This window comes from Eptesicus fuscus, chromosome 15, assembly GCF_027574615.1.
Source record: "Eptesicus fuscus isolate TK198812 chromosome 15, DD_ASM_mEF_20220401, whole genome shotgun sequence".
In the NCBI taxonomy this organism is placed as follows: Eukaryota; Metazoa; Chordata; class Mammalia; order Chiroptera; family Vespertilionidae; genus Eptesicus; species Eptesicus fuscus.
The window spans coordinates 32,720,831-33,009,188 of record NC_072487.1 but is presented as its reverse complement, the minus strand read 5'-3'; the positions used below and the strand labels follow the sequence as shown (position 1 = coordinate 33,009,188).

Genomic DNA, 288,358 nt, shown 5'->3' with positions numbered 1-288,358 from the left:
AAAAATGACTTTCATTTGTCCCTGATCCATTTCCGTTGCTGAACTCCAGGTCTTAATCCCTCATCTAGGTTCCCAAATAGCCCTCCCTCAAATTCCATGCTGACCACCAGGGAATAAGTCTGAAGCACAGGTCTGGTGATTTTTTTTACTTTTTTCACTTTGGATGATTCCTCATTGGTTGGATGGTTATTGCCTTCAGAATAACACCGATTTTTCTTAAGGTGTCGCTCCACTGCTCCATCCTACCTGTCAGCCTCAGCAGCAACTATTTTCACCATGCACCCTGTGGTTTACATGTGTGAAATCACCTGCTTTCCATCTCTGTGCTGTTTCTTTGGGTGAATTGTTCCCATCTACCATTCTTTGGCCTGGCAAATTCATCATATCTCAAGGCACAGCTCAGATTGTGCGTTTTCCATTTGTCTTGCTCACCACCAGGCAGACTTTTAGCTCCCCATCTGTCTCTGTAAATGTATCTCCATCCAAGCAATGGGAAAGCAGGAGCTGCCTGGATAATGCAATGCATCACCACTCCAGCTCCATAGAAGTCCCAAGGCCTGTGGACCCAACCACAGCTGAGCTAACATGGCCCTTTCTGAACATCTATGGATTTGAGACCAGAGAGAGCTGCCACTGAATCCCTCTGACATTAAGTCAAGAGGAAACATTATTATCCAGAAAGGAATAAACTCAGCCCAGCCTCAGATGGTGGCAAAGAGCAGAATCAATGGAACAACTATTAAAAGATTTTTATAAGAAAAAGTTGTGACCCAATAATTTTATGCCTAAACACATTTTTTATGTGTGTGCAAAAATTTCAGAATTCTAAAGGCTAAAACAAAAATGCTACCCAAATGTTTGTCTTGAAAAATCTAAGAGAGGAAACAAGACTAGAAGAACTTATGACCTAAAAAGTTGAGCAATTAAGACTAATGGTAATCCAGAATTATTTTTATCAAAATTAAACACGAATAATTAATTTTGATAGAAAAGATAAATAAAAATAATAATAACATTGATATGGTTAAAAGCCACTGAAGACAAAATAAAACAAAAGACAAAGGTTCCCTAGCAGCACAAAATATAGCTGTCTGGTTCACTTACTATATCTGCAGGAAAGAGTATAGCACCAAGTGTATAGTAGGCATTCAACAGTTAAATGTCCAACTAATGTATCTAAGCCAAAACAATTTGGACATCCTTCATTATTCCATCCAGGGCCTTCAACCTGGAATAATACCTGGACTGATTTACAATCAATCAATCACAGCTCCTTGGAACAGTGCTTACTTTACCTTGATGTTCTTTTACGTCCAGTTTCATAGTAGCACTGCCATCACCATTACCACCTTATCCCAGGACTATCACAGTAAAATCTGAGGTATTCTCCCCGTCTCCTTTCTCTGGCTCTGTAATCTGTCTCCAAGCAACTTGTTCAGTCCACTGTTCCCCAAATTATTAAATCCAAACCCTCCACCCTGGCATTGAATTTTTTTAGAGTCCAAGAATCCAGGATTCCTTTCTGGCCTTGTTTCACAACTTTCCAAAGGAAATATTTTTTTTTTTAGCCAAGATGGTCTACTCATACTTCTTTACTGTGCATTCCCTGCTAGGAGCTTTTTAAAAAATGCTTATTGAATTTATTGGGGTGACATTGGTTAATAAAATTATATAGGTTTCAGGTATACAATTCTATATTGCTATTTCCCCACAATACAGTCGTTTTTTATATCATATCTGCCTATCAAAACTTACCCATTCATCATGACTTGGCTCATCCCACTCTTTCAATGAAATATGGTACCTGACTAATCTGACAGAATTCATCATTGACTTATTCTGGAGATAGCCAGTGATCTCTCCTCTGAACTCTCATGATAGGTACTATCTATAATGCCCATCACTTACTGTGTATGTTCCTCTGAACATATATCCTTCGCATACGTGTTGTACATGAGAGTAAGTGATCAAGTTAGGGTGGCCTGAGATTAGAACCTCTCTCTACACATAGTAATGATGTAACATTAGGCAATGTTCTTCTCTCTCTGAGCCCCAGTGTCTTTATCTATAAAAGAGTACCTAACTTATAGGGCTCAGATAGTTAAAGTAAATCACATACTTTAAAAGTCTCTTAGCAGGGTCATCTAATCTAATAATAGACAAATATGCAAATTGACCGCACCTTCGCTACACCTAAGCCATGCCCACCAGCCAAGCCATGCCCATCAACCAATCAGGACGAGTATGCAAATTACCCAACAAAGATGGCGGCTAATTTGCATATCAAGACAGCGTTGAAAGAAGCCAAGAGCTGCAGAAGGGAGTAAAGCTTCAAAGAAGCAAGCAAGCGGGGCGGGGGAGGGGGGAGGAGAAGGGAGGAGCGAAGTCAGGGCCGGGGACGAAGGGAAAAGCAGGCGGGCTGGTGAGAAGGCGGGGTGGGTGACAAGGGCGGAGCGGAGGCGGGGCCGGGGGAGAAGGGAAAAGCAGGCGGGCTGGCGGAGAAGGCGGGTCGGGCGACAAGGGAGGAACGGAGGTGGGGTAGAGTGCAGCAGGAAATCCTATTGCAGGATTTTTCCTGCAACGGGAACGCTAGTTTGGAACATAAAGAGTACTCAGCAATATTAGTATCTCTAGAGCCTTTTCCTTACAGTTGACACTATATTCTTATATACACTATCTATATATATAAAAGGCTAAGTGACCAACCATCCATCCATCCATCTGACCTATTGACCAATGGGTACATATCACACACACTGGCAATCTATATATATAAAAGGCTAAGTGGCCCTAGCCAGATTGGCTCAGTAGATACAGTGTCGGCCTACAGATTGAAGGGTCCCAGGTTCAGTTTTGGTCAAGGGCACATGCCTGGGTTGTGGACTCAATCCCCAGTGTGGGGTGTGCAGGAGCCAGTCGATCAATGAGTTTCTCGCATCATTGATGTTTCTATCTCTGTCTCTCCCTCTCCCTTCCTCTCTGAAATCAATAAAAATATTTTTTAAAAAATAAAATAAAAAATCGACGAAACCGGTTTGGCTCAGTGGATAGAGCGTCGGCCTGCGGACTGAAAGGTCCCAGGTTCGATTCCGGTCAAGGGCATGTACCTTGATTGCAGGCACATCCCCAGTAGGGGATGTGCAAGAGGTAGCTGATCGATGTTTCTCTATCATCGATATTTCTAACTCTCTATCCCTCTCTCTTCCTCTCTGTAATAAAATCAATAAAAATAAATAAAGACTCTAGTCTTAAAAAATAAAATAAAATAAAATAAAATAAAAAATAAAAGGCTAAGTGACCGACTGTATGTCTGTATGTCTGACCATCCAACAGGTACATATGACGCGCACTGGCAATTTAAAAATAAATGTTGACTCGCACATGTGCGATACATATAATGCTCTTGGAATGGATATTATCAAAACCCCCTGTGAAATGATTTGTAACATCTATTATTGAAGCTACCTTTGGAAATAGTATATCTATAGATAATATTAAAAATATATCTAAACATGCGATTCTTTGTCCTAAAAATGAGCACGTTCATAAATTAAATGAAGAAATTTTGGATATACTCAATGGAGATTTTCACACCTATTTAAGTGACGATTCCATCAATTCAACAAATGATGCTTAAAAGGAAAATTTTCCCATCGAATTTCTTAATAGTATTTCTCCTTCGGGAATGCCATGTCATAAATTAAAATTGAAAGTAGGTGCAATCATCATGCTACTAAGAAATCTTAATAGTAAATGGGGTCTTTGTAATGGTACTAGATGTATTATCAAAAGATTGCGACCTAACATAATCAAAGCTGAAGTATTAACAGGATCTGCGTAAGGAGAGGTTGTTCTGATTCCAAGAACTGATTTGTCCCCGTCTGACCCTGGCCTCCCATTTAAATTAATTCGAAGACAGTTTCCCATGATGCCAGCATTTGCGATGACTATTAATAAATCACAAGGACAAACTCTAGACAGAGTAGGAATATTCCTATCCTGAACCCATTTTCGGACATGGTCAGTTATATGTTGCTTTCTCTCGAGTTCGAAGAGCATGTGACATTAAAGTTAAAGTTGTAAATACTTTATCACAAGGGAAATTAGTCAAGCACTCTGTAAGTGTTTTTATTCTTAATGTGGTATACAGGGAGATATTAGAATAAGTTTAATCAATTTATCAGTCATTGTTTTTATCAATGTTTTCATATCATATTTTTGTTGTTTCCATATCATGTTTTTGTTGTTTATTTATTAGTCAATTTATATATTATTTTCATATACATTTTACTAATTTTCTTTCATTTCTGACACTTCTATTATAGAGAAAAGGCAAATAGCAATATTAAAATATTTCTTCTAATTAATTTCCTTTCAATGTGCACGAATCTGTGCACAGAGCCACTAGTATTCTTATAAATTCTTACATATTTCATATTCTTACATTCTTGTGTAATTCAGCATATTGAAATATTTATTGATTCATTGGTGAATTGATAAGGATTAGTGTTGGATACTAATACAGACTTTCCACTGAGGATCTTAGGAGCAGAGAGTAGGTGCTCTTCTCTGAAAGAAAGGTGTTGGAAGAGTATTTGAAAGAGTGACAAACAGGTAACATGATTAGAGTCCTATTTTGGATTACCTTTGATGACATGTCTTATAAAGGACTTTTGTCACTAAAACTATACTGATAGCCCTGGCCCATGTAGCTTGGTGGTTAGAGCATCAGCCCAGTTAGGGAAGGCCCATGGGTTCGATTCCCAGTCAAGGGCACATACCTAAGTTTTGGGTTTGCTCCAACCCCAGGTCAAGGCATGTATGGAAGGCAACCAATCAATGTGTCTCTCTCATTTCAATGTATCTCTCTCCCTCCCTCTCTCTCTCCTCCCTCCCTCCTTCCCTTCCACTCTCTCTGAAAAGCAATGGAAAAAATATCCTCGAGTGAGGATTAACAAAAACTAATAATAATAAAACTATACTGATAAATAGAATATGTTGCTTACAAAAAAATCCTCACTGTGTAGCCTTGGACAAGTAGCTTAATTTCTCTAAGCCTGCCTCCCCACTTAAAATGACATTAAACCAGATGACCCCTATGGTCCCTTGGAATGCTATGAGGATATAGTTACTTTGCTGTGGAATACCAAGATTATACTATCTCCTTTATCTTTCATCTATATTGCATTCCTAAGAAATATTCTTTACCTAAGCAACAAATATGAAATGATTTATTTCAAATTATAGAACAACGGTTCTACCAGTTGTTGATTTAGGTTGTGATTCAATTATTATTAAAAACCCCAATTTTTATACTCACTCTGAAAAAGTATAATGCCTGATATTTTAACAATACGTGATAGAATGCTTAGTCTCACTTTACTTTGAAAAAAGGAAGATTATTATAAACATGTTAACATAAGAAACATTCAAACCTGTAAAGAATTTGTGTGAGTTTATTTGAGCCACACTGTCGACAATTGCCAGGAAGCAGAATCTCAACGTATTGAGATTATGCTCTTAAGAATGGCAGTTTTCAACCTAGTTTTATAAATTACCATCAAAGAAGGAGACTTCAGTGGGTTACATGAAATCCATTGGTGATAGATTAGGGAGGTGGGAGAAAGCAAAGAGGGGAACCTCTGGGATTGGATAAAAAGTAAAATGATAGACACATGCTTCTTTTACACAGGTGGGCACAGGATAGTTAACAGTCAACAATTAACAGGATAACAGTAACACTGAGGGAATTGGTGGTCTCCGCCTTGGTGCATTGGTTGTGCCCTGAGGCGTCCAGAAAAAGGGAAGTTGCAAGTTACCCTGACATTCCAAATGCATGTTATCATGGATGCAAAAAGACAGTAGACTCAGTTAAGATCAAAGTTGATCTTTGTCAGGGAAGATACCAGCCTAGGACATGACTACTCACTATAAACTGCTTTTCAACTTAAAAAGTATTAATTTCAGACCATCCTTTGTGGTTACTTTAGGTCTCTGAGTTTGTAAGGCTGCCACACAGGCCTTCCCCGAGCTAGTCAGGTTAGCATGTGGCCCCTTTTCATCCACAGACATGTTAGGCAACTTACGCAAAATGAACGACTAGCTTATTGGCTAAAATAAAGACAGCCCATGGGTTCTCTGGTTTCTACTTCTTAATTTTATTAACTGCTACACGTGCCCTTTGAGAATCAATTAGAAATGTGTTTTACTCTGACAATTGTCAAGTATGGCAAAGTTCAAGTTAGATACTATTACTTTTTAATGAGTAACACAAAAAATCTTTGCTATTGGGTTTCATGCCCCGACTTGACAGGTGATGTTGCATTTAAAACACACATACATATTTCAGCAAATCAACATCCATGCCTGTGAAAGTGAGGGCTTGTCTCCACTTGTGTTCGACATAGATTTGTTGGCATCTGGGGAAGGGAGTAATAAATTGAGATGTATTTCCCATCAACCTTATTTCAGTGCTCCCTTGAAGAACCTGTGGAAGACCAGCTTCAGGCCACCGCCCGTGGCTGTGGCTACCCATTCGGCAGTTCGTGGGGTGGGACCTGCAGACAGTCTCCGGCAGCAGCCTGGAGCCCCAAGCCTCAGTGGGGAACTGCTGAACAAGTAGCCTGGATGTGCCAACCTTCAGAGAGTCTGACACCCCAAGTTCAGCTGCACTGGACTCAGGAGCTGGCATCCCATTTACCCTGAAGCCTTGGCCACTGCCCTGTCAGCAGAAGCTTGATTCTCCTTTTACTCCTCATCTGTCTCTCTGCAGAAGGATTCAGGTACGAATCCCCATGGGCACTGGTGTGAGATATGCTCTGCTTCTGCAGGACTGCCCGCACCAGGATTCCCCCACATCAGGCCCACCGGTGGCCCCTATTGTTGTACAAAGTGTCCGTGTCCACATAACCCAAGAGCACTTGTGCCAAAGAGCCACTGGTCCACGTAAAATGCCCCTGTGACAGGCTGGTGGTCTGCGCTGGGATTGCAGTCCCCCAGAATTGAGGCTCTCGGTAAGCTGCTTGGGGCTTCCAGGTGTCAATTGTTCCGCCGTGGGAAAGCCTCCTGTGGCGACAGCAAACCGCTCTACAGCCCTTGGAGGAGTGTTCCTGGGGGGGGAGGTCTGACATCATCTGCGTTGTCAATGGTAACAAAGCCCCAAACCGCCCTGGGAAGCATCACCTAGGATCTCTGGAGATGTCTGAGGTTTCCTTTCATAGAGACACTGTTTCCTCTAAAAGTCAAGCCTGGCACCACCCACGTGAGTTCTGCAGCAAAAAGTGTGAGAGGCTCTCCCTCCTCCACCCACAGGACACGGGGGCTCTGGACGTCGTGGGGCTTTCCTTAAGTTCATTCAGGAATAAGGGCCACACCGTCTGAACCCCCCTGGGAAGCTGGAAAGGCTTCGATTTGTTTTTACTCACTTGACTGGGACCATTCTCCCAGCAGGGCTGAGTGAAACCTGAGGCTCTCACTGAGGTAGAGGACCAGACAAATCATTCTGACAGGGACCATGTGCCCTCAGCCTCAGGGATAGAAACTGTTCGGTTATAGAGGCTCGCAGGACCCCACCCCCATTCATGAGATCCTTGCCTATCAGGGTGTAAGTATATCTTAAAACCAGCAGCCCGGATCATTTTTGAATGGATTAAAATCCTGTCTGTCCCTGGAGATTTCTGGACCAGAATGCAGGAGGGGGAGTGTTGCCCTCCTTTGATTTCCCTCCACAGTTAAGAGTCAGATCATCAGCTTGCCTGGGAAATCAAGGATTTGGCTCGTTTCTCTCCTCTCCTACCATGTGCTGGGCACAGGGGCAAGTGATGAAAGAGGAAAGGAGCGGACTGCAGCTCCATCCGTCACAGATGTTGGCTCACTACTGCTCGGCCTTCTCTCTCCCTCCCCACCCGCCCTCCTGCCAAAGTGAGTGTGTTGGATCAGTAGGGCATGAAGCTGTGCGTGACCCTTCCTTGGGCTGGACACTGTCATCTGGCCAGATAAACTAACAGGCTAGGAAACGCAGCTGGGGCTGGTTGTACTTTGCCCACGTCTGTTACAGCATATGGTGCATTCACTTGAGTGACTGACGGAGCTATTTAACTTTGCAGTTTGTTTGTCTGACGCCCCCACCCAAATACCACGCATGTGCTAATGCAAGAAGGCACTGGTGAGCAGGCTCAGCTTGGTTTCAACGCGTGGATTTCATTAGAGGAACACGTTCAGTTGGATTTGAACTCCACAATTCCCAAGGTGGCTGAGACAAATAGAAACATTTGGAGATGTGCCCCTTAATAGGCCTGATCATTTTATACAGGAAGAACTTGAGGCAGAAAGATTAAGGGGCTCCCTTGTCCCCCCTCCCGCCAAGGACTTACACAGCCAGCTGGTGTAAGGATTATAGCTAGAACCCGCTGTCCCCGACTTCCAGCCCAGCGCTCTTTCAAGCCCACATGTTCACATGTTCAGTTTCACTTCATCTTCACAATCTGGCCCCTCAGAACCTTCCCTGGAATTGAACTTCTGAGCTTAAAATGGTTTCATGCCCACTTTGGGGCAGGGAGAGCCCAGAGACCTCTAAGTGGTGTGATCAAGTTTGCCAATATTTACACCCTAGGATAATCTGTCTAAACTTCATAAATAATGCAAATTCCTACCAAGTGAGTTAACCATGAACTCCGTGGTCTTTTGAGAAACCCACGTTACGTAATCACCCTGGCAAAGTTACCAATGCAAGGGAGTACCGGAGGTAACCACTGATTGCAGCCACTGCCATTGACCATTTTAAGTGTGACTATTTTTAAAATACTGTATGCCTCATTAAGCTGTGCTCTGAAAAGGAGAAATTTGCTTTAACGGCATTGTTTTTGAATTGCTGAGAGAAGAATCTATCAACCACAAGGTGCCCTGCTGCTGAACTCAGCCAAAAAGCTGTTAATAACTCCAGCAGATGTTTCAGCTTTTTAGGCCAATAGACTCCCTTTCTCCCTGCCCTCCCCTTTCCCGAATCCAGTGCCAATATGACTGAACAGTTTCTGTGGTTGCCAATGCCGCGGCCGGCTGTGAGGGCCAGTGGTGCAAGTGCTGCTGAGGAATGATTCTCTCAACCAGTGGCCACAGAGCCTCAGCCCTTTCAGGTCAGAGCATTATTGCTTTTCCCGTTAGAAATTTAAATCTTCAGAGGGGGGAGGAAGGTAAGGGCACAGGATCAGGGTTTCTCTTTTGTTGTCTGCCTTCGTCAGCAGTCATTGTTTCACTTGCTGTGGTTTCTCCCAACATCAAAAGTCCATTTCTTGGACTAATCAGAGTGTTGGGCTTGCTAGCTAGAGGGTCATTAATGTGGTGAGTCCTCCATGTCCTCAATAGGTTCTGTGACTTTAAGTGAAGTTACGTATAACAAAACAATTGCACCGTAGGCTAATCAATATAAACAAGAGTTAAGTTCCTACAGCATTTCATCAGTATTATAACAAAGCAACATAGAATGAAACATTATTTGAGGGGCTGCTCTACCCTAGTATCCCCATTGTGGAGGGAGAGAATGTTGGGTTAGCAGCTTTACAAAGGGGCCTCCGAGTGATGCAAGTTAGTGTGGTAGTTTGCCTGCTACCATGAGGCTCAGAAGGCCCTGACCTGAGCAGTTCTGCAATATTAGAAGAGTGTATTATAAATACAGGTACATCCCTGTGAGACAGGTAGAATATGAGGGCATGCAGGGCCACCGCAAGGATTTGTCAACTTCTCTGGACTGGGATAAACCTGACATCTTAGCCAGAAATAAAATCTATGTTCCAAGGCTTTCCAAATGAGACGAAATTAAAAGAAAGAAAAAGAAAAAAGAGAAAAAGGGTGATTCTCTCTCCCCCCCACACACACTCCGATCCCCACCTTCTACTCATTCGTTTTGGAGAGAATGCTTTAAGACACCCCAGTGACAGCGGGGTGACCAAGAAAACACAGGTGCACCACATCTATGGAACATCGCATTGGCTAGGAACACATCTGAACTGCGCATTTATACATATCATCACACAGAGACTTGCCATTTCCAAGGGCAGAAAAAAATGAGAGGCAGAATTAAGTTTATAAATATTTCGTTTCCTTATTTTAATGCAACACAAAAGCGGAATATCCAAGACTCTGTGGGTCTCTATTGTCGGCTTCAACATTTGCCAACCATAGTAATTCAATCCCAAAATCTCTGCTTCGTGCCATATTGGCCATAAAAAGTAAGCACCTTTTCACCATCATACTGCTTACATCCTCTCAGCACTGTGTGTTGGAAGGAAAAGCTTGTGACGCAAGTCCTTTTTCTTCCCAACCAGATAAAGCATTAGATTCCATTGTGACTTGGTCCACATCCTCTCCAGTGCACATGCACAGTACTCATTAATGCTAATGGAATTTGCACATATGTATTGGAGGGAATATATAGCTTCCTGTGTCTGTACATTCTTTATTTTTCTCATCATACCGAGCACAGCACTATACACTTGGGAGCTCCTCAGTGGCATCTATATCTTCCCATTTTGAAACATAAGTTACACAAATTAAAAATTATTCCATTCATTCTCAAAGATGATGTTCCCACTAGCAAATGGGGTGGGCATTTCTGCCTAGATTACTATGATTTTGAGAAGCCAATACCAGATGATGACTCTAGTAAAATAAACAACCAATGTTATAACAATAAAGCAGGCTAAAAAAAAAAAAAAAGTACCACAAAACTCCCTACTGAATCAGTAGAGAATATACTCTTTTATTAAAAAATTCCATATTAAATTAACCATAGGCGTGAAAACACAAGATGAAGAAAGGAGAATTGAAAATCCAGTAATCATTGCTGAGTTTCCAGGCCTGCCAGCAGTGCATATTGATAACAGGCAATAATAAACGATGTGGAGATGTCCGAGGCCCATGTAAATCCAGAGCATACACTTCATTTAGGTCTTGAACTTTGCCTGGAATCTCATCCTGCACGTGATGATTACCAAGCTATTTTGTTCTTATTTCCAGTCCAAGTAAAATAGACAATAAAGAAAAGATGCTTCTATACTATTTATATGATGGATGTTCACGACCAAAATAACTTCACCATCTGATGTATTTCACAGTTTTAAGTTAAAACAGACCTAGTATAATATGCTTGTACATCTGGCTCAGGTGCTTCATTTGCCATATGTTTGTGAAATAATCCAAGGAGATGTTACAATTGTACGTTCCCCTGGGGACCTGAATATAATGTGCCTACAAAGAGTTACCTAATTATTCATTCCTGCCAGCAACATCCTCACCTAATAATAAGGGGATGCTTAGAATGAGACAATAGTGCTTTCAATCTTGAGAGATGTCAGTGCCACTTATTGTTTCAAAAACAGAAAGTCTTTTGCATTTTTTTGAATAAGAAAAAGATCCTTTGCCTATTAAAGCAAATAAAATACTCTGCAGGGGGTATATTTGGTATTCTTATGGGGGCAAATTCTGCAGTGCTGATGGAGACAGGGCTCCCTTGAGACTCATTGGATGAAAGCCCACGGAGCCAGAGTAGCAAAGGAAATGAGTGACCCAAAAGTTGATGGTCCCTAAGAATTGGCTGCTCCAGTAATATTTCACATTTATAAAGAACTTTATAATTGCAAATCACTTTCATGTACACTTAATTCTATAACAACTTTGTAAAGCAGATAAAAAAAGGACATACCTTTATTTAGTCTTGTCAATTGTCTTGATGATTCTTTATAGCACTAATTAGCTAGAAGTGTGAGCATCTTTTAAAAAATTCTTTCAATTATTTTACTCTTGACCAATGAGCACCACTTGCCTGCCATAAAGCACAATCCTCACTTTGCACCATTAATGTATTTTTTCTCTTTTCCTGCTACTTGCAGAATTTTATCCCACGATATTCTCTCTCTCCCCACCCCCCCTCTCTCTGATTCTCTCTTGATTCAAAATGAATAATTTTATTTTCTTTCAAGGGTAAAAAAAGGAGGATAAATTAGTTTAATGATTAAAATATAGGCAGAACATGAACATACAAATTTAAATAAAGTCCTAGGCCAGGTCAAAGGTCAAATGGATAAATAATACTCTAGGTCCAGCTTTATCGACCATTAAGTCAATTTTAAAGAATGTGGGAAAGATGAAGATATCATTCAGTAAACCTCTAATAAGAGTGTTAATGGTAACAAATGATATGAGGGTTGTACCTCCATAGGACTACGCAAAGAGACCCTAAGTAGTCAGATTAGGAAAGGTTCTTTTTGCCTGGGATACGAATTTTAGAGTTTAATGGGATACAAAGGATGAGAGAGAGGAAGGATGGGAGATATGCCTCAGGTTACCCAAGGTTACCTCGCTTGTAAATGAGTGTCAGTGCCCCTCACCTGCCTCCAAGGTGCTGTTTCAAAACAACAGGCAACTGGAAATCATCCCTTAGTTCTACTTTTCTAGTAAATCTTAACAGTTTTGACTGCCCATTATATGATATTTTCTGTACATTTGTTCCCCACGAGAGGAAGACAGAGTTATTATGAGGAAGTAATTGAATACTAGTCTCTTGTTGGGATGAGAGAAATTAAAGAGAATATTCATAGAAAAGTGTGACAAATCATATTGGAAAATAAAGCTCCACAGGGTATTGTTCCCTATCCCTTCACACTGAGACCAGGTGGAGACGGCTGTATTAGTTTAAAGGGGCCTGTGTATCCTTGGTCTTGGCATATGATGGGTCTCAAATGGATATTTGAAAATTCCATGGGAGTTAAAGGGTCTATTGTCAGGAATACTGAAACCCATCTCCTCGAAGGAGTCTATCTCAGAAAGTATAAGCACAGACCTCACCTAATCCCTTTCCCAACATCTACTTCAGTACATTCATTGGAATAATTAGACTCTAGTGGCCAAGAGCATCAAGCACTATCACAGCCATGATCTACAGTTCTTAAAAATGTACACATGTACCCATAGTGGCTGGGAAAACACATTCATATTATAGTACAAATTGTGGTCAGGATATATCCTTGTCTGTCTCAAGAGTTATATGAATAATCAAGTGAACAGTCCTGATTTTAATTTTGGCAGGGCAGGCTTTGAAATTCCCTAGGGAAAAATTTTCACACTCATTGCAATTATATACTTTAAGAAATGCATACATTTTCTCCATTCATTGAATGTTTATTGAGTGCCTACCAGTATACTACATGCTACAAACACAAAGTTGAGAAAGTAAGGTCTTGCTCTCAAGTCATTTAAACAAGTAGAAAGTCAGAATTGCAAAGAAGCAAAGACTGAGATTTACTACATTGAATGATCCACAAAGTTAAGTGGCAGATTAAGAGAACACATTTCAGTTTGTCCTGGAAAACTTTCCTGAGGAATAAGAAACATGAATAGGTGTTTTCCAGGCAGACAAAGATTTTAAATTTTGTATGCTGTGAGTCATGAGATGCCAATGACCAACTGTGAGCAAGGCCATGACATAATCAATTTGTTTGTATTTGAACTCTGGGGTTACTATGAAAGGGGATATGGAAATAGGAATTGAAGTCTGGGCAAATGTCGAGGATTGTATTGCAGTAGTTAAGAGAGTTGATGGACCCAATCAACTGGAACTGTAGCCTGATTAGATATGAGAGAGATGCAAGGAGAAGAATATATTGGACATGTTGTTTAGAATGTGAGAAAGGAGTCAAAGGCTCCCAGACTACTGGCTTGGGAAACTGGACGAAGGGTCTAAACACTCACTAATATAAAGAACGTAGGAGGGAGAGCAGTAACTGGGATGGGCACAAAAGCAGAGATGCTGTGTTCAATCTGGACATGTTGAATTTGCAGTGCGGGTGGGATATGCAGATGAAACTACTCAGAAAACAGCTGGAGATAGGGGACTAGAGCTCAGGGTATGCATTTGGATGTAAAGCATTGGTAGGAACAAGATCCCCCCAAAAGTAAATCAGGTGGTAAAAGAAGATACTGACATTGGAGGAAAGGGCCGAGAAACAGAAACCAATCAAGGCACCAGAAGATGAGCAACTAAGGCAGAGATAAACCAGGAGAGAGAGAGAGAAATGTCATGGAAGGCAAAGCCAAAACTCCAAGAACAGGTGAACAGTCAGCATGACAAGTCATGTAAGATGATAACTCAAATGCTGGTCATTTGGGTTAGTGGATGAAGCAGGGCATTCTTGATGCAGTGAAATGGGGAGAGCCAGGGTGCATGGACTAAAAAGTGAACAAGTGCTGTGGAGTCACAGAGGATAAATCTAGGTTGCACTTGTAAAAGAAGAGCTCCAATGAAAGAAGCATGAGAATGTTTCCCAAAAAAATGTTCATTAAATATGTGTTTTTTGTTGTTCATTTGTTTGTTTATTAAACAAAAGGGATAAACATATTTTATACTGAGGGGAATAGCCAATGGAGCATTAAAGGTAAAAAAGGACATTATTCATAAAGAAACTTTCCTAAGGAGTCAAGGTGGAACAATGTCCATTGCACCAGTGGCCAGAGTTGCCTTTGATAGGAAAATTGTCTTGCTAGAATGAGAACAAGGAAAGAATGGGTTAGGATGCAGGCAGGGGCTCATGAGATCATGGGTGGGAAAATGAAGGAATCCATTCCTGATTCCACTAATCCTTAACTTAGGAACAAGGTCACCCCCAAAAAAGAAGATTGAAAGCTTTGAAGAGTGGTAAGGATTTGGAATAGCAGTGAGGGGACAGGGAGAAGCTCTTATAATAGGACTGCTGAGTAGCCATGAAGGCACAGCTGAGGTTAGTTTCACTCCAGATTTATAATCTCCATGCTATATGGTTGTGATTTTTCTTTTCCTCCAGCAGAGCAGTGCTCAAGGAATGCTTACTGCTAAGGAGGCTCCATGGAGGATTGCTTGAAGGACATGAAGTCCATCCATCTCTCCAGGTAGTTTAGATTCTATCTCAAGATCGAGGCAAGCCTCTTTTGTGCCTATCCCCAGTTACTGCTCTCCCTCCTGCGTTCTTTATTCTTAAACCATATTGTTTGGGCTTCTTTGACTTTCACTCACTTTGATTGAGTTGAATGTTGGCATTGGGCCTCAGCTTGTATGGAGGGACCCAGTGGAAACAGCCATAGGCCTGTCAGCATTGTTAGCATCGTGGGGGATGTTAAGAAAGGCACCAGCCTCTGAACCATTCATGTTCCACTTATGAGGGCACAAAGAGCCATTTCCCTTAGACCCGAATGCCAGGAAACAATTGGCTGTTCATGAGTAATGACAACGTGTTTATGTGTTCACCTGGCATAAAGCCAAGGATGGCCAGGCATGTCATCTTTAAATTAGAATGCTGGGTTCAAATCCAGCAGCCATCGCCTATTATTATCTGGTCGATCTTAAGACTCTTAACTTCTCTGTGCCTCAGTGTTTTCATCTGTAAAATAATGAAAATAACTGTACCTACTTCATAAGACTGCAGTGAGAATTAAGTGAGACACATACGTAAAACTGTTTAGCACTGTGTCTGACAAATCACGAGTTCTCAATAAATATTAACCATTATCATTATTATGATTATCTCACAGCTGCTCTCTTTGGTTTTGTTTGTGTATTTTATTTTCATCCTTAGTGTAGCAAGCACCTGAATGTAATTTACTTCTGGTTTTTATTTTTCCCCCAAACTTCACTTCTTCATTATCCGGTATTCACCTGGTGTCATTTTGGAATGAGGCAGCACATAAGAAAGGAAGTCTTCTACCAATCAGTGACTAGAAAACTATCCTGTCTATTCTTGTCCCTGTTTTAGAAAAAGTTTCAAAGATGATAAAAAGGATTTGGAACTTCCTTCTCCCACATTTGTATCCAGAAATTCCAAGTTTCCTTGAAGTCCATTTCACCTGATACTTATTTTTCTTAGAACCATTATTGATCAGCCCCTACAGAGACTTTGCCCTAACTCAGCCTTTGCTCCAATACTTCTCACTGTAAATAGACAACGTATTACTTCAGTTGCAGAGAGAGCTGGATTATTGTAGCTCGTGGTAGGATGAGGGCTGGATTTGGGAGTCAAAGAGCCTGGGTTTGGATGCCGGGTTAATAATATGGACCTCAGAGTGTGGTTTTGAGACAAAAAGAAGGCGCTCAGCAAAAGTTGGTTGAATCTGCATCTAGTACAAGAGATGGTATTCAAATAGCCATTGAAACTTGTACTTGAAAATATTGGGCCAAATATGTCAGTCTTTTTAAATATGTTTAAAAACAACCTAAATGTATTTTTCTTATTGGACTTAATTATTCGAAATAACATTTACTGGCCATTTTAGAATATTTAGTCAAAAGTCAAAACAAAAAGCTTTAATTACCTTTTAAGACTATTCAAGAAATTTTCATCTTGGTATCAGAACATTGACTTGGCCTGTAATGTCATCAGAGAAACATGAAAATTATCCCAGGTCATAAGCTTTACTTTCAACTAAAGAAACAATCTGTGAACACTGATGTACAAATGAGTCTGCTTTATCTCCTGGCTTTGCTTTTGTTTTATTTTTCTTATTGCATTTGTTGCTGCCTAGACCAATAAGTATGTGCAGATGAAAGGCAGCTTTTGTTTTATTTTAACTCATGGTGGGGTGTTTTATCCCAGGTGTTAATAACAAAAGGATAGCACATGGGTTTAGGCCAGTTTTTAAGAAAACAAGAGGACTTTTTTCCCTGCCCCCCGCCCCTTCCCTTTCAGGCCCAAAGTTGAAACCAGAGGACCTGTGTTGGTGGGCCACTCCCACCACCGCAGAACATCCCCGAGCAATCAGTGTCAGACAGCACAAAGAGAGCCCAAGTACAATGGTGGGTCTTCAAAGGGGCTCATTTGTTATATTGCTCAGTGCCCAGCAGAGTTGCTCCAAGCTCATAATCACCACTGATTTCAAAGAGAGCTCTGAACTTGCATACGCTCCACAAGGCGCGGCACAGGATGAGAAATAGGCTGAGTGGCTTGAAGCCACGTTCAGACATTTTTTTCATGTTCATAAATGTCTTTGGCACCATCACTTTCACATAGAAACCCACTTACCTCCCACTGCAAAGTGTGAAATAAAGCGGTCGGCAAGCCTAGGTAGGGGATGGTCTGGAAATTGGGCTAAATCTTAAAACTGCATGAAGACTGAAAATAGGATTCAGCACTTACTAAACCACTTCTGAGGTCATGACACTGCTCTGTGAGATACTGTCTATGCCACCTTTAACGGGTTATGACAGTAAAATGCGGTCATCTCAGTGGCTTCCAAAAGAGCCTGGGGTTAAATGGAGGGGCTCTAGCTCCAAGGCATCTCAAGGTAGGTGGTCTGCAGGGAAGGAGAGAGCACTGTCTCAGCTGGGGCATGACTGAGACTCAACTGGCACATTCCTGGGAAATCTCAAGATAGGGACTGCTGTTTCTTACCACACTTCTCTGCCTCTGGAGATGCTGTAGGACCGTTCTTGGTCCAGGAGGTTTGTGGAAAACAGATTAGGATCTATCTAAGACTTTCTCCTTGACCACCTGTAAAAAGATTAGCCATCTTCCCCAAATTGGTTCCTATGGCTCCCTAGTCACCAAAACAAGGAGAAAGGGATCCATTAGGGACTCAGAAATCACTTAAAATACCAGAAAGCTTTTGGTTAGATAATTCTCTAGGGTGCCCCCTGGACAACTTCATGAGCACCTTGCTTTTGAAAGGATGAAAAATAAAAAAGTATCCTGTTCATATTCACTGTTCAATAAACATTCATGAAATCTTGACAAGGCATTATATTGGGCATCATCTTTAGTAGGAAACAGAAAGTTATTTATTTGGGAAAAAAAGGAATTAAATAGTGAGACATTAGATGTGGTTTCCAGAAATCCAGAGGTACCCTCTGCAAGTTTGAAACTATACAGTTTATTGTTTAAAGTTCTTCAAGAAAATATTGCTAAGAATTTATCTGCTATAAGTTCTCACTATTATTTTATTCCTTCAACCAATGTTTGCTGAGCACCTGCTGTGTGCAGACACAGTGGACAAAACAGGCAAAAGTCCCTGCCCTCTGAGAGTCTGTGTCTGAATGGCAAAGACATATGATAACGATAAGCAAGAAAACTTTTGAATGTCTGAGGTGATGATAAGTGCTATGGAGAAAATGAGCAGGAATGAGGCCAGGATTGACAGGGTGGGATGGATGTGCAGTTTGAGGTGGAGTGGTGGTGTGCAGTGTCCTTTGAGTAAATAATTTTGGGGGGAGCTTTACCTCTAGACACTTGACTTTTTAATGTTGCTGTTGTTGCTAGTCTGAATATCATTAGAAAGTTACTCAGAATTACGTAGAAGTCTTTCTGAAACTTAAATGATAAAGCCAGCTTGCCGAAGCAGCCCTACTCTCAGGTCCAGTTTGGCTGCATTGTGGCATGACTGTGAGGTGAGCTCCATGGAAAGTGGCATTGCATTTGGTATTGTGTTCTGTACACACTGAGTGCTCAATAAATGCTGTTCACTTCTACATAAGATCCATGGTCTTCCATCAGATCTTTTCTTTTCTTTGCTCAAAAAGAACTTGTCCATGGTTTTGTCTTTCTTCCAGGAGCCTGTGAGTAGATACAGACATATGAGGCATCACAAATAGTTTCTGGAAATTTATCAAGCTACATCTACTGATGGTAGCATCCCTAAATTTCCTCATCATCATTGTAAACACCTTTGACTAATCTGGCTTCACCTACCGTGGAGCTTGTAGTCCTTAAGCACTCGATGCAAAACACCAATGGGCTGCCTCCCTTCCATCCACTACATCTCCATTTCTTACCCCTAAAACACAATGTATTTCTATACTTTCTCCCTTCCTTCTTTTTTTTATCTCTTCTTTTCTTCCTTATCAGAGTTGTTCCAGGCATTTTGCATTCCCATAGGTCCTATCTTAACTACACTAAAAAAAAAAAAAAAAAAATAGAATTCCTCATATAGGCACTGTTAGATGCCCTGAAAAGAACAGTGTAGGATGGAAGGCCATGAAAATCAGTAGTAGTATTTATTAGAGAAACTCTCTCAGTAGAATATATGAATGCTGCTGCTGCTAATGGCACTACCTTCTACCTGTCCAAGAGTTTACAAGTCCTTTTACCTATATAGTATCTCATACAATCCTCTACGTTTTTGCTTCTCAAAGTGTGGTCCATGGTTAGCAGCACTGGCATCTCCTGGAAGTGGCTAGGAATGCAGAATCCCAGGCTCCTCTCCTCCTGAGCCAGACTCTGCATTTTAAGAAGACCAGGTGCTTTGTACACACGTTGGAATTGGAGAAGCTTTACTCTAAATAGTCTTGTGAGTAAATCAGAAATCCCCTAGCCTATTTCACAGATTAAAAAATCAAACAAAACTGGGGTTCACAGATGTTTACTTAGTTAATAGGTAACAAGACTTGAAGTCAAAAATTAATATTCTTTACACGACACTGTGCCCCCTCTTTGGATGCTCTTAGAAGAAATGTTGCATACTTCTTTTGGGGTCTAACATCACCAAGCCCAGTATTTCAATGGAGATCTGAACAGTAATTACAGCCTCATATTGTCCCCTGGTGGTAGGCAGGCAAATGCTAATCTCCAGCTTAATTATATATTCCTTATGTAGGATGACCTTGCTGCTGCTTGTCTAAAAAGTCCAAGGTTAATTACATGAAAGGAGTTTTATATTTAGAAATTTCTCTAATTTCCTCCAATTTCTTATCAAGGAAGGAGATGTTCCTGGCTAACAGTTTTTGAAGTTTCAGTTGCACATGTTCTTTCCTAAGCAGGCTCTTACGTGTTTCATCTGGTCCTCTTGAAGGGAAAGAGAAAGGCAGCTAACACGTGGCAAGTACCTCTTTGTACACCACGCTCAGTGTTCCACATGCGTCCTCTCATGATTCTCAGAGAGACCTAAGGATTGGTTGTTATCCTATCTTACAGATGTGGAAGCTGAAATTCAAAGGTGACACACCTGGAAATGTTGGGAATCAAGTCAGACTCTGTCCCACCACGCTGGCTTCTTCACAGAAGTAAGTCTTGCCTGCATTAGCATGAAAGGTGACAAAAGGTAAGAGACAGGACTATCATTACCTTCTGTCTTCTGCCTCCACTGATGATGCAGCAGGTACTACCCATCATATTTTCCAAAAGAGAAAAGTGGTTATCAAACTTCTCCTGGTTTCAAGGATGAAATGAAGTAACTGGAGTAAAATCAAAACAGAGAGGAGACAGCTGGAGGGCTACAAGCTAAATATTCGGAACCTCCCAAAGGGACCAAAATAAAGCTGCCTGGTAGTATTGCTGGGCAATATACTTTGAAACGCTCACATCAACACCATTCAAATTGGCTAAAATCCAGTCACATAATCTAAGCAAGGCTCTCTAAACTGTGTTGAATTCTTCGTAATTAACAGAGAAGCAGGGGAATCTCGCCTTATTCTTTAAAAATGGAGAAGGATAAATAGATTTCTCAAGCTGGTAGAGCTGAGAAAGGCATCTCCTGGGCTCTCTAATATACAAGTTCTCAAAACTGCAGCTTTCTCAGCTCAGTCCAGCTCACACACATTGACCTGGAATGTCCTCCTATGTTACTCTCTGGAAATTCAGGGACAGGCCATGTGGAAGTCTCTCTTAAAGAATTAAATAGAATATTATAACTCCTCAGATTTTAATGTATGCTACATGTTGTGCTGGCTTGGCATTTAAGGATGCAAACTTTCCCATCTCTGCTAGGAACATGACACTATAAAAGGGACTACTGTAATTAGGAATGAAACTGTGCAGTCCTCATTAACCAGAAAAGCATTTTCTAAACCCAGGGAGGCTCTCCTGTTATTCCAAGAAATGCCAGGAAAATGGTGTCGCAAGAGCCCAATAAAGATTTTGGGTCAACTTGTGCTCCCTGGGACGGACTGGGGTTGATGTGAAATGACTTCAAAAGGCCAAGAACAACAAATACTTCCAGCAGGAGAGATCTAAGCAGGGAAAAGGCTCCAGAAACCTACTCAGCTCAATGTTGCTTCAAGTTTCATTATTATTTATGTCTTGATTGCCCAAATTCAGTCAGCCTCAGTGCCTAGTGAGGGAGCCTGCCCTTGTTAGCCAAGGACACTGTGGTGGCTGGTTGCAGGGCTCCTGCTCTCCTGGTCTCATGTGACCAGAGGAATGCTTTCTGAATGGAGGCTGGGAGTGATAAGTCCCTGGTGGCTCAAAATAGCTGAGCAGTGTTTATTAAAAAAACAGGCACAAGCTGGTCTCAAAGATGATTGCAGGCTTCCCTCTAGTTCTTTAATCTCCACCTCCATTTCTGTCCGCCAGAACCATCTACACTGGGGCCTCACTGTGGCATCAGTCGCAGCAAGAGGGGAGCGCACTGTGAGCCTGTGCTTTTTTGTACCTGTCTGAGGCGGCGTGGTCCCTCAAATCACAAACAAACCATGTTATAAGGGGTTCAGTCGTGAGGAGGAAGACGAGAACCTTCTGAAGGAATTATGTTTATTTATGTTTCTGCATAGATACTTGTGATGCATCTGTTTCCTGGAAAAAGCCCCATCGATAGATTGCAGAGAGCAGAATATCTAGCTCTTATTCTGTCTTTTAGCTGAAGTTCTTATCACCCATGTTCCAAAACCCAATTAAGTTAGGGCTCGTTTACAACAAAAGGACAATGGACCAGATCTGGGCTCCACTCTCTGCTTGGTCACTGGCCAGTTCCGTGGCTCTAGGCAAATTAGCTCTCCACTGGGACTCCATTGCTTTGTCTTGTAATCATCACAGCTATATTTATTAACCACTTTCTGTGAGGTAGGGGTTATGCCAAGCACTTTAACGAGGTTGCCTCATTGAAACCTCACAAAAATTCCCCAGGTAGGTTCTATTATACCTCCATTTACAGGTGAGGAAACCGAGGTACAGAAAAGGCTAACACAAAGGGCTACCAGCACCGTTTGGGTGTGAAAGAGCCAGGATTTGACCAAGTTCTCTGAGCCTGTGCTCTAAACCCCAAGGCTACATGTTTCTCTAATGGCCCCACTCCCCCAGCCCAAGGCTTTCCTGCTCCTGAAATTCCTAGTTGTACTTAAAGATGATTTAACTTAACTAATGTAGAATATCTATGCTGCCATGTATCGTTCAATTTTTTAATTTTTTTCATGTTTTTTATTTTTCAATATTGTTTCCTTGACCAAGTAAGATGCCTGAATGAATCTGTGAAAAGACCACTTCCTCTAGGATTATGATTTCTGCCCTTTTCACATTCCTTCCTTTATAAATGAAGATAATAGTACCTAGCTTATAGCATTGTTGTGAGGCACCAAGCAAAATAGCTGTAAGGCGAAAATCACGGTATGAATAGAATTTACTTACTATTATTTTAAAATATCAGCTCTTTCAAGGAAGATTTTTATTTAATGTATTCTTTATAGCATATAACTCTGTGCCCTCAATGTTGTGGGATGCTAAAGTAGATGTGTTGATCTTTACTTTGATGGCCATTTTCAACTTTAAAAAATAATTCTTTTTATATTGAGGTATAAGTAACATTATGTTAGTTTCAAGTGTATCACATAATGATTCAATATTAGTATACAGTTCAAAATGTTCCTCACAATAAGTCTAGTTACCAGGCATACAATACATAGTTACAAAAGGTGTTTTCCTTGTGATGAGAAGTTTTAAAATCTATTCTCTTTGCAACTTTCAAATATGCAATTCAGTATTATTAACTACTAGTAGCCCATTTGCAGGAAAATCCTGCAAGCGGCTGTTGCGGCCGCGTGCGCTGCCGCTGCCGCCACCTTTGCAGCCAACGCGCCTGCACCCTTCGCCACTGCCGCCCGCCCCGCTCCGCCCCGTTCCACCCCGCTCCGCCCCACCCAGGCTTTCCCTCTGGCAGCCACCTTGCTTTCCGCTTTTCCTCCCTCTTCCTTCTAAGTTGTCTTCAGTCTAGTCTTCACTCTCCCTCTCTCAATGTATGCAAATTAGCCGCCATCTTTGTTGGGTAATTTGCATACTCGTCCTGATTGGCTGGTGGGTGTGACTTGGGCGTAGCAAAGGTGCGGTCAGTTTGCATATTACTGGTTTATTAGGTAGGATAGTCACATGCTGTACATCACATCCCCATGGCATTTATTTTCTAACTGGAAGTTTGTATCTTTTGATCCCTTTTACACATTTTACCCCTCCCCACACTCCCTTAACTCTGGCAACCACCAGTTTGTTCTCTGTATCTATGAGCATGGCTTGTTTGTTTTAGATTCCACATTTAAGTTAAATCATAGGGTATTTGTTTTTATCTGACTTATTTCACTTAGCATAATGTCCTCAAGGAGACCCCTCCATGTTGTACCAAATAGCAAGATTCCTTTTTTTTATAATCCTCACCCAACGCTCTATCCACTAAGCCAAACCGGCTGGGCCTTTTTTTTTTTTTATGGCTGAATAATATTCTATTAAACACATACACACACACTGGTGTATACTGCATCTTCTTTATTCATCCATTGATTGACACTTAAGTTGTTTTCGTATTTTTTTATTATAAATAATCATGTAATGAACATGGAAGTACATATATCTTTTTGAATTATTGTTTTCGGTTGTCTTCAGATAAATACCCAGAAGTGGAATTGCTGGTTCATATAGTAGCTTTATTTTTAACATTTGAGGAACCTCAATATTGTTTTCTACAGTGATTGCACCAATTTATATTCCCACCAGCAATGAATGAGGGTTCCCTTTTCTCCACATCTTTGCAATACTTGTTATTTCTTGTCTTTTTGATGACAGCCATTCTAACAAGTATGAGGTGATATCTCATTGTGGTTTGTATTTCCCTGATCAGTGATGCTGAGCATCTTTTATGTGTCTGTTGGCTATCTGTATGTCTTCTTTTGAAAAAATGTCTATTCAGGTTCTCTGCTCATTTTTTAATCAATTTTTATTTTAACTTTTTGCTCTTGAGTTGAATGAGTTCTCTATATACTTTGGATATTAGCCCCTTATCAGATATATAATTTGCAAATATTTTCTCCTGTTTAATAGTTTGCCTTTGAATTTTGTTTATTATTCCCTTTGCTGTATAGAAGCTTTTCCATTTGAAGTAGTTCTACTTGTTTATTTTTTATTTTGTTTGTTTGTTTATTTATTTATTTATTTATTTATTGGAGTCTGAGCCAAAATTCATTGCCAAGACCTATGTCAAGGAGCTTACTGCCCTTTTTTTTTTTTTTCTACAAAGTGTATGGTTTCAGGTCTTACATTCAAGTCTTAAGCCATTTTCAGTTAATTTTTGTGTGCTGTGTAAGATAGTAGTCTAATTTCATACTTTCACGGGTGACTAGCCAGTTTTCCCAGAACCGTTTATTGAACAGTCTGTCTTTACCCCATTGTATATTTTTACCTTCTTTGTCATAGATTGATCATATAAAGTGTGGGTTTATTTCTGGGCTCTCTATTCCATTACATTGATCTATGTGTCTTTTTTTATGCCAATATCATACTGTTTTGATCACTATAGCTTTGTAGTATAGTTTTAGGTCAGGGAGTATGATGCCTTCAACTTTTTTTTTCAAGATTGCTTTGTCAATTTAGGGTCATTTGTGATTCCATACAAATTTTAGGATTGTTCTATTTTTATGAAAAATGGCTTTGAATATTGTAAAGATTGCATTGAATCTGTAGATTGCTTTGGGTAGTGTAAGCATTTTAACATTATTTCTTCCAATCCATGAGCATAAAATATCTTTCCATTTATTTATGCCTTCATTAATTTTTTTCATCGATGTCTTACGGTTTTCAATATATAGGGCTTTCATCTTTTTGGTTAAATTTATTTTTAGGTATTTTATTCTCTTTGATGCAACTGTAAATAGGATTGTTTCCTTAATTTCTCTTTATTATAGTTCATTGTTGGTGTGTAAAAATGCACCAGATTTTTGTATATTGATTCTGTATCCTGCAATTTTACTGAATTTATTTCTAACAGTTCCCAGTGGAGTCTTTAGAGTTTTCTATATATAACATCATTTTATCTGAAAATAGGGACAGTTTTACTTTTTTTTTTTTCCAATTTGGATGCTTTCCATTTTTTTTTTTCTTGCCATATAGCTCTGGTTATACCTTCCAATGCTCTGTTGAATAACAGTGGTGAGTGTAGGCATCCTTATCTTATTCCTGATCTTAGAGAAAACGCTTTCACATTTTAACTGTTGAGTCTGATGTTAGCTATGAGTTTTAAAAGGAATTCTTAAGTGCATTCTTATTTACCTTTGCACTATAAATTGATATAGCAGAAAGAACATTTTAATGATGTTGATAAATCAAAGAGGACTAACATGTTGGGGAACCTAGATTTGTCTTATGTGTTCCTTTCCTGAATATTTACCCGGTCTCTATGAGAAAGATGTAAGAAAACTGAGATACAGAGACATTCCATAAGACATATAGATTTTCATTGAGACCTAGGATTGAGTCAGAGGTTTAACTGTCTCCAAAGACCAGGGTTTTCATCATGTTATACTGAAGGTAAATTTTCTCTAAGATTTTTGTGCTTAAATGTCTGTATGTATATTGTTTGGGCACCATTTGTTATATTAAAATGTCTAACTTAATTGTCAACATTTTCATAATCAGTATTATGATGATAGACCATATAACATAAAGTAAAGAATCTTAAAAGTACACATTGGAAAAGATCCGTAAGTCAGCAAATTCAACAACCAATCCATTGCTTTTACAGCTTCTGCTTAAACACTCCTACAAGGTGGAACCCACTGTCTCCAGTGGCAAACAATTTCATCTTTGAACACTTAGAAACTATTATTACTAGATCTCCCCCAGGCATCTCAAACTAAAGATGCTCAAAACTTAATTCATAAAGTAGTTTCATAATTTTGTTTATAGTTAATTGGAGATCTGGGCTTACCAGAGGAGAGTGAGTACTAAGAAAAGAAACATTGTCCCATCAATAATTAACTACAGATTATATTTTAAACATCCATTCACTTTTTCATTACTAAGGCCAAGGAAAAAGGCCAGTAAAAATTGTTACCCTATCTCCTTGGGATTTCCCAAGATCATCTTGTCAGAGTTTAGTGGAACACTTGTATTAAAGGACAATTATATTAGCAGTCAAGGATCCCAGCAAGAAGCTGATGGTACATTCAAATGGAACTTGAACTTCTGGTCAAGATGGTAACCTAGGTAAATGTAGTACTTGACTCTGTTTACAACTACATAAAAATTGCAACTACAGAATAATGATCATTCAGAACCACCTGAAATCCAGCTGAATGGAAGTCCTACAACTAGGGATTTAAAGAAGCCTTATCGAGACTGGTAGGAGGGGTAGGGAAACATGGAATGGGCTGGTCCCACACTCATGTATGGTGAATAAAAATTGTGAGGATTATCTCAGCTGCAAAGGTCCCTCCTGAGGAGCAAGGGGGGTCCCAGCCCCACAACAGGCCACCCAGCCCAGGATTCCAGAGCCAGGAATAGAAATCCTTTATAACTTCTGGCTATAAAAACCAGTGGGGATTGTGGCTAAGTGACACAGAGGCTGTGGGAGTCCCAGGCAGCTCCTCTTAAAGGGCCCAGGCATGGGCTTACTCAGACTCACTCCCTCTGAGCTCCAGTGCACGGGAGCATCAGCTTGACAGGAACCAGGAGCATACAGGGAGCAACTGAGTTGTCTGGCATTAGAGTGACAGCTGGCGGTAGGTGTCAGTTGTCAGCTTTCTGACAGACTAAAGTGCTGGCAGAGGCTATTATTTCTTTTCTGAGACACCCCCACCACAGAACCAGCAGGCAGGCACCATATCGAAGTCTCCATTAACCTGGTTCACACTATTTGTCCCACCCTGGTGATTGCCTGAGATCTTGCCCCACCCAACTTGCAGGCCCTCCCAAGCCATTTCCAGTGGCTTTTCTATAAAAATAGCCTCTCTTGCCCTCAGCTTTAGACTTCCATAAAATCTCTCAAATAAGCAGCATATGGTCTCTGCATACCCCATATCTCCTGCTAAGTGGCCCCAGGCCAGGCACTAGCTTCAGCTGGCCTTGGTTCACTTCTTGGCTTCTCCTGGGCACTTCCAAGAGCAGCACAAGTAGCAGCCATCTACCAACTGCTCTGTAGCTTGTGCCCAGTGGCCCCAGGCAGGGCACAGGCAGTGGCTGACCTTGCACCTCCCAGGAGGCCCCAGAGCTAGTGCACCCAGTGGGCAGCTTCAGACCACGCTGGATTACATGTCTACCACCTCCACAAGTGATACACTCCAGGGGCGGACTGGAAGAGTACCAAAGCCCCACTAAAGCAAGTCCTGCTCCAGAGTATTTGCTCCTGCACAGCAGCTCCTCTACTGTAGTCACAGCTGGTCCTCACAGCCAATTATCCTGGGGGGGCGGGGGAGGGGAGTCAATCCCTCCCAATGATGTCAATAGCACTAAAAGACACAACTACAATAGGATAGTACCCACAGCCCACACAGGAGTGTACCTGCAGTGCCCAGCTTGGGTGACTGGGGAGGCTGCACCACTAGACCCTATAAGACACCTACTACACAAGACCACTCTGCCAAGTCCAAATGATGTAGCAGTTCTATCTAATACATAGAAACAAACATAGGGAAGCAACCCAAACATGAAGACAAAGAAACAGGTCCCAAATGAAAGAACAGGAAAATTTTCCAGAAAAAGAACTAAATGAAATGGAGGCAAGCAAATTATCAGATACCAAGTTTAAAACAATGGTTATAATGATACTCAAGGAACTTAGTGAGAACTTCAACTTCAGCATGAAAAAGGGCAGAGAAACCATAAAAAAAGAACCAGTCAAAAATGGAGGCTACACTAACTGAAATGAAGAATAATTTACAGGGAATCAACCACAGAGTAGATGAAGCCGAGAATCAAATCAGTGATTTGGAATATAAGGAAGCAAAAGACATAACAGAAAAAAGAATAAGAATCCCCCCAAAATGAAGATAGTATAGGGAGCCTCTGGGACAACTTCAAGCGTACCAACATTCACATCATGGGGACTTGTTTTAGTGGGGCTTTGGTACTCTTCCAGTCCGCCCCTGGAGTGTATCACTTGTGGAGGGGTGCCAGAAGGAGATGAGAGGTCCAGAAATTGAAAGCCTGTTTGAAAAAATAAGGACAGAAAACTTTCTACCTGGTGAAGGAAATAGACATACAAGTCTAGGAAGAGAGTCCCAAACAAGAGGAATCCGAGAGGCCCACACTAAAACACATCATAATTAAAATGCCAAAAGTTAAAGACAAAGAGAGACTCTTAAAAGCAGCATGAGAAAAGTAGTTAGTTACTTAAAGGGAGCTGCCATAAGACTGTCAGCTGATTTCTCAACAGAAACTTTGCAGGCCAGAAGGGAGTGGCAAGAAATATTCAGAGTGATGAAAAGCAAGGACCTACAATCAAGTTTACTCTACCCAACAAAGCTATCATTTAGAATCGAAGGAGAACATTTTGATGGTTGCCAGATGGGAGGGAGTGAACAAGGTGAAGGGATTGAGAAGAAGATTGGTAGTTACACAATATTCATGGAGATGTAAAGTACAGCATAGGGAATATAGTAATAATATTCTAATAACTATGTATGATGTCAGATGGGTGTGATAATCGAATGATCCCTTAGTAAGTTATATAATATCTAATCCTTGGAGTGTACACCTGAAACTAATATAATATTATATGTCAACTGTAATTGCAAAGTTTAAAAAGATTAAAAGAACAAATGGAACTTGAGGCATATTAATGGGGGGACACTTACAATGATATAGGCAAGTTGCAGGGAAGTCCCCAGAGCCGTGGTCGGCAAACTGCGGCTCTCGAGCCACACGCGGCTCTTTGGCCCCTTGAGTGTGGCTCTTCCACAAAATACCACGGCCTGGGCAAGTCTATTTTAAAGAAGTGGAGTTAGAAAAAGTTTAAGTTTAAAAAATGTGGCTCTCAAAAGAAATTTCAATCATTGTACTGTTGATATTTGGCTCTGTTGACTAATGAGTTTGCCGACCACTGCCCCAGAGTATGGTGAAAGATCCCAAGGCAGACAATAGTGGAGAGCTACTGGTACCTGTGGATCTGAGAGAGGGAGAGAAAAGAGCAGATATCAGAACCTAGGAAACTAGCCATAGAAAATGACCCCCCTCCCAGAGAAGAACTGTGGCCTGAGGTGGAGATATTCAGCCAATTGGAAGTTCAACAGGGGAATGGGCACCCTGACCTCATCCCCCCCCCGCCGCCTCCCCCCCCACCCCCCGCTTCATCCCCCCTCCACCTTCCCCTGCCCCCTTCTGATCGGTCAGAGTTTCAGCTGCTAGACAGAAGAAAACTGGAAGACAAAAAAGACAAAGGACCTTACTAATGCAGTTCAGGAACAACTTTCCACCTCCTTTGGGACACAAAGCCAGGCACAGAAGAATAAAAAGTAGATTGGAGAGACAGATGGAGAATTCTAGCCCCACAATATTCCATACATCTTCATATAGTCTCTGAGCCTTATTTTTCCTTCTTACTCCTTTCTTGCCAGTTTCTCCCACCATCTTCTCCCACTTCTTTCTACTTCTACTAAATCATCAACAGGAAAGGCGGTAACTTCAAAGTAGCCTTAGGTCATGGAATGAAATGATCTACTAGATTTCACTTATATGTGGGATCTAATGAACAAAATAAAGAAACAAAATAGAAACAGACCCATAGATACAGAGAACAGACTGACAGCTGTCAGAAGGGAGGGGGACTTGGGGGGGCTCGGTGAAATAGGTGAAGAAATTAAGTAAAAAAACAACAATCATGGACATAAACAATAGTATGGCGATTACCAGAAGGAAAGGGAAGTGGGGACAAGGTGAAGAGGGTAAATGGTGACAGAAGACTAGACTTTGGATGGTGAGCACATAATACAATGTGCAGATGATGTATTATAGAATTGTACACTTGAAACATAGTATAATTTTATTGATCAGTGTAACTCCAATAAATTCAATAAGCAAAAAGATTATCATTTTGCTCTTAGATTACACAAATTAATTCTAAAATATTTCGTGTGATTAACCTATATTTTTGTGTCGTAATTAGAAGTCTAATCATGCTAATAATATTACACACATACACACACACATGCACAATTTAGTATTCACATATCAAACTTTTTTCTTTTCTCTGATTTTTTTCTGAGACTTTATCTAATTGTTCTTTGCTAAAGCCTTTATTAAGCCTTAAACACTAGTAATGTAAGTCCTAAGCTCTGAATTACCAGTTTAATTGCTTTCTTCACATCCCAAATATGTTCAGAGCTTTGATTATTGGGTATTATGTCTTCACTAAAGTTTTCTGAGCAAGAGTTCTCAGAACTAGTTTTTCCAATGGGATCTGCTTATGTCCTTCAATATAGGAGATCTGATTAATAGAATTTATTTCAGTCAAGCCAGGTCTTTTGGGAGAAAACAAGGAAATCTTTCATTGTTTTGAGGAACTCTGGAGATGGAGTTAACACAATTTGTACAAGTTCAGGGGAAATTTTGCATTCATATTACTTGGCTGTTGGTGAGATATTTTCTTCATAGGTATTTTGAGCCTGAGATAGTTTCATTTAGACTCATGTAAATCACATACTAGCCTACCCGACTATGCACATACAACAGGTTTGACAGTAGAATTCCAATCAAGACCAATACAACCTTGATGATAAATGGGACAGATTCTTATGCAACACAAGCAGTATAAGGACAGCATTTTGTCTTAAAAGGTAGTTGAAATATCAGTAAGTTTACCAGGAAGGACTTCAGATTCCATAAGTGTTTAATATGTTTATATTTTCCCTGATGTTAGTAGTGTAGCAGATGAACTGGGAAATTGGCCTTTTAAATTTATGTACTTATTTATTCAAGTATTTATTAAACTCTTTTTTTGAAGCAAGTATAGCAATAGGGGTGGAACATGAAATACAGTGTAAAATGTGACCCCTCACCTTCTCGAACTTGTAGTTTAGATGGTTGACCATATCACATCAAAATGGGAGGAAATCTGAAAGCAAAATACTGTCAAAAACTGTTCCAATGGCATCTTTTGTTTTGTGCCACTGCCCTAAACTGGCAAGAATCCATGAGAATGTATGAGAGAAGATGGGCTATGGGCTTAGCAAATTATGGCCATAATGATTATCAATTGATCCTATCTCAGAAATAGCCTTACATCCAACCCATTTCCCCATTATTATGACACCGTGGGGTACAGGCACTCATACAGTTCTCATGTCAAGCAGTAGTAACAACCTCCTCATCAGTTTCCTTGTTTATCTTCAGGAGTACCTTACCTTTATTTCCCTTAAATTCATTCTCTAGTGTCCCGTAATGATCTTTATAAAACATGAATCTGGCAGTCACATTTCTCAACTTAAATGCTTCAGTTTTCCATGTCCAACAAGATAAGATCTATACTTGCCAATGAATGCCATGGTGATCTGATTTCTGTAGACTTCTCCATTTCCCCTGGCTCCTGCCTCTACACCTTTCTATCAATTCTGCATAGTGATCTACTCTGGTATGCCTCCCCAGTTTTTTCTTCATGTTTTAATACCTTTATGCCTTTGTGCAGGGGTCAGTCTGCCTCAGCCGTCTTCTTTTCCTGCCTAACTCCCATCTTATTCGATAGGTCTAACTCTGTTTCACTGCATCTTTATCTCTACCTCGGAAGTTATCCCTGGATAGCTGCAATAGGTTCCTAATTAGTCTCCACATTCACTCGTCCCCCTCTCCAATCTGTTCTTGACTGTCAGGACCAAGGTAACCATCTCCTACCTTCTCTTGACCCAGTTACCATACCCATAGGATAAAGAATATGGTCTTTACCAGGACCTATATATAGGAGACCCTAACAGACCCCGCTTAACTCTCCAGCCTCATCTCCCCCTTATGCAGCAGGTATCAACCACAATGACCTTTTTCATGACCTTGAATGTCATGTTTCCTCCTGCTATAGGTTTTACACATGCTGGTCCCTCTTCTTAAATAACTTTCTCACCTCTCCTATCCAGTCCACAGAGCTCAGTTCAATAATTATTCTCAGAAGGAAGTCTCCCCTGACCTCTTTATTCTGCACTCTCACATAAGTGTTCCTTCCTTTATAGCACCTACCTTAGTCTGCAGGTGGTTGTAATTAATGTCTGTCTCTGCCCTAAAAGCAAGTTTCATGAGAGATGGATAGCATCTGTTTTTGTCTTTCATTGAATTGCTAACCCAGCATAATGTCAGATATAAAAGGGGCACTCAAAAAAATGTTAATGAATTAATCAATCCTCTACTAAGACTGTTGGAAAGCTCTACCATTATCATCCCAGGTGGTGTTGGCCCCCAAGCAGCTTTGTATATGTTAGAGCACATACCTTCATTCTGGTATTATTTTACTTGTCAGTCCCTTGAGAAACTCAGAGTCCAGAGAGACTACAATCCTACATCCACTATTACTATCCAATAGATAGTGAACAATGCATTCACCGTGTGTTTTTTTTTAATTGAGGTAAAATTGATATAACAAAGAACGTACTACCTTAAAGCATATAACTCAGTGGTATTTATTATATTCACAGTGTTGTGCAATCATCATCATTATCAAACTTCAGAATATTTTAATTACCCCAAAAGGAAACCCCATACCTATTAACTGTCAGACCCACTCTCCCTCTCTCCAGCCCCTGGCAACCATTAATCTGTTTTCTGTCTCTATAGATTTTCCTATAGGGGACATTTCATATAAATAGAATAATACAATATGTAGCTCTTTGTGTTTGGCTTCTTTTACTTAGCCTAATGTTTTCAAGGTTTATCCATGTGATGCATAGATATGTACTTCATTTTTGTGGGTGAATAATATTCCATTTTATAGATACTAGTATATCACATTTTGTTTATCCAATCTTCTGCTCATAGACATTTGGGTTGTTTCCATCTTTTGACTATCATGAATAGTGTTGTTATGAACTTTCATGTACAAGTTTTTGTTTGAATACCTGCTTTTAATTTGTTTGGATATATACTTTGGAATGGAATTGCCAGGTCATATAATAACTGTATATTTAGTTGATTGAGGAACTACCAAACTGTTTTCCACAGAAGATACACCATTTACAATCCCACCAGCAATGTCTGAGGGTTCCAATTATTTCTCCACATCCTCACCAACACTTGTTATTTTCTGTGTTTTTATAAAATTATTATTATTATTGCCATCCTAGTGAGTATAAAGTGGTATCTCATTGATTTGCATTTCCCTAATGTCTAACGATATTGAGCATCTTTTCCTTTGCTTGTTGCAGTTTCTTTATCTTCTCTGGGGAAATGTCTATTCGTTTCTTTGGCTATTTATTTATTTATTTATTTATTTATTTATTTATCTTTATTGTTGAGATTATTATAGATGTCCATCTTTTTTCCCCCCATAGCTTCCTTCACCTGGTTCCCACCCCACCCCAGTCCCTCACCACCCTATTGTCTGTGTCCATAGGTAATGCATACGTGCATATAAGATCATTGTCTAATCTCTTCCCTCACCCCCCACAGACACACACCCCTTCCCCCTAAGAATCGTCAGTCTGTTCCTTTTCCATGCTGCTAATTCTATTCCATTTACCAGTTTATTCTGTTCACCAGATTTTTATTCATTTGATTTTTAGATTCAATTGTTGATAGGTATGTATTTGTTGTCACTTTGTTGTTCATATTTTTTATCTTTACCTTTTTATTCTTCCTCTTCTTAAAGAATACCCTTTAGCATTTCATATAATACCAGTTTGATGGTGATGAACTCCTTTAGCTTCTTCTTGTCTGTGAAGCTCTTTATATGATCTTCCATTCTAAATTATAGCTTTGCTGGGTAGAGTAATCTTAGTTGTAGGTTCTTGTTATTCATCATTTTGAATATTTCTTGCCACTCCCTCTGGCCTGAATAGTTTCTGTTGAGAAATCAGCTGACAGTCATATGGGCACTCCCTTGTAGGTAACTAACAGTTTTTCTCTTGCTGCTTTTAAGATTCTCTCTTTGTCTTTTGCCCTTGGCATTTTAATTATGGTGTGTCTTGGTGTGGTCCTCTTCGGATTTTTCTTGTTTGGGGTTCTCTGTGGTTCCTGGACTTGTAAGTCTATTTCTTTCACCAGGTGGGGGAAGTTTTCTATCATTTCTTCAAATAGGCTTTCAGTATCTCGCTCTCTCTCTTCTTCTGGCATCCCCATAATTTGGACGTTGGTATGCTTGAAGTTGTCTCAGAGGCTCCTTACACTATCTTCATACTTTTGGATTCTTTTTTTGTTTTGTTCTTCTGGTTGGGTGTTTTTTGCTTCCTCATATTTCACCTCATTGATTTGATTCTCAGGATCCTCTAGTCTACTGTTGAATCCCTGTATATTATTCTTTATTTCAATTAGTGTATGCTTGGTTTCTTACTGGTCCTTTTCCATTTTTTTGGCATTCTTAGTAAGATCCTTGAAATTCTCATTAACTTACTTGGAAGTTTCTAGAAGATTCTTGAGTAACCTTATAACTGTGGTTTTGAACTCTATATCCAATAGTTTGCTTTCTTCCATTTCTTTTCTTTGTGACATTTTTCCTTGTCTCTGCATTTTGGCTGCTTCCATGAGTTTGTTTCTATGTATTGGGTAGCTGCTAAGTCTCCTTGAGTTGATAGAGTGGCCTTGTATAGTAGGTGTCCTATAGGGCCCAGTGGCTCAGCCTCCCCAATTACCTGAGGTGGACACTCTTGGTGCACTCCTTTGTGGGCTGTGTGCACAGTTTTATTGTAGTTGAGCCTTGATTGCTGTTGGTGTCACTGGGAGGAATTGATCTCCAGGTCAACTGTCTATGAGGACCAGCTGCAACTACAGTGGGGGAGCTGCTGTGCAGGAGACACCCTTATGGGGCCGGACTTGCTTCAGTGGGGTTTTGGTGCTCACTGAGTCTGCCCCTTGAGTGTGTTGCTTATGTATGTAAAGAGTTGTAATCTGGTATGGTTTCACACTGACCACTGGGTACAATGGCTTTTGGGTCTCCAGGGAGGTGCAAAGTCAGCCACTGCCTGGAGCCATCCAGCAGGAGCTACAGAGAGATCTGCATATTCCTCCTCTTTGTATCGAATTTGGAAGTGCCCAGACAAGGCCCAGGTGTGAAGCAAGGCAGGCTGATACTGGTGCCTGGCCTTGGGCCTTTTATTGATAGTTTTGGGACTCCCTGACCTAGCTGCAGCTTGTTTGACAGAGTTTTAGCCTGAGAAAGGACAACCCATTCATATGCAAAAGCCACTGTGCACAGCTTGGGTGGGGTTGGAAATTGGGTGGGGCAGGGTCTCAGGGAATCACCAGGGCAGAGCAAACAAAAATGGCTGCCTGTCAGCCCTGCACCGGGCAAGTCCCAGCATGGGAACAATGACTACAGCAAACACCTCCATCTGGAAGAAAGCCGCCCCTGAGTTCCTACCCTAATGCCAGACAGTCTAGTTTCTCCCCATATGTGTCTGGATCCCCCAGAGCCTTGCCCAGCACTGGAGCTCAGAGGAAGTGAGAGCTTGCAAATTCAGTTCATGGTGCCAGCCTTTTAAGAGGAGCAGCTGGGTCTCTAGCAGCCTGTGTGTCACTCAGCCCCAATTTGCACTGGTTTTTACTGTCCTTAGTTCTTACTGCCTGTAGGGACTTCTTTCCCCAGCTCTGGAACCCTGGGCTGGGGGGCTGGTGTGGGGCTGACACCTCACTCCTCTGGGCGGCCTCCACAGAGGTGACCTCCCTCCTGATTAAAAAAGCGGCACACCCAGATGCCGGACCTGCCCATTCTGCGACTCCACACCTCCTACCAGTCTCAGTGTGCTTTCTTCTTTACTTCTCTCGTTGTAGTACTTCCACTCAGACAGCTTTCTGGTGGTTCTGGATGATGGTTGTTCTGTATTTTAGTTGTACTTTTGATGTGGTTGTGGGAGGCAGCAAGTACAGGCGTTTATCAATGCTGCCATCTTGGTTCTCTCCTCCTTTGACCATTTTTTGATTTGGGTATTTGTCCTTTTGTTGTTGAGTTGTAAGAGTTCTTTATATATTCTGAATACTTGACCCTATCAGACATACAATATGCAAATAATTTCTCCTATTCTGAGGGCTGTCTTTTCACTTTCTTGATAGTGTCCTTTAAAGTAAAAAGTTTTTAAGTTTGATTAAGTTCAATTTATCTTTTTCTTTCTTCAGTTGCTTGTACTTTGGTGCATATCTAAGAAAACATTACCAAATCCAAGGTCCTAAACATGCACCCCTATGTTTTCTTTCTACGTGATTCTTTTGAGATTTAAAATTCTACTATTCCAAATATTATTGGACATCTATTAATGGCAAAGAACTATAGTTCAGGGAGAAGTGGCTTATTGACTATAGAGATGCTTTCCAAACCTAGAAGCTCCTTGTAAGATGGTTTCATTGTTAAAAAGTGGAGAGAGAGACCTTTTAACAAGCATGTCACAGAATTTAAGTAGGCTCTGCAGTCTCTGGTCTCATCTTGGAAACCCAGCCCTTTATCTCAGCACAAAAATGAGAGCAATGGCAAAACCATAATTTAACGGATTTTGAAAACTATGAACATGGGATCAAGATGGTGTATGACAGAAATTCAATATTCATAGCTTTTGTTTAATAACATACATGCTTTTAATGAAGATCAGCAATTAAAAATAATGAAAACTCGAAAAAATAACAAGAGCAGGCTAGGATGTGGAGAAATTGTAACTCCTGTGCACTGTTGGTAGCAACATAAAATGGTACACAAAAGAAAACATATGGTTAATGAAAACAGCATGGTGGTTCCTCAAAAAATTAAAAAAATAGAATTACCATATGTTCTAGCAATTCCATTTATGGGTGCATCACCAAAAGAATTGAAAATAGGGGCTGGAGCAGATATTTGCACATCCATGTTCCTAGTGGAATTATTATAGCCAAAAAGTGGAAGCCACCCAAATGTCCATCAATAGATAAACAAATATACAAAATGTAGTAGCTATATGCAATGGAATATTATTCAGCTTTGAAAAGGGAGGAAATCCTGTTAATGCATGAATGAAGTTTAAGGTTATTATGCTAAGTGAAATAAGCCGTTCCCCAAATGGCAAATGCTCTATGATTCCTCCTATGTGAGGTACCTAGGATAATCATATCTAGAGAGAGGGAAAGTAGAAGGGTGGTTGCCACGTGCTGAGGGAGGCAGAGAAATGGTAGGCAAAATATTGGAAGAGACTTCCGTTTTCTCAAAATAGGAACCGTTCAAGTGGGCACTCACATGGATTGTAGCCTCAGTGTTTCACTGTCTCCTACGTTCCTCCAACAGCGAAAGGAGGCTCTTCATCATAAAGATTTCCTCAGTTGAAGCTGACTTTAGGCAGAGCATTTGGGAGAGAAATAACAAATGAATAGCAACAGGAGGAAAGGAACAATGGAGAAAACTACTAAGAAGGGAATAAAATTTGCAAAAGTAAAATTAAAAACCATTCTATGCGTGGGAGAAGCAAATGAGGGATTCAGAAGTTATAAAGGAGAGAGTAACAAAACAGCTGAGCAAAAATAAGACATCCTAGAGAAAAATGCTGGGGTCTGGGAGTCCCAGCTGATAAACAGAGCTGTTGGCTGGTCATCTTTCGGTTTATAGTTTGAAGCCGATCTGTTTTCTATATGTAGCAAATATTTATTGCCCGAGTGTTAGTTCTGATGAAATACCCAGAAGATTTTATAAATGGAAGTCATAGAAATACCCACAGAAGTCAAAAAGCAGAAAGTCATACTGTTCAGAGTCATATATTTAGGGGTATTTTAAAATATAAATTCTTATTTATTTTGTGTGAGGAAGAACATCAGGGAATAAAATTATTTTGATGGAATACAACTCATATTCCTCTCCATTAACAGGCAGTAAGTTTTTGCATCCAAATAAACTTTCATATCTACTTGTTTAAGTACTTAAGCCTTTCTTAAGATGAGTATCCAGGGAAAATTTTTCAGTTGGGTTTATCCTTACTTTTTATAACCTCTTTTATTTCCTGGTATGTGGCTTTTAACCAGTCCTCTGATTCTTAGAATGCTCCCAAAAAAGATGAATTAAGGAAAAGGAAAGGAAATTTTTTAAAAAGTTGATGAGGCTGTTTGGTGGTAATGAACATAAAACATGTCATTAGGGAGAGGTTGCAATGAATTAAAATCAAGGCAACTACTTTTTTCAATAGTACTTGCTATTTCTATCCTCCATTGTAGAAGACAAACTAAAATGGTATTAAAAAATAGCTAATATTCATCAAACTAATTATATGATGTTCCAGGGCCAGTTCTAAGTGTTTAGCATGTGTTAACTTATTTAATCTTCACAACAACCCTACAAGGAAGGTACCCTGTCAGAATCCATTATCAAATTGGCATGCATTTTATGAGCCTGTTGTTAGCTTGAAATGAGCCACTATGGGATACCGACATGTGATACAAATCAGGGCTTTGAAAAGGAGAGACAGTTGTTAAATATTTTCTAGAATATCACTGCTGCTGTCCTTCTTTCACAGGTTGGGGAAACTGGAACTCAGGAAAGTTAGGTAAAACTTTCATGATCGCACAGGCAATAGTTGGTAGGGTTAAAACTGTATGCTAGGCAGTACCACTTGAGAGCCCAAGCTTTTAACCATCACACCATACTCTTTATGATATGACTAAAGTACACTGACTTGACTTACAAATCCTAAGGTTCTTATTTAGACTGTTCTATTACCCACTGTTTGAACTATGAGTCTCAAGGCATTTTATAATAGAGACTAGAGGCCTGGTGCATGAAAATTCGTGCACTGGGGGTGGGGGTCCCTCAGCCCGGCCTGCACCCTCTCACAATCCAGGAGTCCTCAGGGGATGTCCTACTGCGGGAAGTAACTGGATGGGCCAATCAGGGGACGGTGCTGTCCCCCCCTCCACCCCGCCCCCCGCATCGCCCCTCCGCTGCTGCTGGTCACTGCCCCCACTCCCCCATCGCCGTTCCCTCCCTCTGTCTGCTGGCACGCACCTTAGCTGGCCTGGCACCGCCTGCTTACCGGCCCCGCCCCCACGCCAACTAGTCATTCCACTGTTCAGTTGATTTGCATATTACGCTTTTGTTATATAGGATGTTTCACATTTATCTCTGCTATATCATAAATAAAACAGATTAGGTGAAAATGCAAAATAATCCTTGATCATTTTCTTCCATCCTCTCTTCCTTCCTTTCTTCCTTCTTTCCTTCCTTTCTTTCTTCCTTCTTTCCTTCCTTACTTCCTTTCTTTCTTCCTTCTTTCCTTCCTTCCTTCCTTCCTTCCTTCCTTCCTTCCTTCCTTCCTTCCTTCCTTCCTTCCTTCCTTTTTTCCAAACTTTGATTATGTCTTTGCTGTTGGAATAGAGCAGGGGTACTCAAACTTTTTAAACAGGGGGCCAGTTCACTGTCCCTCAGACCATTGGAGGGCCGGACTATAGTTTTTAAAAAAAACTATGAACAAATTCCTATGCATACTGCACATATCTTATTTTTGAAGTAAAAAACAAAATGGCAAAAACACCCGCATGTGGCCCATGGGCCGTAGTTTGAGGACGCCTGGAATAGAGTGTATGTAAATCTCTTAGGACTTTTGGCAGTATTTAAGGAGGACTAGAGTGAATTTCCTCCCTAGTGCTCCCATATTGCTTTCCTCATTATTTTAGAAAGCAGAACAGCTGTGCTGACAGTGGGCATTATAATCATCATTAATAAATGTTTATTGAGCATGTTCTTTGTGCTGAGCCACGAGGACACAGAGAGGTACAAGATATCAGCTTAGAACTTGGCCAACAAGTGGTTCAGGCAACAAGTAGAAAATGTTCAACAGAGAAAAGAGAGTAACCATGATGAGTGGGGCAGCTAGGGAAGCTTCTCTGGGGGAAGGAAATAGCTTCTGAGCCAAAGAGTCAAAGGGACAACAGTGTGGTGATTGTGATGATGGGTGGAGGTGGTAGAGAGGAATAAAAGATAATGGAAAAAAATAAAATTAAACTGAATTGAAAAAAATAAATTGTCAGTGGAAACAAATGAAAAAGATTCAAAGGTAAAGTGAGCATTATAGGTAGACAGAATGGCTTGAAGGAAGGTGCTGGGGCTATTATCATTTTTGATTATGGGATCATAAGTCATACACCTTGGCTGAAGGAAAGGCATGGGGCTAGAAAGGATAGGCTACTGCTTGGGTGGGGCATTTGACCTTAACCAAGGTGCCTGGGCTTCATTTTTTGAACAATAAGGAATCACCCAAGGTTCTTCAGCACATGAGAGATGCGTAAAGCCGTGCTGTGGATAAGATTCAAGTTAGCCAGGTGTGTAGAATGAACTGGAGGAGAGAGTTACTAGAAACAGAGATAACAGTAAAACAATAATCTATTATGAAAGCTTTTTCAACATGGAAAATCACTATGGAATAATTAGAATTGTGAGCAAAATACAATTAGAATTGTAAACTGTTATTACAATAGCATAAAACATATGCAATGGGAAAGGCTAAGAACTACAACTAAATTATTAGTTTTGGGTTAGGCTGATAGAGTTATGGATAGTTTTGGTTTTTTTTATTCCCATCTCCCCATTCCCTTTGACAACCATCAGCTCTATAATTATAGGTCTGTTTCTATTCTGTCTTGTTTATTCATTTGTTTTGGTGTATGTTTTTTAGATCTGCATATGAGTGAAATTATATGGCATTTGTCTTTATCTGTATGACTTATTTCACTCAGCATAATACCCTCTAGGTCCATCCATGCTGTCACAAATGGCAAGATTTCATTCTTTTTTATTGCTGAATAATATTCCATTTCAATGGAATATATGATTTTTTTACTAATTTATACACAATAGCAAATTATGCTTTAGATATATCAAGACAAAAGAAAAAACATTCAAATATGGATGGCTTTGGGGCAGCTAGAGTTATGATATTAAATTTTGGGAAAGTAGTGAAGATTTAATACCCTGTTTTGTAAGCCATGAAAGTGACTGAGCAAGGGCTGAGCAAGAAGACTTGAGCCTTGAGGATCTTCCCAAAAAGGTGCAGAAGAGGAGGAGGAAATGACGTCCATAGAAGGGATTGAGCATCATTTGCCTGAGAAGAAGGAGGAGTGTTAAGGCTTGTTAAGACAAAGAGACCAATGCAAGTTAGAACTTTATAAAGTAGTTGACTTCTGAGAGTTAAAAAAAAAAATGAAGACTGATAAAAGCCAATGTTTGCAATTTCTTGGACTGATGGAGCTGAAAAAAAAAATAGTAGCTTTATTTTTTGAATATTTCCTCTATATTGGCACCATGATACATATATCTTTTGTCTTTCATAATTCTCATAGCAGTACCTTGTGTTGGGTGCCATTATTATATTATCCCATTTTATAAATGAGGAAACTGAAACAGAGCATTTAAGATGGAAGTAATCAGAAATTATTTGGCACAAATTTCCCCATTTTATCAGTGAAGTGTAAAGGATTCACAAGGTTAAAGGATTCACATGACTTGTCCAGGGAAGAACCCATCTGAAGAAGAGCTCACATTGGAGGGAGGTTATACACCTAAATTTTCCCTTGACGATGGCCAACACACTTCCTAGTGTTACTGAGTCCTGCAGTGGTATTTCCTCATATTTACTTTCTATGTTTCCCAATACTGTATAAATTGTCTAAATGTACAAATTTTGATGGCAATGCCACTCAGTTTTACTTGACTGCTCCAAGAGCTTTCCTATTTCATTATTAGAAGCATTTGTATAAGATATCATATATATGGCAATGCTGTTTTAAGTCTGCTAATGCATCTATCACTACAGGGGGAATTTTTTCCTGGATCAGGGCATGGTGGATGTTATTCAGGAGAGAGTAAAGTTGTGATCATTTAGTAGAACATTGATTAAAAGTGTAATGTTATATATACACTAGAGGCCTAGTGCACAAAATTCCCCTCAGCCCAGCCTGCACCCTCTCTAATCTGACTGCTGGTTTAGGCCCAAAACTGGCAGTCAGACATCCCTCTCACAATCCAGGACCACTAGCTCCTAACTGCTCACCTGCCTGCCTGCGTGATCACCCCTAACTGCCCGCCCCCCCCGCTGGCCTGGTCACCCCCAACTGCCCCCCTGGCAGTCTGGTCGCCCCACGCAGCCTGCTGTTCAGTCATTCGGTCGTCCCTCACTAATCCCCTGCCAGCCTTGTCACCCCACACAGCCTGTGTTTGGTCGTCCATCTGGTTGTTTCAATCGTGATGGCCCCTGGCTTTTTATTTATTAGGATTGTTCAATCCTATTTAAAAAAAAAAAAAGATGTTTAGGTTATAAGTGGCCTAACTGATCTTTGCTTTCAATGTTTATGTTAATAGAATATTAGAAGGAGAGACAGTATCTAAAAGGTTTTACCCAGTTTTCAAAAATACCCTGAATACATTAATTAGCATAGGCCACATACTATATACTTTTAGGTGACTAGTAACCAACAAATCCATCATGAGTCTACTAAAACCTTGGGCCCTAGAAGTATTGCTAGCAAAATTTCATAGTCTAAAGTCTCACCAAGGTGAGAAATTTTATAGATTTACTGTTAGCATAATATGTGGCCTGATATGCAAAAATATGATCATGAACTAAAATTTTCTCATTACTAATTTGAATTAGGGCAGTATGTCTATTTTACTAGATTTCTAAAAGTCTTAAACTATTGCATATGCAATTTTCTATATATTTATATATTACTAATATATTATATCCATTATTAAAAAGATGGCCCAAGTATGGAACCAGATGGAAATTTTTATTTTACTAAAATTTATATAATCCATAAACTCCTCAAAGTGCATCTCCTATTGGCCCAAAGAGTGTTTTTCAACTCATGGTGAATTATGAGTCACGGGGCGGGGGATGCAACATAAAAAGAGAAATAGAATAGAGGGCATTGCTCTTAGTAAGAGTAAGTACTGTTTTAGGAAACTTTGTTTTAGTTACTGTGCTTGTTGTCCCTCAGATCCTCTCCTCCCTCTTCTGCTCAAACCTAAGTGGGAATGACCTTCGTGGGCTGTAATTCCCAGGCTCCTGTGTCAGCTGTAGTCAGCCCCTGCGAGGCACTGGCCAGAGACAGGACAACTGAAGGACAGGAGGGAAGGAGAAGACAGGGTATTTCCCCCTTCTCTTCCTGCTTATAGCTTCATCTCTAGCAACAGCTGTTTCTCCACCTTGGCTCTAACGCTGAGAACCATCATGGCTCCAGATTCACTAGGAGAGCCTGGCCTCTGGGCTCTGCTAATCCCTGCCTCATCCCTTGGTTCCTCCGGTTTAGGGGTAATAGTGACTTCTTACTGTTGTTACTCTCAGTTCCATATTCTCAGCTCTTCTATCACCTGTGTAACCAATTCTCTAGATTAAATTCCTTCTGTTTTCCTGGTTGGACCCTGACTGATACAGTTCACTATGTACCTAAGTGTGTCTATATTGGGTCATGATATAAAATACATTTTGTTCTGAGAGTAGTTGTTAGAATAGTTTGAAAGCCACAAAGTCTATGAAAATAAGTTTGATAGCATGTAATGAACGGTGCTGGGCCCATTTCTTGGGCATTGATGGCTGTTGCTGAGCTAAAGAACATGAGCTTGGAGACTTTTTTATTTTATGTTAAGGGAAACAGTGTAGTAGTCGGTGTACTGACTGAGAGTGAGGAGACCAAGATTCTAACCTTCATGGGTGGCCACAGGCAGTCCATTCAACCATGTGTTCAAGCCAATTACATGTAGTTATGTGCATGGAGACAGAGGTTATGAGATTGGTGTGCATTTTTAAACCAGTGACTTGTAAAAAGTTATAATATTACCATTCCAAGGAAGATATATAGTCTGTGACAGCTCAAACCAGTAATATTAGCATTTGAAGGCTATTTAAAAGAATAGTCACTAATCTAGATTATTATATTTTGCTTTCACTATTTTTTAAAAACATATATTTATTGATTTCAGAGAGGAAGGGAGAGGGAGAGAGAGAGAGAAATATCAATGGTGAGGGAAAATCATTGATCGGCTGCCTCCTGCATAACCCACACTAGGGATTGAGTCCACAACCTGGGCTTGTTTTCACTATTTAATTATGCCCTTCCCTTGATAAATAGTCATTTATTATGTTAGCATTAGAAACAATAGCTTACCATTCTGGTCTTAAGTTCTTAGGAAAACAATAAACATTGATACAGGCTATAGGACCTGCAGAATATCAAGTAATGGTGGTTGCAGTCATTAAAGTCAGTAAATAAATCACACCATAAAACTGAGGTGTCATATAAAGACAAATGCCCCTGATAGGTGGGCATATTTTTAAAGTAGTTCAAAATATAGGTAGGGTGAAGTGTCAAGCTCTTTAAGATTCAGACATTCCCCCCAACTCTAAGTCCTAAGTATTAAACAAACACACAAACAAAAAAATGTTATATGTTATGATCTTTTACCTTGTCAGCAAATCCCTAAACACCCCTCCCTCCATATTTAAAGAAAGTCTGTTACCAAAAGACACCAAATAGTCTTCATAAAAGTAAAATTCCAACAGGATCACAATGTCTCTGTTAAGACAAACAATGTAATATGCACAATTCCAGCACTCGCTGAAGTCAGTGACTGTTCAGCTGATTTTATCTGAAGGGGAGATAAAAGCTTCCTGCCCAGCACCAAACCTTGCCCCATGCAGAAGGCAGACGTTTGCAACCCTTTCCCAAACTTATTCTTGTTGTATCTATCCATCACTCTCTGTGATGAAACCTAAAGTAAAGCCATATTGTTGTGGAATGTATTGTATCCCTACCTGTGGAGACACTGACTCTCCTTCCTCCGCCAAAAGCAGATTATTTATCTCAGTTTCTTTAAAGGGTCATCTAATGTAATTGTAGTATTATTTCTGGTTTTACATGTTTCTGGCTTCTTGTCTATTCTTGAATTTGCATAAAACCATGAGCATGTAAAAATGACTGAAATAAGAATAGCAGATGGTGCTTTTGTGTGCGGAACGTGAAGTAAGAATCTGGTGAGTGATGACGTGCAAGGAGAACTAGGAAAGGGTCTCCTACAAATAAAAGACTGAAATAGTAACTGAAAAGATAAGTCCAATAACAGCTGACGGTGGTCTAAAAGTGAAAGGCTGCAATAAAACCCGATAAAACAGCGTGAGAGATAGATAGTGTATTCTGCTACTGTGGCATTTGGTTGTGGGGCTTGGAGATGATAAGGTGTCACATGGGTACAGAAGCATATCATCATTCAGAGAAACACAGTACAATGGCCTGCCAAACAAAAGTTAAAATATTTGAGCAATTTCTGACGAAAAAAAGTTTAGACACTGAATTCAAGTTCTTATTCCTAAAGTACCACTGCCCAAAGATGTGTCAAAGCCTCAAAGACATGTTAATGACATTTATAAAATTCTTTCTTGTCTAGACAACATATACATATAATAGAGTACTATTGAGAAAATCCTTCAGAAGGAAATTATCCTCAGACAGCCTGTCTCCAGAGACAAATGAAGCCTTCCTTTGGACAGTTAGAATGCACTTAAACTATCTAGACATATATTGAGTTCTATAGGGGTTTTTTTTTTAATGGTATACATGTTTGGACATATAAAATATACAGATTGTTTTATAAAGGTCACATAAAAGATTAATTTCTTATCAGAAAAATACCTTGCATCATTAATGCTCTCATACCTCTATATCAGTAATTGTTAGCCTGTTGGAAAAAGACCCTTTGGAAATCTGATGAGATGTATGGACTATCTGTGCAGAAAGTGCAAATTAATATGATCACAGAATTTCTAACAGTGTTAAGGGATTCTCAAATGCTCCAAAAATCATTTGTATTCCACCCTCACCTGCCCCATAATGGGTGGATAACCCATTGTATTGATGACAAATTATTGAGCAGTTTTTAAATGAACAACAGAGATCACTCTGAGTCTGGAGTTTTATCAAGATTTCACCATTTAGTCACCTCCAAGTTGCTTGATGACATTCCTTTGCATTTTAAAGAGGGAAACATAGATAGACCATGATTTATGTATATTTATTCATAATACATATATTCAGTATTAATAGTAAATAAAATATACACAATTCCTGGCCAGTGTGGCTCAGTTGGTTGAGTGTAGTCCTGTGCACTGAAAGGTCACTGGTTCAGGGCATGTGTCCAGGTTGCAGGTTTGCTCTCTGGTGGGCTTGTGCAGGAGGCAGTAGATCAATGTTTTCACTCTTGCGTTGATGTTTCTCTCTCTGTCTCCCTCTTCCTTCCTCTCTCTCTAAAATCAATAAAAATGTATTTTTTTAAAACCACACAACATAGCCTAGCCAGTTTGGTTCAGTGGATAGAGCATTGGCCTGAGGACTGAAAGGTTCTGAGTTTGGTTCTGGTCAAAGGCACATGCCTGGGTTTCAGGCTTAATCCCCAGTGGAGGGTGTGTAGGAGGCAGCTGATCAGTGATTCTCATTATTGATGTTTCTATCTCTCTATCCTCTCCTTCCTCTCTGACATCAATAAAAAAATAAAATAATAAAATAAAAACCACACAACATAGAAGTTATAAAAGAATGAGATAAAAATTATAGAAAATTTATTTATTTATTTTCTAGGCATTTTATTTTTTAAATTTTTGTTGAATTTATTGGGGTGACATCTATACTAATAAAAGGGTAATATGCTAATTAGACCAGACATCTTCCAGATGTCCTTCTGAACAAAGCCACAGTGGTGGGGGCCTAGGTAGAGATGGTTAGGGGCGATCAGGCTGACAGGGGAGGGCAGTTAGGGGCATCAGGCCGGCAGGCAGAGTGGTTAGAGGCAATCAGGCAGGCAGGCAGGCAAGCGGTTAGGAGCCAGTGGTCCCAGATTGCGAGAGGGATGTCGACTGCTGGTTTAGACCTGGGATCGGGCCTAAACCGGCAGTCAAACATCCCCCAAGAGGTCCTGGATTGGAGAGGGTGGAGGCTGGGCTGAGGGACACAGTGGCCCACCTCCCCCACCCCCACCCCCTGGTGCATGAATTTCATGCACCATGCCTCTAGTTAATAAAATTATTCAGGTTTTCCCCTGGCAGGTTTGGCTCACTGATTAGAGCATTGGCACATACACTGAAAGGTTGAGGGTTTGATTCCTGGTCAAGGGCACGTACTTCAGGTGCAGGCTTGATCCCCGGTGCCAGTCAGGGCATGTGCGGGAGGCAACCAATTGATGTAACTCTCTCACATTGATGGTTCTCTCTCTCTGTCTCTCACCCTCCCATCTACTATCTTTTAAAGAAATCAATGGAAAAATATCCTTAGGTGAGGATTAACAAAAAATAATAATATATGTTTTAAGTGTACAGTTCTACAATATATCATCTGTATATGTATTGTGTGTCCACCACCCAAAGGCAAGTCTTCTTCTATCATCATTTATTTCCCCTTTACTTTCTTCTACCTCCCCCAACTCCCTTTCCCTCTTGTAATCACCATACTATTGTTTGTGTCTATGAGGGTTTTTTTGCCTTAATCCTTTATCTATTTCACCAAGCTCCCAAACCCCACACCTCTGAGAGCTATCAGTTTGTTTTCTCTAAGTGTTTCTATTTTCTTTGTTTATTTTGTTCATTAGATTCCATATCTAAGTAAAATCATATGGTATTTGTCTTACTCTGACTCCCTGATTTCACTTAGCATAATACTCTACAGGTTCAGCCATGCTGTTGCAAAAGGTAAGATTTCATTCTTTTTTATGGCTGAGTAGTATTCCATTCTATAAACGTAAAACAGCTTTTTTATCTACTCATCTACTGATGAACACTGGGGATGCTTCCAAATCTTGGCTATTGTAAATAATGTTGCAATGAACATAGGGGTGCATATATTCTTTCAAATTAGTATTTCAGGTTTCTTCAGTTATATTCCCATAGTGAAATCACTGGGTGATAAGGCAGTTCCATTTTTAATTTTTGAGGAAACTATATTGTTTTCCACAGTGGCTGCACCAATCTACATTCCCATCAATAGTGTATGAGGGTTCCCTTTTCTCCACATCCTCACCAACAATTGTTGTTTATTGATTTATTGATGATAGCCATTCTGACATGTATGAGGTGCTAGCTTTTGGTGATTTTAATTTGCATTATTCTGATTAGTGACATTGAACATCTTTTATATGTCATTGGCCATCTGTATGTTCTCTTTGGAGGAGTATTTATTTAGCCCATTTTTTAATTGGATTGTTTGGATTTTTCTTGGTGTTGAGTTGTATAGATTCTTTTTTAAAAAAATAAAATTTTTTATTGATTTCAGAGAGGAAGGGAGAGGGATAGAGAGATAAAAACATCAATGATGAGAGAAAATCATTGATTAGCTGCCTCCTGCACACCCCACACTAGGAATCGAGCCTGCAACTCAGGCATGTTCCCTGACAGGGAATCACACCTTGACTTCCTGATTCATAGGTCAATGCTCAACCACAGAGCCATGCTGGCTGGGAGAGTTATGTAAGTTCTTTGTAAAATTTTGAAATTAACCCCTTATCATAGATATCATTGGCAAATATGTTCTCCCATTCAGTGGGTTGTCTTTTCATTTTGTTGATAGTTTCCTTTGCTGTGAAAAACTTTTTAGTTTGATATAGCCCTATTTGTTTATTTTTTCTGTATTCCACTTACCCAAGGAGGTAGGTATATCAGAAAAAAATATTAAAATGTTCGGGATTGCCGAAACCGGTTTGGCTCAGTGGATAGAGCGTCGGCCTGCGGACTGAAGGGTCCCGGGTTCGATTCCGGTCAAGGGCATGTACCTTGGTTGCGGGCACATCCCCAGTAGGGGGTGTGCAGGAGGCAGCTGATCGATGTTTCTCTATCATCGATGTTTCTAACTGTCTATCCCTCTCTCTTCCTCTCTGTAAAAAATCAATAAAATATATTTAAAAAAAATGTTCGGGATTTTATTGCCTATGTTTTCCTCTAGGGTTTTATGGTTTAGAGTGTTACATTTAAGTCTTTAATCCATTTTAAGTTTATTTTTGTGTATGGTATAAGAAGGGGGTTTGGTTTTTTTTTTTTCTTTTTTTCACATATCTAATTTACCCAACACCATTTATTGAACAGACTGTCTTTATCCCAGTCTATGTTCTTGCCTCTTTTGTCAAATACTAATTCATCATAAGGGCATGGGTTTATTTCTGGGCATTCTATTCTATTCCATTGTACAGTATGTCTGTTTTTATGCCAGTACCATACTGCTTTGATTACAATGGCATTGTAGTATAGTTTGATAGCAGGTAGCGTGTTTCCTCCAACTTGGCTTTCTTTCTCAAGATTCGTGGTTCTTTGTGGTTCCATATAAATTTTTGGAATGTCCTTGATCTTTTTTGGACCACTCACTCGAGGAGAATCTAGCTGCTAGTTTGAGTATGAGAACACTCAAACAGCCCCCTAGTGAGATCCATGAGTCAATGAACTGAGTTCTTTCAACAACCATAAAAGATTGTTAACCCTAGTTGTGCCTTCCATTGACTATATTGCTGGTTGACATCTTGAGTACAATTTCTTTAAATACTATGAGTCAGAATCACCCAGATAAACTTTTTCTAAAATTTTGACCTCTAGAAATTATATTTGTTCTCATTCTGTAAAATACGCCATTGGTATCTTGTTAGGAATAGCATTGAATCTATAGATTGCTGTGGGTAGTATGGACATTTTAACGATGTTAATTCTTCTTATCCATGAACATGGTATATGCCTCCACTTATTTGTATCTTCTTCAGTTTCTTTCTCCAGTGTCTTATAATTTTCTGAATACAGATCTTTTACATCCTTGGTTAAATTTATTCCTGAGTACTTTATTACTTTTTCTATGCAGTTGTGAATGGCATAATTTCTTAGTTTTCCTTCCTGATAGTTTGTTATTTTACCTAATAATAGGCAAACATGTAAATTGACCATACCTTTGCTACGCCCATAGCCAATCAGAATGAGTATGCAAATTAACCAAAAAAAGAGATGGTTAATTTGCATATATAGGTGCGAAGCGCCTGTATCCCAGGAACATCTTGGCACCCAGGTCACTGTGAGGTAAGGCCGGGAAGGGGCTGAGCCAGGGGGCTCCTGGACAGGGCCAAGCCTGCAATCAGAACGAGGGGGCAGGAGCGGAGCCTGCGATGGATCGCAGGGAGCTGGAGGTCCGCTCCTGCCCAAGGCTGAAAGCCTCAGGAGCGGAGCCTGCCATCCATCACAGGGAGCTGGGGGTCTGCTCCTGTGATCGATCGCAGGGAGCTGGGGGTCTTCTGCGATCAATCACAGGGAGCTGGGGGTCCATTCCTGCCCAAGGCCGAAAACCTCAGGAGCGGAGCCTGCAATCGATCGCAGGGAGCTGGGGGTCTCCTACCCAAGGGGCAGAGCCTGCGATTGCAGGGAGCTGGGGTCCCCTGCCCAAGGCTGAAAGCCTGGGCAGGCATGGGCAGAGGCAGAGTGGCAATCAGAGGGAGTTGGAGGGCCCCTGCCCAGGCCTAAAGCTTCGGCCAGGCCAGAGGCTTTAGGCCTGTGCAGGGCCCAGCCATCGATTGGTGTGAACTATAGAGGAAACACCTTTTCTGACCGCTCATTGGCTAAGCTTCCTGTGTGCCACTGGTAATATTCTTAGTAACTTGGGTAATAAGAATCCAAAAAAGTTATCTAGGGTTTTTCCACCACAGTTCTGGAGAAAAAAAATGAAGGTCCGCTGCTGGAGGGCTGAGATGTCATATCCTGCCCTAGCCGGTTTGACTCAGTGGATAATGCCTCAGCCTGCTAACAGCAGGGTCTAAGTTTGATTCTGATCAAGGGCATGTACCTAGGTTGCAGGCTTCTCCCTGGCCAGGGTCCAGATCAGGGCTCATGCAGGAGGAAACCAATCAAAGTGTTCCTCTCACTTTGATGTTTCTCTCTGTCTTTCCCTTTCTCTTACACATTCTCTAAAAGTGAATGGAAACATATTCTCAGGTGAGGATAAAAAAGAAAGAAATGCATATCCTATGAAAGACACATCTTGAAAATGCCTAAAGAAAGTTGTCATTTTTTCTTGATGAAGGGACTGGAGTCCGTGTTGATGAAAACACCTTGGTGGCTATGGTGACTGGCAGTGGCTGCAGCAGCAGGGTGATGGGGCTGGTGCCTTCCCCTGATCAGCCAGGTTGCCTCCCACAAAGGGAGGACAGACTGCGGCTTAGGCCCGCTCCCCGTGGGACATGCCCTGAGGACTCCCAGTATGTGAGAGGGGGCAGGTTGGACTGAGGGAACCTCCACCCCAAGTGCACGAATTTCGTGCAACGGGCCCCTAGTTGGAGTATAAAATATGCAACTGATTTCTGGATATTTTGGAGCCTGCTAGTTTACTAAGTTCAATTATCTGTACTTACAGGTTTTTAATAGAATTTTAGTATTCTCTACATACAGTATCAAGTTTTTTTTACATATGCATGTCTGCCTATTAAAAAACACATATATTGGGTCTAACAGGTGGGATCCTCGACTCAATTGGTCTATGTGTCTCACATGAGAGAATCCCTGAGGCCTTTATCTGTGGGCACATACAGACCCCTACCCCCACTTTAGCAGCTGCTCAGCTTTCCTTGTTCATGAGGATCAGGATTGGTAGATCCCATTTCTTTCCATGTACATTAGCATTGATTCCAATTCTGGGCAATTCTATCAGTGCTTTCATGGGTAGTCTCAAAAATACATCCTTGCAAGAATTTCTATGGGACACACACCAACGAGGGCACCAGTTGCATTACTGGTCAGGGTACATGCCTGGGTTGCGGGCTTGATCACTAGCAGGGGCATGCAGGAGACAGCCTATTAAAGTTGATATTTCTCTTTCAACACTGTTTATTTTTCTCTATTCATCTCCCTTCCTCTCTAAAACTCAGTAAAAACATATTTTTTAAACAGAATTTCTGTGCGGTAGGCCCTATGGGGAGCACTGCCAGGTGCAGGTATGCACCTGTGGAGCTTTGGCAGGTGCTGCACACTGTTCTCCCAAAGGGTGGCCTCTCCCCTCCTCCCCAGGGGACCTGCGGGGGCCTCTGCTGCCTCACTTTGTCCCCAGGGCTGGTCCCCACCAGCCCAGAAGCCTGAGAGTCTGATGGCCACAGTGCCCTCTCCCCAGTGTCCAGAGTGGGTGTGTCCCCATCAGGGAGGTGGGGCCTCTCTGACATGGAGAGGCCTGTGCACTGCCTCATTGGAAGTGCATGTGTCTGCCCTTTGTCCCTTTAGAACACACCTTTCCAGAGTTCTCGGCATCACAGGGAGGTTACACCTCTCTCTGGCCTTGGGTTGTGAGAAATGCTTTGCAGCTTGAGGTTTCTCTTCCAAGATTTCTGCATTTTTCCTGTTGTTTGTGGGGCACAGGAAGAGCATGCCTCTGCCTGATTGGCTTCTGGCCCTGCGGTCACACTGAGGACAGAGCCTCTACCCGGAGATTAAGCACGCACTTACTAAAAAGGCTTCTTCTTTTTGTTTTTTACATCTGATCTCTAATCCATGTGGGATTTCCCTTTCAAATAACAAAAATGCTATTTCAGATAAAAACAAACAAAAATATGTGCGTAGACACAAAAAGGCACTAAGATTCCATGTGTAGGGAACGTCCAGAACAGGTAACAGAGAGGAGACAGAAAGCAGGCCAGGTGTCTCCAGGGGCAGAAGGAGTGGGGAGTGAGGACTGTTGGTGCAGGGTTTCCTTCTGGGGGATGGAACATCCTGCAACTGGACGGTGGTGATGCTTGCCCAGCATCGTGAGTATCCTTCAGGCTCAAGAATGACACCATTTAATATACAAACTATAATTGTATTTATTTATGAAGTTCAATCACTCCAGAGAGAAACAAAGCATAAAAGAAGAAAGAAGAATAGAAAGAGAAAAAAAGACCCTAAAACACCCCAAATAATAAAATTTAAACAATAAACAATTGAATAACCCCATGAAGAAAAGTAAATCATATAGAGGAAGGAAAATAGAAGGAAAAGGTCAACGAGGGGAGGTAGCACCAGTTTTTCTGAGGGGAGACGGCGAGCAGTCTCAGCCTGCGGCTCTGGAGCTGGCGCTGCTGGGCTTTCAGGAGGCAGCTCCTCCTCTGAGGCAGGACCCTGGGCAGGTTCCAGGGAGGGCTCCTCATCCAGGGGTGGTGGGGCCTCAGTCATGTCTGCAGGTGCCTCCCAGGCCGGCCCCGGCTCCACAGCTGCCACCGGAGAGGCTGATGGAGGTGGCAGGACCTCTGGAGGTGCCCACGCCTCCAGCTCTTCATCCGACTCCTCATTAGACGCCTCTGTCTGGACTTCAGGTGTTTCTGCAGGAGCCTCCTCTGCCTCCTGGGCCGGTGCTGGGTTGTGAGAGGAGAAAAGATCACCCACATGCCTGCATTTCCTTGTGCCCCCTTCACCGCCCTCCGCCCCCCAGGATAGAACCCAGGCCAGAGCCTTCCAGAGAAGCCACAGCCCAGGACCCACCACAGGACGTCCTCCTCGCTGACAGCCCAGCAGGTGGGTGGTCTGAGGCCGGGCTTTGCCCCTGGCCAGGCTCTGGGGGTGCTCCCTGTGTGCCTGGCACTGAGCCCTCCCCACAAGCTCACATGCACCTCCCCCCGTTCTATTCCCACCTTCTCACCCTTGGGCTCTGCCTCCTCGGGCTCCAGGGACTCTGGCCAGGAGTGATTCCCGTGGGCATTTGGCCGCATGTAGGCACATGCTGGGAACTTCCTGGGAACCCTAGGCGACTCCAGGCGGGGGCTGGAATCTGGATCCAGGATGGAGCTTAAAACTCTGTTCTGCCTTTGATTCCAAGTTGGAGGGCTGCAGAACCTGGTCGGCTTCTGGGCAGGAGTCCATCTCCGTCCACTCGAGGGCCCTGGTTCTCCAGAACCACAGCTGGCAAAATGCACTTTGGGCCTGTGCTGGCCCTCGGAACTATGACCCAGCTGCCCCTCAGTGAAGAAGGCAGGGCCGGGGTCTTCATCGACCAGCTGCTGCTCCTTTATGACCCGAGTTGAGCTCTGCAATGACAGTGACCGGCAACCGGTCTAGAGACCTCAAACCCTGCCCGGCCCTAGTCGCTGCTGCTTCTGCCCCCTGGACCTTCTGCTCCCAGATCAGGCCCAGCCCTGTGTCTGCACAGACCTCCTCCCAGGGGAAATGAGAGTCACCTCCAGGGCTCGGGATAGACCTCGGGCAGAGGGCGCCACCCACACTCCACGTCCACCCAGCCAGCCTTGACCTGGGGTGCGAACATGACTGGTCCACCAGGCTTCTGACCCCTCATCAGCCTGTTCCTGCTCAGGCCCTTTCTATGTGAACCCCCTTACACACACACACACACACACACACACACACACACACGGAGGGGACATCGGGCTGCTCAGGTGGGTCAGAGTGGTGGCCTGGCCCGCACACAACCACCCTGTGCCTCCCTGTGGTACCTCTGGCTCCAGCCGTGTCAAGGGCGACAGGGGTCTGTGCTGAGTCCTGAACCAGTGGCGGCCAATGCGGAACCTACTCCCATCGCTGCTTCTCTTGAGGCCTTGGCCTGGGGACACGGGGAGACCCAGGGCAGGTTCCAGGGGGGGCTCCTCATCCAGGGGTGGTGGGGCCTCAGTCATGTCTGCAGGTGCCTCCCAGGCCGGCCCCGGCTCCACAGCTGCCACCGGAGAGGCTGATGGAGGTGGCAGGAGCTCTGGAGGTGCCCACGCCTCCAGCTCTTCATCAGACTCCTCGTCAGACGCCTCTGTCTGGACTTCAGGTGTTTCTGCAGGAGCCTCCTCTGCCTCCTGGGCCGGTGCTGGGTTGTGAGAGGAGAAAAGATCACCCACATGCCTGCATTTCCTTGTGCCCCCTTCACCGCCCTCCGCCCCCCAGGATAGAACCCAGGCCAGAGCCTTCCAGAGAAGCCACAGCCCAGGACCCACCACAGGACGTCCTCCTCGCTGACAGCCCAGCAGGTGGGTGGTCTGAGGCCGGGCTTTGCCCCTGGCCAGGCTCTGGGGGTGCTCCCTGTGTGCCTGGCACTGAGCCCTCCCCACAAGCTCACATGCACCTCCCCCCATTCTATTCCCACCTTCTCACCCTTGGGCTCTGCCTCCTCAGGCTCCAGGTACTCTGGCCAGGAGTGATTCCCGTGGGCATTTGGCCGCGTGTAGGCACATGTGGGGAATTTCCTGGGAAGCTTGGGCGACTTCAGAAGGGAGCTAAAAACCGGATCCAGGATGGAGCTTAAAAATCTGTTCTGCCTTTGATTCCAGGTTCGAGGCTTGCAGAACTTGGTCGGCTTCTGGGCAGGAGTCCATCTCCGTCCACTCGAGGGCCCTGGTTCTCCAGAACCACAGCTGGCAAAATGCACTTTGGGCCTGTGCTGGCCCTCGGAACTATGACCCAGCTGCCCCTCAGTGAAGAAGGCAGGGCTGGGGTCTTCATCGACCAGCTGCTGCTCCTTTATGACCCGAGTTGAGCTCTGCAATGACAGTGACCGGCAACCGGTCCAGAGACCTCAAACCCTGCTTGGCCCTAGTCGCTGCTGCCCCTGCGCCCTGGACCTTCTGCTCCCGGATCAGGCCCGGCCCTGTGTCTGCACAGACCTCCTCCCAGGGGAAATGAGAGTCACCTCCAGGGCTCGGGATAGACCTCGGGCAGAGGGGGCCACCCACACTCCACGTCCACCCAGCCAGCCTTGACCTGGGGTGTGAACATGACTGGTCCACCAGGCTTCTGACCCCTCCTCAGCCTGTTCCTGCTCAGGCCCTTTCTATGTGAACCCCCTGACACACACACACACACACACACACACACACACACACACACACACACACACGGAGGGGATATCGGGCTGCTCAGGTGGGTCAGAGTGGTGGCCTGGCCCGCACACAACCACCCTGGGCCTCCCTGTGGTACCTCTGGCTCCAACCGTGTCAAGGGCAACAGAGGTCTGTGCTGAGTCCTGAACCAGCGGCGGCCAATGCAGAATCTACTCTCATCGCTGCCTCTCTTGAGGCCTTGGCCTGGGGACACGGGGAGACCCAGGGCAGGTTCCAGGGAGGGCTCCTCATCCAGGGGTGGTGGGGCCTCAGTCATGTCTGCAGGTGCCTCCAAGGCCGGCCCCGGCTCCACAGCTGCCACCGGAGAGGCTGATGGAGGTGGCAGGAGCTCTGGAGGTGCCCATGCCTCCAGCTCTTCATCAGACTCCTCGTCAGACGCCTCTGTCTGGACTTCAGGTGTTTCCGCAGGAGCCTCCTCTGCCTCCTGGGCCGGTGCTGGGTTGTGAGAGGAGAAAAGATCACTCACATGCCTGTATTTCCGTGTGCCCATCATCCCCCCTTAGGACATAACAGAAGCCAGACCCTTCCAGAGAAGCCACAGCCCAGGACCAACCACTGGATGTGCTCCCCACCTGCAATCCAGCAGGTGGGTGGTATGGGGCCGGGCTTTGCCCTTGGCCAGTCTCTGGGGGTGCTCCCTGTGTGCCTGGCACTGAGCCCTCCCCAAGCTTGCATGCACCTCTTCCCCTCATCCCACCCCCATCCGCTCCACCTCCTCACCTTTGGGCTCTGCCCCCTGGGGCTGCAGGTCCTCTGGCCCGGTGTGATTCACATGGGCCTGGTGCTCCAGGAAGGCATCACACATTGGGAACCTCTTGCGGAACCTGGGCGACTCCAGGAAGGAGTTGTGAAGTGCGATCCGCCTTTGCTGATTGAGCAGCTTCCAGGATGGAGGTCTGCGGAACCTGATGGGCTTCTGGGGAGGACTCCATCTCCGGGCACTAAAGGGCCATGGCTTCCCAGACCCCGAGCTGGTCATATGCACTTTGGACCTGTTCTGGCCCTCGGTAGGTAGGCCCACCTGCCCCTCAGTGGTGAAGGCGGGGCCGGGTTCTTCATCAACCCGCTGATGTTCCTCTGTGACCTGGGCTGAGCTCTGCAATGACGGTGACCAGCAGCCGATTCAGAGGCCTTAAGCCCTGCCCGGCCCTAGACGCTGCTGCTTCTGCCCCCTGGACCTTCTGCTCCCGGATCAGGCCCGGCCCTGTGTCTGCACAGACCTCCTCCCAGGGGAAATGAGAGTCACCTCCAGGGCTCGGGATAGACCTCGGGCAGAGGGGGCCACCCACACTCCACGTCCACCCAGCCAGCCTTGACCTGGGGTGCGAACATGACTGGTCCACCAGGCTTCTGACCCATCAGCCTGTTCCTGCTCAGGTCCTTTCTATGTGAATCCCCCTTATACACACACACATACACACACACACACACACACACACACACACACACGGAGGGGACATCGGGCTGCTCAGGTGGGGTCAGAGTAGTGGCCTGGCCCGCCCATAACCACCCAGGGCCTCCCTGTGGTACCTCTGGCTCCAACCGTGTCAAGGGCGACACGGGTCTGCGCTGAGTCCTGAACCAGCGGCGGCCAATGCGGAACCTACTCTCATTGTTGCCTCTCTTGAGGCCTCGGCCTGGGGACACGGGGAAACAACACGAAAACATGGTGTCCTCTCCAACGTCTCTATCCGAGTGAGATGGGAAGTGGCAGTTATAGAATGTAGCTGCCTGGTTACCGGGTTCTGTTGGGCTCCATCGTCAGGAAGTGAGGTCATCCCTGGGTCCCCTACCCCGAGCATCTCCTCAGACATGAGCAGTGACCTCACTTCCTGATGATGGAGCCTAACAGAACCCGGTGACCAGGCAGCTACATTCTATAACTGCCCCTTCCCATCTCACTCGGATAGAGACGTTGGAGAGGACACCATGTTTTCGTGTTGTCTCCCCCTGTACCGAGACCAAGGTCTCAAGAGAAGCAGCCATAAGAGTGGGTTCCGCAGTGGCCCACGCTATTTCGATCCTCAGCGCAGACCCGTGTCACCCTTGAAATGGTTGGAGCCAGAGGTAACACAGGGAGGCCCAGGGGGGTTGTGTGCGGGCCAGGCTACCACTCTGACCCCACCTGAGCAGCCCGATGTCCCCTCCGTGTGTGTGTGTGTGTGTGTGTGTGTGTGTGTGTGTGTGTGTGTGAGTAATGGGGGTTCACATAGAAAGGGCCTGAGCAGGAACAGGCTGAGGAGGGTCAGAAGCCTGGGGGACCAGTCATGTTCACACCCCAGGTCAAGGCTGGCTGGGTGGACGTGGAGTGTGGTGGCCCCCTCTGCCCGAGGTCTATCCTGAGCCCTGGAGGTGACTCTCATTTCCCCTGGGAGGAGGTCTGTGCAGACACAGGGCCGGGCCTGATCCGGGAGCAGAAGGTCCAGGGGGCAGAAGCAGCAGCAACTAGGGCCGGGCAGGGTTTGAGGTCTCTGGACCGGTTGCCGGTCACTGTCATTGCAGAGCTCAGCCCAGGTCACAGAGGAACATCAGCGGGTTGATGAAGAACCCGGCCCCTCCTTCACCACTGAGGGGCAGGTGGGCCTACCTACCGAGGGCCAGAACAGGTCCAAAGTGCATATGACCAGCTCGGGGTCTGGGAAGCCATGGCCCTTTAGTGCCCGGAGATGGAGTCCTCCCCAGAAGCCCATCAGGTTCCGCAGACCTCCATCCTTGAAGCTGCTCAATCAGCAAAGGCGGATCGCACTTCACAACTCCTTCCTGGAGTCGCCCAGGTTCCGCAAGAGGTTCCCAATGTGTGATGCCTTCCTGGAGCACCAGGCCCATGTGAATCACACCGGGCCAGAGGACCTGCAGCCCCAGGGGGCAGAGCCCAAGGGTGAGGAGGTGGAGCGGGTGGGGGTGGGATGAGGGGAAGAGGTGCATGCAAGCTTGGGGAGGGCTCAGTGCCAGGCACACAGGGAGCACCCCCAGAGACTGGCCAAGGGCAAAGCCCGGCCCCAGACCACCCACCTGCTGGATTGCAGGTGGGGAGCACATCCAGTGGTGGGTCCTGGGCTGTGGCTTCTCTGGAAGGGTCTGGCTTCTGTTATGTCCTAAGGGGGGAGGATGGGCACACGGAAATACAGGCATGTGAGTGATCTTTTCTCCTCTCACAACCCAGCACCGGCCCAGGAGGCAGAGGAGGCTCCTGCAGAAACACCTGAAGTCCAGACAGAGGCGTCTGACAAGGAGTCTGATGAAGAGCTGGAGGCGTGGGCACCTCCAGAGCTCCTGCCACCTCCATCAGCCTCTCCGGTGGCAGCTGTGGAGCCGGGGCCGGCCTTGGAGGCACCTGCAGACATGACTGAGGCCCCACCACCCCTGGATGAGGAGCCCTCCCTGGAACCTGCCCTGGGTCTCCCCGTGTCCCCAGGCCAAGGCCTCAAGAGAGGCAGCGATGAGAGTAGGTTCCGCATTGGCCGCCGCTGGTTCAGGACTCAGCACAGACCCCTGTCGCCCTTGACACGGCTGGAGCCAGAGGTAACACAGGGAGGCCCAGGGTGGTTGTGTGCGGGCCAGGCCACCACTCTGACCCACCTGAGCAGCCCGATGTCCCCTCCGTGTGTGTGTGTGTGTGTGTGTGTGTGTGTGTGTGTGTGTGTGTGTCAGGGGGTTCACATAGAAAGGGCCTGAGCAGGAACAGGCTGAGGAGGGGTCAGAAGCCTGGTGGACCAGTCATGTTCGCACCCCAGGTCAAGGCTGGCTGGGTGGACGTGGAGTGTGGGTGGCCCCCGCTGCCCGAGGTCTATCCCGAGCCCTGGAGGTGACTCTCATTTCCCCTGGGAGGAGGTCTGTGCAGACACAGGGCCGGGCCTGATCCGGGAGCAGAAGGTCCAGGGCGCAGGGGCAGCAGCGACTAGGGCCAAGCAGGGTTTGAGGTCTCTGGACCGGTTGCCGGTCACTGTCATTGCAGAGCTCAACTCGGGTCATAAAGGAGCAGCAGCTGGTCGATGAAGACCCCAGCCCTGCCTTCTTCACTGAGGGGCAGCTGGGTCATAGTTCCGAGGGCCAGCACAGGCCCAAAGTGCATTTTGCCAGCTGTGGTTCTGGAGAACCAGGGCCCTCGAGTGGACGGAGATGGACTCCTGCCCAGAAGCCGACAAGGTTCTGCAGCCCTCCAACTTGGAATCAAAGGCAGAAAAGAGTTTTAAGCTCCATCCTAGATCCAATTTTCAGCCCCTGCCTGCAGGCGCCCAGGGTCCCCAGGAGGTTCCCCGCATGTGCCTACATGCGGCCAAATGGCCACGGGAATCACTCCTGGCCAGAGTCCCTGGAGCCCGAGGAGGCAGAGCCCAAGGGTGAGAAGGTGGGAATAGAATGGGGGGGGGAGGTGCATGTGAGCTTGTGGGGAGGGCTCAGTGCCAGGCACACAGGGAGCACCCCCAGAGCCTGGCCAGGGGCAAAGCGTGGCCTCAGACCACCCACCTGCTGGGCTGTCAGCGAGGAGGACGTCCTGTGGTGGGTCCTGGGCTGTGGCTTCTCTGGAAGGCTCTGGCCTGGGTTCTATCCTGGGGGGCGGAGGGCGGTGAAGGGGGCACAAGGAAATGCAGGCATGTGGGTGATCTTTTCTCCTCTCACAACCCAGCACCGGCCCAGGAGGCAGAGGAGGCTCCTGCAGAAACACCTGAAGTCCAGACAGAGGCGTCTGACGAGGAGTCGGATGAAGAGCTGGAGGCGTGGGCACCTCCAGAGCTCCTGCCACCTCCATCAGCCTCTCCGGTGGCAGCTGTGGAGCCGGGGCCGGCCTGGGAGGCACCTGCAGACATGACTGAGGCCCCACCACCCCTGGATGAGGAGCCCTCCCTGGAACCTGCCCAGGGTCCTGCCTCAGAGGAGGAGCTGCCTCCTGAAACCCCAGCAGCGCCAGCTCCAGAGCCGCAGGCTGACACTGCTCGCCGTCTCCCCTCAGAAAAACTGGTGCTACCTCCCCTCGTTGACCTTTTCCTTCTATTTTCCTTCCTTTTTATGTTTCACTTTTCTTCATGGGGTTATTCAATTGTTTATTTTTTAAATTTTATTATTTGGGGTATTTTAGGGTCTTTTTTTCTCTCTCTATTCTTCTTTCTTTTATGCTTTGTTTCTCTCTGGAGTGATTGAACATCATAAATAAATAAAATTATAGTTTGTATATTAAATGGTGTCATTCTTGAGCCTGAAGGATACTCACGATGCTGGGCAAGCATCACCACCGTCCAGTTGCAGGATGTTCCATCCCCCAGAAGGAAACCCTGCACCAACAGTCCTCACTCCCCACTCCTCCTGCCCCTGGAGACCCCTGGCCTGCTTTCTGTCTCCGCTCTGTTACCTGTTCTGGACGTTCCCTACACATGGAATCTTAGTGCCTTTTTGTGTCTGCTCACATATTTTTGTTTTTATCTGAAATAGCATTTTTGTTATTTGAAGGTGAAATCCTACATGGATTAGAGATCAGATGTAAAAAACAAAAAGAAGCCTTTTTAGTAAGTGCGTGCTTAATCTCCGGGTAGAGGCTCTGTCCTCAGTGTGACCGCAGGGCCAGAAGCCAATCAGGCAGAGGCATGCTCTTCCTGTGCCCCACAAACAACAGGAAAAATGCAGAAATCTTGGAAGAGAAACCTCAAGCTGCAAAGCATTCCTCACAACCCAAGGCCAGAGAGAGGTGTAACCTCCCTGTGATGCCGAGAACTCTGGAAAGGTGTGTTCTAAAGGGACAAAGGGCAGACACATGCACTTCCAATGAGGCAGTGCACAGGCCTCTCCATGTCAGAGAGGCCCACCTCCCTGATGGGGACACACCCACTCTGGACACTGGGGAGAGGGCACTGTGGCCATCAGACTCACAGGCTTCTGGGCTGGTGGGGACCAGCCCTGGGGACAAAGTGAGGCAGCAGAGGCCCCCAGGAGATCCCCTGGGGAGGAGAACAGTGTGCAGCACCTGCAGATTCTATAAGTCTCCACAGGTGCACACCTGGACCTGGCAGTGCTCCCCCTAGGGGTTACCCCACAGAAATCCTTGAACAATTGTTCAGAGATGGATTTTTGGGACTGCCTATCAGAGCACTGATGAAATAGCCTGGAATTGGTAAAACCTCCAATGTCCACAGAGAGGGCATGGGATCCACCAATCCTGGTCCACATGGAGGAGGGAAGCTGAGCAGCTGCTCAAGTGGGTGCCCGGGTCTCTGTGTGCCCAGAAGTAAGCGCCCCAGGGGTCCTCTCATGTGAGACATGTGGACCCACTGTCTGCATCCAGGATCCTAGACTGTTCGACCCCATACATGTCATTTCAACTGACAGACACTCATCTGTGATAGACAAACAGAATGAGAAAGACAGAACCTGAGCGATATCTACGAAGCCACTCCTGATGATCACCTGTGGGGTGGGACTTGCAAATCTCTCGTTTTCCTTGAGGCAATGTCTACTTTTTTTATAATGCATGTATGACTGATAGTTCTAAAAATATTGAAGTCATATGTTCAGTGTTATCCATTGATCACTCATCTAAGTACATTAGTTTTATTTTTAAAGGATTTCTGACAAAAAAGGATTTTTTATAGTACAACTTGAGGCCTATTGCACAAAATTCGTGCTCTGCGGGGGAGGGCTCCTCTCAGCCTGGACTGTGCCCTCTAGCAGTCTGGAACCCCTCAGGGGATGTCCGCCTGCTGGCTTAGGCCCAACTCCCCAGGGGTATTGGACCTAAGCTGGTAGGCAGACATCCCTCTCGCAGTCTGGGACCCCTCACTCTGTACTGCCTGCCTGCTCACTGCTCCTTAGTGCTGCTGCATAGGCTGGAGAGGCTCCCACCACCGAGGCCGTGGCTGCGGCCGCTGCGTTTGCCAACCATGAGGCTGGCTTCTGGCTAAGCGGAGCTCCCCCTGTGGGAGTGCACTGACCACCAGGGGGCAGCTCCTGTGTTGAGTGTTTGCCCCTTGTTGGTCAATGCACATCATAGCGACTGGTTGTTCTGGTATAACCGTTGCGTAGGCTTTTATTATATAGATAATGAATTCTAAAGCGATTCAGAATAAGTAAAGAACAAAGTCCTTCCAGGAAGGAGAACCCTGATAGGGGTGCTCACAGTTCCAGTCCTTTCCCTGTGTGTGCACAATGTCCGAATGTGCACATGTGTGTACCTGTGTTCCCATGCTCATTCATACATGTGTGGGTGTCTGTGTGCGTTCACATGTGCATGTGTGTGTGCACTTATAGGTGTTGGTCTGGGAGGATTCTGGTCATGTGCCCTTCTGGAACCTCATTTCCCTAGGGATAGACAGTGCCAGTCAGTCCTCCTCCTCCTTGGCATTTTCTGTGTCCCCACATCATAATTTCCGAAGCCCCTGCTGTGGACCATGAGCCATTTCTGATTTTTTACTCCCATCATCCTGCTGAAGGGAACACCTGCATCCATAAATCTTTATTTATTTACGACAGGTCTCTAGAAGTGGAGATTCACGATTTTAAGATGTTGGGGGAAGTTCCCCACTACCTAGGTCAACTTAACACTTTCAAAAATATATTTTATTGGTTTTTAGAGAGAGGGAGAGGGAGAGGGATGGAGAGAGAGAGAGAGAGAGAGAGAGAGAGAGAGAGAGAGAGAGAGAGGAGAAACATTGATGTGAGAGTGAAACATCAATCGGTTGCCTCCTGCATGCCCCCTACCAGAGATCGAGCCTGTAACCTGGGCATGTGCCCTGGCCAGAAATCAAACCAGCAACTGTTCGGTGCATGCAATCTGAGATATTCCTGCAGATTCTGTAATGCCACACATGGGCCAGCTCTTTATATGTCGCCATACTGCCTACCACTCTGGATATGACTCCCAGTCCCTCCCCAACCAACTGAGCCACCTTGTCCACTTTGAACCTTGTTTGGGAAAGCATGGATGCTGAGACCTAGTGCTGAGACCTTAGGGAGGGAGAAGAAAGGAGGAGGGACTGGGAGTGGAGGAGAAGAGGGTACCTGAGAGTGACACGCCCAGTTGGAAGGTCCCATCCATCCTGCCTCTGCCTTATCCTAAGTCCCAACCCTCCTCTCCCCTACCCAGCCCCTAGCCCACACCAGCTCCACCCTGATCTCCCTCCAACTCAACTGAGCTGAGCAGCCGTCCAGGGCACTGGAGGGTTGGGCCTGCACATCCTGGCCTGCTCCCGCCTCTCCCTCCAAGAGTGGAGGGAAAGCAGATCTAGGGAGGCTCAGCCAGTCACAGCGACCACCCACCATGAACGTGCTCTATCCGGGGGAAGTTCTCAGTTGCTGCATCAGGACCCACTTCAGCTTGTGTGAGCAGAAGGAACCTCACAGAAAGTGTCAGTGGTCAGAGCATCAGGCTTGAGGCTTTGGGGCAGGTCACAGCGCCCAAACCACAGAGGTCCTCCAGCGGTGACCTCTGCCCCAGTCCTGTGGCAGCCCAGCCCACACACCCAGCACATCCAGCATCTGTGAGCTGGGCTCTGCTCAGTGGCAATGAGGGGGAGAGCCATCATCTCATTCAAAGTCAGGTCAGAGTCTCCTTGGTCTGAGGCTGCCAGGTGAGGCCACAGTCAGCAACATTTCTTCGCTGCCCAGAAATGACCTTCCCACCCGGACAGAGAAAGGGACTCGCCAGGCTGCTCCTGGAAGCAGAGAGAGAAGCCCCTGATTGTAGGGGGAACAGGAGAGAGCAGAGAGGAGGACATTTTTGTGGATGTAAGTCTTCTAACCAATTTTAACATAAGCCACAGTCTAGGAGAAAGTGTTTTCAAAATACAGATCTGAAAAAGAACTGGTACCCAAATATATATTTTTAAAAAAACACACAAACCTCTTAATCCTCAACAATAAGAAAACAAAGAACCCAATTTAAAAATGGGTGTAAGGTCTGAACAGACACCTCACCACAGAAGATACACAGATGGAGGGGATTCAAGATGGCAGGGGAGTAGGTGGAAGGTACACTCACTCCTCCCAGGACCAAATACAAAGGACAACTAAATTATAGAACAATCTACCTGAATAACCAATTGAGGGCTAGCTGAAAAAAGTCTTATAATTAAGTATTACAGACAAAGTCATATCCAGAGTGGTAGGAAGTATGGCGACATATAAAGAGCTGGCCCGCGTGTGGCATTACAGAATCTGCAGGAATATCTCAGGTGCAACAATTCCCCCTGAAGAGCAAGGTGTCTCAGCCACACTGGGATTCCTAGCCTGGAGCACCAGACCCAGAAAGAGGTTCCCACATAACATCCCTGGGAAATTCAGTGGGAATTTCATCCGCCAGGTAAGAGATGGAGGTTGGGGGTGGGTCTGGTAGAAAATCAGGTGCCCACAAAATCTCATTTGCTGGTACTCTTCCAGGGCTCTGGCAGAGACACGAAAGCTTAGAGCAGACTGGAATGATACAGGGAGAGGGGCTGGAAGGACAGCTGCTAAGGTCCCTGTGCTGAATTCATCTCCTGCACCACCCACAGATGCCATCTTTCCTGAGTCAAGAATTCCCCTCCATATGGCATCAGCCTGGGGCAGTGGTCGGCAAACTCATTAGTCAACAGAGCCAAATATCAACAGGACAACGATTGAAATTTCTTTTGAGAGCCACATTTTTTAAACTTAAACTTCTTCTAACGCCACTTCTTCAAAATAGACTCGCCCAGGCCGTGGTATTTTGTGGAAGAGCCACACTCCAGGGGCCAAAGAGCCGCAGGTGGCTCGCGAGCCGCAGTTTGCTGACCACTGGCCTGAGGGAATGCACCAGCCCTATCCTACCAACTCCCTGTGGCCCTGCCCTGCCAAGCCTGCACCCTGTGGGAGACTAGGCTGGTCTGGGCCTAAAGTGGAGGCTTTCTTGGAAGGCTCTAGAGGAGATCTGGGCAGACTCGGTGGGTGGCAGAGACAGACAGAGAGAAACTGGGTTTTGTGGCTCTCTCTGGAGTGAGGGCCAGTCTTCCCTTGCACAGCTGGCACCTTTATTTCTGTGCAGAGCCCTCCCTCCACATGGCCAAATCTTAATCTGTTCTAGTCTGATGAACGCTGCTGGCCTCACTCTGACGACTCCCTGAGACCCCGTCCCAGTAAAAAGATTCACAGGTCCAGACAGGTGGCGGCTGGCCTTGGTGACCGGAGACTGTTGTTGAGGGCCTCCGACCAAGCACTGCTGCCTGGTTTGAATCCGTGAACACCACTGGTGAATACCACTGGCGCCCACCTTGTGACTCACTGAGAACCTCTGCACACAACTCACACACTGCCAGAGGCTCTCCAGTGACTGAGCCTAACAGGCAGATGGCATGGAGGCTGATCTCCTGGTGCCCGGAGCCTTTTGCTGACCTGTCCCTGGGCTCCGTACTGATGGAAGCTGGCCTTGATACGCAGTCTGGCCCCTTCCATGTGCACCCAGGCCTAGCAGAGGCAGCCACTAACTGTGGATCCCTTTATACCTTCAAACGGGTAGCCCAGGCCCAGTCACAGACAGAATCTGACATTGACCTGCCACCGGAGTCCCAAAGGCCCCAGAACCAACACACCTGGTGGTGGGCTTCAGACCACAACTGAGCATGACTCAATTGGTTTCACAAGTGGCACATCCAAAGGGTCATCTTGGCAGGCACCAGATCCTGCTGGGGCAAATTCTGCTTTTGTGGTTAGCCACCACACAGCAAGTCATACATTGTAGTTGGAGTCAGTCCTCATAGTCAGCCAGCCCAAGGGTCAATTCCACCATGGTTGGGCCAACAGCCATCAAGACTCAACTGCAATAGAAGGGCTAAAATAACCCACACAAGGGCAATTCCTGGAACATCTAGCTCAGGTGATCAAGGAGACTGCACCACTGAGCCCCACAGGAAACTACTACATAAGCCCAACCTACCAAGACTGGGGACATAGCAAACCTACCTAACACACAGAAACAAATACCGAGAGGCAGCCAAAATGAAAAGACCAAGAAAAATGCCCTAACTGAAAGAACAGGATAAATTCCCAGAAAAAGAACTAAATGAAATGGAAGCATGCAATATACCAATATATGCAATATACAAATAGAGTTTTAAAAAATTATTCTGAGGATGCTCAAAGAAGACTGGATAAATTCATTGAGAACTTAGACAAGGAGGTAGTAAGTATAAAAAAGGACAGAGAAACCAACAACAAAAATAACCAGTCTGAAATGAAGAATACACTAGAAGAAATCACAGCAGGTTAGATGAAGCAATTTAAAGGACAAGTTAACAAAGAACACCCAAGCAGAACAACACAAAGAAAAAAGAATTTAAAACAATGAGGAAAGTGTAAGAGACTTCTGCTACAACATCAATCATAACATCATAGGGATACCAGAGGGAGAAGAAAGAGAGAGCAAGGGATCGAGAACCTATTTGAAGAAATAATGGGGGAAACTTTCCTAACCTGGTGAAGGAAAAAGACACACAAGTCCAGGAAGCACAGAGAGTCCTAATCAAGTTGAAATCAAAAGGCCCACACTAAGACACAGCTTAATTAGGATGGCAAAGTTAAAGACAAAAAGAGAAACATAAGAGCAGCAAGAGAAAGACACCTAGTTACCTACACAGGGGCTCCCATAATACTGTCAGCTGATTTCTCAACAGAAACATTTCAGGCCAGAGGGGATCAGGATGAAATATTCAAAGTGATGAAAAGCAAGAACCAACAACCAAGACTACGCTACCCAGCAGGGCTATCGTTTAAAATGGAAAGTGAGCCTGACTGGCATGGCTCAGTGGTTGAGCATCAACCTATGAACCAGGAGGTCATGTGTTCGATTCTCAGTCAGGGCACATGCCCAGGTTGTGGGTTCAGTCCCCAGTAGGGGGTGTGCAGGAGACAGCCAATCAATGATTCTGTTTCATCATTGATGTTTCTATCTCTCTCTCCCTCTCCCTTCCCTTCCTCTCTGAAATCAATAAAAATATATTTAAAAATAAAATAAAGAAAAAATAGTTCATTACCACCCAACCAGTATTACAAGAAATATAAAAGGGATTTTTTTAAAAAGAAGGAATAAAAAACACAGAGGAACACAAGAATAAAATGGCAATACATATGTAACTATTAACAATTACTTTAAATGTAAAGGATTAACACTCCAATCAAAAGACGTATGGTAGCTAAATGGATAAGAAAATAAGACCATATAAATGCTATCTAAAAGAGACCTACCTCAGAACAAAATACACACAAAGACTGAAAGGAAAGGGATGAAAAATAATATTTCATGAAAATGGAAAAAAAAAAGCTGGGATAGCAATACTTATAACAGGCAAAAGAAAAAACACTTTAAAACAAAGGCTATAATAAGAGATGAATAAGAATATTTAAAATTGTTTATTTATTTATTTTAGAGAGAGAGGAAGGGGGGTAGAGAAACATCGATTTGTTGTTCCACTTATTTATATATTCATTGGTTGATTTTTGTATATTCCCTTCCTGGGATCGAACCCACAACCTTCAGATATTGGGATGACACTCTAACCAACTGACCTACCGGGTCATGGGCTTTCACTAAATTAATGTAGGCTGATTCACTTTGTCAAAGTCTAGTTTCCATTACTGCAGATAAAAAACTCATTCCTTATGGCCTTACCTGCTCCTGTTTGAAGCTGGACAACATTTCCGTAGGCATCAACAGTTTACCTGGTGGGACTAGAAGCTGCCGAACTTTGTGCATGGCCATTTTCTTTATGAGGGTGTAGTAACTACATATCCATTTTCAACCCCCAAATCTACTCTATATAGAACATCAACCATGGCAGGCTTACATAACCAGTGAACGTGGCCATACAAACATGAAAAGGTGACTTCTATCCCTCGGTACTAAACTAGAGAGAGAAAAGGCAAGTTCAGAGAACACATTATGACTCATCAAAGTCCTAAAGGCAAAGCTTCATGTGAATATAACATCCTGTGCAGCCTCCCAGAGTCCTTTTAGCCTCCAACTATATTTGCTTTCATGTGATTTTCTGCAAAACAACAGAACCCCATCATTTTTCTCCTTAACATCAATTCTTACATTTTGCTGTACCTCAGATGGGAAGCTCATGCTGTATGTTCTACAATCTTCTTTTTGTACCGAGTGAATGGTGCTGCCTTTTCATTTCTCCTGAGCATAAATCTTATTTTCTAAAATTCATACTTGATGCATTGCAAGCTACCAACAAGAAAATTCTTCAGAGGAAAAGACCTGAAGGGAGAAGGTGGTGCTTTCTTAGACCATTGTGAAGGGAGTAGGAGATGGAATATCTACACTTAATCTCTGCTCCCAATGACAGATTTTATTTTTCAGTCCCCACAGTTGTGCATACAATACATGGATACCCATCCCTCCAGATACTGCATCAACATTTTATATGAGCTGAAGAATATATATATATATATATATATATATATATATATATATATATATGTAACAAAGAATATATATATATATATATATATATATATAGCCATTTCCCTCTGACAAAATGCCAGAAGAAATGGCTAATCTCTTCCTCCAGTGTCTTACTAAGATTGTTCCTTTGAAATTTGGCATGGCAAGTGGAGGTAGAGTCTTAAAGGGATAAAGGACCCTTATTTTCAAGAAAATATGGTAAAGTCATCAATTTCTGAAAAATGGCATGTGAGTTTGGCATGTCAGGGAAACCAATTAGCGCCCCCCCCCCCCATTAAAACCTAATATTACCTAATGTAATAAGTCTTGCCATTAGGTTAAAGCCCTTTTATAGACAACTAGGCTATCTGGCTATATTTCTGGTTGCAATTTATTAGGGAGTTAGAAGTCATACTTGAACTACATTGCTATTTTGTTTAAGATTCCCGGCTGTGTTTTTCCCGTTAGCAGTTACACCGGCATATCCTCAGGCAGAAAAAGTTCTTACAAAACCTTCTTCAGGGCACACCATATTCTGTTTCTCTCAGATGTGTTACCTTTTATTGTCTTGAGGTTCACTTTGGGGTGGACAGAAAATTATGAAGATAAAGTTGACAAGCCAATAGCAAGACCTTAGGAAAGGACAGGGTGGATGATCACTGACACCCCTAGGCGCCTGAAAATGGTCCCTTGCAGACGCAACTCCGGCCAGCGGTGGACCAGCGAGGTAAACAATTCTGGCCCCTTAATGACCACAAGCAGCATTTGGTGTTCTTTCCATTGCCTGGCATCTTCGAGGGATCCAGCGCATAGTTCTAAGCATCCTAGAACTGCATTTCAGACCAGATTGCTCAAAAAGAGTCAATTTGCAAGAGTGAAGCGGTCTTAAAATAGGATTTTACTCCAGGGAGAAAAACCCTCAACCGAGTAGTCACAGTGCACTTTGGATGACTAATTTAAGCCATTACATTACAAAATAAAGGATAAATCATACTTTCATAACACTATTGTATAGGAGCAGTTTTAATTTTAAGAGTCAAGCACCTACATCAATCTGAGTCTAAAATAATAGGCCCGTGATTTAAAACCCAACCTTCTTTCACACTTCATAAAACTAAAAATAAAATTGTCTCAGCAAACACTGACCCAGTCCTCCCGCCAAAGTACTGCATTGCTAGTACAACTGGATCAGGAGGTCTCCAAAACGCAAAGTGCCAGCAGTTTACTGTTTGTAGCTTTAATTGGTCTTAAACGTGGGGTGGGAGAGAAGATCCTCCGGTCTGTAGAGAAAAAAGAGATTTATTCCCCTCCTTAAATCAAAAGCAGATTCCACGCTTCAACTCCTCCCAACCCGCCCGCCCCGCCCCCCAGGGGTTGTTTTTCCCCATGTTTGTATCTCTTTTACCGGAGATGACAGGTGAGGGAACGTCCCAGTGCGGTGTCTGGTCCACTAAGTAAACAGAAGGGTTGGGGCGGGTTTCTTTATTTTTAAGGCGTTTTTCCCCCGTTGGCATTTGGAAAGCTTGCAGTCCTTAGGAAGCTCGAAGCCCTTTAGAAAAGAGGCACATTTGGCAGGAATGTTCTTTGTGCCTGCCTCCCTTCTTACGGAAGAGAAAGGGGGCAGATTTATAATTACAGCCTGGGGGGGGGGGGGGCGGGGGGGATTGGCGGGAGAGGGAGCGATGAAAAGTTTCAGCCCGCCAGACAATGCCTGTTTTTTTGTTGTGTTTTTTTTCACGGTCAGCACCGTACCACGAACGGCTTTGGTGCCACTCGGAGCCCTTCCCCTGTCCCCTCCCTTTCCCTCTGCAGGCTCGCTCTGGCAGGCGGAGGCACAGTTAAATTCCAGCACCTTCTCCACCGAACCTCAAACTACTACACGCTATTACTACGGCAGCCGTCCGCCGCTCCCCCTGCCCCGCGGGGTGCCCGGCAGCGCCCCGGGAGGAGGACGGCCCGGAGAGGGAGAGCGGGCGCCCAGCTCCGCCGAGGCTCGGGGCTTCCTGCGTCCTGCGCGGCTCCTCCGCTCCAGGCTCCCACCCGGCGGAGAGCGGCGCCTCGCAGACACACACGGATCCACGCACACAGTGGAGCTGTCTCCGGCCACATTCTTGCACACCGCCCCCCCCTCCCCCCGAGCTCCCGGAGTCGCTGAGCCGGGTGGAGTGACAGGCGCTCCCCGCCAACCCGCGCCGGGGCGGGCAGGGAGGAGCGGCGCGCGGGGCCAACTGCGGCGCGTCTTCCGGCGCCCGAGGAGGCGGCGAGGGTGGGACTCGGGGCGGAGCCCGAGTTTAGGAAGAGGAGGGGATGGCTGTCATCAATGAAGTCATATTCATAATCTAGTCCTCTCTTCCTCCGTTTCTGTACTCCGGGTGACTCAGAGAGGGAAGAGCTCCAGCCAGCACACTCCTCGCCAGCAAGGTAAATACCACTCACAACTCCTTTCTCCTCTCCCCCCGCCCCGCGGCCTCCGGCTGCCGCCGCCTCACCAACCCCTCCGGCCCCGCGCCGCCGGCGCCGGGGATTATTCACTATTATCCTAATTATTATTTATTGTGCATGCGAGGAGATCAAAACAAACAGGCGGGCCAACCGCCACCACCACAACAGAAAAAGCCCGCCTCCTCCCCGCGGGCCTCAGGTGGAATGCTCTAACGACAGAACCCGGGCGACGGTGGAAGAAACGGGAAAGTTTCAACCGAACCTTGCTGTTCTAATAATAACAGTGATAATTACTACTTCAGGGAGGGGGAATCCCAACAAGCCACAGCCTTGACCCTGAGTAGGCAGGCAGCGATGCGCTGCCAAGTCAAGGTGCAATGCACACACTTGGCAAGGTGGCAACACCCCTTCCCCGTTCCCTTAAGAGCCTGGGGGGTCCGCGGGAGGGGGCTGGCAGCTTGGGGAGGAGAATGGAAAAGAGACCGTTCACGCCGAGCAGTCCTCCCCGGAAGAGTTGGAAGTGCAGCGGGAGAGGCAGGCACGGAGCCTGGACTGGCGGCGGGGCGCCAACCGCAGCGGCTGCCACCCGCTTCCCGGAGCCGAGTTTAAAAGGCTGCAGAGACCCGAGCGAGCGGCCGGAGGAGCCCGGGCTGGCGCGCCGAGGAGGCGGCTGCCGCCGCCGCGGGGCCGGTGCGTGCCGGGTCGGAGGTGTCACCTCCACTTTGCGCGTTTCCTCGGGCCTCGGGCGGGGATGGGAATGCTGACCAGTCAGGCCTTTAGGGAAAGGGGTTGCCAGGGCGCTGTGCCCGAGGCTCTGCGGGCGTTTCTGCTCCTGATACCTGGCGACTGCGCGGGCTCGGGCGTGGAAGTTCGGGGTGTCTGGCCCGGGCCGCACAGCTGGGAAGGAGGGAGGAGGCACCGAAGGAGGTCAGAGGTGCCCGCGGGGCTTACTTACCCCGCTCTCTCCCTCCCCGGGCTTGTCTTCTTTTGCTCTGAGTCTTCCTGCAGCTTGAGCCGCGGGAATCTCGGGCGTAGGTCGCCCGCCACTGTCCGGGTGCTAGGGGCGCTCTGGGGCCAGGGAGAGACACTGTGGCTTCTGGCCGGGAGGCCATGATCCGGATAATCCTCCTCTGCCTCACTGTCACAAACAGGACCCGCGCACACCCGGGCAGCGATGGTGGCGTTCGCTGGAGAAGGGGAAGGGCTTCAGCTGGGAGAAGGCGGGGGGAGGGGGGGGTGATGAGGACGGGAGGCGGGGAGACCCAGTGGGAGCTTTAATCCCAACGATAACATGCACCCATCTTTCTGGGTCTCTGCTTTCCAGTGGCTCTATTCCCATCCCAACCTGGTTAACCCCTTCTGCTTTCCCCCTCCGTCTTCCCTCCTCCCGTTTGCGTTGCAAAACATGGCCATGCCTTCTGCAAAGGTGTCGCGATGCCCTTCCCCAAATACCCGGTCCGGCGCGCCAGCCCCTAGCCACCCTCCGGCTGCGGGGCGCACTCCGAGTCCAGCGCTCCGGGTGCCCCGCACCGGGCCTTGCAGTCCGGGCTCAGTTGCACCGCGCGGGCCGGGCGCAGTAGTGCGGGCTCCAGGAGACACCCGCGCCCTGATGTGGGCACTCGGGCCGGTTTCCGGTACACGCGGGGAAATCGCCTCCTGCCAGTGCTGCGCGCTCGCCCCCGCCGCCTGGGTTGCATTAGTATTTTTATCCGGGTTGCAGTTTGCGGCTGATTTTGGTGAGCGCGGGGCTGGCCGGACTGCTGGGGGGTGGGGGTGGAGGGAAGTTGGACGCGGATCAGGCAGGAAAAAAAGTTTGTCAGGGCAGCTAAGTAGGGTGGGGTGGGGGTGGAGGGGGGTGGCGAGCTCCCGTGGCTCGCGTCTCCGAGCCCTCGGGGCCGACGCGAGTGTGTTTGCGCGTGAGTGTGAGCGTGTTGTGCGCGCCGGGGCCAGTGCGTCGGGAGCAGCGGCGCGGGCAGATGCCCCTGCTCGCGCCCTCCCCCCGGAGGCCGGGGACGACAGGCGAGGTCGGTGGCGGGGGCAGGTCGGGGTGGCGTGTGCGTGTGGCTGTGAGTGTGAGTGTGCGCGCGCGAGCGGCAGAGAATCAGGAAGTCACAGCAGCGAAGCGCACACAGACATGTTTGATCGCCGTGACATGACGCGCGCGAGCGAGGAAGCGGCGGCCGGGGCTGGGCCGCGGGCTCCGGCGCGGGCCTAGGGCTCCGGCGGACCCCGGCTCCGGGCCGCCGACCGCGCCGCCACCGCAGGCTCGGCGAGCCCAGCGCCTCTTTTTGTTCCGCGGACCCCAGGTAAGGAGCCTGCGTCGCCGCCACCCGCTGGGTGCGGATCTTTCCAGTACTTTCCCCGCCCGCTCCCTCTGGGTTCCCGGCTCGCGGTTCCTGCAAAGTCAGGCAGGCGGCGGGGAACGGGCTCCGTGCCCTGCGATCGATGGCGTGGAAACTTTCCAGCGGGAGGCGTCGCGAGGGGGAAGGAGAAGGCCTCCCTGGCTGTTGTCGCTTGTCAGTTCTTTCTCCTGCGGGTCCCGAGAGGGGAGTCGCTGCTCCCTGTGTGTTGCACATTCAAACTTCGGGCCTAAACGTGCCTCCAACTCCGGCAGGATTTTTACTCCAGCGGTAAAATAAATATTCAGAGTTGTCCGCTTGATCTTGCCAGGCGTTTGGATTTTTAAAAAGAAGGAGACAGGCTCGGGGGTCGAGGGAAGTGGGGGGTGCTGTGCAGAATCCATTCCTTCTTTCGTGTCTGCCCCGGGTGTTATGTAATTTTAGGAGCACATGGGTGCAGAACCCATGTGGGCTTGTCCCCTCCTTTGTTTATGTAACTTTTGGGAGAGTTTTGCAAGGTTGTCGCCTGTTTTCCTCCCTGCCTGACCTGATGGAGAGGTTGGTGCTTTCGGAAAAGCAAAGGGACCCCGGTTCGTGTCACCGTTGTCATTAGGTGCAGGCTGTAGTCCCAAGTGTGTGTAATGGTAGAGCACAAGGAAGACATTAAGGATACACGTTTGTCTACTTGTATGGAGTGGTTACTTTTCACGTCTGTGTGTTACCAATAGCGGGGTTAAATTTTAAACTTCCATTTCAAAGGACTTACTTATTTACATCTGGTTCTGCCATGCCTGTAGGAACAGAATGCTTGTATGAGCAGAAAGACTGTTGCTTGCATGTGGAGAAAATTCCTGCCCAACCAGTACAACTCAGAAACCACTGAGAGTTGTACTAAAATAAAAACCATGCCCAGGGTTGTATGTGTGTGTATTTTCTTACAGAGACACATTCAGATGTTTTGGGTAATATTTTCCACCATTCATTTGGGGGACCACTACCCAAGGCTGGTTTGCCCACACTTGGACTTGGTAGGCTTCCAGCCTACTGCTTAGCACAGTGGCAAAGTGTTAAGAGGTGTGTCAGGTTTGAATTCAAGGTGGTGCATTGTTATGCAAATTGAGACACACTTTTAGGAATCTAATAGCCCTTTTTATTCTAGATTTTTTTTTTTCCTTTTCTTTTTTAAAGCTTGCAGACAACTCAAATGTTAGCTGCTGGAAAGAAGGGATTTGGAGATACTTATTAGGTGCAAATAATATTTATTGGCATGGACTAAAGAAAAAACACACCTTCTAGACTGAGGCCCATCTCTCTTGTTGGAAGGCATTAAAGAGAGACGTTGTGTTGGTGAAGAACATTGTAGAATAAATTAGGAGTTTGCGTTACCAGGACCCTTGAAGAATTGGCAGAGGTGAGAGAGTGCTTCCTTCAATGCAGCCTTTCTCTTCTGAGTTACATCAGTTACATGCCAGCTTCTGGGCTAGCTGCACTGTGGTGTTTCACAGAAAATATTCCCTGCAAGTGTGTGTTCAAAGCCGCCTTAGATCTTTTCTTTTGTTCCATTTTAAAGTGGCTTTTTGAGCATTTCTCGTCAAGTTTCTTGAAAAGTGCTTTGACCAACACAGGAGGCTTGGAATTTGACACACACACACAAAAGTACCTCAGCTTGTATTATATTGTTAATACTTGAATCCTGTTTAAAATATTTCTGACAGTATAACTAGAAGGTAAGACTTCGGCAAATAATTATTTAAAACTTTCTCCCTTTAATTAAGTTTAAAGTAAGTCATTTTACTGGCCAGTCTGCAAGCACATCCCATTCTTCTCCAGGAGATAATTGGGATGCCTCTTATATTGCTGTAATATTTTGACATTTCATTTTTAAAGGCTTATTATGTATTCAAGCGAGAGCATAAAAGAGAAAACTTTCATAAATTATAAAAGTGGTGCCTGCCCTTCTTTCCCTTTAGAAGTCTTCCTTTGTAAACAAGGCCTTTGTTTGTCAAACTCTCTTAGGTCAGCAGCTTTGTGATACTCCAGAGAAATAATAAATCGCTATTTATGACATCTTGACGGGCTGCCATGAGAACAACTGAATTACCACAGACAGAAGGCTAAGGGGTGTTTGCCGCCACTAGCTTATTGAAGGTGTGTTGGTAGAACCTGATTTAACCACCAGAAGTTTTGATATCTCACTGTTTCCGGTCGAGATCATTTTAAGGAAAGTCATAGACAGTTGCTTCCCATGAGTGGACTTCGAAAGCTCTCAGTAAATGAGTCACATTTCTCCAGTACTTCTGATGAAGAAGTGAGAAAATTTCTATAATGTAAAAGCCATATTTGGAACCTACTTCTGAATTTTTTCTTGTCACTTTTTTTTTTTAATGTAAGAGAATTATCTTCTAATTTACTTCTATTCCTTAAGTGTGTTCTGTAGATTGTTTTTGACCAATTGAGGATACCGAATTTTCTGTCGTCTTTGCAAGAGTTTGTATTATGGAAATTTCATCTCTAGCCAGTTAGTAAACTAAACTCATGGATCATCTCATTAGTAGTTGGGAATAGAAAATACAGAAATATGGTGGTAAGTTATTTGGTAGAGTCTTTTAAAAAGTTCTGTGTTTTCTACAAAAGAAATTGTGACTATATTTCTAGGAAACACAGGAGTCTAAAACTTAGCTCTGTCAGAGCCATTGTGAAAGGTAACATATTTATCTTCCTAAGATATCTATTCCAAGTTAAATGGGATCTTGCAATATGGGTTTGGAAAACTTTACAACGTTATTACTATTTATTATGACTTTATTTTTTCTCTTATTAATGTAGCACTTTTCCTTGTAGGTATTAAGTATTCAGGATATATTAGAGCCTTTAAGTAATACCAGTCTTGAAGATACAGTCAAAGGTACTTGAATAATTATAATTTAGCAAAACATAATAGAGCTGACAAAATTCAGGAGCTAAATAGTTGGGTCTTTTGAATGTTGCATATAAACAATATTTAATTTTAATTATGAGTTCATTACTCATTAATTCACTCACTTGGAATGATGTTTTAGATATAGAAAACAGGGTTTTTGAAATGTTGACATAAGTAGTCCCCTTCCAAACTTCTGGCTTTATAATACATTATTATATAACTAAAGCCTACCATGAATTATGATGTTTTGTTATAGATATAAGACTTTCAGAACATTTAGACAGTTATAAACAGGCTATATGCCTCTATGTTTTAAAATCATTTAAACTGTAACAATATCCTATTGTAGTTTTAGGTATATAAGCATCAACTTAAGCCTTAGTCTTATAACCATATAAAATCTATCTCTAGTCAAGTACTAATGTTTTAGAAACTTTCCAGAAACTGAACTAATTTAAATTTGGGCTGGCCTCTTTGTAAATTGATGAATGGAATGCACAGAAGTTGAAATAAATTTAAAAATTAAAAGCCATTAAATATAATTATAGCCCACCCCTCTCCTTTTTTAAAATAAATGGTTTTATTTACTGATGAGAGAGGAAGGGAAGGAGAGACAGACAGACAGACATTGATTTGTTGTTTCACTTACGTACGCATTCATTGGTTGCTTCTTGTATGTGCCCTGACCAGGGATGGAACCCACATCCTTGGCATATCAGGTCGGTGATCTAACCAACTGAGCTACCTAACTAGGGCTCCTTTTTTTAAACGGAAATCAGAATTCTCTGACCAAAAAGAGTCAGGATATGTTGGTTTATGTAAGTCATCCAACTTGGAAATGGAATGTCCATGAGGGTAATAGCCCTCTCCCACCTCCCCACTGTGCTTTCGAACCAGGCACTCAATGGCTTTGAAAATATTTGCAACATTCTTGTAGCTTGCTGTTGTGCTGTATTCCTACATGTCCTTCCTAAAATGTTAGTAAGCAAAATTCATAATTCTGTAAAAAATAAATGACCTACAGTTGAGAACTTATGTGTTTTAAAGAATGTACCGGAACGTGTAAACATGAATAGCAAATAGTAAACTGCACGGGCCATGTGATACGGGGAGAGATCAGGGTGAGCACTCTCGGGCCCATGGGATTGATAAGGTCTTCTCGATGGCGTAGGGTTGCTGCTGCAGGTGGGCAGAGGTGGGGGTGACGGACTGTGATCACCTGAGATCAGAAGAAAGTCCTGAGAGCACAGGGACTGAGCCTAAAGATTCTGTGAGAAGACCAATGTACCACTTTTGACCTGGTTGCCCAGGACAAGAGGGTCCAGGTGGGGAGAATTTTCAAAGGATAAAGTTGGAGATGGTAGAAAGACCCGACTTCCAGGTTCATGTGTGAATATTTTACCCAATGCCTACTGGAGGCTTGTCCCTCAGAAGTTTTGAGCAAGGCTATTCATGAACAAAAAATATTTTAGATGAACCTGACAGATTGTCGATTCAAGGCCAGGATGGGAACTGAGGCCTTTAGAAGGATCCTTGGGATAATGTGCATTTTCACATGACAGCTCAGCAGGTGTCATCAGTGTAATATTTCACTTGATTCGTATCAAAGGTGAGGCTGAAGCCGCTATTATTATGCTTATTTGCAGATGAAGAACTTGAACCTCAAAGAGGTCAAATGAACTACCCGGTGACTTTCTTAATGGCATACAAATGTGATAAGTGACCATTATTCATTTTAATTTCAAGAAGGATTCCTTCTTGAAATTTTGTCCCTACTACAAACGTTGTGGCGTATCAAAGCTCGTCTGTCGCATAACAGAATGTGATATTGGAGTTTTGGTGCCACAGTGTGCCATGTCCACCGGAAGAGTTTTAAAGTATGTATTTCAGACTCTTGTATGTGTTTAATGTATAAACATTATCTCAGCAGACAGAGAAGAAGGTGACTGCCACTGATGCTTATCAGCATCCCAAATGAGCTTGCCTTGCAAGGGGACTAACGGGACGTAGGCAGGACCGTCACATGGAAAAACACACACACACACACACACACACACACACACACGCACACACAGCACAGTACACTGCAGGTGTCGCGCTTTCAAACTAGCTGTCATTGACTTGTTTGGTTTGGTTCAGTTTTGACTCATTGCCTAGCAGTTTGGGTTCAAATGACTTTTAGACACAGCAGTTACCCATGGTGACCTTTATAACCACCCCTGGAAGTGATTCCCAGCTCAGAGGGATGCTCTGCAGAGCTGCTCTTTGGTTGAGAGGTTTTCTAGTACTTTGGGATTTCTGGTGAACACTCTTTTTACAAGATTTTTTCCTTTGTGGAAGCATTGGCTGTCCTCACGCGGCGGTCAGCGAGTTGCAGCACAGGTAGAAGGTGTCTCCTGGGTGATGGTGCTAAGAGCCAGGTTCCTGTGAGGCTGTGCCTGGAAGCGTGGGACACTCAGTGGCCACCGCAGAGTTTGCCATCCTCCGTCTGGCACAGAGCTGCCTCCGAGCCTTTGCCAGGTCTCACTCGGAAGGATGGTCCCAAGGCAGTTTATTTAAAGGGAAGGTAGCAGCTCTCATCTTAACGTGTTTCCGTGACTCAACGATGGCGAGTTCACAGAAGCCCAACAAACTTCCAACCCAACCACTTCTTTGAAACATATTCCACTTTGCATGGGACACTGACAGGAATAACCACAAGGAAAAGGTTTTCCGTGCTTTGCTACAGTTTGGGTCCAGCAGTGTGTAATGTCAACTTGCAGCCCAGCGTGGTTTTTATCCGTGGCACAGACCACGCTGTGCACTGTTTAAAGTTGCACGACTGAGACCAAGAAGCACAGGGCTTTGGTAATACCACCTAGCCCAGTGGACGGCAAACCGCGGCTCACAAGCCACATGCGGCTCTTTGGCCCCTTGAGTTTTTAGCAAAGGCCAGCTTAGGAGTACCCTTATTAAGTTAATAACAATGTACCTACCTATATAGTTTAAGTTTGAAAATTTGGCTCTCAAAAGAAATTTTAATCGTTGTATTGTTGATATTTGGCTCTGTTGACTAATGAGTTTGCCGACCACTGCCCTAGCCCAACAGCCTGGGCCTCTAAAAGAGAAACTTCTGGTAGATTTTTCTTTATCTTCATTGCTGCTCTCCTGACCCAGCTCCGCTCCCCCATTAAGCTTAGCGGCGCAGCGGCCCAGTTCTAGAGCTGTGGCTACTTCTTGTGGGAAATTATCAGTTCATTTCTAGAGAAAGCTACATAGAAGCAAGAGGCCCTTCAGGTCGGGAGAGACACTCTGAGTCAGCAAAATAACTCTTTTTTTTTTTTTTTTTTTAACTTATCTTTACTGTCTCCTGAGCCTTCCTACAGAACAGCCAGGAAACTTGAAAAGACTGAGTTATTCTTAGGGATGTGAACTGGGCCTAGTTTCCACCTTTAGCCTGCACCCCAGTCTTTCTGTAGATCCTGCAGTGATAAACATCTGCTGGAGAGCTAAGATTTCCCGTCTTTCTTATGACCTGTGGTGGAAAGAATTCTGGAGGATGTGTTGCCTAGTCATGATGGTGGCATTTCCTCAAGCTCTTTCTGCGACTAGAAAACAGAGTTTCTAGGAAGTGTTTGTATGTTTCTTTTTATGTCAAGGCCTAGCTGACATGCCACCTTCTCCGTGCAGCCTTCCCTAACTCCCTTTCCAAGCTGCACGTCATCTCTCCTGCCCTGGGCTGTGTTGGACACTTGAGCTATGCCCCTTCTTGTCTTGCAGGAGGTTCCATTTCTCCTCCTCCCTCTCTCCCCGCTGTGTATGGATTTGTGCTCTTTCCCTGTCAGACTTGCAGCGCGTGGGGTAAGGAAGCCCTCTGGTCGTTTTGCACATGCCTTGTGCCCAGGGAGAGTCAGTACACTGGACATTGATGAGTCAAATTGGGCCCCCAGGATGTTTGATTCAATGGCACTGACCTCTTTAGTTCATGACATTGTCTCCACCTTATATTCTCTCTAAGGCTTCTCTTTACTTCTCTGCCCCTTCATAAGTTAATATGTTATCGCAGCCATGCCCAACTGGTGTGGCTCAGTGGTTGAGCATCCACCTATGAACCAGGAGGTCACGGTTCAATTCCAGTCAGGGCACATGTCCGGGTTGCAGGCTCGATCCCCAGTAGGGGGCGTGCAGGAGGCAGCCAATCAGTGATTCTCTCAACATTGATGTTGCAAAATCTCTCTCCCGTTGTTTCCATCTTTGTTTCTCCGTCCTGTGCTTTCCACTCCTATCATTGCTGCATGCTCTCCGCACACGGGTGGGTGGCCTGGCCTGATGGGTGTAGTGGCTCAGCATTGCCTGGGAGTCGAAAGTTACAGATGTGACTTTGATCAAACCAGGTGGTCCCTTCCTACCTTCATCGTTTCAATGGGGATGTGACAAAAATGTCTTCTCAATTTAAGTCACTAAAATGATTAGGAAGCACGTATGGGTGTGTTTAAATATATACTACAAGTGTGGGGGTCTTTGGTATTTTTGCGGATTGCAGTAAGACAGGAAGGTATATGCTTGCTCATGGTTGTGATGGTTGGACTGGTGACCCTTAAAATCCCATGAAGTTGAGCTGCTTTTAATATGCAGGTGGGTGCGCTGTGGCTTTCAGCGAGGGAAGAGGAAGGAGACTGGGGCTGAGGGAAGATGTCTGTGGTGGTTGGAGTTGTGGGAAGCTCCGAACCTTTATTTTTAAAAACACACACTCACCAGTTGTAAAGGCAGGAACTTCGGGAGGAGAAAAGACATGGTGTACTGCTGAAAAATTCTTGGCCAAGAATACAGCGGCCTGGCTCTCGGGGAGTGCTGGTCTGAGGTAGAGAAGCGGATGGGGAGGTTAGAGGACTAGCATTGCTTGTATGGGGAGGCCACTGTGCCTTACCTCGGCTCCATCCCCCACCCTCCACACACACACACACACACACACACACACACACACACACACACACACATTTTCTTCATTATATTGGCCACGTAATTGTGGAACCCGTTGTTCTTTTCTGTGACAATGTAAAATTCCCTCCCCCAACACAAAATAAAAATGAGTTTTGGGTGTTATCTTGTGGACAGATCAACCACTACCCTATCAAGGTTATCTGAGCTCTCCTCCCTCACCACCCGGTCTGCAGCCTTTCATTGCTGCAGAAAGGAAGGGGGATGGATTCCTAGGGATACCTGCAGGGCCGATGAGGGAGAAGCCCCGTTGGCCAATCCTGGGCTTTAAACCTTAATCGTAGTAACTTAGTAACAACATGCCCGGCTGCCAGAGGCTGGTTCCTGTTCTCATTTATTACCCACCCCCCTTGCTTTTCACTGTGGGGAGGTTTCATCCGGCACCTGAGCTGTGCTGTCAAGTTGCCACCAGAAATGAGGAGGCCAGGACTGCGCCGCATCCGTGAGAGGTACACACACCTGTGATGGCAGCAAGGCGCCCATCCCGGGACAGCCCAGATCCGGCCACAGAGCCTCCCGGGAGCACCTCACGTGCAGGGAGGTCGCGAGATGCTCCCCGTGGTTGGATAGACAGACGGAGGGAGCCTGGAGATACTCCTGTCCCAAGCCCAGCAGAGGCCTAGAGACCCGAGGGAAGAGCACTTTGCTCAGGGCCCTGGAGTTAGTATTGGCCCTGAGAGGGAAGGCTCGGGTCCCTGGACTCCCAGTCGGAAGCCAGAGAGGACCGCTTTCAAGGTGCGTGATAGCCTAGATTCCTGCCAATCATGAGCCCAGTGGCACGGGGGGGCGGGGGGGCATTTTACTAGACTGTGCTATTTCTCTGAGCTAGTTTCTCATGTGTGAGTCATGCTATGTAATGGACACATTCGTTAAGTTTATGCATCTGAATGTCTTCTTAGTAAAAAGTTAACTGCATAGTATTACTATCCCCCTTATATGTCCATACTTTCCATGTTCCTTCTCATGTGTTTTTCACTTTTAAGTTTTTGGTAGTTTCCTGTAACAAAAAATGAGGAGCATAGTTCTGGGGCTGTGTGTAGGTAATCACAGCATTCTGTGAGATTCCCAGATGAAGATGATCATATTTGTAGAAGGGAGTATTATAGGTAATGTACATTAAAACATGAAAAGTAGGACTACCAGGCAAAGTACTTGTATGGTCATTGTTCAGGTTTGTGGTATATTATTGTCGTAGCCATTGAAGCCTATTTCAAGGTAAATTATTACTGGAAGTAAGCAATTTCCTCTTATTCACAAAAAAATAAAGGGATGTGTTAGTTTGCTGACATACATAAAAGAACATAACTTGTAGTGCCCCTGAATTGACGTCGGCTTCCTAAATTTAAAATGCTGACTGAACGTGTGTGTGTGTGTGTGTGTGTGTGTGTGTGTGTGTGTGTGTGTGTGTGTGTGAGTGTGAAGGGGTGGGCTGCCAAAAAATGTTACTTCCGTCTGCTTTGTTAATCACAAAGAATAAATAATAACGTTTGGCTCCCTAGAGAATTCAAGGCTATAATTCACCTGCGAGGCTTCCCTGTTTTAGAAACCGCTTGGACTACGTTTTTGGTCGCGGCTTCTATCAGCAAAAGAGTTTGAGTGATCCCCTGCTTGTATTCACTCCAAAGCAGCCTATCATCGCTTCCCGTTTTAGCTCTAACTCATCAGAATGCCCTAAATTCTTTTTTTTTTAAATTTTTACTAAAGTATAGTTGGCATATACAATTGTTTTAGTTTCTGGTGTGCAACATGATGATTCGGTATTTATATGCCTTGCAATGTGATCACCACAATAAGTCTATTAACTGTCATCATGCAATGTTATTATGATACTAGAGGCCCGGTGCACTCGGGTTGTCCCTCAGCCCGGCCCGTGACCTCTCGCAGTCCGGGAGCCCTCGGGGGATGTACGGGAGCGGGCCTAAGCCAGCAGTCGGACATCCTTAGTGCTGTCACAGGTGGGAGAGGCTCCCGCCACCACCGCTGCACTCGCCAGCCATGAGCCCTGCTTCTGGCTGAGTGGCGCTCCCCCCTCCACCCCCCCGCCCCCCCGTGGGAGCGCACCGACCACCAGGGGGCAGCTCCTGCGTTGAGCGTCTGCCCCTGGTGGTCAGTGTGCATCATAGTGACCGGTTGTTCAGCTGTTTGGTCGATTTGCATACTAGCCTTTTAAAAATATTTTTACTATATTTCCTGTATTGTACACTACATCCCTGTGGCTTATTTGTCTAATAACTGCAAGTTTGTACTTCTTATTCCCCTTCACATTTTTCACTCATTCCTCACCCCTTCCACTCTGGCAACCATCAGTTTGTTCTGTCTGTGAGTCTGTTGCTCTTTTGTTTTGTTTATGTGTTTTTCTCTTGTTTTTTTTAGATTCTATGTATAAGTGAAATCATATGGTATTTGTCTATGTCTGACTTCTACCCTGAGTTATTGCCTATGCTTTTAAGATTTCTTTTTTCAATTACAGATTACATTCAGCATTATTTTCTGTTAGTTTCAGGTGCATAGTATAATGACTAGACAGTCATACTTTACAAACTGGTCCCTGTGAACACATCTCAGACACTGATTGCTCTATAATTTTTATATATACAATAACTGAGTCTGTTAATAGTTTGCCCTTGAAATTGTTGTTTCAGTTCATTCAGGTTTTTTTTTGAGCACTTACTGCAGGCTGGTCAGAGGTACTAGGGATACAGGAGTGAAAAAGAGTCAAACCTGTCTTCATGGCCTTCATAGTCTAGAGATTCTGCGAGAGGTGATAGTAGGTAGCTAAGAATGGAACTAATTTTGGTTGTTTTTTTTTTAAAACCTCTACTTTCACTGTGGTGAGGGCCTTGTTATAGGTGACTGGGCCTTTGTGGTCTAATTCTATCCCTGCCACTAAGCAGTGAGCAAGTAAGTCTCTTATAGTGTCTCATTCTGTATTTTGTGAGGTTAACAGCAGAAAGTTTTTGTGTGTACAGGTGTGTGCCCCCAGATAGCATACTGTGTAATAATTACGATCAGTAGTGGCATCCAGCTATCTCTCTAGGATCATTGATCTCCATCAGAATTTGGAAAACCACTATTTACTCGTTTTTGGCTCATGTACCCACCCCATGAGGGAGCTCCTCAGTGGGGATGCCAAGAAGTTGTAGAGCGTGGGTGATGGAATATTACTTTGCTGAAATAGACCCAGAATTGACATACCTCATCTGTGGTGGGCCCTGATCCAGTCGTCATGGATGACTTCTTTGGGAATATTGGACCACAGAGAGGCCTGGGACGAATTCTCAGCTGTCCACCTTGTCTTCAATCGGCTGGCAGGAGGACCACATCTTAAACTGATCCTTCTGATCACCTCTGGTTTTGTAGAGGTGGTGGGGGAAATAATGCTAAAAAAGAGTGGTCAAAGGAGAAGAAAACACTAATTTGAAAAGATATAGGCATCTTTATGTTCCTTGCAGTATTATTTACAATAGCTAAAACATGGAAATGGCTTAAGTGCCCACTGATAGATGAATGGATAAAGAAGATGGAAATTGCCCTAACCAGCTTGGTTCAGTGGATAGAGCATCAGCCTGCAGACTGAAAGGTCCCAGGTTCGATTCCAGTCAAGGGGGCATGTACCTTGGTTGCGGGCACATCCCCAGTAGGAAGTGTGCAGGAGGCGGCTGATTGATGTTTCTCTCTCATCGATGTTTCTACCTCTCTATCCCTCTCCCTTCCTCTCTATAAAAAAATCAATAAAATATATTTTTTTAAAAAGAAGATGGAAATTACTCAGCCGTTAAAAGGAAGGAAATCTTGAGGGCAGTATTATGCTAAGTGAAACAAGTCAGACAGAGAAGACAAATACCGTATGATTTCACTTATATGTGGAGTCTTTAAAAAAAGCCATGAACAAACAAAACAAAATCACAGAACAGATTGGAAAGGTGTTGAGAGGAGTGTGATATGGGTAAAGGGGGTCAATTGTATGGTGATGGATGGTAACTAGATTTACAGTGGTGAACACTATGCAGTGTATCCAAACATCTATAATGTTGAACACCTGAAATATATATAATCTGAATACCAATTTTATAATAATAATAATAATAATAATAATAGATGGCTGCTTATTGTGCCAGGCAAGAGACTGTGTTTTTACATGGATTGTTGCATTACACTCTCAGCTAATAATTATATCACATGGATATGTGAACCCATATTTGTCTGATTCCCATAACCTCTGCTTTACCTATGATTGGGGATTCTCTTTCATTCTCAATTTATGGAATTGTACTTTTTCGCTATCTGGGATTTTAACTACCTAGGATTTTCTATGAAGTTTTGAATGTCCATTTACTTAAGAAAATGGATGTCGGTTGGATATGTTTTAAGGGGTTATATTTTAATGGCTTTGGGAGGTTAATGACTTGTTAGGTGCCCCAGCCAGTAAGTAATGGAGAGCATCTGTTGGCTTCAGTAATAAATTTCAAACTTGTTCAGAATTCTGCTTATGTGCTAAATTTGAGTTTCTCCAGTGAGTACTTTTTGTATCTTGGATGATTTATGTCTTTCTGGGGAATCATTTAGAGTATATTTTTCTTTTAAACAAGTGGTCTTCATAAAGACTAGGGCAGATGGATATATATCACACTCAAACATCTGGATCAGGCAGGGCAGTTCTGTTTGATGTTTGTTATAAAAATGGCACCGTCAAATACTAACAACTGTTTTATTCTGATCTTAACATCATGTTGAAAACATTCCTTTTTTTCCCTTCTTTTCAACTCAGGATCATTGTGCTGATTGGCAGAGACACGGGAGAAGTAGATGTCCACACCCACAGACCCTGGTGCGATGCCCCACCCAGGGCCTTCGCCAGGGCCCGGACCCTCTCCTGGACCGATTCTCGGACCTAGTCCGGGACCTGGGCCATCCCCAGGTTCCGTCCACAGTATGATGGGGCCAAGTCCTGGACCTCCAAGTGTCTCACACCCTATGCCTACGATGGGGTCTACCGACTTCCCACAGGAAGGCATGCATCAGATGCACAAGGTAAGCGGTGGTTCTCCTGTTCAGTCTCATCTTCTGGGTCCTGGACGGCTGATATCCCTGATAACCCCTGCCCCCCTGTTTCTGCTGTTTTTACGAGAGAAGCGAGGTCTTTGTCTTACCCTGAGCATTATTAAAAACATACCTTCTGAGGCTCGTTTATTGGTACAGATGTTGCACCAGTCAGGAAGATCAGATCGTGGCTTTTTAAAAAGACAAGATAGAGTATGCAGTTCTGCTAGTTAAATTCTCTGATGTATGGGTTGCAGCTATTTTGGCTTGGTGAATAAGTGTATAAGTGAATAAGTCTGACTATATGTGTTAAGTAACTTTTATCAGCCACAAATGAACATATTGAGAATTACTCTTTCTTTAAAATGTTGGTATTTATTTTAAAAATGAGACCCCAAAGAGTAGAAGGAAAATGAGTCCCTTCCTAAAGATCATAGGTAGTTTCTGGGGAGGCCCTCGCATGCACCTGGCCGTCTCTCTCAGGGGCTTCGTCCTGGGAGAGGGGCCTGCCTTGGCAGAGCTCGGGGCCAGTCCAGCTCTGGACTGTTATAATGATCCTCTGCTTGTGAGCCTTGGATTGTTGCTGTGGGGATGGTCATACTGGTACAGCTTGGGCATTAGGCCTTCACAGGACACGCAAAGAAGAGAGAACAGCCTTTGGAGCAAGTAAACAAGAGCCTCTGAGACAGTTTGCTTTGAAAGTTAGCAAAAGCCAAAGAAACTCCATGAGGCCACTGCATGTTACCTGAAGGCCGCGCCTGATGAGACAAGCAGAGGTTTTGCATCCCCTGTGGATGACGTCACAGGGGGGTAGGGTGGTGGGATGCCTGTTAATGTTAAATAGACAAAACATGGAAGATACTGGTTTAAAACTGAAAGATTACTGCAAAAGAGAGCAAGTTTTTCCTCTAATTGTGTGGGACTGTAAGTCAATTTTAAGCTAAGGCATTGGAGACCAAAAGAAAAGACCCACTTTTTTTTTTTTAAACAAATTTTGTAATTGGATGATTTTCAAATCAGAACAGTTACTATATTGCTTGTTTTGAAAAATGAAACCATATTGAGATAAATAAAGGAAATGGTTAATCCTGGCTCTACCCTAGTTGACAGCTTTTCACACCTTACTTTTTCTCCATGCTCAGTAAAAATCATACACAGGTGTGATTTTTTTTTAAATAATTTTTCTTTCACCGTAATAGAATCATATTCCTACTTAATTACTCTGCAACTTCCTTCTTTGCATTTAAAAATATATTGTGAACATCCCTATAATGTTCCCAAGTTCTCTCTCTCTCTCTCTCTCTCTCTCTCTCTCTCTCTCCTTTTATTTTTAGAAAAAGAAAAACAAAACACATTTTTAGCTTGTCAGGTAGCTGAAAAAATAAAACTGTTTTTTATATCATATTTTTAGCAGACATATTGAACATATAGACATACTGAAGTCATTAAATTGTCTTCTGCTCATATTAAATTAATTTGGGAGCTGTATTATAGATCTGATCTGTCACTTGTAAAACCTTAGACCAGGTGGGTTAAATAATTTCAGAATGGGTTAAGGCTGTCTCACCTCCAAAATGAAAGATAAAATGTGAAGGACATATTTAGCTAATCTCTATGATTATTTAAGCATTTAAAAGTTAGCTGGCCCTAGCCGGTTTGGCTCAGTGGATAGAGCATCGGCCTGTGAACTGAAAGGTCCCAGGTTCAATTCCGGTCAAGGGCACATGCCTGGGTTGTGGGCTCGATCCCCAGTGGAGGACTTGCAGGAGGCAGCCGATCCATGATTCTCTCTCATCATGGATGTTTCTATCTCTCTCTCCCTCTTCCTACTTCTCTGAAATCAATAAAAATATATATTTTTTAAAAGTTAGCTGTATAAATAAGCGTCACTTATTTTTGCACTGGGTTGTTTTTATTAATAATTATCTCTTCCGACCCCTTCTGTTCACATGTCCTCATATTCTCTACCCCCATCTAAAGTCTTTTTTGTTTGGTTTGGTTTTGGTTTTGCTCTCATTCTGCAAGGTGTGCATTTTTTTGCCAATCTGGTTTTCCTGAACCCCAGCCCCTCAGATAATTCCCTGCGTGAGGACGTGTTTAGTGCCTAAGTTCACACCTGCTGACCAGATGCCTTCGCTTTCTTAGACTCTTTTTAGGGACAGCTGTATGCCTCGTCTTTCTCCCCCTTCTCCCTCTGAGCGTCAGCTTTTTGCTTTGCAACATGACTGGAAATAAATAAACAAGTGGCCTAAATGCATCTGCTGTGTTGCTTTGATTTCCTCCCTATTATTACTACTTAACACACTCAGAGACACTCTTTATACCAAACCCTTCCGATTTTTCTTCTGAACATCCTCTTTATGGTACATTTTTCCTCTTTTCAAGTGCATGCTTTTGACTCTGCAGAAATTAACTTTCCTTTCTCCAAAACTGCAAACATTCATGCTTTCTTGCTTGAAGTTATTTGGTTTCTATAAACTCCTGGAAATATTCCTTTCAGGCCGTTTTTGAAAATTGCTGTTGCAGTTTGCAGAGGAATCGGCTTTTCCTTTCCCAAACACATGCTCCGATGCCCAGTGCTGGATTGGATTAAGGTCCGCTCGGTAGCTATTTGTTGTGTGTCTGTTATGTACTAGGCCTCACGTCCTGTCCCCAGACCCTGTGTTCTTAACTTGCCCCCACGCCGTGCCTTTCACCCTTTTCAGTCTGGCCCCCTCTGTGGCACAGCTTCATCTCTTTCACTGCCCTTCCCTTTCAGTGGTCACCCCTTCTCTGCTCTACCTGGTCTGCTTCTCTTCTCCCAACTGCCATGGAATTTTCTGGTTTCAACTTTTAAACTTTCCATAGTCCCTTCCGCTCCGATGACAAAAAAAATTACCCAATAAATCGATCCTCACAGACATTTCAAATAGTCTTCCTTCAGACCTGGGACTAACTTCAACACAGGGCAGGTTTCAGGACTTCCTTAAGAAGGTATGGAAGAACAGCTTATATTTGTACTAGAGGCCCAGTGCATGATTGAATCATGCACGTGTAGGGTCCCCTACACGCTTTTGCTTTCGATCACGGGGGAACTGGGTTCCTGTCCACTGGTGCACCAGGTGCCAGAGGCTTCTGAAAGGCCTGGTGCACCAGCGGACAGGGACCCAGCTCCCCGCGACCAAAAGCAAAAGCGTGGGAGCTGGGTGCCTGTCCACTCAGGCAGCAGGCCTTTCAGAAGCCTCCGGCGCCTGGTGCACCAGCGGACAGGCACTCGGCTCCCCTGCTTTTGATGGTCCGCACAGTGGGACGTGAGCTCGCTGCCCCAGAGGCCCCTTCTGTGCCGCAGCACAGCCATGGCGCAGACGCTGAGCTCATGCCGCCGCTGGCGACGCAGCTCAGCGTCCCGCCGGCCCAATCAGCTACCCCGGCCCCCCGAGTCCCGCCCCCCCGCACCTCCTGGCCAATCGTGGGCATAGCGAAGGTACGGTCAATTTGCATATTTGTCTATTATTAGGTAGGACTAGCGTTCCCGTTGCAGGAAAAAATCCTGCAATAGGATTTCCTGCTGCACTCTAACCCGCCTCCGTTCCTCCCTTGTTCGCCCGCCTCACCTTCTCCTCCAGCCCACCCACGTTTCCCTTCGCCCCCGGCCCCGCCTCCGCTCCGCCTGCCCTGCCTTCTCCTCCAGCCCGCCCGCGTTTCCCTTCACCCCCAGCCCCGCCTCCACCCCGCCCACCCCACCTTCTCCTCCAGCCCGCCCATGTTTCCCTTCACCCCCGGCCCCGCCTCCACCCCGCCCGCCCCGCCTTCTCCTCCAGCCCGCCCGCGTTTCCCTTCACCCCCGGCCCCGCCTCCACCCCGCCCTTCTCCTCCCCCCGGCCCCGCCTCCACCCCGCCCTTCTCCTCCCCCGGCCCCGCCTCCGCCTCGCCCTTCTCCTCCCCCTGGCCCCGCCTCCGCCCCGCCCTTCCCCCAAGCTTTACTCCCTTCTGCAGCTGTTGGCTTCTTTGGACGCTGTCTTGATATGCAAATTAGCCGCCATCTTTGTTGGGGCAATTTGCATACTCATCCTGATTGGTTGGTGGGCGTGGCTTGGCTGGTGGGCGTGGCCTAGGTGTAGCGAAGGTGCGGTCAATTTGCATATTTGTCTATTATTAGGTAGGATACCTTGTGAGCAGAATTTTATTTTTACTTTCAGGTTTTGACGTTACAGGAAAAATTCAACTGTGTATAGTCTTAACTTTTGACTTACAGGCAGTTTTGATGATCCTATTGATGTAGTCTTTTTAATTTTTTTGTCCCCACCTCTAAAATATATGTACTATATTATAATAATATGTGTAATGTAGGTGTAAAAATATATGACTATTGTATGGTGCTAGGTGATTGTGCCACAGTTTTGAGGACCTTAGAGAGGGGACTTAAGACTCCACATAGAGACATTCTGTGTGAAGGCAGTATCTAACAGCAGCGCTTCACCTGTTCCAGCCCATGGATGGCATGCACGACAAGGGCATTGTCGAAGACATCCACTGCGGGTCCATGAAGGGCACCGGCATGCGACCACCTCACCCAGGGATGGGCCCGCCCCAGAGTCCGATGGATCAACACAGCCAAGGTCTGTAACGCTACATGCCTGATTTTGGCTTCAAACCATAGTCTTTCATCTTTCATATTGGTCATTTTAACTATCACTTCCAAAGAACATGTCAGAGGAAGACTGAATCCAGCAGGTTTCTTTTCTCTATAGAAATCACCCCCATGCCGAAACCGGTTTGGCTCAGTGGATAGAGCGTCGGCCTGCGGACTGAGGGGTCCCAGGTCCGATTCCAGTCAGGGGCATGTACATTGGTTGCGAGCACATCCCCGGTAGGGGGTGTGCAGGAGGCAGCTGGTCGATGTTTCTCTCTCATCGATGTTTCTAGCTCTCTGTCCCTCTCCCTCCCTCTCTGTAAAAAATTAATAAAATATATTTTTAAAAAAATAAAAAGAAATCTCGCCCAGTCCCCACCAACACAACTTGATTATTCATGTGGTCACTTTCACTAACAAAGTCCTAGTAATGTTACTAGCTTCCCCCCGTGCTAGCCCAGTGCCCTGTGTGCCTTATCCAGACTCTTTATCGTGATGTAGAAAGGTGAATGATAGTATCCCGGTTTTATAGATGGTGTAAAAGAGAATCCACTCTGTTTTCCCACGTTTCCACACCTGTGAGGGACAGGGCCGGAAGGAGGAGCCGGGTCTGCCTCCCTACAACAGTAGATGTGAAGGCGCATGAGCCACCTGAGTCCCTCAAACTGCACGTCCGTACGTTGTCTGAGAGGTGCCTTTTCCTGGCAGCGGAATTACCTGTCAGTGCCGGTGGGTGGCTGTATCAGTCTCCTGGGCCTTCGTAACAAATGACCACAAACGGGGTGGCTTCCAACCACAGAAGATGGTTCGCGCACAGTCTGGAGGCCGGAAGTCTGAGACCCAGGTGCCAGCAGGACCGTGCTCTGAGGGCTGTAGGGAAGAATTGGTGGCCTCTTCCCAGCCTCTGGCGATTGTCAACATCCTTGGAATTCTTTGGCTTGCTGGTCTGTCCCTCCTATCTCCGTCTTGATCTCCACGTGACATTTTTCCTGTGTGTCTGTGTCTGCTTCCAGATTTCCTTCCTCTTATAAAGATACCAGTCAGCGGATTCGGACCTACCCTAATGCACTATGACCTCATCTTTTTAAAAAAAAAATTTTTTTTTCTTTTTTTTCTTGATTTCAGAGAGGAAGGGAGAGGTTAGAAAGAGATAGAAGCATCAATGATGAGAGAGAATCATCAATCAGCTGCCTCCCACACAGCCCCTTACTGGGTATCAGAGCCCACAACCCAGCCATGTGCCCTGACTGGGAATCGAACTGTTATCTCCTGGTTCATAGATCGATGCTCAACCACTGAGCCATGCCGGCCGGGCAACCTCATCTTAATTTGATTACATCTGCAAGGATCCTATTCCCAAATAAGGTTACATTCACAGGGACTAGGGGTTAGGGTTTCAAACTTACCATTGTAGAAGGCACAATTCAACCCACAATAATGGCCAAATCAATATATGAAATATTTCTCTTCTCCTTGGTGCCTTAGCCCCTCACTGTTGAAGGCATATAAAGATACCTCAGAGTCTTTTGAATACAATGTAACTTGTTTTCAGAATCGTGGTATGGTCATTTAAACATGCAATGGGCATGGGTTACTCTAGCACTAATTAACCCCAGTATGTTGATATTCTAATTCAAAGTTTATGGTTTATGCATTCTTTTGTATACTCCTATGTAATTTAATATATATGAGCTTTTTTCTCCATCAGTGATTAGGCACCCAATCACCTGAGAGAAGATTTTCAAGTGTAAGGATTTAGAAAAATGTAGTCAGTTTTAAATATATGTGTGTGTGTGTGTATATATGTGTATATATATGTGTGTGTGTATATATGTGTGTGTATGTGTGTGTGTGTGTATGCAAGTCATGGTGGCATAGGAGTGCGACTTCACTAATATGCAAACAGGGTTGTGAATATCCCAGACTCTGATCTGAATTTTGATGACAGGTGGGTATAACTGTTGCAGATAACTCACAAAATCTTGACCATATCAGAAAAGCATCCTGAAAGAGTCTTGGGACGTTTTGCAGCCCAGGAAGAAAAAATCTGACCCATTCGGTGTTAAGAATGAATTAAAATTCAGGGAAGCCAGGTGCGTTCACAGAGCTAATGTAGCTCTAATTTTTAACACTTGGAAAGTGCAGATGAGTTGTATTCAGTGATTGTCAAAGCCATGTGCTTGCTGTATCTGTTCTGGCTTTGTGGTGCCTCTAACTGTGGGCCATGGGAAAACTCCAAAATGCCTGAATTATAATGGGGTATTTTTACTTTTATGTATCCTCAAATTTCTCTCATTGCTTGGCTCCTTTCATCAACTTAAGAATGATGATTTTTCTTGGACTCTCCAACACTTGGCACCATTGTGTATGTAGCACATAACTGGATACATACATAGTAAATTTTGCTCAATTAGGTAAAGAAGTGAACCTATGCACTCAAAAATCAACAATTTTAAATAACTCTTAATCTTTTTATAATTTCAGTAAATTATAATTACTTTGAAATGCAGGGGTCTGCATTAAGTGGAATCAGAATTAGCATGTCACATTTTTCTCTAAAATAGCAAAAGTTCGTTGTAGGCTGGGGAATTGAGTTATTTAAACATGTATTTTTGACAAAGTAGTATTGGTATAATGCAGTCTTATTTAATATAATGATTTTAAAAGACTTTAGACTCTATAATAACACGTATCTTTAAAAACCCTACTGTAGAAAGCCATTTATAAGCACACAGGTACAGAGAGGTGTGGTATTGATCAGAAACCTGCCAGCTTTAACTACCTAGCAACCTATTAGGTTATTTTAAGCGATTGGTTGAGAAGCAAAACCATTTCCTTCAATAAATACTGAATTGTGTACCTTATGGTCCCAATGATAACATTGTTTATTTTTAGTCCATTGTGTAAAAAAAAAAGTCTTCAGAGGCAAGTATATAATATTTGTGTTTGCATGTGTGTGTGTGTGTGTGTGTGTGTGTGTGTGTATGTGTGTGAAGAGAAAATTCATATAAAATTGACACTTATAAGTTCAAGATTATTAAAAGGAGAAAGATGATTGTGTCTCTCTGAGGCAAGGTGAAACTGGGGAGATAATGGCTCTTGAGGACGAGGAAAAGAAAACTGCCACATTTGATTGCTTTTGAATGAGAATATCAAACCAGATTTCAAAAAGAGCAGATTCTGTATCAACATTGTCATCCTCCAGACAAATATTCACTCTTGGGCAATTTCCTCACTTTGTTTCCTCAACTAAAGATAATTGCCAAAATACTTTGTTGTTTCATCGTTTAGAGTCTGTTTTTTCTAAAGTTTTATTGAATGCTAGTCATTTAGAACAAAAAATTCTCTATATCTGAATCACTGTCACATCCTATATAATAAAAGCCTAATATGCTAAGTGTCTGGTCGTCCAGTCGTCAGTTCAACCAATCAAAGCATAATATGCTAATGATATGCTAAGGCCACTCAATTGCTTGCTATGATGTGCACTGACCACCAGGAGGCAGGCAGTTGACCAGCCGACCAGTCACTATGACACACACTGACCACCAGGGGACAGATGCTCTGACTGGTAGGTTAGCTTGCTGCTGGGGTCCGACCAATCAGGACTGAGCGAGACAGGCCGGACATGCCATGGAGTCCTCCCGCAGACCCTCCCTAGCTGGCCAACCTCCCGCTTCCCTCCCTGGCCCCGATCATGCACTGTTGGGGTCCCTTGGCCTGGCCTGCATCCTCTCACAATACGGAAGCCCTCGGGAGATGTTGGAGAGCCGGTTTTGGCCCAATCCCGCAGGTCAGGCCAAGGGACCCCACTGGTGCATGAATTCGTGCACTGGGCCTCTAGTCTTTAATATCATTCTGTGATAGAATGATTCTATTGACATCCCCTATAAATTCTAGGAAGCGATTTTTTCCACCTTCAGTTTCTTATTAAATTTGAGGTAAAATTGTGTTTATTGATTAATTATGGAAAGTGATTTTCATTCCACCTTCAGTTTCTTTTTTAACCAGTTTGAAGTAAAATTAATTATTGTGCATCATGTAACTGTGTCACGTTCATAACTTGGCCCACAGTTCACAGTTTACACGAGATTTGATAAACAATGTTATATAGTTCATTGTGCTTTGGTTCATTATGTTAGGCATCCTCTGACAATAGGTAAGCTGTAATTGATAACCTTAGGAAATAGGAGAGACATATAGTATGACCCATTTTAACACCTTCTACTGTGAGTGTCGTTAGCTTTGGTAGGAAGTTTTTCTCCCTGTGATAGGTGCAGGGTTGGCCAAAAGGTGTCAGGAAGGTGCTTTTATAATGAACAAAAGCTTTGCACCAGCATTACAATTAGAGAGCTAAGCCTCATTAAAAAAGGAAGAATGGTAATGATGAAGTTAGGTGTATGTTATTGGGATTAAATTTCTGTTAGCTTTGCAGGCTGATTTCAGGGGCATTTTCTTGGCTAACTTAACATGACCAACTAGAACCCTGATGGCTGTGTGGTTTTGTGCTCCCTATGGAGTAGGGATTTGGGGAATGGGGGCAGTTCTTCATTTCTCTTCAGGACAGGATTTCTCTGAAAGGAGTGCTACTGGTCACCAATTGATCGAACAAACCCTCCTCTTGTCTTAGGGAATCAAGCTAAATTTGTTTCCCTTTCCAAATGGCAATCTGAGATGAAAGTAACTGTGTCCTTTACTTTCTGTCGTCTGGTGAAGGGTGATCACGGTGAGTCCCCAGCCTGTGGCAGTCACCGACTCAGGTCGCTCTGATCCCACATAGGTGCACAAAGCTGTCTCAGCTCAAACTCAACAAAGGTTCAAATACACAGCGCATGCCCAAATAAACACCGAGGTGCCGACCTTTATGGTAATTATGACACAAGTCCATTTATGAAAGGGCAAAGACCTTTCATCTGGTCTTTTATATTGTATCTGAGGACACCTTTGACTTCATTAATTAGCACTTGGTTTGAAGTCAAGGCGACCTCTCAGATTGCAGTCGGCCACTTTGTTCTCTCCTTCATCTGGGATCTCCCTCCAGCAACACGCAGTCATAGGTTTATCTAGGAATTCCTTGGCTGAGCTATACAGTTCAACTCTGGAAACAAGTTCCTTGCAATTTTTGTTCATTTTGCCTTTTCTTCCTCAAGAAAAGTATTCTTAAACTTCCCATTTAGATCTCTTATAACCCAAACTGTACACTCTCATTTTTATGTATTGTGGTCTTTAGGAGATTTTTGAAACTTTTAAGTCTTTAAAAAACAAAGCGAATAGTATTTTTATCCAACAGTTAATCTTAGACCCTAGAAAGAACCCAGTGACATGAGCACTGACAGGCGATCCTTAGAGCGTAAACACCCAGCTCCTTACTCCTCCCGGGGTGACGTGGAGGCCAGTTATTTACTTTATATCCCGGAGCTTCTGCATGAGGTTAATCTTCAGGCACCCGCTGCAGCAGCTGGCTCGGCAGCACAGCCCTTACTCGCTGCCTTCCCTCCTTAGCTCACCTTTCCAGCCCCTGCCAGTGTCGACCTCGCCCCTTCCCTGGGAATCACCTGCGCTCCGTCCTTCCATCAGGCCGTTTCCAGGGAGAACTCAACGAAGACAACACGCACGATGCCATATGCACTCCCACAGCCTTGGAGACCCTCGATAATTGCAAACTCCTCCTAATGTGCATAATGAACCAAGTAATATTTACCTCTATAAGAGACGCTTCATTTCACGTTGGGATACAGCAGAGACCTTCGGGTTTTGTTTCGAGGTTGGAGCTTCTTTTAATGTGTGAGACTTACCCCCAGGTGCCTTCCTGTAGGTGGACAGCAGCCACTAACAGTTTGCCTTCGAGGACACGTGGTGGCTCCTGACCACTTGAAATGTGGCTGGTCTGAATCGAGATGTGTGAACAAAAGGATGCATAGGTCTCTTTATCAATTTTTACATTTTGAAATGATAATATCTCGGGTACGGTGATTTAAATGAAATGTATTATTAACATTGGTTTTATCTGCTTCTTTTACTTTTTAATGTAACTGCTAGAAAAATTTAAATTATATATATGTGATATATATAAATCTTGTTATATAATAATGTGATGATTAAATTAGGTACATTTTAAATTGGTATCAGACAGTGCTGTTGTAGAAAATTACCAAAATATTCAGGAATGCCTCTCTTCCAGGGCCATCAGGGGCAGCCTGTGATGTCCGTTTGTGTTTTCTTCTAGGCTACATGTCACCGCACCCGTCTCCCTTGGGAGCTGCAGAGCATATCTCCAGCCCTATGTCGTCGGGAGGCGGCCCGACCCCACCCCAGATGCCACCGAACCAGCCGGGGCCCCTCATCCCTGGCGATCCGCAGGCGATGAACCAGCCCAGCAGAGGTCCCTCGCCCTTCAGTCCTGTCCAGCTGCATCAGCTGCGGGCTCAGATTTTAGCTTACAAAATGCTGGCCCGGGGCCAGCACCTCCCCGAAACGCTGCAGCTCGCCGTCCAGGGGAAAAGGACACTGCCTGGCATGCAGCAGCAGCAGCCGCCGCCGCCGCCGCAGCAGCAGCCACCGCCCCAGCCGCAGCAGCCGCAGCCGCAGGCCCTTGTTAACTTCAACAGACCATCTGGTAGGTTAATACGCAACCACGTGAATCATGTGATGGTCCAGCTCGGAGGAGAAAGACCGCTGGTGGCACAGAAGCACTGGGCTGGTAGAAGCCCAGGGCTGTCTTAGCCTTTCGCTGTACCGGGCCGGCCGGCTCCCTTGCCTGGCTTTACTCAGTTGGCCCAGATTCCTGGTCTTTTCTGCTCTTTGAGCTTCTCAACCACTGGGGCCTCTGGTGCAAGCTGTAGACCTAGGCACAAGGCACCATCTCCCAGGATTTTGCCTTCTCTCTCAAGAGGTGCAGGCTTTGCGGAAGCCCATCCACCAGCCCCAGGTAAAGAACTCTGCACCCAGGTCATTCCGTCCCTAAAAATGTACTCCTTGAAACCGCTCTCCTCGAGCCATCTTATGCCCTTTGATTGATTTCTTTCTATCCCTTTTCGTTGTGAAAAGCATTTGGGGAGGCTTCCAAGACACATACCTGCAGTGAAATCGTTGTCAAATAGAAAGTCAGAAACAAAGGGAAGTGAAGGTCCAGGTCAAGCATGTAGGGGCCACAGGAGTTCTCATGGTTGCCGCATCTGAGCATCCAAGATGCCGGTGTCCAGGCAGGAAAGGAGACGGGGTCAGGCACCTAATTCTCACCATTCGGAAGGAAGTTGCTCACCAGTTCACAGAGGACACAGGCCCATTTGTAGCTTGAGAGTAAAAAGTGGATTTCCTAGGTGGAATTTATTATTATTATTATTATTTTAATCCTCACCTGAGGATATATTTTTATTGATTTTAGAAAGGGAGATAGAGAGAGAAACATTGATGTGAGAGAGAAACATTGATCGGTTGCCTCCCATACGTGCCCAGACCAAGAATCGAACCTTGGTATATGCCCTGATCGGGAATCGAGCCCACAACAACCTTTTGGTGTACGAACAATACTCCAATCACCTGGGCCACCTGGCCAGGGCTGGCATTGTCTTTTTAAATGATGTTACGACTGTAAGTGGTGCTGCATGACAGAGGTATCGATGACATTTGTTCATCATAAATGGAGTAACAGAATCCACATGGCCTAGTTCTTACGTATCCTGGAATCAAAGTCGAGACGATGACGTATGTCACGTGTTGAGATGAGATAGTCCTTGTATGGCCTTCTGGTGGTCTGGCTTCATCCCGCTGGTAGAATTCAGGGCTACCGGGGGCTATAGGATGCCCTTTCATGAATGTTGTTTTCTCTGGGAAGGTTATGGGTGAAGTTCCAGTTGTCTGGATACTTGAATATAATAAATACTTCCTGTCCTAATAAACACGATCCTGTGCGTTTCCTGGATCATTTCCAGGAGAGAGGGCTTCATCTTTTTAACCCAGCTCCATGCCTACATCTTCCCTCATCAGGCCCCTGTCATCTGGGGGAATTCACTTTATTACTCACTGCCCATGTCTTTTGGATTTCCAGGAGTCAGGCTTCCCTAGAAATGGAAATATTTGGGCAGATAGTGTTTTTTGCCAGAGTGGGCAAGGAGGACGTGGATGGAGGAGGAAAGTAGATACCTCCTCAAATAGAGCAGGCCCATTCCTGCCCCGGGAAGGACATCGCCTCTGACAGCATTGCTGAACTTTTCCCCAAATCTCAGGTTTCACAGGGAGATAACCTTCCCTGACAAAGACTTTGTTTTGGATTGGCATCTAGGACAAGTCAAAATAAGGGGAGAAGTTTTTTTTTAAGTTAATATTACCTTTTATTAATTGTTACTGTTTATCTTCCTCTCCCTCTTTTTTAAAAAATATTTTTGTTGATTTCAGAGAGGAAGGGAGAGGGAGAGAAATAGAAACATCGATGAGAGAGACATATTGATCGGCTCTCTCCTGCATGCCCCCCACTGGGGATCGAGCCTGCAGCCTGGGCATGTGCCCTGCCTGGGAGTTGAACCCGGGACCTCTTGGTCCATTGGGCGGTGCCAGCCTGCCCCACCCCCCCCCCTTTTTAAATAAAGTATAACTGCTTATAAATACCTCTACAAATATTTCAGAAGAAATAAGTTTAAGTATATCCACTTATCTGGAGGTAGCTGTGATTTCATTTTCCTTTTGTCCCATTTTCTGGTGCTATTCATGTCTGAAGAGAATCTTTTTGGCCAGGGTGGTCTGCCTCAAACCTGCTCCAAGGTTATAAATCACCAAAATTGACATCATCAGAGCTAACACCAGAGAATTACAGTTTGACTGGAGGAATTGCTCACCGAGCAAGTAACTCTTCAGTCCTGTTATGGGCTGCTCTCAAATCTAACCCATCATTTTTCTTTTCATTCTGATTCATTTTTCTTTTTAGATACTAAAGAAAAATTAACATTAAAAATGGGAACTGAAAAAAGTTTGGGTTGGTGGGGGGGGGGCGTGCAAAAAGGACTTTATGGTAGAAAGTAAAAGTTGTATTGCTCAGTTTTTTCAGTCCCCCTCCACTTCCACATTTTTAGTCATCTAAAGTTTCTTGGTATGTTCAATTTAAGTATGCTTTATTACATTTCTTTTTTCTTTTTAATAGATTTTTATTGATTTCAGAGAGGAAGGGAGAGGGAGAGAGAGATAGAAACATCAATGATGAATCATTGATTGGCTGCCTCCTGCACACCCCCTGCTGGGGATTGAGCCCGAAACCAGGGCATGTGACCTGACTGGAATTGAACTGTGACTTCCTGGTTCATAGGTCAACCCTCAACCACTCCGCTATGCTGGCCGGACCATTTCTTTTTTTAACCTGTGGAAACCACTTCAGTCCTTCTTTAATGCACAGAATTGTTATTTGCCTAAATACCTTTGTGAGCCAGAAGGCAAATTGGGAACTCTGAATGCATAGACATTCTGTACTTGTGAGACTGAGGTGTTTGAATGAGTTCGTTTCCCTGTTTCTTAAACTCAGGCATGGGGTGCATCCAGTAAAGACGCCCCTTCCCCTTAGCTGCACTGGGATGCCCCTCAGGAGAGTCAGAGCATCCCTCTACCTTGACTTCTAAGGTGAGGACTGAAGGGAAAGCAGATGCATTTTGTACCTCTGACAATTAAACCTAAACTGTTTACGTTGTAGAGGGAGTCGGAGATAAGCTAAAGAATGTAATTTGTCTTCCATTTGCAGATACCAGGGAGAGGTCTTATCAGTTAGCAGACCACCAGTGTCTGCTGTGGAGATGATTTCTGTCAATGGCAGATCCAGCCAGGCAGCTCCACTCTAAGCCGCCCGAGGGACGGGCAGAAAACCTAAGGGATAGGTGGTGCCATCCTGGGCATGTCTGCTGGTGGCAAGCTGCCTCTGTAAATAGAAGTTTTTCTAGAATCGGTTTGAGGGAGTAGAAAACACCCACGCAGTAAATAAACGTGTGTGTTTAGTTAGGAAAGGAGTTTGCTTGTAAGTGAGTCTGATTGCAGGTTCCCAGGAAGCACGTGGCAAGCCGGCTTCTCTGCATATTTGTGCTGAGTTGTATAAAACTGTAGGAACATTCTGAAGTTTGCTGTAGAGGAAGGAGCATTTCCAAAGTTGCCAGCTAAGACCATACCAAATTTCCCCACATCCTTTCTTTGCCATGTAGTCTGTGCAGAGCTGAGTAATTAAATTAGACTTCTTTATCTATGTGTCCTTGGTGGCAGCAAAAATGACAAAAGCTGAGGGTGGAGCAGAGTTGCATTGTCTCATTGAATCCTCACTGCTACCCTCTGAGGTGGGTACTGTTATTCCCGCCATTCTGCAGATGAGGAAACTGAGGCACAAGGGGTAATTAAGTCAGTTGCGCAGGCTCACACAGCCCGCAGGCGATAGAGCTGAGGGAAAGCTTACCGATGTTTTGGTCCAGGGTGCTTTAAGTGTCCCTGTTTAATTCACGGTAATTTGTAGTACTTTTTAAGTTGGAGATTTGGATATGTAAATCCATGTTTGGATCTCTCTCTCTCTGCTTCTCAATTTTAAGGACCAGTCAACCAGATAAGAATGTCTTTATATTTACCGGTCAAAGGCCAGCCATGCGTGTGTCAGCTTTAGTTGGGAGTCAGAGGCTAGAAATGACTAGATTTGGAACCAGGGATATCACACATGCTCTGGGTGCCTTTTTTAGGAGAGCTAGGGGGGGAGAGGAATGTGGTTTTTAAAAATAGTGACTTGAATATATACATCAAGGAGTCATCATAGGCTTCTATATAGGTATTTGCAGACCATGATGCTAAAGAAAAAATGCCCAGAATAATTGAAACTTGTAACACTATTACACTGGGAGGGCTTTTTGTTGATGAATTATTTAAACTTTGGAAAGAGGAAAAACAATTTGAGAGCTGAATTTAAGGTAATTATTATGATATTATCTTCTCAGTAAGACCCACATGTTCTTTTTTATTAAAGGTGGTGGGGGGTTTTCATTATTTAGTATGCTATACCAAGCCTTCAGATATATTCAATTCTGCCAGTTTCCTGAGCTTATTAAGGAGATTCGTAGAATTACAGAAGATTAAAGTAAGTGTTAGAAATCTATAGCTCCTCTCTTCTGGCTGGATCACCTAAAGCACCCCAAGTGAAAAATCTACCCTGTTTTTAAAGACCTCTAGGGAAAAAACTATCCTGAAATGTCCCTCTGTAACTCATTCCAATGCTTAACAACCCTGAGGTGTAATGCTTAGAAGTTGGTTTCTTATATATGGATGAAAGAAACTCTTTTAAGTATAAAATATTATGAAAAGCTATGCAACTATGCAAAAGACCTCTCATTCAGAAAAAAAACACCAGAAAGTACTTAGTTGAAAAGAATCTCTTATTTATGATAGTACACCTAAAATGCCTACAATAAGAATCAATATTTTTCCCTCAAGAATTCTTCATCAACACTAGAACCAGGGCTACAGATTACCTCAAGGAGTCTTATCTAGCTCTGTATCTTTTGGAAAGTTTTACCTAACTTCAGAAGAAGGGGGGGAAAGGAACAGTAGTAACACCACACACACACACACACACACACACTCTGCAGTTTCCTAAGCAGTTTGCTCTAATTCTTCACATTCCTCCTGTCAGAATGTTTGCTTATGGCTACCTGTGCATTGTCATGTAAGCCCATTTCTAAAAGGTATGTGCTGGAAATTGAATAAAAGTGTTTAATTTTTCATAATGTATGTCTTTGTATGGTTAATTATTAAGTCATTCTGAAGTATATAGACTATTATTTTTGTTACCATTGAATCATTTTAATTTTTCTTGGAAAAGATATAATTCTTGAAAGAAGGCCTGTGGGAGGTTTTAACTTCTCCTTACTGAGATTTTCTTTTCTCTAATTCACTAAGTCATCTGGTGGCATCTCTGATCATATTTATAATTTTGAAGGAAGTAAAAGTCCACTTAGGAGGAGAGATGGAATCTTCCTATGTTGGGCCCATACTTACCATCCCAACCTCTTAGGCTCAATGTGGACAGTTGCTTTAAATTAACGTATTAAGTACAGTTCAGTAAGCTTGACGAATGCATATCCCTTTATTCCGATAACGTGCAAAGCATGCTCCCTGTACTACTAATCTTCATATTTGCTAGTTTTTGTTAAGTGGAACGAGCCGTTTTTTTCCTCTGCACTGCATGTTTTTAGAAATATCCCAAACAGGTAGTAAGAAATGGAAGTTCTGAGATGCACTGATTTAATGTGAACTATACTTTATAGGTCATGAGGGGGAAATGCCTGCCCCTCTTGAGTTCACACCAGCGGACCGCAGGCTCCAGGCTGCGTTTGTAAGGCGCCAACAGCAGGGCCCGTCCGGAGGGGGCTGAGGCCGCCTGCAGAGCTGCCTGCAGTTTGCAAAGTGTGATTTTAGGATCACACCCAAATTGCATCTGACTTGGGTTATGTCATTAACTTACTTTTTAATAACCTAACTGACTTAGGTTATTCCCTTACTTTTCTGAACTCTGAATGCACCTGTAGTTCTTTTTAAAAATCCACTTTTGATGTAGACCTACATCAAAATCTGGCAGCCCATTCTTTAGTCGGTTTACTATTTAGGAGTCATTTGGGGGCCATTTCCACGAATGCTCATTCGTGAATGCCATTTTCCTTTGCCCCAGGTTCTTCTTTCTCTTGCCCCGCCTTTCCTCTCCACACCTCCCTCCTTTTTCCTTTTTCTTCCCTCCTTTTTCCTTCTCTTGCCATATTTCCTGGTCACCATCCCTGGGCTCCAGGGGGACAGCGGGCAGGCCTGGTACGGCCGCAGGTCAGTGACCCGCCCAAGCTGCTCACATCGCTCTCGTCCCACAGGCCCCGGGCCGGACTTGAGCGGCCCGAGCACCCCGCAGAAGCTGCCAGTGCCCGCGCCCAGCGGCCGGCCCTCGCCCGCGCCCCCCGCAGCAGCGCAGCCGCCCGCGGCCGCAGTGCCCGGGCCCTCGGTGCCGCCGCCCGCGCCCGGGCAGCCCTCGCCCATCCTGCAGCTGCAGCAGAAGCAGAGCCGGATCAGCCCCATTCAGAAGCCGCAAGGCCTGGACCCCGTGGAGATCCTGCAGGAGCGGGAGTACAGGTAATGCACCCCGTCCCGTCCAGTCCCGTCCCCGGAGGCGTGAAGCTCTCTCTGTTCTTGCAAATAGCACCCAGCCTGGCGGGTGGATGCAGTCTCCCAGGGCTCAGTTGTTCCTCTCCGTGGGGCGAGGGAAAGGCCCGAGGAAGATTGCAGAGGCCAAAACTCATGCGATGAGAATGATTTCAGCAAAGTGGGGGTGGGGAGGTGGTTGTGGTGGGGGCTCTCCGGTGGCTCTGGGTTGGCAGGACTGTGATTTTCACTCATTTAATCAGGAAGCTTTTGTCAGCCCCTATGGCGTGTCAGGCACTGTGTCAGGCGCTGGGGATGTGAGCCTAAGGGGTTGTGTCACACAGATCATGGGGCGCCTGATCTAGTTTGCCAGCTTGTCCTTGAATGGTGACTGCCAGGTTGGTCAGATGTTGAGTGTTCTGTGTTGGCCTGACCTTCATGATACCGAAGTACACTTTGGTAGGTATGACACAGTTTTTGTTTAAATTCACGCATGATTTTGGTCTCTGCCTTTTCAGTATACGTGCTGCTGAAGCGAGCACTTGGTCTATGCCTTGGTCCAACCTTGGGAGTAAGCCCTGTGTAAGTGTCCTCGTATGGGCTCCTTTGAACGCTTCCTCCAGAAACTTATTTTTCACCTGCTTTGGCACATTTGTCTAAAGCAGGAGTTGGCAAACCTTCTCCGTAAAGGTCCAGGTAGTAAACATTTTACACTTTGCAGGGCCATATGATCTCTTTGACAACTACTCATCTCTGCCCTTGAGGGAGAAAGCAGCCCAGACGATAATGGGCTGACTGTGTTCCAATAAAACTTTATTCACAAAAGCGGGCTGTGGGCAGGATTGGCCCACAGGCCATAGTTAGCTGACCCCTCGTGTACATGGTTAATGTTAACCAAAAGGGAGACCAGTAAGTACTGAGTCAAATGAAAGCAAAGCTCAGGTCATGGTTTCTGGAGTTTGACAGGAATCATGCTCGTCACTTTACCAGCTGTTGTTGCCTTGGTCCGGTTCCATCTCTTTTCTGCGACTTAATTTCCTCATTTGTTAAAAGAGGATATTAGAGTATTTCTTGTGGGAGGAGATAAAATGACACAAAGACGTTTAATACATATTAGCTATTACTATTATTTCCCCAAAATTATTTAATTGAAAAGAAAATTAGAGTTTAAAAATTACAGAGAATGTTAGTAACAATGTAATAGGCTCCCTTTTCAAACATCACCTTAAACTTTATTGAAAAACGCATGACTTATTTATTACTGGATTAAAATACTAAGCTATCAGCTGTGAGAGTTATCCTGGAAGAAACCACAGTAACTTGTCGTTAAATGTGTGCAGTTTTTTTTTTTTTTTATGAAGAGTGTAACTGTAGCGTCATTACTATTGCTAATCCTCAATTAAGAGCTTTTATGTTGCTGTTTCCAGCATTTCATGTATCCCTGGAGAGCTAGACGCTCATCATCGATAGCTACTTCAATGTTCATAGGCTGGTTTTGTTGGGTGAATAATTGCTGTGTATTATAAAGTCAAATATTAGCAAACATTTCTTGGACAGAAAAACTATTTATATGCAATCCTTTCTTTATGTTTCTATAAAGTATCAAAAGCAATTTTTAAAAGACAGTAAATGGGATAGAGAGTATCATTTACTCTAAAATTCTGACTTCCTAAGAGTGAACATTTTTTTCCCTACCCTGAAGGCACAAAGCTGCCAGTATCTTTGTTAAGTCATGTGAATTACCTTTATAACGTCAGAGATACTCTCTGTATCTAGAATTGCATCTGTATGTGTTTCTTTATTCAACCTGTGTTGTGTGTGTGTGTGTGTGTGTGTGTGTGTGTGTGTGTGTATTTTACTGGCTCCTAGTTTTTCTTTCATTTTCACCAGGATTTTAATTACAGATCTTTCTTTTGCTGAGCTCCTTTTAACACCTTTTTTGGAAGTGGTTTTAATAGGTATACAGCATTAAGTAGTACTATTTCGCCTGTTCCAATATAAGAAAAGCTTTTGTCCTTCACTCCTATAGAAATAAAAATAATAATGTATCTGCCAGTATCTCTTGAACTGTACGCCTTGTAGAATGTGGTGGAACGGCTATTTTTCATAGTATTGTGGCTTGATAAATGTCTCCTCGTTTGTAAAGCTGCGTGGCTTTTGAAATGATTGATCCGGGAATCCTGGGTCCAAACAGCTGGAGGGTCCTTTGGACTGAGTCTCCCATGGCCATCCTGAGAAGCACAGGTTTGCACCGGCTGCATTGCAGGGCATCTTGTAGCTTCTTTATAGAACAACGGCTGGCTTCTGCTGACCCGAAGATAAATTGTTCACCTGCCGAGATTAATAAAATTTTTCTCTTAAAAGGGGTAGATTAAGACCCTTGGGCACTTGTAAAGACAGCTCGGAGGCGTTTCCCCTTGCCCCTCGTTGAGAGAATGGCCTGCTTAGCCTGTAGCATTGGTAACTGGAAGGGCCCAGTGTACCTTTACCTTCTGATCAAGGATTTGAGCAAGGTCTTAAAAAAATCCATTGTAGCCCTAGCCGGTTGCTCAGTGGTTAGAGCATCAGTTCTCAGACTGAGGGGTCCTGGGTTCGGTTCCAGTCAAGGGCACGGACCTCGGTTGCAGGACCTCGGTTGCAGGCTTGATCCCTGACCCTGGTCAGGGCCCATGTGGGAGGCAACCAATCAATATGTCTCACTCACATTGATGTTTCTCTTATCCCCCCCCCCCCCACCTCCCTTCCACTCTCTCTAAAAATCAGTGGGGGGAAAATATCCGGGTGAGGATTAACAAACAAAAAAATCTCTTTTACAATTTTAAAAACTTTAGTTTGAGCAGAGTCATCTGTCAAAAATTCTTTAACCGATGTTCATTCCTTGGACCATTATAATATCACTTACCTTGTCTACGAAAACTGAAAGGAAATTGTCAGAATCTTAATTTTTTTTTTAACTTTAAGTCCCTTGGCTGCTTTTCCTTGTTCATCATACAGCCAGGATTGTGACAAATTGGCCTTCTTTATTTAGTAACAGCATAAATAAGTGTGTGCCTAGGAATAGTTTGCCTGCCTCGGATTTGTACAAAGTCTCCAGTTGAAACAGTTTGCCCATTTGAATTGGATCCTTTCTCTCGGAAAGGAACTTCCTTGCTTTTCTCTGTGGTGAGTGTCAGAGAGCTGTTCCCATTGCCGGTCTTGCCTTTTGGGCGCCCTTTCTTTGCCCCCCGACACACCTCACTTCTTCCATGGAGACTTAGATGTTTGGGCCGAAGGGCTCCAGGCATTGTCACGTTAGCATGTAAACTAATTCCACAAATGTTTGCGTGGGAGATGGATTTCAGATTCGCAGGAAGAGTATTTCTGTGTTCTGTCAGCCCTCTGGTTATCAAGGCAGAATTTTGCTTCGGGAAGCAAGCATAGCCTGTGTTTTTTGGGTGTGTGTATGTCGGGGGGGGGGGGGGGGGGAGGGGGTTGTGTGTATTTTTTTGTCCTCCCTGGTATCCATTACAACCCTGAAAATTCCTTCTCAAAAATTGCCAAGGGCCACTTTATCAGCGGAGTTACAAAAAGTCCGTCTCCCTCCCTCGCCCTCTTTTTAAAAGTGTCACTCAGCTCCTTGAAGGAGCAAAATGTACCAGTGTCATTTTCTGTTCAAATAACTCTCCTGCAGGAATCATAAACTTCTCCTCTGGACCTGAACAAATATCTGTTGCCTTTAATGGAACTCTTTTTCTTGCCAGAACAGTCACCCTTCCTGATTTACTGTCCAATCTGTATGAAAAACTTGAGTGACCTAATTCTGCTTCAATTTTCTGAGCTCGTGAGGACACTAAATGAGTCTCCTGCAGTCTTGCAGCATTACAGCTGTTGTTGTTTCGACAAGTTGAGAATCCTGAATCTCTTTATCGGGCAACCTGCTGAATCCCATTGATAGGACGATGAAATTGTCTGGAGAGAAGCATTATTTAAAATGAAGATTTCCATTAGCAACCGCCACCACCCAAAGATAACACTTTCTGTGTTACAGAAGCCCCTCCTGTACCTTTGTCCCCACCCCCACCCCCCACGTGCTGAATTGAATGCATATCATTTCACCCTCCCCTTCTCCCACACTTTGCACGTTTGTACTCTGTACTTCTTGCCTCCCTTTCATGAAAAAGAGATTCTTTTGTGCTGGGGAATCTGAGATTCACTGACAAGTGACTAGGTCCTTTGGAAAGGAGCAGTCATTTCAGGAAGAAGTGTCCTCCTCCCCGCGCCCCACCCCCAGCTCCTCCCCCACTCCAGTGCCCCAGTCACCCAAGGCTGCATCCACCCCCTGTCCCCACCTCCCTTTTCCCCCTCCACTCTCCAGCTCCCACCCGCCCACATCAGTGTGATTTAATCTCTACACTGTCCGTCCAACTGCCCTAAGATTATTTATTTAGTTCTTCAGAAGATTAAGGGAAACGCAGCTATTCCTTTAATTTAGCACCTGACCCACTTTGCCAAAGAGTAAATCAGAACACCAAGGGTTGGTTTGGGTTCTGGGATTTTCAAATGAAAAAGGCCTGAAATGACTCTAGAACCAAGGAAGGAGAAGACCCCTATCGTTGGCCCTCATCTCACCCCTTTATAATATTTATTTTTTTCTTTTACTATGGCCTTATTCTACAAAAGGGAAACTGTTTCAGTTTAGTTATTTCCTTTAAATTATATATTTGAAAAAATCCACAAGAGGTTTTTCTCTTAATATCTCAAATGTTAAGATGTGTCATCTGTTGCAGTATTTGGAGATTTGGGGCTATGTGGCTATTTAAGAAATTGATCTGGATAAATGAAGTAGCTGTTTGTTTCAGCTAGTGAAAATTTTTGAAAATTGATCTCAACTATAAACTCATGAGTAATCTCATGAGTATCAATACTAAAAGGAATAAAGAGAAAGTTGGGAGAGTTTGAACAATTTGACCAGAAAAAGTAAAAGTTTAATATTGTTTAAATAAACACATTTTTAGTCTGCTGCATGGTTAAACTATTTACTGTGTTATTGTTTGTGTTGGTAGGCATCATTGAAATAATAACATGATAATACTTTTATAATGCAATATGATGATAAATCACTCAGGAAATCAGAATTAATAACATGTATGTACCAATAAAGTAGGAATCTGTTATAATATTATTTTCAGTGAAATCAATGAAAAACAACACATTTTCTTTGTTATAATTTTTAAAATTTTGAAAAAGAGGACATTTTACTTCTCTACCTAAGCAAATAACAAAGTTATTTTTGGGTTTTTTTTAAACAATCATTTTGATATTTGGACCATATGAAATCTTAAGATATTTTTCACATCTAAGTCACAGGTTTTACTTTTTCATATATATATATATATATATATATATCTCCATCATTGTAAAGATTGATGAAACCATAATACTAATTTTTAACAGAATCTTAAATGATCAACGTTTATAGTTGAGATCCAGGAAAGTTCTCAGTTAGAAAGTCTATTTTAATTATCCTGTAGTGGTTTTAGTATCAGGCAAAGTAGGTTCAGTCTAGCGACCTCCTTTATCAGCTCTGAAGTCAACATGTTTCTTAATATCGCCAGGCTTCTGTTTTCCCATCAGTAACAGCACCATTATACTTTGAGGGGTATGTGTGTTGTGTGTGTGTGTGTGTGTGTGTGAGAGAGTGAGTGTGTGAGAGAGAGAGAGAGAGAGAGAGAGAGAGAGAATTAAATAAAATTGTGCATCAAATGTACTTAACTCAGTGCAGTTCATGTTAACTTAGTTTGCCTTACTGCCTTTTTTATTACTGTTCTTTCTTTTGAAGTCTCTTCCAAGACAGTTTTGCCCCAAATTTGGGCGAAGATAGTTCTAAAAATAGACTTAAATGGCATATAACTATTTGCAAGAAAAGAATCCAGGTGAACTCTAGAACCAGGAGTTTCTCTGAGGAACAGTCCTGGTGTCCCGAACGAGTGAAGAAAGTGGGATGTCTCCTATTTCCTCCCGAGAGGCATCACCTGCAGTTACATTTCTGGTAGTGTCTAAAGTGAGGATCCCAGCAGTCCTTTTCTAGAAACCCTCGGTTTTTAAATACTGTTTACTTTGCTGGTTGCTGCTGCCCCAAACCTGATTTTTACAAACGCCTCATCTGCCTTTTCTTCCCCCAGCAAGCACTGCTCCCAGAGGAAGTGGCTGTGGTTGGCAGGGCTCTCTGAGTGTTTGGGGCCGGCCGGTGTCTGTGGCCTCAGCATCCACAAGGGCTCTTGTTCACTCAGCTTTAAAGGCCGTCGTCATCAGCATCTTGGCAAGGCGGGCACACGGCCCCGTCCCCGCCGGAGGACAGAACCAGAAGTTGGAAAGGAGACTTGTTTCGGCCTGCCTGCCGGCCAGTGGCTGGCTGGGCTTCTTGGAGCAAGTCAGACTTTCCCTGCCCCTCATTTTCTCTCTCTGCTCAGAGCGAGCAGTGGCACGTGATGTTCCTCCTACATGTACCACGAGCCTCCTTTCCTGGGTGTTAGAGAAAGGTCATGTACCAGACCAGAGTGTTAAGCAACGTCTAACACCCGTCTGCATTAATGCAAGGGTGGCTTTTCTCTGTTCAACGTCAGCAAGTCTGGTTGGGTGTCGGAAATCAGCCATGAGTATCTGGGATAGGTTTTGCCGTGAACTTGAACCTAACGTTATTGTTTGTCATTTAAGGCTGAACTGTAATGTATATTTCCATCTCTCCCGCCCCTGTTTTACTGTCTCCCTTAGACTTCAGGCTCGCATAGCTCACAGGATACAAGAACTGGAAAACCTGCCTGGCTCTTTGCCACCAGATTTACGAACCAAAGCAACCGTGGAACTGAAAGCACTTCGGTTACTCAATTTCCAACGTCAGGTAGTACCTTTCCCCCAGCAAATCTGAGGCGGAGGAAATGAATGTAATTGTTGGAGATCGGTGTATTTCCTTAAGTCTGTTCAATATTGCTATAAAGATAGAAACATAGTAACATCGTGTCTCTTTTAGACCAGCAGCAGAGAGCTTAAAGTACTGAAGACGAAATGCTTATTATCCTGTTTTTGTTTTTTTCTCGCCTGCGTATCAGATACATTTTTTTCCACCTGCATGATGGTTTGCAAAGTCAGAGTTATGGCAGTTTGTTACCATGGATGAAACCTTGAGAACAAAGGAGATAGCTCACGTTTGCCTTGATGACTCCCAAGAAAAACAGTCAAGTGGTAGATCAGAGCTTCTTTGTAAGCACAAATGTATAATCCTAGCCATGACCGGGAAAATATTTTAACCAAGACAATAGCCACTCTCCTAAATTAATAGTCCAGCATTTATAGAAATACATAAACCTGTGTCTTGTAACTTGATGGTTCGTCACAACACAAGTTTGGTGCATTTGATCCTGTCAGACCTCTGTATTGAGGAACCAGTGAGTTATTCTCTATTGTTCCTGCTATGGTTCACAGTAGTCACTGATTGATAAACGCTAGCAGAATGATCTGCTTTCGAATTGCTAAATCAGTAGGGCACGAGTGGAATGACATAGAGCTAATTTTCACTTGGATGAGTTTTGTCTTAAGGACCCTGTCGGCAGGTCTCCCGGTCTGCAGGCTGCCTCATTTAGCCCAACGGGATAAGGGGCACTTGGCCGTCGTCAGTCAGATGGGTTTGCTGGGTTAAGGTCCTGGGGCATGCAAAATGAATTATTAATGAATGAGAGTGAATTGCATGACTTGGTCTGTTGGAGGATGTGATTAAAATCACAAAGCCACCTCACTTGAGATTGTCATATGACCTTGGGAGTACATTTGCCTTATTTATAATAATAAAAAGGTAATATGCTAATAGACCGGACGTCATTCTGGATGTTCTTCCTGACGAAGCCAGGGCTGGAGGGAAGCCAGCCCCGGTCCCGGGTGCCAGAGGGAAGCCAGTGCTGGCAGCCGGGGGAAGGAAGGCCTACTCGTGCACGAATTTTCGTGCATCGGGCCTCTAGTTGGTTATAATATCACCAAGGGGCATCAGCCTATGACCAAGGCTGGGTGCTGCTTGGTCATAGGTTTGTGAGAGTAGATTAGAACTTAAATTTTTAAAAAAAGAAGGAAAGAAAGAAAACGTCTCTTGAGTTCCATTTTCTTCCTTCTTATAGGTGACTTCATAAAATGCATTGATAAAGGGTTTGATAACATTTGTTAAAAAAATTTACCAAAGTATATTTTTAGGATTAACATTATATTCAAATTAGCTTCACTATGCTAGACTCTTACTAGTCTCTGATTTTTGCTTGATATTATTGAAAAATTCTATTATCTAAGAAGTTTCCCAATGAAATGAGCTGTAATTCATGCTGATTTCAGATCCAATTGAATTATTATTTTGATGTATATTTTTAATTTCCACCCTCTATCACCACATAACATACAAGATGGATGTTATTATATTTATGATCATCTCAAAAAAGTTCATGATATAGTTTAAACTTTGAATATCTTTCAAAGAATATCATTGTTAGAAGTGGGAAGAAGCCCAAACTAGTATCTCTTGTCTTTTATATGAGACTATGAATTAACACTGTTTGAATATCTGCTGCCATTGTCCACGAACAGGAAGTAATCCTTCTGTTCATTTTGCAGAGCATCATTAAAGTTAAATCTTTTTAAAAATGAGGAGCCCCTTAGTATGGCATTTTAAACAAAGTTAAAAAATTTTAAATCTTATTAACTAATTAGTATCATTGGAATAACTAAATAGAATGAATAAATTTATTTAAAATATCTACTTTATTTTTTTTACTGTTGTAATGCTATAATTGCTTTTTTTCCCCCTGAATTACTTGTAAAGAAAAGCCATACCATCTTTGAAAAATGCCACATAAATTTGGTCCGATTTAGTCCCTTTATTTACTAAAAAGGCCAACTGTGATTGAGAAACCTGTAGAATCCCCCTTCTGCCCCACTCAGGGGAATGGAGAGAAGGAGAGGGTCAGGGGTCTGGCCACTGCCTGGGGAGCCTCTAACCGCTGTCCTCCTGCAGCTGAGGCAGGAGGTGGTGGCCTGCATGCGGCGGGACACGACCCTGGAGACGGCTCTCAACTCCAAAGCGTACAAGCGGAGCAAGCGCCAGACCCTGAGGGAAGCCCGCATGACGGAGAAGCTGGAGAAGCAGCAGAAGATCGAGCAGGAGAGGAAGCGCCGGCAGAAGCACCAGGTACCCCGGCCTGGCCTGGCCTGTCCTCGCGTTTGCAGACACGCCCGACGCAGTAACTGGCAGGAGACGTGCCGCGGGGGGCGGGGCGGGCATCACAGGGCAGGAAAGCTCCCGGGAGCTTGCCTGGTCCCCATTGTGCAGTCGGGGACACATAGGCCACGCCAGGCGACGTGGGCTTGCTTCGTCCCAATCAGGTGTCACCTTCCTCACCCCCGGAAAGCTGCGGGCTGGGCGGGTGGGATTCCCACAGCAAAATCCTGGGGAACTTGGAAAGAAGAAAGCAAAACGTTACTGTTGTAACACATACAGATGTGGTGTCCAGGGCTCTGTGACGGGCCCAGTGGGAGGTTTTATGGGGCAGATAATTAAGAACATTCCTTCCTAGGGGTTTGGGAATATTTTGATGTAGGATTTGATTTCATGTCATAAGCCTATCTATAATTTATGTTTGTCTTTTTGTGCTCAGTTTAGTGCCTATCCTAGTTTCGTTTTTAAAAAAATGTTGGAGTTAGTGTACATAAGGGTACCCTCCCCTCCCCCATTATTTAAAAAATATATACCAATTCCTTACGGAGTTTTAGCTTCCTATGAAATCTTGAGTCACAATTCTAAGAGAGTTAAATTTCGTTATTGCTTTTTTTAGGGAGAGAGAGAAACATTGATTTGTTCCACTTATTGATGCATTCATTGGTGGCCTCTTGCGTGTACTCTGACCGGGGATCAAACCTGCAACCTTTGGAGTATGAGGCCGAGCTGCTCGGCCGGGACTCTAAGCTATTTGGAGCAGAGGAAAGGTTACTTTTATAACATCCTTCTCACTGGCTATACGTCCCTCAGGTTTATTTGAGAACGATTGGCTTTTAATTTTATCATTTTCATTTTTCAGGCTCCTCTCCTTTTTCTTTTTACTCTCTCCATTTTTTTATCTTTCCATTTTCATGTGGTCACACCCTCATAGCTTCAGAGACGGCTCTTCCACAGGCTGGCACAGAAATAAACTCTGAGGGGTCACCTTTCCCGCCAGCCCCACAGCCCGCACTCAGCTGTGGAGACGCACACCAGGGCACCTGGCCCAGAACAGGCCCAGGTTTCTGGTCTTGGTTGTTGTGAAATGCACGCTGCGCGTTTTCCTGGACCGGGCCGAAACCTCCGGGGCCTTGGGAAATGGATATTAAGTATTCTTTTCTGCTCCCCTTGGGATCCTTCAGGAATACCTGAACAGTATTTTGCAACATGCGAAAGATTTCAAGGAGTACCACCGTTCCGTGGCCGGGAAGATCCAGAAGCTTTCCAAAGCAGTGGCAACGTGGCACGCCAACACCGAAAGGGAGCAGAAGAAAGAGACGGAGCGGATCGAGAAGGAGAGAATGCGCAGACTGATGGTAAGGAACCCGGGAAAACGCCCCCCCCCCCCCCTCGCGTCCTGTCCTGGGGACGTTACAGAGGCCACAGTAGAAGGAGAAAGGAAAAGCTGCTCACCAAATATGTGACTGTGTTCCCTTAACTTCATGCGGATGGAGTGCAAACATCCTCTTTCCTGGACAATGCACGTCACACACCTCGGGTTACAGCCGGTCAGGATAGTATTCCCATGTCCTAGGATGGCATTGCTGCTCAGATTTAGCGTCTCACAATAAAGGAAGGTACTGTATCTCCTGGGAGTTTTGATAACCAGATCTGGAAGGCTGGAAATGGCCGTTCTTTTAAAAATATTGCCTCTTTGAGACTAAGGGCACACGTTGTTTTGAATGAATATCTCATTACGTTGTGTCTTGGAACCTGATGTCTTTTTTTTTTTTTTTTTAATGGCAGAAATTTTTCTCTCGCCATGTAAAAAGTGATTGTGACGTTAATTTTGAAATGTTGCTTTTTGTTTATAGCGGGGGTATTGCCAAAGGTTAGTCAGGGGTTATTATTTTTGCACTGTTATTTTTCAGTGGGTATATATATCACAGAAGAGATTGATTGATTTTATTGGCCTGCATTTTATTTTATTTTTATTTTTGGTAACCGGACCTCATAGAACACTGTGGAGTTTACCCAAGTGTGTGTGACGTAGCGTGAGCGCTGGAGAGCTGCAGGTTCTGTTGGGTCATAGTTCCTGAGCCCTGCAGGAAGAGAAAGCCATGAGCCTCAGCCCATACTATGTCCTGGGGAAATCCCAGGTGACAGTGTCTTTCTTCCTCGCTGATGTTAAGGTTTGCATTTTGTTTTCATTAATCTTGGGGGTCCCAGAGAGTAAGCACCCCATTATAAAATAGGTGCTACTAAATCTTACCACCTTCTCCTGCCTTCCTCTCCTTTTCGGGGGAAGAAGAAAGACTGCCCAAGGTATGTCTCACTAGCTAGGGAGGCTGTTTTAGAGCAATCTGAGCAGTCAGCAGTCCAGTTTGTCTGATGTAACCCCAGTGAAGCTCTATTAGCACTTTAGGAACAGATTGGTTTGACACTAATGATTAGGCATTTGCAAATCATTAATTTTTGCAATTAAATGATGGAATATACAGATAACAGAGAAACTGAAGTTTTCTATCACTCTTTCTTCAAGTGAGATCAACCATAACGAAAAGCAATTAGAGCTCTAATGGCATTTGAGGTTCGTGCTCATCCACGGGGCCGACAGCAGCTAGGCTGAGGGGTGACACTGCTGTCTCGCGGGCACGGGCGGGAGCGACACCCCTAAGGAAGGCGCTGGGCCCTTCTGTAACTCAGCCGCCTCCTGAGGAGTTTAATCCTGTTTCTTCTATCCTGCGTCACAAGAGGAAAATATTTTTGAGGTTTCCTTTTATTGGGACATAAAAAAAAAAAAAGATTTCTCCTGAAATGGCTCAGAGTACATCAGAGCTTTTATTCCATGTAACCTCATAATGTTGCTGAATGGGAGGTGGAGGTGGCAATTACCGCACCTGTGTTATTGTTGGGCACACGTATCAGACGTCAGGTAGCAGCTGACTTATCCCCAGTCACCGAGGCCCATAGGACAGTGCCAGTTATGACAAAAATCCCCCAAATTTGACCTCCCCTATCAACCACAATGTTTGCAATGCTTTTTAAGTATAAGAAGTTATTTGTTCAGTGCCCATTTGATTTCTTTTGCCTTTAGAAATACTTAGTCTCTCCACTTTTGATCGTATTTGATAATTCCCAAAATACAAAGGTAAGAATAAACTTTAGATGGTGAATTGTCCGATTTTAACATTTTTTTGTGCGGTTAAAGAAACACAGAAGAACCAAGAGCTGAGGCAGAGTGCTCCATCACACCACATAAATGCTGTGGCCATGTGTCCTGACTTGGCCGTGAACCCCGGTCTCTCGGGATGTAGCATCGCTGTCCCCTGTGCGCCCGGTCCCAGACTGGGCGCGGGAACCCTCGCAGGCTGGAACATTCGCTTTGCTGCACTCACCACCGGAGTTCAGACTGTCACGGGGGAGGGAAAAAGCACCTGCAAACTTGCATTAGGCTCTGGTCTCGCTTCTTTCCTTAACAGGCTGAAGACGAAGAGGGCTACAGGAAACTGATTGATCAAAAGAAAGACAGGCGCTTAGCTTACCTTCTACAACAGACCGATGAGTATGTGGCCAACCTGACCAGCCTGGTTTGGGAGCACAAGCAAGCCCAGGCGGCCAAGGAGAAGAAGAAGAGGAGGAGGAGGAGGAAGGTGAGTACCCAGTGGAGGGACCAGTTTAAGGCATGTATTGCTCTTTAACATATACACTTACCACACTAATATAAGGTTTAGATTACTGGGTTGCAGAAATTGCTCGTGTAAATGGGTATGGTGTGAAAGAGTTGATTAGGCATACCAGACATTGGAGATGAGGGTATAACGGATAGGATGTATTCAGCTGTAACAATGTGGTTCATATTCCCATTGTTTCATACAGTATTTAAAAACTAAATACACATGGTCCGTAAGAAGAGATAAAACACAGGCACAATTAACTGTTTTCTTCAATGTGATGTAGTGTGGCAGTGTGCTCAGTTAAGAAACGAAAGTGAAAAGTTAGAAGAAATTGCAGTGTACAGACTGAAAGAAACCATAGAAAGACGTGAGAGACAGCTTTGGGAACAAATTTCAGCCTGTTTATTTGGACAGACAGCAATGCCAGAATTGTTCATTTATATCAGCAGTCCTGTGTCCCACTCAGGGAAGTGGGCAGGGCAGGGTTTCAGGTGATGATGGAAAACAATACCCTTAGGTTAAATTATGTCCTAATTGTCATGAGAAGTGAAAAGTAAGATAGAGAATTTCTGCTCTACAGATATTATATCTCAGCTCAAGGGCAACATGCTAGTGTAGGCCGGTGAGTATGGTTCTTCTTTGAGGCTTAAGTAGTCTGCGAACAGTTCTTGGTTGATGTTCTGTTTCCGTGGTAAATTCTAACTGGCCCGGGTACAAACAGGATGTCTTCCTCAGAATTGGGAAGATTGAGGATGGGTAGCATATGATTGTTTATTCTCTGCACTGAATAATTGAGCAAAATATTTTTCCAAAAGTAATTAATTTCATGGCTCCTGAATTCTCATACCTGTTTCATAATGAAGGAGGAGCAATGCATGACTGAGAAGGTGCCTGCTTGCTCCTGATCCCTGTAGTAGAAGATAGCTTCCCTTCTTGTGAAGATGCACCAGGGGTGTCTCAGGGCTTGGGTTTAGATGTTTCCATGGTGAGGAGTACCTCATTTTCTTGTCAAGGTAGCATTATAGACATTGCAGAATTCTAGCTCCCAATATTTAACTTAAAGAGACACTTTGAGAGTTTGTGAAGCACACAGGCAAACAGATACAATTCTGTAACACTAGGGGCCCAGTGCACTAATTCGTGCACCTTGAAAGGAACTATGGGCCGCGAGGCTGTGGTGGGTCTCGACCCATCCTCCATGCCCCTGCCCGGCCCCTCCCGCCGCAGTCCCTGGTCCCCTGTCTGCTGGCAGCCCCACTCCCACCGCCGCTGCTCCCACACGCTGACAGCGCTGGCCCCGCTCACATCCGCTGATGGGCGCAAAGCGATTGGGGCTGGCGCTGTCAGTAGGTGCAAGCGGCGGCTGCCACCCCAATTGCCCCTCAGGAGCAGGGGGAGGTGGAGAAGCCCTGAGGGGTGACCAGAGCTGGCAGCCACCATTCACACCCACTGACGGCGCCGAGTGATTGGGACCAGCGCCAGGCGCTGTCATCGGGTGCAAGCAGCGTCTCTGGCACCGGCTCTCGGTACCAGCAGGACCAGTGCCGGCAGTGGGTGTGAGCAGTAGCCCCAGCACCGGCAGAAGGTGCAAGAGGTGGCTGCCGGCCCGATCACCCCTCAGGAGCAGGGGGAGGTGGAGAAGCCCTGAGTGGCAATTGGGGCCAGCAGCCACCACTTGCACCCGCTGATGGCGCTGAGCAATCAGGGCCGGCACCAGTGTGCGAGCGGGGCCGGTGCCATTAGCAGGTGCGAGTCCCAAGCGGGACTGCAGGAGAAAAGAATTTTCAGTAACCACCAGAGCCTCACCCCGATGACAGTGACCGGTGCCCTGCCTTGGTCTGGCGCCCCCGCTCACCTGCTCCACCATCCCGCCACAGCCAACGCCCTCCATGTTCCACATTCTGCCGCCTGCTGCCAACACATGCCGTGTTCTGCTCACGCCCCCTGGTGGTCAGCACCCATCATCATGACCATTGTTCTGTTGTTCCACCATTCGGTCTATTTGCATATTAGCCTTTTATTACGTCGGATTCCATAAGCAGACCCCATGAAATGGCAGCTGCAGTTTTTCTGAATTTAGACATGGATTTTGCAGAGGTTGTCACAGAAAGGTCACTGTTAGCATTTTTTTTTTTTTTTTTTTTTTTTTTAATTTCTTTATTGATTAAGGTGTCACATATTTGTCCTCATCCCCCCATTCCCATCCCACCCCTCTCCCCACGCATGCCCCAATCCCCTGTTGAACTTAACCGTTGGACAGGCTTATATGCATGCATACAGGTCCTTTGGTTGAACTCTCCCCCTCCCCCCACCCTCCCCCTACCCTCCCCTATCCTCCCTCTGAGGCCCGATAGTCCGATCGATGCCTCCTTGCTTCTGGTTCTGTTCTTGTTCCTCAATCTATGTTGTTCATCATTTCCTCTAGATGAATGAGATTAAATGTCACTAGATATATACTAATAAGAACTGAATGTGAGACGAGCAATAATATTTATGCTGACAGGCAAATGAATCAATCTGTAGCGAGCTTCCCCCTGGACCAACAGTTCTTTTGAGACCCAATTTCGATGTCCAGTAGTTCCTTATGTGTACATGTCAGCACTGACCCCTCAGCTCTGGATGGTGGACAAATGGTGGTAATGGAGGTCCGACTCCCTCTGGTTTGGTCTCGGCCGAACCCAGGGGCACGGCGTCACCTGGACTAAGGGGCACGTGGCCTCACCCATACCCAAGGGGCGCGTGGTCTCACCCGGGCCTGGGACACAGCCTCACCCGGATGGATCCAGGGGCGCACGGCCTCACCCGGACCCAGGATTTGGCTTCACCCGTACCCAGGGACGCTTGGCCTCTCCCAGACCCAGGGGCACGTGGCCTCACCCGGGCTTAGTTGCACAAGGCCTCACCTGGATCCAGGGACACATGGTCTCACCCAGACCCAGGGACGCTTGGCCTCTCCCAGACCCAGGGCCACTTGGGCTCACCCGGGCCTAGGTGCACGAGGCCTCACCCGGATCCAGGGACACATGGTCTCACCCGGACCCAGGGACGCTTGGCCTCTCCCAGACCCAGGGCCACTTGGGCTCACCCGGGCCTAGGTGCACGAGGCCTCACCCGGATCCAGGGACACATGGTCTCACCCGGACCCAGGGACGCTTGGCCTCTCCCCGACCCAGGGCCACTTGGGCTCACCCGGGCCTAGGTGCACGAGGCCTCACCCGGGTCCAGGGACACATGGTCTCACCCGGACCCAGGGACGCTTGGCCTCTCCCAGACCCAGGGCCACTTGGGCTCACCCGGGCCTAGGTGCACGAGGCCTCACCCGGATCCAGGGACACATGGTCTCACCCGGACCCAGGGACGCTTGGCCTCTCCCCGACCCAGGGCCACTTGGGCTCACCCGGGCCTAGGTGCACGAGGCCTCACCCGGATCCAGGGACACATGGTCTCACCCGGACCCAGGGACGCTTGGCCACTCCCAGACCCAGGGCCACTTGGGCTCACCCGGGCCTACGTGCACGAGGCCTCACCCGGATCCAGGGACGCATGGTCTCACCCGGACCCAGGGACGCTTGGCCTCTCCCAGACCCAGGGCCACGTGGGCTCACCCGGGCCTAGGTGCACGAGGCCTCACCCGGATCCAGGGACACATGGTCTCACCCGGACCCAGGGACGCTTGGCCTCTCCCAGACCCAGGGCCACTTGGGCTCACCCGGGCCTAGGTGCACGAGGCCTCACCCGGATCCAGGGACACATGGTCTCACCCGGACCCAGGGACGCTTGGCCTCTCCCAGACCCAGGGCCACTTGGGCTCACCCGGGCCTAGGTGCACGAGGCCTCACCCAGATCCAGGGACGCATGGTCTCACCCGGACCCAGGGACGCTTGGCCTCTCCCAGACCCAGGGCCACTTGGGCTCACCCGGGCCTAGGTGCATGAGGCCTCACCCGGATCCTGGGACGCATGGTCTCACCCGGACCCAGGGACACTTGGCCTCTCCCAGACCCAGGGCCACTTGGGCTCACCCGGGCCTAGGTGCACGAGGCCTCACCCGGATCCAGGGACACATGGTCTCACCCGGACCCAGGGACGCTTGGCCTCTCCCAGACCCAGGGCCACTTGGGCTCACCCGGGCCTAGGTGCACGAGGCCTCACCCGGATCCAGGGACACATGGTCTCACCCGGACCCAGGGACGCTTGGCCTCTCCCAGACCCAGGGCCACTTGGGCTCACCCGGGCCTAGGTGCACGAGGCCTCACCCGGATCCAGGGACACATGGTCTCACCCGGACCCAGGGACGCTTGGCCTCTCCCAGACCCAGGGCCACTTGGGCTCACCCGGGCCTACGTGCACGAGGCCTCACCCGGATCCAGGGACACATGGTCTCACCCGGACCCAGGGACGCTTGGCCTCTCCCAGACCCAGGGCCACTTGGGCTCACCCGGGCCTAGGTGCACTAGGCCTCACCCGGATCCAGGGACAAATGGTCTCACCCGGACCCAGGGACGCTTGGCCTCTCCCAGACCCAGGGCCACTTGGGCTCACCCGGGCCTAGGTGCACGAGGCCTCACCCGGATCCAGGGACACATGGTCTCACCCGGACCCAGGGACGCTTGGCCTCTCCCAGACCCAGGGCCACTTGGGCTCACCCGGGCCTACGTGCACGAGGCCTCACCCGGATCCAGGGACACATGGTCTCACCCGGACCCAGGGACGCTTGGCCTCTCCCAGACCCAGGGCCACTTGGGCTCACCCGGGCCTAGGTGCACGAGGCCTCACCCGGATCCAGGGACACATGGTCTCACCCGGACCCAGGGACGCTTGGCCTCTCCCAGACCCAGGGCCACTTGGGCTCACCCGGGCCTACGTGCACGAGGCCTCACCCGGATCCAGGGACACATGGTCTCACCCGGACCCAGGGACGCTTGGCCTCTCCCAGACCCAGGGCCACTTGGGCTCACCCGGGCCTAGGTGCACTAGGCCTCACCCGGATCCAGGGACAAATGGTCTCACCCGGACCCAGGGACGCTTGGCCTCTCCCAGACCCAGGGCCACTTGGGCTCACCCGGGCCTAGGTGCACGAGGCCTCACCCGGATCCAGGGACACATGGTCTCACCCGGACCCAGGGACGCTTGGCCTCTCCCAGACCCAGGGCCACTTGGGCTCACCCGGGCCTACGTGCACGAGGCCTCACCCGGATCCAGGGACACATGGTCTCACCCGGACCCAGGGACGCTTGGCCTCTCCCAGACCCAGGGCCACTTGGGCTCACCCGGGCCTAGGTGCACTAGGCCTCACCCGGATCCAGGGACAAATGGTCTCACCCGGACCCAGGGACGCTTGGCCTCTCCCAGACCCAGGGCCACTTGGGCTCACCCGGGCCTAGGTGCACGAGGCCTCACCCGGATCCAGGGACACATGGTCTCACCCGGACCCAGGGACGCTTGGCCTCTCCCAGACCCAGGGCCACTTGGGCTCACCCGGGCCTAGGTGCACGAGGCCTCACCCGGATCCAGGGACACATGGTCTCACCCGGACCCAGGGACGCTTGGCCTCTCCCAGACCCAGGGCCACTTGGGCTCACCCGGGCCTAGGTGCACGAGGCCTCACCCGGATCCAGGGACGCATGGTCTCACCCGGACCCAGGGACGCTTGGCCTCTCCCAGACCCAGGGCCACTTGGGCTCACCCGGGCCTAGGTGCATGAGGCCTCACCCGGATCCTGGGACGCATGGTCTCACCCGGACCCAGGGATGCTTGGCCTCTCCCAGACCCAGGGCCACTTGGGCTCACCCGGGCCTAGGTGCACGAGGCCTCACCCGGATCCAGGGACACATGGTCTCACCCGGACCCAGGGACGCTTGGCCTCTCCCAGACCCAGGGCCACTTGGGCTCACCCGGGCCTAGGTGCACGAGGCCTCACCCGGATCCAGGGACACATGGTCTCACCCGGACCCAGGGACGCTTGGCCTCTCCCAGACCCAGGGCCACTTGGGCTCACCCGGGCCTAGGTGCACGAGGCCTCACCCGGATCCAGGGACACATGGTCTCACCCGGACCCAGGGACGCTTGGCCTCTCCCAGACCCAGGGCCACTTGGGCTCACCCGGGCCTAGGTGCACGAGGCCTCGCCCGGATCCAGGGACACATGGTCTCACCCGGACCCAGGGACGCTTGGCCTCTCCCAGACCCAGGGCCACTTGGGCTCACCCGGGCCTAGGTGCACGAGGCCTCACCCGGATCCAGGGACACATGGTCTCACCCGGACCCAGGGACGCTTGGCCTCTCCCAGACCCAGGGCCACTTGGGCTCACCCGGGCCTAGGTGCACTAGGCCTCACCCGGATCCAGGGACACATGGTCTCACCCGGACCCAGGGACGCTTGGCCTCTCCCAGACCCAGGGCCACTTGGGCTCACCCGGGCCTAGGTGCACGAGGCCTCATCCGGATCCAGGGACGCATGGTCTCACCCGGACCCAGGGACGCTTGGCCTCTCCCAGACCCAGGGCCACTTGGGCTCACCCGGGCCTAGGTGCACGAGGCCTCACCCGGATCCTGGGACGCATGGTCTCACCCGGACCCAGGGACGCTTGGCCTCTCCCAGACCCAGGGCCACTTGGGCTCACCCGGGCCTAGGTGCACGAGGCCTCACCCGGATCCAGGGACGCATGGTCTCACCCGGACCCAGGGACGCTTGGCCTCTCCCAGACCCAGGGCCACTTGGGCTCACCCGGGCCTAGGTGCACGAGGCCTCACCCGGATCCAGGGACACATGGTCTCACCCGGACCCAGGGACGCTTGGCCTCTCCCAGACCCAGGGCCACTTGGGCTCACCCGGGCCTAGGTGCACGAGGCCTCACCCGGATCCAGGGACACATGGTCTCACCCGGACCCAGGGACGCTTGGCCTCTCCCAGACCCAGGGCCACTTGGGCTCACCCGGGCCTAGGTGCACGAGGCCTCACCCGGATCCAGGGACACATGGTCTCACCCGGACCCAGGGACGCTTGGCCTCTCCCAGACCCAGGGCCACTTGGGCTCACCCGGGCCTAGGTGCACGAGGCCTCATCCGGATCCAGGGACGCATGGTCTCGCCCAGACCCAGGGACGCTTGGCCTCTCCCAGACCCAGGGGCATGTGGCCTCACCCGGGCCTAGGTGCCCGAGGCCTCACCCGGATCCAGGGACACATGGTCTCACCCGGACCCAGGGACGCTTGGCCTCTCCGAGACCCAGGGCCACTTGGGCTCACCCTGGCCTAGGTGCACGCGGCCTCACCCGGATCCAGGGACACATGGTCTCGCCTGGACCCAGGGGTGTGTGGGCTCTCCCAGACCCAGGGGCGCTTGGCCTCGCCCGGGCACGGGATCCAGCGTCATCCGGGTCCAGGGGCACTTGGCCTCACCCGGACCCGGAGTCCGGCCTCACCTGGACCCAGGGGCATGTGGCCTCACCTAGACCCAGGGACATGAGGCCTCACTTATACCCAGAGGCGTGTGACCACACCCGAGCCCAGAGGCGCGCAACCCCGCCCGCACCCGGGTCTCAGCGGGGCCCCGTCTTCCCGATCCCAATTCCTGCCGGTCAATCCTCCCTCAGCAATTCCCCTGGCCATCCTTCCGGAGCTCCAGTATGGCTGCTGCAGAACTCGTTGGGCGGCGGCTCGGCGAAGCTCCGGTGCACCCGGTGCATGGCGGTGGGCCAGTCTGGCGTCGCTGTGTCGGCCCTTGGGTCTGCATCGGTGGCCGGTCGCCGAGCATGCGCACCTGGCCGCTTCCGGGGCGTTGAGATTCTTGACGGACTCAGAGGTCAGCAAGCGCGGAGTCTCCCACCCCATGTCTCATAGGGGCTCGTCTGTCCGTGCTTGGCTGCCAGTGGAGCCGTCCCCTCAGCCGGAGACCGCCGGGGGAACTGCGCCGAGCACGTTCCAGGCCGCTGTTGTATCGCCTGAGCCATAGTTCTTTTGTGTCGCCTGAGCTGTAGTTCTTAAAGTGTGGTCTTTGGGTCACCGGCATCAGCATCATCCCACATCCCCCTCTTTTATTCTAGTTGTAGAGCATCTACTCAGCCAGCCCTATGGTGGTCTTGGATGGTGTCTGCTCTGCTCTCCTTTGTTCGCTTTTTTAAAGCTCCAGAGGCGATTCTGGGGTGTGTGTGATTCACGGGCATCAAGGTGGGGGGACGGCGGGATCTAAGCACAGGTTCGCAATCCGCACGATTACGCGCTGAAATAGCAGGCGGATTGTTCCATGAGATCTGTCTGGGACCCTGCCAGGCGCAGAGGAGACTGGACAGACAAGGAGCTTTCCTCCATCCGGCACAGGCGTAGTTTTCGTAGTTTCCGGCCTTTGTTAGTACATTCAGGACCTCTTAGACCTGACACAGTTGTGGGAACCTGTGGAAGAGTCTGTGTGAGGCTTTTGCTTCTGCATCTGGGCCCCAGGCCTACAATCAGCAGGACAGGCAGTCTATGATGTAGGATGCAGGATCGAATCGGTCCGTGGGGCTAGAAAGAGTGGGAATGAGCCACGTCAGTGCTGCGCTCTTCTCACAGTACTGGTCCTGGATAAAACCCCTGATCTGAGCATAGTAGGATTTTCCATCTTGCTCATCAATCACAGAAACAACATCTCCAATTTGGTAATATACCCCCTTGTAGAAGATTGATTCTGCAGTGATTATGGTGGAAACTGACTCAGGCGCTTTGATGGGATTTTTTAATTTAAAAATATGTCTTCTCCCTTTTCCTTTGGTGGAAACTTTCTTCTCGGCAGCTGGAGCAGATTTGTACTTGGTGTTTCGGAGCCGAGCAGACCTCCGGTGAATTTCCTGCTTACTCTGCTGCTTGCCGCCCCCGCCCCCGTTGCTCTGCGAAGGGGCGGCCGAGGTGCTGGCGAAGGTGGCCGCCCCGAGGCCCGCGCCGCCGCCGCCGCCGCCGCCGCCGCCGCCGCCCCCGGTCCCGCCGGCGGCCCCCGAGCCCGCGCCCCCGCCGCCCGCGCCGCCCCGGCCCGAGCAGTGGAGGCAGAGGATGTCCCCCTGCGGGCTTTTCTTCCACATGGAGGACGACGTGGTCTTGCAGACGCTGCAGGTGGGCTTCAGGCCCAGGGGCATGGTGGCCGGCTCGGGCGGCCCCCGCGGACGCAGCGACACGGGAATGGCGACCGCCGGCCCCGGCCGCCCGATGGCCGGCCCGCCTCGTCCAGCGACAGGGAGAGCGACTGGGCGCGGGCGACACCCGGTCCCCGGAGGCCGGAAGCGAGCCTTAGCATTTTTAATATTAACGTTTGTATTCCACATTTCTTTGTGATTAAAAGCTAATGGCCCGATTCTGGCTTAAAATTAATAGATTCCTGCCATGGCGGTAGATCGTTATATCATCGTAGAAAGATACATAGTTGAGTGATAATGATCATGGCTTTATTTTTGTGTTAATCTCTACAGAGCACGAAACTGTCATAGTTTTCATTTCACAACTCTGATGATCTCTAGTTTGGCTCTCTACCTCCAAACTCTCGCCTTCCAGTTTGATAATGGCACTTATTCTACTTTCTGCATTTGCTCAATGACTATTAGCTGAACACTTACTGTGGTGGAGATGCAGTGCGTTGGTGCTGGGAGAGGGAGAATGTAATGGAGAGGAAAGCACTCTTGCCCTCTCAATTTAATCAGAGAGAGAGAAAGAGACAGACAGACAGACATTAATCAAATATGCATCTAAATATATAATTATAATCTGAGATGAATGATGTGAAGGAATAATGCCAGTCAATAATTTCCTGACTTCCTGGCAAACGAATAATAATAGCCAAGCACCTGCAGCCTGCCTGTGCTATCTCCGGGCACCGCCCATTGATGGTCTCACATGGCCGAAGATGCAGACTTATCACTTGATGAATAGCCCTTTACCTCTTCCCCGCTGTGCTATCAGGATGCCTAGCATTTGGGCCCTCTCTGCTCTCAGCAGGACTAAGGATAACCTTCCTGGGCCATCTTGCTGGCAGAAATGGGAGAAAGCTCTGTCTTTCGCGGGGCTTTGAGACTGAGTTCAGAGTGAGTTACCCCATTCCAGATGCACCTCTGCTAGTGCAAAGAAAGCAGATGCTTTAAGAAGCTGGTAGTTTGACACTGTGTATTGTCTGTGGTTCTTTCCTGCATTAGAGTCAACAACGATGGAGAGTTACCTGTTGCAGTTTCTCTGTCTGGAAAGAAACTGCATATGGAAGCTTAAAAATTCTGTGCTTTCCCTTTCGGCATTTTCCCACAGGACTGACATGCCGAACCTCACTGCATTTTTTTAATTAGGAAAGGCATCAATAAATCTTTGTTTGGAGAAAACCCTTTCTTACCCAGTGAACTAATAGCATCGAGCTGGTAGCAGCATTTGTAAGACACCTAAGGTAACCCCAAGAGCTATGCTATTAGAGTTGAGTATGATTGACCTTATACTGTAACTAGAGGCCCAGTGCGCAAAATCGCACGAGACCCAGACCTGGTGTGCCGCGGGACCCGGCGTCAAGTCCCGCCGGTGCCGCGGGACCCATCAACGCACCTTCTGGTGACCAGTCTTTGGTCATTACGGCGTTACGACCACTGGGTTTTTATTATATAGATGGTAAAAGGGTTACTTTTTACTTTGTGTTAAACTCCGTGTATAATTTTTTTTAAATAGTCCCAGTGTAACAGAAAAGACCTTTGTTTTTCCCCATTAGGAGTACATTGTGTTTACTTGTTGTTAGTGAATAATGGAGTGGGGTTCCTTTAACCTGCCATGACCTTGTTTAATTTCCTCTTCTCACCATTAGAGCCATTTCTATGAAGTACATATTTATAAATCATTCTGAAACTTCTCCTTCTCAGCCTGGTCTTCCATTAATGCCCTTGAAATGGAAGAAAAATAAGTAGATTGTATATATCTGCTTAAGAGTTAGAGGAGGAATAATTGTTAAAGCATTGAAATACCTCTGCAGGGGGGTGGGATGAAGGCACTGTTATGTGCACTTAGCGGGACCTTGAGGTCTCCGACCTTTGCCATGCCTGTTCTCTAACATCTACTGAGTGACTGACTACAGGATAAAAGCGGGGAGGGGGCTAGATGAAGCCACAGGGGTTTATACAAATATAGGATTGAACAGGCTAAATTAGAAAATTGGACCACTCTCCAAATCATGTTAGCACACAATCTTTTAAATCCATAACTGCATAAGAAAACATATCAGACTAATTTGTTCTTATTCCTTACTGGGTATTTCATGAAAAGATCTATTATCTAGTACTTCAGTCTTTTTTTTTTTTTTTTTTTTTTTTTTATATATTTTATTAATTTTTTACAGAGAGGAAGAGAGAGGGATAGAGAGTTAGAAACATCGATGACAGAGAAACATCGATCAGCTGCCTCCTGCACACTCCCCATTGGGGATGTGCCCACAACCAAGGTACATGCCCTTCACCGGAATCGAACCTGGGACCTTTCAGTCCGCAGGCGCTGCTCTATCCACTGAGCCAAACCGGTTTCGGCTAGTACTTCAGTCTCTTGATCTATCAGAAGGATATTGGTAAGGATTGAATGGGAAAGTTTCTCTAAAGCATTTTCTGTGTTTCCTGACACATTGTAAGTACTCAGTAAATCTTAGTTATTTTATCAAGCCATTTTGTGGTGTAAATGCAGGATCATGGTTATTGAAATGTGGTTGTAGGGTTTTGAAAAGAAATTCTTTTCCCCCTTACTGTATATTCTCTGTGATGTTGAGTAAATAAATAGCCACCATTTTTTTTTTCCTAGTCGAGGATCAATCAAATATTGCCTTTTAGGATAATGACAGGTTCTTACACTAATGAGGCCTACAGTGAGAAAGGAGGATTTATTAATTTGGGTGGATTCTGCTTATCCCTCCCCAGCTCCTACAAAGAGAATTTGTAATTATATGGCCTCTGATTTAGAGTGGTTTTTGGTGACAATGAGGCATTTCTTGCAAGGTTTTAGGGTGTATTTTTCCTGAAGCTGTGGTTAGGAACCTGTGACCCCGAACCTCCTGCTTAGAAGTCGAGGCATTTTATGGATTCAGCTTCCCGAGTTGTGGCCTTCAGGCTGGAAATAAATATTTAATTCCGTCTTTCAAATCTTTCAATGGGCCCTGCAGGCGTGGCTCCGTGGTTGAGTGTCAACCTGTGAACCAGGAGTCGCAGTTCGATTCCCGGTCAGGGCACATGCCCCGGTTGCGGGCTTGATTCTGGGTGAGCGTGCAGGAGGCAGCCGATCAATGCTTCTCTCTCATCATTGATGTTTCTATCTCTCTCCCATTCCCTTCCTCTCTGAAATCAATAAAAAATATTTTTTTAAAATCTTTCAATGGGGTGTATACTAGCAGAACTATGCCCCTGTTACTTATTTGTGACATTTCCTAAAGCCCACAACACTAACGGGAACACCTCAGAGAATCCATGGGGGACACAATTCTGGGCCAGATCTTTCTCGTTGTGGTGTTTCCATTTCTTTCCAAAACTTCTTTTTCTCTCTCTCTCTTTCATCGACCACAATTATAATTAAAATCAGGACTGGGATGTTTTGGAGGGGGAACCTTTCCAGCTATATATATTATATAATCAATTTCAGAGAGGAAGGGTGAGGGAGAGCTAGAGATAGAAACATCAATGGTGAGAGAGAATCATTGATCGGCTGCCTCTTGTATGGCCCCTGACTGGTGGTTGAGCCTGAAACCCTGGCAGGTCCCCTGAGCGGTAATTGAACCGGAATCTCTTGGTTCATAGGTCGATGCTCAATCACTGAGCCATACCGGCCAGGCTCAGTGTAGTGATAGGAAATGCGTTTTTTTTTCTTTTTTAGATATCCAAAAATCAGTAAAGCCTCTTGGTGTAATGTTTGGTAGGAAGAGCATCAAATCCAAACTAGTAATGTTGTTTCGACATTTGTCTTAAATTCAGGTTACTCTGCAGTTCTTCTCAATTCTTTTATGTCTTATATTTTTCCCCAAAGATGACATAGTTTATTGCAGCTTTTCCCTACAAGGACATTTTTGTAGGTAAAAGAGAGGATCTTAGGCAATTCTGGGCACTTGAGCGCAGCGACTGTTGTAAAGATAGGTGAACACAGTGCCACGGTGATTAGATTTGATTAGTTCAGTGTCGGAATGGGTGAAAGCAGAAGTTTGGATCCAAGTCCTGCTTAACTGGATCGACCAGTTATTTGAGTCAAAATGTTAGAATTGGTTTTCTCTGCAAGGTACAACCAAAGCAATGTGCAATTGCCTGCTAATTTGATATTCTTGGGTATTTTATTATTGCCTGATCCCCTATCTGAATGCTCAGTGGTCCACTTAAGTGACAATAATAAAAATAACCCTGCGAATTTCTGAAAGCTTAGGTTTCCACTGAAACAGAATGAGTCTTTAAGAGGCCAGCACATTTGAATGTTGTTTCAGCATATTATAACAACACCTTCTGGGGCTAAAAGAAATTCACTTTGTGATATAGATTGTAAATTATTTGGTATAAAACTGTTTGTTTCCAAAATGAGGCTGTTTGTGGCCTGTGTTGTGGTAATCTAAATGAAGTGCCCCATTGCAGTCTATTTTCTTAAGTTCAACCTAAACAGGATTTTCATGTTTAAAGAAGGAATTTCTTTCCCTCCTTGGCCCCATCGCTGATTATTTTATGTAGCTTCTGCAAGGAAGATGCGTAGCCATGCACATAGCTTTGTTCCTGAACATTTCTAGATGGAAGGAATGAATTGACATTGGCCTTTGGAATTAGGAACCCAAATTGTCTTCTAGTTAAGAGTAATTTGTCTTATATCCCCTCTCAGGACTAGGTTAATTACACTTCTTTCTACCTCCATGAGCATAATTAGTTCCAAATTTTTCGCAGGTAGGAAGAAGGTAGTGCAAAGTTCCCTTAGTCCTAATTAACGGATGAACGCCAGTGTTTTGTTTTTAATCAGTGGAAGTAAGCTCAGGTCAGTGATACTGATAGAATGTGTTTGCAGTCACATGATCCAGATTACTGTATGTGAAAATCCCTCAGGCACTAGCAGCCATTTCACCGGGTGCATAGAGACTGTCCAAAGTTAGCTCAAACGATAGCACAGTCTGTTTGGAGTTCACCTTGAACCCCAAAACGGGAAGTGTTGTGTGTTTTTTTCTTGAGGGGTAGAGGGAATAAAATACCAGTTTGATGTGAGAACATGGATTTATGAAAGCACACCAACCAGAAACCTTCATACTGAAAGAATCCAAAGCATGACGGGAGAACTTGACATCTCTTGCCATAGAGTAGACTGCCACCTGGCTCCCACTCATATAACAACGTAGCGGAATTGGGTGAAAATACAGGGCATGCAAAGAGAAGTCTCATAGAGCGCCAGTTCAATGAGGAATTGTGTCTGTGTTCTTAACCCTTTTGACTTGCAAATATATTGGCACCTAATTACAGTGATAATAATAGCTCACTGATCATATGCATTGTTCTTGTTGCTTGCATTCATTCATTCATTCATTCATTCACCAAATATTTATTCAGTGCCCTTTAAATGCAGGTACTCTGGTAGGTGTGGGCATACATAAGTGAACAAAGCAGACCGAAACCCCTAATCCTGTAATCTTATGAAGCAGTTTTCAGACAGTGCTGTAGCAGTCTTAGGTAGACATATGAGAATAGCCCTCTGACTACTGTTGAATCTCATACATTTAGAGATTAATGCTCACAGTATGTGTTATATGTGACATTGAATTGTATGTATTGAAATAGTGATCCAGTCCTACATGGTAACAGGGACTGTTACTGCCCATATTTTTTTTAAAAAAAGGGGGGGATGGGGGCCAAGACACGCAAGGTTTGCTCAAGGTCACACAGTGAAAGTCTCTTGCACTAAGTGACACAGCTGGGATTCAAGTGCAGGTCGTCTAATTCCAGAACCAAGTTTCTTACATGTAGTATTACATTGCTTCTCAAATTTGATACCTAGTGGAATTATTTTTGAAGTCAATTTAGAGGATTTTAAGTAATGGAAGGGTCTGATTATGAAGCAGTTTTGAGATAACACCCTTACTGATCTCCAGCATATTCATAGAAAAGTATCCTTCGGAGTAGTTTTGATTTTATTATTTATGGTCCTTCAAGCTTTTTAAGGTGCTATTCATTGAAATGGTGATCCAGTTCCACTAGCTAGCTATTGGAAATTGGCTTATTCATTATCGCATTTGATTTCCTTTGTTGGCCAAATTGGTAGCTCATTTCTGATTTGTATGGAAAGAATGGTGGGATTAATTGACTTTCTCCCACTAATGAAAGCAGTGGCCTGAATACTGTGCCCGAGAACTCCAGAAGTGAAAGCTCCGAGGGTTGGTGGTAGGGATGGCTTCTGTTCTGCTCTTGTTCTCTCTGTACTCCCAGCCTAGACACAGGGCCTGGCACTTTTACATACTGATCATTTCTTTGAGCTTGTAAACATTTTCCCTTTGGGGTGGCGTGAATAGAAACTTAAATTCTTGGGAAATCATAACCAAAGGGCAGCGTTTTGTTTTCTGTCTTTGGTGCCTTGTGCTTTAGCATACGCACCTACATCCAAGAAAGTTATAAGAGAACTTCAAACATTTTCAAACATGTATGGAAATTGCATTTCTTCAGTATGCCAAAAGGCTGAATTTTGGACATTAAATATTTTCTATAAAAGCTGTTTTGTCAAGAGACAATTGAGTTATTTACATGGAAAGCAAATATGTATTATATAATCAATGCCTTAAGTAAACAAAATGTAGTTAATATTGATTCTGTATCAATATATATTTTTAATTAACTAAAGGGTCCAGGGGAGGAAAGTTTATTTTCTTAAATGTCTTGATAAAGCAAATGACCGAAGTTTTTTTTTTTCTTCTCATTATACTACCCTGAAGTAGTATAGCTTTCCAGCAATAACTTTAAAATAAGTATTCTATAAAGGTGATGTGCAGGATTTCACTTGTTAAAGAAGTCGTTACATATGGAAGACATTTTAGACTAGTTTGTGTATATTACAGATGAGACTCTCTTGGGAATGTACAAAATGTGGCATTATCTTCGCTTTCCATGTAGGCTGTCTCTGAGGCTCTTAGAGGCTAATGGACTAAGATACTGGAATAGTTAAGAAACGGTGGATGACAGAATTTTTCATGAGATCACAGTACCTGCTTCGAATTTTCCCCTGTACCCACTGTGTAAATACTTTCTATTATGAAAGCCCATTATGTAGAATGAAAAACATTTGGAGAACTCACAGAATTTTATATCATTTTGTATTTTTATGACTCAAGAGTGATTCAGAGTTTATTCTCAATGGACATTTTCAGAACACGCGCTAAAGGAATAGGAAAGTTTTGCTGTCTGCATCAGGGTGTGTCTTCCCAGTGCCAGACCTGAGAACATTGCAGCCTCTGGCCTCTCTCCCTTTCTCGCTCCCTTTTTCGCTCTCGCTCTCAGCACTGCCAATGCCTTAAGCTCTTTGGATCCTAGAAGACACAATCCACAAATCTCTAGTGTGCTGGCCTTGAATCACACCTGGCTTTCAAGAACACTCTGGGGGAGAAACCAAGATGGCGGCATAGGTGAAACACCTAACCTGCAGCCGGGCACAACAATTTCAAAGGCACAACTAGAGGTCAGAACGGACATCGTCCAGAACCACAGGAGAGCTGGCGGACTGAAATGCCCACAGCTGGGGGGAAGGAGAAGGCCACGGGGACAATCGGGGGAGCCGTAAAAGCCTGAGGTATGGAGAAACTGGCGGAGACACGAGCACGCGCGCCTGCGGGGAGGATGGAGCCGGAGAGGAAGGGGCGGCTGACGGCCTGGCCGGCGTTCACTGGCAGGAAGGAGATAAAGGCTCCGGAGTGCGCTAAGCGCCGGCTCGGACTGCACTGAGCGCCAGTTCCGGGCGAAACCCTGGGAAGCCAGGCGCAGGCTGGGGGAATGAATCTGGGCTGTGGGGCGCAGGCACAGAGGAGCGGGGGAAGGCAGAGCTCCAGAGGCGCGCACGGGAAGGGGCGCAAAGGACGGACTGTTGCCTGCGCCACTGAACTGCCCTAGTGGGAAGGAGACATAAGCTCAGGACCGTGCTGAACCCCAGTTCCGACTGCACTGAACCCCAGTTCCGGGCGAAACCCTGGGAAGCCAGGCGCACGCTGGGGGAATGAATTTGGGCTGTGGTGGCGGAGGCACAGAGAAGCGGCGGCTCCAGACGCGCGCACTGGAAGGTGCGCAGAGAACGGACTTTTGCCTGCGCCACTGGGTGGCCCTGCTGGGAAGGAGACAGGGACGCCAGACTGCGCTGAGACCCAGTTCCAACTGCACTGAAACCCAGTTCCAGGCGAGAATCTGGGAGTCCAGATTCATTAGGGGAGGGACTGGACTGTTTGGCAGTGGGCGAAACTCCAGGGCGCATTTCTCTCAGAGGTGTTTGCAAGGAATACAGAGGGACACAGACACAGGAGCCTCATAGGGCGGGGCTGACAGGAAGCCAAGGTTGTAGGCTCCACCCTGTAGCTCCGCCCCAGCCAAGCTGAGCAGAAGCTTTTTCCTGCTGAGTGCCTCAGGTAGTGGCTGACCCACACTGCATTGGAGACCCAGAAACGAGGGCATCTAGTGGTTGGTGGGAGATGACACCAGATTTCAATCACTTGCATAAGGGAGGCATTCTAGAGGCAGACTCAGTGAGTGCCAAGGCATTGCTGCATCAAGACCCGGCCCACAAACATGTCTCCTGCACAGCAACTCTTCCTATATGGACAAAGAGGGTCCTCACGGCCAATTGGCGTGGAGGACAATTCCTCCCAGTGACACCAACAACAATCAAGACTTAACTGTACAAAGGAGGACCAAGATGGAGACATAGGGCGGCAGCCTGATTGATGCCTACCACAACAATATTGAGACTACGACGGGAGAGCAGAGCAGACACCAGCCAGAAAGACCGGGGGGCTGGCTGAGCAGATGCTCTACAACTAGAATAAAAGAGAGGGGTACGCAGGATGATGCTGATGCCGGTGACCCAAAGTCCACACTTTAAGAACTATGGCTCAGGCGACACAATGGTGGCCAGGAACATGCTCGGCGCAGTTCCCCCGGCGGTCTCCGGCTGAGGGGACGGCTCCACTCGCTGCCGAGCACGGACAGACGAGCCCCTGGGAGACATGGGGTGGGAGACTCCGTGCTTGCTGACCTCCGAGTCCTTCAAGAATCTCAATGCCCCGAAGTGGCCAGGTGCGCACGCTCAGCGACTGGCCACCGTTGCAGACCCAAGGGCCGACGCAGCGACACCAGACCAGCCCACCGCCGGGCACCGGGCACACCAGAGCCTTGCCGAGCCCGCCGCCCAACGAGTTCTGCGGCAGCCGCCCTGGAGCTCTGAGAAAATGACCGAAGGAATTGCTGAGAGGGAATTGACCAACAGGAATTTGGATCAAGAAGACGAAACCCCACTGAGACCCGAGTCCAGGCGAGCCTGCGAGCCTCTGGGCTCAGATGTGGTCATACGCCTCTGGGTCTAGGTGAGGCCTCACGCCCCTGGGTTTGGGTGAGGCCACGTGCCCCTGGGTCCAGGTGAAGCTGGATTCCGGGTTCGGGTGAGGCCATGTGCCCCTGGGTCCGGGTGAATCTGAACCCTGGGTCCGGGTGAGGCCGAGGGCCCCTGGATCCGGGTAAGGCTGGGTCCCGAGTACGGGTGAGGCCGTGAGCCCCTGGATCCGGGTGAGACCACGCGACCAGGGGTCTGAGAGAGATAACGCGCCCCTGGGTCCGGGTGGCTTCGTGCACCTAGGTCCAGGTGAGGCCACGTGCCCCTGGGTCCGAGAGAGGCCACGCACCCCTAGGTCCGGGCGAGACCATGTGTCCCTGGATCCGGGTGGGGCCTCGTGCACCTAGGCCCGGGTGGGGCCGCGTGCCCCTGGGTCTGGGGGAGGCCAGGCGTCCCTGGGTCCGGGTGAGACCGTGTGTCCCTGGATCCGGGTGAGGCCTCGTGCGCCTAGGCCCGGGTGAGGCCACGTGCCCCTGGGTCTGGGGGAGGCCAGGCGTCCCTGGGTCCGGGTGAGACCGTGTGTCCCTGGATCCGGGTGAGGCCTCGTGCGCCTAGGCCCGGGTGAGGCCACGTGCCCCTGGGTCTGGGGGAGGCCAGGCGTCCCTGGGTCCGGGTGAGACCGTGTGTCCCTGGATCCGGGTGAGACCTCGTGCACCTAGGCATGGGTGAGGTCACGTGCCCCGGGGTCTGAGAGGCCAAGCGTCCCTGGGTCCGGGTGAGACCATGTGTCCCTGGATCCGGGTGAGGCCGCGTGCACCTAGACCCGGGTGAGCCCAAGTGGCCCTGGGTCTGGGAGAGGCCAAGCGTCCCTGGGTCCGGGTGCGACCATGTGTCCCTGGAGCCGGATGAGGCCTCATGCACCTAGACCCAGGTGAGCCCAAGTGGCCCTGGGTCTGGGAGAGGCCAAGCGTCCCTGGGTCCGGGTGAGACCATGTGTCCCTGGAGCCGGATGAGGCCTCGTGCACCTAGGCCCGGGTGAGCCCAAGTGGCCCTGGGTCTGGGAGAGGCCAAGCGTCCCTGGGTCCGGGTGAGACCATGTGTCCCTGGATCCGGATGAGGCCTCGTGCACCTAGGCCCGGGTGAGCCCAAGTGGCCCTGGGTCTGGGAGAGGCCAAGCGTCCCTGGGTCCGGGTGCGACCATGTGTCCCTGGAGCCGGATGAGGCCTCGTGCACCTAGGCCCGGGTGAGCCCAAGTGGCCCTGGGTCTGGGAGAGGCCAAGCGTCCCTGGGTCCGGGTGCGACCATGTGTCCCTGGATCCGGGTGAGGCCTCGTGCACCTAGGCCCGGGTGAGCCCAAGTGGCCCTGGGTCTGGGAGAGGCCAAGCGTCCCTGGGTCCGGGTGAGACCATGTGTCCCTGGAGCCGGATGAGGCCTCGTGCACCTAGGCCCGGGTGAGCCCAAGTGGCCCTGGGTCTGGGAGAGGCCAAGCGTCCCTGGGTCCGGGTGCGACCATGTGTCCCTGGATCCGGGTGAGGCCTCGTGCACCTAGGCCCGGGTGAGCCCAAGTGGCCCTGGGTCTGGGAGAGGCCAAGCGTCCCTGGGTCCGGGTGAGACCATGTGTCCCTGGATCCGGGTGAGGCCTCGTGCACCTAGGCCCGGGTGAGCCCAAGTGGCCCTGGGTCTGGGAGAGGCCAAGCATCCCTGGGTCCGGGTGAGACCATGTGTCCCTGGATCCGGGTGAGGCCTCGTGCACCTAGGCCCGGGTGAGCCCAAGTGGCCCTGGGTCTGGGAGAGGCCAAGCATCCCTGGGTCCGGGTGAGACCATGTGTCCCTGGATCCGGGTGAGGCCTCGTGCACCTAGGCCCGGGTGAGCCCAAGTGGCCCTGGGTCTGGGAGAGGCCAAGCGTCCCTGGGTCCGGGTGCGACCATGTGTCCCTGGATCCGGATGAGGCCTCGTGCACCTAGGCCCGGGTGAGCCCAAGTGGCCCTGGTTCTGGAAGAGGCCAAGCGTCCCTCGGTCCGGGTGAGACCATGTGTCCCTGGATCCAGGTGAGGCCTCGTGCACCTAGGCCCGGGTGAGCCCAAGTGGCCCTGGGTCTGGGAGAGGCCAAGCATCCCTGGGTCCGGGTGAGACCATGTGTCCCTGGATCCGGGTGAGGCCGCGTGCACCTAGGCCCGGGTGAGCCCAAGTGGCTCTGGGTCTGGGAGAGGCCAAGCATCCCTGGGTCCGGGTGAGACCATGTGTCCCTGGATCCGGGTGAGGCCTCGTGCACCTAGGCCCGGGTGAGCCCAAGTGGCCCTGGGTCTGGGAGAGGCCAAGCATCCCTGGGTCCGGGTGAGACCATGTGTCCCTGGATCCGGGTGAGGCCTCGTGCACCTAGGCCCGGGTGAGCCCAAGTGGCCCTGGGTCTGGGAGAGGCCAAGCGTCCCTGGGTCCGGGTGAGACCATGTGTCCCTGGATCCGGATGAGGCCTCGTGCACCTAGGCCCGGGTGAGCCCAAGTGGCCCTGGGTCTGGAAGAGGCCAAGCGTCCCTCGGTCCGGGTGAGAGCATGTGTCCCTGGATCCGGGTGAGGCCTCGTGCACCTAGGCCCGGGTGAGCCCAAGTGGCCCTGGGTCTGGGAGAGGCCAAGCGTCCCTGGGTCCGGGTGCGACCATGTGTCCCTGGATCCGGATGAGGCCTCGTGCACCTAGGCCCGGGTGAGCCCAAGTGGCCCTGGGTCTGGGAGAGGCCAAGCGTCCCTGGGTCCGGGTGAGACCATGTGTCCCTGGATCCGGGTGAGGCCTCGTGCACCTAGGCCCGGGTGAGCCCAAGTGGCCCTGGGTCTGGGAGAGGCCAAGCGTCCCTGGGTACGGGTGAAGCCAGATCCTGGGTCCGGGTGAGGCTGTGCGCCCCTGGATCCATCCGGGTGAGGCTGGGTCCCAGGCCCGGGAGAGACCACGTGCCCCTTGGGTAGGGGTGAGGCCACGTGCCCCTTAGTCTGGGTGACGCCGTGCCCCTGGGTTCGGCCGAGACCAAACCAGAGGGAGTCGGACCTCCATTACCACCATTTGTCCACCATCCAGAGCTGAGGGGTCAGTGCTGACATGTACACATAAGGAACTACTGGACATTGAAATTGGGTCTCAAAAGAACTGTTGGTCCAGGGGGAAGCTCGCTACAGATTGATTCATTTGCCTGTCAGCATAACTATTATTGCTCGTCTCACATTCAGTTCTTATTAGTATATATCTAGTGACATATGATCTCGCTCATCTAGGGGAAATGATGAACAACATAGACTGAGGAACAAGAACAGAACCAGAAGCAAGGAGGCATCGATCGGACTATCGGGCCTCAGAGGGAGGATAGGGGAGGGTAGGGGGAGGGTGGGGGGGAGGGGGAGAGTTCAACCAAAGGACCTGTATGCATGCATATAAGCCTATCCAACGGTTAAGTTCAACAGGGGATTGGGGCATGCGTGGGGAGAGGGGTGGGATGGGAATGGGGGGATGAGGACAAATATGTGACACCTTAATCAATAAAGAAATTTAAAAAAAAAAAAAAAAAAAAAAAAAAAAAGCACATAGTGGGCCTAAGATTTGAACCTGTGCTGATTTTAGCTTACGAGTATTTGTGTCTAATTCAAAATAAAACAAAAACATAGAAAAAAAAAAAAAAAAAAAAGAACACTCTGCAAGTTGCTAATAAAATACACACTTTGTCTTAGACAGTGAAAACAAGTAAAAATAAAAGGCATCACCCCATGGACACAGATAGTAGTGTGGTGAAGGCTTGGGAGCTGTAGGTATAGGGTGGAGGGGATCAATGGGAACACACACACACACACACACACACACACACACACACACCACAAAGGGGACATCTGTCATACTTTGAGCAATAAAGATAAATTTAAATAAATTAAAAATCAAAGGCATGAATATTAAGTTTCGCTCGGTGAGGGTGAGTAGTAATGCAGTGCTGTTACATACCCCAGAGTTACTGTGAAGCCCTCCCTGTTCCCATCCTCTGGGCTGCCCCATAACATGTGACACATTGTCGTTTTACAGAAGGCCGAAGAGAATGCAGAGGGAGGAGAGTCTGCCCTGGGACCAGATGGAGAGGTAAGGGACTTTGCATCCATTTCTACTGTGTTCTGCTCAGTGAGTCCCTGCCATGCCTTACCATACATATCACTGTCTGTGTATACTAATTTTATTTTTATTCAGCTATTCATCTTTAAGTAAAGAAGAGTAGTCTATTAGCATAGTATAAAAGGGATACACTGAAAAGTAATATACCATATTTTCCGGCGTATAAGACGACTGGGCATATAGAAGATTTTCCTGGGTTAAAAAGTCGTATTATACGCCAGAAAATACGGTACTTCCTTCTCAGACTACCCATCAACTGATGTTAAGTTCCTTGTGTACCCTTTGAGAATTTTCTGTGCACATAAAAGCATATGTTTTGGAATACACAAAATGTGTAAAATCTTAAGTGATTCTATAATTACATTTGCCCAGTAAATGATATAGAAGCATAAACTGTGACCCAGTTTCCTTAGTTCATTACTAATTTGAAATTATAAAACTCTGTAAGCCAAATAATTTACATATTTGGTTAACTTATTTTTTTTTAAAGTATATTTTTTATTGATTTCAGAGAGATAGAGAGATAGAAGCATCAATGATGAAAGCAAATCATTGATCGGCTGCCTCCTGCAGGCCCCACACTGGGGATCGAGCCTGCAAGCCGGGCATGTGTCCTGACCGGAAATCAAACCATCACCTCCTGGTTCATAGGTCGATGCTCAACCACTGAGCCACGCCGGCTGGGCTTGTTAACTAATTTTTTGACATCTTCTGTAGGCTTACAATGTAGCTTCTATTTGTCAGTTCATCAGCATATTCCTAAACTTTCTAGTATTTCCAATAGTCTCCTGAATCATGAGAATACAGTTATTCATTTATTGGATTTTTTTTCCCCTCTGAAAACTCCCAAGTTCCCTGCCAGTGATTCACACGAGGAGGCATACTCCCGGAGCAGGGTGCGGAGGAAGCTTGCTTCAAGCCACCTCCTCCTCTCGCAGATTCAGATAAACCTGCTCGGAGGTCTGGGGTGGGTGGAGGGTTGCCTCTTCCTGTTCTAGAATCACTGCACGTGAGCTGTATTGTGAATGTGAACAGCCTGGATGCAGAAGAAAGGTTGAAACCACCCGTCTATGTAGAAACCCCTTGAACAGTAAATGTTGCTTACCCACGGTAATCCATCACTAGGAAAGAAAGGACGGGATAAATGTCTGATGTGTGAGAAACTCTCCGTGGGCTGTTAAGGGGGAAGAATACTATATATTAGAGCACTTAGAAACACTCTCATTTGTAAAAGCCCAGCCTGACCTAAGCTGGCCTCACATCCGTCTGTGATTAACAAGCACTGGGGAGAGATTTAACATGTTACAGTGAGGGCCCTTTATCTCTTACTACCTCTTGGGGAAATTACCTACTGATCTAGGGCCTGTGACATACACCTTTTTTTCTTCTTCTTCTTTCAATCTCAGCACATGCGTGCTCTTTCTGCTGCAGTTGGCGAAGTGGACATCTTGCTCGGGTTGTTTTGAAATAAGTTTCCTGTTACACTAACGTGCCACTCATTCAGTGCTTCTGCCAAAGTTGTCATTCCAGCCCGTGGGGAACCCCAGTTTTCTTTGAAGCATGACATCAGAAGCAATGGGATAAGTTGTGTTGTAACAGCCTAAGATCCCGGAGAACGATTTTTCCATGGGAGATGATAGTAAATGGTAGATTTCCTTCTTGATCGTGTGAGCATACCGGTGACCTTTTACATTAATGAGGAAGAAGTGGCATCTTGGCATATAAAGTAATGGTGCTCACGACCACGGCCTCAGCACACGTAAAGGAAGAGAAACAGTGATAGTCTAGGGCGAGCCTTTCCTTTTCTCAAAGGTTATGTTTGTGGATAATTGCTGATGTATTGTGTCTTATTCTGACAGCACTTTGAGGGGGAAAGAGAAGAGGTTCGTTTTCTATTAGATTTAGACAGTAACCTAGAGTATACTATTTTTCCTGTCATTTTTATTTAATTCCAAATACGAGTAATTTATAAGAAAATGTTTGGAATGAATGAATAGTCTAAACCTTGGGCTTTGTAACTCTTACGGAGATGGGAAACTGGAAAGACCCACAGGTCAGGCGTTTCCAAACAGACACCTTGCCTGGGGCCTCTCCGGGAAGCACAATCCCCTCCCATCCGTAGCAGTCCCTCGGGGAGGATCACTCCATCCTCAGGCCTCACACAACAGTGGATTCTCTGAAGGAGGTTAAGCACAGCCTCTGCAGTAACACTTATTCGCTTAATTTTTGGAGCAAGCCATTTTTCATTGAGAGTCTGATAATGAACTTCCGCTCAGTCTTGGTCTATTCTGCAGATTTCAGATGAGCGGAGCTTCCGGCTCTATCACACGCCCAGGTACCAATGGTTGGTCTGGTTACCTGGTGGTTTGGTTTTGGATCAAGGACACTGGTTCTGCTAAGCCAAACCGGCCAGTAATGAGATGATAACAAGTTACGTACTTTTTTTCTTTTCCCATTCTCTCTGAAACCATAAGTTTGCCATAGTCATTATCTGAGGGGAGGTGTTATTCTTTGGGGGTTGAGGTTCTCCGTTGCAAATGACAAAAGTCAGCTCTGCCTGATTTGAGTAACAAGGGAATGTATTAACAGGATATTGGGTAATTCATCAGATCTCCAGGAATCCTGGAGAGCCGGGCTGGAAGCTACACCTGGTATTGTACATTCAATGGTCAGTGAGGACGTGGCCGACGCGGGAGCAGGCAGGAGCTTGGCTCAGCCAGGACCGCCATCCTGGTTCTGCCGCCTCTGGGGTCTGCCCTCCCGCCAGTGTGCCTGTTGGGCCCTACTACCTTGAACTTCTAGCTCCCAATTCAGAGCCATGGTGAGTGCATCCATTTGGGGGAGCTGAGGTCTTGTGCTGGTGACATTTCCAATCACAAAACAAGGTTTCAGATGCTGGCAGCCAGAAGGCTGAGAGATGCCCCACGCAGAACTAGGAGAACACCAAGTGGTGACGTGTTTTTGGTTTTTTCTCTCCTTTCTAGCCGATAGACGAGAGCAGTCAGATGAGTGACCTTCCTGTCAAAGTAACTCACACAGAAACCGGCAAGGTCCTGTTTGGACCAGAAGCACCCAAAGCAAGTCAGCTGGACGCCTGGTTGGAAATGAATCCTGGGTGAGCGTTAAAGCGGAATTATTGGCGTTCTTTGGCTTTTTCAATTTTTGTGGTCCTTGTAACACCTTGGACCTAAAGCAACACAACCTGTGCTGAAGTGGTTAAAGGTGGTACCTGCGTTTGTCACATACACACTGAACATGCTAGTTAAGTCATGCGTGCATATTTTGTCTTATAATTCACAGAACTAAGCCCTGTCTCCTTCCCCTGTAGTTACGAAGTTGCCCCCAGGTCCGACAGCGAAGAGAGTGATTCTGATTACGAGGAGGAGGTACGTATGTGCGTCTGAGTTCATTGGTTTGAAAAGTTTGAGGGAAGTACCTGTGTCCTTCTGTATTCCTGCTTTCAGCGTTGGCCTTGGGTAATGACTGGGGTTGAGGGCTGGCCAAAGCTTTGGTGGGGCATGCCTCGCCGTGCAGTGACCTCTTGGGGGCTCCTGACCAATGGGAGACTTGGTGAATTCTAAATTCATTTGGAACCAAGAAAGAGAAGCCGTCATTAAATCAGAAGGGGCAGAACCGTGTTTTGGAGAGAACTGAAGATGGATCACTTTGGGAAAGTCACTCCCATGCCTCCAAGTGGCTCACTCTGAGGGTTCGCTGCCTCAACATTTCTGAAGTTCTTCGGGCCTTAGCATCTATTTGAAATGGAAAGTCCGGGAACTTAGACGAAAAGGGCAACTTGGGCTTGATTTAATGACTGTATTGATCCTCTTGATTTCCCTTTAAATGTGATTCTTGTTTGAAGTCCTTGGATATACTTGTTACCAAAAAGAGAAGCACATTTTTCAGTCTCTTGGAAGGAATACTCAGCATATCCAGAACCTAAAATAGTAATCTTGTATGCTTTTCATAGGATTATAAAATAAGAAAGGAATTTTTAGATCGATTATGAAATGCTTAATAATTACAAATAGATTTTTTAAATATTTCTATCTCCTTCATCTCTGTTGTTAATGTTTGGTCCCTGAATGTGATTTTTGCCCGTGTCGAGGAATCCTGGTTCGGAGTGGCCATGGCACAGATGCCACAGATGCTCACTAGGGTTTTAAGACAATTGTTATTTCCTTCTATTGTGTGGACCTAGGTTTTCTAAATTAATCTACTGTGGACACTTTGCAAAGAGGAAAAATAAAAGTTATATTTTTACAAAAGCATGCTATTAAAAAGCAAGTATTTTAGAGCCATGCTATTTTTTTTTTCCGTAGGCTATTCTTTCTCTGGTATAGTTGAAGCTTATAAAATCAGTTTTAAAAATGTTTCTTGTTGACTTGGATACCTGGGCCCATAAATGATCCGTTGGAAGAGCCTTCTCATTCAGAGAGCCAGGGAGGGACAGAGACGAGATAAAGTGGACCCTTTAGCCCACGCACGCCAGCCCAGACTGCCAGCTGCAGGCAGCCCCGATAGCCAGGAATAGGGGGAACTCGTCATCTGGGGCCTGCCACCCACTCGTGGCAGGTCCTGTCCCCTCTCAGCACTTCACTTCTCGCCTGGAAAATGAGGAGTGGTGCTGATTCCTGCTTACCCCCTGCTCTCAATCATCCGTCATCATAGGTCTGATTTTCAGAACTAATATTGTGTCCCCTTTTTTTTATTTTACTCGAGAATTATGGAAAAGCATCGTTCTCTTTAAATCCACTTTTAAAGGAAATTCTATTGGATTATCGGGAAAGAGTTCGTCTCCCACACCAGTGGTTAGTGGTGGGCTCAGTGAATATTTAGTGAAGCTTTCAAACAGCACAGCGGAACACAGTGCACAATGGCGAGGTGGGGCGAGGATGAATCCTTTGGCGAGTTCTGGACAGTTTTCATCAAAATATTCAGAAATGCACGGTGTGAAGTACCACAGAAAGCCACGTGATTACAAGCCCCAGCCCGTACTGCAAACGCCCGGGGCCATCAAAACCCGCTGGCCTATCTGAGAGGACAGTCTGAGGAGCAGGACAAGGCGAACATGTCTAGAGCCGGGCCGCAGAGAGACGGATGTAGAATGTGGCTAAGTTAGTGGGACGTGGGTACAGGACTCTTAGGTAACCACGCAGTGAAACCTGTCCCTCTCTCTGGATGATTTTTACAGTTTTGTTCTTAGGGGCAGAGGTGCTAGGGGCTCCTCTGAGGGTCGCCTTCCTTCTCTCGCTGAATGATTTAAACAGCATTGGAATGGGGTGTATTGCCCGGTAGAGGGAGGTGTTAGATCTACTTCCTCCCTTCACTTTATTTACTTCATTTGTGAAGTTGAGCGCTCTGTAGTCTCTTTTTGGAAAATGCCAACCATAGAGATTCACTTGTCAGGATGGAATCTTTGTTTCTTCCCAGGATGAGGAGGAAGAGTCCAGTCGGCAGGAAACGGAAGAGAAAATACTTCTGGATCCAAACAGTGAAGAAGTCTCCGAGAAGGACGCTAAGCAGATCATTGAGTGAGTCTCTCTCACGAGTGTCCTTCCTTGCAGATGTGTTTCATGACCTAAATTAGGCTTTAGGAATTTTCTTTTGGAAAATTTGGAGGCAGGAGGCCGACTTCGTGCCCACACTCCGCTTGAATCGCTGCTGTCAGAAGTCACCACTGGGCTCCAGCCACGGGGCGCCAGGGCTCCCGGTCTCCCCGCTCTGACCTCTTCTCCCTCCCGAATCCCCGCCCCCAGCTCCGGCTCACTCCTGGGCTCCGCACCTGTCACCCGCAGTCTGCCCCAGACTGAGCTGACCACACTGGCCCCTCCAGCTGGCTTCTTCTCCGCCCTTCCTTCCTCCCTCAGTGGCATCAGCACTCACCCAGAAACCCAAGTGAGAGACAGCATTCCCTCTGTCCTTGTTGCCAAGCCAGTCAGCCACCAGATCCCGCCAGGAAACACCCCTCTCCTCGGAACCCTGTCCTCCTCCCCGCTCTGCGTGCCCAGCTCCCTGCCGCACCCTGGTCGTCCCCCACACCCGTGGTCTACACAGCTCTTTGCTGTGTAATATTAGCGTGGCTCTAATATTAAAAGGAAATTATAATGAAACAGTCGGCAAAATAGAACATTATAAAGTGGTGACATTTAAAAGGAAAAAAATGAACATTTTAATCTTTCCTCCTTTTATTGCAGAGCTGTAGGCTCCACTTTATTTATTTATTTTTTCTCATTTTATTTATTTTTCCGATTTTTTTCTGTATTGATTAAGGTATTACATATGTGTCCTTATCCCCTCATTGCCCCCCCCCACCTCCCCACTCATGCCCTCACCCCCCTGGTGTCTGTGTCCATTGGTTAGGCTTATATGCATGCATACAAGTCCTTTGGTTGATCTCTCCCCCTTACCCCCTCCCTCCCCTGCCTTCCCTCTGAGGTTTGATGGTCTGATGGATGCTTCTCTGAGGAACCTGTTTTACCAGTCTGCCCCCCTCATTGCCTGTAGAATAAAATACGAGCTCCCTAACCTGGCTTAGAAAAGGGAAGACAACCTTCCTCTTTCCTGTCTCTTAAGTTGACTTCGGCCTTCTCTCACCTGCCCTCCAAGCCATGGACTGTGTTCTGGGCATAGGATTGACACTGAGTGGCCAGATTATTATAATCTCTGAACGCATAATAATTTGGCCACTCAGTGTGTGTGTGTGTGTGTGTGTGTGTGTGTGTATTAGAGGCCCGGTGCATGAATTCGTGCATGGGTGGGGTCCGGCCAGCCTGGCTAGGGGGAGGGGACATGGGCAGTTGGCCGACCTGCCTGCTGGTCGAACTCCTGGTCAAGAGGACAATTTGCATATTAGCCTTTTATTATATAGGATATACACTGAGTGGCCAGATTATTATGCATCCAGAGATCATAATAATCTGGCCACTCAGTGTATCTTCATGTCCCAAGAGCCTAAGACAGCTTTACAGGCAAAGCGTTCATCTGCAGGTGCGGTTCATGTTCCTATTGGTCACTGGGGGGTCACGCCGGCCTGCATTCAGATCCTGACTCCACTAATTTTATGTGACAGGCAAATTCACTCACCTCTCTGGGCCTGAAGTTCTTCACGTGCATAAAACGGGGATGAGACAAATAAGTCTGCCTCGCTTTGTTTTTGTGAGAATTACAGATAATGTATTTTAATTGCCAGGCAATTAAATAGTAGGTGATAAATAAACCGTACTTACTGCAGCTATTTTAGGCTTTCCGTTCATCTTTTTGAATGGATCGAAATAAAAACACATGCACCCAGATGTCTGTGCGTGATCCTCCACCGTCTCTGTCCCAGGACAGCCAAGCAGGACGTGGATGATGAGTACAGCATGCAGTGCAGTGCCAGAGGCTCGCAGTCCTACTACACCGTGGCCCACGCCATCTCCGAGAGGGTGGAGAAGCAGTCTGCCCTCCTCATCAACGGGACCCTGAAGCACTACCAGGTAACCGCTGGGGTTCGCGTCTCCTTGGCCGGTCACCAGCTCCCACCTCGTTTGCACTGCAGTGTGTCTCGTGCACGTGTCGATGGCCTAAGCGGGTTGATGAGGAGAAGGCGTTCTAGGTCCCCCTGCTTACAGTCCTGACAGTCTCTCCATTCTGCCTGTAATCCTGCTCGGAGAGCGCTTCCATCTTACCGTCTCTGCCAGGGCATATCTGCTTTCTCTCCTGGGGTTTTGGGATGAATTGGCTTGCCATCTGGAACCGTTTCATCACGGATCGCTACAGAATGGAAAACGCAGCCACATTGGATGCGTGTCGGGAACAGGAACCTAGCTGGGCGGCAAACGAAGTGTTTCTTCAGGAATGGCACTGGTGGCCGGGGTCCAATGCTGTGGGTCCAGCCCCCCGGCAGTCGCTGTCTCCTCCACTTACACTCTTATCTTTTCAAGTCTCAGTAAAGTGGGGAGCCTCCGTGCTTTGGTGAGAACGAGGCTGTAAATATAACACATTTCATGTGACCTGTGTGTGGAACGAGGTCAGCCGCTGTCTTCTCTCTCCTCCCACTTTACAGTGTTTCCCAAAGTGTGTTCCTTGGGACATTGGTCGCATGAGATGTACCTCAACAAGAAAAAGAAAAATTGGTCCCGTGGTCAAATAAATATGAGAGATACGACCAGCTGTAACGCGGATTACCATATCATTTACTGTTTCAAACTTGGGTACTAATGAGAGTGATACTAGGGGTCCTTATTATTGATAATGGGCATAACCCAGGACCTTCCTGAGCCATCCAGCCACCTGGGCACCCTGACAGGAACCCTCCTGATGATCCATGCTGCACGTCAGCACATCCATGACTCTACAAATAGCAATGTGTGATCCATAACTGCACATCGGTATTATGCAATAAAATAACTAACTTTCTAGTTCTCAGGTTTCTGACTCCCCAGCCTTATTTTCATATAGCACCTCTTAGAAACCACATGCTTTAGGCCAACAGTTCTCACACCTTTTGGACTCGGGGTCCTCTACACACTTAAAACGCGGCCCTGCATCTGCTGCCGTGGCCTGGGGTAAAGCTACAGTGACTCCGCAGCGCAGCCTTGGTCCCTGCTCCAGGGCCCGCAGTTCCCACCCACTGTTGCTTTTGTATCACAACATAAAAGGTAAACAGTGCCCTGAAGTTACTGTGACATCGCTGGGCCTGTGGCTCCTGGGCAGGCCGAGGGCACCGGGAGCCCCGCCCGGGAGCACACGCTGACAAGCACTGCTCCGTCCGTCCGCAGTGAGGTCACGTTTTCCCTGTGAAGGAAGGTTCCAAGTGCATATCAGCTTACTTGGTCTGCCCGACGTAGATATGAATTCATAGTGTGTTCTGATAAACTTGAACATGTCTGTGTCTGGGAGATGTGTTCTTTGGATTATTCATAAGTAAGTTAACGGCCCATTGATTTCTGCTGCCACCTGGTACCTTTCTCAGCCCTCGTCCATCACTGTCCTTTCAAACCCACTCCCTGCTTCCGTCTGGAACCGTGTGCCCTCCTCCCTGCCCTGGGCGGCTGGAGGTCCCAGGACGCCTTGCCCCGCCCCCTGGGTTCTTGTCTCTTGAAATTTCTTCTGCCTGATGATCCTTTCCCTTTCTCTCAGACCAGTTCATGTCGTAGCTCCGAGCCTCCCAGGACCACTCTGTCCCCAAGTGAGCTTTCTCTCTTCTCGCTCCTGGACACGTCTCTGCATCATTCATAGTTACGTAACCTCACATCGCTGAGGCCTTCCCGCTGCTTCCTGGAAAGCTGTGGTTCAGTCCCCGGCCCCGCCAGCATCACGGTCCAGAAACGTACAGTTCATTCCCCACAATTTTAGTGAATTTCTAGTCCCTTCTGCTGCCAGTTTCTGCTTCTGTTTTATCTGGGATTAACACAGATGCAAAATTCAGCCCCTTTGCCAATTTCCATTTAAAAAAGGAACCCACCACCTCCCAGTGTCCCAATGTTCCTGGCCTTTCTTTCGTTGGCTTTCCTAGGAGTCTGGAGGCCTTGGCGTCACGGTGCAGGCACGCAGGTCCTCCGAACCCGCGGCTGTGGCTCCCAGTCCTTTCCTCACGTCCCCTCTCTCTCTTTGCCCACTTGCTCAAAGGCTCTCTCCATTTCCCTTCGATTTCTTGGTGTTGCTGTTCTTCGAAACCCCTTGGGATGGCGTGGAGTCTTGCGTGGCACAGAGACCCCAGGTGGCCTCTGAAAGTGTTCAGGCCAGCGCAGGGCTCTCCCTGGGAAACAGCCTGGCCCACGCAGTCCCGGATGGGTGGCATCGGCACCCCAGCCGTTTCTTGGTGCGTGTGCATAGGCGAGTGGCTTATTGTCTCCCCTTTGAAAGCTTCTGAAAGGAGGTATACATCTGACACACCTCGGGGTCCATCTGCCATAGCTCCTTGCACAGAATAATCATTTAATACATTTTAAAATAAATTACTTCTTTCTTACATAAAACATATTAAAATTAACATTTTCCTAAGCATGACTCAATGAGCAAGCTAAATTGCTTTTAGCTAATATAAATACAGATATCGATATATATAGATACTGATATCTATATCTATCTATCTGTCTATCTATCTATCTATCTATCTATCATTGATCCTACCTTTTAAATCCAGCCTGGCCATTGTGACTCAGTGGTTGAGTATCAACCTATGAACCAGGAGGTCACAGTTCTATTCCCAGTCAGGGTACATGCCCTGCCAGGGTTGCAGGCTCAATCCCCAGTGTGGGGCCTGCAGGAGGCAGCCAATCAATGATTCATTTTCTCTCTCTCTCCCCCTCTCGCTTCCTCTCTGAAATCAATAAAAAAATATTTTTAACCCTTTGCACTCGCTTGCTTTTTTCTCGATTCTTTATTCTAATGCTAACCGTGTCGAGTCACACTCGACATCGAGTGCAAAAGGTTAAAAAAAATAAACCCAGCATTGGTAGTATGAGGGGGAAAGGGGATTGGTATTGGGAGAGGCAGGGGTAACAATTCTGTATTTTCACCAACCTTTCTTGTACTTGACGGGCTGCAAAGCTGCATCTCGGGGCAGAGCTTTTGTGCTTTACGGGTACGCGGAGTGTGTCCGTAGGCAGTCAGCTTCGGTAGGCTGCCCTTGGGGAGTGCCACATAGCAGTTTCCATCTGCTGCCCTGCCCCGGAGGTGTGCCCCCACCGGGAACCACCCCCTCGGCCCAGCAGCCGGCCCTGGCTCCCTGGTCACCTGGCTTCCTCACCAAGGGCAGCCCACCCCGGAGGGAGGGGCTCCTTTGCCAAGGAGGCTATTTCTGATGATCTGTGACCTGCGAGCCAAACCTGCCCTCTGGTTTGTCTGTCCTTAATCCTCGCGTTGGCTTTTTGTTCCTGGAGTGGTTGGCATGGCTTTTGCTTTGGGTTTCCTGCATTTATAATAATTCTAGAATGTCCTGCACTGTGAAATGCTAAGTAGGGATGAGCAGCAAAGCTGCTTAAAACCCTGCCCTTCTGCTCCAGCCCGTCGTGTCTAAATCTGATTAACACTCGGCACCTGCCCAGCAGCGGGGACGATTACGGGGCTCAGGTCTTAAATTCCTTTTGTGCTGGTGCCTCCCTCACTGGCCTGCTGTGGGAGATCCCACGTATAGCACTGCGGAGTGAAGAAGTCACAGCCTCACTTGAGTTGTATTAGTATTAATTACCTGTGCAGATCTTGGATAATTGAAGCAATTACTCTTCATTTCAGCTCCAGGGCCTGGAATGGATGGTCTCCCTGTATAATAACAATTTGAACGGAATCTTAGCGGACGAAATGGGGCTGGGGAAGACCATACAGACCATTGCACTCATCACTTACCTGATGGAGCACAAAAGACTCAACGGCCCCTATCTCATCATCGTGCCCCTCTCGTGAGTACGGGCCTTGGCTCTGCAGTTGTCTGTGTGTGTGCTGCAGGTGCCCTGTTAGGAGCGTGCCCTTCCTTTGCACCGAAAGCAGGAAAGTATAGCCTGTGGTGGGGTGCCCAGGAGCATGGCATCTGGACTTAGGTTTTTATTTCCCACCCCCGACCCACTCCCAGCCTCCTCACTGTACAGTGCGCCTTATTCCTTCAGCGGCTCACCAAGGGGGAGAGAGGGTTCCTTTTTTTTTTTTTTTAATTTCTTTGATTTTTTTTTTTTCTGGTTCCATTTCCAAAAGGTTACATATATTCAAAAGACTGTGTATTCTGAAGTCTTTCTTTCGTGTATCCTTCAAAGCAGACTCTAAATCAAATTTGTAACAGAATGTTACCTTATCCTGCCCTCAGTATGCGCAATTCATTTTCAGTGATTTTGCCTCTTGGCAAGGACAGGTCTCTACTGCGCGCCATTTCCCGCCCAGGCCTCGCGCCCCAGTGGCTCTTTGCAGGTCTTCAGGGGACACTCCTGAGAGAAGGGAGACCTGATCGCAGCCCCCTGGCCCCCAGGGGAGTGTCTCTGGCTGTGCGTGTCTGGTTGCATTTTTAATCCCTGAGATCTGAGGTCTCTGTGCGAATACAAACCTGGACCTTGAGAAAAAAATAAAGATTCTATTTTTAATAGTTTCTCCCATATTTGTTTAAAGGAGGACTATTTGCAGACCTTTTTAATCTGGATGATCTGAATCCATCGTATTTAGACATTCTTTGCATTTTACCTATATTTTGAATATGTGTTTTGCTTTTTTTTTGTTTTTTGTTTTTGTTTTTTTATATTTTATTGATTTTTTACAGAGAGGAATAGAGAGTTAGAAACATCGATGAGAGAGAAACATCGATCAGCTGCCTCCTGCACACCCCCTACTGGGGATGTGCCCGCAACCAAGGTACATGCCCTTGACCGGAATCGAACCTGGGACCCTTGAGTCCGCAGGCCGACGCTCTATCCACTGAGCCAAACCGGCTTCGGCTGTGTTTTGCTTTTTATCTATATTTTTCATGTTCTGACTTGTATGTTATGGTCAGGCTTTCAGGGATGAAAAACAGGGGCGGGGGCAATTCACTATTTCTTCCCCTGCTTCCTCTTGACAGATGTATTTAATATGTTCATGTGCTTTTGTAATTTCTTTTTTCCTGACTCAACTTTTCTCTGTACGTGTGTGGCTGTTTCTAAAGACTCACCAAATCCCTTTGGCAGTTGCTATTTTTCAATGCCATATTAAAATTTAGGGTGGTTTTTTTTTTTTTTTTCCCCCTCTATAATTATGCATTCTTTAATTTTTTTTCTTATGAGATTTTTTTTTTATGTGCCCACAACATACTTGTCATGCTTTGTGGCAGCTTACTTCTAACTTATCTCTTATTTTCACACCTTTAAAAAAATATGTAGTCAAGATATTCAAGGTGAAGCCTGAAAATAAATAAGAACATCTTTTTAACCACCGACTTTTATACAAATGTCTTTTTTTTTCTCTCTTCTATTTATTTTTTGTTCTACAGGACTCTGTCTAACTGGACATATGAATTTGACAAATGGGCTCCTTCTGTGGTGAAAATTTCTTACAAGGTTTGGAATGCTGTGTTTATATATAAATGTGCAAAAGCAAAAAATAGGCCCCATTTTCTTTACTCCATATGCACATCTGTGCACTGTATTTGGTTGTAAAGTTTTGTCATGTACATCATGTACTAAACAGTGAGAGTTAATCATCCCAAGAAGATTACTGTAATAAACCATAATTACTTTCAGATAGTGAAATGCAGAAGAAAATTGTTAATTATCATATTGCGAGGTTTCTGATGAGAGAAATACAAATGACAAATACCGCGCATCCCCCGTGCTGCCGACGGGCTCCCCGTGCCTGCGCAAAGTTCAGCAATTACCTGGGTGCTCAGGCCACCTGCTACGGGCTCCGGAGAAAAGGGGCCTTTCATCAGAGCAGCGGGTTCTCTGCCGCCGCGCGGTCACTGCAATTTCCCTTTCCCTCTTTCCCCGCCGTTCTCCGTGCGAAAGCCTCTCTCTAAGAGACTGAAAAGTGTCCAGACCTGGGCGATTTCGCCGAGCACTTTCTTGGTGGATAATGCATCTGTGTATAATAACGCACGTATGTGCACTCGTTAGTCACGGGCCTGGGCTCCATTAAGGTCTGAACAGTGAGGAATAGCACACATGTGCTTCCACTGGGTAATGTGTGTGTGTTTTTCTCCCTTTCTATTCAGGGCACCCCTGCCATGCGCCGCTCCCTTGTCCCCCAGCTACGGAGTGGCAAATTCAACGTCCTCTTGACAACTTACGAGTACATTATCAAAGACAAGCACATTCTTGCAAAGGTATGTTTAAAGAAATTCTTCTATCGCTAAATCGTGGACCACCATTGCACTGGAGTGTAAAGTATTCCCCAGATTATACTCACTAGTATAATTTGATTTTTAAATGGCATTTCTCTCTTTCTTTTTTTAGAGTCAGATATATTTTGGTGATGGGTTTTAATTGTATGCATACTATTGGTGTGTGTGTGTGTCTGCGCGCGCATGTACACACACACCATCTGTCCTGGGGCTCTTACTTATCCTCTCATAATCAGTTTACATCTCTTTAAAAGTTTGCCTGGGTTCCTTCTGCTGCAACTCTTCTCTCCAGCAGCTCGTGTGGAAGGAATCCTTGTTTCTGTTGCCCTGGGTCAGTGGTCGGCAAACTCATTAGTCAACAGAGCCAAATATCAACAGTACAACGATTGAAATTTCTTTTGAGAGCCAGATTTTTTAAACTTAAACTTCTTCTAACGCCACTTCTTCAAAATAGACTTGCCCAGGCCGTGGTATTCTGTGGAAGAGCCACATCAAGGAGCCAAAGAGCCGCATGTGGCTCGCGAGCCGCAGTTTGCCGACCACGGCCCTGGTTACTGTCAGCGCAGCTTCATTCCTCTTGGGCCTTTGTCTCTCCGAAGATGAGTAGCACCTCTCCACATGGCCTTCTCCCTGTGAACATTTCTCCCAGCTGTGGCTTTCCTGCTGTCCCTGTTTTCGTTTTTTTCCTAAAAAAATATGGGCTACTATTGTTTGAATTACTCTGGGCTGTTTCTGTGACTATTTGGAGCTGGGAAAGAATGGTTTTCTACCTGAAACCTACATGCCTCCTAATTTATATGTCCTAAGTTGTCCTTTAGCCATAAAATGTAATTTTTCCCATTAATATCATCTTGCCTCCTAATATGTTCATGCAGAATGATGGAAGTAGTTTCTTTCATGAAGCAAATATGAAGACTTAATTTTTTTTTTTTTTTAGCAATTTCTTTTGCCCCGTGGTGTTCTGAAAGCACTATAATCTGAAACCAAGTTATAGCCCAAACTGAACAGAATCCCCATTTCTGGGGTGTGTTCTGTCTCTGCACTAACCCTTTGCTCTGGGAACTGAGCGTTCCCTTCAGGGCATCACAGGAAGTCACATAACGGAAATGTGTTCCCGGGGGTGGTTTAATCATGAGACGGCACTGGCAACCGTGCTTGTTCCGACTCCTCGTCTTCGGAGACGAATTTGGTAGTGTCAGAAATGATGTGTTTTCAGTATTACGATGGGAATGTGTTTATACATTTGCGATCCTTGAAAACAAATTCAGACCGTGTTTTCTGCATAGGCATTTCAAAATTCATTGGAGGCGCCTGTTAACGAGATGTATCGCTTTTATTTGTTACTGGGGCAATGGAGATACAGAACGGGGCAGCAATTTTTTTTTTTTCCAATTGGAAGACCTACTTAGGAGTAGCCCAATAGCAAAATCGAAGGCCTCTGCTTTCTTGTTTACTATTTCACAAGCCAAACTGGGCAGGAAAGCAGATGTAGAATATTCATTTAAATACATGTTATCTGCTGGCCTCTTTTCACGCTATTGGTACGTTTGGGACAGTCCGCAATACAACTTTGATTCTTCCTAAACACTTTCCTTAGAGGCGGCAGAGGCAGAAAAATACACAAAATCTCTGGCAGTTTCCTTTACCTGAACATCCCGGCCTGACTGATGCTTTTCTAGCTTTTCCCCTGATTTCCCTGGTGCTTCTGACGAGGAAGGCGAGGGCTGTGGGGAGTGCTCTGCCGTCTCCCCCCTCTCTCCAGGAGCGTTGCGGCAGGATCCAGGCACAGCTGAGCGCCAGATGCTTTCCTTGGCCCTCACCCCTGCTCTGTAGGGAATGGATAGGCTTAGTGGAACATTCCTCATCGTTCTCACTTTAAGAAATGGAGAACAGTGACCTTGAGGAGGGCTCAAGTGTACAATACGAGAGAGGAAAGGGGCTTTCGTAGACTTAGGAAGGAGGATTGCATCAGATGGTCATTCTTTACTTCTGAAGTGATAGTCATGTGGGGGCAGTATGTTATGTTTCATTCTGAAGGTTTGGCGTACGTTGAGGGATGATATTTTAGCATTGTCCTCTCCGCCAGTGAGAATATCCTTTCATTTTCCATATCGTAAAGCAGGGACCCTAGACCTGGTGGATAAGTGCTTGGCAGGTAGGGAATACTAGTATGTGTGAGAGTCCAGGTTGCCAGATCTTCCCTTTTATTTTATTTTTTAAGAAAAAGCTAGATGTCCAGATTTTAATGGGAAATATACCAACTTTTAAATATTAGCAACTGATTGAAGTTAAAATAAGAACACGGATCCAAGCCCTAAAGGTAGTGTGGTCAGCCCACTTAGTAGAAAAGAAGGCAGAAGCCAGCGTCTCTCAGCTACAGGTAATGCTGGAAGAATCGGTCATTAACTGCTGCCGTGGAGAGCTGTGTTCTGTACCTGCTGGGCGTGGAGGGAGCATGACCATTAGGTCCGGGACAGCCGTCAGGGTACAGCATTAGCAGGTTGGGGCACAGGATGGGGAGACACAGGAGCTACCCCTGGCTTACCCAGTGCATTCTGGGCCAGGCTTCCCTCTTTGTTAAAGGGTGGCTTGGAATTACATGGCCTCTAAGGAACACTGTTGCTTTAGCTTCCCGTTATTACATGATGTGTTATCTCATCTATCAGGTATGGGCTATAGACTGTTGAGATTCTTTTATCCTCAGGAGACATATGTTTCACCAGATATGGGTCCTTTGGTTTTCCACTTCACCTCTTTTTTGTTGTTAATCTTCACCCGAGGATAGTTTTCCATCAAATTTTTTTTTTTTTAAGAGAGAGTGGAAGGGAGGGGGAGAGACAGAGAGAGAAACATCGATGCGAGAGACACATCGATTGGTTGCCTACCGCATGTGCCGGGCCGGGGATTGAGCCTGTAACAGAGGTACATGCCCTTCACCGGAATCGAACCCAGGACCCTGCAGTCCCTGAGCTGACGCTCTATCCACTGAGCCAAACCAGCGAGGGCTCCATTTCACCTCTTGCCTGTTGGAAATAGTTGTCTTTTCCCTCGCTCACCACATGTTGGCCCGCCTGACGTTACAGATTCGGTGGAAGTACATGATCGTGGACGAGGGCCACCGGATGAAGAACCACCACTGCAAGCTGACTCAGGTCCTGAACACTCACTACGTGGCCCCCAGGAGGATCCTGCTGACCGGCACCCCACTGCAGAATAAGCTCCCGGAGCTCTGGGCGCTCCTCAACTTCCTGCTCCCCACCATTTTCAAGAGCTGCAGCACCTTCGAGCAGTGGTTTAATGCTCCGTTTGCCATGACTGGAGAAAGGGTACTGGTCTAGCTCGTTGTTTTGGTTTTTCCCACTGCTTGACAATGAAATGAAAGGACCTAGAGCTGAGAACATTAGAGCGACAGGAAACCCACAGGGTGGTTTACCGTGTCGCCTACATTCCGAAGCTAGCCGGTGGGCGCACGTGTTCTCATTCCCGGGTGTTCCCCTCTGAAGAAAGCGGTCTAGTGAAGTGTGGGTGTCCTGACTCCAGCCAGGCCGCCAGAGGGCATTCCTTACGGTGGGATGCTGTACTGCTGTGGGCCACAGGGGGGACCCGTGGAGGGATAGTTACTGCCTCAGTTCAACCAGGTCAGCTCACCAGCTGAACAAAACCTTAAAGCATGTATGTCCTTGTTATAAACGTGGTCTTCCCTTTAAACTGTTTCCTCATCAAGAGTGTGTGTACACTAATTTTCTGTACACATTTTTTCAGAGTTTAGTGTGAGCCTCAGTTTTGTGTCTACATAAATACTCCTCAAATCTGGAGTAGCCATTTCCAAATTTCTCAACTCCATTTCTTCCACCATCTGTCTTCTCTTGGAGCTCCTTGATGAAAGGAAGGCCCGAGCCATTGTAAGGAAAGAAATGGGCACGTGTCCTTTTGGTTAGTGATTTCTTAACTATAGGAAAGCAGAGCCAGAAAGAATGCTTTAGGGAAACTTAGGTTGGAACTCTTCAGCCCTTTAGTTGTGTGGTACATTTTCTTTTTGTCCGTAAATGACTGACTCGCCCATTTGTATAAAGTAGAGTCAATCAGCTCTGCCCCCTAGAGGTGATAGAGGAGGGTGAACGAGAAAGCAGAGGGTTTTATAAATGTGACTGGAACTCCAACAAGATCAGGGCAGAAGAAAGGAAGAGCAAGGTAGCGTGGCTTAGAAACCAGCCAACATAAATTGGTCTACTCTTGTTTTCATTTTCCTGTACAAGCCTATTCTAACCTATTTTGTAAAATTGATTTGAGAGAGAGAGAGAAGGGGGGAAGAGAGAAACATGGCTTTGTTGTTCTACTAATTTATGCACTCGTTGGGTTGATCTCTGTATGTGCCCTGACTGGAGATCAAGTCCACACCCTTGGTATATTGGGAGAACGTTCTAACCAACTGAGCTACCCAGTCAGGGCTACTCGTGTTTTATGTCAGTCTTTCTCCCTCCGCCCCCAATGTGGGTTGTTTTTTAATCTTCACCCAATGACATGTTTTCATTGATTTTAGAGAGAGAGTAAGGGGGAGAGAAAGAGAGAAACATCAATGTGAGAGAAACATCGATCACTTGCCTCCCATATGCACCCCAACCAGGGATTGAACCCATAACCTGGTATGTGACCTGATCAGGAATTGAACCCATAACCTTTTGGTGTATAGGATGATGCTCCAACTGGCCAGGCCTTCAATCAGTCTTTATTGCCAGTTATGTTCCATAAAATTCTGAGCCCTTTTCCACAAACCCATCCCTAAGACAAACACCCATTTATAGGCTCTTTTATTTCCAACTGGTAGGCAGTTGGGAAGAGGATTCTGAGGTGTATGTGACCAGGTATAAACCTGGCCTTAACACATATAAACGTTCAAACATATATTGAAGTGAATAATAAATGTAACACAAAGTGTTATTACATGAAACAGCCTTTTAAAAAAAATCGAAGTCATCTACGGTTCTCCTCGTGTAGGTGGACTTGAATGAAGAAGAAACTATATTGATCATCCGGCGTCTACATAAGGTCTTGCGACCATTTTTACTGAGGAGACTGAAGAAGGAAGTGGAATCCCAGCTTCCAGAAAAGGTATGTTGCACAATGCACAAGTTATGATTTCTTCCTCTGCCGATATGGTTGACATACCTGCACCTGGAATTGTGTTTCTGAAACAGCAGGTTTGTCTTTTGGAAATCTCTTAAAGTGCTAATTTATTCGATAGAAGCTAAGGGGTTTTGTGTAGAGAGAAAAGGCAAATTTTGGCATTTTCAGCCCGGTGTCCAAAAGCTTTGGGCAGATTTTATAAAATTACCAAATTCATTGAGTTTTACCAAAGTCATTACCCTTTAACTTCCAGCCACTTAGCATACACTGATTAACTTAACATTGCATTTTAATTTTAGATTTTTTTTAAAGTTAACTAACCTCATTTGAGTTTCTTCTTACAGATGCCATAAAAGTGTTCTGTTTGTAAACCAAATAAGGATTTCAGTTTAGAACTTTTATCATTATCAGAGGGCCTAGTAAACATTGGCCATGTTGGCTGAAAATTTATTTAATACTAGAGGCCCGGTGCACAAAATTTGTGCACTGAGCTGGTGTCCCTCAGCCTGGCCTGCACCCTCTCGCAATCCAGGACCCCTCCGGGGATGTCCGACTGCCAGTTTAAACTGACAGTCAGACACCCCCCCAAGGGATGTAGCAGTGTGCCAAGCGGCAGGCCGCCAGGGAGGAGCCAGAACCAGGGCCAGGTGCCATGCCACTTGCACTCATCCCAGCCCACTGTGCCTGCTGCTGTCGATTGGTAGTGCTGCCACAGAGTCAGAAGAGGCTCCCGCCGCCACAACTGCACTCGCCAGCCATGAGCCCAGCTTCTAGCTGAGCGGCGCTCCCCCTGTGGGAGTGCACTGACCACTAGGGGGCAGCTCCTGCTTTGAGCGTCTGCCCCCTGGTGGTCAGTGCGCATCATAGCGACTGGTCGACCGGTCATTCTGGTCATTGCAGTCGTTCTGTCCTAAGGGTCACTTAGACTTTTATATATATGGATTTGATGCTTGTGATGTCACCATTCTAATAGGTGAAAAATAGAATTCCTATAAATTACAGAACCATCATCTAATTATTCTTGGGCACAGTTTCTGTCCCGCACCACGAACATGAAGTTCCTGTGAACATTTTGAGCAAGTATTTTTCAGATTACTTCGTGGACACTGAGTTTTCAGTGCTTTAGAATATCCTTTAAGCCCTTAGCTCTGCACTTTTTGGTGGATTTGGGTATTAGTTTAATATGTTTCTGATCATAGTTTGGAACCACACAAATTTGAGTTCTAAATTTTATTCTCTTAAAGAAAGATTGTTTGGCATTGTATACTAGTATTTGTAGCATGAGATATTTTGATCTGAGCTTTCTCTTTAGGTGAGCCAAGTCTGAAATGTGTTATTTTGCATCATTGTGTTTTCTGTGTAATGACTCTATTTTTTGGACAGATTGTTTCATCCTGTTCATTTTTAAGTGGGAGCTGGCAAATAGCATATGAAGTTGATCGGTTTGCTGAGAGAGAATTTTGTTCTCTATTCTTATCAATTGAAAAAAATTAGAATTAAACATGGTTTTTATACCAGGCTTACTCCAGCAGTAGCCCAAATATTTAAGTGTTTTATTGTGCTAGTATAAATGCATTGTGGGCATTAAATGCTATATCGATATTTACTTGACTTCTGTGGTCTCAGCATCTTTGGGTAACCCCTTTTCTGTTTAATATGGAGCTTAGCTACTGAAGACATAAACTGGGGAATGGATACAATGGCCATGTGGCTGCCTGGAGCTGCCTCCCAGCATACTGTTACTGAGATCCTGCAAGTTATAGTGGTGGAATGTTAAGGATTTTAATTTGTCCCATGCTTCCTTTTGTTTCTTTAGAAGAGCTGTAAAATAAAAGGTGACTAACTAAAGTCCTTTATTCATTCATTCCATAAAACTTCTTAATCTTGCTGACTTATTTACTTACAGGACTGGCTAAATAGACATAGATTTTTTAAAAGTGCATTACAAGTTAAAACTATGCCCTGTCTTAAGAAAATCCATTATATAAAAATCCAAACTTTTGCAGCCTAAGGATTGTGGGGTGATCATTTATACCACAAAGGGATTCTTTACTATTTATTTTACCATTCTTTCCACAAGAGTGCTTCTTGAGTATGAATAAACTTTTAAAAAAAATTAACATTAGATTTTCGAGAGTATGTCGCCTATATAAAGTCCATGTATGCTCTTTAATAGCCGGAGCATGATCTCTGAGGTATGTTAAATACCCTGTATGTGATAGATTGTCTATGGATAAGCTACCTTTTCCTGGAGGTAACTTGGCGGTGTGGAAAGCATGGGTTCTGCCATCAGAGTGGACAAGGGTCCCCACCACATTCTCCATCTCTTACTGTGTGAACTTGGGCAAGTCACACTGTAAGAGATGGGTCTCAAGGTTCTCATCAGTGAACTATAAAATGATACCTGCTTCATAGAACTGTTGAGAGGACTAAGATGGATGTACTACTTCTACTACTGTGCCTGGCACGTGGGCAGCACTCAACTAGGGACAGCTACTCGTGTTGCGGTTTCTTTTATTAATGGAGAGTTCCAGTCCTCACTGTTCTCTCCTTCTTGCACTTCCTGTGGCCCTCCCACATCGCTGTCCCCATAGTCCTTTCAAGGCAAGTTGGGGGACTCATCACTGTGTGTGGCGATGTGGCCTTATTGATGTCTTGTGGCCAGTGGTTATTCTCTGCTTTTTCTGTTTCGTGAGGACTTGTTTTATCAGGGAAAAATTGGTCATGTAAGTATTATCCTTGTGGATAAGTTTTCTTCTACCATCGCCTGCCCATAGCCACAAACAACGTGTATGTCTTTCTCAGCCTGTGGAAAGAATCAGGAAGGAATTATGGCTATGGCAGGATAAGGCTAACTATAAATACTTCCATAGCAGTAATTCTCAAATGTTTTCGTGAACAGGAATCAATTAAGGAAGTGTTTTTTAATTTACATATAATAAAATTTACTCTTTTGGGCACATAGTTCTAGAAGTTTTGAAAACTGCATAGTTATATTTCCCACACCTATAATCACAATACAGAGCAATTCTATTTCCCAGTCTACCTTCTCCTCCCCGCCCCCGCCCCCCAAATTCCTTAGTGCCACCACATTTTAGCTAGAGCCTCTCTTCACCCTTAGTCTCATGCAACCACTAATGTGTTCGCCCCACAGCTTTGCCTTTTCCAGAATGCCGTATGAGTGGACTCAGACAGTATGTGTCATCAGACCTTCTGCATCTGGTTTCTTTCACTCAGCATCGTGTGTTTGAGAGGCATCCAAGTTGTTGCAAGTACCCACAGTTGGGTCATTTTTATTGTTGAGTAGTATTCTGTTATGTGGATGCACCATGCTTGATGATGGATAAATCTGCTATAAACATGGTGTACAGGTATTTGTGTAAACATAGGTTTTCATTTCACTGAGCAGATCATTAGGAGTGGGGTTGCTCAGTCATATGGTTAATGTACACGTAACTTTGTAAAATTCCACACAGTGTCCCAAACTGTCTGAACCACTTTGTAGTCCCACCAGCAATGTGTGAGCATTCCATTTCCTTCACTTTCTCATCAGTACTCACTGGGAAGTGTCAGTTTTTTAAATGTTTTTAGCCATTTCAATAGGTGTGTAATTTTAATTTGCATTTCTCTGACATCCAATGATGGTAGGCATCTTTTCATGGGCCTAATCAGCCCCTGTATGTCTTCTTTGATGAAATGGTGCTCAAGTCTTTTGCTTGTTTTTTTTTTTTTATTGGGTTGTTTCTTTTCTTATTATTGAGTTTTGTGATAGAAAAACTCTTAAAAATATAAAATGTCATCCTGTCACGGTAATTCTGTTTAGTGTAGCTAGAGTGACCTCAGGAATGTATTTCCTCAGATGAAACTAAAGCAGGCATCTGGGGACCACAGTATGATAAACGCAGTTCTACTTCATACAGAGTTTAGTTTGAATGAATATTTAATAAAAATTAGTTTAAATCCATGGCTATTTAATAATTTTATGAGTCTAATGAACTACCTCATGAGCAGGGGAATAGACCGTCCACTAATGGTAGGCATCTTTTCACAGGCTTAAGCAACCCCTCCCCCCAAACCACCACCCACCTACCTGCTAGTGTAAAATCCATCCCTCACACTCGGGAGAAGAATGGGGATTCATAGTCTGGGTGTTTTAGGGAGGTCTTCGAGGTGGATCAATAGAATATTCATCAGCTTGATGCTGATATACCAAAATGAGGTTTATTCTCTTAATTTGACTGTCCTAGGGAGTGGTTGGCAAATGGCATTTAATTGGATTCTGTTATCTGTCTCCCTGAGTAGGGTGGTTTAAGATATTTACCCTCTGATTGGGGAGAAGTGCAAATCATTTACTCTTTTTTTTTTAATCTTTATTGTTGAAAGTATTACAGATGTCCCCTTTGTTTCCCCATTGACCCCTGCCCCAGGCCTTCACCACACTATTATCTGTGTCTATGGGTTATGCATATAAATTCTGCGGTTAATCTCTTCCTACCCACCCACCCATCCCCACCTTAAGTGTCCTTGGCTTAGGGAAGATAGCATTTACCAGGTGGACACGAACTGCTGTTTAACTGTCTCAGTCTCTCTATTTCACTTGCCTGGGATTTTCCTAGCTTCTTACTATTCTATAACAACTATAGGTAAAATAATAGTTGCAAAGCTTATGACGATGATATTGACCATATTTATCAAACCAGTTTCTGGTATCCTCTAAGGCAGTGATGGGCAACCTTTTGAGCTTGGTGTTGTCAAACTTCGCCAAAAAACCGAGCATAACTCGGGTAGTGTGTCACTTTGAGGAAAAAACATTATTTCGCGATATTTTTAGTTTAAATAACATAAATGTTTCATCCTCGGCATGCGGCCGCCTCAGCGGCCGCGTGTCATCAGAAATGGCACTGACACGCGTGTCAGAGGTTCGCCATCACTGCTCCAAGGACATGAAAGAAGAAGGTCAGAAGGTCAGAGTCCTTGGGATGGGCTCCCTTCTGTTGACGGACCCCCGTGTGATGTCCCCGTCTGCATGGTATCATCACGCCTCCTGTCCCCAAGCCGCTCACCTGCAGCACCTGGCAGCAGCTCACTGCGGGGAGGGGTTGAGGGTTCTGTACCTGTGAGCCCTAATGCCTTAAGCACAAGCCTCGGCCGTCTCTTCCAGCAGTGAGGCCCCGGTGAATGTCAGGACAGAACTCGGAAGCCGAACCTCTGCTTGGTCACCTTTAACATAAGAGTTTAACAGAGTGGACTGTTTCCAGTCCTAACTGCACCGTTAACGAGCTGTATCACTTTGACTCAGTCTGTTCCTTATCCATAAAAGGTGGACACTGGCCCAGCTGGCTGGCATGGCTCAGTGGTTGAGTGTCCACCTATGAACCAGGAGGTCATGGTTCGATTCCCAGTCAGGGCACATGCCCAGATTGCAGGCTCGATCCCCAGTGTGGGGCGTGCAGGAGGCAGCCAATCAGTGATTCTCTCTCATCATTGATGTTCTATCTCCCTCTCCCTTCCTCTCTGAAATCAATAAAAATACATTTTAAAATAGTAAGATAAAATGTGGACACTGAATGTAAGTCTCTTAAAGCTCTTGTGTGGTGAAATGAAAGAAGGCAGATAAATGCACGTGTGCATGGGGCCTGGTCCCCACAGAGCTCAATAATATTAACCCTGATGTCATTTTTACCTTTATACTCCTCTGAAGTTAACATTTTTCTTCACCATGATCAGATTTCATTGAGAGCTAATAGCTCCTGAAGAAGTGGAAATACTTCAAAAATATGACACGATCAGGCTTGTAACAACAAAACCTATATTACCTGCATCCTTATTTATTAAACTTGGAGATGTTTTTGTCCCAGCCGGGCCAAGAAGGTCATTAAAAACTAAAACAAGTGGATGGTAGGTCACTTGCCTTTCTTAACTTCTCTGCTGAGAGCCAGCCTTTCCCTAATTTGATTCTGTGCATCAAAATGAGTGGCAAAAGGCTATTAGTAGTGGTTCCATCGAGCCTGACAGGTTCCCTCTGAAGCAACAATGGAATGAAGATTCAGCTTCTCTTCATCTGTGACCTCCTCGTTCTGGCCCTCCGAGCTGAAAATAGCCTGATCGTTTTTAACCAGTTTATTAAACATTAGGCAGCTTGCTGATTTACTTTTAATCACATTCTGCAGATTTCTAGGCATTAATCTGTTGTTTATGATGAAAACCGCACGTTTGTATTCTGGGGATTTGTTTTAATAAAGCGAAACAATAATAGGAGAGAGTCAAGCGGATGTTAGGCATTAGGAGCGTGCTAGAAGGTGTTGCAGGTGTGTGCTGAGTTCCCTTGCATCGCTTCACATGGGCGTTCTGCAGTATTTCAGATGGAAGCACGGGGGCCTTGCCTTCTTTAGGTGGTCGTAACCTTGAACCCAGCTATGGATTAGGTCTTCTCCACCTGCTGTCCTCACTGGGGAGTGGCCTCTCCTCTCTCCAAAGCAGGTATATGATAGTCAACCTAGGACTGTTATAAGTCTCATTTTAGGCCTTGTATTGGGAGTAGCCAAATGTTTCACAAAGGAAATCATAGGATATTGGCCAGTCACTGTTTTTCCTAAACCTGCTCTGTTCCTGTAAAAAGGGGGGATAGTTGGGAAGCAGAAGAAATACTAAAAATATGCTCTATATTCAATATCTTTGAATTTGAACAGTTTGCAAGTCATTCTCTCAAATATGGAGCAAGTCATGAAAATTCCTAAAAGCATAGCCCTAGCCACAATTACATATAACCTTTGGAAGGTCCCTCCACCATACCAAACCTTTAGCGACGATGACCGTGGTCTGTTCCAAACCTCCCACCCCGTCCCAGGAATCCAAGTGGGAAGCAGGTGCCTTCAGGCTCCTGGAATGCCACCAGCAGCTGTGTCTCAACTATCTCTCTCTCTCTCTCTTTTTTTAATTAAAAATATGTTGTTATTGATTTCAGAGAGGAAGGGAGAGGGAGAGAGAGAGAAACATCAATGATGAGAGAGAATCATTGGTCAGCTGCCTCCTGCACATCCCACATTGGGGATGGAGCCTGCAACCCAGGTATGTGCCCTGACCGGGAATCGAACTGTGAGCTCCTGGTTCATAGGTCGATGCTCAACCACTGAACCGTGCTGGCCAGGCTCAACAGTCTCTTTAGAACAGCACCTTCTCTCTCCTGCTCTCAACCACTTACTGCTCTTTTTCCCCCAGGTTGAATATGTGATCAAGTGCGACATGTCAGCTCTGCAGAAGATCCTGTATCGCCACATGCAAGCCAAAGGGATCCTCCTCACAGATGGTTCTGAGAAAGATAAGAAGGTGCGTGGCAGAGGGGGAGGCAACGCAGGGTGCACACGTCTCCTTGTGACCGGGACGTCAGATGCCCACGGGAAGCATCCTGCTCACGCTGATTGGTTAAAGCATGTTACTGGGTCTCCTTTGTAGCTGCCAAAGAACATCTCTTACCCTCTGAAGTGTAAACTACATTGGGGCAGGAAGAAAGGAGGAGGGTCCCATCTCTGAAATAGTTAACTGTGCTCACGTCAATTCGGCAGAAGACTTATTCCGCCTAAAAGTGGGGTGGCATTTTAGAAGTTTCATTTCTTGGTCCTCTGTCTTCCCAGAATCCTAGGGAATAGACAGTCATGTCACAGATCCATCGACCTGACATAATTCCTTCCTGGAGATGTTAGTCACAAGAAAGGTGTTATATCGAACCCAGAAACTGCCCTATTTTCGCAGGAGCTTTGGACCACATGAGGTGTAGGTTACCGAGAAGACCGACAGCCCTTTGCCTTTTCTATAGAAGCTCTCCTTTTAACAATTAGAATCATCCGATCACTTAATAACTTGTTCTATTTCGACTCTCTCCACTTGTTCTTAGGGGAAAGGTGGTGCTAAGACACTCATGAACACTATCATGCAGCTGCGAAAAATCTGCAATCACCCATATATGTTTCAGCACATTGAGGTAAGTCTATGTTCTCTGTTTTGTTTTGTTTTTTAATTTTTTTAAAATATATTTTTATTGATTTCAGAGAGGAAGGGAGAGGGAGAGAGAGACAGAAACATCAATGATGAGAGAGAATCATTGATTGGCTGCCTCCTGCATGCCCCACACAGGGGATCGAACCCAGAACCCGGGCAAGTGCCCTGACCGGAATTGAACCGTGACCGCCTGGTTCATAGGTGGACGTCGACGCTCAGTCACTGAGCCAGGCCGGCCAGGCTGTGTTCTCTGTTTTGATCCTGATCCTCCTTGTGCTCTTCCTACTAATATTACTTAAAAAATTTTTAATAGAAAAATACAACAGGGTTAAAACGTGTATGGACGTTGAAACGACAATTCTGCCCGTCTGATAGCTTACCAGGAAGAATTAACAAATGTGAATTTTCTGGTCATGGATGCTTTTTGGCACCAAGCACTTGAGCATCTGGAATTTTATAGCCACGAGTCTAAAGCAGTGAGAAAATGTTGTAAGCTATGGCTCATTATGTGGGTTTAGGTAAGGACTGTGAATTGCCTTGTTACGCGAGGCGCTCTGAAATGGAGGATAATGATCAATACATCCCGTTTCCTCAGGAGGATGCTGTGAGAAACATTAAAATAATGTATTTATACCTGTTGAAGAGAAAGATGTTCTTGAAATATTTTCTCTGTAAGAGACGCTGCCCTTGGTTGGTTACTTAGATTTGTATTCTTCCTTCCTGGTCTCCATCGAGACGATGTAGATTCAGGCTTTTATACCGCTGCCCGGGTCTGGACGAAGCTATTCTTAGGGCTGAGGACATTTTCTGCCCTATTCACTCCATGTGAATACGTTTCCTAAATGGACAGAGTTTCACCCCAGTGGGAACAGTGGACTTGAGCAGGCAGGGAGGAGCCACATTGTGGTCTCCATCCTTCAGTGTTGCCGCTGATGCCGGTGTCCCCGGGCCAGTACTTCGCCAGCACACTGCCCGCTTTCCACCGCAGGGGAGCAGGGGCCTGGGGCAGGGCCCTGCGGGCTCGGTGTCCCCACCCGTTTATTAAAATATAAACACGGAAGGATCTGAGGAAAAGAGTGAACAGGCACAGTATAAAAATGAGGTTGAGTATTCATGACTTTGGCAATTCGTTTTTTCTCCCTTACTTTTGGTAGCTGTGCTTATCAGAGTATTTATTGCACGCCCTCTCCCTGTACTGGAGCCCTGTCCCAACTCTGGTGGGGAATTAGAAAGACTGTTGATACTGCTGTTTGCCTTCAAGTCCAAAGGGCAGAGTTATCTATAAACTAAAAAGCCCTAGATCTAGGTAAAGCGACAACAGCAACAACACTAAAAATAAAAAAATCCACCACCTGTCAGTGTGGCTTTGTGATTGAGTGTCGAACCATGAACCAGGAGATGGCGATTCAATTCCTGGTCAGGGCACATGCCCAGGTTGCGGGCTCGATCCCCAGAAGGGGGCGTGCAGGAGGCAGCCGATCAGTGATTCTCTTTCATCATTGATCTCTCTCTCTCTCCCTCTCCCTTCCTCTCTCTGAAATCAATAAAAACATATATTTTTTAAAAAATCCACCAACAAGCACAACTATTTAAACCACTAGACATATAGTGGGAGGAGAATTCAGTGTGCAATGAGTCCATACCCCAGGCTACTTTGTAACTCAGATTGTTCCTGCTGGGGTGAAACTCTACATTTAGGAGCTTTATTCACATGAACCGACCTGGTATAAGTCACTCGGCCTCTCCAAGCTCTAGTGTACTTGACTTGTCATCAATGGTCATGAATTCCAGGGCTGACAAGAGGACCAACTTTAAAACAAGTCACATAGGAAGCATATTGTAAAACTGGTAACATGTTAAACAGATGTGAAGTATCAGTGACTCATTGGTGGGGCTGTATGTTGGGCTGGGAAGAGCCAAAAACATGTCTATGATGGGGTTCTATCGGGTTAACCTGTCACCCACCATCTCACTTCTAAAAACAATTTAAAGATATTTACTCTGCTACATAGAGGGGTTTGGGGACTCAGATTGTGAGAATTAAGTGCCAGCCTTACCTCATTTTGGCTATCATACAAAGCTAACCTTTGTAACATGCTAGGCCTGTCAGGAAGGGAGATGGCACGGTCTCTCCTCCGGCTTCTGTCTGTGCACCTGGGGAGGGTGGAGGGAGAGGGCCATGGTAAAAGGAGCGACGGTTACGTAGCATGCATGCCCTCCATTCCACGCATATTTACATTTCAAATGGCAGTCAGTAGGAAAACAGACTTTGATTTGCAGGTATTTTTTAGTTGTTTTTTCAATATTTTATTTTACTGATTTTAGAGAGAGGGATAGAGAGATAGAAACATCAATGAGAAAGAAGCATGGATCGGCTGCCTTCTGCACGCCCCTCACTGGAGATTGAGCCAGCAACCCTGGACATGTGCCCTTGACTGGGAATTGAACCGGTGAACTCTTGGTTCACGGGTCGAGGCTCAACCTCTGAGCCGCACCAACCAGGCTCATTTGCAGTTTTTTAACCTAAAAAACGTTCAGGGGCATATATTCCTAGAAACGGGAGCCACAGTGACTGGCTAACGTGTTACTGGTTATGGATCAGAGATGGTATGTGCCTTTTGCCCTGGCCTTTGCCTTGTTTGCCACACAGCCTTTGTCCACACTGTCATAGCAGCAGCCCGGCCTCTCAGCTGGGCTCCCTGCTTCCCTGGGGCTTCAAACCAGAGAAATGAACACAGGTTGTGAGAGGGTTTTTTAATGATGCTGATTCCTAATCTGATCACCATCTACTGACACATATCTCCGGTTTTTACAGCCCTGCTGAGAGATAGGGTTAGAACCTAAAAATCTAGTCAGGAATGGCTCCGGCCGCCTGAGGAGAGAGAAGGGGTGGTTCTTGACCTCAGAGTGGGGCTTTTGGCTGTTGTCCACGCAGGTCTGCGTTCTGGGGGCTGGGCCTTCCGTCAGTGACGAGCATGTTTGAGGGGAGAGCCCAGAGGGAAAGATCTGGTGGTCCCTTTGCGAGCAGAGGGACCGTGGAAGGAAGGGAAGCAGAAAAAGGAGACAGCTGGTGGCTAATGGGAAGGTGCGACATCCTCTCCTTCCCCCAGATGGTCTCCCTCTCCTTCAGTGGGAGTGGAAAATCACATGGAGAGCAGCCAGGTACTTCTCCCACAGGCAGGGAGGAGAGAGGTGTGTGATTAAGTGCAGTATTTTAAAGTGAAAGCTGGACCCCTGAGGGAGCGCGGCACATTGAGGGCCTTATCCGTAATAGAGAAAAGTGCAGTGCGCGAGGGATGTTAGGACTTCACTAAACTAAGATTTAAAATGGAGTGTATGCTCACCATTACTTTTACTGTTAAGTATTTCCACAGTGTATTTATGTGCACATTTTAGACCTGATTTGCTTATATGAAGCTCTTCCTCTAGTCTCGACTCTACGCTCCTTGGGGGTAGATATTTCAGTTGTTCCTGGATCCCCAGAACCGTCCCAGCTCAGCCCGGGGCCAGGAGATGTTTAATCGCTGTTGGATGAATGAACTAACCCTGTCATCTCAGCAGGAGAGTCTAGAGACTTGCAGAAACTCACAGGATATACATTCCCGGCAGAACAAAAGTCTGATTTCAAAGACATTGAGTTTCAGGTTCATCTTACAACAAATATTTCTTACTTATTATTTTGTTTAATTGTACTCTAGAAACAGATAGGATGACCTCACTAAAAGAGTAATCATTAAGTTAATAATTACATGCCTGATGGGTTTTCTTTATTCATTTTCTTTTTCTCTCTCTTTTAAAGGAATCCTTTGCTGAACACCTGGGCTACTCAAATGGGGTCATCAATGGGTAAATCTTAAAACTTTTTTTTTTCTTCTAAAAAATAGTTTGTTGGTCCTACCTCACCTTTTCTCTCTCTAGTGTTTTTCGTCAAACAAATACACACACCAGCCTCCTCAGCCCTCTCCCCTCGGGGGAGCCTACAGGAGTTGTGAACCAAAATGTATCAGCATCTCTTGTACTTTAGTGGCATGAATTACCACATGCCTTGAGTAAGTGGCTATTCAAAGGACATAGATCTCATTTAATAGATTTAATGGTATCCTAGTTCTAAAAATGTTGTCGAAGCTTCAAAGGGTTGTTATTTATAACCAATAGTGTAGCTTAGGCTCGGAGAGGATTCATCATATTAAATTTCGAGTGGATATTTAATATTAACTCGCAGGAGTAGAAATGTCTCATCTGCTATAAATATGTATGACTTTACAGTAATTTGTTAGAAATACGGTCTGTATAGGAAGCATTTTTCATAAGCAGTGGACATTGAAGAGAATCATGCCTTGCAACAACAAGAAGGAACATGCTTAACAGAAAGTCTCTGTTTTGCTTGCGTGGCACCAGGGAAAAGGTATTATTAGGACACAGGACTTACTCTTGGGTCCCAAGGGCAGACCGTGTCACCAGGCGTTGGAACCCACCCAGGAGCAGTGCTCCCAGGCTCCCCTGCCTCCCCACGGCCTCCCTCTCCCTGGGTTCTGTGGTCACTGCTTCCCCACTGTACTGTGGCCATCAGGCTGGCCAGGGTTGCATATTAAAATCATGGTCACAGCGGGTATTTGGAGGTCAGTTCTCAGAGCAGGGGAGGGACACTAGAAAGACCTACAGTTGAAAAGGTGTCTCTTAGACACAACATATATTGTGTCGTAAAATCGGCTACCGAATGGTAGATTTCACTGTCCTAGACTGCAAGTGCCCTGGAGAGTTTTCCAACAATACCAATCCTACAATAAAGTTTTAATAACAACACATCCTTGTTGATAAAAGGGAAAAGTGGGTGATTGTGGATGAAAACGGCCCTACTTTAGCTTATTGACACTCTTCTCCATCTGCTGGCAGTACACATTACCATTTAAAAAAATATTTTTTTTTATTGATTTCAGAGAGGAAGAGCGAGGGAGAGATAGTAACATCAGTGATGAGAGAGAATCATTGATAGGCCTCCTCCTGCATGCCCCCTACTGGGGATAGAGCCCCCAACCTGGGCATGTGCCCTGATAGGGACTCAACCATGACCAAGCCAGGACTCTTGCCCCCTTCCCAGTGCATTCCAGCACGGTGTACATGGTGATCTTATAAAGAGGTATATCACCAAAATACATGGTAAAGGAAGATGATTTGAATTTGGGTGGTGGACACACATTGCAATATACAGATCATATGTCATAGAAATGTACACTTGAAACCTATGTGATCCTATTAACCAATGTCATCCCAATACATTTAAGTTTAAAAAATAAAAAATATGGAGGGGGTAATGGGGGGAAAAACACATATGTAATACCTTAATAAGGAAAGAAAAAATATATATGTGTCAGATCTTGTCACTCCCCTGTTTAAAGCCCATCAATGGCTTTCCATTGCCCTTAAAACTAACCCGTGCAGTGCAGTGTGGTGAGCAGAGCGCTGCAGGGTCTGGCCCGCCCCACCCTCTGCCTCTCTGCTCCCATCTCCCAGGGATCTCTGCTCACTGAGGTTTAAGCCACATAGTCTCACCAGACTCCTTTTTACTCCTGGGGGCCTCTGCACACATTCTTTCCACTCCCTGGTATCTTGTCCTCTCCTCTCCCAAACTTTCCTTCTTCATGGGCTGCCTTTGGCTCATTCTTTTAGGTTTTAGTTAAACTGTTATTTTTTCAGTGAGGTCACAACGCCTGACATGGGAAACCTGTTAGCTGGCAGTTTTTTCCTGGAGGGCCAGATCTCAGATTTTTTCACCTTTGCAGGCCAAAATGTCTCTGTCACACCTACTCAGCCTTGCCCACGTAGCATGAAAGGAGCCATAGACAAAACAGTGAGCGTGGCTGTGTCCCAATAAAACTTTACAGAAACAGCCAGCACGCCAGGGCTGACGTTTGCCCAACTCTGCTCTCATCTAAAGAAGGTGTAATGTGTTGCTGTAAGTTCACTCATAGCCACTTGCTACCTTTTTAGTACGTATCACACTCTGTGATTACCCATTTTGAAGGCAGGGATTCTGTTTGCTTATCACTGTACACATGCCTAGCATTGTGCTTGGCACATAGCAGATGCTCAGTAAGTATTTGAATGACTCTTAACGTGCTCTAAATTACCCATTTTATATGCTTAAAAAGTAAGGCTTTAGGAAATAAAACATATATATGTATGTGCGTGTAGCATATGTAGTGCACTCTTTATGAGTTCTGTAAATATTTTTATTTTTCCATTATACACTCTCACTGCTTTGGAGTGGATATTCACTCATTCATTCCACCAGTTATTTATTGTTTACGATGCACAGGGAATTATATGAGAAGCAGAGTTATACTGGATCCTGCAAGAAGACAGCAGTAATACTGTCTTCTTGTTTTGCATTTTTGGGTTCAGGGCTGAGCTGTATCGGGCCTCAGGAAAGTTTGAGCTACTTGATCGTATTCTGCCAAAATTGAGAGCGACTAACCACCGCGTGCTGCTTTTCTGCCAGATGACGTCTCTCATGACCATCATGGAGGATTACTTTGCTTTTCGGAACTTCCTTTACCTGCGCCTTGACGGTGAGTACGTGAGGAACTGGGCTGGGAAGCCCTGCTGCTGAGAGTACAGGAATGATGGGCACTTAGATCCAATCTCCTCAGAAAAGGAGGGGTTGAAACTGTTGAAGAATCAACTAACAGGGTGGGTGCAGCTTTTCTAGATATCAATTTTTATACCCTCAAGCTTAAAATAAGCTGCAATCCCTTGCACAGCTGTTTATCCCACATGCAAGCCAATACAAATGAGCTAGAGTAATTTATAAGTTCCACCGTTAAAACTAAACTGAAATAAAATTTAAAAACTCTCATTGCTCTTAGGATCATCTTTCCTTTGTACCATATGGAATATTTTGATTAGCTGTTAGCTTTTTGTGTTAGGGCATGTTTTAAGGGGATAAAGGCTGTCTCCTTTGTTCAGTAACACTGAAATAGTTCATTTAAGATTATATTTCATTATCATTAAAGCTTCTCTCTTTTTTTAAGCAGAATATATCCATATGTTACATTGAGAGATAGGTTTCCATTGTTTCCTGGATTCTGCAAACTATCCTATATAATAAAGAGCTAATATGCTAATTAGACCGGGCAGCAGAATGACCTTCCAGAAAGATCTTCCGGAACAAGCAGTGGGCAGGGGGCAGGACCGTGGGGCTTTGAGGCAGCTGGGGTCACGAGAGCCTACGCTTGCACGAATTTTGTGCATCGGGCCTCTAGTGTAAAATATTTCCCTGATATTAAGAGAGAAATTTAAAGACCATGTCCTAAAAAATTAGTAAGAAAATATGAATGGGAGAAAATATGAATTTAGGGATATATGATTTCTACATCAGCCCTAGTACTCTAGAGATGAAACATACTTTTTATACTATAGCAGAGGATAAGACTTTCAAAGAATGGTAAGTGGGAATAGCTAATTTACAGCCAGGATGGTGTTGGGTCTTGCCCCCTACAGAAGAATACAGTATTACTAATACCAAATTTCATCTAGTGCAATACACAAGTTATTGTTAAATGTTAACTTAGTTTATGTTTCATTGAAAGGTTTTATTTTTATCCTCCCTTTGCCATGAATTAGACATAGCTGGATATATACCAAACCTCAGACTTGCCATACTTGAGTTTTTATTTTATTTATTCATTTTAAATATATTTTTATTTATTACAGAGAGGAAGGGAGAGGGAGAGAGAGATAGAAACATCAATGATGAGAGAGAATCATTGATCGGCCGCCTCCTGAATGTCCCATAGTGAGGATCGAGCCCGCAACCCAGGCATGTGCCTTGACGGGGAATAGAACCATAACCTCATAATTGAACCTGGTTCATACGTCAGTGCTCAACCACTGAGCCACGCCAGCCGGGCCATACTTTGAGTTTTGAATGAATTCTCTTTATGTTCTCCCTCTTAGGATATTTTTAAAAAATGAATTATACCTCTGATAGACTTGATTTTTAAAAATCTTTTTATCTCTCTCCTCCAATGTCACTAACAACAGATGAATGGTTAAGTAAATGTTAATTTTGAATTCAGGACACAGTTATATCCTCCACAGTCTGTCTCTTTTGGCAACACTCCTGCATGGTCTTGTCCTCTGCCCTGATCCCTCCCTCCCTCTCCGTGGGAGAGGTCAGCTCTCCTTCACTGCTCTTCATCTGAACACAAACCTTCCTCCGTGGTGCTCAGGGGAGGGGCAGCCCCGCCCTCTTTTCCCGCTCTCTCCCCCCCACAGGTGTCCTAGATGACTTGTTTACTAGTCTGTGGCTTTCCGTTTTGAATCTCAGCTCCCTGAGGATAGCAACCCTGGAATGTTGAAGTCTGTGAAATTGACCAGAAATGATTTCCTTGAAACAGATCTGTTTTCTCCCCAGTCTCAGAGAGTGTCTTTAATAGTCTGTTGGTTGCTGTCCTTATTGTTACTACTATCAACAGAGCTAATGTGTATGGAATGCCTCCTCCTTGTGGGATGGCAGGCCTCGCCCTTGGAGTGCACTGTTAATGTAATTTTCTCAGCCAACCAGCTACTGTTGTCCCGTGTACTGAGGTATTAATATGGTCCCCATTTAACAGATGAGAACGCAAAGGTTTTAGAGAGATGGGTTAATGGTGAAACCAGGTTCTGACTCCAAATTAGCTGCTTTAACAGATCCAGTGAGATATAGCCACTTCTGAAAATGTAGGCTGCTGCCCTCCCGACAGCATGTGAAGGATGATTTTTGAACTGAATCAAAAAAGTTTAATTGATTGACTGATTGACTGATTGAAAATAACCAGTCACCAGAGAGACAAGATGAATGAGCCACTCACTGTTCCTGCTGCCAAACCCCTTACCATTCGGTTGGAGGAGACAAGTAAGCAAGCGCCATCATTAGAGACGGATTGAGAATGCCAGACAGATTCCCTCCCGCAGGAAACGGCAGCCATGTGTGTGGGGGTGGAGAGAATGGCGGGCAGACACTCATGTACACAGGAATAAATTAGTGCACCACTTCCACCTACCACCCTCTTCACCCAATTGTCCGAAGACGTCCGATTTTCATTGCCAGATTTGATGTCTCTGATTTTGGACCTCAGGAAAGAAAAGAAAAAAAAAAAACCCACTTGATGACAGCTAAGCAGATTTTTCTGCAAAGATTGTGGTTGCATGAATAGATTTTAGCTACTATTCCATTATAGTCTTTGTTTTCACTGGAAATGATTTTTGAGTGAAAGCAAGTGGCGAAGTTACATCCTAGAAGGCAGAATTTTCCCAAAGCACTTGGCACTCAGTTAAAATTAGTAATCATGAAAGCCTGGGTACGTTCCTCCCGGCAAATCCTGCAGTTCTCAACACAATTGCCCTTGCCATTAATTGTATTCTTGGTGATGTGCTACATCAAAGTCGAGAAGAGCCTGGGCCGGATGCACATTAAATCCTGTGCCACCTACAAGGAGCATTTATGTGCCTGGGGATAAATCCTGACAAGGTAGTTTGAATCTCCCCGAGCAATATCCCAAAGATTGCTGATGATCAGCAAAGATCTTGACTTGGGGAACCTTTGACTAATGGATATGGTAATGCAGCAAATTCTGAACATTGTCATAAAAAATGCCATAGCTTTGCATGAAAAGTGATTTAATCGTATTTTCCCCTGGCTTTATAGCTTGTCAAGTTCCCAGCTATTCATATAGTTTAAATATATATATCAGATATGTGGTCCGTCTGTTTGCTTGAGGTATTTTGTCATGGGGCCTGAAAACTCCTTTTATCCCATAATTTTGGTATTCCTTTTGTTTTTCAGTGCTTTATTTTTGCATTTAGGGTTATTTCATCCCAAGTAAGCATATCCACTAATTAGTCGTGTGTGTTTTTTTTTTAATCCTCACCAGAGGATATGTTTTTATTGATTTTAGAGAAAGAGGAAGGGAGAAAGAGAGAGAGAGAGAAACATTGATGTGAGAGAGAAACATCGATTGGGTACCTCCGACACACAGGCTCTGACCAGGGATAGAACCCTCAGCTTTTTGGTGTACAGGACCATGATCCAACCAACTTAGGCAGGGCTCTACTAATGAATCTTAATGCACGTGATCATTAACTGATTATTATTTTAGTGGCTCAAAACTGAATTTCTCCCCTGAGTACACAGATGCAGTTTTTGTACTCCGCTATCAGAAAACAGTTCTCTCTGGGAACTCCTTTCCGCATTTCAGAAGCATCTCTTTTAGTTGCAGTGGCTGTTTATTTACTTAACGCAGAGGAAAAATGTGTGAACCGTTACTTCATCTGAGTAATTTTTCAAAAATTATTGTCGCTGGAAAGATGATGGTGGCGAAAAGGTTTCATGGCGGAACAGGTCTTCCAGGAGCACCGTGAGCGAGCAGCTCCCATGACCTCAGAAAGCCCGTTCGGAAAATAAAAGCGAAACGAGCCCCGCGTGTTCGAAACCTCGTCCAACAAGGCACATTGCGTGATTCTCCCCCAAGTTCTAAATTCTTCACAGTTCGTTGTTGCAGAATTTGACCAGGTCGCTCAACTTGAAATCTAATTTTAGAAAAGTAAAATGAGCCCTAAAGAATGTGGCTTCAGTAAACGAGAGCCCCCCCAAAGCCACATCTGCTGTATGCAAGGAGTCGATTCCTGTTCCCTCCTCAGGGGGGTCCTTATTATTGTTATTAATATGGAAAACAGATCCCCCCATGTTTGGGAACTTGACCCTCATAGTAACTTGATTCCATTAACCGTAGGCACTGAGCTGTTTTAATCCTCTGAAATAAATTGCTAGTATATTTTCATCCTTAAGGAAAGAACACCATGCAGAAATAACGTTTGTAGAGACGGCAGTTAGGGACTATCATGTAACGTGCGTATCTATTTCCCAACAGCCTCGGGCCTTTTTTCAAAACTCTGCAGCTCCGCTTTTCTGCTGAAATGTGTTCAGGTAGAATACGTAGATTTCTTTCCCTTCCACAGTGCAGTGCAGGCAAACACTTCACAAACCCCCGGCATGTGATGGAGTGGCTGTTTCGGGACACCCACATGATGCCTCGGCATCCGAAAAGTGAGCGCCTTTAGCCTGTGGTTGGGACGCCCCGCTCACTCACTATTTTGGAATCTTCTCAGACACCACGGGGCGAGCCATCGATCGCCAGGCGTGTCACGTGCTGCTCTGTTGGGTTGAGTTTGGTGTCCTTTGAACTCAACCGAGCAGAATGTCCACATGAGAAACAGACTGAGAAATTCCTTCCCCCCCCCCCCCCCCCCTGTGGCTTCAAGCGTTGCTACAAGGATAAAAATATTCCCTCCGTATTTTATGTGTTTACCAGCCAGATAGCGCTCAGTAGCAGTCCAAATGCTAACAGTGTAGTAGCAATTGATTTTCCTTTTGTTTCCATTCTCTTGGCGAAACAAGACCTCACACTAATGCCTATGGGCAAAGTTGCTTTAAGCCATCATAATAATCGTGTGTGTGTGTGTGTGTGTGTGTGTGTGTGTGTATGCACGCACGCGTGCGTGTTATAAAATATACTTGGTGGTGGTAAGCACAGAAACATATCCAGAAAATGTTTTCGTTGAGTTTTAGGTTAGCATAAGAATATTGTATAGTCTGTAAAGTTGCAGAGGTGCCCCCTCCAAAATGTTTCAACGCTTTCAGCATTTTGGAACTATGGGTAATAGACAAAGTGTTCCTTCTTAATGTGAGAAAAGTCTCTTTCTATCGCTCTACTATTTTTTTTTTTCTTTCTGACTTGCAAAAATTTCAAAGTTCCTTTCAAACATACAAACACCTCAGGGATTACCTCACCGAGGCCGAGAGGAGCCAGTCCATTTCTCAGGGAAGCAGGCCTTTTTGTCTAGCTCTGTGCCACGTTCAGACAGGAGTTAATTGGCAAATTTATTTTTCTTATCCCCTCAGGCACCACCAAGTCTGAAGATCGTGCTGCTTTGCTGAAGAAATTCAACGAACCCGGGTCCCAGTATTTCATTTTCTTGCTGAGCACGAGAGCGGGAGGCCTGGGCTTAAACCTCCAGGCCGCCGACACCGTGGTCATCTTTGACAGCGACTGGAATCCTCATCAGGTCTGCATGTCCCTGACTTAGCCGCCCAGCCTCCCCCCTGGAGAGGAGCTAAACGACCAGCCGTTCCATCACTCACGCTGATGGGGCAGAGCAGAGTTCTGCACAGTGGGCCATGTTTGCGGAGGGAAAACAGCCCAGCACGTTATTACGGCTGTTTTCTCATCTCCCTTGGAGCGTATTGAGATGTCTTATCCATACCTTTGATAGAGCTCAAGTTTGGGGTGGAAGCACTTAGTTTCTGCTTCATGTTAACCTCACTTCCTGGGATTGCCACTGAGCGAAGGACACTCGGTGCAGGATAAACCAAAATCGTTCCAAAGTAAAAACAACAGCCGGAGCAGCTCACGTCCAGGACCGGCCGTACTCTGTGCCGGCCTCTTCATATGCATTGCTCCATCCGGTTCTCACTCAGCCCTGTGAGATGGTGACTGTCACTATGGGCTTCCTCACAGCCAAGAAACAGGGATTTCAGGAAGTGTAGGTCAAACAATGCATGTATATGGTAATTAAGTTTATAGTCTGTGCTTTGCCTAAAATCATCATCAAAAAATATCCTGTGGAGCATCAGCTATGAAATTCTTTTAGCCGGTAGGTTTAGCGTTACCCTTTGGTGATGAATAAGTAATCGAATGGGTCCCTTGTGGCCCTGGGTTAGTAAATTATGCTGGGCGTTGTGCACCTGCCTGTAAGATAATTGGGTGGATGCCGTACGTCAGGATTGATTCCTATGGGAACAAATGTGAACTCAAAATAGTGAAAAGGGACACTGTAGCTCTCACATGTGAATACGAATTCTACATCAGCTTCACTGGGGTTCCTTTCTGCACCTCGGTTTCCTCAATGGTAAATATGCAGATTACTACTGTTTTACTGGGTCGCTGTGACAATTGGGTGGAAAAGGCTTGTGGTGGATGTTTTGGGCAGGAAGGTGGGGTTCAAGGGTGCATTAGAATGAAGAGGGAGATTTTACAGAAGCCTACATGCCTGCTTCCTGTTCCCTGCTTCCCCAATTTTTTGAAGGTGCTTCCCACCCATATAGACTCGATAGACTTTTCTATACATTCAGACGCTCCCAGGAGAGTCTGGCATAGGTTTTCTCACACAGCTGACGAGCACTGATTTACAGAATAAACCAGCGGTTCCAAACCTCAGGGTGGCCACCAACCCTGACCATTGCATATGCCCACCTGTCACTCTCTTTAGGTGACTACAGTGGAATTGCTGTTAAATCTTTCTGACCTTGAAGAGGGTTCCAGATCTTCAGGAAGTATTATAATGTAGTTTTACATCCCACACTGCATTCCAGAGCATCTGTAGAATTCGTATTCGTGAGAGAGCTCTGCAGTTCCCCTGTGGATTCAGCATCTGTTCCACAAACGCTTTCTGAGTGGCTGCTGTGGCCCAGGTGCTGAGCTAGCTGGCGTCTAGGGGAAGGATTCGTGATTTCTCTCTTCCCGGGTGCTCAGTGTGGTTGGATGCTTAGATTCCCCTCCTTGCTGCCGCCTGAATCTTCATTGAGAAAAAGTAACTGGTCTGTAGGTGAATGGAGAGTTCACTAGATTTTATCTTCTGAGGTAAACATTTCTATGGCATCTCAGTTGTCCACTTTCGTTGGCACAGTGCTAATTCTAAGACCCAAAGGAAATCACTTTCTGGAAATGCTAATTTACCATGAGAAAGGATGCTGGGACATATGCCCCTCTCTCTCTCTCTCTCTCTCTCTCTCTCTCTCTCTCTCTCACACTCACACACACACACACACACACACACTTTTATGACCAGTACCTAAAGTAGAACTCCAGAATCAAAGTAAATTACATAAACACCAAACAGTTGACTTTTAACTGTGTATGAATTAAAACTTAGGCAACAAAACACAGGGCCCCAAATTTTGGGAGGTCTAATTTACCACAAGTTTATCACATTGGGCCACATATTTCTGGAAATATTTCTATTTGCCATAGGTGGATTCATTTCTACCTGGTTTGGTCAGGTTAGCTGACCGGATTTTTCTTATCTATCACTTAATGATCACTAGTTTGGGCAAACTGTTGTTGTTTTCTAATTTTATTTTTGGAAATCAGTGATGTTAGAGTGATACAAATGAGTGCTCATTTCTTTCATTTAAAGAGTAAGAACTAATTAAGCAACAGCTCTACCAGAAACCGTGAGGCACTTACTTAGCATAACTTATTTCACGCAGTCCTCAGAATATTTTAGATGTAAGGAAACCCGTCAATATTAACTTGCCCAGGACCACAGCCAGGTTCACACCCATGTCTGCCTGGGTTTGGGTCTGCATCCTGGCTTTTGGCTCTTTCTACCCTGTACCCCTCCATACATGTTGCCCAGCTCCCACAATGAAAGTTGTGGAACTTTTCTTTTTTTTACCTTGTTGGCTTCTGCACACGTTGAAAAAAAAATGCTGGAATTATTCTTTATGGTGGTGAATCAAAATCAAGGCATATTGATGAAATAGGGGATTTATTTGATCTAGTGGACAGATTAAAGATAGAAGCCTTAAAGTTGCTAATTGGAAGCCCTAGAAGCAAAGCTAGAACAGGAATGTGGAATTAGCCATAAAAGCCCCCAGGGTTACCAAGACTTTTCATCACCCAACTGTTGATTGGAAACCTGGGTTCGTACTTTTATCTTTAATCCATGGGACTGAAGCTGTGTTACTACAAAATGGTCAACCACAAAGTCACCTTGGAGGCCTTCTTCTCGGGCTGTTTTTGGCTCCAGATATAATCACACCCAAATCATTGTGATGAAATTTCAGACCACCAAGACCTCAGAAATATTGAATCATCCATTCAATAATTACAACACTTATTTCCTTGTCACAATATCCTCCCCACCCCCGGCATTCTGGCTCAGGGACTCACAGGCTTACGTCGCATAAACTTCTTCAGCCTAGAAATACTAATTTTTGCCGCTTTCCAAACTGATAGACGGCCTTAAGCAACAAAGAAGCACCACTCTACCGGAAACGGTGAGGCCCTTAGCACTGCCACCATCACAGAAGAAAAACAAAACGAATTGCAATAAGCGCCCGGCAATCTAAGACCTTTTTACGCTGTCTGTAGGTGTCCCACACCCTCTGCTTCCTCACCTGCCACATTCTGCTGCCACCTGCATCCACCATTTTGTGGTTTACCCACTTCTTCTAGGACAGGGGTCAACACTGTGACCCACGGGCAGAGTCTGGCCCGCCACCTGTATTTGTAGGACCTGCAAACAAAGAATGATTTTCACATTTGAAAATATGAAGTAAAATTGGGAAAAAAACAACCAGCCTTTTGGTGAGAACAGTTGCCCGGTGTTTGCTCTGGGCCCAGACAGCCTGGGCTCCTGGTGGAAGTGGTTTCTGACCTGTCCTGGGAAACAGTCACGAGGTTGATGACATAAAACCTGCCATCCTGGCTCCTGCTTAGCTGCTCTGACGATGACGTGTTAGGGAGACGATTGAACTAAAGGCTTGAAAATGAAGTTTAGAAATTTCCCTTCCGCCCCCCTCTGGATTTTAATTATCCACCTCACTTTCTCCTCTTTGGAAAATAATGGAGTTTGGATGAGTCCCAGCTGCGTTCATGGTTCAGCTGTCCAATATTTATATTAAATTACTCAAATATTCTGAGGAAAACCTTTTGCCTGGTTAGTCATTTGATTGTACAGGGCCCAGCAGCAAAGACAGAGGTCCTGGGCAGACCCTGGCCTGCTGCCTCCCTGTGCCGCACGGGGGACAGGAAACTCGTCTGGTTGAGAGGATGGGCTTACAGCTGTGGAGCATCAGCTCTGTGCCCAATCAGTGCCAGGGACGCAGGATACAGAGATCAGACCTTTGCCTTAAAAAAATGTATACGGGTCTAATGGGGGGCACCATGAAACAAGTAATTAGCATTTCTCCAGAGGACACCCCCTGGACCAGAATGAATGAAACTGATAAACCAAGTTTTTATTGTGTCGCCTTAAAACTAGGTAACCCTGCTTCATAGTGTTATGAAGGATTTTATTTAAAGATTTTATTGAAACCATTTTCTTTTCTTTTAAAAAATATTTTTATTGATTTCAGAGAGGAAGGGAAAAGGAGGGAGGAGGAGGAGAGAGAGAGAGTGAGAGAGAGAGAGAGAGAGAGAGAGAGAAACATCAATGATGAGAATCATTGATCGGCTGCCACACTGGGAATCTAGCCTCAACCTGGCATGTGCCCTGACCGGGAATCGAACCGTGACCTCCTGGTTCATAGGTTGATATTGAACCACTGAGCCATGCCGGCTGGGCAAAACCTTTTTCTTATTAGAAGACTAATAAAGAAAGCAGAAAAAAAAACCATAGGAAAATAAAATGAAGAACATTTAGTAACACCTATAACTTTATTACCTGGAGATATAAACATTAATTGGCTTGGTGGTGTTTGCCCTTCCTGCCCTTTCTCGGTATAAATACGCACATATAAGGTCATCATGCACACACTCACATTTCACTTGTTTTCATATATACGTTTTCACTTACAGCTTTATGTCATTAAATCTTCTACAATATAGTTTTTATGATACTATGTTGGTATATGCATATAGTTGAAGACTGCAATTTTATTTAATCTGTTATTATTGAATGTTTCCTTAATTCTGCTTTTTAAAAAAAAACAAACAACAAAAAAAACACCATTAGTAATATATAATGCTGAGAGGTCCATCCTTATTTGTATAACTTTGTTCCCCATCCGTGACTATTTTCTTAGGACAGATTTCCAGAAGTGAAATTTCTGGGTCAGGGGCCATACCCAATTTTAGCACTTTTGATACATAGTGCCAAATATCTATCCCCAAAACGTTTATCAAAAACCAGTACCAGTTTACTAGTCTACTAGGAATCCTTTTCACTTCCCAAACTAAACTTTGAGTCTTTAACAGAATTAGATCCCAGGAATTTGCTACATGAGCAATCACTGTATATATAATGTATGTATGTATGTATATGTATGTATAACTCAGTGATTTAAAAAATATATATATTTTTATTGATATCAGAGAGGAAGGGAGAGGGAGAGGTAGAAACATAAATAATGAGAGACAATCCTTGATCGGCTGCCTTTTGCACGCCCCCTACTGGGGATCGAGCCTGGCATGTGCCCTGAACAGGATTCGAACCGTGACCTCCATCCAGTTCACAGGCCAACGCTCAATCACTGAGCCACGCCAGCTGGGCTCAGTGACGTTTTAACACCTTACGGGTGATTCCTGCAACTTAAAGTTAGTTGTAGGTAACATCAGATTTACTGTTGTTTTGGTTTATGTTTTCGTTAGGGATTAATTTTGATGGTGAACCTGGGGACAGATGAAAACAACCTGAGACCTGGATTTCAAAGCCTGAGGTTGGCTTGGCTAATTTCAACCCAGGTTCCCTCAACTAGGAACGAGGGCCTTGAATCGTTCCAAAGAAGATAGCTTGTATATTTTAAAAAAGAAAGCAAAATCTTCCATCGGTGAAGGTGGAGTCAAGTGAGCCTCCCGCAGTTCCCTCCCGGTAGGCGACTAGTTTGCTCGGCTCATCAAGGCCCCTGGCCCTCACGGCGCCCTGTTCTCGCCCGCAGGACCTGCAAGCCCAGGACCGAGCCCACCGCATCGGCCAGCAGAACGAGGTGCGGGTGCTGAGACTCTGCACGGTGAACAGCGTGGAGGAAAAGATCCTGGCTGCCGCCAAGTACAAGCTCAACGTGGATCAGAAGGTGATCCAGGCGGGCATGTTCGACCAGAAGTCTTCAAGCCACGAGCGGAGGGCGTTCCTGCAGGCCATCTTGGAGCACGAGGAGGAGAATGAGGTATTAGAGAGCCACCTTCAGGAAATCAAACAGTGGCCTTTGGTCTCAGACCATTAGGAGTAGCCTCTGTGTTCTTTATTTTATTTTATTTTTTAAAATTTCTTTATTGATTAAGGTATCACATATTTGTCCTCATCCCCCCATTCCCATCCCACATCCCTCCCCACGCATGCCCCCACCCCCCTGTTGTCCTTGACCACTGGTTAGGCTCATGTGTATGCACACAAGTCCTTTGGTTGATCTCTCCCCTTTATTTCCCCCCCACCCCTGCTCCCTCTGAGGTCTGACAGTCTCATCCATGCCTCCTTGTCTCTGGGTCTGTTCTTGTTCATCAGTCTATGTAGTTCATCATTTCCCCTAGATGAGTGAGATCATGTTGGCCTCTGTGTTCTTTAAAGAACTTCCTGGGCCGGCGTTAATGAAAAGGAATAAATTAGCTGCTGTCTTCCGTCCCCAGCACAGAAAGCCTATTCGAGTTTTCCAAGAGTGTCTTAAAAGCAGTTGCCACAGGCACCTCAAGGCTTGGCCCGCGCCCGCCCCCCATGCTTCCCTGGTTTCTCTGGAGGTGCAGCCAGCATGCCTATTGTACTGTCTGTGCTGCTTTCTGCAGGGCAGGTGAGGAGAGTGCAGAGGCCCCTGGCGCTGGGAGGGGCCCTCCTTGCCTTTCCCTCCGCCATCCTGCAGAGCCCTCTGTCTCTCGACGGGAGATCACAGCACTCCTGTCGTTTGTAGGACAAGCCTTCCCAGCCTTGGGAAGAAGATAGGACCTGACCTGGTTTAGGGAGAAGGCAGGGTCGCCTGGAGCTTGGTGGGGAGATGTTGATCTCTCCCAGCCCTGAGGGGCGCACAGGGTGGAGCCTGGAGTGGCCATCCATGCCTCTTGCTTCTCTGTGAGCAGCCTGCAGGGGCTCCACACACCTGCCAGGCTGTCAGCATGCTGGACTTTTACCATTTTCTGGGTGGCCTGTGTCGGATGTGAAGGCGTTTGGGGACACACAGACAGCAGTCAAAGGCTCTGGTGTGAGGCCGCGTGGGCTGCCCTCTCTGCCAGGCTGTGCATTAGTAGGGCACAAGGAACCCAGGAAGAGTTATTGCCCACTTCCCATTGGGTTTGTTCTCCGGGAGGGTCCGGCCACTGCCGGCAGGCTTCTTGCCAGTTGACAAGGGAAGCTTTTCATCTGGGCACGGGGATGTGCAAGCCCCCATTTATGGGCAGTGAAAGGCCAGCGTGGTTCTGGGGAAGGGTGAGCAGAGCAGGACAACCCTTCTCCGGAAGTTACATGCACCCTCTCTTCGTACTGAGTCCCAGCCCAGCCCCCGCTCGGCTGTGTCTTTGTCAGATGAAGTGGAATATTTGGACACATTGACTATAATCAATCGAAAGATAAACTAGAATAGACGATTTTTCAAAACATCCCTTTTTCACTTGACTGCATTGCTTTCATTTTAACGCAGTGCATAAAATGTTATCTTGGGAGCGCACATCATCTCGTTTAAGCCGTTGGTACACTCATACTCTTTCTAAACCAAAAGGCCTCTTTTTAAGAAATTGGATGTTCAGAATTCTGGGTTGTCCTCTTTCTCCCCTCTGTTGCTACTCCCCATTCGGTTTTTAACAAGCTCACTCGGCATGTGATAAAAATAATTTTGTATGGTTACATTCCATAGGATATGCCCAGCTTTTAAAATCGTTGTTTTAAAAGTGTAGCAGTCATAGGGTAGCATTTCTAAAAGCTCGAGAACTTCTGGTTTCAGAGGAGTTTGCAGAGATCATGTTCCTTTGTTTAACATAATATAACATGAAAATGTTAGCCCTTAAGTTGCCTTTTCTACTTCGTTTCAATTAAGTATAGTTTTATAGGGGTTTTTGTTATTCAATTGTCCTATTCACAAATCTCACCGTTAGCATAATAATGCCCACTGAGATACACTGACTAAACATGCCTTAAAGGCTGGATATTTGCATATATATGATTTTTATGGCCTTGCTCTGTGCCTAGTCTCAAAAGTTTCACATACTCGTGTTTTTGTAAGGCTTTGAAAATGAGCATTTATATTTGGGGTAAGGTTAATAGCGTTAAAAGAATTCATGTTAGGCACTTTTTCTTGTGGCTTTCCTTATTTAAATCTCTGATGTAAATGTCACGCCCATTTTGCAAATGAGGTCATTGAGGCCGGGAGACGTTAAGTAATTTGTTTTAAAAGTAAGGGAATCAAGATTCACGCCCAAGAGAACCAGTATTTCTTACAGCCCTCCCTGAATAGATTTTGCTCTGGGAAGAGTGTTTGAATAACTTGGAAAATACCGATGGCAAGTACTACACCCAGTGACCCTGCTCTTCCCTTTCTGGCCCGAGAAACGGGACCCCTGTGGCCCGGAGGACAGATTCTCCGTACTCCTTCGTACCTCACTCCAGTCATCGCCCTCTCTCCCTAAGCCTGTGAAATCATTCTGTTTCTCAACCCCAGGAAGAAGATGAAGTCCCCGACGACGAGACTCTGAACCAAATGATCGCTCGACGAGAAGAAGAATTTGATCTTTTTATGGTAATATTATAGAAAATCCTGGAAACAGCTGCCTCCTCCCTCTGCCCCCTTTTCTATGAGCACCAGGTGTGTGGGGCCTGCGTGCCTGGCAGAGTTGCGTTTCTGAAGCCTGCGCCTCTCCTTCAGCTCACAGGCTGCTCGCTGGCTGGGATTAGCCTGCCGGCCATATTTTGTTTGGCCCACGCAGTGTTTTTTAAAATGTTGAACTTGTTGCCAACATAAAAAAAGAATCCCGATTTCTGGCTTCTCTTAAAAAAAAAACAAACGAGAGTGGGCAATACCAGGCCCACATCTCCATAGAAACAGTTGACTGGGAGCTGACCACAGACCCTCACCCCGAGGTCATTTCTAATGGGGGTGGGGGGGGGGGCAGCATCCTTCCGGAAACCTGCCCTCCTCCCAGGGCAGGGTTTACAGCTCCCCCCTGGCTGTCTCCTTACCGAATCCAAACAAACACGCTCCCTGTGGGGCTGGGAGGACAGCAGCTGGAAAGCACGGTGATGCCTCTCACTGCTGAGAGCAAAAGGGAACCTCCCCGCGCGCATCCAGGTGTAGCCTTCATTTAAAGGCCAAAATGGGCTGGATTTTGCTGGTACAAAGTAGATAGATGTAAAGAACCTTGACATGTGAGGATTTAACGGCCGTGGCTTCAACCTTGATGTTTCATCTAATTTTGCCGACACCTGAATTTGATTTATGAGTGTGGCCTGCTACAAGATCAGTCTGTGGGGAGCGAGTCCCTTGGCCATGAGAAGGGAGGCTCTCAGGAGTAATCTTTTATTACCTTCTAAGGCATTTGCTATGGCGATTTTATTTACCTGTTTACCCTCAATGCTCAAGACATCAGGTAGGTAGTTACTCGATAAATATTTATTGAATGAGTGGCGGCATTTGCAACCCAGCAGGCCTTGCGAAGACGTCAGTTGCGCTATACAAAGGTTATACAGAGTTGCCAGGCTCCCTCCAGCACCTTCCAAATTTATAACATTTAGTCCGATTGTGGAGTGAGTGAATCCATCTGAACTCTTAATTCTGGCCTTTGAATGCAGCAGAGCCCCCAAATCAGAAGTCCCGTGGGTCTCAGACAGGTAACTTGCATAAGCGAAGCAAGTGGGTAGGGACCAGCGGTTGGTGTGAACCGGAGCTGCCTTGTCTAAGGGCACAGAGCTGCAAGCCCCAAGAAGCTAGACATTCCAGACTTTCAAGAGGCGCTGGAAATCTGGGCTTTAATATGTAACCTCTGGATTTCAAAATGTTTGCAGCTAAATTCAGTTTTTTATTATTACATAACACTGCAGGCCAAACAAAACACGACTGTGGGCCAAATATGACCCACCGGGTTTGCAATCTCCGCCGTGTTAGCCCCAAGACAGTCTGAGCAGGGGACTCCAGCTGTGTGGAGGCTGAGGTTATTTTTGAGATCTGGTGTTTTCTGTCTAGGGAACAATGATTATGTCCACACATCATGATTCAAGATGAAAGACATTCCATTCTTTCTCAGGAAACGTTTAGGTAGCCATGGGAATAGCTCCTCACCTGGGATGTGCACATTTCCCCCCTTCTAAATGAACCACCCTACCCAGGTTGGGCCATTTTGGAGAGAACTGACACACACAAAAAGAGACGTTAACAAGCGTGGTCTACAGGGGATGCTCATAAACCTAAATGTCTTAAACGAGTGTTGTTGGTCACCACCCTTACAGATTGTACCCTTGTATCCTCTATTTGGGTAGAGTAGCGATACTCACAGGAAATAGACATCTCTCCTCCCCTGGAGGGACTTATTGAAATGTAGATTACTGGGAACCCTGAGGTGGGAAGCCCTTTCCTTCCCTGGCTGGTCACTGATGGGTAGTGATTCAGCCCCGCTCTAGCCTCACATGCTCCGGAGACCCTGAAAGGGTAAGCTGCCTGCCATTGTACGAATCAGATTAGGCCCCAAAATAAGGGGCAAAGAGTACTTCTTTTTTTCTTACTTTTGGGCTGGGTATTTGTAGAGATTGACAGCTTCGGGGGTGGGGGTGGGCGGGTAGGAGGAGGACTGGAATGTCTAGCCAAGGCTTTCCGTTTGGGACTATGTTATTGTGCAAAAACAGGCTTGGAACTGGTGAAGGTGGTTAAGGAACACTTTTTCTGTAGGTATTTTGATTTTGTGAATGTTCTCGTTTCTTAAAGGTTGATTTCTCATTTTTGGATTATATTTTTGAGTTCGTTTGTTTTTTGTGTTTTTTTTTTTCATTGAATTTATTGGGATTACATTGGTTAATAACATTATATAAGTTTCAGGTGTACTTTATGATACAATATCTGTATATTCAATTGAGTGTTTTTCAGTCTTACAATCAGCTGGCTGCCTTTCTAGCTCACTATTCATGAACACCTCCACCAGGGGGCAGGAAATCAAATTTGAATCCTTGCCAGCTACTCTGATTAAAAAGTTTAGTGAGAAACTGGAATGTGAGCTAGATTTGGATTTCAGTATTTAAACTGTTATTATAAAAGAGTCAGTTCTCTGTAAAATGAACCCAAACTTTTTAAAACCATAGGCACTGTGGTTAAATAACACATTAAGCAGATAGTCTCTCTAAAATAAAACATTTCTCTTGAACATTTTTCTTCTTCTAAAAATGTGATGTGAGGAAAAGTTCTCTCTCATACTGATTGCCTGTGAATTTTACCTAAAAAGATATTTTGACTAGTCAAGGTATATATCTGAAACATTTTGCTAATATGTAAACACTAAGCGTTTAGTTGCTATGTTCCCTACAAAGGCAAGAAGTACTTTTAAAAATATGTTAGCACAAGGTTTATTATCAGGATCTAAGACAAACACATGCATGTAATATCTGAACAATAAATAAGACTTAATTGAATATCAACTTCAGATTGTGTACTGGAATTCTGCAAGTAGAAATCTCTGGAAAGAGATAGTCATCAGAACTTTAAGCTGATTAAAAATCGCATCAACCCTTCCTAAAAGGAAAAAAAAAAGCAATCATAATTTGTTTCCTTTCATATCAGCAAAGACTTTTTTATTTTATCCATTGTGGACAATTGTGTGGCATGTCATTTTACAGATCTTGGTATAGGTAACGGTAGTAGCCTAACCAAAAATTGAAGCGACAAGATTTTGTCATCTCATTGTGTAGCACATTACCCAAAAAAAAATGTTTTTCTTCTCAGCTATCTAATAACTATTAAAAGATTACCTCAAGAGGCCCCTTGATCGGTAGATTGCAGTGTTAACAAGGCATCCTCTGTGTGCTAAGAACAGGCTTGGTGGATCCCATTTCTGATGGTAAAGCTTTAGAAGGTAGGGTTGCGAACAGCCTCTCCAGCTAACTATAGCCCATGGCAACGGCATGGGGGGCCTCTGCCGTGCTCCAAGCTCACCCATTTGGGAACATAATGATTTCCAAATATGTTTAAGCATTGTCCGAGGGACTTTGAACTTTAATTTTTAAATAGATTCTAGAGTTCAGATTTGGATTTGAATAGAAATTTCACTTACATTCTGTTACCAGTTTTAGCTCTTATAGAAAAATTGTATTGAACCAAAGGAAAAAAGAGGGAAAAGGAAAATCATTTAATTGTTAATGGTCTATTCAGTTGTAGAAATGGCCCATCAGCTAGTGATATATATATATAACTAATGTATGTTTCAATTCACTGGAGGTTTTGTTTGCTTTTCTTTAGCTATCAAATTGTTAATTATAGGTTAAAACCATATTTGTGGCACTTTATTTATAAGTGCACAGGGCATGGGAAAATAGGCATTTTTGAAGGTTATAAAAGAATACATAAGAGAGCCATTTCCCTGATAACTTGACCAGTGGAGATGAGATTATATCTGAGGTCTGTCTCTCGTGGTATAATATTTTCATAAGAGCTAAACTTTTTAAAAGCTAAAGAATTGAGGGACATTCCTCTCAGAGAGCCCATGACCTACTGAAAATTTAATGCACTCATGGCCGACCGACTGATCAAACCATTTATGTGCCCCCATGTCCGAGTCCAGCCGAGGGTGGTGGCCACTCTGTTAGTGACACTTGAGTTGCTGATTTTATTTCCCAGTTGTTCAATCAAAAGCATGAGCCCTTTAGATTAGGATTTTTTTTTTATATGCTTGAAGGATACTTTTATGCCAGGGCAGCAATGGATTGTATCACCAGGGCTCATATTTGTTAAATACATCCCAGTTTGAATCTTCTCACTGTTACTTAAGGGGAAGCTTTGCACACATAGAGACTAAGGAAAGGAATTTGTAAAGGTTATTTTTTTAAATGCATACATAACTCTCAGCAATGGGTACCAAGGAAGGGAAGAGACTAGAGCCTCCAGAAGAGAGAGTCCCCCATAGGTAGGACAAGCTGAGAGGGACCCCGCCGCCGGAGGAGGCGATTTGTGGGGGGCCGGGGTGCTGTGGAGTGTGTGCGGTACGGAGCCCCTCCCTCATTGGTGAAACTTATGTCCTTGTCTGCAGCGCATGGATATGGACCGGCGGAGGGAGGATGCCCGGAACCCAAAGCGCAAGCCTCGCCTCATGGAGGAAGACGAGCTGCCCTCCTGGATCATTAAGGACGACGCCGAAGTAGAAAGGCTCACCTGTGAGGAAGAGGAGGAGAAGATATTTGGCCGGGGGTCTCGCCAGCGCCGGGACGTGGACTACAGCGACGCCCTCACCGAGAAGCAGTGGCTGCGGGTAGGTGTGGCTTGCTTACCTGCCCTCGACTGGGGCGTCCCCTGCTGACTGGGCGCAGCCAGGGGCCCGAGTGGCCAGTAAAAGGGGAGATGGCTGCTGAACATAGAGAAAGTCATTCTGCTGTCGCCGTGGAATCGTTCTTCATTCCGTGAAATATAGTGAATTTATTTTATTTTATTTTATTTTTTGCTAGAGCAGAGCTGGCCACTGGAAGCACAGGATTATTAGAGCTATGAGACCCACTAAGGTTTTACGACCAAGTGCCTGGTCATGCCTCACCCTCTCCGAGTCAGAATCAAAATGTGGAAAGGGGGCCTTGGGGATCTTTTTCACTGGTCGGTCCCCCTCATTTCATGGTCTTGAATCGGAGTTTTACTTTTCCAAGGCCTGCAGAGGTGGTTCAGGGGCAGGCCTCTGCTAACTGCATGCTTATTTCCTTAGAGCCAGAAGGTGCCTCTGTATTCTCTTGGTTTTACGGACAAAGCAGTTGAGGCCCAGAGAGGTTAAGTGGCTATGCGGGGTCACACAGCTGGCTGGAAATAACCGGATCCGGGAGTGCCGTTGCATTTGCGCATTCACTTGAAGTTGGATCTGCTCTGTCCATCGCAAACACAGACTGGGGCCTGGGACTCGGGTCACTTAGGCTTAGAAGTGTTTGTTGTTCTTTAGTTCAGGGTGATTTCGGCCCCTGGTTTGGAAAATGTTGGTTTCTTACTCCGACTGAGGAATGAAATCGCAGAAGGTTCGTTGGGGAGCATGAAAGTATAAAAACGCTCCCAGGAGCCAGGTGTGCGAGTGCCCAGGCCAGTGTGAATCTTCCCGGGGAAGGTTTGGCCCTCCTTCCCCTTGGTGGGAGCAGACTGAGTACCTAGACAGACAGACAGCCGTCTGGGACATGCATTCCAGGCAGGGCCAGTAAATGCCCGCTGGAAATAGTAACGCAGTTGGGTAAAAACCAAACAAAACAGAGGCTGTTATTGTGAGTTGTTCATTTTATCAAAAGGGAATGCCATTTCCAAGGTTTGTAGAACGGCGATTTTAGGACCCAGGTCACAAGTAGGTAGGTGGGTTGAAAAAGGCCACGGGAAGTATTTCGAGATTGGATGTCAACAGCAGGCAGGTCTTGGCACCACTTGAGATGTGACTTACTTGGGATGTTGTATGATGAGAGAGACGTGATCTAAATTTCAAAAAGATTGAAGTCCGTGGTATTCAGGAAAGAAAGAGACTAAGAAAGCATTGCTCATGTTTATGGTTGAACAATGGCTATGAAATGTAACTTTCGTGTGATTGTTTTATGGTCGTATCCATACATTCAGGTGGCCCCAGAATACGGCTGTATGGATTTCTTTTGTTTCACTCTTGTGAGGTTATCAGCTGTATAACTAAGATTCGTTCTATAATGTGAAGAGATCTGTGTTTAATAATCATTTCTGAGTTCAGGAAAATCGATTCCCTTTCTCTTTTATTTAAGCAATGAATTAAGTACCTGGAGTACTATTACAGGAGATGAGATATTAATCTAGGCTGACATTTTAAAGTCAGTCTTTATATATGTATAATCTACAGATATTACAAGGAAAATAACCTTGTTTATTGGGTAAGAATGTAGCTGAACTTTTTACTTTTTAAGTAACTACTGGGAAATGCTCTTAAGAAAAATAACTACGAATCTCAGATAATGTATAGGTTTAGAATATCATTTTTTCTCTTTTTCATTCAGTTTCTATCACGAATGATAAGCACAGTGTTTAGCCCCTAGTAGAGCCTCAGTGAATGTTTGTGAAATGAATATATATAAAAGCCTAAGCGACCGGTCAACCAGTCGCTATGACGCACACTGACCACCGGGGGGGGCAGATGCTCAATGCAGGAGCTGCCCCCTGGTGGTCAGTGTGCTCCCACAGCCAACCTCCCATTGCCCGTCAACCTTCCACGGTCCCTCCCACTGGCCGGCTGGCCTCGATAGGAACTGGACGAGATGGCCCTGATCAGCTCCAATCACCCGCCAGGCCAAGGGACCCCACCCATGCATGAATTCATGCACTGGGCCTCTAGTGAAATTATAACCTCGGAAGAGGAAAGTGGAAAGTTACTAATTTACCAGTGATGTTAGGTTGCCTTTCTCATTCTGGTGTATCTAGTGGACTTCCTTTTATCGGTAACACACACATCTACAAATGGAAAACTAGTTTGTTTTACAAAACTACACTGTGAAATTGATGTTCATAATTTTCAACCTAAGGTGCATTGTGAGATACCAAGTCACCCAAGAAGGTCAAAACTGTCCTTAGTACAGCTGTATTGTAATAATTTCTTTAGGAATCCAGGCTTTCTCGAACCGGACGTCCATTTTTGGTACGAGCTGGTAACCTGCTGTTAACCAGGAACCAATGCAGAATGTCCTGTGGCCTCAGCACTCCAAATAGGTGCTTACTGCCATTTGTTTCCTTCACCAGTAGCAATCCTGCATAGTATCAGCCTATTAATAAGCGTTTCTGATCATAAAGTGATATTCAAGGGGCTCTCACGGGCCTGCATGTGAAGAGCTGTTCTCGATGGGCTTAAGATTGAGCACGTTGAGCGAAACCCAGCCAACACAGCCTTGAAAGGGAATTTGGCAAGGACCATCGTGTAAGAAATGCTGTAGCAGGGCTACAATCATTCCTCTTTTTCCTGGCAATGTTACACAAAGCCTGCTTGGCAGAGGCATCAGGCATACACAGACTCCCAGAGCTGGAAGGCAGCTGAATGGAGCAGCTACCCGTCCTGTGCTTCAGTCACAGTGTCTGCGGAGCCCAAGCCAAGAGGCTGGCCGGCCCTACAGGAAACACTCCCCTTCTTGTCTGCGGAGCCCCTCCAGATCGTCTTCCCTTTGAATGGAGCCCTCTTTCCCTGTAGCTGCTCCTCACTGCCCTGGAGCCTAGTCCCTGGAGTGAACAGAACAATATCTTTTCTCTTTTTAGCATCACGTCCCGCTGGACAACATGTTTGAAGACTCGTGTCTAGTCTGGAATGAACTTTCTACCCTCCTCCTCTTTCTTCTGAACTTAGCTCATCCTTCCAGGCCCAGCTCACTTGCCAGCACTTCTGTGATGCTTCCACAAGTGTCCCACGTTCCGCCGTGTTCTCATGCGTCTTTGCTCGTCCTTCTGTCACAGCTCAAACCCGGTGTCCCAGTTTTGTTGTTAGTTGCCGACGTGCCTGGTTCCCTGAGTGGGGGATGAGCTGCCTCTTTTTAGAACTCAGGTCTCCCGTGTGCGAAGAGTAAGCGCCCATTGATTGCCCAGTTGAAATCGCACTGATTGATGATCGATGTGTAAGACTGTTGCCTAGGATAATGTTCACTGCTGCAACAGATGACCCTAAACATGCCCTATGCATGGGCCTATTCAAAAAAATAAGTGGAATTTTTATTTCTCACATGGAAGTAAGTCCACGGTCGGCATTCCTGATGGGTGGGGACAGCTGTCCTCCACGTGGCCATTCAAGGATCCTGCTGACAGAGCCTCTGCCAGCTTAGACCTCCCATCCCAGTGAGCTGGAGGTGGGGAAGGCACCATGGAGTGGTGGGTGTGGGGTTCTCACATGGGGTGGGTCTGACGGTTCCATGTCACTTCTGCTCACATTCCATTGGCCAGGACTCAGTCCTACGGCCACCCTAGCTGTAAAGGAGACTGGGAACTGGGGTCTGGCTGTGTTACAGGATGAAGTCGGGGGTCCTCTTCCCCGCTGTGATGCTGGGGGTTGTTAACGTAAGAAACATTCAAACCTGTAAAGAATGGTTGCGTTTATTTGAGCCAAACTGTCGATGGTTTCAGGGAAGCAGAATCTCGACGTATTGCGATAATGCTCATGAGAATGGCAGTTTTTTCAGTTTGTTTTTTATAAATCACAATCAAAGGAGGAGATGTAGGTGGGTTACATGAAATCCGTTGGTGATAGATTAGGGAGGTGGAGGAAAGCAATGGGAGGGGGGAGGGCCTCTGGGATTGGATAAAAAAGTAAAATGATAGACCCTTGCTTCCTGTACAGAGGTGGGTACAGGATAGTTAACAGTCAACAATGAACGCGATAACAGTAACAATGAAGGAATCTGTGGTCTTCCCCCTGGTGCATTGATTGTGCCCTGAGGGAAGCCAGCGGCACCACCAGAAAAGGGTAAGTTACAGGTTAACCCCGACATTCCAAATGCCTGTCCTCATAGATGAAAAAAGACAACAGGCTCAGTTAAGATCAAAGTTGATCTTTGTCAGGGAAGATACTAGCCTAGGACGTGACTACCCACTGTAAACTGCTTTTTTAATTTAAAAAGTTTTAATTTCAGACCATCCTTTGTGGTTACTTTAGGCCTGTACATTTGCAAGGCTGCCACGCAGGCCTTCTCTGAGCCAGTCAGGTTAGCCTGCGGCCCCTTTTCGTCCACAGGGTGGAGTCCTTACAGTATCTCAAGGAAAATCCCAGAGTCCCATTTCTCTTAGTCCAGTCACAGAAGTTTAGCTGGGGTTTCAGTAAAACTAGAAGCAAGGCCAGTGTCCAGAGTTTCCTTTCCGTATTGGAGCCGGTCCGTTCAGCATCAGGCTCGCTGCAGTCCGTTAGTCCATTGGGTGTGGGGTCCGCATGGCCGTGGGCTCTGTGGGCGAATGCAAGGGAGCCCCACGAGCCCAGAGTCCCAAACTCCTTTGTTCAGAGGATTAAATATCCCAAATTTCACATCCTTGCAGTGGCCACGCCCATTCTGGCCAATGACCTTTGTTCTCAAGTGTGACTGACCGCAAACACACACCTTCCCTATGTCACCCCAACTTTAATGGACATGCGTCTGTCTGTCCCCCCTTTTCTGGGCCCCTGGAGTGTGAAGTTGTAGCTTCTGGTGAAGCTGCCTCAATGACAGGCCTGTGTCCGGCTTGCCTTTGCTCCTTTCCTATGATCAGTAACTAGTTAATTACAACAGAATCGGCTGTGAGCCCCGCAAATTAAGATTTTGGTGGCTAGGTAGCCTCAGAACACTTAGGTTAAAGGTAAGTTATATGACATGGCCACTTTCTTTTAAAATTTTATTATGGTTTCATCACAAACAGGTTTTATTTTATAACCATAGTATGCTAAAAATTCCCACAGTGTCCTTTAGACAATCTGTTTAGTTGGAAGATTGTAACATTTTTTTCTGTATTTGTAATGTTGGTTTAAACGAAAAGGATCACACTTTCCAACACAGCTCAGTTAGAAGAGAGAGAGGGAGAGAGAGAGAGGAAAGAAAAAGGCTTGTAGGTTGTTTTAAACTTCCTGTTTCCATTGAGGAAACTTCAATTTCTTTTTAGCCAGTCTCAAGTGAACTTGATCTTTTTGGGGTAGTCAGTTCAACATTCATGTGTGCTACGGGCTGTTTCTCTCTTCCCCTGGGGGCTCCGGTCCCAGCTTCCTTCCCAAGATGGCATCTGGGTAAAGGTGGAAGCTGGCCTCTGGACCCACCTTGAGTTGCCTCTTTAGCATAACAGAGGCACAGCTGTCCCTCAGGAAATTCCAAGGGTTTAAGAAACTCCTTTGCCAGGAACCCAGGACAAAGGCCAGACATAATCTTTTATACAACAGGTGGCAGCATCCTCAGGCCTGACCTCCTGCCTCTCTTCACTCCTTTCTCTGCAGGGAGGCTCACTACCCTGCCTCCCGCCCTGCAGCTTCTCCCCACACACCGGCTCCTCCTGCAGTTGTGAGGATCCCTGTCCACCAGGCTTAGCTCTTGATTGGGAAGAGCCTTGGGAATTGAGGAAACTCCTCTCAGTCAACAAAGCCTGATGCAGAGGCTGCTGATGCTGGGCTGCTCACACATCTGGTTCTGGAAGTCACTGGTGTCGTTTGTCTTTTTGTCTTCACATACCAACTTTATCCTTCCCACCCCCTCTTCCCCCAAGGAGCACCCCTGAGCGGGGAATAGGCTCTAGAAATTGTGAAAGAGAATATTAATGTGGTTTTTAAAATATTCTATGCAGTACCATTTTATAGCTTTCCCATGGTGTACCCAGGTGATGACTGCTAAATCATGTATGATGTATTTGTGCACACACAAATAATTTCTTGGGAAAATACCTTTGTTTCTGTATGTGTGAGAGCATCCGCTTCATGGACCTAAATTGGCAGGTGCCTGATGAGCCCTGTGGGCCAGTTTTTGTTTTTTGTGTTTTTTTTTTCCAGTTTAACTTTAACCATACGCACAATGACTGATGTTTCTAGTATTGTAATCATTATTGAAACATGGGCTCCGTGAAATTGGGGTGAGGGCATATCCTGGAATGCCTAGCTTTTCTATTCTTCCTGTTCTTTGGTCCTTCTGCCAACTTCAGAATCCTTCCCTTCCTCAAAACATGTAGTGACATCCCGGAATTTCTTTAATTGCTGAGTGAGTGATTTGTGCCCTCCAGCACTTGGAGCTAATTGCAATGCAATCTGAATTATGTGTTCTGTATAATATTTAATTGCCAGCCTGATGGAGGGAGCGAGCTTCCTGCGAGAGCATGCTTTTGTTTCTCAGCGGATCTGATGTCTGGAAACTGCCATGTGGAGAGCCCTTCTTTGTTGCTGGTGTCTGTGTGGTCCTTACGCGTGAGCGTGAGGAGGATGCTTTCTGTGTAAGCGCCTGGTGCGGAAGGCGGAGGGCACCTCTGGGTTGTTGCAGTGTCCTGTCCAGTTGGGCCCCACGCCACGTCATGTAAATGACTCCCTTCCCCAGAGCTTTAAAGCTGGCTGTACACGGGGCTAGTTTTAGAAGCCGGAGCGTTTCCATAGGGACCTCGGGGAGAGGCAGTGCAGAGCACCACCCTCTTTTTCCTCCACCAGCCTGTCAACAGAACGAGCGCCCCGTGACTTAGGTGCCTGAATGGGGTCCTCATAGTCATGTCGACTGACCACTAAAAGGATTCTTGAGGTTCCCCTTCCCCAAAGCTCAAAGTGGAGAAAACAAAGTCAGAGATGCTTAAACCACTTAATAACAGTAGGGGGGGGGGGAGATAATAAGTGGCACTTCTCAGTGGGATTTCAAAGCTACGGAACACCAGCACGCAAGTGTAGAAGATGCCTTCATTGGCATTGCATCACAACCAGCCCCTGCTGAAACTCCCCAACGGGACAAGGCTGAGGAGTGCATGAGAGTTAGTCACAAAGAACTAGAAATAGCATGAAGAAAGTTTACAGCATTGGGATTGTAAACAGAATATTTGAAATTCTGTTGAAATACCCAGTGAGACATAACAAAATATTAATATATAGAGAGGATTTTTCTCTCTCTAGAAATGTTTGAAACAGGACCATGTCCCACCTGTCTGGGCTGGTTTAAATCTGATCCTGCCTGAAATCACAGACCAGGGCTGGACTTTCCCGGCTGGAATTGCTGCTGAGAGCACCAGTGATTCCGTGAGATGGAATTAAATAGAATAAGTATATAGAATAAATATATAGAATAAACATAATAAAATAAAGTATTTATTTGTCCTAAAATATTTTATTTTATACTGGCAAGATTGTTTTGAATTCTTTATCTAAAGCATAATGTGCATAATACCCAATAGCTTGATACTTCTTTTGTTTTGTGGCTTTAAATGATCTTTCCTTGCTTTTTATATAAGATTTTTTTAATTTTTAATTTTTTTGTTTTTATTAAGTGGCATTTTTAGTTTTAAAACTGGGTCATCCATCAGATTTACTGGGGCACCATTTCTCGCAAGCTGCATTTCCGTTTTTATACACAAGGGAGAGCTAAGGTCCTAGTAAATAGATTTGGGTTTTGCAGAATTCCAGATTCCTCGATGCTTCCGAAGGCCGTACTGAACTAATTAACGGCAGTAAGAATTGTGAATTGTTTGGGGAAATATTTGACGGTAGCAAATGAATTTTTATAACTTTCTCCGATTTTAATTTTATTCTTAAATCTATTGGCTAGATTGCTTTCACAGTGATTGTATCATAATACACACCCTCTTGTCAAAATTCAGGTGGGTAAATTCAATAGAAGAAATAATCCTCAGAGGGCCAACTGAAATATGTATTAAAGGTTGAGAAGTGAGAAAGACTTGTTTCAATTTATATTTTTAGAACTTTGATGCCTGGAATTTCTGGTCTCAAGTTCTATTCTTTGAAATCTAACTCAGTCATTAAAAATAATGAACTTGGAACCAGCTTACAGATACTAAACCAGCCCAAATAAGTGCACATTATCTTCACATGGAGCAAACTACTGCAGAGAAATAGATGGTTTTAGGAACATGTCGGCTTTTTTGAATCCAGATTTGGTTTTGTCCCATACTTTTTAAAAATCAATAAAGCAGCACGAAGAAATCCGTTTTTAAATATGTGTTTATTTATTTTTAAAATTTTATCTTTATTGTTGAAAGTATTACAGATGTCCCCTTTTTCCCCCCATTGACCCCTTCTACCCCCTGATCCCACCCCCGTCCCAGGCTTTCACCACACTGTTGTCTGTGTCCATGGGTTATGCATATACTAGTATGCATATAAGCTCTTTACTAAATTCTTATTATTTTTGACAAATAAAAAGTATGTATGTAAGGATACCTGGCATGGAAGGATTCCTCCAAAAATTAGGTATTAAGGAAAACATTACTATTACGTATTCGCTGTGACGTATTAAATTACTTCAGAGAAAAACCTAACAGGACAGGAAACGAAGAGCAGCATTTCTGCTTCCTGTCTTGAATGCGAGGTTTGGAGAGCCAGGGCAGAGGGGAAGGTGGAGAGAGAGGTCCCTGCCCTGGCTCACAAGTGGACCCGAGGAGGAAGGAACGGTCACTTGCTGCATGTGTTGTGGGACGTGCCCACAGGCTTGGTCACCTCCAGCCCGCCGAGCTGCACTGCTCACTCAGCGCCCGAGTCTCTCCACTCTGGTCTCCATGCCCGCAGGCCCTGGCCCAGCCGCCGGCTCAGTGTGTGATCTTGGACAGGCCTCTGACCCTCCTGCGTTGAGATACATGATCTCTGATTTGCAGGGTCCCTTCCACCTGTCTGAAGACCCTCCCGAACCCCATGAAGCAGCTTCTGCTTTTACTTTTCAGCATGGTTTTAATAACGATCATCCCCCGCCTTCTTACCAGTGTGTCCATTCCCGGAGACTGTGTAAAAGCAGGGCCCATGTATTGAACACCAGTGGGTGGAGCCCCACACAGTGCTTGGACTGGGGGAAACGGTGTTAATTGTCAAGTTTTTATTCCTTTCCATCGTGGCTGGCCCACCCGATTAGTGCAATTAAGAGCCACATTTGAGAGACGCTATTAGAGGTAATAATGCGCACTTAGCCAACCTGAAGAGCTTGTCAAGAGCAGGTCTCCAAGTGTACACAGATGGGAATTACTAGAGATTAAAATAGATGGTGAGAAGCTCTAACTTGGAGGGCTTTTAACTGTTCAGGAAATCCGCAGTTTAAACATAGTGTTTCCTACTTCACGCTAGTGTTTCAGGGTCATGCCTCTGGGGGCGTCACTTACGATGTCTCCTCCCCTACACCCAGACTCCGGAGGGTGGAACGGCAGCGGCTCCCGGGCGCAGTTTGGCCTCCAGACCCGGAAGGTAGTGGCTTTCGTCTCCTGGCTGCTGGGAGACCCAGGCCTCTGTCCCGGCCACCCCTGTGTTCCGGGGGTTTTCCTACCCACCCTCCGTGGCCCCCCAAGTGAGGGGAAATACAGCAGCATAATCTTTGACAAAAGAAAGACTCAGGATTTCGTGCCAAAACAACCAGGTGGGGCACGGGGCATCTGCAGATTCTTGGTGTTTTGGCAGAGAGCTTTTTCCTCTTCGTTCACAACGGTCAGGTGGCAACCCGGAGCGGTCAGACCGTACTTTCCAAAGCAAATACCGAGTCCTCTCACCCTCTACCCACTACCGCCACTCCCCACATGAACCCCACAGCGGCCTCAGTGCAAGTGAAGTTCAATCCAAAGACTTCAGCGTGGCCCGCGAGGCCGGGGCCATCTGGCCGCTGCCTGGCCCTGGACGCTCATCTGCAGCCCTTGAACTCTGGGTGGCTGCCACACTCCACTCTCCCTCTGGTCCCTTGCACTTCCAGGTCATCCCATGACTGTCTGCTTGTCCTGATGGTTTCTCTCCAGAGAGATCCCTGCTGCCCACCCTCCATGAACCAGCCAGGCCCTGCCGGTGCCTGTCCCATGACCTTTGCCAGTCTCTTCCATGTCTCCTTCCACTCACGTGACTCTCCAAGAAAGCCGGAGCCCGCACCGGCCTAGTCCACTGCCACGTGTCAGCACCTGGAGTAGCACCTCGTGCACAGTAAGCACTAGTAAATATCCGAATAAGTGAGCGTATCAGCCAGACATGAGGAGAGGAGATTTGGTTGCAGAATTAGTAGAATCCTATGGCGTTTTTTGACCAATATGGTCCAGGTGGCTATCGTGGCATTCTTTCCCATTGGAAGATTCCAGTGACCTGTGTCTTCCTGTAAGAATTTTCTAAGCAGGCGTCCTCAAACTACGGCCCACGGGCCACATGCGGGTGTTTTTGCCGTTTTGTACTTTTACTTCAAAATAAGATATGTGCAGTGTGCATAGGAATTTGTTCATAGTTTTTTTTTTAAACTATAGTCCGGCCCTCCAACGGTCTGAGGGACAGTGAACTGGCCCCCTGTTTAAAGAGTTTGAGGACCCCTGTTCTAAAGAATCCTAGAGGCATGCTGTTTTGACGTAAGTGCTCTTGAGCTTTTCAGTTGAAGGCTTTGTTTTAATTTCAGAAGATTGTTTGAAAATGCATTAAAAGTACAATCATTGCTTGAACCCGGCTCTTCCTTGGAAATTCTCCTAGATTTTAAAACAGCTGTCTTCTAGCTCAAACCCTCCTCTCTCTCAGCAAAACACACACACACACACACACACACACACCAAAAAAACCCCACCAGATTAGCACATCTACTCTAACTTGAAATTAAAAGATTAAAAAAGTAATAAGTTAATTGGGTTTTCATTTCTAGTTTTGTACAAGAAAGTCCTCAGTAGGGAATGTTGATTTTAAATATAATGTCATATATTTTCCAGATGGCTTCCTTTCTTATTTTCTAAAGGAGGTCGAGTTGTCAGAATCATGAAAAAAAATTGCAAATGGCACCATGAAACTTTGCTCTAGGGAAGGCTCGATTCTTGTTCTGCCATTGCTACCGAAATGTAATGTTTTGACTCTGTTGTAGAAAGCATAGTCCTAATGCTTGGTGCTTTTTTTAAAAAAATAAAATACTTTCCCTTGGACCTTGTAGAATATTTTCTAAAGACTATTTAAAATGATATCCTTAAAACTTCACCTGCATCAAGGTTTCAGTGGTTCTGTTCTCCTCCACTTTGTGGAAGGACCCGGGGCTCAAGCATCAGAATGTCAGGGCTCTGGTTCCAGACCTGTTGTTGTTCTGCTAGGTCCGTGGTCGGCAAACTGCGCCTCGTGAGCCACATGCGGCTCTTTGGCCCCTTGAGTGTGGCTCTTCCACAAAATACCACGGCCTGGGCGAGTCTATTTTGAAGAAGTGGCGTTGGAAGAAGTTTAAAAAATTTGGCTCTCAAAAGAAACTTCAGTCGTTGTACTGTTGATATTTGGCTCTGTTGACTAATGAGTTTGCCGACCCCTGTGCTAGGTGATGCCTGGGATAGGTCACATCACCTCCCCCGGCCAGTTTCCTTGTTCATACACTGGAATCGTGAAGTGAGGGCCGGAGCTAAAGGAGAGAGTGTGGCCCCTTCTCTCCTGCCCTATCCTTCTTTGATTTTGCTCGGTGTCTCTAGAAAGAACCATGTGATTTTGCTGTAGTCTGGCTCCAACCCTGAACCTGAGGGACAGGGGTGAGAGGTTTTTCTCCTGGCTTTCTCTCGAAAATGCAGGTTTGACAAGGGGCTTTTCAGCATGTTGGAGGACTCAGTCCATGACCCAGTGTGCAGAATTTTCAGGACTAACTGGCTGTAGCATTTGTAGAGTTGAGATGCGCCCCATGTGCCCACCGGACATGATTGATAGGACCCCAGTGGGGCGGAGCCCATGACGGGAGAGCCCGCCTGCCACAGGGGACTCCTTTCCCTACTCAGGTAACTGGGGGCTGCAGCAGTTCTGCACAGGCCAAGACCAAGAATTTTCTCCGACTCTGTCATCAAGAAGAAACTACCCACCCCCTCACTTTTTTTATCCCTTGTACCCGACCTGGCAGAGTAGCTGCTAAATGGATCCATCTTGTTCATTGAAACGTGTTAAGTCTCCTTCAAATTACCAACACTGAGTCTGTTTGCATTCACTTTAACTTAAAAAATCAATACACTAATTGCATGAGAGATTAACTGGGAGGTGTGGGGAAGGATGTTGGGGAGTCCCACAGACGACACTGTCCGCATCCCAGGGGAACCCCGGGCATGCACATTTGTTCTGCAAGGGAATGAACAATCCCAGTGGAGGGGTGTTACTTACCACCGTCTCATCTTTACACAAATCTGAGGATTGTTTTATTAGTTGTATCTTTCTGCATTTTTATTATCAGTGCCAGAAACCCCAGAAGCATCAGGATTTTTTTTTATTAACCAAGTTTAAAATAAAGTTTATGTGGAGGTATTGTCCCTGTCAATAAAAGCACAACAAGAACTACAGAACCAGAACGAGGGGGGGACAAGAGAATCGCCTGTAATCTCGGTGACCTTCACGCACCCAGGTTGGAGAAGGAGCCAAGTGAAATCACCACCGACAGGGCTATTTCGGTGCCCTTACATCCAGGATTATTTTTAACTTCCGATGAGGCTCAGCTCCTCTGTAGCAGTTTCACTAAATCCCAACTCGAGAGGCCCATCAAGCCCCAGCCTGTTGGTGTTTTCATGCCCTTCGTTCGATCTTAGGAACACCCTGTTTTACTGGGCGTCCAAGGACTGTTTTTAGGGGCCATTAAGGGACGTGCGGGGGCATGCCTCCCCGCCCTGGATTAGCTAACGATTTTCTCTGCTTTTGGTAAACGGGCCTTTTATGTCTCCACTCCATGTTCCACAGGTTGTTGCCCCTGTTTTAAAGGTGCCTTTTCACCTCTCTTGTGTTACGTACGTATTTGGTGCTTTTTTACTGCCATAAGTTGTTTCACATCACACTATTCCCTGCCCCAGGACTGAATTCGTGTGTGTGTGTGTGTGTGTGTGTGTGTGTGTGTGTGTGTGTTTGTTTTTAATTGAGAAAGAATTGACTTAAAATATTAAGAAGCCTGGACTGAAATCCTAATCCAAATTTATTCCCATAGAATTTCCAAGACTTTTGAGACACATCAGACCCTGTCTCTCCGCTCCTTTATGCCCGTTCCTCCCCGCCACACCGTGCAGGGCTGGGTGCTGTAGACACGGGTCATGTTTTCATCCCCTTAGAGACTTGGAACGTGTATTTCTCCCACTTTGCAGATGAGGAACTAGTCCTCCTACGCACAGGGCGTGGTTTTGGAATTTAGTGTTAGCTCATGGCAGGTATATTTGGGAATATTTGTTTAATTAATGTTGAGCTTACTGCCTTTTATATTTTGAAAATGCACATGGATGCAAGTCCGTGGGACAGTAGGGGAGTTGGTGAAAGACAAATAAATGACATCCTAGTTTTTTTACAGCCCTCTTTTTTTTTTTTAATATATTTTTATTGATTTCAGAGAGGAAGGGAAAAGAAGAGAGAGACAGAAACATCAATGATGAGAGGGAATTATTATCTGCCTCCTACACGTTGGATTGAGCCCGCAACCCCGGCATGTGCCCCTGACTGAAATCGAACCCGGGACCCTTCAGTCCGCAGGCCAACGCTCTGTCCACTGAGCCAAACCGGGCAGGGCTAGTTTACAGCCAGCCCCTTTGCCCCCTAAGCTGACCTCCTCCTGGCTTGTGAATTCCAGCGGCTTCCTGAAAAGGTGCAGGAGCTCAGACCTCAGGTCAGATCAGCAATAGGTATGTCCCTTGATGGACTGGGAGGACTTCCTGCCCGCGGTCTTCCACACAGCCTGGCAGATGGGATAGGTGAGCCCTCGTGGAATTCCTTTCGCTGAACAGCAGGACTCTGGGGGGCGCAGGTCAGTGTCTCCCCCTTCTTGTTTGCCTTGCATCCCGGAGGGGCCTGGAGGCCAGGGCCGGTCCCTGTCCTGCTTACCTTGTTCAGCGAATTGCAGACACTGTTTTGCCTTGGAGCGAAGTAGGGAGTGTTGCTCTGCATTGCTCCTCCACGCTAGATGGTCCTTTTTGCCTGTCGGTTGGATATCTTATTCAAGCCATTCACCTCTCAAAGCTAGAGCAAGTGAGCAGATTGTCCAGGCAATACATACCTCGAAGGTGCTGTGGGTTCGGTTCCCACCACTGTGCTAGAGGGAGTACTGCAACAAAGCAAGCCATAGTCTTTCTGCTGGCCGAGGGTCTTACGTCAAAAAACAACACACAACACACCACCTGTGGAGCTCAATAAAGCAAAGAGCTATAATAACGTGAGGCGTGCCTGTACAGTGGCCAGTTAAAATAAGGGCAGTTTACGAAGGTGGGCTGGACAGGGCAAACGGAAAACAGGAACCTTCATTTTGCCTCTCACGTATCTGACTTGCATTATTTCACTGCCTAATTGTGTAGCCCCCCCCACCCCACCCCCGAACAGAAATCCAGGCCTTTGAATGTGCTTCCTTGGTAAGTCCTGCCATTTGGAGGAAGCAGCGGAGTCAACAATAAGGCTTTGTTTTATTTCAATAAGATTTTGGGGTCCCACTGGTGAGTAAGGCATCCATCTAATGCCTTTGAGGCTATTTTGATTAGAATGCCATTTTTTTTTTTTTAAATTCCTAAAGAGATTTCAGAGTGATAGGAGATTCAGGCACATTTTAAGACAAAACAAAACTGCTAGAAAGCAGAATTACATAAACACTGAATAAAAGTGCCTGTAATATTGTGGGGGGAAGGGATTTAGTATGATATTGTGAAAAGGGCATTTTAGCCATTTCTTTCTTTGTTTTTAATTCTCACCTGAGGATGTTTCTCATTGATTTTAGAGAGATCTGGGGAGGCGGGAGGGGGGGGGTGGGAGAGAGAAACATCCATCACTTTCTCCTGTACGTGCCCCAGCCGGGGATCGAACCTGCGACCTAGGTACGTGCCCTGACCAGGAATTGAACCCAAAACCTTCTGGTGTACGGGACAACGCTCCAACCAACTAAGCCATTTCTTTTTTTTTTTTTATTTTTAAATATATTTTATTGATTTTTTACAGAGAGGAAGAGAGAGGGATAGAGAGTTAGACACATCGATGAGAGAGAAACATCGATCAGCTGCCTCTTACACACCCCCTCCTGCTGGGGATGTGCCGGCAACCAAGGAGCATGCCCTTGACCGGAATCGAACCTGGGACCCTTGAGTCCGCAGGCCGACGCTCTAGCCACTGAGCCAAACCGGTTTTCGGCACCTAAGCCGTTTCTTAAAAGGTGAGCATTAATTGAATGGGAAGGGGGGTCAGGAGGAGCGGAATTCCCGGCCAGGGAACCACGTGGAGGCCTGGAAATGTGTGACTCAGGCACTGTGGCCTGTGTGTTGATACAGACCGGAGTGGGGGGGAAACTGGGGGGGCCACACCCTGGAGGCTGAGGGTGAACAAAGAAAACGGGTTTGTCCTGTCCAGAAAGCATGGAGAGCCAGGATGTTTTTTTAAATGAGACAATGGTATGCCCCTCTTTTTAAGTAGAGAGGATAAAACATCTATAATAATAAAAGTATAATATGCTAATTAGACCGGACAACCTTCCAGACGACCTTCCAGACAAAGCCAAAGCCGGGGCTGCAAGGGAAGCCCGGGTCCTGGGTGCCGGCGGCTGGGGGGAAGCCGGTGCCGGCAGCCGGGGGAAGGAAGGCCCACTCTTGGACGAATTTCGTGCATCAGGCTTCTAGTTTGTATTATAAAAAAGGATGCATTAAAGGGCCCTAGAAGAGGGTGAGGACAAACTCTAAGGGGGGGGGGGGGCATTATATATTTGACCCTGTGAAAGAGGAGACCTTTCTGAGAAAAGGAGAAAGAAGGGAAAAGGTTGTTGATGATGTTTATAAGTAAACATTGTTTACGGCCTTTATGTATTTTAGAGGTAAACTACATGGTGACTGGTGACAGGACTGCTGGAATAATAATAAGGGAAACTGACGACCTTTAAAGGTTTCTAGTCTGGATAATTGGGATGGTGCGGGTGAGGTGGGAGATGGTGCTGTCCTTAGGTAAGACCCAGCAGAGAAATATTTGTTCCGTTGGAAGAAAAGGGATGACTTTGATTTGGGGCAGTTGGTAGGACATTGGAAATCCCAACTGGTAATCCAAAGAGAAGTCCAGAGTAGGGAGATAATTTTTGAAGCTGTGTACATGGGGATCGGATTTGAAGCCCGGGGTGATTGGATTTTACATCCAGAATGGAGGCTTGGGCTCCTGGTAGGTACCTGCTCTCAGTAGCTAGGGGCTGCTCAGCAGAAGGAAGTCCACAAGGCCCCCCTCTTTAGGAGTGGAGGTGCTATGCTGGCAGCCTTCACGAAGTATGTCTCATCTAGGGCAGCGATTTTCAGCCGGTGCGCCGCAAGAATTTTTAAAACCTGCAACACCTGACTCTTCAGTCAGGGGCACTGACCTCTTTTCCCTTCGATTGTCATAAAGAAATGACAACAGCCCTAGCTGGTCTGGCTCAGTGCATAGAGTGTCGGCCTGTGGACTAAAGGGTACCGGCTTCAATCCTGGTCAAGGGCATGTAGCTGGGTTGCAGGCTTGATCCCCGACCCTGGTCGGGTGCGTGCGGGAGGCAACCAATTGATGTGTCTTTTTCCCTCCCTTCCCCTCTCTCTAATAATCAATGGAAAAATACCCTCAGGTGAGGATTAACCTAAAAAAATGACAACAGCCAGTACAACAATAGCTATTCAGTGTGAATGAATTTGAAATTATACCTATTTTATGTCAGCTCGGCAAAAAATATATTTTTGGGTGCGCCGCAGAATTGTAGGACTTCGTTTGTGTGCCATGTGATGGAAGAAGGGGTTGAAAATCGCTGCCGGACGAGAGTGGTTCTGGAATTCTCGGGCAGGCAGTCCTCCCAGGGTCATAACCAGGCCCCTCACCTGTGGCCGGTCAGGGCATCACACTTAGGAGTGATGTCTGCTGTGGACGCAGAAGAGGCAATTGGCCACATTTGTTTGACTGCATATATTGACAACCTACACGATTGAAAAAAGGGCCAAGAAAAACGTGGGGAGTGTAGAAAAGAGAAGGAAACCCAACGTGGTCGCATTCTAGAAGGAGACATTAAGGAAGGAACAGTGGAGGGGACAGGACATAAAATAGGTTTTAGAGAAGATGAACAGATATGAGAATTCAGAAGCTTTGGGTCGGGAAGTGGGCTCGCCAGCCGACATGACCAGAAGCTCCCAGCAAAGGGAAGGGCAGAGTTGGGATGATCCCTGGAGGGTGATGTAGGGAAGACAGAGTTTGGTGCTAGAGTTTCTAATTTTGTGATTGAAGATTGACAGAAATAACCTGCAACAAGTGCCACTTGAATTTATTACCTATATATTATTATATACCTATAATATTATAGGTATACGCCTAAGAACAGTTTTCCCAGGGAACCCTGTCAAAAAGTTGGATTTGTATTCAACTGTATTTTTACTATCTTTTCTTCCCGCAGTATTGTGCTAGGTGCTGGAAGGGAATTGAGTAAACTAAGCCACATTGTCAGTAAGAAAAAGAAAAAAAACGAAAGGGCCTGTTACAGCTGAGAACGATTCTGTGTGGGGCAGCGGGCGCTGATCAGCGATGCGTGGTAGAGCGTGCGCAGGCACAAGGGAGTGGGAGAGACGCTCCAGGTGAGCCCTGTGAGAGGCATCCCAAAGGGGGGTATAAGTATGGCTGCTGTGGCTGAGCCACGGATCCGCGCCCCTGCTCCTGCAGGATGCTCACATGCCGGGAAGGGCGCCGAGTCAGGTAGGGTAAGATCCGATGGCGGAGATGTCTGGAGTCCAGGCAGGGGGACTGGGGATTGGTAGACCCGAGGATAACTTAGGAACCTGCGGACAGCAGTGCTTAAGATCTGACCAATGGGATGTAGCTCATAACTAGAGAGAAAAAATTCAGAATGGAGCGATTTAGTCTTATTGCAAAGGGAGAAAGGACTGCGTGACAAAAAAAAAGGACAAGCAAGGGAGGAAACAGGCCTGCCTTTGCGCCCCCTGCCCCATTCCAAAGAGAGAGAACAGCAGAAGTTTTCTCAAACTAGTGAGAACCAGTTGAAGGTTGCTCAACGAAAATATCAGAATATCAGTGAAGGTGAGAAAGTGGTATTACATAGAGGTGAAAACTTTTAAGAAAACCAAAATGCTTCTCTGTTTGCCACACTTGTTTGTTTTTTGTTAATCCTCACCCCATATTTTCCCCATTGATTTTCAGAGAGGGTGGAAGGGAGAGGGAGAGACACATTGATTGGTTGCCTCATGCACGTACCCTGACCAGAGCTGGGGAACCTGCAACCAAGGTATATGCCCTTGACCAGAATTGAACCTGGGACCCTTTAGTCCATGGGCTGATGCTCTATCCACTGAGCAAAACTGGCTAAGGCGCCACATTTTTTTTTTTTAATTTGAGTTCTTTATTATTTAAAGTATTGCGTATGTCTCCTTTTCCCCCCATTGGCCTCTCCCTGGCCGCTCCCACTCCCCTACTGTGTCCGTTGGTTAGGCTTATATGCATGCATACAAGTCCTTTGGTTGATCTCTTACCCCCTCCCTCCCCTGCCTTCCCTCTGAGGTTGGACGGTCTGTTCGATGCTTCTGTGTCTCTGGACCTATTTTTGCTCATCAGTTTATGTTGTTCATTATATTCCACAAATGAGTGAGATCATGTGATATTTATCTTTCTCCGACTGGCTTATTTCGCTTAGCATAATGCTCTCCAGGTCCATCCATGCTGTTGCAAATGGTAGGAGTTCCTTCCTTTTTACAGCAGCGTAGTATTCCGTTGTGTAGATGTGCCACAGGTTTTTAATCCACTCATCTGCTGATGGGCACTTAGGCTGTTTCCAAATCTTAGCTATGGTGAATTGTGCTGCTATGGACATAGGGGTGCATATATCCTGATTGGTGTTTCTGGTTTCTTGGGCTATATTCCTAGAAGTGGGATTACTGGGTCAAATGGGAGTTCCATTTTTAATTTTTTGAGGAAACTCCATACTGTTCTCCACAGTGGCTGCACCAGCCTGCATTCCCACCAGCAGTGCACGGGGGTTCCTTTTTCTCCACATCCTCGTAGGGTGCCACATTCTTGACATAAGGCTGATGTTGCCTCTGGGAATCTGCTGACTAGAATACTCTGGTCTTTCTTGTATAAGTGACACCCATTATGTATCCTTTAGGATTTCCAGTTTTAGTGTTTTTTAAAGTGAAAATCCTTTTTTTTTTTTTTTAATGTCAGCTTTACCGAGGTATCTATAATAATAAAAGCATAATATGCTAATTAGGCCGGGCGAACTTCCTGACGAAGCCAGGGCTGCGAGGGAAGCCCGGGTCCCAGGTGCCAGAGGGAAGCTGGCAGTGGGGCGGGGTTGGGGGGGGGGAGAAGGCCTACTCATGCACGAATTTCGTGCACTGGGCCTCTAATAACTGATAAAATTGTAAGACACCTGAAGAGTACGTTGTGGAGGTTGGATATGGGGTATACACTGTGAAAGTATTCCATCCGTCTAGTTAACACATCCATCACCGAGTAAGAAAGAATCCTGATACTAACAAGCACTCTGAGTGCAGACTCTTCCCAGGTTATGAGAGATTATAATACTGCCTTTGGCAGATTTAGTGTTGTGTTTTAAAGCAACTCACTTTTTATGGAGTCTTTCGTTGTCCTCGCTGCTTGTAGAAATAAGAACCCGATTTCTTTTCACAGTTGCGTTTCATTTGTGTTAATACTTAATTGAACAATGTAGTTCCAATAACAAGTGTAACCAGCACTGAAACGTTGGGGAACACAACTAACTGCTGGCATGTGAGTCATGCGGAGTGAGCAGAGGGTCCATGCTGTGGGCCGGGTCTTCAGCGGGGGCCAATTGGAGGAGCCTTTCAACTTCTTTCAAATTTAGTAACTGTCGGCTGCGCACCCTCGGAACTTTCCTCTGCACGACCTGTTTGCCGAGAACGATTCTGAGGGGGTGCATGTGAGGGGATGTTTCCTGTATGGAGACACTCCTGCCACTAGGAGCCAGCTCGTGTGTCTGTCTCGCCTGTGCAGATCGCTGGCCGTGTTTCTGTTGACCCGCCTCCTGGCGCCCCCTCCTCTGCCACCCCGCTCTGCCCGTGTTGATCTCAGCCGGGGATTCCCAGCAAAACTGCTAGTCCTGGCTTAGAGTACGGAGAAGCTACGGGAGCCATGCGAGGCCAATATAGTGCTAGGTGTGTTTCTTAGCAAAACCTGGTCTTACCTGCCTCTGTTCTTGTTTCTTTGTGCTTTAAAATTAGAGACTTCGATTTAAAGTTTATTGTGTAGCAGATTGTGTTTGCAACTTATGTATAGCTCTTAGCTAACCAGGGCTCAAAGTTTTGTTTTGGATTTTCAGCTTTATTGGCTTGGTATTATTCAAAGCAGGATAATCACAGTTAAGAGTTATATATACTTAGAAGCATCATACAGATAGAAATTGAGCAAATCCAGATTGGAAGTTATTGTGCATTTCCAAGTTGGCTTCGCAACTTTAACTGGAGCCGGACACTCTCTACTGACACTAATAATATATGTGTTTACCTGTATGTGTGTGTGTGTGTGTGTGTGTGTGTGTGTGTGTGTGTGTGCATCTGCGTGTATTTCTGTATAGCTGAACCAAATTACAGGTGTGTCTGTGTATACGGAGTTAAGTCCCCCCTCTTTCTCTTTCTCACAGGATACTCTACATATCTCCAGTTGTCCTCTGTTTATTCCTGGTTTCCCCCCCTCTTTCTCTTTCTCACAGGGTACTCTACATATCTCCAGTTGTCCTCTGTTTATTCCTGGTTTCCCCCCCTCTTTCTCCTTCTCACAGGGTACTCTACATATCTCCAGTTGTCCTCTGTTTATTCCTGGTTTCCCCCCCTCTTTCTCCTTCTCACAGGATACTCTACATATCTCCAGTTGTCCTCTGTTTATTCCTGGTTTCCCCCCTCTTTCTCCTTCTCACAGGGTACTCTACATATCTCCAGTTGTCCTCTGTTTATTCCTGGTTTCCCCCCCTCTTTCTCCTTCTCACAGGATACTCTACATATCTCCAGTTGTCCTCTGTTTATTCCTGGTTTCCCCCCTCTTTCTCCTTCTCACAGGGTACTCTACATATCTCCAGTTGTCCTCTGTTTATTCCTGGTTTCCCCCCCTCTTTCTCCTTCTCACAGGGTACTCTACATATCTCCAGTTGTCCTCTGTTTATTCCTGGTTTCCTCCCCTCTTTCTCTTTCTCACAGGGTACTCTACATATCTCCAGTTGTCCTCTGTTTATTCCTGGTTTCCCCCCCTCTTTCTCCTTCTCACAGGGTACTCTACATATCTCCAGTTGTCCTCTGTTTATTCCTGGTTTCCTCCCCTCTTTCTCTTTCTCACAGGGTACTCTACATATCTCCAGTTGTCCTCTGTTTATTCCTGGTTTCCCCCCCTCTTTCTCCTTCTCACAGGATACTCTACATATCTCCAGTTGTCCTCTGTTTATTCCTGGTTTCCTCCCCTCTTTCTCCTTCTCACAGGGTACTCTACATATCTCCAGTTGTCCTCTGTTTATTCCTGGTTTCCCCCCCTCTTTCTCCTTCTCACAGGATACTCTACATATCTCCAGTTGTCCTCTGTTTATTCCTGGTTTCCCCCCTCTTTCTCCTTCTCACAGGGTACTCTACATATCTCCAGTTGTCCTCTGTTTATTCCTGGTTTCCCCCCCTCTTTCTCCTTCTCACAGGGTACTCTACATATCTCCAGTTGTCCTCTGTTTATTCCTGGTTTCCTCCCCTCTTTCTCCTTCTCACAGGGTACTCTACATATCTCCAGTTGTCCTCTGTTTATTCCTGGTTTCCCCCCCTCTTTCTCCTTCTCACAGGGTACTCTACATATCTCCAGTTGTCCTCTGTTTATTCCTGGTTTCCTCCCCTCTTTCTCCTTCTCACAGGGTACTCTACATATCTCCAGTTGTCCTCTGTTTATTCCTGGTTTCTAGTCATAACATCTCTGGTCTAGGTGCTGCCTCATGACCTTCATTCAGTTTCAACTCCCACACCCACTGGCTGTATTCTTTCACAAATTTTGCAGTTCGGATTCCTAAGAGAAGTGAACTTAGTCAATCACGCTCACTTCTGTTTATGCAGAGACCCTCATGCCAGGCCCTGCACAAGCCTGGAGCTAGGCCACCCTGGGAACAGGGACCATTCTCAGTCCCGCCAGGTGAGCCCAGCACAGGGAGGAGTGGCCTGATAGAGAGACATGGCTGCCCAGGCAGTAGGCATTGTGGGCAGGGCAGTGTCCCTTAGATTACAGGATGGCGTGAAAGATAAGGGCTGCCATCACATGTGCAAAGGGGTGTTTTATATACGTACAGGCGGGCCTCCCTTTGCACCATTCCGATACGTGCAGATTTCCATTCCTGTGATACAGCTGAAACACATTAGAACCCCAATCACAAATTCCAGTGACCCTACGTATGAGTTTTCTAGGGCTGCCATACAAAATACCACCGGCTTGGGATTAAACAACACATTTATCTTCTCCTATTTCTGAAAGACGGAAGTCTGAGATGAAGGTGTTGGGGTGGTTGATCTGAGGCCTCTCACCTTGGCTTGTAGATGGCCGCCTTCTCCCTGTGTCTTCACAAGGTCCTCACTCTGTGCAGCTGTGTCCTAATCGCCCCTTCTAAGGACACCTGTCATCCTGGAGTAGGGCCCACCCTGATTACCTCGTTTTAGCTTAATTCTTTAAAAGTCCTACCTCCAAATGGTCCTATTCTAAGGTACTGGGGGTTAGAACCGCAACTTACGGATTTGGGGTGAGGTAGGACACAATTCAGCCCTTAACACCATGACGTCCTCATTGTGAGTCATTGCATGAGATACAAACTTGGCTGCTGCTCTTCAGTCCACACATCACTGTGCCAGTCACAGACACACATTATGATCAGTGATCAGTCTCAGCACTCCTGTCAGAGTGTGTTGGTGATTAGTCACTGAGCATGTTACTCGGTCCATGCACAAACAGTGAAGCATGTAGTGGTGATGTCCCCTTGTCTCCCAGGGATACACCCTCAGCATTCTACAGAAACAGGTAATCAAGAATGGTCACCAAAGGTGAAAGGGCATCAAAGAAACGAAGAGCCACAGCAAAGGAAGCCAAGTTGGATGTGATTAGAAAAGTTGAAAAGGGCAACGTCAGAGTGAAAATAGGACAGGTCCTGCACTTAACCACAATACAAGCCATGTTTTAAAAGTCTGCTGAATAGAAAAAGCGAGCTAAAGTCGCTTCCATGTATTTTAGTTTAAATTGCACTAGAAACATAAAGCCACTTTAGGTCGCATTTGAGCACTTTGTTTGGATTGAAGACCATAATAAAAAAATTAATAATCCCAATCAATTTGCCATTTAATGTGCAGTCCACAGAGCTTAGTTGCCACATTGGAAGACACTGGTAATCACAAGGAACCGGGACAAGAACCTTGACTGCCGGTGAAGGCTGGTCTCCTCGGTTAAGGAGTGGACGGGACGCGGTGACCGCGGGGCAGGCTGGTGGTGCAGCCTGGGCAGAGGGTGCGGCTGTGAAATGAGCGCCCAGGTGCCAAGGGTTAGTCAGGCAGGTGGTTGTGATGATCAAGCATTTACTGCTGATGAGACAGCTGACAGTCCTAGAAAGAGCGTACGTGAAGAAAGCTGTAGGGTGGCAACGTGGCCGTAAAGAGAGACGTTCGTTACGCAGCCAGAAGAACTGAGTGCGGGCAAACTTACTGACATGAATGGGAAATGGTTGTGAAGAAAACGAAGATCTTCCAGAGAAAGCAACACCAGCAAAAAAACCTTAAAATTAAAGGAACTCGGAGATATTTCACTGCATTGAAATGGCAAAGGATACAATGTTGGGAGCTGATGCCTGGCAATTTGCCAAGGCATAGAGACGATGTTCACTTATTCGGTCCATGCACAAACAGTGAAGCATGTAGTGGTGATGTCCCCTTGTTACTATTATGACAGTAACATAATAAATATCATGTTATTTAATAAGGAAAAGCCAAGTGCTTTCCCAACACTCTTGGTAAGCTTTTACCAAAAAAAACCCCACACCAAACATTTTAATGCTCAGTGTTTCTAATGTTTCAGGATACCAAATAAATATTTTACCATGTTTTTCATTTTCCTGTACATGTGTAACGGACAGTAAGAGTTCTTAATGTTTTGATATAAATTTGTAAAGGTCATGAACAATAATAATTTTCCCCTTGATTATTAAAAATGGCTTTGTATGGTTTCAACGTATAGGGTCATTTTTATGGTCCCATACGTCCATGCAAAGCAGACTTCACACATGTGTATGTATCGTTGCTGGATTGCCTTCTGAGATGTACCATATGATCTTTCCACTTGCATTATTCCCCTAACCCTGGCAAGCATAATTTAGCCTATTCCTGATGGCTCAGTTGTTATACATGCTTCAAAGCAGATTAACATACTTGCTCAAGGTGTGGTTTATGCAGACAAACTTTCGGAGTTCCAACTCCAGCTGGCTCTGCAACTTGTATGATTTGGGGTAAGGGGTTTCCTCTCCCTGTGCCTCAGTTTTCATGTCTGTAAAGTGAGAATAATAGTCCTACCTGGTAGGGTTGTTAGGGGTTTTAAGGGAGCAAACGTACGGAAAGCACTGAGTGCCTGGGAGCGTAGTGAGTGATGGGGGTGAGCTGCTGCTGGTGGGGAGGGTGGGAGTGGTAGAAGCGTTCACGATGCCACGTATCTTAAGATTTATTGACATTGAGGCTTTTTCTTTCCTCTTGAGGTGGACTCGGACTAGGATATTCCTTGTTTCTGGGGTTGTTTTACTTATGTATTCTCCTCCTTTGTCATTTGGCTACTAATGGCCTGTTTTTCATCTGCCTCGGGCAGAACAAGCGCCCTGCTCTCAACCACCTGCTCATTTGAATTTGATGCTTTCAACTACAGGGGGTGCGATGCAAGACCAGGGAACCTGTCTACTAGCGTGTCAGCCTGGACACGGGCTCAGTTCCTCACGGACGGCCTATCACAGGGAAGCCCAGAAGAGAACCAATCTTTTTTTTTTTTTTTTTTTGGCTCAGGGACCTCCAGTTCACCATTTGGTATTATCTCCAAATGAGGTTATACTCATGGTCATTCTGTTGTCTATTTTGATAGCATTAGATTAATCTTTGCAAGTATTGAGATTGCACCACAGTCTGTTCCCTTCTTTTGGCTTTGGTGTGTGTGTGTGTGTGTGTGTGTGTGTATCCTATATAATAAAAGGCTAATATGCAAATTGTCCCCTTGACCAGGAGTTTGACCATGGGGCGAGGCCAGCCGGATGGCCAACCTCCTGCTTCCCCTCCCCCTGGCCAGCCTGGCCCAATGGGCCCTGATCAGGGTGGGCTGGCTTGACCCCACTCATGCACGAATTCGTGTACCAGGCCTCTAGTGTGTAGATATATATTTTTTAATTGATTTCAGAGACAGAGGGAGAGAAAGAGAAACATCAATGATGAGAGAGAATCATTAATTGGCTGCCTCCTGCAAGCCCCACACTGGGGACCAAGCCTACAACCCTGGCATATGCCCTGACCGGGACTTGAACTGTGACCTCCTGGGTCATAGGTCAACCCTCAACCACTGAGCCATGCCAGCATGTCTTCATGTACTGAGAATCCTGAAGTCCCGAGGTGGCCCAGGCCTGTCTGAGAAGCCCTGCTCAAGAGACAAGCAGGTAGAGTTCTGTCCGTGCTATGAGTTGACAGGAGTTGGGTAAATGGTTTCAGGATAAGAAGACAGGACTGCATTTCTTTGAAGTCCCCATTGTTTCCTAAGCCTCTTTGAGGCTCTCAGATTCTGTCCGGTTCTTTACTTGAGTCCATCCAAGGGAGCAGGAGCCTAGCGCTGGCCTCATGTGAGAACCAAGGTGTCACTAGATTGTTTGTGATGTGACTGGGTCTGCAGGTCGGATGTTTGGGGTGGCCGCTATCTGCTAAATCTGGAAGGCATTCTCTGAATACAGCATTTACTTAATGCTGCCCAAAAGATACCCTAGGGCCGTGATCGGCAAACTGCAGCTCTCGAGCCACCTGCGGCTCTTTGGCCCCTTGAGTGTGGCTCTTCCACAAAATACCACGGCCTGGGTGAGTCTATTTTGAAGAAGTGGCATTAGAAGAAGTTTAAGTTTAAAAAATTTGGCTCTCAAAAAAGAAATTTCCATCGTTGTACTGTTGATATTTGGCTCTGTTGACTAATGAGTTTGCCGACCACTGCCCTAGGGGTTCTTTGCGATCTTGTGGCTGGAATAATTTTTATCCTCCCTCTGCCTATTTCCTCTTCCCAGCCCCAGACTGCTTTTACCTGCCGTGGTGTACTCATTTGCCTCTTCTCATTTGGATGAGCCATGGTTTCCATTTCCCCCTTGGTGTCCCCATGCAGCTTCCTTATGCCACAGGGGAAAGAGAGGGGCTGGGTCCATTTCTGCCAAAGTGATCTAAAGTGGACAAGAGACTGAAAAGCTCACTGTACCAGACATCCCGTTAAACTGAGACTCCATTCGCTTCCCCTACATGGGCAGCATTGTACGTTCCAGTTCAGTCCCCCACTCAGGGAGAGCTGGGCGTGCAGTTGGCATCTGAGTTGCCTGAGGAAATGAAAGTCTATTGAATTCAAATGTCATCAGTTTTAATTGTACTGCTGAGAAAAAGAAAAAAATACCAACAAAATGTTTAGCCTTCAGCTTGACTTGCCTCTTTTTTTAAAATATTTTTTTATTCAAATTAACAAGATTATAAAAATAAAGTTTATGAGCCCTGGCCAGGGGTGGCTCGGTTGTTTGGAATGTTGTCCCGTGCACCAAAAGGGGGCGCCAGGTCAGGGCACGTCCTCAGGTTGCAGGTTTGATCCCCGGTCCGGGCACACACAGGAGGCAGCCTGTTGATGTTTCTCTCTCACGTCGCTGTGTGTCTCTCCCTTTCTGTCTCTAAGATCAATTAAAAAAAATAATAAAAATCAATTGAAAACGTTTATGGATAGTTAGGTTCTATATACAAGTACTTTCTTACATTGTGGCTATCTCCTTAGGAACATTGGAATGAATAGGGATTTTTGAAAAGGTTTCTAGTCATCGGCCAGGGCAAGACTGGACATGCTACCAGTTAAATACTGTACGGTCTGAGTTTGGGAGGAACGCTAGCAAGATGTCACTAGTATTGTGTGTTCTGTGTTGAGGTGGTAGGATCATGTATGAACCTGCAGTTGTTGGTTTTTTCCCCCCCTAATAATATTTAGAGAATTTGATTTATTTCCAGGGACTTTTTTTTTTTATTGTTGTGGTAAAATACACATAACGTAAAACTTACTATTTTAACTATCCTAAGTGGACATTTCAGCACGTTGCTGTACCACCATCACCACTGCCCACTCCAGAACTTTTTCATCATTCCAGACTGAAATTCTGTCCTCAATAATCAATTACTGCATTCCCCCCTCCGTTTAACCCTTGGTAACCACTGTTGTCCTTCCTCATAGAAGTGCAGTCAGACAACATTTGCCCGGATGTGTCTGGTTTATTTCACCTTAGGGAATTTGAGTTCATCCTTTTCGAACAGGTTGCTTTGGGGGATGGTAATAATCAAAACTTAATCCTTGTCCAAAGCCGTGAGTCTGAAATTCTGTATCCGAAGGGCTGCAGTCTTTATGAAACCAAGTGCCTAAAATGATGCCATTTTGAGCAAGAATTCCATGTTCAATTTTTTTTGTGCTGTTTTTAAATATTCCTATTATAAGAAAGTTTCTCATACATGAAATGTTAAATTTTCTGTAAAATTCCACTTTGTTTTTGTCAATCCTCACCTGAGGATATTTTTTCCCATTGATTTTGTGAGAGATGGAAGGGAGGGAAGGAGAGGGAGAAAGAGAAAGAAACATGGATGTGAGAGACATCAGTTGGTTGCCTCCACACGTACTCCGAGCTGGCTGGGGGAATAGAACCTGCAACCCAGGCATGTGCCCTTGACTGGAACCGAACCTAGGTCCCTTCGGTGCGTGGGCTGAAGCTCTAACCACCTAGCGCACCGGCCAGGGCAAAATTCCACCTTCCGCTGCTGTTGCTGCAGTTGTGGTGGTTTTGAGGATCATTTACCTGTACTCACTGGCTTCTGGGGTCTCACAGGGGCTTGAGTGAAGGTTAAGCTCCCCAAATAATGGGATCAAGTTTAGTGACGTGGGAGTGGTCCCCAGGAAGTGCTGGTACTGACATGACCCAATTCTTGATTGCTCAGCCTTCCACTCTAACCCCACCTCCACCCCCTGTAGCATCTGGCTCTTTGGAATCCTAGAGTTTGAGTGGAGAGGACCCCCCCCCCCCACACACACACACACACCCTCGTAGAGCGAGAAAGAGAACGTGTCCGTGGGCAGAAACGTGATGTTAAAGATCAGAGCTGAGCATCACCGTGCCGCCGCCTTCCCCATTTCACAGCCCAGACGTCTCCCAGGCATTGTCTCGCCGCCTGCCGAGCTGCCCCTTCCCGTTTTCCCCGAGATGGTCTGTTCCGCCGAGAGGGCCGTGCCACGCTGCGCGTGGGCCGGGGAGCCGCCGATGGGGGGCCAGGCAGCCGCCGGGAAACAATGCGCCGGGGACCGGCTCCGGGCTTTTGTTTGCTCGTCCCCGGGCCCCTCCTCACGGTCCTGCGTCGGGCTGCTGCGGGGTTGTGTGCGCTGGGAAGTCGGGCGTCACAGCGCCCCGGCACCCCGCGGGGCCGAGAAGAACGGGGATCATGCCGGCTCTCCGGACCGTCCGCCTCTCCCTCACAGACGTGGTGTGTGTCCGGTGACGGGGGCCCGGCCGGACCCACGTGCGGCCGATCCCGGGTCTGCCATGTGCTCTCGGGCTGCAGAGCGGCTCCTGCACCGCAGCTGCTCCCGCACCTCCTCGCCTGCCTTTGATCAGAACCTACACGCCGCTTCCTTACGAACTCACTGAAGAAGGAGCCCGTCTGTATCTTGTTCTTGCCCGGCCTGTGTCAGGAAAATGTATTCTTAAAAAAAAAAAAAAAAAAAAAAGAAAAAAAATATTTTTTTTTTGAAAGAAAGAGAAAGAAGGGAGGGAAAAGAGGTTGCCATCCAGTGGAGGAAAGAGTAATTCCCAGCCTCATTCAGGAAAAAACGCAGGCTGAAATATGCTTCACTGTTTTAACTTGGCTGGGGCTTTTTTTTTTTTTTTTTTTTTAATCACCAGAAGGGTTTTTTTAGTGACATCCGGAGCCAGAAGGGTGCAGTGCGCCTTTAAGGAAAGAAGCGCCTCACCAAACTTCGCTGTAGTTGTAGCTCGCCGTTTGCGTAGGGCAGGAAAGTGTTAATTTCTTATTTGTACACTTTTTTTCCCCCCCGACTTCCTTCCTATTCACTTCATTAAATCTAGAGGCAGTTCGGCATGGGAGCCGTCTGTATGTTGAATTAGGGCTCGCACTCTTGCGCAACACGTCACCAGTCGGAAACTGGGGGTTTGCTTCTGTGATTTATTTCATTATTGTGCTGGTAAAAGGTTTGGAAGGGAAATCTTTTGGGGGTAGTACTTTAGCATTGTGTAGCAAGTTTTCTTTTTGTGGGCCCCCCCCCCTTCCTCCCTTAGCACTGAGTTGAGTCAGTGGAGCCAGTTGAATAAGTGATTTTTTTTTTTAATTAAAGAACAGTTTTAAATGTCCAAGAATTATTTGACTTACATGCAGGAGTAATCTTACTCCATTCCTTTAAGTGCTAAAAGCACCGGGAAATATTTAGAGAATTGATTTCCATTAGAACAAGACCCTTAGAAATCCCTCTACAACAAGCACTGCATATGGATGTGTTTGGGGTCTTGGGGGAGGAGGGAAGGATGTTTGTAGCTGTCTGCATTCCTGCATAAAAGCCTTACTTTAAGGGGAATAATGGTCAGTACTTTGTGTGTTTCCATGTGAATCCAAAACCTAAATTTAATAAGAATCTGCATGTATTAGCAATTGTAATAAAAATTATTTTACTAGTTCTTTTTGTAGTTTAATTTGTTTTTGCTTTTTAGCTACTTAGATTTAGAGATTTAACAGTCCAGCTATCACTAGCTTATGCTTTGTTCCCCCCCCCCTTTTTTTTTTTGCAAAGTTAAGGGGGGGTGAGAGTAGAAATATTCTTTCACAACTTCCCCCTCTTCATTTATCCCACTGAAAAGAAAAACAATGAAAAATTTTACAGCATGAAACTGAAAGTGAAGTGTCACAGTTGTTTCAGGGTTTTCTTTAAAGAACAGAATAACATATTTTATTAAAATATTTATACTTGAGAACATGCACATTGCTTTTACTGACATGCATTTAATGAAAAAGAAATTCCTTTATTAAAAAAAAATCATCTTAGACTGCTCCAAAACCATGCAGCTTGTTTTATGAAAAACACTAAAATGAGGTTTCAAATACCAAAAAGAAGCATACCTTGTTTTAATTTTTGAAAGTAAATTTGAATATTAATTTGTTTCCTTATCAGCTTAATTGTTAAAATGCAAGTAAGAATCAGGAACTGCCTGAGCTAAAAAAAAAAAAAAAAATCTCTAATTCTGCTGCCTGAAATAATAAGAGGAGAAAAAAAAATATGATAAGTAGTTGTCAATATTAAAACAGGCTGAAGGAGGAAGGCTTCGGGCCTTGTAGTAGGGAGAATGAAACAGCAGATTTGAGTATCCACAATCCTTTCAGTATTAAATTTTCAGTAAAATAAAATTACTTGTATATGAAAACATAGCCTTTCCCCAGCTCTCTTTTTTTTCCTGATCAGCTGATGAAGAGACTAGCAGCTCGCTGCTTTGCTGGCTTGTTAATTTTATCCCCACTAACTGTGATTTCCGATAGCCGGCCTGCTGATAGTGGTAAGGTAAATATCCTTTTTCGTTGCCGTCTTGAAGATTCAGTAGAACTACATCCCAGGCATGTGTAGGTGTGTAACACATCCAAAGCCGGTGTTCTCCGTATTTCTGTGTGCAACTGGGTGCTTGAGAGCAGTACCATTAACTGTTGACAGCCTTGCATGCTGTATTTATTATTAGCATGTTCAGCCTCCAAGATTTGCGGGGCAATTTCCTTTTCTTAATCTTCGCTTAGCTGCAGTGTGTTTAGCTGTATAGTGGGTGTCCTGCTTTTAGGCAAATGAATATTAATGAAATGATGTGGAGCTTTTTTTCTTTTTTTCCTCATAATTCATCAGATCTCGCCTTCTTCATAGTGGTTATCTGAACATTGTTAGGATCGTGATAGAAATTGTCTTTTGATTATTAAGGCCTAGGCTCGGACTGTCCCTTAGGACTCTGTCTGTGTGCATGTTGCTTCTATGGGTTTGCACATGGGAGGATGCATAGAAAACATATTTTAAATGCCACAGGCATTTTTTAACATGCCAGGTTGTTGTGTGTTCTGCACCAGGTTTTCTTCACAAAACCTTTCTTTTTCAGGAGGCATTGTACACAAGTGAAAGAAATTATGTCTGAGCTGTAATCACTCTTTATATTGATTGTTATACTCACATGATCATAAATATTAGCCATGTTTGGTGCTGTGGAGAAATGAAGGTAATTGCCTTATGATTAGAGCTCTTTCAGCTACGAGAAAGGATTGATTAGCATTTGCATACTGGAGGCAATATTGAGAGGCAGGAGGAACAAATAACATCAGTTATTTTGTGTGAGAAGGCAATCTTGAAATATAATTTAAAGGTTTTAAAAAATATCTTTCTTTCTGTGGTTAAATACTCTTATCTGTTGTGGTTTGGGTTTTTGTTTTTTTTCTTTTGCGTTCCCCCCTCCACCCCCACCTCTGTTTTTTTCTTAAGTTTTGAGATTTACCAGGGAGAAAAAAAAAAGTTTAAACTTCTGGGTCTGTCACATGGATCTTTTAGCCATTTATGAACAGGTTTCTTTTATGCCTGGTTGTTTTTATAGCTATTTTATTATCTCTCTGCATTAGTGCTGCTGGCTCTGGTTTAAAGCAAGCGTTGGCAGGTAATTGGAAAAAAAGTGTTTGTTGTCTGTGAGTGTGTGTGTGCTCCATCGGATGGTTTAAGTGCGTTTACAAAGGAATGTGGCTTTGTACCTCTCCCGTTTTCTTGTTTACGAATGGCTATGTTAGAACAAAAATCTGGATGCAATTTTGATTTATGTTGTGAATCATGCATAAATTGATGTAAAAATCTTTAAAAAGAAATGGTCAATGCTTATATGATTGCAGGGATGTATTCTTAAGGAATTTTTTTTCTTCACTCATCCCTTTTTTTTTTTTTTTTAATTATATCTTTTCCTCCCTTACAGTAATGAGACAGTTAAGGTCTTTTTCTTCTATTGAGCCAAAATTTCAATTGGATTCAGTTACCTTCAAACACCTAAATGTACAGATCTTCTCATTTGTCATAGCCTTCTCTACTATTAGTGTTTCAGGCCTTCAGCATGTTTTGCTCATGAAACAGACTTGGGTTAAAGATGTGTTTTATTCAATAATGGTGGTCTTCCCTTTTTCTTCCTACTCCACTGATTGCTGTTAACTTTTATTTTTTGGTTAGTTTGTTTCATTTTATCCTGATTAATTCAAATGCTGTTTGTGTGTATGTATATATTGGTTATCCTCTTGTCTTGAATTTTTCTCCTTCGTTCCCTTTCAACAGGCCATTGAAGACGGCAATTTGGAAGAAATGGAAGAGGAAGTACGGCTTAAGAAACGAAAAAGACGAAGAAATGTGGATAAAGATCCCGCAAAAGAAGATGTAGAAAAAGCTAAGAAGAGACGGGGTCGCCCTCCCGCAGAGAAGTTGTCACCAAACCCCCCCAAACTGACAAAGCAGATGAATGCTATCATCGACACTGTGATCAACTACAAAGACAGGTGAGTGTTTCTCCCCTTCCCCTTGGTCATCTTCACCGAGACCCTCTGCGAGGCCACGTCAGAGCAGGCGTTAAGGTGTGCAGGGGGCTGGTGCATCCTTTCTACTTAGTGTTTTGTGGCTTCCACTCAAAGGTATGTTCAAAATGGCCATTACTGCTGTCTCGTATGATGTTTGATGGCTGTTTGGAAAAGGAGTTTAGATTACAAAACTAAGAAAACAATCTGAACTGGAGAAGGGTTCTTATTCTTATGGGTCTCTGAAATACCATCAGGGATGTGGAAGGATTGAAACCATAGAGTGAAATTATACTTCTGGGTTGAGTTGTTAGAGAAAGAACCGTCCTAGCATATTTAAGGTAAATATTTCATGTTAAGACTCTGTTTACCACCAAACAGGTGCTTCATGGAAGTTACCTCTCCTTCTTCCCTCCCAGCATTCTTGACTGTCTTGTCTGAGCACTTGCTTGAGCCATCTTCTTCTCCCCACTATTGCTATATAGACAGCGTGGGAAAAAGTTTGCCTCTTTTTCATGGAACTTTTGAATGTGAATTTTGAGAAATCTGTCCTGGATACTATCCCCAGACCATTTTAAACCATGAACAATTATTTGAAAACCAAAGCAAAGGTGTTTGAGGGTGTCAGCCCGCTACAGTCGATAATCTAGTTAGGCTGCATTCTGGTTAGTTGATTTGGTTTCCACTTGATAATCACGTGATGCAGTTTTCATGGGACGATCACATCTCATTCCGATGGAAAAAATTGATAGGAAACAAAACAAACATTTTATTTCTCTAAATTGCATATGGTATTAATCATTTTTAGTTAGCAATATACATATATATATCTTTACATTAACTAGTGTTGCTCTGTATTTCTGGAAGTGTTTAAAACGAATAACTAAGTTGTGATTTTAGTTTTTCATTGTGACTTTAGTGAATGTGTTATACCAGGGAGAGAATGTCATTATAAAGATTAAATAGTCAACAAAAGCAAGAAACTTTCAAACATGGGGTTTTATTAAGTTTTTATTATATTATTTATTGTATATTATTATTATTTTTCAGAAGTGGTGACGAGTGAGTGGGAGGAGGTGGTGTGTGAAGGGTACTTTTTCCTCTTTACCGACCAGGTCTTGTTGGTCCCTGCTTCCTATTTTTACTGTCTTCCCCTTTTTTTTTTTTTTTTTTTTTTTTTTTTTTTTTTGCAGAATTCTGAAGTAGCCACTTTTCAAAAGGGGGCAGCCCCGTTATATTGGGTCTGGGTGAGCTACTTATTGACACAGGGGAATGACAGCAATTCAGGGAGGAAAATTTGGCCAGACGTCCATTCTTTTAGTACAGTGAACGGCAAACTTCCTTATAAACCAGGAGTCAGTAACTCTGTCAGGTTTCTATTTACCCCCAGCCCTATGGGGAGGTTTGCAGAAGGCAGGAACAGTTTGCATCCAGGAAGCTGGCTTGGACTATGACGCCTTATTTTATCAGCCCCTGGTTTAAAGAACAAAAACAGAGTATCACTTTGCATATACTTCTAACTCTTCTTGCCCTTTGTCTGTGTCTCTGGCCAGGAGTGCCTGGGTCTTTGACAGGCATCTGGGTCATTACCTGCTGTGCGTGAGGGTAGGGCTGCTGTAGCGCTGAGAACAGCCAAGAAAGTCCTGGGAGGCCAGGCCTGATACTCCAGGGGGATGGCTATCTCCTGCTTCATGGCATGAAAGAGGTCACCAGCCAGTGAACCACAGATGGTTTTATTTCATATTTCACATAGGTTTTTTTGTTTTTGTTTTTTTTAAATAAAACTTGAGAGGTGGTGGTTGTTGTTCTACCCCCTTTTTGAAAAACCTAAATATCTGGCAGCAATCTACCCAACTTTTCCTCTGGCAGCAGCTGCTCAGGGTGAAGGAAGTGGCTGCCGCCTCTGCCGGCTGTCATGCTCTGGTTTGTCATGTCCCCGTCACGTCACGCACTGTCACTCCTCCAGTAGGAGTGCCCGTTACCATGTAGCATCATGCTTTTCACACCTGGCCCCTCCGCTCCTTTATGTCACCTGCTGGCTCCATAGCCTTCGGAGTTTGTGATTTAGGGATGTCCAAGGCTGTGGGCTGGCCACCTTCCTAGAAACCACCCAGAGAGGCATAAGGTCAGGTCACTTAAAAGTCAGCTAGGCATAGTGCAGCAGTTGAGAGCACCAGCTCCTGTCTTGTTGCATATCTAAACAGATAAAAGTGAGGGCCAGTTGGATTTAAGACCTAAATGTAAAAGGTAAAAAAGATAAATCAAGAAAATGATTTTCAAATTTGACTACATCAAAATTTAGAACTTACTAGAGATTTTTTAAAAAACAGTCTACAAGGTATGTTATATATTTTCACCATATACAAAAGGATAATATTTACAACAAATTAAGAATACTTTGTGGCTCAATAAGAAAGATAAAAGCATTCTGATTTAACTACGTGTGTTTGAATCCTAATGCTAGCATTTCCCGGGGGTGGGGACAGGGGTTGGGGGCGGGGAGGTGGTGGTGAGCAATTTACTTAACCTTCCGGAGCCTCGCTTTTCTTATCCACAAAATGGAATAATTACTCACCTATCTCTAGAGGTGTTAGAGGATTTGATGAGTGAATACAGCCCAAGGTTTTTGGACAGTTTAATAAGTAATAATTAGCCTTTCAGACTATGTATAACGAACCACGGGGGTGAATGGGGCTCGGCGCACAATAAAGTCGGTGACCTTGCTGACAGGCTTTCCATCTTTTTCTGTCCAGAAAACACACTTTCTGTGGGACTGACTATTAAGTCTTTAGATGTGTGGTAGTGGAAGGATAGTTAAATACTTCAGCATGCAGACATTGAGTAGTTCCCACCCTACACACCCTCTGGTTTTATTTATTTTACCTTTCCTTTGAAAAGTACCCCTCTAAGGTCCATTCTGTTAGCTCCCACATTTTTGGTACATGCTGGGGAATATGCATGAAATTTCCCACCACTGCGTGTTTCATGTACATTTCATGTCAGTAACCCTCTAGAAAAAGCACTTATTCTATTTATACTTTTTTTTTATTTCTCTTACCAAACTTGGTGCTCAAGTAGGAGGCACTCAAATTAGGAGGGCTGTAATTAGATATGTTGTCATATTTTTGGTTGGATTTAGAAAACGCTGCTGGGAAATGTACCTCTCCATGTGCTCAGATTTTTGCACCCTTAAAGTCAGCTACTAATATAGTAACTCAACCTGCCTGGGAAGGAAGTACCACCTGTGCTAACCTGCCTCCCATCACCCCCGTCCATGTGAGAGCTCTGTTAGGGGTGCAGAATAGCAGTGTAGTAGGTAAGACCTGCCATCTATATTTAATTGATATATAAGAACTAATTATCTCTCGTGAGACAGTTTCTCACTGCCCCCCTCCCCCCAACATTCTTCCATGATTCTGGGACAGATGTAACTTCTTTTAAATAAAGGACTAGGATGATGTACGCATCTGTTGATTGCCTTTGTTTTCAGCACCAGGTCTCATTTTAAAATGTCACCCCAAAGAGCCAATATTGTGTGGTTCGTCTTTGTAAAGGCTTTCTGCAGTGGTTGCTGTTAGAGGTAGCGCTGGTCTGCTGCTCCCCGTTCCCACCTCCCCACCGTTTATTTCCCCAAACAGAAAACTCTCTGGCAATTAGTATCAGAAGGCTTTGCTCTGACTTGTTAAGCATGCTTTGTTTTCTGTTTATATAGGAGACTTTTAAAACCATATTCTCAGTTTATGTGATATTTATACTAAGACTATTTCTTTTCTTTCTTTTTTTATCGTTAAGACGATTTCTTTGAAAATGAATTCAACCTGATTTGCATCTGTACCCTATGAACCTTGTCCCCGGGATGAGATGTAGAATATGATGCTGAAGAGTAGGGTCGGGTAGAACTATTCCAAGTCTAGAGACGTGGCTTATAGTGTTGACCTGAGAAAAGAAAGATTCCCAGAGCGATTCTTAATGTTGGGAGGGGTTTGATCTCTACCTGGTCCAACTTCCCACAACCCATCTGTCGTCCAGCCTCAGTGTGGACATGCCAGCATTAGCTCCAGTGTTAGGAGACAGGCCACCTCTGAACACAACTGCCATTTCCTGTATTAAGATGGATTCAGTCCCCTTACTTCTGTTTGTTCTACTTAGACCTTCAGATAGTCTAAGAAATGTCCTTTAAAACATCTGTAAACACATTCACCCCAGGACATCCTTCTTCAGGCTGACACACCTCACCCCGCTATCTGGGGGTACCTACACTTGCACCACCCTGGTCCCCGCCTTCGGCACATTCCGCTTTCTTAGTGTCCCATTTAAAACGTGGCACCCGGAACTTCACATGTGTTCTGCGGGCTAATTGCAGGGTGGTTAGCTTTCTTATTCTGAACACCAGGATTCTGTTAACATAACTCAAGAGGGTGTTAACTTCTTCCCGCAACTTTGACACAGAGTTAACTCACGGTGAACATGTGACTTGTTGGAAAACTCCTCCTTACCCAAACACGCAGACAGCTCTTTTCTCACTGGAATGCTGTATTTCTTTTCTTTTCTTTCTTTCTTTTTTTTTTTTTTTTGAACCTGCATGTACTGATATTATTCTTATCCCCATGCAGTTCCAATTAACTGACTTTTTTGTTTTCTCATTCTAGTCTACTGATAGAACTCTGAATTTTTGTGCCTTTAAAAAAAAAATCAAGTTTACTTCCTTGTCTTCCTTAGTTTCATTGGTCATCTGAAGATTTGCTGTAGACTATTGCTGAAAAATTGCTAAAAGGCAAAGGACAGGTCTCTATATCATGCCCCCGAAAATCACTTCAGGTTGACACGAATTTATTAACCAGCAATCCTTAAAGTTGATTAGCCACCTGTGAACCCACATGACCATGCTGTCACATCACCCACATTTATCTCCTTTCTCAAGGTTATCAAGAAGGGCTGAAACCAAGACATAGCACATGTATGGCCTCTCCAATCTATCCACTTAGAATCCCCGCTGAAAGAAGGAAATGAGGTTAGCTTGCCATCTCTTTTTCTAAGAGACCCCCTACTGGTCCTTAATGGTATTATTTATCTTCTCTAAATAGCCCGATGGCATCTTGAGTAATTTTTCCTAAGTTTTTAGCAAGGGTACATACACTTCAAGCAGAGCAGTCTCCAGTTCCTTTTCTCCTTTTGAACTGGGGACATTGGCTTATCTCGATTCTTCTGATTCCATTTCTGCCCTCTGGTCTCTTAACCATTATTAGCAGGAGCAACCTACACACTGTCTCGGGATGTAATTAGTTTGCAACTGGACACTTGAAGAACGCATTTGAAGGGTCTTGATAAGCTTTCTATCCACTCTCCTATCAGTAGCTTTTGTTCAACCTTTATTATGCCTTGCTTTTCAAATCCGAGCATTGTTCTCCTTCCCAAAGAATCTGGAATCGGCATATGAGGTCACTGTCACCTCCTCCCTCCATCAATTGTTTGAAGACTTGTAGGAGGAGTGTTTCGTGAGGCCTGGGCCTGCTTTGCGAAGGGTTTGGGCTTCAGGTCCACCAGCTTTGAGAAAGCACACAGGGAAGCAGTGGGAGAGGCGGGCACTATCTGCCTGGCCTGTCTGATTGGACACAGCCCTGGTAACGTAGTAGAGTGGCAGGGGTGACAACCACAGGACTTTGCTCTCCCTCGGGCTCTTCAGGCTCAGCTCTGTTTCCTGCACATGGACTGTCTTCTTGCCCCTCGTTTTAGTAAGCCCAGATTCTACCTAAGAAGGTAGCAAGCCTTAGCTTGTTCTGAGTCCTACCTAGCTCTTTTCGTGTTGTAGAAAATCATTCATTTATTGCATTCTCCCTCCCCTCTCCCCTCCCCATTTCCAGCCCTCTATTGCTCAGTAGGGCCAGAGGTGCTTCCTTGCCTCCGTGGGCTCACCATGTGGTGGGATGGCCCTCCTAGCCCATGTCACTGAACAGGCAGTAGACTGGGGAATTCAGGGAAAGGAGGGGGGGTCATGTGAGTCCATTATATGAGGCTACAATGACATCTCATGTTCATGGTCACTTTTAGGGGGAAAATGACGTATATGGACTCATTTAATTCCTATAGATGCTGAAAAGGCATTGGTTAGCATTTCTCTCGTTTTGAAGTAAAGCTTACTGCTATTTTGAAGGCTCACAGGTAGTCAGCTCATTCTTCAGAAGGAATGGACTCTTATGAAAAAGCATTGCATTGTTCCAAGATTTTTCTCCCAAGTGCTTTACCTGGAGTGCATTTAGGTGCTTGCTGTGTGAAAGGCTTTCCCACGTTGATCTTCATCCCGAGGCTTCATGAGATAGACTGTTCGTACCAGTCCATGTTGTCTTTTTAAAACAGACTTGTAGTAAATACATTCTTGAAGCCACATCCATACCATTATGTAATATTCTTTTTTGTCGCGTTGGGGTTTTTGTTTGTCCTTTTTTTTTTTTTTTGCGCCAAGCCAGTCAGATTGCTGACCTGCTGGGTAGGTGTGTCCCCAGGTACTCCTTACCAGCCCCATTGAAAATTCTTCTGCGGGGATTTCCTTGGTTCAGAGCCTCACATACCCAGTGAGCTGTCACTTCTGTTACTCTCAAACCGCAGAACCATGCCCATCTCTCCTCAAAACGATTTGCATTGTGGTCTGTAGGATGTCTCAGAGTTCTGTCAGTCATTCGCAGGTTTCTCTTCCTTCACTCTTACACTTTCGGAGGCGGCACAGTCTGTTTTGGCTTCTGTATCCCCTTGGTTAACACCGTCATCAATTCAATATCCCCCAAGTGCAATGATAAAAGCATTTCCCATTCCGTAACTTACTCCTAACATGCACTCAGATACCAGGTTTCCTCCACACACACGCATCTCCCCAGCGCACCCCTCCTCTGCCTCCTGGCACACTGTCTCCCTCAGGCCCCTCCCCCTCCCATTGTTGGCCCGGCCCGGGACAGCATGTCCTGCCTGAGTCCCCCGTCTCCAGTCCGCCCGTCATGCCGCCTTTCTCCTGGACACTTATCTGAGCATGTCACACTGTTACTCAGGAACTTCCAGCAGCTTCCCATTGCACATTCCAGCAGCCTGCCTGATGATCCGACTTCTACCCTGGGAAAGACCGTCTCCCACCATCTGGCCTAGCGACCTTTCCAGCTTGGTTTTCCTGCATGCCACCCCTTCTGTTTCAGACATTCCAGCTACTTCTCCGTAGCCTGCACTGCCCCTGTGCTTCTCTGTCTGGGCTTCGCCCGCTCTGCACTGCCTCCGCTCCCCTAGGGCAGCGCTGGCAGCGGCTCTAAGGAGGGATGGCTAAGCCATGCCTGGGCCGAGTAAGCAAAAGGGCCCTAGGGTAAGATCTCGATGGGGCGGGGGTGGGGGTGGGGGTTCCCTCAAGATTTGTCACACCTGCCCTAACCGGTTTGGCTCAGTGGATAGAGCGTTGGCCTGCGGACTGAAGGGTCCCAGGTTCGATTCCGGTCAAGGGCATGTACCTTGGTTGCTGGGCACATCCCCAGTAGGGGGTGTGCAGGAGGCCGCTGATCCATGTTTCTCTCTCATCGATGTTTCTAACTCTCTATCCCTCTCCCTCCCTCTCTGTAAAAAATCAATAAAGTATATGAAAAAAGAACTTAAAACAGATTTGTCACACCCGTCAGCCCCCACACAAAGGGACACACCAGCACAGCCGCTTCCAAACCCTCAGCGGAAGAGGCTCCCTAGAACTCCCAGAAAGGACCCCAGGTGCTGCCTTCTGGTCACTTCCCGTTGAGGGTCATTGGCTCCGTGAGCTGTTGGAATGGAATAGAGTTCTGGGAAGTAGAGCCCACTCCCTAGGTGAGGTTCAGAAACCGGGGTTGGCAGTTGTTTGGGGCTCCCACCACTAGTATGTGCTGGTGCCGTCACCACCGACGGCCTCTGTTCAGTGTTTAGGATAACGTTCTGAGGTAAGTATTATCCCCGTTTGCCAATGAGGAGCTAGACTGGGATAAGCTAAAGCTGCTTTCCTGTGGTCTTCCATCTCCCCTCCACCCCTATCCCCACCCCGTCCCCCACTGCTTCTGGAACAGCGGATGGAGTGTGCGTCCCAAAGGCCACACAGAAGGTGTGGAGGGAAATGGGACCCGAGTAGTAGGCATTTCCGTGTTTGAGAGAAGCTGGAAAAGTCCCAAAGAAGGTAGAAAATCCCCCCCCACACACACACACAGTTTCTGGAGAAGTATATATTTTTCCAGAATGAGGTTCCAAACATAACCTTCCTGTGAGGTGGGCAAGGCAGGTAGGTGAGGCGACTGAGGCTTGGAGAGCGAAATGAATGACCCCAGGTCGCCCCACCTAGGAGGCAGGAGCCAGGCCGGGACGGGTACCCAGGTCTTCTGACGCTAGTGTTCTTTCTACTCTACCACAGGTGTAACGTGGAGAAGGTGCCCAGTAATTCTCAGTTGGAAATAGAAGGAAACAGGTCAGGATCTGTCTTGTATTCCCGTGTCTCTAAATACAGGTATCCCTACGCCAAACCGGCCGATTCCCAAGGAGTCGGACACCGACCTCTCCCTCCAGCCGCCTCCCGGGGGCCCCTCCTCGGAGCGCGGGGTGGAGGCGCAGCTATGCCGGAACACCCGCTGTGGCTTCTGGGGTCGTGGGCAGCGTTCCCATGTGGGGTGTCCGTTCTCTGAATGCACGTCTGGCCCAGGCGTCCCCAGCACCTCAGCCGTGGGTTTCTGCGGCCTCCCCCTCCCTCCGAGCGCAGCTTCTGCCTCTCCGCCTGCGGGCCTCTCCCCTCTGTGCTTTGGAAGCTCCGCGGGGAGCAGCGTGGTGCTTGGGGCTCCCGCGGTGGGTGCAGTGGTGGGTGCGCTGCGGCGGGCGTTCTGCAGTGAAACCCTGGCTGGGTCGGGCTCAGGGTGTGACTTCTGACTTACCTGCCGCCTGAGGTCCCGAGTGTCCTGAGCCAGCCTGTAACCTTTGTGTGCCTTTGCTTCTGTCCGACGCAAAGTAGAAATGCTTTTCTCCTAGAGATCCTGTGGGAACGCGATGGTGTCGGCTGAGAGGGATTTGCATGATGTGCCAGGGTTGGGAGTTGTTACGAAGATACTGGAAGTAACATTTCTTTTCCCCTTTCAGTCAGCCTGTACCTTTAAGAAAATACCAATATGATACTTAACGTCTCTATTCCACTTTTGTCTAATAATGTCCTTGATGGCATCCCCCTCCCCACTAGGTTAGGGTCCCATTTAGGGCCAGGAGGAAAAAGACCGGAAACATCCTGAGTTTCAGGATGAAGACCGAACACCAGCTGTGGCATTGTCCTGTGCAGAAGGAGGTTAAACGTGGGGGTGACTTGTACCTACCCACAGTCTGTGTGGAGGTGAAACTATTGGGCAAGATTGCCGCGCGCCCCCACCCCCCGCTTTTTCCCCCTGTTTGTGTTCAGTAAATATTGGTCAGTCCCGGAAGCCAGACACACCACCCATGGAGTGTACTGAGACATCAGTTGTGCTCTGTTTTTGCCACTATAACAGAGAACTCGGTTTGGGTTTGAATTTTGGGATTGAAACAATAAATACTTGACTTTATTATGTGGGCAGTTTAAATAATGAACCAACATGGGTAAACACCTCTACCCCACCACGTAGAAAGGAGGCTTTCAGGTCTAAATGGTACTAAACACCCAGCCCAGGGAACAAGGACAGATAGCTCTCTTTCCCTTCTTCCATCAGCATGGCCATGTGACCATGGCAAGTGGATTAATAACCACTTTAAAGGGTATTGCAAGCCTCCAGTGTCATGCCTGGGCTTTCTGAGGAGACGCCGTGACTGCAGGTAGTTGGGACCTAGATAGATAAATGCGTCTTTACGGAAGACGTGTGTGAGCTGTGCGTTCCAGAGCCATAGCAAGGGGCTGGGGTTTGCTTCCTCGGGCTCTGGGTCTCTTTCGTCCTTGACTCTCGCATATGCTGCCTTTCCCCATTAGCCTGAGTTTGCACGTTGGGAGGTTGTATTCTGATGAACACATTTTTAAAATTATTTTTTAATTCCTTTCTTCGTGTGTTCAAAGGTACTGAGCATTTTCTGTTCAATCCCTGTGCAAGTGTTGAGGATGGGAGAGAAATGAAAGAGCTCTATAAAGTAATAATGGATACAGAGTATGAGATATGTATATGTATATGTATATGTATATGTATATGTATATGTAAGGGGGGGAGGGGAGGAATGGGGCAGGGATAGGGAAAGCTTCGAGGGGGAATTCCCCCAGGAGACCGTGGCAGGGAGGAGGAGGCAAAGGTACTCAGGCCCCTGTGTGCAGGCACCTGTGGAAGATGGGAAAGCAGGACCCTTTTAGGGCCACACAGACCTCAGTAGGACTGGGCCATCGGGCACAAGGGAAGAGGGACATAGCATGGGACGGACTTGGTAGTAGGTAAGATGACGAGAATAAATCCTTAGAGGTGTGATTGACAGGACTTAGGGGCAGACTAGATGTGAGAGGAGGAAGATAACTTGGATCTCTGTCCTGAGTGGTAAGTGAATGTGGTGTCATTTACAGAAATGCAGGTGAAATGAAAATGTGGCATATGCATGCCTCTGTGTGTGTGTGTGTGTGTGTGTGTGTGTGTGTGTGTGTGTAGCTACCCAGCCCCACATACTCCATCCCAGGAAATCTAAATTCTCTCCATAGCTATTAACAGCCCTTGACGTTGTGATTATGTTGTTAGTATTGACTGTCCCTTCAGGACCAGCCAAGAAACTCTTTTAGACAAAATTTATTTTTAGCAGTGCTGGCACCAGACAGTCCGTATTTCTTTAAATGCGGGAGAGGGGCTGTGACTTTGGAGCTCAGGCCCAGGCACTTTGCACTTAACACCCTAATTAGATTATAGAGAAATGGCCATGAAACAGCAATGTGACCCAGTGGATACACCTTTCCTGTAGCTTCTTGGAAAATTCCCAGTGCAGTTAGAGGCTCTGAGTGTGAAGTAACCTGGTGAACTTTGTTCAATCCAGTGTTTCCCAAACTCATTTGACCAATGAAACCCCCCTCCCCCCCCCCCCCCAAACACACACCCTTTCAAGGAACACTGTTAGCAATCCATTAAGCTTACTGTGTTCCACGGATGACACTTTGGGAAGTGTTGACTGTATGCTCAGTAGCTGCATTTAGTCCAGAGAGAATCTGCTCAGGGAGACCTGGATTCTAGCACTTTGTTTTGCCCTCATTACAAATAATGACACTTTCCAGGTATTTGCTGGAATAGACTTCTTCGACCCCTGGTGACTTGACACTTACTTATGTTGCTCAGCCAATTATACCCGCATCCAGCAGGTGGGCAGGCCACAAGTCAACTTGGTTTGTTTGCTTTCCGTGGGGCCAGAGGCCTCCCCCAGGCTTCCGGCATTAGCCTGGCCCAGAAGCGCAGGGTCTCTGCCTCTCCAGGCTGCAGGCCCATCCCAGTAACTGTGGTGTCATTTACATGAATGGCCTCTCCGGAGGGAGGGGAAGGAGTCCCAGCTGGAAATAACTCATTTTCTTACTGTCGTATAAACTGTCTTCACCACAACAATTCTGCAAGTGTTTTCCTCAAAAATGGATTGCACTGAAAGATGACAGTTACTGGGGCATCTACGGGAGTGGGCAAAAGTAGGCCTACAGCTGTTTGTACGGAAAACAATACAATAAATAGTAATATGAGAATAAATTGTTTTCTGTGCTCACAACTGTAAACCTACTTTTGCCCGCCCCATGTGTTCTTGTATATTCATGGGGCGAGGGGGATTCATTCTTTTAGAATCACACCTCATAGGTCTTCCTGACGAACTTACTCAAAGGGCCATTACAGGAGAAAGCCTGCTGTGACCCACCCCTTCCACAAAGTGACGCCTGGGGTTTACCGCTCATGTGTACTAGTAGAAGCATTTGATTTTGTTTGCCTGCAGAAGCTTTATGCTTTCGGGTTGGGTCACAATTCAGCCCAAATCTTGGAAGCATCTTTTTACCTTGATGAAGTAGAGGCCCAGGGTGAGATCAGAGGACCGAGCAGGCCGTGGAAGGGAAGGTGGGTCCTCACCTTTTGGAAGGAGGGCGTCCTCTGAGTGACGCCCAGATCTACAAGTTGAGGTGACGGAAGTTGGCCGAGTAGCTGACCAAGGACACAGCAGGCCTTCAGCTGTCACTTTGGACAGGTGGACAGTGAGAAGGCTATACCGGTACCTGCTGTTAGGAAATGTTAAGTGAGAAAAAGAGAAGCATCTAGATGTCCTGAGTCACTATTTCTGAAAAGTCAAGTGATAGATGATCTAACTTCTCAAATGTCTCCTCAAAATGCTTAACTAGACAAGCAAACAGGTGATACTCTGTGAACCCAAGGTCCTGCTGAGCACCTCTGATTTGCAGTAATAAGTTCAATGATAGGATTCTGAATAGAAACTACATAGTAGATTCTGACCGTTGCAATATATTAAAAATTTACATAGAATGATTCTGTTCTATTTTTTTTTGGCTTTGTATGGTAGAGTGAAAAGGTGCTAATTGGTGAAATGGGATGTTCATGCTGATATAAATAAGGGTGGGGCACATGCCCCTTAGCATTTCTCTGGAAAAAACCAGATTAGACTTTTGACTTAATAGCATGTTTTCAAAGAAGGTAACCCAATAAGTGTTTGAGACCTACTTTATTTATGGATGATAATATGGTTCCAAATTACAATAGGTTGTAAGTCTTTATTTTTTTCTTAAGTAAGACTACATTATTTGTTTATTTATGCTCTGGCATATAGTTAATGCCTTTTTAAAAACCTCGTTGAAGTTGTTCTGCATTTAAAATGTGATATCCTATGTGGGTGTTTTTTGTGGGGTTTTTTTTTCAGTGAACGTTGTCATAACAAGTATTCTTTAAGGCACATAATTTTAAAATACATAATTATGGACTCTACATATAAAATTATATATACACATACATGTATATAATTATGTGTGTGCATAGACACATGTAAAATATCTATCCATAAGATATATATGCATCTACATTTGTAGCTGAGAGTGGATTACCAAAAGCAAAACCATGCTTCCCAGCGTGATTGTATTGAAGGCTCTTGATACAGCCTCGGTGCTTTCCTCCTTGAGCTGACCGCGCCCCTGTGGTCTCCTTACATCAGGCTTTATCTTGCACTGACCGGATGCAGCCTTATTTCTGTTGACAACTCAGGCACATCGTATACCTACAGTCCTTAACATAATGCTTGGTCATTTTTACACCCACCAGTTCCACTACCAGAAGCAAGTCTGCCCCCTCCATTCTGGTTGCTGTTTATCTCATATATGCTTCAAGAGTCTTGGAGGTCAGATTTCCAAGCTTGTCAGGAATTACCATCCGTCAGCACCCAGTAAGATTCAGAGGAGAGAGAGCAGCAGTGAATACGGAGTGCAGGTGCAGGTGGTACCTAATTTGGGGCTGGCTAGGATGTCAAGGGTCTTTCTGGTTAAGTGGGGTGCTGCTCTGATCTGAGTGCATGTGTAAGTGACATGTATTAAATAAATCTCCCAGGAATCTGACTCCGAAAAGCGGCAGCTTGCTTTCACCTACTAGCCTCCAATGTTGACCCAGTTTTATAGTTGTTCCCTCATGATTTCCTGGGTTGGATTCCTTTAGGACTGTAATAACTTTTCTGTAAAATTCTTCCAACTCCAAGTGGTCTTCTAAACCATGACATCATTTTCTTAGGCAAGGTAGCCACGTTTTTACATTCATTAAATAAAACCTATCTCAACTTTAGTTAAAATCTCTTTTTCACAAGTAGCTATTGGAAATGCTTGTCAATAGATTAGCTTGGGCAGATAAAAAGAAAAACCATAAAGCAGCAAAAAAAAAAAAAAAAAGAGAGAGAAAAACTCACCCAATATCATATTTTCTTGGTTTGGGCTTGTTGGAAAGCCATAATATTTTAAAAGAGTCAGTTTCCCAGGTGGCATTTCGGTCTTCTGCTCTCTTCCAACTACACCTAAACTATAATCAGAAGTAAAGTCGATGCAGATGTAATGTTTATAAGGTGTACAGTCATTTTAGAATCACAGTAATATAGACATGAAACTATTGCTATTGGGTTTGTGGAGGTAATGGGAGAAATATTGGTTCCCAGATGAGGCATAGCAGAGTAAATCGAGAAGGGGCGGGGGAGGAGAAAGCTATACATGCAGAGAGAGAGAGAGAGAGAGAGAGAGAGAGAGAGAGAGTGTGTGTGTGTGTGTGTGTGTGTGTAAGTTATACAGGCAGGGTTTCAAACCAACATGAGACCAGGGGCATGTCGGGCTTTAGCATCTCACAGCATGACACCGTGGCCCTGTGGCCCTGTGGCCCTGGCCTCTGTGGAGAGAAGCTGTGCTTGCCCACCAGCACCAGGAAATTCTGTTAAGTGCAGTGGGTTCCTTTAAATTTTTATTTCAGGTTACGCTTTGCCCCCTCCCCCCCACCTTATGTCTTATCAGGGTCACGTTTCTTATTTTGTGATAGATCACTGTGTAAAGTAGATCTGAAATTACAGGCCATCAGTGGAATCCTTTTTTGGAGGAGGGGAGTGGGTATCACTTTTGTGATGGGAAGCAATTTATACTTAGGCCTCAAATTGTGTAAAATGACATAATGGAAAATACCTTGGGGGTAGGTAGGGTAAGCGTTTCAACTGAAAAGGAGCACCTTCTGCAAACCACTATACAATTAGTCCATTGTTCTGTACTTTAAAAAAAAATACATAACTTTCCAGCACTGGGGGGTGGAAAAAAGCACTTGAAAAGGTATATTGAAAAAGCCTTTGCTCAGCTTAAGTTGATAAAGAAATGCCAAGAATTCAAAACTATCAGGCAGCTGCACTTCCACTTCTTTCTTATTTTTTTCCCCCTTTACTTGAGGGAAAAAATACGTTAACTGCAGCGATTCCTTAGCGAGTGGTCACAGCGACTCGGTGCGTCCTGTAGGTTATGTGCTCCGGGACCGCCTGGCATTTCCTCCTGCGCTGCCCGTCAGACCCACGGCCTCGGATAGGGCAGGGCAGGGTCTGACTGCAAGGAAAACGCTCCCACCCTGTGTGGAGGAGGCGGAGGAACACACGTGGAGAAATTAAGTTCTGAGCCGTGAGGCACCGAGAGTTAGTTAATACTGGGGAGAATTTCTTTCATTTTTGTAGGGAAGGGCTTCTCGATTCTGGATGGATAATGAGGTATTTGAAGAGGGGAAATGATAGAGACCCTTCCAGCCACGGAGTGAGAGATGGGTCAGTTCTGGAGACTTGGAATTAGTCATAAAGTAGTGTGTGTGTGTGTGTGTGTGTGTGTGTGTGTGTGTGTGGCCATGGTACTTGTGGGTACACAGGGGAGAGGCTATATCCTGACCAGGAGAGTCAGGTCAACAGTGCAAGCCGGGTTCACAGAGGAAGAGCCGAGAAAGCCAGACAGCCACAGGAAGACTTCCTTCGACAGCCCGGGTCCTCCGTTCTCAGGAAGGGGGAAAAGGAAGTGGGCTAGGAATGTTTTGAAACAGAATAAATTTGTCTCATTTTACACTGTTGGCCCCAAGTCTCAGAACATTCAGTTCCCTCTCAGGAGCACATGTAACTCTGAACTTGTCTCCTCATAGGGTCCAGAATTTCTGTGAGACATCAGACCAAGACCACTGAGCCATTTTGGCCCTGTTAGCGCTTTCTCGCACCCGTGGTGCCAAGCACTCAGTGGCACAGCTGAAGTGAAGAGGGTGCCCATCACAGGTGGACAAAGCCAAGATGTGCTCCTAGTGTGTCAACAGAAACATGACACCATCTGTTGGCAATGTAGGAAATGACACTGAAGATGTCATGGGGGTCAGGTGTTCAATCCAAGCTTGCAAAGAGGTCTGACTTTTGTATTGTTGCTAGGTGACAGAGAATGCTAATAATAAAGAAGTCGCTGATAGAAATAGAAAAATTCTATAGCATCTATAAATCGCCTTTCAAATATTCCTTTTCAAATAGGTAAAATGTTTCTGTATATAAAATCTCAGAATGGTAGAAAAAGAACAGACCAGAAATTGTGGCCGTATGTTGACGGCGATAGTAAATAAAATGGGTTTTGTCTCATACTGTGCGGTGTACCTTGTGGAGGTACAAATGCATTTCTCAACCCGGGAAGGTGGGGAGGGGGTGCGTAGGAGTGGCTGTGAGTCTGTGTGTGAGAGAATACCTTGATATTCTTACCACAAGAATCTAAAAATCCAATTCCCTATTCCACTATAGTCTTCTTAAACCTCTTTGTTTGCTCCTGATTTTAGTATTCATGAAGCCCATATATGCATTAAAAAATAAAACAGTGACCTAGTAAAACAAAAACTCGCCCATCCCTTTGACAGAAGATTTTCGGTTAATTTATGCAGGCCCCTTTGCACTTCAGCATTTTCCCCCACTGGTTGCTAGGCAACCGTTTGAGTTACTGCGCATGCCTTTTTTATGATAACTGTCATTATGATTATTTTTTAATTATACAACTGGGACTATGGATTAAAACAGCACATTGTCACTCATTCTTTACTGCTGCTTTTAGCATTCTGGCACATTGCTAAAATCGCCTCTGAAATTGACATGGCATTGATTTTCGGTTATTTTTTGATATTTCTGGCTTCACAAAGGAAAGAGAGATGGCATTGCAAGAAAAGCGAGGCTATTGTGAAAAATGGCTATACCATATCCCACCAGCTGTTACTGATCTAGATAAGCCACGTCAGATATTAGGCTTGTGAATCTAAATTATGTATATTTTGTTTTCTTAACCATGTCTGTGTCTAATATTCAATGACGTAAAAAGCTTATATATCACTTTATAGCCTTTTTCTCAAAATTACAAAATGCTAAGCATTTGTTGCTAATCTGCTTTCAAATAAAGCTACCGTGCATTTGGGGGAGGGCACAGCACTCATTCCAGCCGCGTTGGCATCCACACTTGCTAACAGGGTTGTCCTTTTCTGCCCAAATTGCTCCATACACACCGAAGTGCAGTTAGGCGAGATGAAGGGGTTCCTCTGGCAAATAACAATCAAGTGTGTAAAGTACTCTAAAAGGAACAGGACCGAGAAGGTAGACGTCCCTAGATACACATACAGAAAAGCATTTCATTTGCCATTCCAGAGTATATTCAAACCTATTTTCTAAATATAAAATGAATTTGAAGACAAAGGAATATGGGAATAAAGTCTGGTGTGTGTGTGTGTGTGTGTGTGTGTGTGTGTGTGTTTTATCGTCTCAATTATTATTCACTTGAAAAACGAATGTTGGTTGAAAGGGGCATTTTAAATTTTCCTATCCAAATGAAAAGAGAATTGCTCTGGAGGAAATCCACAGCGGACTTCTCGTGTCGGGTGCGCGGCAGAAGTGGGGACCTAATGGTACTTCCGTGTGATTTTGAAGTTCGCGGAAGAGGCGTTGGTCTCCGGTAGAGTTGGGGGGGTTTTCCTTGGCATAAGGAGGCCCACGTCTATATGCATGGGATGCCGGTGTGCTTTTCTGGCACTTTCTGAAATGAAATAACAGAACCTTTCCTCAGGAGTGCATGCTCTGTTACGTGTCTGTTTGTTTCCCCCACCCTACAGTTCAGGGCGACAGCTCAGTGAAGTCTTCATTCAGTTACCTTCGAGGAAAGAATTACCAGAATACTATGAATTAATTAGGAAGCCGGTGGATTTCAAAAAAATAAAGGTAGATAATTTTTTTTTTTTACAAACTTTTTTTTTTTTAAATAAAGAAGTAAATTCATTGAAATGATGATAGGATGTGGGTGGTGGCATCTTGTCTGATCGCCACTGACACCCACCCAGGGCCGGTTGCCGGAAGGGCTGGGATGTCCTTGTGCCTTTGCATGTCTGTTATTTAAACACCTTGCTGAGAGCTCCGTTTTATTATATCGCATTTTATTGACGTTTCAGACTCTGCAGACCCATTGCTCTTTGTGTTTCCCACCCTATGCTCCTCCTTCCCCCTCGTAAGAAGGCACGTGCGTGGGAGGGCGGGCTCTCTGGACCGCACCCCTGGATTGTGCTGTCCCGCACCCCAGGCAGGGCTAAATGCTGAGAAGACAAAGGGGAAATTGGGTTTTGGGAAGCAAGTAGTAACTGTTGTATTTTTCTCTCCTTCCTCTTTTCCTCAATTTTATCCCAAATTCCCATCAGGAAAGGATTCGTAATCACAAGTACCGGAGCCTGGGCGACCTGGAGAAAGACGTCATGCTGCTCTGCCACAACGCTCAGACCTTCAACCTGGAGGGGTCCCAGGTGTGTGTGTGTGTAACGCCCGAAACACTCTCACCTTAAACTCCCTGTGTCCCTTTAAGTAAAACATGGCATTTTCTACATTTGCACCGTGGCTACTCCCCTGGCAGAAGGAAAATGAAAAAGCAAAAGCCTGAATTCCATGCTACCTGCATAAGTCAATGGAGGCTTTGGCATTTTCAGACCCGTGCCAGCTCTTCTGTACCGTAGCTGCACCAGCTCCTGCTCCCACTTCCCTCACAGGCTTCGCTCCTCGTTGGAGGAGGAATTCAAGTCGGTCACTGCATGTAATGCTTGCAGCAGGAGGTCAGCCTGGGCTTCTATAGATTGTGCATTTGATTCCTTTTTTCTGATTGTAACCTCGCACCGGGAGTTGAAATTACTATGATTTAAAACCAAAAATGTGCACGCTTGCTCTCACACACACACACACACACACACACACACACTCACACATATTGCCAAAATTGCTTACCAGAATTTCCTTTTCTTCAGGCCAATTGCAATTCTCTTTACTTCCCCATCCACAGTGAGCAAGCTTAACAATATAGAAGGGACAGTGAATTTATGAAAGATAACTAGGGGAGGACACTTTCACTTTAATTCCACTTCAATTCCACTCACCTTTTGTGGGAGCCCCCGTTTTCCTATGTGCTTTTCTGGCCTAATGCTCCTCATACCCATGAAGAGAGGCCAGTGTGTCTGCCGGCCAGTGCACTGTGAGCCACCACTGAATTCCTTAGGCCACTTTCTGGGTCTGGCTTCTTGACCTTCATGTCAGTTCCAGTCACTAACGTGGAGAACACGGGAATCCTCAGGCTGTGCCTTGAACAGGCTGTCCGCGTCTGGGTTAGTAGCAGTAAACAGGAGTACTGTTTGGACCAAAACAGGTCTTGAAAGCAAACCTTGTGTGTTCAAGACACTTTTCAAAGACAGCTGAGATGAAAACCAGGACACAGAGGGTAAATACACGAGCCAACAAGGAAGTCTTTTTGTGAGTGACCATTGATAGTCTCCGGATAGGTTTTGGGGTCCTTTATAATACGTGGCAACACTGTGCCAAGTCCCCTGTCCCTTTCCAGCCCCACAGCCCCCCTGGCTGCCACACTCACTGTCTCACCCCTGCCATGGCCCGAGCCTGGCTTCCCTTCCAGCCCACCCTGCGTGTGAGTTGATCTTTCCGGGACCACCCTCTTATCCTGTCCTTCTACTGCCCACCAAGCTCTGTGGTTCCCTGGGTACTGTTGAATTCTCGAATAAATTTCATCTCCATAGGCTGTTTTCTGAAGTTGTGCCCTACCCTAGCTCTTCAGCCTCATTTCCTATGAAGTGAGGCACTAACTAAACAACTTATGGTCTAGTCAGACTAGTCCCTTAAACACCTGCTTCCCCGGATGTGCATGCAGCTGTAGGAAATACTGCAGGGAGCCTGTGTACCCCTTCATCATCACAAGGTATGACACGCTGTGTGACACAGTCCAGTATCATGACCCGAAAGTTGACAGAGGTTCAACCCCAGGTGCGTCTTTTTCCCTCTCGCCTGGCCTTTCTCGCTTGCTCTCCTTTCTCACCCCCAATGGAACCCTCCTCGCCTTTAAGATCTAGCTCATCTGTGATGTCTAGCTAGTCCTACCATGGCCTCATCCCAGTGCTGACCCCCCAGGCCTGTGTCCTGTTGGACTGTATTATTGGGGGCTCACCACGAGTGGCCGGGTGCGCGGCTCATCTTTACAGTAAAGGAATACAGCCCTAGAGAGCAGCGGTCATTTTTTCCTTTTTTATTTTTGGCTTAATTTTATCATTTTAACCATTTTTAAGTGTGTAGGTCAGTAGTGTTCAGTATATTCTCATTGTCATGCAACAGATCTTCCTCACTCTCATAAAACAGAAACTCTCTTGTCCCCATTAAACAACTCCCCACTTCCCCCTCCCCCCGGAAACCACCGTTCTACTTTATTTCTATGACTGACTATTTTAAGATACCTCATAGGTGGAATCATTGAGTATTTGTAATTGGCTTGTTATTTTACTTACTGTAATGTCCTAGGGTTCATCTATGTTGTAGCATGTGGCAGGATTTTCTTCCTTTTGAAAGCTGAATAATATCCCATTATGTGTATATTCCTCATTTTATCTATTCTTAGTGGACATTTGGTTTATTTGTACCGCTTGGCTATTGTGAGTAACGGTGCTGTAATGAACATGGGTGTACAAATATCTCTCCAAGTCCTTGTTTCCAGTTCTTTCGGCTGTATACCTATGAGTGGTACTTCTATTTTAAATTTTTTGGAGAAAAAAAACAAGGAACATTTCAGAACTTCATATCTCTCAGCAACTACAGGGCTATGCTCAGGTATGTAGGTACACGAAAAATAAAGTATTGATTGGAATAGTATTGGCTGGTACTGATAAGCTCAGGAAGAAAGAATAGCTTCCATTTTGTTAGGGGAATTGCATTTTAAAGAAGGTTGCTTTGCCACACTATTGGATAGACCAATTCAAATAAGAAAAGTTTTTTAAACTACTTTTATTGTCAAAGATGAGAGGATTTGTTACAGAAGTCCACCCTTCTCTCCCAGGTGCGCACCTGTACACACAGACACAGAAACACACAGACACATACACACTAAAATTATTCCTACTGCATATGGACTTTTTCCCATAAGAACGTGTGTGTTTGTTTTAGACTCGGGCTTTTTCCTGTTTGATTAGCCTGTAGGCAATAAAGCTGGCACTGATGTTCCCAGTAAAACCCTGTGAAACGAAGCCGGCGTGCTTCACGAGGAGGAAGCGCCCGCTGCGACTGCGAGTCTTGGGCCCTCAGCTTGTCGTTTCTAACAGATGCCGCTTCGACCCTTTAGATCTACGAAGACTCCATCGTCTTACAGTCGGTGTTTAAGAGCGCACGGCAGAAAATTGCCAAAGAGGAGGAGAGCGAGGACGACAGCAATGAAGAGGAGGAGGAGGAAGATGAAGAGGAGTCGGAGTCGGAAGGTAAGCTCGGGCATCAGCGTTGGCACAGGCGCTAAAAAATCAGACGTTAGAGCCAGACCGATCTGCGTTCCGGCTTTGTTCTGCCATGTCCTTGCCGGGCTACCTCAGACAGCGAGCGACTTAACCCAGCTCAAGCTCAGTGTTCTCCTCTGGAAGATGAGGCAATGCGTGCCCCCAAGCTCAGCACGTGGCAAATGCTCACTGGAGGTTGTGCAAACCAGTGTAACAGGCATTTTCTGCCAACATCGTGGTCAGGACCTCCTACCTGTTCCTCAGCACAGTGGTTTTGACAGCTGGGCTCCACCCCGAGTCCCAGATCAGTAGCCTGCACTGGGGCCGGAGGGTCAGTGTTTCTGGCGAGTTCCCAGGGGCACTGGTGCCGCTTGGCCCAGACCACCCAGAACCACCGCTTGAGAAAATAATGGTTGGAATGGGGTCCATTTTATCCATCGGGGACCAGGTACTGATGGTGTGTTTATTGAAAATGTTGATATTTTGTTCATCATGTACTTTGGGCATTAATTTTGTGTTTTGACAGCGTTGCGTGAGAATATTTGTCTCGATGCCTCCCTCAGTTTTGTTGCCCTCTTTATTTCTGCACCCACGGGAAGTGCTCGCTCGCGGCCATCCAGAGTCCCACCCTGGTTGATAACCCTCATCTTCCAACGTTAAATCTGACTTCAAAAGTCTATAAAAGTTTTTTCTTACCCCATACCTCCTCTCAAAGTAATAAATCCCAGTAGTTTATGATCTGCTCTGTCAAACAGTACAGATACGCTTTAAAATTTATTAGATTTGTTCCTAATTACATACTTAGTACAGACAACTTGGAAGGTATTTTTTAAGAAAGGAAAATTTGTATAATTTTATCACCCAGTTTACATTTAACGTTTTGAGAAGTTTCCTTCCAGTTTTTTCTACACCTAAGTATTTTGTTCATAAAAGTAGAGCACACTGTTTTATAGCGTGGTTTTTCTATTTATTGGGGGCATTTTCCCACAGCAATCAGTGTGGTTGTGGTGTTTTTTTTTTTTTTTTACAGCAATTTATATTACCATTCATTAATGAATGTACCAAAATATATTACTCTAAAGAATGCTGTCCTGAACATTCTTACCCATAAGTCATTGCAAACATCTGATGCTTCCATATTACTACACAGCTGGAGTTCACTTCCTTGACGCCAGTGCCCCGTCTGTCTCCACATATCCAATATCAGCCTTCCGAGTGATACTGCCTTTTATTTATTTAACCATTTTCCATTTTATATGGTTCTCACCCAGTGCTTATATCCCTGCATTTGATGAATAAACCTACATTATCTTAGCTAGGTATTTCCTTCTGTAGAGCTAGATTTCTCATCTGTTTTCAAAGAACTGCCCGCCCAGCCCATTTATCAGTTTTACTTCTTCTATCTCTCTCAAGGCTTGGTGTGTTAACTAGCTGTTGCTGTTATTACAAGTTCCCACGAACTCTGTGGCTTAATAAAACAACTGATGATGTAGATCTGTCAGTCACAGGTTCGGTGTGGGCAGCCTGCATGCCTTCCTGGGGGCCCCCGGTGAGACTCCTGTGCTTCGACACTCTCTTGTGCCTCCTCTTCTTACATTTTCGGTTTTCTGTGGAGGTGTAATGGACTTAGGACATCGTATTAGTTTCAGGTATACAACGTAATGACTCGATATTTTTATGGATTGTGATGAAGTGATCACTATAAATCCAGTTATCTTTCGTCATGATACATAGTTCAAAAATTGGTTTTCCTTGTGATGAGAACTTTTGAAACTTCCTCTTAGCAACTTTCAAATATGCAGGACAGTATTGTTAGCTGTCCTCCTCCTGCTGCACCTTAACCCCATAACTTATTTTATAACTGGTACTTTGTGCCTCGTGACACTTAAGACCTATTTCGCCACTTTGCAACCTCCAAATCTGTTCTCTGAGCTTGTTATATATTTCACATATAAGTGAGATCATATGGTATTTGTCTTTCTCTCACTTCACTTAGCATAATACCCTCAAGGTCCATCCATGCTGTCACAAATGATAAGATTTCATTTTTTTTATGGCTCAGTATTCTGTTATATATATATATAGATAGATAATAGATATAGATATATAGATATAGATATATGTAGATATATCTATGTCTGTCTATATCTATAGATATAGATATATATATAGATATAGATCTATATATATATACACAGATATATCTATGTCTATCTATAGATATAGATCTATATACATATAGATCTATATAGATATAGATATACATATATATATATATATCTATCTGTCTGTCTATATCTAGATATATAGATCTATATATATATATATATACACACACACAGATATATCTATGTCTGTCTCTATATAATATAGATATAGATAGATATATCTATATATATATATATATGTATAGACATAGCCAAGATATAGGAATAAAATATAGATATTATAAATAATATTTCAGTGAACATGGGGGTGCATATATCTTTGAGTTAGTGTTTTGCTTTCTTCTGATAAGGACCCAAAAGTGGAATTGCTGGATCATATGCACCCCTATTTTTGAGAGGATCCTCCATTCTGTTTTCCAGTGGCTGCACCAATTTACACTCCCACCAGTCGTGCACAAGGTTTCCTGTCTCCACATCCTCACCAGCACTTCTTACTTCTTGAAATTTTGATGGTAGCCATTCTAACAGGTGTGAGATAATATCTCACAGTGGTTTTGATTTGTATTTCCCTGATTATTAGTGATGGTGATGTCAGATTGTTAGTTTTTTGTTGTTATTGAGTTGTATGAGTTCTTTATATAGCCTTATCAGATATATGAATGACAAATATGTTGTCACATTTCATAGGTTAACTTTTCATTTTGTTGAGGTTTCCTTTGCTGTGCAGTAAGAGTTTTAACTTGATGTAATCCCACCTGTTTATTTTTGCATTCACAGCCTTTCCTTTTAATGTCAAATCTTAAGGTCATCTCCAAGATAGATGTCAAAGAACTTACTGCCTGTGTTTTCTTCTAGGAGTTTTCTGATTAATCTAGTTTCACTCCTATGTATGTGGCTGTCCACTTTCCCCAACACCATTTATTGAAGAACTGTCCTTTCCCCACTGTACATTCTTTCCTCCTTTGTCATAAATTAATTGACCATATATGGGAGGTTTATTTCTGGGCTCTCTATTCTGTTCCATTAATTTCTGTGTCACTGTTTTGATTACAATAACTTTGTCATATAGTTTGAAATTAGGAAATGTAGTACCTCCAACTTTGTCCTTCTTTCTTAAGATTGCTCTTTGGCTATTCATGGTCTTTTGTGTTTCCATAAATATTTTAGGATTATTTGTTTTATTTCTGTAAAAAATGCCACTGGAATTTTGATAGGGATTGCACTGAATCTGTAGATTGCTTGCTTTGTGTAGTATGGACATTTTAACATTGTTAATTCTTTCCATTTAAAGAGCATGAACTATGCCTCCCTGTATTAGTGCCTTCTGCAGTGTGTTATGTTCAGTGTATAGGTCCTTCTCCTCCTTGGTTAAACTTACTCCCCCGTGTCTTCTTCTTCTTGAGACCCACCAAACATGATATTCTAGCAAAACTGGCTTGAGTGAGAGACCCACATTCTCAGTGACTTCATCATCAAGTCCTAAAAGCGGTGTTCTGTGGAACAGATTTTCTTTATACTTGGGGATACACACCTGTATTTATGCTATAGCCGTTGAACACCTCACCTCTAAGTGCTTTTGTTTCTGTCCTCCGAATAGCCCTGTGAGAGGGGAAATGAGGGCCGCGTCCCTGCGGGCTAATTTAGCAGACCACGGTTAGAAGCTTGCCATAGGAATATGTGCACCAGACCGCCCCCAAATTCCGCCAAGGTATGCCAGCCACGGGCTTTATGGCACTTCGTTTCTAGAGGCAAAAAGCTGGGAACCTTAGCACCCATCCCTAGGGGACTGGTTAAAAAAATCACAGTGTACACATAAGGTGGACATTTTCCAGGTTGGTACATAGAAATGTCCCACAGCTGTGAGAAGAAAGCATCGTGTGGATATGAGCATACAACAACCCCTTTGGGGTAAGGGTATAAAGGGCATGTGTGTACACACACAGGGGTGGCTATATGTGTAGGGATGGATGTGTAATTCTTTTTCTGGCAATAATCACCAGAACGAGAACAGTAGGTAGAGAGATGGGGGAAGGAAGCTTTCATGTTCATTTGCTTGAGTGTTTTGTTTTTACTTTCCATTTTGAACCTTTCTATGCTGTCAAAAGGAAATTCAAATAGTTGGATTTTCTTTCTTAAATGTCAAAGTTCTATGTCTACACCACCCCCTCCACAAAGTAGAAGGGGTCCTCGGTCCCTCCTGTGGCCTGTGGAAGGGGTGCGAACCAGACAGGACGGCAGAAACCAGGAATAAACCACGAGTGATCTGGACACTCCTGCACCTTTGGTCTGTCATCTTCCTGTGCAAATGAGTTCCCTGTGACTCCTCACTGCTGTCTGTTTTGTTTCCACTGTAGCCAAGTCTGTTAAGGTGAAAATCAAGCTCAATAAAAAAGACGAGAAAGGTCGGGACAAGGGAAAAGGCAAGAAAAGGCCAAATCGAGGGAAAGCCAAACCTGTGGTGAGCGACTTCGACAGCGACGAAGAGCAGGAGGAAAACGTAAGTGGGGCCGGGCCGGGGCCGCAGCCCTCTCCGCTCCGGGTTCCCGCTCAGGCTTCCTTGTCCTTCCCAACCTCCTCTCTTTATTACCTAGAAATGAAAACGTCAAGATTGGGTGAGATTTCATTTCTGATGGATGTGCACGGAGCTGCCTGCTTATACAACAAGGAATTTGGGTCTTTGTTTATTGCTTTTTTAATAGTCTTCAAAAATGAAAAACACTAAATCTAGTTTCCTTCCCCCCTTTCTTATCTTCCCACTGCTTACTTACAGATAGAGTTTTCTCCAGGGCCAGTTAATGTTTTATCTCCTGACCCTCAGCATGTGCCTAGACAGTAGCTATGTATAGATGGAATAAGGATTAGATGGAAGAATAAGAAAAAGGGATGTCAGAGTGCTGGGTTTGAGTTGCTTTTTAAAACACTGTACCAAAAAAAAAAAAAAAAAAAACAGGTGAATTTTTAAGTATCTAGAAGTGTTATTGTTAATAATTTAAAAATTCAGGCAGCATTTATGGAGCCTGAAAATAAGTACCTTCCTACGTGCCTGTGTGGAACTGTATTTAACCAGTCAACTACCACACGTCCAAAACGGAAACCATCCCCGCACACATTTCGAATTTAATTAAAAAAATCAATTTGCAATTAATATTATAAAAATAAATATATTACAATTCGGGTGTTCTTGAATATTTTCACCTGAAAATTCTCACGAAAGATGATTTAAAAAAATATATATTTAATTGCTTTTTTACAGAGAGGAAGGGAGAGGGATAGAGAGTCAGAAACATCCATCAGCTGCCTCCTGCACACACCCCACCGGGGACGTGCCCGCAACCAAGGCACATGCCCTTGAGTCCGCAGGCCGACGCTCTATCCACTGAGCCAACCCGGCTAGGGCACGAAAGATGATTTTAAAGTTGGTCAGGGCTGCCACTTAGGGAAAACATTTTTTTTTATAGATGCGCGTGGTGTGTGGGGAAGGTCCGCTGCTTGGGTCTACAGACGCTTAAGGCGTGCAATGGGTTAATGCTTCTGTTAGCACCGTGGGATAGATGCTACATAAATCCCTGTTTAGGTTATGTGTTTTGCTCAGGTGACATAAATAGATATCAGAGGCTGAATTCAGGTGCAAATAGCTTGACTCCGTGGGTGACCAGGGGCAGGGACTGCTCAGAGCTCGCCTTCGGGAGCGGCCTCCACCTCACGCACTTTGCAGAGGACCTCGGGTTCCCACCCTGACTGCTCTCTTTCTGGAACATTCATTTTCCATTACATTTAAAACAATGTGCTTCCTTCAGTAGATATACCAGGGAGTAGACAGCAAATGCACGGCACTTTTTCCTCCCATGACTTTTCTAAAACATGGCGCTAAACATAACCTTTCAGGCCAAAGCGAGAGAGGGAAAGACTGGCACGGAGGGTGGGTGTCATCCTCCTCCCGTAGAACGGAGAGGCGTTAGCTTTCCGACACGTCATTTGTTTTCTGCGTGGCCTTGTGGTGGGTTATGTCGTCTTTTCCTTGTATGTAACTTCATTCCATTTTACCTTTGACTTCAGGAACAGTCAGAAGCAAGCGGGACTGATGACGAGTGATGGACACGGACCTTGTTCCAGCTGAATTCCTTCCTCCCCTCTCTCACTTCTACCCAGTGAGTTCATTTGTGGTATGGGCACTGGGCTGTTTCTATATCATCACCACCACCTATACACTAGCTTTAGGATAGTGCCAGACAAACATATGCTATCATGGTGTAAAAAAACGCGCACACAAATATTTGTAACATATTGTGACCAAACGGGCCTCAAAGATTAAAACAAACAAAATAAAAGCTTTTGATGGAAAATATGTGGGTGGATAGTATATTTCTATGGGTGGGTCTAATTTGGTAATGGTTTGATTGTGCCTGGTTTTATCACCTGCTCCGATGAGAAGATTTTTGTAGCACTGATAACCAGGAGAAGTCATTCAAAGTCACTGGTTATTTTATTTTTCATCAGGCAATTTTCAAGATTTTTATTTGTTCGGTATTTCTTTTTTTTTTTTTTACACTGTGGTACATATAAGCAACTTTAATAGGTGATTAATGTACAGTAGTTAGACTTCACCTGCATAGACATTTTTCCATTTTATGCTCTATGACCTAAAAATAAAACTGCTTTTTGAATTGTATAAGATTTATGTCTACTGTAAACATTGCTTCTTTTTTTTTGCTCTTGATTTAAAAACAGGTTCTGTTGAAAATGCTATTGAATATTGCAGTCTATATAGTGCATTGGATGGCTTTTTTTTGTCACCCTGATCTCCTATGTTACCAATGTGTATCGTCTCCTTCTCCCTAAAGTGTACTTACTCTTTGCTTTCTTTGCACAATGTCTTTGGTTGCAAGTCATAAGCCTGAGGCAAATAAAATTCCAGTAATTTCCAAGAATTTGGCGGTGGTGCTTTCCTAATAAACAGATAACTTAGCTCAACAAATGTTGCTTCTTGTTTTTGAGTTCCAGAGCATTGAAACCCTGGTGCCTGAGTGACAGGCTCCTGCCACAGAACATTTGGGGGGCGGGGGGGGGGGAGAGCCATTCTGCTGCAATGAACCACGTGTATCACAAGGGAGAGGAGTCTATTGCTTGGGTGACCTTAAACTTGCACAGTGGCGGGGGTGCTGCCGTGGACTAAGCGCCCCCTCCCACTCTTCCTCAGCGGTTTACATTGTGTACTAGCCAGAAAATCTTCCTTTAGTTCACTCCAAGTCAGTAGCAGTTAAACTCATTTAAAAAATTATTTTCTAGGAACACGTTTTTTTGTCATCTATAATAATAAAAGCGTAATATGCTAATTAGACCAGAAGACCTTCTGGAGGAAGCCGGTGCTGGCAGCCAGGGGAAGGAAGGCCTACTCTTGCACGAATTTTGTGCATCGGGCCTCTAGTCATAAAATAAATGCATATGGGCATTGTAGAAAATGTGGGCAGCAAGCAAAGGACAAAGAAATCTTACCACCCAGAGAAAAGCGCTTGAGATGGCCAGTGTCTGGGAGGAGCTTGGAAATCATCTCTCCCATTCACACAACAAGAAGAAAGCTGAACAGACTGAAAATCAACAGTTCTTAGATCAAAGCACTGAGGTCATAGGGCAAACCAGCTGCCCCCCAAACTGAAGACATACAGAGGCAGACGCAGAGAATCACAGCCTACACCAGTGATGGGCAACCTTTTGAGCTTGGTGTGTCAAACTTCACCAAGAAACTGAGCATAACTAACTCCAAGACTCTTGTCGCAAATGTTTCATCCTCAGGAGCAGCAAATGTTTCATCCTCGGCTGCGTGTCATCAGAAATGGCTACGCGTGTCAGTGCTGACACGCGTGTCATAGGTTCGCCATCACTGACCTACGCAAAAGACCAGGAAAACCTACTCCAATCATGAACTGCTGGAGACTCGGAGTGGACAAGTTTGAGAGAAAACCTCCAGGGGGTGCGTCTTAGGAGGGGGGAAGTAGCCATTTAAAAATATGCCCAGTATCTTTTGTCCTCAACGGAAATTTTTCCCAGAGCCTAACTGACCTGAACAAGGGAAATAAACACCCATCTCCAGTATTCTCTAACCTTCCCGTCTCTCATAAGGGGGGAAAAAAACAGCTGAGTACTTGTTCAAGGTCACAGCTCGGGGTCACAGGCTCACTACAAGACAGACCTAGTCATAGGCTATAGAGCATCTCCCCTACCCGGCTTCTCCCTTCCCCTCACCACCACATCAGCAGGCTTCTGTACAGCAACAAGGTAATAACAATGGAAAGAACATGCATCTCAGGTCACATTTGTTAATTCTCTGGGAAAACAAAGACAAAGGACACAGAAACAAGGACAGCAGAGGAAACTTGAGCCTCTGACACTTAAGCTTCAGTAAACAGAGAACACAGCCAAACATAAAGCCTCGCACTAACGTATCGCAGTCCTCTTTACCTAGTACACTGGCCCACTTGCAACAAAAAAATCACAAGGCAAACTAAAAGACAATGTGTTTTGAAGAGACGGAGCAGGCACAGCTATGGCAGACATCAGGATTATCAGACGGAATTTGAAACAACTGATTAATATGCTAGGGACTCTGCTTAAAAAAAAAAAAAAAGGCACATGCAAGAACCAGGTGGGTAATAAATGCAGAGAGATGGAAACTCAAAAGAATCAAAGGAAATTACAGAAATCAAAAACGCCCTAACAAATGAAGAATGCCTTTGGGAGTCTTACTAGAAAGAATCGGTGAGTTTGAATAAACGTCGATAGGAACTTCCCAAACTGAAAGCTAAGGAGATGAAAAAGGGCTGCCAGGCACTGGGGGGCATGATAAGAATACTGGGAGGAGCAGACAGAGGTACCGAGGTAATATTTGTGAACACCAAGCTTGATAAATACAAAAAATATTCACGTAAGCATATTCTATCCAAACTGCAGAAAACCAAACACACAAAAAATACTGAAGAAAAGCCAGAGAGGAAAAATACCTATTAGAGTAATGACAAGAAGTACATCCGATGTCTCAGAAACCAGCAAGCAAGAAGAGTGGACAATTTAAAGTGTTAAGAGAAAAAAAAGAAATCAGGAGTTCTGTACTCTGATCCTTCAAAGGTAAAAGAGAAGTATGTTCTCAGACAAACAAAAATTGAGGGATTAGATCTGCAAGAAATGTTAAAAGTTCTTTAGAGAAAAAGGTAAATTATATCTATGTTCTAAAACATGGATCTACATGAAGAAAGGAAGAATATTAAGAAATAAATGAAGGAAAAAATAAAAACTATTACTCTTATTATTAATTGATCATACAGGTTAAGAGTTCATTTAAAAAAATAACTTATTCCATGATTATAGCTTATGGATATTTAAAATGAATGACAACTCTATTATAAAGAATGGGAAGGGGAAGTGGGAATCCTGTGTTATAAGGTACTTATACTACCTGTGTGGTGGTGGTACAGTGTTACATGATTACATTAATTGTAAACCTATATATATTGCTACCTCAAGGATAGCCACTAAAAAAGATACAGTTTTAAAAAATATATAATTGAGCGCTAGCTAATTTGGCCCAATAGATAGTGTCATCCTGCGGACTGAAAGGTCCCTGGTTTGATTCCTGTCAAAAGCACATGCCGGGTTGTGGGCTCAATTCCCAGGAGTGGGTGTGCAGGAGGCAGCTGATCAATGAATCTCTCTCCTCATTGATGTTTCTTCCTCTCAATAAAAATACATATTTTTCTAAAAAGTAGAACTGAAATGCTAAGAGGAGGGGGGAAATGGAATCATACAAAATACTTCAAGCCTGAGGAGGCTGGGGGGAAAAAAAGTGAAAGACAAAAGAACAAAACAGTAGCAATTATGATAGCTATCAATCCAACTATATCAATAATCACTTTAAGCATCAATAGTTTAAATACACCATTTAAAAGACAGATATCAGAGTGGACCCCAAAACAAAACCCAGCCTCATGTTGTCTACAAGAAACGCATGTAGTCGCATGTGGAAAGGGCTTCGTGAGTAAGCGAAGCAGCCTTCCCCGCCCCTGTCCTTCAGCTTGGTGAGACGGTGAGGGCTGCTCCGGACGTTCCAACGAGGCAGAGTTGGCGGAACCGCACGGCCCTGAGGCCTGGTCTTTGCCAGCCCTTTGAGCTGGCGGGAATGTCAACACGGTTCTTCTCCACCTCTGGGCTCCCAAGGAATTCGCTCAGCCTGGTAGCTGGCCGTTAAGGTGACACTAGCTTAACATTGCCTCTGCATTAAGGTTATGAGTTTGTTGTTGGCTAAGGTTTAACAGAAACACCACGATTTTTCCGTTTTTGAATAGGTTGGTATGTTGAATACTTGGGGTGAAATCTCCCACAGAGGGACAGCTGCTAGTAATAATTCACATGTAAATAATTCCAGGGAATTCATATTCACGCCAGCATTTTTTAAGGCTGGTTGATGTGGAGAAACGATAGAACTCCACTTCTGAGCTTTCAATAACGAGCACAGGCCCCATAGAAAAAGACTCCCTGCAGAAAGGGACCGGGCTGAGAGCACCAGGAGGCACGATGGGGTTCCTCTGTCCTCACAGCTGGGGTTCCTCTGTCCTCACAGCGTGGGAAGGGAGGGCACGATGTAGTCAAGGTGTCTGGTTCCGAGCTTACTTTCCCTCCGTTTGAATCAGGCCACGTGACCTTACAGAATTTCTTCGGAGCCCCTACGATCATTTCTTGAGAACCCACATCCTTAATAAACAGCCTAAATGGGGAGAGTTGCCCAAGAGTTGAATAGCAGTTGCCATTTCTTTCAGAGTCTAGTCCCAGTTTTCAGCCCGGAACTCTCCTCAATGACCTTCCTTTATAAAGTGCACTGAGGGCATCCCGTGCCAGGTCTGCGCTCGGTGCTGGGGAAAATACCAAGGAGAGGACCTGCTCACGTCTCCCTGACAACCAGGAACCCTCACGGCCCACTCTGCCCCCGTGGCCAACGATCTGACCCACTTTAACACTCCTACAGTGGCATCTCGTCACCCACCGAGTGCCAGACTCTGGCCTGCCAACCATGGCATCTCTTCTTGGTCCCCAGGATGGGTGGGAATCACACTTAGACTCGGTTCTACATGGTTTCACAGCTGTTTAGTCCCAAACCAGAAAGCAAGCAGCGCAGAGCATGTACACCGGATCAGGAGACCAGGATAAATCCGCACACCAGATACAGATACCAGCACATGAACACGTCACTCTTGGCCTCCTCCGGTGGCTCCCAGAGGTCTGTCCAAAGTTCTGTGGCCACCTCAGCCCACACACTGCAGAGCCCCCTGAGCAGGGCAGCTCCAGGGCCCCGTGGTCCCAACAGATGTGATGATAACTATAGATACACCATGCAAGTAAAAGCAAGTATCAACATGCCATATTCTATCAATTCTAAAACATGTCTTTACAGCTTTGAAAAGCACATGTATTTTAATTTATGAAGCCATAATTTTGATTGGCAACAATTTTCCTGTCTTCATGATGGAATACCAATAATGCATTCACAATTGATGGTGTCTTAGAGTCAAGAAAATATTACGCATTTTCCCCTTAACACCGTGTATGTAGCAAAGTTACGTACACTCCTCTGCATCTTATCTCTTCATTTATCTCCGAGAGCATTCATATGAGTACATAAAGGGCTGCCTCATTCCTTCTAACCACTGCATATATTCCATGATGTTATCATAACTTCTCTAAACAGTTCCACACGGATGGGATATTCCGGTTGTTTCCAGTCCGTGTTTATTTATCCTTGCCAAAAATGACGCACGCTAGAAGGGCGAGAGCCAAATGCGCTCACCCTTGAAAGTTTTGTGGAAGATGTGAAATTAGATTTAGGACCAAAGGAAGGGGGAAACATCAGACAGATCAAACTACTCTTCGAATTGTGATCTGGGTAGGCCATGAGAAAGCCAGGCGCCATCTTCCACTGGAAGAGTGTGCTTAGAATGTGCAGGTTTTAAACAGTTCACCAGAAAGAAATGTTCTTTCACTTGCCCAAAGCCTATGCAGTGGTCATGGAAGATGAGTGCCCATCTCGCTGCTGGAAGGGCACTGGAAGTAGTCGTCACGCCCTCTCTCCTTCAGGCTGACCTATGACCTGTGAGAGGAGCTATTCGAGGACTGTTTGGTGATGGTGATGATTCAGGTAAGACTGAGAAACCTGCAGTGGGTTCCTGGAGAGAAGTAAAGACATGAAAGCTGAAGAACGCAGACCAGATGAAAAGAAAGGAACAAGATGAGGAAAGGGAAATCAAGTGGCCCCAGGCTTAAGAGACTTGATCCCTTCTCTTCTCCTGCTCTGAGTCTTGGGAATACCAGGATTTTTAAACAGGACCACAACACCAGTATTTCAGTTCAGAGTGGAGGCTGGCTGATTCCTTAGCTCCTTGCCCACACCAGTGCCCCTTGAATAGTGATGATAATTGCAATATTGCTTATGATTTGCACTGTTCTAAGCTCTTTATAGATAGATACAAAGGTAAGAATATAGAACGAGGCTCATTTAAATGTCTGCAACAACCCCATGAGGAAGGCACTGTTATTTCACAGATAATTTTCTCTACTCTGAGAAAACAGAAGCTTAAAGTGATGACCTGACCAGGGTCACTGAGCTAGTTAAGGAGTGGAACTAGGATCCAGTCTCCAGCTCTAGAGTCCTTGTCCTTAACTCGTACTCCAACTGGAAGTCCAACCCGCCTCAGTGTCTCTTCTATACTGACTGTGCGTTCCTTTGGGACAAAGATTATGTTCTTCATTGGGTGAGCACACCTCCCCCACCCAGCCAAGTAATAGCACTGAATAAATAGATTAAACAGAACTGAAGGGGACCAAGTCTTGCCACCCCCAGGTGTGCCCTTCAAGATAGGATTTTAATCTGGTTGTTAAGAAACAAGACTCAGGCCGAAACCGGTTTGGCTCAGTGGATAGAGCGTCGGTCTGCGGACTGAGGGGTCCCAGGTTTGATTCCGGTCAAGGGCATGTGCATTGGTTGCAGGCACATCCCCAGTGGGGGGTGTGCAGGGGGCAGCTGGTCGATGTTTCTCTCTCATCGATGTTTCTGGCTCTCTATCCCTCTCCCTTCCTCTCTGTAAAAAAATCAATAAAATATATTTAAAAAAAAAAGAAACAAGACTCAGAACTGTGACCCTCTCCTTTCCTGCCTGAAGAGAGAGAGAGAGGAAAAACCTGCAAATTACTCCACAATTTTCACCTTCGCCTCATTTGAATAAAGTATGGTGGACAGGAAGGATCCACCGCAAAAATCTCAAAAAACTGCTGGCTTCTCCCTTCTGTCCGTTGTTTATGGGCCGCCTCGCAGGAATTTGTTGGAGGCTCCCTGTGAACGGCCTATTTCCCCTTTCAAATCCCAGACCTCCCCACTACCTTCTCTGTCCAGAACCGCACATCGCCTCAACTGCCCAATGTCTTTTTGGGTCACGTTCTATGGACCCCTGAGTGTACACTCAGGTAACAGACTTCGGGCATTAACATCTGTTAATCTGTCTCTGTTACATTTCATTATTAGCCCAACTAGAGGAACTTAGAACGGGGGAGGAAAATTACATCGTGTTCAGCCAGCACAGAACACACACACCCTGTCAATGCCAGTCCAGCATCGTCCCCGCTGGATTACTCTGGTTTCTGTAAGTTTAGCCTCCCTCCTCAGCACGAGCCACACTCCAGAAGGGTTCATCACGCTTCTCATCAGCTTAGCTCATGTCCAGGTTTCCTGTTGGCCTTAGGGCTAAAGTATTCATCTTTATAGGGCTGTTCGGTGAGGCTCATCTCTGCTCAACTGCTTCGGCCTCACTAACCCGCACGCCCCGCCTCACAGACCTCACAGGCTGTACTCTGGACTAGCACTGAGCAATGGAAACGGAACACCTGTCTACTTCTCAATTTTCTAGTAGCCACATTTTAAAATGTGACAAGAAATAGGTGAAGTTACTTTTAGTGACTTATTTAACCCAATATATTCCAAAATGTTATTTTAACATGTACTCAACATAAAAATTGAGATTTTTTTTTTCTTTATTTTTTGGTTAATCCTCACCTGAGGATATTTTTCCATTGATTTTTAGAGAGAGTAGGAAGGAGAGGGAGAGAGAGAGAAACATCAATGTGCGAGAAATACATGAACTTGGTGGCCTCCTGCACATGCCCTGACCAAGGCTGGGGAACTTGCAACTGAGGTGCCCTTGACCAGAATCAAACCTGGGACCCTTCGGTCTGTGGGCCGATGCTCTATCCACTGAGCCAACCCGGCTAGGGCTATTTTTCCTTTCTGATACAAAGTCTTGGGAAAACACTAACTTTTGTACATGTGGAGCACATTTCAAAGTGGACTCGCCACATTTCAAGTGCTCATTGGCCACATGTGTCCATCAGAGTGGACACTGCAGCTCTAAACCTATGGCTTTCAAACTTGAGCTGCATTACATCACCTGGAGGGCACTGAGAGGCAGGTGCATCCTTCCTGTCTGCCACACTGTATCCAGGCCCCAGAGTTGTTATTTTTGCTTAATCCTCACCCAGGGATATGTTTTTATTGATGTTTTAGAAGAGGAATGGAAAGATAAACATCGATGGGAGAGGGAACATGGATTGGTTGCCTTCCGTACGTGCCCTGTGCCCTGACAGGGGAATGAACTGGCAACCTAGGTACGTGCTCTGACCAGGAATCAAACCTGCAACCTTTCTGGTGCACAGACAGCACTCCAACCAACTGGACCACCCGGCCAGGGCATCACCCCCAGAGTTTTGGTTCGTTATGTCTGGGATGGGCCCAAGAATTTTCCATTTCTGAAAAATTCAACAGTGATACTGACCCTGGTCTCTGGACCACACTTTGAGAACCACTGTTCTAGATCAGAGGCTATAAACTGGGAGCCACAGGTTGGATCCAGCTGGCAGAACCACGTAGTGTTTTAAAATAATTTATGGTATTACCAACATTTGAAAAGAGGTGGATTTCCCATAAAACTATGGGCTCCAAGCTTCTGTTAAAAAAAAATGTACAAATATGATTATATAGGGCTATATTTCTGCCTGGCAATAAGCAGCAGGAGCCAAATTTAAGTGCCCTCTCTTAAGGTCATGAAGGCCCACTTCACTCTTACAATCCCAAGGGCCCGGCTGTAACTGAGTTGGCATCCCCAAACCTAGACCTTTTAGATTCCCCATAAGCTAAACACACCGCCCTCTCTCTTGCCTCTGTGACCTGGTACATGGGGTTCTCTCTGTCGGGACCGTTGTGACCAGCACCGCCACACCAACCTGGCTTACTCCCATTTACCCTCAGGCCTCGGCTGAGATGCCACCCTCTCTAGACAGCCTGCTCTCCTCTCCCTGTGACTGAGTACAGGTGCCTCTTCTGCGTGTTTTCACAGAAGCCTGTGCGTCCCCCATCAACACTACCACACGTCGCTGTAAATTCCCACTGGCTTGCCTGTCTTTCCCATCATTCTGTGGATTTCCTGAGGGAAGGGACCACCACCTTTCTTATTCAACACTGTATCCTAGTGTCTAGCCCAGGAACAGACTGGCACCTAGCTGATGTTCAATATTCAATGAATGAATGAATGAATGAATGAAGACATAAAACAGCTAAGAGAGATCTTTAAAATAACATCACCCAACTCTGACTTGCCCCTAGAGGCTGAAATGGGATCTTAGCTTTATTCTGAATTCCAGAGGCAACAAGAACAGAAAGGCAAATGGTAAATTTTAATTAAATTTCTTTCAAAACTGCAAAAAGAATTATTTAAAATAATCCACTAGCTTGAGCTTCATTTCACCCTGCTCAATTTACTGAGAGCCAGAAATGATGAAATAAGTGCAATACTGTTGTATTATCAACTCACAGACTCCTGTTCTATTTACCGCATATCCTGCATAACGTCTATACTCGACCATTGTTTTCCTGGCGTAAGACGAACAGAAAATGCTTTCCTCTGATTAAGAGAGTTAATATTTTTTTAGAGATTCTTGGAACTTGGCACTAAAAGTTTACAAGAGAGGAGACAGAGATTCTATATTCACACTGGCCAATGCACTGGGCACTTAAGAAATGACAAAAATATAAAAGGTAGCCCTCGCCGGTTTGGCTCAGTGGATACAGCATCAACCTGCAGACTTAAGGGTCCAGGTTCAATTCCGGCTAAGAGCACATGTCTAGGTTGTAGGCTCTATCCCCAGTAGGGGGCGTGCAGGAGGCAGCCGATCAATGATTCTCTCTCATCATTGATGTTTCTATCTCTCTAACCCTCTCTTTTCCTCTCTGAAATCAATAAAAGCATATTTAAAAATAAATAAAAAATAAAAGGTAGAAATTATGTTCTGAAGGACTTCATCATCGGTAGAAAGGATAAGTCATGGACACAAGTAACTGTAACATGAGATTGGAAGAGGCCAGTGTCATGTGACAAGTAAAGAATGGCATGTGAACCCTAGCTGTTTTAGCTCAGTGGATAGAGTGTTGGCCTACAGACTGAAGGGTCCTGGGTTCGATTCCGGTCAAGGGCACATGCCCGCATTGCAGGTTCAATCCCCAGTGTGGGGCATGCAGGAGGTAGCCAGTCAATGATTCTCTCTCATCATTGATGTTTCTATCTCTCTCTCTCCATCTCCCTTCCTCTCTGAAATCAATAAAAAATACTTTTTAAAGAAAAGGATGGCGTGTGAGAATTCAGGGGGAAGAAGTTCTTCCAGCCCCCGGTGACTTCTGGGAACCTGACGTGGCAGAGGCAGCATCTGACCTCATCTCTCAATAAGATTCAGGAGATCTATGTCCTTTAACAAATCACATTTCTTCTCATGTACATTCTGAAATATATTTTCAATCTCTTTTTAAAAATGCGTAATACATGAAAAAGTAGCTTAATTTAATAGAAAAAGGTTTGAAGTCCGTGGGAAGCAGAATTTTAGGCCTGGCTTTGCCCAAAGCTAGTATCTGACCTTCAGAAGTTTCTTAATATTTCTGGACCCGAGTGTTCTCATCTGTAAGCTGAGCTGATAATAAATGATCTCTAAAGTCCTTTCTGACACTAGCACTCGAGGAGTGTCTATATTCTCAATTTTTATGCTGATTAGACTTTTGTGGTTAAATGCAATTAGTTTTGCCATGTGCTTCACAATAAATTCAGGCTTTGCAATACTTCATTATGCACAGAGGCAGTCATGTCATTGCTTAGGAGACAAATGAAGTGTCAGCTTCTTGTGAAGAAAATGATTAGAGATTATGTGTCTGGAGGGGGAGAGGAACTCTTACATTCAGAAGTGAAATAATAACTTTAGAAGGTCTTAAGGAGACTATTGAAATGGTCTTTGATGTCAGATAATTAAAAAAGGAAGACCGCAGGACTCGGTTCACAGAGGCAATGGAAAGAGGGAATGCGTCCCATTAAATAAACAGCATTTCATTAGTCCTGATCAGGTAAGGGGGAGAGGAAGGAAGACCATACTGATATATTTCTTAAATCCTTAGAAATGGCATTCAATCAATTTTAAGAAATACCTTTGCTAAGGAGCGAGACCATAATTTGCATACTTCCTTGTTTACTTGACACCTGTTTGTCACTAGTGAAGATATTTGCTTTGAAGCAATGCTCAAACAAATGAAATTAAATAGCCCAGGAGGAAGATGGTGGTGAAATCCACTGGAAAGCCCCTAGGTAACTCGGGCCAGGCATCTTTCACTCAGCCTGGCTATATACCAGGCGGTGTTCAGTGACACCGATGGACAAAGATGGAGTCACTCCCAGACACATCAAAGTTACTATCCAAGAAGCAAGACTGTGAACATAAGAAATCTCAGATTGATTTGTTATTCTAAGTCAGTTGCTTCACTGAAATTTGAGAACACAGGAAAGATTCCCAAACAGTGAGATGCCTCAAGGGGCACTGATATTTCTCTGTCTTTCCATTGGAGCCACAGTAAAAATAGTCGTCTCTCTGATCCATGGAATGAAAACAAGTCAAAGGCAAGAGGATATATACAGCTTAGGGGACACCCAGGATGTTGGCTCCCTGCTCATCCACGTTTAGGCACTGGTTTAGCTGCCTCACCATGGGTTTGGCAGTGAAAGCAGCCGTAGCCAAGAGGAAAGAGCCCTAGCAGCAAACATGGCCTGGGGATTTGGAGAAACAGAACCAGGACACTGAAAGGCTGGAGTTCTTTGTAGCCGATCTCAGGTGAGTTTGCCCACAAAGAGAGAGAAAGTGGAAAACAGGAGGAGACAGAGGATCTGAGGAGTCACCCAAGGTCATAGAACTAGTAAGCGGCGGAAGTAGATTGAAACTGTGTCCTGCTTCCTACTTAGTTCACTGGAGAAAGACGGGCAAGGACCTTATTTTACTTGGAAGGAAGAGTGGAACGGCGAGATTTGGAGCCACGTGGATCTGGGTTGAATCCCAGTGAGCTGTGAGGAAATGAACCAATGCAGGTAGAGGGCCGGGCATGCACATGCCACCCAATGAGTGTTCGTTTTGTCTTTCTCATCCCCAATCCGTCCGTCCAATGGCAAACCTTACTGATAAGTGGTTTCCATTTTCACTACAAGGTTCAAGAATAATCTTCCTTAACAAAATGCAAGCATAGGGAAAAGACAACCTCTGTTGTGATATATTATTTTTAAAGCTTTTCATCCACTTTTTACTAAATGATAATACTTGCTAACTTTATTGTGGCCTAGTATATACTAAACACAGGTCCACTAGAAGTAATCCTCAAAATGAGTATACAAGCAGAGGCTATGGTGATTTCTCTTTTACATGTGAGGACAGCGGGCCTGGAGGGTCAAACACCTTGTCCAAGGTCACTCAGTAAGTGGCAGAGCCAGGATTCAGGAGGACAGTGTGGTGCCAGGGCCCTGCCCCGTTTTTAATCCCTCTGCTAGGCTGCCTTCTCACTATTCTCTACTAAGTGAATATAATGTAGATCTAAGACATTATTATTCAGCGTGGAATCAACAGAAACACAAACACACCTAAGCTCATTTATTATCAACTTTGGAGACAAATTAAAATCTATCCCAGGGAACGAGTATTTTGGAGTGATACAAATCCTTAACAATACAATTAATTAATTGGCCTACAGCTATCGATATCTCTTCTTTCCCCCAGATGTTTGTTTCCACAATTGAGCCTCAAGAGAAACCACAATTCAGTGAATCACATATTACCCTGTGTATTTTCAATCAGAAAAAAAGTTATTTAGCTCCTAATATGAACAGATTATTGTGTAAGACATGTCAACACAAGTAGGGAGTGAAAACAAATAGAACATATGGCTATGCTAACCTGTGGAAATTATTATACCGAGAAACCTGTAGAAATTATTATAGCCAGCATGATAAATGAAGTAAAATATCACTAACTCACCATTATTTTTGGTTCAGTTCAGAACAGCCGACATTTACCGGTGAAGAAATTGAAGGGGGAGGATTTTTGTTTAAGAAAACAACCTTCAAGCAGCTGCAAGCACTCTTGAGGCATCATTTAATCTTAACGACAGATATTCTGGTTATTAATAGTCAATATTAATGTTGCAGTTGCTGCCCAGCTGGTGTGGCTCAGTGGTTGAGTGTTGAACTATGAACCAGGAGGTCCCAGTTCGATTCATGGTCAGGACATATGCCTGGGTTGTGGGCTAGATCCTCAGTGTGGGGCATGCAGGAGGCAGCCAATCAATGATTCTTTCTCATCACTGATGTTTCTCTCTCTCTCTCCCTCTCCCTTCCTCTCTGAAATCAATAAAAATATATTTTAAAAAATATTGCAGTTGCTGTAATAAAAAGTTGCCTTGCCAGCCCATTCCTCCTTATCTGGAGCCTCCTTTTTACCCAAAATCCCCAGTGGAGGGGAAAGCCTGAGCGGCCATCCCTCCAATTAAATCTTCACACAGGCTTAGTAGCCAATCAGATTTTCCTTTTTTGTGGGAATTTGAAGTAAAGACACAGAGACCACATTTAGATGTTGTTGGAGTTGGGTCAATGGCAGAACTAATAAAAATGATAAAGTGGAGAATTTAAAGTTGGAGGAAATAGCAGACGCCCACAGAGGTTCGGGGACAAGATCAAGCTGACTCTGGAGAGGCCCAAGAATTCTTAACTTCATAGTTTCAGTTCCTATGTGACCTGGTTGAGGAAATAAAGACCTCACACTCATAATTTTTAAAAAAATATATTTTATTGATTTTTCACAGAGAGGAAGAGAGAGGGATAGAGAGTTAGAAACATCGATGACAGAGAAACATCGATCAGCTGCCTCCTGCACAACCCCCACCGGGGATGTGCCCGCAACCAAGGTACATGCCCTTGACCGGAATCGAACCTGGGATCTTTCAGTCCGCAGGCCGATGCTCTATCCACTGAGCCAAACCGGTTTCGGCCACACTCATAATTTTTAAAATAACACTTGGTTAATGATATGCATTGCCTTGCCCAAAGAAAGCAGGGAGCAGATCCTTTTGCGGTCAGCAGGGACAAGTCCTTAGTCTCAGGCAGAGGAGAGAACATATGTAACTGCTTGAGTGGGGAAGGCAGGCCTTGAGGACGTGTGTGAGCACATTTTTAAAAGACTATTAGAAAAGATTGCAATGTTTGCCATTAAAATACTATAGACCAATCATTGTGTAAGAATTTTAGTTTCTTTCTCCACAGACATGGAGTGCAGTCTTTGTATGAATGGATTGATTTCGTTATCGACCTGGCTGTCCTTGGTTACTAGCCCTGTGTGTTCAATAAGGTCATCTCTTACTGATTTTCACTGCTTTCACTGCAGTCTTAGGCTGGGCTCTCCCAGAAGTAGACCAAGGCAAAGATGTGAGTGCAAGTAGTTTGGGAGGTGACCCCCAAGAAGCACTGGCAGGGGAGTGGGAAATTGAACCAAGGAGGGAAGAAAGCCAAGGCAATGTGTGTTGAGATGGTTAAAGCTGTGGGTCACTGGGGTGCAATCCCACTTGGGACTCTAGGAGACTACGTAGCAATGCCTGAATTGTCCCACCAGAATGATGAGCAGCTGAGGTACTTCTCCACCTACTCCTCCCGCCATTGCTTGAGGCTCCTCTGCAGAGATGGTTCATTTCCCGCAACTCTATCCTGTCCAGCGGGGGCCTCCTGTCCCTGCAGCCAGGGGTAGCTCTCAGGTGGCCTTGCAGTAAAGATCCATGGCATGTAAGGGTGGTGAGTGCTGGGGACGGTGAGAAGGGCACCAGGAGCATCTCAGCCACGTCCCTTCAGCTTGAGTGAGTCCCTCTTTGTTGCAACCAAGCTGTCTCTTAATAGAACAAGTTCCATTAGAACAGCCTTTGGTAACAGAATTTACAGTTTAAGGAAATAAATCTTCACTTCCATTCATTCTAACTGACCTCCTTTCTCTCAAGCCTCCACGGTCTGAATTCGAGTCATTTTATTGAATTACTAAAAGTTGATTCTACATTATAAAAATTTCAATAAAGTTACAGGAAGGGAACTGAAATTAGACCTAAATCTAATGGGCCTGACAGTTTCCTTCACTCACAAAGTCTCCTTTTATTAATTATGTATAGGCAAGTGGCAGTACTGTGTCATGAATTAGGAGAGCTGCTCAGGCCATCCATCTTCCACACTAAAAATTAACGACATCGCAAAACCAGACAGAAATGACTAGACACATGATACAAAATCTTTTAATGTTTGCTATTAAAAAATAGCGAGCGGGATCAAAGTCAATGAGAAAAAGTTTGTTTTCCTGTATTGAAAAATGGAACTGACTCAAAAGGGCAAGGCTCAAACAGATAATTTATGGTCCTACCTCTACATTTCTCCTGCTCTTAGAATGCGAGTCCTCACTTAACACTGCTGTGTGTTATTTTAGAAGGATGTTAACCCAACCATTGTATCAAGGGATAGATTTTATAAGCTATAAGATGATGACAAAATCCTATACCATCCAGGGGGAAGACTGGGAACTACCAGGGTGTGGCCCAGTGTTTGGAACTGAAGGACCAATGATGTGTTTGTTGACCGACTGGAGGAATAAATAACATCTAGCTTTCCGACCTAGGGGATTTCAGTTGTAGCAAAAATAAACAATGCTAATAATACCTCTTCTGCCGAAACCGGTTTGGCTCAGTGGATAGAGCGTCGGCCTGCGGACTCAGGGGTCCCGGGTTCGATTCTGGTCAAGGGCATGTACCTTGGTTGTGGGCACATCCCCAGTAGGGGGTGTGCAAGAGACAGCTGATCGATGTTTCTCTCTCATCGATGTTTCTAACTCTCTATCCCTCTCTCTAACAATTATGGTTATGTTAAACGATTTTAATTCACTTATTTCTAATCCTCACAAATCTAATGATTAAAAAGGACCTCATAGTGCAGTGGGGTAGAAATTTAGGGGCTGGAACAAACTCTGTCTCTAGTCATAGGGGAAATCTTAGATGTGTCGCTTCCTCTCTCTATGGTACTAACTAGACTCTATTGAACCTTCCAGTCTTGTTATGCTGAGCTTTATGTCATCAGTTCAAGCCTTTACGTCATTCTGGATTGGAAGTCAGACACCATATATTATAGTGATGCTCAAGATACAGAAGGCCCTAGTGCTGAAAGTTTACCATTGACTACTCAACTATTGAGATGAGGTTGCTTCTGGTTCTTGCTTTGATCTGGGATAGACGTTACAGCCCACTCTATTCTGTGCTCTGGGGAATTTAGAAACGAGCCTGTATCCCGGCTTGGGAAAAGGACATGCACATGGCAGAGCGTCTGCGCACTGCTCGCCCTTGGGCAGGGGTGCGATTCCCGTCCACTCTATGTGAACAGCAGCCCTTCAGCTTGCAGCAGTGGTCCCGAGAGGTCATGGGCTTAGGCGACAGGCAACCAGGACAGATATATGGCATTTGGATCGCATTATCAGAAAGTTCCAGGAATACTTGGGGTAAAAAATCTGAGATGGGAGGACTGGAATTCTAGAGGTCAAATGGGATAAAGCCTCAGACTCATGCCATTTGGGCATTTCAGGAGAGGAAATGTGAGCTCCCAGGGCTGCAGAAGCTGGGGACATCTAGTTTATACCGCCCGCTCTTCTCATCCACTCCCCTTGCTGCACACTGCTGCAGGCTGGGGCCCCACTCCGGCTCCTTCCCCCAGACCAGCTCTGCAGGACACCGAGCTGAGTGGGATCCTGGACGAATTCTCACCCGGCTCCTCTTTCTCATTCTGAGAATCCCATGAGCCACAGCCTGTTTGGTTTCTAATTTGTTGTAAAAGTGGGAGCTAAGAGTGCCCAACTGAAAAGAGATACAATTCAGGGGTATGGTCTCATTTGCAGTTTGGTATTCCAATTTAATATGCTTAGTCTTTGTGGAAATCCCTATTTTTTAAAAAATGTTTTTATTAATTTCAGAGAAAGGAAGGGAGAGGGAGAAGGAGAAACATCAATGATGAAAGAGAAACATCGATTGGCTGCCTCCTGCACACCCCCCACGGGGGATCAAGCCTGCAACCTGGGCATGTGCCCTGACTGGGAATCGAACTGGCAACCTCCTGGTGCATAGACAATGTTCAACCAACTGAGCCACACCAGCTGGCTGAAAACCCTGTTTGTAACATTCCAGAGTGAAAGCAATGTCAGATTTCCCAAAGGAGGTGTTTGTGAAGTGATGAGCTGATGAATCCATTGAAGAGCTACCTTCCCAGCTCCAAGCATCACGTGGGAGGGATTGCAGCAAAGGAGGCCAGGAGCACCTGCTAGTTTCGGCAACGGTGGTCCACACTGATTGCCTGCCCGCTCTATGCCAGCACCGTCATGTCACTAGGAATGATCCTGGAGAGCTGTCTCCCTTACCTCTCATTTATGCTCCATCATAAGTCCTAATTACTATCAATTACCTCTTGAGTCACTTTACTTGAATTTGCTTCACTTCCTCATCCACCAACACCTTGGTCTACTACAGGTATACCTGACATATTGTGGGTTCAGTTCCAGATCACAATAAAGCAAGCATCACAAGAAAAGGGGGGGGGGGTGTTGGGTAGGGGATTTCATATCTTTTTGCTGGTGGAGGGTCTTGCCTTCATTTTGTGGAAGACACGACCATTGTGAAGTGCAATCAAGTGCGATAAAATGAGATGTGGCTGTTCACATTAGCCTCTTAACAGCTCTCTCCCATCCACACTTGCCCCTCTAACCCATCCTCCAGAGAGAAGCCAGAGAAGATGGTTTTGAAATACAAGCCTGATCATGGCTCCTCCTAAAAGCACTTCAGTGGCTAACCACAGTTCTTAAGACCAACATCAGAATTCTTACCACAGATAACAGAATTACGCGTGATCTGGCCCACCATTTCTCCAGTCTCTTCTCATTATTCTCCCTCCTATTGTCTGCATTTCTGTCAACCCACAGGGCTTCCATTTCACACGGCATTTGCATATACTGCTCCCTCTGTTTGCAATGGTTTCCTCCCTCTCACGCAGAACCTCCTGCTCACCTTGAGACCTCCCCTCCAAACACATCCTCAGAAAGCTGCCCTCCCCTGACGAGATGAGGCCTTCCTGCAGACTCAAGGCATGTCCACCTTCTTGTAGCATTTCACAGGGTGACACTTTCAAATGTTTTATTCATGTCAAAATCATACATGAATATAGTTTGGACAAACCTAACACCAGCAGAGAGCCATACTTGAAAATTCAGCTTCATGCTTTCTCATACGCATGTTGTGTTCAAGGTCAAGAGATCATTCCCAGCGTCCCAGAAGCCCCCTTTCCAGTCACTGCACCTGCCCCTAAGGGAAAGGACCACTATTTTCAATTCTAACACACGAGTGAATTTTTGTTTTTAAAAATTCCTACATAAAGCGTGAGGCCCTAGACCCCTTCCCACAATGGTCTTGGCATGCATCCTCTTATCCCCCCACTCCATTTTTTTTTGGATACATGTACATACACATAAATGATGTGTATGTGGAAAGGTGTAGTTTTGTTTTATTATCACATCGTAATTTTTCATTTCTTTGTGTGGCAATTTCATTTCCTGTCTCTGTACTACACTGTTCCCTCCATAAGGAATACACCAGTGGTAGCACCTGCTCCTCCTCTTCTCCCAGCCCCTCGTGAAGGTGGTGAGTGAATGAATGATCATCCAGGTGCTGGGGCCACGGGACTGAACAAGACAAACAGGTTCCCTGCCCCCACTCGCTTCTTTTTTATAGAGTGTAACTGATCAGAAATTTGTCTAACGCTTCTTAGAAGTGAGTCCTAAAGCCGCCGTCTCCATCCTCTCTCCTAAGACGGCCCACACCTCCGAGAGCTCAATCCTGGGCGAAGAAAGGGGCCTCTGCTGGACTTCCCCGGGCTTCCTTCCGCCGCCATTGGCTCAGCCCCCATCCAGCCCCTCTGCGTGGATGCCCCTGGCTGGGGTCTCCTTCCTCTTTTATCCTAAAGCTAGTAAGACAAATGTAATGGAAAGGGCTTCCTGCTTGGGAATCAGGAGACATTAGGTTCAAGTCTGAACACTTTGACTTTCTGGCAGGCCCTAGGCAAATCACTCCACCAGTCTGGGCCTACCTTTCCATATCTGTCAAAGGCGGGGGTTGGACTGATAACAATTCTAGGCTTCCTTTTGGCTCTAATCCTATCTAATAATCCTATCTAATAATAGAGTAACATGTAAATTACCATCACTCCGCTACGCCCACGATTGGGCGGCGGGAGGCTGGGGGGCGGGACTCGGGGTGGCCTATCCGGCCATTGAGAGGCACGGATCCGCTGCCACTGAGGGGGGCTACCCTGCTGTTGAGAGGCGCAGGGGGCAGGACTCCCGCCCCCTGTGCCTCTCAATGGCCAGATCCGCGGCCGCTGAGGGGGCCTGCCACGGACACCTGGCTGCGCCTCTCAACGGCAGGGTAGCCAGGTGTCCGTGGCAGCCCCCCTCAGCGGCCGTTGAGAGGCGCAGGGGGCGGGACTCCTGGAGGGTCCCTGGAGGGACCCTGCGCCTCTCAACAGCAGGGTAGCCCCCCTCAGTGGCTGCGGACCATCAAAAGTGGGGGAGCTGGGTGCCTGTCTGCTCTGGCACCAGGCCTTTCAGAAGCCTCCGCCGAGCCAGAGGCTTCTGAAAGGCCTGGTGCACCAGCGGACAGGCACCCAGCTCCACCGTGATCAAAAGCGAAAGCGTGTAGGGGACCCTACACGTGCATGATTCAATCATGCACTGGGCCTCTAGTATTCTATAATATTTAAGATGGAAGGTACTTATGCCCAAGAGCAGACAGCTCACCTCTGCACAGATGATCCTATGTCCCAGTGATAGTTTAATTCCTACAAGGGAGGCTGAAAATTTCTGAAGAGCTGTTCGTTTTCTTTCTTTTTTTAAAAGTCTTTATTGTGGGTTTCTTCATTGTACTAGTCAGTCTCGCCCCAGCCATCCACTGCAAATAGTAATAGCAGAAGGTAGGCAAACAATTCCTCAGGCGGTTTGACATGGATGATCAATAATATCCTTGTGAAAATGCCAGCAAGTTTGGGCATTTTCTTTTAAAAACCGCTTTCTTTACAAAACGGCCTTTTGAAACACCATGACTTGATTTTCAGGGCCGGACTGATTACAAGGCCTGAGGTTTCTTGCCAAGGCGGCGTGTTTTTGACTCCCACTTGATGATTAAAGACTAAGAAAAAAGCAAAACAATAAGAGCCTCACATCCTTATCTGATTGAATCAGGCTGGACGGAGATCCCTGGGAACTAAGCCTGCTGTCTGGAGACCAGCCTAGCAAAGCAGCTTATATTGGGGGTCAACAGACCGTAGGGATCCCAGATTTCACATTCAGGCTGCGTGGCACCAGGCAACGTGAAGGTCTCCCCACCCCCCTTTTCTGAGCCACCCCAGTGTGTCTGGGGCTGCTCCTGTTCTCAGGATGAGGAAGACTCCCTGGGACTCTCCTTGCTTCCTGAGGCCTCCAGGGACCCTCCAGGCGTTGGGAACTGAGAACATGGGTCTTTGTGAGTTCTGCGGGCCATTTAGAAACCCATCTTTAGCCACTGACTAATTTAATTTTAACAGAAGCATTTGATTTAGATGTTTTGGACCCCGTGTTACAGATAAGGAAACTGGAGTCACCCAATCTCACAAGACAAGGGCAGAGGGGAACTGGGTTTTAACTCAGGTCTTAGGACACTGAACCTCACAATGTTAGTGACACCAAGGAGAGCCCCTGGTTATGAGAAAAGTCCAGGACACATGCTAAAGCCTGTCATTTAGGCTGGGTAGAGTAACTGCCACTTCATTCTCAGCCCCGGGCCCCTTATCCATCACTGAGCAAGAGCGGGGCTGAGTAGGTACCTCTTGGGGGCGCCAAATCACCAGGCTCTTGTGGGCTTTGCCCAAGGCAAGCACCACCTGGCAAAAGCAGTTCCTCTGATCCCTTTTCCAAACAAAGGAATTGATGAAGTTGGAAAGACCTCGCTTTGAGTGAAGGTGAACATGAGGCAGAAGCACACCTGGAAGTAGTTTAGAGGTACGACAGTATTTTATTCCAGAATCTAGTACATTAAAGAGTGTGGGGTGCACCAATAAATCAACGTGTAAGTGCATCAACCATGAACCACTCTCCTAGGGAGAAGCCCCTGGAAGAACACCATCGGTTTCCCTCATCCCCAATGTGGTTCTGTCATCCACTGACATGCTCAGGCATCCTTTATCCTCCAATACACACTCAAAGGACTCCCCCAGCACTGCAATCACCCTGAGCTGCCTTTCTCTTTGCCACCAAACTTCTGGAAAAGAATAATCACAACCTCCAATTTCTCATCCGCCTCCTCTTACTCCTGAAGTATGGCTCACTCTGTTAGAACAGGATTTAATCTTATTATTCTTTCATTCTCAGCAACTGGCACATATTGGGTGGCCTGGAGGGTCCCGGCTTTTAGGAAACTCCCTGCGTTCTCTAGATGTGTCCCTTCTGCCCGACACAGGAACACACACCCTGCTCTGCAATCTCCTCTACATTGATGCCTCTGGTTGCCAAGGTAAGGTCACATTAAAGCTCTAGGGACAGGGTATGTTTAGAAAGCAGATTCTGTTTCAGATGAAGCCAGCAAGCTCTCCACCCCAGGCGCCTACAGGAATGAATTTGTTTGAACCTGACGTCAGCAGTTGATCCAAGATCAAGGTACTGGATGTGCAAGGTAGGCAATGGCATATGAGGTAGCCTGGACCTAAAAGTTCTGCCCATACAGGGACCAGGTAGCCCAGTTAAAAATTTTCTCTTTCATGAATTTAAATGGAAAAATATGGAAGAACCAGATAAGAACAGAAGCTGAAAGGTCATGAGAGAGAGAGAGTGGGGATCAGGAACAAGCTAGTGTTTTAAAGAAGCCAATGTTTTAAGGAATTAGAAACATTAATAAATGGAAGCTCTAATGGAGATAGAGGAAGATAAAAAAAAAAAAAGCATAAGCATAATGGAAGCAAGAGAAGAATTGAGAGATCACAGTAAGAAAATAAGAGGGCCGAAACCAGTTTGGCTCAGTGGATAGAGCGTCGGCCTGCGGACTGAAAGGTCCCAGGTTCGGTTCTGGTCAAGGGCATGTACCTTGGTTGCGGGCACATCCCCAGTGGGGGGTGTGCAGGAGGTGGCTGATTGATGTTTCTCTCTCATCGATGTTTCTAACTCTCTATCCCTCTCTCTTCCTCCCTGTAAAAAGTCAATAAAATATTTTTTTAAAAAAGAAAAGAAAAGAAGAGGTAGCTGAGTTACATTTTTATGAGAATGCTACTGTGAAGATCCGTAACTCCTAAGTCACCAAGACCTTAGAATAAAATGATGTGGATCTAGAATAGATTGTTGCCAGTCACAGCTTTAGGGGACTGCCAGAGAAGGGTCTCTCTTCTTGGTTACCAGGGAGATTTGAGTTCCCTTTTTGGCCAATCCTTTCAATGGAAAATCCTTTCAACTGGAACTTTCTGGGGAGACTCTGTTACTTGCAAGCACACAAACCAAACCCAAGTAGGCGATGTAGCTGTAGATGAAGATTTAGTTTTCCTACAGGCCTCTGAAGAGAAAATTAATATCCCAGGGAGCTCAGTATGTTGTAACTCATCCTTCCAACCTCTCCATAGGACACAGGGCCAATTGAATTCCTGTTTTACAGAAACCTGGGAGAGTAACTCTCCTGTGTTCCAAAGACCCTATGACAGCAGGTGTCGTGACTCCTGAGCCAATGTTCCTCACTAAAGCCTGCAAACCTTATTGACCTCAGTGATATTTGCCATTCCCCTGCTCAGTTCTCCTCTTTCCCATCATTTACCTGGAAAAGTTCACAGTTTCAGAGATTAGCTCAAGGAGTCCTAATACCACAGGTACTAGGGACATGCCAGCAAGAAGAACTGGAAAGTCTATGAGGGACTGAGGTTATAACCAGTGTTCTTTTGAGCCACTAGGATATACTGAAGATGATGATATCTGCAGGTACTAAAACAATTTGCCCAAGAAAAATTAAGCGTTTAGGAGACATATGTACTACTATTTGTAATACTTTAAACAATAAATTAAAATAAAATAAAATAAAGGGAATGAAAAAAATTAAGCCTTTAGTGACTGCTGTCTTTGCATGTCCCGCCATTTATGAACATTAACCCCAACAAAGCAGAGTTGAAGAACACTGCTGCCTACTAGACCATCTCCATCTTGCTTAGACAGCCAGACTTGAAAACCGCATGTGCTTTGCATTCTCACACCCTCTGCAGTTCATGTAGAAGGTGCTCGGCTTCGTGAATCAAATCCAGAGCAATAGTCAATCAATTGGTTATTAAGTGATTGCTTCTTCCAGAAAATTCTATCTTCTCTCCCAAGACTTAGCGAGGCAAAGGCAGTATGACCTTCATAAGAGAGAGGCTTGACATTCCGAACAAAGGAAAAACTTGCTGATTAAATGAAGTTCAAAAATCTAATTATGAGTGGAAAAGGCCTTTAGCTAAATGATTTAGATCCAGGGCTACAGCACAGCCACTTCCTTTGTCATGTACAGATTCACTGTCACAGCCTCTGCTGGGCTTGTCTGGAGGATGAGATGACCTCCAAAACTTAGAAAGAGCAAAATCCCTCAATATCAGAACAAATCCAAAGTAGGTTTTCCTCTAATAGGAGTTTCTTCCCTTCCCACATCCTTGAAACAATGCTTCATATCTGGAGACACCATGGGGTATCTTCTGGGAGAGGGAGTTAGGATTTCTATTGGCCTCTAGTCTCTGAAATCTACTCTGAATAAGCATACAACCAAATAAATACAGCATGCTGGCCATGGAAATAGCGTTTCAAGTTTCCTAATTTCATCTTCCAACCAGGCTGCCAATTCTGAAACCCTCTTACACAGATATTGTGGGGGATCCCACTGCTTTGGAGGCAGTAAAAAAATAGTAATAAATCTATATCCTATCATTTAAAATAGAACCAGAAGAAACAGTGGAGATCACTTATTTAAGCCCTATGTTACTGGTGAGGATTTTAACCAGAATATATTTAGTTTACTAACCTGGAGAGGAGAGGCAAAGGAGGTTGATCATTTGTCTTACCTCCTGCCAGTTCTGTTTGCCTGTGCTGGCACCTCGGAGATAGTACGGTGCCGTGGTTACATGGACGGTCTCTGTGTGAGATTGCCAGGGTTCGAACCTCCTCTCTGCTGCTTACTACTTATGTAACTCTTGTAAGAGGCTGGAAGAATAAATGAGTTAATGTGCGACAAGTGCTTAAGCAGCGTCAGGTGTATAGTGAGTGCTTATAGCAGGGGTCCTCAAACTTTTTAAACAGGGGGCCAGTTCACTGTCCCTCAGACCGTTGGAGGGCCGGACTATAGTTTAAAAAAAAACTATGAACAAATTCCTATGCACACTGCACATATCTTATTTTGAAGTAAAAAAACAAAACGGCAAAAACACCCGCATGTGGCCCGCGGGCCGTAGTTTGAGGACGCCTGGCTTATAGGATGCCAGCCAAACTGATAGGTCCCTCAAAAAGCTCCTTCCAGGACTGTGAGATGGTATCTGCCAAAGGCTGAGCACAGTACCTGGCACGTGGTGGTCAGTAAAGGTGTCCTCACAGATTTACAAGAAAGGTGAGAGAATGGCTTTCTTGAGTCCAGACCTTTTACTGACCAGGGAAGAAATAGTACTGAAGATTTTTATTTCAAAGTAAGGACATTTTGGTATTTGGAAGTACTTTTGTATCTTATATAATATTGGACATAGATGATCAGCAGAAAAGCCTAGGACTATTGCTTCCTTTCTAGAGTGTGTTTAAGGGAATTCCACAGCAATTATCAGTCAACCATTCTTCCACTTAACAGGGGAGTCCGGACCAGAACTATCACCTTGGCCACATTGGTTAAAAATTAGAGCCATTATAACTACCTCCGCAGTAGGAAGGATTGAAAGATTCCCATCCGAGTCCGTGTTTTGGCTTTTAGCACTGAATTGTCATCATGTTTAGTGTCAACTCCACATAATTCTCAAGCCAGAATGAGGAATCACACCATCAACAAGTCTGCCATCATGAAACACTTAGTTCACAGTGTCCCCTGAGTGCCCTTTAGGTAGGTCCCTGGACTACCTGGGGTCCAGCTGACAGAGTCAGGCCGGGAAACTGCTCTGGAGCTAAGCTCGCCCCCAAAGGCTCTATACCCCGACACACAGCAGTGTCTGGAGATGCCCTGGGGTCTTTGTGAGCCCGCACCAGGAAGGTCAGGGTAAGCGCTGCGTCAGGGTTAGCTGCGCAGTTTCCAGTATGTTCAGATTTGAGGACCAACGTTATATTTTGGCAACAACTTATTTTGACCAGAGGAGATGAACATTCCAAAGCGGAGGCGCTATCCTTCCAGACTCCGCTCTGGTGTGAATGCCCTCGCTCTCGGTGTGGGGAGAGGGTGAAGAGCAGTTCTGAGAATGTGCAAGGGAGTGAGTGGGAGCAGGTAACACTGTGCATGAGAGCAGGGGGGCAGGGACAGTGCCTCCGACGGGCTGAGGCAGCAGCTACCCTATATGGCTGATACCTGTTGTAAGTACCTGCAACATCACCAGGGTATTTTTCTCCCTGAAAAAATTACTAGGGTGCTCTAGGTCAACAGCCAACCTTAAGGGCAGTAAGGATTCTACCCGCTTAATCTAAGTTATAAAAATATGATGGCGATGATTAAACCAGAAGTGGCTGCCCTTTTTAGAATAGCATCTAATGCAACTGGGATCTCTGAATTAGGAAATCTGTGGAGGATACTAGGGCCCATTACTCTCATTCGAAGAGTCGTTGAGCTCAGTGAAACTGCCCTGTCAGCGCACCTTCCCAAGCTTGTGTGTGATTTGCTGAACTTTCTCGAAAACATAAAGTAAATGAAACCAAAACAATGGTGGCAATATCAACATAAGCTTCTTGTTCCCGGCTCCGTGGGCCTGGCCATCTCACCCATTAAGGAGAGCTGGGCTTCCAGGCGGCCTTGAGGGTAGAACACACGCTGTTTGTGTTTAAGTGCTCATCGTTAAAAAATAAACAGCGGTCTGACTGCCAGCAGCAAGGCTGTGACTCCCCGCCTCTCCCTCGTCTCAGGGCTCCAGCTCCAGCCAGCTGGCCTGGGTCACCTCTCCATTAGCGTGGAGTTTGAAAAGCTCCACCACAGATGGACTGAAGATTATGGGTCCTGCCACTTACAGTTTCTGAAATGCATTGACTGCCTTTTTGAGTGGAGGACACAAATGTGTTGCAAAGAGTGGACAGTGTCTTTAAGGCAGCAGGCATGTCTCTTAGGGGTCCTTGCCCAAGAGAGCCTCCCCCAGCCAACTCCATTTCCCCCAGGGCTGAGTTACTGGTGTGGCTCTTAATTAAGCCCCTCCTTCAGCTGCCTCGCCTTCCCTGCCTCTGGCTTTCTTCTCGCAGGTCCCAGATGCCCAGGAAAGACTAAGTGCTGAGCTGGGGCTGGGCACTGAATGGACTCGGGCTGCTGGGAACTGGATGGGGGAGGCAGGTTGTCCCGGGCAGCTGGGAAATCTTCAGTTCTCTTGAGCTCAGTGTGTTCTGACAGCAGATTCGGCCTAGTGAACTCTCGTATAATTTCCGTGTGTCACTGAACAGGAGTCCTATGGCCACTGCCACAGAGCTTCTGAGAGAAGAAAGGGGTAAGGTCAGGAGAGTGAAGAAACACCTGGACGTTAGAACTCAAAGGTCAGCTCAGCTCCTCTGGATTATGGCGGGATTTGCTTGAGGCCACCCAGGGGGGACTGGGGAACTGGACATTTCAGCAGAGGGCTGAAGAGAATACAGTTCTTAACGAATGACACTGGCATTAATTAGACACGGGGTCTGCTGAGCCCTCCGCCTCACTAACTTCACTACCCCTCACTGGGCATTTCTTTCCGCCAGCAGCATGTGAGGCCCAGACCTAGGGACTCCGGGGCCCTCTAAGGAGCCCAGAGGTGCCTGCCCTCAATGGGCTTACCTTCTAATAAAGAACCCAGCAATGGCCAACATGGTGTCACCGGACAAACGGAGAGTCCAGCTGTGACCAAGCTGAGGAGATGCGGCTGCTCTGTGGTTACATACAGGGTGGGCCAAAAGGAGGCTTAGGGTTGTATGTGAAATACTTTATTCTTGTATTATTTTCCATACAAACAACTGTAAACCTACTTGTACCTCACCCTATAGCCAATATATGGAAGCAACCTAATGTTCATCAAGTGGCGAGTGGATAAAAGAGCTGTAGTACCTATGTTAGGTAGGCAGATAGCTGCACGGGCAGCGGGAAGGGAAGGGGAAGAAAAGGGGAATGTATCTCACCCACTGAACAAAGAAGTCAGTAGTTTGGGGACATAACAAGATAAAATTGTTCTCATAAATTCTGGGAAAAACTACAAAATGTAAAAGGGGGACCTTGAAATCTAGTCTGTTGCCCAAAATATCTGTGAGGGGAACTTGGAATACTATGGGGGGGTGGGGGTGGGAGTACAAACTTAAACCCCCACCAGATGGGGTGCTCAGACTAGCGGAGTTTCCCACTTGTCTTTATGCCGTGTATTCTTAATACAGTTGCTTGCTTTGCTTCCTTAATACATTCACTTGCTTTGCCTCAGCGCTGCTTTCTGTCACTCATCTGAGTTCTTTCTCAAGAGCATGACAAGAGCCGAGGAAGGGAGAGCCCCCTCTGACTCGGGCGGCTCTTTGGTAACACGTATACTACAGGGTGTCCCCCCAAAATGTATATGCACTTTGAATAATTATTAATTCCAATAGGTTAAATCTGAAAATAAATAAACATCAATTGAGCTATCAAAAAATGTATGTGTATACAATTTGGGGGGAGGGGAATACCCTATACATAATGGAATATTACTCGGCCATAAAAAAGGATGAAATCTTGCCATTTGCAAGAGCATGGATGGATCTAGAGGGTATTATGCTAAGTGAAATAAATAAGACAAAAAAAGATAAAAACCATATGTTTTCCACTTATATGTGGAATCTGCAAAACAAAATAAATTAACAAACAAAACAGAAACAAACTAATAGACACAGAGAACAAACTCCTGGTTTTTAAGTGGGAGGAGGAGGCTGGGTAAAAAAAGAGGAGGGATCAAGAATTACAAATTGGCTGCTGTAAAAATAGTCACGAGGATGTACAGTACAGCACAGGGAATATAGTCAATGATATTGTAATAACTATGTATGGTGCCAGATAGGGACTAGATTTATCAGGGTGATCACTTCACAAGTTATACAAATGTCTAATCACTATGTTGTATACCTGAAACTAATATTGAATATCAACTGGAATTGAAAAATAAAAAAATATATATTTTTTTTAATTTCTTTATTGATTAAGGTGTCACATATTTGTCCTCATCCCCCCATTCCCATCCCACCCCTCTCCCCACGCATGCCCCAATCCCCTGTTGAACTTAACCGTTGGATAGGCTTATATGCATGCATACAGGTCCTTTGGTTGAACTCTCCCCCTCCCCCTCCCTCCCCCTACCCTCTTCTATCCTCCCTCTGAGTCCGATAGTCCGATCGATGCCTCCTTGCTTCTGGTTCTGTTCTTGTTCCTCAGTCTATGTTGTTCATCATTTCCTCTAGATGAACGAGATCATATGTCACTAGATATATACTAATAAGAACTGAATGTGAGACGAGCAATAATATTTATGCTGACAGGCAAATGAATCAATCTGTAGTGAGCTTCCCCCTGGACCAACAGTTCTTTTGAGACCCAATTTCGATGTCCAGTAGTTCCTTATGTGTACATGTCAGCACTGACCCCTCAGCTCTGGATGGTGGACAAATGGTGGTAACGGAGGTCCGACTCCCTCTGGTTTGGTCTCGGCCGAACCCAGGGGCACGGCGTCACCCGGACTAAGGGGCACGTGGCCTCACCCATACCCAAGGGGCGCGTGTTCTCACCCGGGCCTGGGACCCAGCCTCACCCGGATGGATCCAGGGGCGCACGGCCTCACCCGGACCCAGGATCTGGCTTCACCCGTACCCAGGGACGCTTGGCCTCTCCCAGACCCAGGGCCACTTGGGCTCACCCGGGCCTAGGTGCACGAGGCCTCACCCAGATCCAGGGACACATGGTCTCACCCGGACCCAGGGACGCTTAGCCTCTCCCAGACCCAGGGGCACGTGGCCTCACCCGGGCCTAGGTGCACGAGGCCTCATCCGGATCCAGGGACACATGGTCTCACCCGGACCCAGGGACGCTTGGCCTCTCCCAGACCCAGGGCCACTTGGGCTCACCCAGGCCTAGGTGCACGAGGCCTCATCCAGATCCAGGGACGCATGGTCTCACCCGGACCCAGGGACGCTTGGCCTCTCCCAGACCCAGGGCCACTTGGGCTCACCCGGGCCTAGGTGCACGAGGCCTCACCCGGATCCTGGGACACCTGGTTTCACCCGGACCCAGGGATGCTTGGCCTCTCCCAGACCCAGGGCCACTTGGGCTCACCCGGGCCTAGGTGCACGAGGCCTCACCCGGATCCAGGGACGCAAGGTCTCACCCGGACCCAGGGACGCTTGGCCTCTCCCCGACCCAGGGCCACTTGGGCTCACCCGGGCCTAGGTGCACGAGGCCTCACCCAGATCCAGGGACACATGGTCTCACCCGGACCCAGGGACGCTTAGCCTCTCCCAGACCCAGGGGCACGTGGCCTCACCCGGGCCTAGGTGCACGAGGCCTCATCCGGATCCAGGGACACATGGTCTCACCCGGACCCAGGGACGCTTGGCCTCTCCCGGACCCAGGGACGCTTGGCCTCTCCCAGACCCAGGGCCACTTGGGCTCACCCGGGCCTAGGTGCACGAGGCCTCACCCGGATCCAGGGACGCATGGTCTCACCCGGACCCAGGGATGCTTGGCCTCTCCCCGACCCAGGGCCACTTGGGCTCACCCGGGCCTAGGTGCACGAGGCCTCACCCGGATCCAGGGACACACGGTCTCACCCAGACCCAGGAACGTTTGGCCACTCCCAGACCCAGGGCCACTTGGGCTCACCCGGGCCTAGGTGCACGAGGCCTCACCCAGATCCAGGGACACATGGTCTCACCCGGACCCAGGGACGCTTGGCCTCTCCCAGACCCAGGGCCACTTGGGCTCACCCGGGCCTAGGTGCACGAGGCCTCATCCGGATCCAGGGACGCATGGTCTCACCCGGACCCAGGGACGCTTGGCCTCTCCCAGACCCAGGGCCACTTGGGCTCACCCGGGCCTAGGTGCACGAGGCCTCACCCGGATCCTGGGACACCTGGTCTCACCCGGACCCAGGGACGCTTGGCCTCTCCCAGACCCAGGGCCACTTGGGCTCACCCGGGCCTAGGTGCACGAGGCCTCACCCGGGTCCAGGGACGCATGGTCTCACCCGGACCCAGGGACGCTTGGCCTCTCCCCGACCCAGGGCCACTTGGGCTCACCCGGGCCTAGGTGCACGAGGCCTCACCCGGATCCAGGGACACACGGTCTCACCCAGACCCAGGTACGTTTGGCCACTCCCAGACCCAGGGCCACTTGGGCTCACCCGGGCCTAGGTGCACGAGGCCTCACCCAGATCCAGGGACACATGGTCTCACCCGGACCCAGGGACGCGTGGCCTCTCCCAGACCCAGGGCCACTTGGGCTCACCCGGGCCTAGGTGCACGAGGCCTCATCCGGATCCAGGGACGCATGGTCTCACCCGGACCCAGGGGCGCTTGGCCTCCCCCAGACCCAGGGCCACTTGGGCTCACCCGGGCCTAGGTGCACGAGGCCTCACCCAGATCCAGGGACACATGGTCTCACCCGGACCCAGGGGCGCTTGGCCTCCCCCAGACCCAGGGCCACTTGGGCTCACCCGGGCCTAGGTGCACGAGGCCTCACCCAGATCCAGGGACACATGGTCTCACCCGGACCCAGGGACGCTTAGCCTCTCCCAGACCCAGGGCCACTTGGGCTCACCCGGGCCTAGGTGCACGCGGCCTCACCCGGATCCAGGGACACATGGTCTCGCCTGGACCCAGGGGTGTGTGGGCTCTCTCAGACCCAGGGGCGCTTGGCCTCGCCCGGGCACGGGATCCAGCGTCATCCGGATCCAGGGGCACTTGGCCTCACCCGGACCCGGAGTCCGGCCTCACCTGGACCCAGGGGCATGTGGCCTCACCTAGACCCAGGGACGTGAGGCCTCACTTATACCCAGAGGCGTGTGACCACACCCGAGCCCAGAGGCGCGCAACCCCGCCCGCACCCGGGTCTCAGCGGGGCCCCGTCTTCCCGATCCCAATTCCTGCCGGTCAATCCCCCCTCAGCAATTCCCCTGGCCATCCTTCCAGAGCTCCAGTATGGCTGCTTCAGAACTCGTCGGGCGGCGGCTCGGCGAAGCTCCGGTGCACCCGGTGTATGGCGGTGGGCCAGTCTGGCGTCGCTGCGTCGGCCCTTGGGTCTGCATCGGTGGCTGGTCGCTGAGCATGCGCACCTGGCCGCTTCCGGGGCGTTGAGATTCTTGACGGACTCAGAGGTCAGCAAGCGCGGAGTCTCCCACCCCATGTCTCATAGGGGTTCGTCTGTCCGTGCTTGGCTGCCAGTGGAGCCGTCCCCTCAGTCGGAGACCGCCGGGGGATCTGCGCCGAGCACGTTCCAGGCCGCTGTTGTATCGCCTGAGCCTTAGTTCTTTTGTGTCGCCTGAGCCGTAGTTCTTAAAGTGTGGTCTTTGGGTCACCAGCATCAGCATCATCCCACATACCCCTCTTTTATTCTAGTTGTAGAGCATCTACTCAGCCAGCCCTATGGTGGTCTTGGATGGTGTCTGCTCTGCTCTCTTGTCGTAGTCTCAAAGTTGTTGTGGTAGGCAACAATCAGGCTTCCGCCCTATGCCTCCATCTTGGTCCTCCTTTGTATAGTTAAGTCTTGATTGTTGTTGGTGTCACTGGGGGGGCTCTCTTTGTCTATAAAGGAAGAGTTGCTGTGTAGGAGACACGTTTATGGGCCGGGTCTTGGTGCAGCAAAGCTTTGGCGCTCACTAAATATTCCCGTTGAATGTGTCCCTTATGCACGTGGTTGAAATCTGGTGTCATCTCCCACAGACCACCAGATGCCCTCGTTTCTGGGTCTCCAATGGGGTGTAGATCAGCTACTGCCTTAGGCACTCAGCAAGGGTTACAGCAAAAACTGTAGTTTCTTCCTCCTGTCTGAGTGGCCCTGGAGCAGTCCGACTAGAACAGCAGATCATCTGGTCCGCTGCCAGAGGGCAGGCCACCCACATGCATAAGCCGTTGCTTGGGGCGCAGGTGTGCCTGCAAGATTTGCGGGGCAGGTCTTCAAAACGTGCGGGGCGGGTCCCAGGGCGGGGCGGGGTCTCAGGGCGCCCACAGGCCATGGTGCGGCGAGCCAAGATGGCTGTGAGTCTGGTCCTTCTGCCTTCCACGTATCTAAGTCCCCTCGTTCCGCACTCCAGCGCAGCAAACACTGATTGCTGGGCGCACCTCCGCAAGAGTCCCGCCTCTCCCCGCAGGCATCTGGGTCTCCCGGGGTTCGCCAGAAGATGGGTTTCAGGGTGATGGAGAGCCAATCTCCCCTAGGTTTGGAACAAAAGCCCCTCTCCCCCGCCACCAGCCTGACCCACGCACCTCCACACCTCATCCCCTCCGATTTCGCTGGGTGCGAGGCAACAGAACAGCCCCTAACCTCCGCCGCCATCTTTTTCATACTTCCCAATCTGTACCTCTTAATCCCTTCATTTCAGTCAACTCTACTGAAGTCTAGCGCCGCTGGGAGGTGCACGGAAAGGGCGCCCGGGCCTCCATCCAGTGCGCGGTGCGCGCGTCCCACGGAACCAGGCGCGCGAGGGTCGCGCGGCTGGGACGGGCGCTGGGCGGCCACCGAGCTCCAGGCACCGCCATCGCCGCGTTCCGGACGTCGCCGCCGCGGCGTCCCCCCAATTTATACTTCTTAATCCCTTGAAATCAGTCAACTCTACTGAAGTCTAGCGCCGCAGGGAGGTGCACGGAGAGGGCGCCCGGACTTCCGTCCGGTGCGCGGTGCGCGCGTCCCGCGGAACCAGGCGCGCGAGGGTCGCGCGGCTGGGACGGGCGCTGGGCGGCCACCGAGCTCCAGGCACCGCCATCGCTGCGTTCCGGACGTCGCCGCCGCGGCGTCCCCCCAATTTATACTTCTTAATCCCTTGAAATCAGTCAACTCTACTGAAGTCTAGCGCCGCAGGGAGGTGCACGGAGAGGGCGCCCGGACTTCCGTCCGGTGCGCGGTGCGCGCGTCCCGCGGAACCAGGCGCGCGAGGGTCGCGCGGCTGGGACGGGCGCTGGGCGGCCGCCGAGCTCCAGGCACCGCCATCGCCGCGTTCCGGACGTCGCCGCCGCGGAGTACCCCCAATTTATACTTCTTAATCCCTTGAATTCAGTCAACTCTACTGAAGTCTAGCGCCGCCAGGAGGTGCACGGAGAGGGCGCCCGGGCCTCCGTCCGGTGCGCGGGGGCTGCGCGGCGGGGACGGGTGCTGGGAGGCCGCCGGGCTCCGGGCGCCGCCGCCGCTGCGGCGGCGTCCCCAGCGTCCCGGGCCGGGCGGCCTGCGGGGGCGGCGGAGTTGCGAAAGTGAGTGAGTTTCCCAGGGTTTCGCCCGGAATGGGGTTCAGTGCAATCGGAGCCGGTGCTCAGTGCACTCCGGAGCCTTTATCTCCTTCCTGCCAGTGAACTCCGGCCAGGTCATCAGCCGCCCCCTCCTCTCCGGTTCCATCCTCCTCGCAGGCGCGTGTGCTCATGTCTCCGCCCGTTTCTCCATACCTCAGGTTTTTACGGCTTCCCCGACTGTCCCCGTGGCCTTCTCCTTCCCCCCAGCTGTGGGTATTTCAGTCCGCCAGCTCTCCTGTGGTTCTGGACGATGTCCGTTCTAACCTCTAGTTGTATTTTTGAAATTGTTGTGCCCGGCTGCAGGTTAGGTGTTTAACCTATGCCGCCATCTTGGTTTCAGAAAAATAAAAAAATATTAAAAATAAACTGCAATCCCTTTATTATGTACAATACTCAGAGTGCCTGAATATTTTTTTAATCCTCACCCGAGGGGATATCCATTAATTTGAGAGAGAGAGAAACATTGATGTGTGAGAGAAACTTCAATTGGTTGCATCTTGTATGCACCCTGACTGGGGATCAAACCTGCCACCTAGGTATGTGCCCTGACCGGTAATCAAACCTGCCACCTTTCAGTGTATAGGATGACACTCCAACCACTGGGCCACACCACCAGGGCCTGAATATTTCTTACTGATTCCCATCTGTTGGCTTCCCATATCCTCTATTTTGGGGGACAAGAATCCACAATAGTGAACACCAGCTGTAAGACTTGAGGGCAGGAGGGCTGTCCGTGTGAACTCCTTGAGGGCAGAGTCAGTATCTTATTTACCTTTGGGCTGCGGAGGTTAAGGTCAGCGATTAGAACATAGGTGACTAATAGCTATTTGCTAAATGACGTTGGGTCATCCCCACCTTTCACTTGTGTTGCGCCTTTCTACTTTTACAAAACAGCTTTGTGTGTTTATTCTCAGTGGAAGCCTGTGTGGGACGGCAAATGTTTTTCAATTCTTTGAAGGCACAGATGTGTTCCATAACATGCCCAAGGTGACAGGACAAGTGAGTGTCAGGGTGACACTTGAGCCAGCTGCCAAGGTGGGGGGGGGGGGGGGGGGGGGCACTGCAAAAAATGGAGGAGAAAAAGGAGACGTACCAGGTCTTACATTTGTGTCCGTTAACTTATTTATAAGGTTTTAAATTTGTGTTTACTTGAAGCATCTTAAGAAATTCTAAGGTGTGGGTTTTTTTTCTAGTTGTAAAGAAAATACATAATGATAAAGACCACTGTAGGTTATGGATGAATAAAGGCCCTCCTCTGGGTTAAAACTCACCCTAAGACTTTTATTATGCTGGTGAATAACAGTAAAGTGACCAGACATCACCATCAGGCACACAACATCAGAA

The 288,358-nt window shown here is 45.9% G+C and overlaps 5 protein-coding genes and 1 long non-coding RNA gene across 11 annotated transcripts; 3 read left to right on the top strand and 3 right to left on the bottom strand.

Annotated features, from left to right (window-relative positions):
• Nucleotides 1-52,883: 52,883 nt before the first annotated feature.
• On the bottom strand, nucleotides 52,884-55,596 carry LOC114232739 (fibrous sheath CABYR-binding protein-like). Of its 2 annotated transcripts, XM_054727249.1 has the most exons (4): nucleotides 55,142-55,596; nucleotides 54,499-54,857; nucleotides 53,691-54,075; nucleotides 52,884-53,406 (listed from the first exon to the last, which is right to left on the bottom strand). In XM_054727249.1, exons 2-4 carry the CDS (start codon nucleotides 54,676-54,678, stop codon nucleotides 52,892-52,894), a joined length of 1,080 nt encoding a protein of 359 aa, XP_054583224.1. In that variant the 5' UTR covers nucleotides 54,679-54,857; nucleotides 55,142-55,596; the 3' UTR covers nucleotides 52,884-52,891. The 2 variants fall into 2 exon arrangements, with proteins under 2 accessions (XP_054583224.1, XP_054583225.1); XM_054727250.1 differs by lacking the exon at nucleotides 55,142-55,596 and having other exon boundaries at nucleotides 54,499-55,070.
• Nucleotides 55,597-58,397: 2,801 nt separating this feature from the next.
• On the top strand, nucleotides 58,398-59,696 carry LOC129151756 (fibrous sheath CABYR-binding protein-like). The gene is made up of 3 exons (XM_054727655.1): nucleotides 58,398-58,765; nucleotides 59,051-59,493; nucleotides 59,622-59,696. Exons 1-3 carry the CDS (start codon nucleotides 58,507-58,509, stop codon nucleotides 59,694-59,696), a joined length of 777 nt encoding a protein of 258 aa, XP_054583630.1. The 5' UTR covers nucleotides 58,398-58,506.
• Nucleotides 59,697-59,823: 127 nt separating this feature from the next.
• LOC129151755 (fibrous sheath CABYR-binding protein-like) lies at nucleotides 59,824-61,026 on the top strand. The gene is made up of 2 exons (XM_054727654.1): nucleotides 59,824-60,227; nucleotides 60,515-61,026. Exons 1-2 carry the CDS (start codon nucleotides 60,158-60,160, stop codon nucleotides 61,024-61,026), a joined length of 582 nt encoding a protein of 193 aa, XP_054583629.1. The 5' UTR covers nucleotides 59,824-60,157.
• Nucleotides 61,027-70,152: 9,126 nt separating this feature from the next.
• On the bottom strand, nucleotides 70,153-72,899 carry LOC129151699 (uncharacterized). Of its 2 annotated transcripts, none has more exons than XR_008558367.1 (3): nucleotides 72,672-72,899; nucleotides 70,680-70,872; nucleotides 70,153-70,554 (listed from the first exon to the last, which is right to left on the bottom strand). It is a non-coding gene; the product is annotated as an uncharacterized LOC129151699 (long non-coding RNA). The 2 variants fall into 2 exon arrangements; XR_008558366.1 differs by having other exon boundaries at nucleotides 70,280-70,554; nucleotides 70,680-70,823.
• SMARCA2 (SWI/SNF related, matrix associated, actin dependent regulator of chromatin, subfamily a, member 2) lies at nucleotides 71,590-253,841 on the top strand. 4 transcript variants are annotated; one of them, XM_054727540.1, is made up of 34 exons: nucleotides 71,590-71,695; nucleotides 86,721-86,983; nucleotides 91,461-91,590; nucleotides 97,831-98,220; nucleotides 104,465-104,720; nucleotides 111,480-111,606; nucleotides 113,755-113,928; nucleotides 115,137-115,310; nucleotides 117,417-117,587; nucleotides 140,156-140,209; nucleotides 143,224-143,354; nucleotides 143,568-143,625; nucleotides 145,673-145,773; nucleotides 147,570-147,717; nucleotides 151,460-151,623; nucleotides 153,171-153,237; nucleotides 153,891-154,001; nucleotides 157,103-157,345; nucleotides 159,015-159,128; nucleotides 166,362-166,469; nucleotides 167,035-167,121; nucleotides 170,938-170,984; nucleotides 173,541-173,707; nucleotides 179,080-179,243; nucleotides 184,840-185,067; nucleotides 187,537-187,614; nucleotides 192,098-192,316; nucleotides 225,206-225,423; nucleotides 233,834-233,887; nucleotides 243,024-243,129; nucleotides 243,600-243,701; nucleotides 246,560-246,692; nucleotides 251,227-251,369; nucleotides 252,929-253,841. In XM_054727540.1, exons 2-34 carry the CDS (start codon nucleotides 86,759-86,761, stop codon nucleotides 252,962-252,964), a joined length of 4,728 nt encoding a protein of 1,575 aa, XP_054583515.1. In that variant the 5' UTR covers nucleotides 71,590-71,695; nucleotides 86,721-86,758; the 3' UTR covers nucleotides 252,965-253,841. The 4 variants fall into 4 exon arrangements, with proteins under 4 accessions (XP_054583515.1, XP_054583517.1, XP_054583516.1 ...); XM_054727541.1 differs by lacking the exon at nucleotides 71,590-71,695 and adding an exon at nucleotides 73,758-74,022; XM_054727542.1 differs by lacking the exon at nucleotides 233,834-233,887.
• On the bottom strand, nucleotides 126,000-126,856 carry LOC129151698 (GATA zinc finger domain-containing protein 1-like). The gene has a single exon (XM_054727543.1). It carries the CDS (start codon nucleotides 126,713-126,715, stop codon nucleotides 126,056-126,058), a length of 660 nt encoding a protein of 219 aa, XP_054583518.1. The 5' UTR covers nucleotides 126,716-126,856; the 3' UTR covers nucleotides 126,000-126,055.
• Nucleotides 253,842-288,358: the final 34,517 nt, after the last annotated feature.

What these genes read in the sequence shown, in the direction of transcription:
- LOC129151698 (XM_054727543.1), bottom strand. Translation starts at nt 126,715, where the DNA reads ATGCCCCTGGGCCTGAAGCCCACCTGCAGCGTCTGCAAGACCACGTCG.
- LOC129151755 (XM_054727654.1), top strand. Translation starts at nt 60,158, where the DNA reads ATGCGGCCAAATGGCCACGGGAATCACTCCTGGCCAGAGTCCCTGGAG. An exon ending in CGAGGAGGCAGAGCCCAAGG is followed by an intron (nt 60,228 to 60,514) that starts GTGAGAAGGTGG and finishes CTCACAACCCAG; the next exon opens with CACCGGCCCAGGAGGCAGAG.
- SMARCA2 (XM_054727540.1), top strand. Translation starts at nt 86,759, where the DNA reads ATGTCCACACCCACAGACCCTGGTGCGATGCCCCACCCAGGGCCTTCG. An exon ending in GTTCTGAGAAAGATAAGAAG is followed by an intron (nt 166,470 to 167,034) that starts GTGCGTGGCAGA and finishes ACTTGTTCTTAG; the next exon opens with GGGAAAGGTGGTGCTAAGAC. An exon ending in ATATGTTTCAGCACATTGAG is followed by an intron (nt 167,122 to 170,937) that starts GTAAGTCTATGT and finishes TCTCTTTTAAAG; the next exon opens with GAATCCTTTGCTGAACACCT.
- LOC114232739 (XM_054727249.1), bottom strand. Translation starts at nt 54,678, where the DNA reads ATGACTGAGGCCCCACCACCCCTGGATGAGGAGCCCCCCCTGGAACCT. An exon ending in TGACACGGCTGGAGCCAGAG is followed by an intron (nt 54,076 to 54,498) that starts GTACCACAGGGA and finishes CTGTCATTGCAG; the next exon opens with AGCTCAACTCGGGTCATAAA. An exon ending in CGAGGAGGCAGAGCCCAAGG is followed by an intron (nt 53,407 to 53,690) that starts GTGAGAAGGTGG and finishes CTCACAACCCAG; the next exon opens with CACCGGCCCAGGAGGCAGAG.
- LOC129151756 (XM_054727655.1), top strand. Translation starts at nt 58,507, where the DNA reads ATGACCAGCTCGGGGTCTGGGAAGCCATGGCCCTTTAGTGCCCGGAGA. An exon ending in CCAGGGGGCAGAGCCCAAGG is followed by an intron (nt 58,766 to 59,050) that starts GTGAGGAGGTGG and finishes CTCACAACCCAG; the next exon opens with CACCGGCCCAGGAGGCAGAG. An exon ending in GCCCGATGTCCCCTCCGTGT is followed by an intron (nt 59,494 to 59,621) that starts GTGTGTGTGTGT and finishes TTCGCACCCCAG; the next exon opens with GTCAAGGCTGGCTGGGTGGA.